Genomic DNA, 288,358 nt, shown 5'->3' with positions numbered 1-288,358 from the left:
AGGCGATGGCAAACTCCTGGGCTTCAGTGACCTTCTTGCCGTAGGCTCCTGAGTACCTGGAATACATGCATGTGCCATCACACCCTGCTTGACCATTGAAGGGATTTTAGCTGAGGAGTGGCAGGATCAGAAATGAACCCTGGGAATATTAAGCTGGGCAACAGTGAGTAAACTGGACGGCTGGAGATGGAACCCAGGCCTTCCACATGCTGGGCAAGTGCTCTATCTCTGAGCTACATACCCAGCCCTTTTCATTATTTATTTATTTAAAAATTTGTTTTGGAAAAAAAAATTGGCAGTATTGGAGATTGAACCAAAGGGTGCTCAACCACTTAGTTACATTCCCAGCCCTTTATATTTTTTTTCATTTGGGTACAGGGATTAAGTTGCTGAGGGAGGGTCTTACTAAATCACGGAAGCTAGTCTCAGACTTGCAATCTTCCTGCCTTACTCCCAAATTACTGGCACTATAGGTGTGTGCCACCATGTCCAGCTTGCAAGTCACTTTTAAGATCACAATTCAGTGGAATGGCAAGGGCTAAAACTAGACTTTAAGAAAATATGAGGACAGTGGTTACAGCAGGTGAACTGCTCTTTGAAGAACCACCCAAAGCAGTCCAAAGACAAACCTGATTCTTCACTTACTTAGGGCACTAGGATAGGTCTCACATCTCCTGGTCAGTCTCACCCGGGACTACCCACACCCACCCTTCCACCATCTCAGTGTTCCCTGCAGGGGCTAGGGAGCTACAACTCTTTTTTAGTAGGCCTTCTGGGGGAACTTTTGGCACTTCCATTTTTATATTTTCCCCAGCGTTATTTCTTGGTCCAACTGAAAGAAGTGATTCTATGCTGAAGTTTTATATTTTTTAAGCTATCCTGGAATCTTATCCCTCTGTCCAACTGGGAAAAGGCAATTTTCCCTTGTTCTTGTCCAGACATTTCCCAGGGGTCCTCTGCTCCATCACAGTAGGCGTTGAGTCTGCTTATGTATATAATGTTTGATTATATAGAAATCAAATGTGCTCATGTGCCATGTTCTTTGGCACCTGTATTTAAGCCTTTTTATATCAGCTGCCTCACTGTTCAATTTTTTAAAAAATACAAATTCACAAAAGGCATGCATTGTGAGGGATTCAGTGTAGTATGTGTCCTTTAGAATTCTGTTTTGTCATCCTTGGTACACTGTAGAGCTGGGAGGGACCTTAAACAGCATCTCTCCAACTTCCTCGTGTTTTCAAGTAAGACAGTGAGGCCCAGAAAAGGGAAGATTTACAATCATTTGTCATGCATTAGTTGCTGGAAGGGATGGAATAATAGGCCATGTAGAATCCTAGCTTTCTAGAAGCTTTTTTTTTTCCAGTTGGAGAAATATATTTGGGCAAATAGCTACCAAGTGAGAGAGGGAAGTATAAGTTCAGTATAAACTTCTAGGATGGTACAAGAGGAGAGAAGGGGGAGCTCTTTTGGAGTGATCAGCAACATCCTCATGGAAGGTGATATTTGAGCTGGAGCTTTAAGGGTCATTAAAGGAGAGATAGGGACTAGAATCACAGATACAGGACATACTCCAAGAAAAAAGGCAAGGAGTGTATAGAGAGTTCTCTACAAGGAGTTTGTAGAGAAATAACAGGAGATAACATTGCAAAAGCAGACTAGGCCAGTGCAGTAAAGGATGTTCCCTTCTCACATCCATGTCCTCTCCCCAGTCTGGTTCTGCTGATCCTACAGGCTTCCACCTGCATGTCACCTCCTCAAAGACTTCCCTGGGTCTTTTCCAAGCACATTCCCCACCACCACCTCTGTCACTGTACCCTGTGCATTTTCTTCATGGTCTTCACAGTCACATATAATTCTGTAGTCATTTACTTCCTTTTTGCTCCATCTCTATAGATTATAGGGTCCTTGAGAATGGGACTATATTTATTCTGTCATTATCTTGCCAGCTCCAAGCACAATGCCCATCAGTAAGTGCTTTACAAGCAGCATCTCTTGATGTTCAAGGGTAGGGGCTGTGATAATGAGTGATAATGACTACAAAGGACCATGTTGAAGACACTGTAAATAATCAAGATGTTTTGGTAAGAGACTGGATGTTATGACCTAAAGGAGACAGATCAGAGCTTGAGTGGGGAATGTTGGACAATGGTGCCACTTTGTGGAGCCTATGGTAGGGAAGGGGTAGCTTAGACATAAATGAAGTCATCAGGAGAGAAGAGACATGGCATTTTCAGTTTTCTAGGGCTTCTGAATGTCAAGCTTAGGCAATGAGGGCTGGCCTTTTGAGAGCTTACAGGCATTTGAATGGAAGGAATGATGGTCAGTAAAGGGGTGCAGGGTAGGTAGACAATTTGGCTCTGGGTGAGAAGACAAAAGTGTGTAAAGGAGGGGAAAGCCTTAGAAGATGAAAAAGAGAGGGGACATAGGATGGAGCAGTATGCCAGAGGAAGTTGCAGAAGTCCAGAAAGCAAACAAATTCAATCACTACAGGCTTGGATCTACTCAAATCACTTCCCTCTAAGGTTGAGCCAAAGAATATTGTAGCTCTTCTCTTTTCCCGAGTACCTACGTTCTGTGGACTGTGCACTGACTGCTGGGGATTTGCAGATGAGCAAAACAGTCTCTGATCTCAAAGAGACTAGGAGACAGAAATAAAGATAAAGGAAGCACCATGTTCTGAGTATTACAAAGTGACAGGCCATCATGGTACTTAAGAGCATAGCTGCTACAGCCAGATTGTCTGTTTGGTTCATAGTTCTGTCACTTTTTAGTCATGTGACCACATTGTGCTTCAGTTTTCCCATCTAGGAAATAAGGATAATAAAAAGCACCTACACCACAGGACCATTTTTGGCAATAGATGGAGTAGTATTGTATAAAGCACTTAGTATAGCACCTGACCCACTGCAAACAGGAAACAGATGTTAGCTGTTAGAGGACAAAGCACACAGGAAGGGAGGGTCAATTCCACCTCCAGGGAAGGAGCTGGTTCAGGAAAGGTGGCATAGGTAGAGGGGCTTATTTTCTTGTTGTTGTTTTTATATTGGGGATTGAATCCAGGGGAGCTTTACCACTGAGCTACATCCCCAGCTTTATTTACACACACACACACACACACACACACACACACACACACACATTTTATTTTGAGACAGGATCTAAGTTGCCAAGCCAGCCTCAAACTTGCAATCCTCCTGACCTAGCCTCCAGTCACTAGGATTACAGGTGTGCCCCACTGTTAGACCCCATCTCAAAATAAAAAAAAAAAAAGGACTGCAATTCAGTTCTGTGGTAGAGCACTGCTAAGTTCAGTACCCAGTACCCCAATACACAAACAGAAACAACAAAAAGAGGAGCCTTCTGGGTGAGCAAGATGGGTGACAGCAAGGGCATTTATAAGCAAAAGAAGAAGCATGAGCCAAGATCTGAGGTTGCAGTGTACTATGGGAACTCAAACAGCTGGAGCAGAGGGGGACAACAGCAGGAGAAAAACCAAGGCCCGATTGCAGAAGGGCCATGCTAAGGAGCTTGGGAGCTGGTTCCTTTGGCTGCCTGCTTGTGGCAAACAGTAAGGCCAGTCAGGACATTCTCTTGCTAGTGCTGTTCACTGGGAGAGCACAGGTGGGAAGTCTGCTCTCAGGTCACCTATTTGCTAGTTCTAGAAGTGTTGGATACTTGTGGTTAGCCTACCAGGGTAGAGGAAGGATGGGCTGTGCTGGTAGTTCAGTCTAATTAGTGGAAAAGGCCACCCATGTGCATCACGCTGTGCACAATGGGGATGGTTCTGCAGAGATCTGTTGAGGCTTCACTGTCAAAGAAGTTCTATTTTTCTGGCAAAGCACAGGTATTAACACCCTGTTCACTGGGGAGGAAGTGAGGTATATGGAGCCAGTTATACTATCTCTTGGAAGTGATGGGGGCTTTTAAGGAAATTGGAATTTGAGCTTCAAAACATTATTTGCAATAATAAAATGTCCTAGAATGCCAAGGCAGCCTGAGTAAATGAAAAGATTAGTGGAATTGAGGCCATGAAATCCTAGATGAGAACAGTGAGACAGAGTGGGTAACACCAATGGCCCCATGAGTTCATTAGGCATCTGGGCCACTGCTTATCTCATTGTATGAGGTTCTCTCATACCTTGGCTTTCAGTGGTTGGCACCAAGAAGGTACCATCCCTGCAGAAAAGGCTCTGGTTGTCTTTAGAACTGACCTTCTGGCTCATGCCCAGGGCCCCTTCTGTTTCCACCTTTTTTTTTTTTTTTTGCTCAGCTCTTCTCAGTTGTGCAGCTCAATCCCACTTTTATTCTGCAAACCACATTAGCTTCGTCCTTGAGCCCTTGACTTCCACACTTGCTTTGGGGAAAGATTTTGCTTTCCTTAGCTAATGTCTAGAAGCACTTTCAACTGCAGATAAAGTTGGTTATTTGTGTTTGAACAGATATTTCACTCATAGATAATCCCATGAACATTTGTGGCTCTTCCTGTTAGAGATGAAAAAATCAAGACATCAGCAGCAGGACTGGGAGAAGACCCAAATTTGCTCCTCAATGGAGCCAGGGAGCTGCCTGTGGGTCCAATGGCCTGACTCCTTTTATTGTTTCCCCAGTTATCTCTCATGCTGGGACATAATTTTCTTCAGCTGTACTTCCTCCAGGAGGGACACTGGCTGTGAAGACAGTCTCAGCACAGCACAACTATAGGCCCAAACCTATATTCCCTTTGCACTCAGGAGTTAAATTTCCTCAAATCCCCATGGAGCTCTCTGGGGACTCCCTTTTGTTGGGCTGCCTTCTAGCAAATGAGAGAATGTGGGAAAGCCAAGTACCCTGCAAATAATAAAGCACCATAAACAAGTGAGGATAATCATCCTTACTGTGGCTCAGCCCACCCACGTTGGTGTTGCTCATTCATTCAGCTGTCGTTCTTGACCTTAATTATGGCAGCACTTTCTTAGGCTCCTCCACAGAGCTGCAGTGGCATCAACCATGTCAGAGATACCTGCTATGAACACTTCTTCTGAGGACCACAGGGAAGACCGCAAATGGGGCCCCATCCCTCCCTCATTCTCACAATGCTGATAGCTGGCAGGCAGTTTTCTCTTACCATTTTCCTCATTCAGCTCCCCACTGCTAAGCTGGCCCCTGCTTTTTCTAACAGACCTCTTTGCTGCTGCAGGCCTCCCCCACATTGTGTACCTTTTAGAAAAAAAGTCAGCATTTGGCTACCAAGGATGTGGAACCCCATTAGGTCAGTGCTGTATAAGGCAGCATCTGGGTCAGGGCAGAAGCCTGAGAACACAGGTTTCACAAATGACCTGTCGCCACCCCAGAGGTTGCACCCATCCCAAGGATGGCCTGGCTTGCTGGCTGATCCACTAAGGAGACAGTCCTTCAACCTCCACGCAAATGCTTGGGCAGCTCTTTCCATCACTGTGCCCCCATCAGCCCTGCTCAATTACTTCAAGAAGGTCTCTGAGCCACAGTTCATTGCAACTATCGTTTATTAAAAAATATATGTCTCCTTGGAAGGAACACTGGTAAACCAACTAGTGTCATGCTTATTTTGAATCTTCGCTTTTCTTCCCCAGGAGGGAGGGAGGGAGGGTCCAGCATCATTCAGACATGTCAGTTACCATCACAGAATCAACACTCCCTGCTCACCCCCCACATCAGAGGCACAATGGCCATAACTTCATCCCTCTTTGCCTTCAATCCAGTGTACTGCCCAAGGGAAAGCTGCTGCCCTTTCATTACCCTCATTCTGGGCCCCACACTTTACAGTTAGCCTCAGTATGCTGGTAGGATAACTGTGAACAGATTTCCTGAATTTGGCTGGTAGTGCTTAAAGCATCTTCAACACTTGTGTCATTCGCACTGGTCCTAATCCAGTGGGCTCAACTTTAGGGCCAAGCATTTTTATATTCTCCCCTGCGTCTTCCCTCCAGCATGGAGGTGAGGGAGGCACGTTGGCTTCAAAGGAGCACAGTGGGGAGGGGGGAAGGCTGGGCCACACCTGCTGCCCGCATTGGTGGTGGGCAGAGAACTCCCTGGACCGCAGTCACTGCCATCAGACTCTGGGAGAAAGCAACAAGGTCTCACGGCTCACCAGTAAGTGAATCTTAGCTCTACAGCTCAAATTTACAGCATTAAATTCTACTTTCTTCTTGAAGAAACAGTAAGCTACCAGCTGTTGGTGAGGGGGCTGGGGTAGGGCATATGGAGCAGCTGCAAAAAATACCCAAATCAAACTCACTACATGGCTGGCCAAGCCAAATGCTGTTCTACTATCCCAGCAGAGAACTGGAAGGCAAGCACCTCTCTGTCCCTGTCGGTGGCCCCATGAAGGAACCCTAGCTAGAGTCCAGCATGTCCTTGGCAGGCAAGTGAAGGGCCAGTGTGGCAGTGCGGGGGCCCAGCTCCTCCCCAGCCCACTGGGCCCCGCTTTCCCTCTGCTGACTGGACGGCCACGGCCTGGCTCCTTCAGAAGCTTGGAAGCCTTTAGAACATTGGCAAATTGGATTCTACGCATTCACTTAAATAGTAAAAGTAAAATTTGGAATAATGAAAAGGCTGACACAGTAGCACAACATGATTTTGGTTTAACAGCAGCTTAAAAATGAACAAAAAGGAAACCTCTCATGCAGACACATCAGGTGGCATAAAACAATAGGCAATTTTATATGGAGCATCATTAGCCATTCTCTCTCTCTCCGCACACAGGACTGACTGCACCTCAGGGCAGCAGCTGCTCTCAGGTCAAGTCTCCAAACTTCATGCTCCCAGGCCAAAGCCCTTTCTCTCAGGCCTCAGGCTGACCCTGTCAAGAGTAAGCCTTAGCTCTCAAGAGAATGACCAAGTGTGCATGCCCTCCGTACAGCACTTTCTACCATTCTCAAACCCTTCTCAACCAGGTGGGATATAAGATGCCATCTGATTGGAATATGAAAATTAAAGCGTTTCTCTAATAACATAGTACCATTGACGAAGTCTCCATAGATTTTCTAGTCCCAATGTGTGTGAATATATATATATATATATTATAGGAGAGTGTATAATATATATATATAATAATTTCTATATATTTTATATAAATTACATATATATATCTATATATAAATAAGATACTTCCTGTTGCCATTACGTTGCACTGTTCAGAGCTGCAAGACAGCAGTACAGATGGGGAGAAGTGCCCAGGAGCACCTCATCATGTGCTGCATTTAGCTCACTTCACAAGCCGTGCAGCTGTCCAGAGTCTGTCTTTCCATCAGTCCTCCTCTCTTCTCTTCGCTTCTGCTTGGTTTTTATGAAAACAATGGCTCTGATGGATTTGCACCTGTGATAGTGCTTGGGAAAGGTCCATGCAGGAATGGGCACAGTCACATGATGAGTGAGATGGCATCATCCCAAAAAATAAATGAAAACAAAACAAAATTAAAAAAAAAAAGAAGACTAGAAAACTCAATTTTTTTGACATATCTAAAAAAGGGGACAAGAACAGTAGTCATTTGTTCTCCCCATGGGGACAGGAATGAAGAGGGAGGAGGGAAGAGGGACTTGATTTCTTCTGTTCACAAGAGAATGGTTGGAGGGGATTCTTCAGAGTTTTTCAGGGGATGGGACCCAAATGTAGTGCCCAGACTGGTCCTCAATGATTTGTTTGATTTTGTTATAAATCTCTTCCAGTGAGTCACCCTGTACAATGGCTAAAGTGAAGAGGAAAACAAAATTATTACTGTGGTCCACAGCATACTGCCCAAACCCCGGTCATCCTGCCTCTCCCAACAATCCTACAATGCCTCCCAGCATGATGGCTACTCACAGAAGCCCAGGCTGGCTTCACTAGTCAACTGTCAGCGAGTTCAGGGCAGGAGGGGAACTGGCTAGGTGCCTGTGCACAGGGCTACAAGTCAACTCTCTGAGACAGTGAGAGTAAGTAGCAATGAACAGGAAAATGTGTTTATTCACAAGATGTTTACTGAGCACCCACTACATGCCAGAAACTGCAGCTCATGTTGCTCTTGGCCACTGTAAAGCCAGCAGCTTGTAATTCTAAAGCAGCTTCCCTCAAAGATTTGGAAAATTCCAGTTATCCAGAGGAAAAGCAAAAAACCACAATTTCTGGCAAAAGGCAGTGCTCCTGGGGCTGTCACATCTGCTCTGTGTCAGAGGTCAGCCCAACAAACAAGGACATGGATGCTGACAGTAAAGGGAGCTCCAAAGACCCAAGGCAGGCGAGTACATTTCTGAATTCTTTACCCAGAAAACCTGGCAGCACCACCAGCCTCAGCACCACCCTGTACACACATACATATGTCACTGTACTTTAAAAGGTGAGGGATGGTTGCCTTCCCAACCTTTTGGGAAATGACCTTCTAAAGTAAGTGACCACACAAACACACTCATACACACATGTACACATTGACAGACAATTTGAACACCACTCCAAGAAATCATTACCAAATGTTTATTCAGCACCTGAAACATGCAAGGCAAATACGAGGAAGAGATGGAGGGAAACAAAGTTATAATAGAGAGGGCCTGCAATCTAGTAGGGACAGGAAGACAGAATGAATATACCAATGATCCAAAGCAGCAGCTAATGAGTGTTTATGCTACAAAATGGCTAACCTACTATGGCCGGATGGAGGGAACTTGATTGCTTAGGAAGGTTTGAGCTCAATAGCTCCAAAGCATCCTGAAACTCTGACAGGCTTCCTAAGCTCTGGCTAAACCTCCCTGAGACATTTTCAGGATCAGGTGTCTGGTTGGTCCCATAGTACCCCTGGCTGGGCTTCAGGGATTCTTACCTGTAAAGTATTCTCCAAACTCCTGCTCCAGTTTCATGGCTTTGTCATAGATCTTATTTGCTTGTTCATATGTCTGCCGTCGATTCATTTCCCTACCAAAGAAACAGAAGAAAAACTAGTTCTAAAGGAGATCTTATGTTTTCATTAAAACACAGGATTGTTCCAGTTTTCCTGAATACCTGCTCAACTATTCTCTCATGGTGGCCCATGGCCAACTCTTTCCTCAAATCTTTCAGGGTTAAAATCCCAACCAAGGGCACATGACAGGCACGCCAAACGGACTGAGAGGCACGTGGTCTCAGCTAGGGTACAGTTTCCTTCAAGCTTCTACAGGGTTCCATCCCTGGCCAACAAGTTATTTTGTTCTCCATTTCCTTTCCAGGGCACCATCCTATCTGGCTATGTTTGAGCCTCAGTGGACACTTACATAAGTGCTTCAATGGACTTGGGCTTGATGAAAATGGCAATGGGGTAAAGTTGTGCTTGCTGCAGTCTCTTGATCGCATTGCCGGAAACATCTAAGATGCAGTGTTTGCCCTGAAAAAGAAGACCTGTATCAGCTAACCTACCCCTGGTCCACCCAATTCCAAGTAGAAATCCAGTGGCATTCCAAACATCCGCTAAAGGGGGACCCAGAGCCTCCCAGAGTGGCCCAGAAGTTTCTATTCTTGAGGTACCCTGGCCCTACTTTTTGCTTCTACTATCCAGAAAAGGCTCCTTCTGCCTAAAGGTCCCTATTCCATGGTGGGTGATGTTTCAGTATGAATTTTGTAAGGGAAATAGGCTCTTTTATCAAAAGGATGAAAATATGCAGAACTGTGTGGCTTTGAGATTACCACTGGCAATCTCTGTGTTGAAACTTGGGCTGGAATATTTCACTCTGAGGGGCCCAGTTAATCAGGACATCTCTCTGCTTACCCTCTCTGCAACTGCCCGCACTGACTGGATGCTGGTCCCATACAGATTATCGTTGAACTGGCCCGCCTCAATGAACTTGTTGTCCTGAATATCCTTTTCCATTTGTTCTCGGGACACCACAAAGTGGTAGTCCTGTCCATCCACCTCATTATCACGCCGAGGCCGGGTGGTATCTGAAAAAAGAAAGGAAATGCTATGCTACCAAAGGGCAATAATCTGTGCTGGGCCACTAAAGCTCACTCGGTTCTCTAATCTGGGAGAGTCACAAGGCCACCCCAATATTGTTCCAATTGAATGAGAAGAAAAAGGTCAAGAAGTCTGTCTTGTCTACTTCTCTTCTGACTTCCAGTTCTCACACAGTGGAGACTATTTGTTTTAGCATAAACTAGACCAAAAAGGTGGAGCAGAGGGTATGGAGCTTGGCATGGGAGTCAGTAAACCTAATAAATGGTTCATTGAGTCACAGAACAAAAAAAAAATTACTTTTTTTTTGGCTGGTCTACCCCATTCATCTAATCATTCCTGACCACTGCCAAACTTCTCTCCAGGGCAGAGAGCAGCCAAGCCAAGAGTGTCTTAGTCCTCCCAACTCCATCAATTCTTGGAGAATATATTACTGCCTATGCTCTTCCTGACTATCAAATGAATCCTATTCCCAAGAACCCTAGATCTGATCCCAGAGCAGCAATTTCCAGGCCCCAGCCTCTGCTTCTTTTGGGCCTGCCTGGGCTCTTACGTGGCACACAGGATCCAAATTTATGTGGAAACTCAGAGATCAGGTCATCGTTGACTCGGTCTTTCATTGGACCCAGGATGATCACAGGCCTTGCGTAGTGAACTAGGAAGGAAGAACATTGAGACAGTGAATAGAAGCCCCACAAGGAATCCAGTCCACTGCTAAGTCTGACTAGAACACAGTAGCTCTGGAGCTACCAGAGTGAAAACTAAAAAGACATCAACAAGCCGTTAGTTTGAGAATATCTTTTATTTTTGGCAGGGGGTGTGGTACCAGGGATTGAACTCAGGGGCACTCAATCACTGAGCCACATCCCCAGCCTATTTTGTATTTTATTTAGAGACAGGGTCTCACTGAGTTGCCTAGGGCCTCGCTTTTGCTAAGGCTGGCTTTGAACTCGAGATCCTCCTGCCTCAGCCTCCCAAACTGCTGGGATTACAAGTGTGCATCACCACGCCTGGCTAGTTTGAGAATATCTAAGTCCCAGGCAAGTCTGAAACCAGGAACATCTCCCCTTCCAAGGGACTCAGGAGAGATCTCTACATTGACACCAGTACTGTGCAAGGTTTTGGTCAAGCAGACACTGAAGGGAGGATCTGAGCCTTCTCTTTTAGCAGAGGCTGCACTCACTAAAATAGACATCCCCTTTCCTTCTTTCCTTTCTCATAAATCTTCCCTCTCCTTGGAAGGCATCCCAGCAATGGGCAAAAGAAGAGCAAGAGGAGCACAATGGATGGTCTCTACCTTTGCCATGTCCCAGGGGCTGGATAGGCAATGAGTTGAGCCTTCCTTCTCCCTCAACCCCCTCCTTCTGCTGCTATGGGTAGCCCAAGATGATCACCATGAGCAGGAGACTAGCATAAAGGCAAGAGTCTTGGAAGGGGACTTACTTTCTTGCCTTGTCACTGGCTCATATGACAAAATAGCATCTTCTTGTCCTTCTGCAACAAAAAAGGGAGATAGGTTAGCACTTCATGATCTGCTTCCCTGTATATGACATTCACTGTACCCTCAACCCAGCCACAAAACTATCTTCTCCAGTGGTCCTTCTCCATACCACCTGCCCCATGATCCTCTCTGCTTTCAGTGGGTGAGAAGGTGTGGGAAGCCTTGCTGGCCCAGAGCAGTGTCATCAGTTCTCGTATTCAGTGAAATACTTCTGAGTAGAGGGCTAAGATCCAGAAGCAATGAAGCTTCCACCCAAAACCACCCCATTTTCCCCTAAACTTTTCTTATAGGTAAGTTGAGTGTGTTCAGTGGCCCTTGTGTTCTAGAAAGAATCACAGGGACACTTCAAGTGGTCGAGACACATTTGCCTGAGACCTTTCACCTGTAGGCAGAATTGGTATTCATGCAGATCCCCAAAGCTGCAGCTGAACTCTGCCCTTTTATGGGTCTACCTACCCACCCCTCTACCCAACCTCTGGATGAAGCATCCAGAAAAGTGGTACATGACTGGGCCAAGGTCCTGGTGCCCTTTAAGAGCAACACTGAGCCTGCTCTCTCCTCATGGTGGAGCTCCATGTAGCCTGGCAATGACGAGGGTTTCCTGAAATAGTTGCCAAGCTGCTTGGCACTAGATACCTGGAGGTCCCCAAGTATCTGACAACAGTTAACAGGGAAGGCAGTGATAGCTATGTTGAGCCATAGGATGCTTCCTAAAAGGCTTCTTCAGAGCCTAATACTCCTGGTAGTATTTTTAAGGCATCTAGCCATCTCAGCTCCTAAAGGCTAATGTTCCCAAAGATCATGAGGTTCAAATTGTGGCTTCTATGGTCTAGTCACGGACTCTCCCAAGGAAAACTGGGTAATTTCCTTCCTGATTATGTGACCCAGCCAAAAGGTAAGGAGGTCCTTGCAACCTAGAAAGGCAGATTCAGGACAGTTTTTCATAGGACACATTTTGCTTTTGGTCTCTGAGCAAATCTGGAAACCTGGCAGCATCTAAGTCCCTCAGTGCCCATGGCAGAGATTTGCTCCTTGGCAGTTCACCCTTTCCAGGGCCCCAGGGATGCTTTCAAATCTGGTTCTGGCCAGAACTACAAGGCTTATACTCTCCTTTAATTCATAGGGCAAACTCTATCCCACAAGGAGAACGAATGGCCACAGCATTTCCAGGGTCTCAAAGTGTACATGGCTAAAAGGAGCAGCAGCCTCTGAGCAGGAATGGCAGCTGTGCAACACTGGAATGAGGATGGCAGGGACACATGGTGGAGCTATATGACATGGGGGGGAATGACACACACTTACTGGAACTGCTTTCGCTGTCACTGGTGTTGGATGTCACTCCCTCTGCAAGCCAACAAGAAAGAGACTCCAATTCAGAACACACCACTGAGAGATCACATGCAGCACAAAACTCAAATGCTCAGGAATGAGACACTGAGCTTCCAACTGAGTCAGGCCACAGGAGGCCTGCCACATCCAGGCCACCAACTGGGAGGCACAGCTCCAATCCTAACACCCTGGACACCTCCTACTTGTCCCCAGAGCCCTCTCAGTCTGCCAAGTCTCTCCCTAGGCACTAGAAGACTCACTTCCTTCCACATCATTCTCTTCATCTGAACCAAACAAACCAACTTGGATGGTTTCCAAATCCTATCACAAACTGCATCCCCCAAGGCTAATGGCAGGAAAGAAAAGGTAGGGACAGATGCAGAGAAAAGTCCAGGGACCATGCTACTCATGAATTTTCCCCAAGACAGAGCCCCTGAAGTATAGGACCATGTGGTACTCCACAACTTCTTGGGCTAAACACTGGAGAGGCTGAGCAGTCACCAGGGAACACTGCTCTGACCTCCAGTGGGACCCACAGCCCTTTTGCCACCACTCCTAAGAAGGAGAGGGATACACCTTGATCCACCCTAAGACAGATGTGTCAAAACACAAAGACAACAAAGCAACAAGGACATTTCCAGGACAAGACAGCCACCCTGTCTCGGATAGTTGGGACCTTCCCATCTGTGAGTGTGGGTGGAAAGAACTCAAGCAGAGAGTAGCTTTCACAGAAGGCCCAAACAAAACACACCCCTCCCAGGATGACAGGCAGATGAAGATGAGACATAGACACACCACACTATGGAGAGATGCTGCTCGTTTCAGTCAAGGCCACACTGTTCCAGACCATGATATGCTGTGGCTCCCCCAGGAAGGACTGGCTGAGCTGCCACCCAAGGCTAGCCCCTGACCGACCCTTGGTGTCAGCTCCTTTACCCTTAGCCTTTATTACTTATTGAAGGAGAGTACGTGCTTACAGAACCCAGTGGCAAGGCTGTGGATCTACATCCCTCTACACACAGAGGGATAGCCCATAAGGCCCTATCCTCTAGGTCCTTTCATTTTCCACCCTGGGATTATTTTCCATGATGAAGAGGTCAAACTTTCCCCAAGACAAAGCACTAGATATATGTGTTCTATAAGTGGTGCTGAAGTCCCCACCAGATGGGTGCAGCCCCTTAGAGGCTCTAAGTAAGCCTGTGCTGTATACTGAGGGCCTGGCTCTGCTGAGATAGACCAGGTGCAGGGGTTCAGTGCCCTTACTCCTAGTTAGAGGTAAGAGCTATAAGAGCTACATTCCCTAAGCTCACTTGGTATGGTGTCACTGGGAGAAGTCAACCAACAGGCACCCTCCCCTTGACTACAAGCTAGACATGAGCTGAGTGCTTGCCTGGGGAATCATGCTGAGGGCCCACCACTTGAAGGTGCAGAAGGAAAACACAGACATGAATGCTAGGAAATTATTAGGTACCAGGGATCCAGAGCAAAAGTAATAACATTTGGAGTCACATGCCCTTCCTCCTGCCATGGGAACAGAGTTATTGAAAGAACTGCCCTCCCCTCACCCTTTACCCTCATCCATGTCCCCTACACCCCCACCCTCCACTACCTTCAACCATGCCACAAATAGTCAATGGTGTGCAAGTTTGACTTACTCAGGTTCTTTGCTCCATAATAATCGTCACTTAACCCAGGGAAGTCCTAATTTCACGGACAGCAAGAACAAAGAGAGGGGGGAGGGGTGGAAGGGGTGGGAGGGGTGGGAGGGAGAGAATTGGGGAGAAGAGGAAAACACAGAGAAAAAAAGACAAGGGGAAGGAAGAATACAGAGGCAGGTGAGCATTAGTGACAGAAGTATGAAATACCATGAAGACCTAGAGCTACAGCAAGGTGAAGAACTCCACCACAGAAAGAACATCCCAGGTCAGGTCAGGTCAAGTATCTGGACTTGATGCTATTCTATTTCTTGCCAAAGGGCTCTGGAGTGGACTAGCTTTCTAAGATTGTCCATAGCCCATAGCCCCACAGGACATGACAGGCGACACTCTAAAGCATGGAATACCTGCTTTGATCAAAGTTGTAGAGCCCAAAGTCTCTGTGTTTTAAAAAAAATCATCATTCCCCTCTGTGGGCACATGTCTACATGTGCCATAGCAGGCAGACAGAATAACTATCATTTTGGGGAGCTTTTGCCCAATAGTGCCTCACTCTGTCTAAACCCTTCAGGGAAAACTGCTACTGTCTGAGGTGTGACTTCTAACTGCTTGGATGAGTTCAGCTTCTAGAGAATAGGCATTGGGCAGTTTCAACCCTGTTGCCCAACAGGCACCCCCACCAGCTGGACAACTCAGCAGTGACACCTCCCAAGGCTGGGCTCTGCACAGAGATTCTGGGACTCATCTGGTGAACTGTGGTGACATCACCTCAGAACTGTATCTCAATAGCCTCCTATTGCTCATGGGAAGAACCAACTTCCCCTGTCACTAAACGACCCCACAATGATGAGTCTTGACCTCATCTGGATGAGGGTACCTAGTATCTAGCAGGTATACCCCAGACAGCAGCAACCCCCACATACCAGGACCATGAATCAGAAAGGCCTAAAAAATGCCATTTCCTATCAGAACGAGTCATCCTCCTGCTAGTTCCAATAGTCCTAGACTACAAGATCAATGGTAAACGAGAGATGTTTACAATTCACAGTGAGACAAACAATAAGCTATTTTTTTTTTCAAGTCTGATACTATGTTTAAGGTCAGGGCCAGAACAGTTAATTTCTGAGGCATACAGTATGGTAAGAAGATTTATCAGGATTAGTTCTTAAAATTAAGGTACCTCAGCGTTACAGTTTTTTCTACCAAATCAACTTTGTGTTTCTCAATAAACCTTTATTTAGACAATGTTGAGTAACACTGCTTCCATGACAACCCATTTAAGCAGGAAGGATTTTCAGATGGAAACACTCTGTTGACACTCTGGGATGACAGTGACCCTGCTGCAGGCCATGTGGATATCCTGTGTGCTTATGCATATACATGGAATTCCAGAAGTAGTCCTGGAGCCAGGAATCTGGGGAAGAACAGGCTCTTCTCTTGATATAGATGAGTGAAGTTAAGGGAAAGAAAACATAAGAAGAAGAAGCCAGGAGAACAACACCGAGTCCCTAGACCTTGTTCTCTTAAAAAAATAAAAACACATACACACACATTTTTCTAACCCTGAACACTGGCTGAAACCTGCTCCTTGCCACCACAGCAGAGCTCCGTCTGGCACTTTCAACACCAGTGCCAGGGACATCCTGGAGGATGGCCCTGGGACCAGTCCCACTTCAGAACTTCCAACATTCATTCCAAGTGAGGAGCTGGGCAGATAAGCCCCAACATCACCCACTGCAGGACAATTTCTGCCCTGACTCTGGAAATAAGCACTGTGTGGACACACACCCTTGCCCTCGCCCAGACTCCTGGTGAGGGAAGGGCAGCTGAGGACGAGAGGACCGGGCTGAGGATGGTCTGCTCTCTGGACTCTGCTGCTACTTACGTTCCTGTATGCTGCTCTCCTGGGCCATGTTTTCTTTGCTCTTGTAAAATGGAAACTTTCGAGAGAGGCGGAAACTCTTTTTACGTTTCGTTTTGATCGACTGTGAAAGAACATGAAGATGGAGGGGAAGGACAGAAGGAAAAAAAACAGAACAATGGATTTTAAAGCATGCAAGAAAAACTAAAATGGAGACAATGGTGAGCTAAATAAAAGACCATCTTACACAAATGGAGTCTATGAGATTAAATGAAAGTTGATGTAAGAGGAAAATTATGTTTACAGGAAAATGTTGTGGGGATGTTAGAAGTTTCTACCTAATCCAGCCTCAACAGCACTCACTGGCACTTCCTAAAGAACAAAGGTCACTGTAGCCTCCTGGACACAGGCCCTAAGGTGTCACTGATACACACAGAGTCATCTACTCCATGCCTCTCTTCCCTCTATTGCTCCGGAAGTTCTTTGGCCTGTGAAGCTTATAGAAGAAAAGGGGTGAATGCAGAAGCCCTCCTGCCTCATGTGGTCTGAAGGGAGGTGGGAGCTTGGGACAGGCCTTTCTGGCAGGATGATGAGAACAGGTTCTTCCCCACAGCTCTGACAGGGTCTGTAGCCAGGAAGATACCCATGAGTGTCTTCATGTTCCCCAACAAGTCAGCCAACTCCAGCACATCTTCCAGAGCCAGTTACCCAGGGGCAGGGGCACAGACTAGCTGCAGACTTTAAGTGCTCCCTCTCTGCTTCTGAAAAGCAGTCAATTTTCTGACATTTCAGAGTCAGACCCCTGAAAAAGAGACATTTTTTGTGCTCCCCAGTTCTCTTATATATCAGACTGAACTCTTCTTCACATCCTGGATGACTTCCTTGGGGGTCCCCACTTACCCTATTAGACTCAATCATCCCCGTCCTGGCATGGAACTTCACAGTTTTCAATCGAGCTCGCTCTTTCTTTTCCACTCTGTTTGGGAGTCAAAAAGAAGTCCTGTTACTACCAGCACATGGTCTCAGTGGCAGGTGGGCTGCTCAATGAGAGCAGCTACTCCTTGGCTCACAAAGTGAAAACCATGTCCAAAGTACCAGTTCAAGACCAGAAAGTCTTATCAAGGCACATCCACCACTCTCATGCAATTTATGGTATAACAGGAAAATAAGACAGACACATCAGCTTGTGATCATGACAACTTACCTCTTCTTACTGGGGATTACGCCAATCTGCTCACTCTCTCCATGTGGGGTCACCAGCCTTGCCTGCCACCACTCATCATCAGAGGCATTAATGACATGTAGAATGTCACCATAAGAAAAACTAAGCCCCTGGCTTGGCAGGCAGCTGTCCCGAGTCCGATCATAATCAAACAGGGCCCTGAAACACATGGTGAAAGATGAAGTGATCATCCAAACCCTCAATTCCTGAGGACCGGCACCCTGAAACCTCAGCAGCAGAAGGCCAGTCCAATAGCACAGATGCAGCAGCCTCGCAGCAGACAGGAAGGGGTTATCTGGGAGACTGCATTCTACTTGCAGTAAACATGCACCTCCTTTTTTTTAAGAGAGAGAGAGAGAGAGAAAGAGAGAGAGAGAGAATTTTTAATATTTATTTATTTATTTTTTAGTATTCGGTGGACACAACATCTTTATTTTTATGTGGTGCTGAGGATTGAACCCAGCACCCCGCGCATGGCAGGCAAATGCGTTACCGCTTGAGCTACATCATCCCCAGCCCCAACATGCACCTCCTTTAAAAAAAAAAAAATTCTCCCGACAGGGGGCATAAGAAAAAACCTTAAACCTTTTACAAATCCCATCTCCTCTCAGTTTTTAGATACAAGGTAGAAGCCCAAAGTAGAAACTCCTCACTATCCCTCTCCCTCACCCACATCCTAAGAAAGTAGCTTCACCATTGAGTCTCTCAGTTTACAAATATGTTCAAAAAATAGGACAAAAAAAACTACAGGGCTGGGGATATAGTTCAGTTCATAGAGTGCTTGCTTTGCATGCATAAGGCCCTGGGTTCAATCCCCAGCACCAACACCAAAAAAAAAAAAAGAAAGTTAACTACAATCCCAAACAATGAAAGGTAAATGTTGCAGACAGAAAAGAGCCCTATTTCCTAAGTAGCCAAGGAAAAAGTTAACTCTGTCTACAATGACTGGGTTGCAAGGGACCCAGAAGTCTCCTAGTGTAGCCTCCTTCTCTTACATTTGGGAAAATAGAGGCAAGGGGAATTATAATAATTTAACCTAAGTACCTAACTTAACCTGGGACAGAACCCAGGTCCTCTGAGAAGACACTCTTATATCGTTTTGTGACATGTTATAAAATGAAGCAGAGTAAAGAGATAAAGGAGAAGGTGGGAGAAAGTAGGAAGAAAGTGATACCATCTAGCCAGCTTTGTTGGAAATAAAGATCTGGGAAAAATTTTGGAGGGTCCTGAATAGACCTGACCAATGGCCCCTGAAAATTTGAGAAAAGGAAAGTAACATCAAAAGAGCATTAGGAACATTAATCTGGGATAATGGGGGAAGAGGGAGATTTAGAGGCAAAGCTCCTAGTTCAATTGTTTAGGGCTGGAGGCTGACTCCAGCCCAGGGAAGTCTGAGCTGGTACTTGGCACCAGAGCTCCCCACTCAGGAAAAAAAGTCACCTGGATAAAGGTGAAACCTCTCCTCACATGGAGTCACCACAGTGGGGGAAGTGACAAATTTTTGTTTCTTTACTTGCAATCTAGGCTCTGACCTTCTTCCTCATACTCTCCTTTAACAGAAGTGTTTTCACACATTTGCATGCACAGCCCAGGGGTCTACCAGAGCCCAGAGCTCCAGACTTCCACTTTGACCTGCAATTCAGTAGTCTGTAGCTTACAGCTGGAAACAGCAAGTCTAACACACTATTTCCCCAGAAGCAAGCCCAAATGAAAGATGGGATAGAATAAAACACTGGAAGGTAGAATACCACTTTAAGTTCTTGAAACAGAATCCTTAAAACAGTGTCAGATGATTTGAAAATTTAAAAATCCCAACTCTTACAAAAAGCCCTTTATTAACCTCAATGTACTCACTCAAGGTAGTAACAACAGAGGCAGAACTAGCAGATAAAGAGTGCTCTGTCTATGAGGTCCTTTCTGGGCTTGGTGTGACAGAATCATATCTGACTACATTCATGCTGCCAGAGTCCCACATGTGCCAGTATTACTACAAAGACCAGCATAATGAGTAACCTTATTCTAAGTGATGATTAGAAACACTAAATGTCATTATGGACTTCAAAATTTAAGGAAAAGGCTAGGTGCGGTGGTGCACGCCTATAATCCCAGTGGCTCAGGAGGCTGAGACATGAATATTTTAAGTTCAAAGCCAGACTCAGCAATGGTGAGGTGCTTAGCAACTCAGGGAGACTCTGTCTCTATGAATAAAATACAAAAAATAGGACTGTGGATGTGGCTCAGTGGTTGAGTAACCCTGAGTTCAATCCCTGGTATCAAAAAAAAAAAATTAAGAAAAAGAACAGAACACGGACCGAGCACATATTATTTTGGGAAGGGACAGAAAGAAAAGATGTTAAAATGAATTAGATGCAATTAGGATGAGTATGGAGAAGATTAGAAGGCAGAGTTGACTGGTTACAGGTTTAAAAAAATACATATTTTAGCACCTCACAGAACCATGCCTGACCATTGGCAACAATAGTAGCAATCTGGAGATCACATGGTAAAGTTGATGCAAATGTGTTTTCTGGATGCCAGGAATCCAATTATTTGTAATTTTAAACATCTGAGGTTTGAATAAAATAAATATAATATTTTATTTACAATATGAATTTCAGGTACTGTGCTATATTAAAACATATAGAGCACAAGATAAGTAAAAACAAGATGAATACAGATCAAAGCTAACAAGAATGCCAGTAGTTTACCAGTACACTTTGGGAATTGTTCTGTCTGGTTTGTTTTTTATCTGCAGCATGTGTTCCTTTTATAATTTTCAAAAAATATAAGTCAATTTTAAAAAAAAGTGGGAAAACAGACACACCAAGCACTGGTTTGAGTCAATTGCTTCAGAAGATGACCTTGTTTGACTCTAAGTTCCCTGACAAACAATGCAAAAAAGGAAGTTGTATGACTGCAATTTCCCAACACAAAGTGCTACCTGAGTCCATTTGGGTTTTGTTTGATGAACTTATGAATGATGAATGAGCAAGGAATATTGAACAACAGGATGGAAAATTCTTTTTTAAACTATGACTCTGTTAAAAACCTAAAAATATAATGTCTGAGTTTGAAATTCTGAACTATAATATTATTTTCAGTTGAGAATATAAAAGGTGAATTGATAGTTTTCGGAGCTGGAGATGTGGCTCAGTGGTAAAATGCTTGCTGAGCAAGTGTTGAGGCCCTGAGTTCAATCCCCACCACTGTCAAAAAAAAAAAAAAAGTTTTCTATCAATCAGAACAGAAAATAGGAAAAGAACTACAGAACATGGAGCCTCAGATGCAACTTTGTTCAACTCCCTATCTAATAAAGGAAATTCCTTAGATATTCCCAGTTTCTTTCCAGCTCTAGCATTCAATGACTCTGGGTCTTTCCTAGGTCTTCTTTCCTGGGCTGAACATTCCCAATTCCTTCAACAATTTATTTCTTTCTTTGTCATGATTTTGACCTATTTTCCAAACCCATGATGTGGATTTTCTCTAAATCCACTGTCGCTCATACTGCTGAAATTCTATTGTATTAAGAGCTATAAAACTTTCCCACAAATGATGAAAACCAAGCCAAATATATACACAGCCCATTTAGAGATACATGGTGGGCAACTCTCAAACCAGGACTCTCAAATCTCAAGACAATCTCATGAGGTCCAAGTCAAAGTCATATGTATTTTTTTTAAAAGCTAATTTTCAGCTGTGTTTAGAAAATACCACTCTTGGGGCTGGGATTGTAGCTCAGCAGTAGAGTGCTTGCCTAGCATGTGCAAGACCCTGGATTTGATCCTCACCACCACATAAAAATAAATAAATAAAATAAAGATATTGTGTCCAGTTACAACTAAAAAATAAATAATAAAAAAGAAAATACCACTCTTCCATTATTTAAATATTTATTTACTAGGGCTTCTTTCTGCAAGACACTGTGTTGGATACACAGGAGACAGAAAAGCAGAGTCAGCCCCTGGACTGTGGAGCTGAGTATTTTTGTAGACAGAGGCACAAAAGGGCAAACCAAAGGCTAAAAGCCTTCTTTGGGAAGGCAACAAGGAAGTTCACTTTTTTGAATTGGGCCTTAACAAGGTTCAGGATTTCCAAAGGTAGAAAGGGGAGAGATACTTCCAGCTAAAAAAGAACAGAGTAGGCAAAGGTCTGGAGGCAAGAAGCATAGGGTTCATTGGGTTGTCCATAGCTTGCTGGGACACAAAGAATGGTAGGGTAGGGCCAGACTGTGGCCCACCTGGATTGTCTAGCTAAAGAGTTTGACATTGATATAGTAGGCCTGCATGAACACAGCCTCAACTTTTCACTATTATCAGGCTAAACTTTCATGTGGAAAATGAACTCAGTAAAAAAGAAAAGGCCAGAGTATTAAAGTCAAATAATCTCACATGACATATACATCATGTAAACAGAAAAAGTATGTAAATTAGACCTTAATAAATTTTTCAAAATCTGTCAACCATCTTCTTAAGTTCTTTAAGAAGCATGCTAAACTGTGGCTGTCTATCAGTGACAGTCTGTCAAGAACAGCCTAGAATCCTAATAAAGTGGCAGGCTTTAGCATCTTTTTACAAATACCTCATGTTAGGTAGGCCTGATGAGAAGAGGAAGAAACCTTTTTCTCCACTCTCTTCATTCTCCCTCTATATCCTCAGGGCAGGTTCTAAAAATATCAAAGTAGATACTGTCCCTTTAAAGCCTTGCTGAACCACTGCCCCAAAACCAAAATCCTACAAATGCAAGGCACAGATGGCACAGACATGGACCATTTCAACCTATGGTTCAAAAAGAGAGTGAGAAAGAAAAAAAAAACCTGTTTGTCTCCACACACCTAAAGAAACGCCATAATTAACCAATCTGCCACCTTGGTCTCACCCTGTATGTATGTACACATCAGCTTATCTGACAAGGTGTGTTGGGAGACTAGAAACCTAAGAAACTCCTATTCTTTATGGGTCTAGATAAAAAGAATTTCATGGAGGCCTCTGAGTTGAGGACTGGTGAGGTCAGTGGGAAACACTGTGCCATGAAAAGAAGCAACTTCCAGAAATATTATCACTCCTCCCACCTCCCACCTCCCACCCCCACCTACAGCCTCAGTGCCCCATGTAGCTTCTCAGACTTCTCAGCCTTGAACATGCTCCTTTTCAGTTATGGCCATGCACTTCTAAGAAGCCAGGGAGAGCCAGACTCTGGGTATTCCCAAAACTTTTCAAACATTAAAGCCAGGCCAATCAATCAATCAATCAATGAGCAGGGTAAAAAGTAGGGTGGAGAGCAAACAAAAAGTGTCTGTGGCAACAAAGAAACCTTCCAGAGCCATCCCATCAAGAGAAGCAAGGATGGATGCAACTCCCTAATTGAGTCTTGAGTCCCCAAGTTCCTGAGTCCCAGGGCTGGTCTTCAAAACTCCAGTTTTCAAAGCCACTGCCTCTCCCTCTGAGGGAAAGGGCATCCCCAAAGGTCTTGAAAGATATGTTGTTTAAGAGGTGACCTTTTAAAGATCCCCTAACAGAGACATGTGCCTGCCCATAGGGATAATGCACATGTTCTCAGGGACTTTGCCAATCTTCCTTTCAGCTGGGCCCTTTCTGCCGGATAGGAAAGCAAGAATATAATCAGCTCTAAGTAAACAGATTATGAAGAAAAGTCTTTATAGTTCAGATCCTAAATTGTGAGGTTGGGTCTGAAAGATTCAGAGAAATCATAAGCACCTGGCACAGCCACTGTGGTGTCCTAGTGAACAGGAATGCAACAGAAATGGGAACTAACAAGGGAACTGGTTAGACAGGTTTCTTGATGCAAAGCAAACAAGAACATTTTAGCACTAACAGCCTCAAAGGCAAGGGGCTTCTTCCGCTGGGCTCACCTAGCACTGTGCCCACCTCCCTACCTGTGGCTCTGGCCATCTGTCTAGCCTAGGATGCCCTTTTGGTCCTCTTGTCCTCTCAGCAATTCCTCTGAGGCCCAGCCCAAGTTCCTCCCTGCTTTGTGACCTATTCCACTCTAAATTTCCTTCTTCCGAATTCATACCATACCTTTTGGCAGCAATCTTATATTTCTTTATAATATCTATTTATTGCAGTTTAATTCTTATATTTTTTTGAGCTTTAATATTATATTGCCAAAGTAGAAAACCTTTAACAACAGAGACCTTATGTTCCTTGTGAGGTTCTGAATGCTTTTGAATGGTGGATGAGAGCCAGGGTATTCCACAGAACATGGTTCCCATTAATATCCCTCAGAGTGCCCCTCCTACTGTGCTTTTCTCCCATAGCGGCAAGGATCTAAGACATCTTCCTTCCTTCCTTCCTTCCTTCCTTCCTTCCTTCCTTCCTTCCTTCCCTTCTTTTCTTTTGAATATACATGATTTTGTTTGCCAACCATACACCACTTTCTTCCTTTGGATAAAGAGCACATATTATTTGAAGAATAATCAGCCAATCCCTTGCCCGGTTGCTGAAATGCATGCATAGAAAATCAAAAAGCAGTGATCACTCATCAGGTTTTGGCCTTGTTGAGAAAGTTAAAATTTCTAGCAGCATCCAAAGAGCAGCGTAAAATCCCAAACCCAAGTGCTCAGGCCTCCCTGGTGCATCTTATAGAAGGGTATGTAGAGAGAAGGTAAGAGCACTTTATCTCAAAAGTTTCAGGCCTCAGAGGGTAACTATGGAGTTGGAGAAGACCAATCTACCCATAATGTGTGACCATTTAGGGCTCACACCACCTGCAGATGATGGGATGAGCTAAGTGATTTCAAGTATAGGCTCAGGACTGGTGTTTGGGAACAGGCAATTCTAGAAGCCACTGATGCAGAAAACTGCATATTCTCTTTTTTTTCAGTGCTGAGCATAGAACCCAGACATCATGCATGTTAGGCAAGTACTCTACGACAAGCAACATCTCCAGCCTATTGTTGTTACTTTAAAAATACTTAGGCTGGTTATGTAGCTCAGTGGGTAGAAGGCTTGCCTACCACACACCAGATCCTGTATTCCATTCCCAGCAATGCCAAAAAATAAAAATCATATTATCATCACTCCTAAATTCTGTCAAATAGTGAAGTCTGCCAATGTTGCCTCACTGGCATCTTAATCCACACTGAAGCTCATTAATGAATAAGCCCAAATCAGGCTCTGCCAAGCACAACTCTGGACAAAGCAATGTTGGCTAGTGACAGGAAAGAGCACTCTCCAGCCTTCCTTGATGACCAAGCTTATAGTTCTGACATCATTTCTCAAATCAAGACTACAGATGCCCCAAGATGATTTTCTTCCTAGAGTTGGAATAAGACTGGCCAGGACTCCTAAGCTGCCTGAATTCTGTCCTGGGGCTGCAATGAATATAGCCAGCCTGGCCTGAAAAGACTTTCAAGAGTTATTTCTACAACTATACTATCAAGTTTATTTTCAACCTTGAGAAGACAGGTCTTTCATTCACTCATTCATTCCTTCATCCAAAAGATAAAATCAAAGTCATCCCTGGCACCCTAGCCTCCCAGCATGTTTGTTCTGCCTTCACTTGCCAATGGCTTGAGTGAAGCATCTAGTCACCCCAACCCCGAGCCAGAGGCTCACTCAATACAGGTGATTTCTGCAGACTCTTCCAGGGGACAAATTCATCAACAGAGCAAAATTCCTATTGGGCAGATAGAGGGGCTCCATTCTTTTAAGAATGGAAGAAGTTAGTTGGATGCCTGTAATCCCAGCAACTCAAGAGGCTGCGGCAGAAGGATTGCAAGTTTAAAGCCAGCCTCAGCAACTTAGCAAGGCTCTGAGAAACTTAGCAAGACACTGTCTCAAAATTTAAGTTAAGAAACTACTCTAAGCTGGGTGTGGTGGCACATGTCTATAATCCAGTGGCTCGGGAGGCTGAGACAGGAGAATTGCGAGTTCAAAGCCAGCCTCAGCAATCACAAGGCACTAAGAAACTCAGTTAGACCCTGTCTCTAATAAAAAATACAAAATAGGGCTGGGGATATGGCTCAGTGGTCGAGTGCCCCTGAGTTCAATCCCCAATATCCCCCCCCCCAAAAAAAAAGAAGAAACTGTTTTAGCATGATGAAGGGTGTGGAAGGCCTTTCTCATTAAGTCCCTGGTGACTTCAAAGCCAAGTAACATTTCCCAAATACTGTTATCTTTCCTTCTTCCTCCTGCTCCAAAACTCCCATTGCCCCTACGGTTAGTACAGCTGCAGCTCCCTAGGGCTTCACCTGCTACAGCCTCAGTGCAGCTGTAAGAGGGTGTTATTTACTTCAAAATAGCTTTGCAAACCCCATGCACACCAGAGGGAGATACTCAGGGGAAGGGAAGGGAGGAGAAACATGTCAGAAGGGAAAAAACAGCAAGAGAATTAAAGAACCCAAACTGGAAAAGGTGCCTTCATTTTACCCATGGGCTGCTTGACCTCTTCTTGGTGGACAGAAGGAACCACATGGCTGCTTCCTCAATTCCACCCATGCTACCATGCCCAAATTCTTAGCCCTGTGCTTTACTGCTTTCCACATGGTAGGAACTAAAAAGTGCAATGTTTAGTTAACATAGAAATAAATGTGTATTGTGGTACACAAGCAGTCACTCCCGAGCATTCTGATTGCTTGTTAAAACATACATTTCTCCAGGCATGGTGTTACATGCCTATAATCTCAGCTACTTGCAAAGCTGAGGCAGAAGGATCACAAGTTCAAGGCCAGCCTGTGCAACTTATTAGCAAGATCCTCTCTCAAAATAAAAAGGACTGAGGATGTAGTTCAGTGGAATAGTGCTCCTGGGTTCAATCCCTAGTACAAAAAAAAAAAAAAAACAACCCTGGTGAATCCAACTCACCAGAAGAGGAGCCTAGGAATATGTATTTTTACTAGCATTCCATAGTCGATTCCTATCAGCAAGCTGGGGAAAGGCTGAAAGAACCACACTTTATAGTCAGAGCAACCAGGTTCAAATTCCAGTTTGGAAACTTCTCTCAGTTTTCTCATCTGTAAAACAGGAATTATGTCTACTCTGTAGCACTATTAAAAATATTTAAAAATCATTTAAAGAGAATAACAAAGATCGTAGCATATAATAGGTCTTTGTTCCTAAATGTTTATTCATCTTTAATCTGAAGACACTGGGGAACTACTGAAATCTTCTGAGCACATCAGGACCAGAATGTTGCTATAGCTTTAAACCCTCTGCAATACCAGGCAAATGTTCACCCAGCCTCTTCTGTAACCCCTCCAGTGACAAAAGATCAAATTTACTCTCTCCAGAAGCAGTCCATTCCATTTCAGACAGTTTTCATCATGAGCTCCTTCTTCCTTATGTTGAGCTGAAATGTGCCTTGGGTGACAGGACAAATCTAATCCCTTTTCCACATGATAGGGTGAGGCAATTAACTTAAGGAAGATGAGGAGGAAAGGAGGAGGAGGTAGGGAGGGGAGTCCATTTTGAACATGCAGTTTGTCTGAGGAACTAGAAGGGCAGCTTTATTTACACACATGTCCAGCAAATTGTTGATATTCAGGTTTGAAGTTCAGTAAAGAGGTCAGGACTGTCACTTACACAACAACAGGATTTGAAGATGTGAAAATAAATGACATTACCATTTCAGGGGCAGAGCTAATGAAAGGTATTGAGGATTGGTCAGCAAGGTAGGCAGAGAACCTTTAAAGAAAAAAGCAGGAAATTCATAAAAAAAAAAAAAAAACATGTGGTGAAGAAGTCAAATCCAGGTCAGTCATTGAATTTAAAATCCAAGATGTCATTGCTGATTCCTGACATAGAGTCCAGCATCTGCTCCTCTGGAGCCTTTCAAGGCTGCTTCGAACTACCACACTACCATGCTGAAAAGCTGGTGCTCACTTCCTGTTGGGCTATCAAAGAGAGGTGATGGGGAGAAGTAGCAACAGTAGCTTTACTACTTAGCAGCCTGGATGTTAAGACAGTTTTTTTTTCCAAATAAGGCTCCTGTGTTCATATCTTTTGGGGAAAACACTGTCCCTCCTGGACATTAATCACAGTAAAGAGTCAAGTTTTCCTGTTTAAGTCTGCATTTACCCAACTCATTGAAGCACTGATATCTCATACAATACCTATTAACTTATTAACGTCTTAAGGTACTAGTGTTTCCTGGCACAGAATTTGGTAAATGCAGCGAGCAAAAGAAGAGAAACAATAGTTTAAGGAACTTTTCTTTCCTTTTAAGACTTTTTTTTTTCTTTTAAGAATGGAAGAAGTTAGTTGGATGCCTGTAATCCCAGCAACTCAAGAGGCTGCGGCAGAAGGATTGCAAGTTTAAAGCCAGCCTCAGCAACTTAGCAAGGCTCTGAGAAACTTAGCAAGACACTGTCTCAAAATTTAAAGCAGGTGGAGGACTGAGATGTGGCTCAGTGGTAAAGCATCCGTAGGTTAAATACCCAGTACCAAAAACAAGAAGAAAAGAATGGGGCCCGGAGCAGTGGCTCAGTGATAGAGCGCTTGCCTAGCATGTGTGAGGCACTAGGTTTGATTCTCAGCACCACATATAAATAAAATAAAGGTCCATTGACAACTAGACAATATTTTTTAAAATTTTGCTTTAAAAAAATAAAAAATGGAAGAAGTTTTCACAATAGCTAAATTAAGGAATCAACCCAGATGCCCACTGATACACAAATGGATTAATAAATTGTGATACACACACACACACACACACACACACACACAAATAGAGTTCTAGTCAGATACTAAAAAATGAAATCCTGGCATTTTCTAGTAAATGAATTGAAATGGAGAATATTATGATAAGTGAAATAAGCCAAACTCAGAAACTCAAAGGTCAAATATTTTCTCTTATATGCAGTAACAAGAGTAAAATAAAGGGAGAGAAAGGATAGGATAACAAAGAACCAATCAAATGTAAATTAATAGATGAGTGAAAGCAAGTCTAGTAGAGTAGGGGAAGAAGAATAGGAGAGGGGGAAGATGGGAGGAAAACTGAGGGATCATGAATTGAAATAGATTTTCATGCATGTATGAGTTTATCAGGATTAACTCAACTATTATGTATAACTATCAAGCTCCAATTAAAAAAAAGAATAAAAGGAGTTTAAATATGTTCACATGTATAAGAAAAGAAACCAAGTGTAGAGTGAAAGGCCAAAAACAGGAATGGAAGAGATGAGCGCACCAGGCTCCCATACAAGGGTTAGCCAGCTCACTGCTTCAGCCATAAAGCATTATTTGCCCTAATTAAGTCCAGTGATCACAAACAGTTCCTATTGTAAACCATATCTACTTCCCTTTGAGGATACAGATGTTATCTAGACAAGGTTATGGGCAGATTATACAAATGGATTCTCTAGAAACAGAGTCATGGTCTCTACTCTCCTCCCCAGAGTTAGGCTGAATATATCCCTTGCCTGGGCCAGAGAAGGGTACTCCAGATTGAGAACCAATGCCCAACTCCCCCTGCCCAGGCAGGGAGAGCTCTAGCCCAGGATAGGCGGAGAGGGGAAATCTAAAAATAAAGCTCTCTGAAGAAACTGTCTTGCCTAAAGAGCAGCTTCCCACGCACACTGGAGTGCCACATCTGCGGGGGCTGGAAGCACGGGAACGGAACAATCCTGACCAAGTCACACAAGTATTACCCATTTTGAGGGGTGACAGCACATTTCTGGCTTCCCTCATCAGTGGTCCAGTGTCTAAGCTGCAGACCTGGGGTAAGGGCTTTGGTGAGAGCAGATAGGCCTTTCTTTGCCAGAAGGGAGACTGGAAACATGGCTGGTGCATTAGTCCAGCCTCTCTGTACCCTTCTCCTCCCCTCACAGTGGGAGATGAGTGCAGCAAATGCTCTCCTCACACAAGGAGTGGAGTTAAGGGTTCACTTTAGAAAAGACCTCAAAAGGTTCTGGTGGGCTTTGGGCTCAGAGAGGAGCTCCCTCAGCCCTGCTCCCACAATAGGGTCAGGGACTACCAACTGGGAAAAAAGAAAAGAAAGCACTGTGAGAACTGCAATTAGCATTGACATCGGTTAGCTATCGTCATCTCACACCCCAAGGACAGAGCAATTGTCATGTTGCCAGGCAACTGGCAAATGTAGCCTCCCCGCCCCCAGTAGATATCAGAGGCCACCAGAAAAGTTCAACCAAAGAGTTTAAGACAACCCCACACCTAAGCATTCAGCAGATATCTAAAGTAGTTCTGGTAATCCCACCACCTCCAAGGCTGTGCCCTTGGAGAGATACAATGAACTTGCAATCATTCTGCTGGAGTTTTGCCAGGAAGTCAGGGCAGGAAGAAGGAAACTAGCCCTAATTCTGCAAGGAGTCCACAGTGTTCCCTTATCAGTCCAACAACCAGGGAAGTTTGTACCTTGATCTGACACAGTAGTATACTGCACCTTAAGGGTCAGAAGCTCAACCTTTGACAATATCGCCAAGTGGCTTACAGTTCAATGTTATATATCTGATCCCTCCCCACCCTCCTTCCTAGGGAACACACTCCATTCTGTCCCATGATTCACAGACACAGCAAATCAGTGCAGTGGGTGGAGAGGGGGGATGGAAGCACAATATAATACCCAGAATGCAACAACCTGTCAATTCTTTGGTCTCAAAAGAAATCCTGTACCAGAACACTGTGATAGTTGATATGCTCAGATACAAATCCTGATGTCTATTATGCATATGTGGAAGGGGATGGGGGCCAAGTTTTCCCCTCAGAGCACAGATTGCAAGCAAAGTACTTTGAAAATTCGAGTGCTATTTGAATGCTGACTAGCAACAATCACCCAACAGTCTTTTACAATTAGAGCAAACTGAAATTTTCCTATACTGAGTCATTCATGAGCAAAAAGGAAGAAGCCAGCTCACAAAAGGGAGGAGATACTGACCATAAAATACACAACCTGAGCATACAGTATGAAGTGTTATTTTAGTACTGGGAGTACACACTCCCTACCCCACTAGTTAAACAAGAAGGGTTGGGCTGGCGCAGAGCTGCTCCCATCCAGCACCAGGCCTGGTGCTCAGAAAGGCAACTTACCTGACATACAAGGACCTCTTCTCACTTGTTCGGAGGGACCCTGACCCAGAACTCATGCTGCTGTTCATCATTTGTTCTCGCAAGTCATGTATCTTCGATTCAAAGCGACTGTACTCTGTCAGGGAGACAAGGGGAAAGACAGGAAAAGAATTAACCCAAGGAGCTTTCCCTGAGCTGGTGTGCCTGTGGCCAAAAAAACCAGAAGGACACCTGGCTTCAAAACAACCAGAGCCAGCTCAATCTTTGCTTTGATAATCAAGTGTAGATAGACATAGTTTCTCTACCCACAATCTAATTGACTGAGAAAGCACCTAGAAAAGGAGTAGCATTAGGGCATGTCAAATGGAAACAGCTTTCATCTGCCTCAAAATCTCACTGATCCTTAAAAATAAAACAACTGGAAAGAGGTTCCAGTGCAGCCTTTATAAATCTTTAGAGCAGACACTAAGGCCCAAGGAGAGCAGATGGGCAAGGAGACTTTCCCAAAAAGCCAATGCAGAGAACAGATGGCCCTGAGATGCAGGGCGGGGGGCTGGAAAGGACCAAGGCCATTATATCATTGTTAGGAGAGGACAGTTTTTTCTGGGATGACTTTGTTTGGGGGGTAGTAGAACCCAGTACAAACAGGCTAAAAACAAACAAACCTTAAAATCACATAAGGAGAATTAAAGCTAAAGCTCCCCTGAGATACTTTCCTCCTAACAAGTCTCATTGGCTTCTGTAATATATTAAAATATAAATTCTCCCAAATCTACAAGTCTGTTGACACCTCTCACCCTTAAAATCATCTAATCACTTAGGCCCTTCGTCCATGCCCAGCATTGTAGCCCACTGAGACTATTTCAACTGCCAGGAAATGTTGCTACAGGTTTATGACCAATTTAAGAAAATTGACATAGCAAAATTAACTCTAGTCATACAATTATTATAAAAGGCTTTTTATAGGGTTGCTTTGCTGTGACATTCTCCCAGTACATTTAAAATATGATATTCACACTTACCACACACACACAATTACACAACATTTTTCAGTCTATAATTGCTGCATAAAATGGGGTATATCTAAGGCACAGGCTGTGGAAATGGCAGATGACAGGCATACTTCTCCATGACAAGCTGGGGTCGAAGGTTGGGCAACTGCTTTAAAACACACACACACACACACACACACACACACACACACACACACTTTTAGGGGGAAAAATTCCACAAAAGCATTTTCATGCACCATAGAGGGCTGGCAAGAAGCATCCCCACCTAGTCTGTGTGACTCTGCAGGAGAGAACAAAACACCTGCTCCAACACCTGCCGCTCCCCCTTGCCTCCCTAGGCAAAGCATCCTGACCTTCAGCTGGGTGAAAAGGGAAATGCTAAAAAGCCTAAACAGGATCAGTGGAGTCTGAAGTCATGCAAATAGCCTCTTCTCAAAAAATTTGTTTCTTTTTGTTCACCATGATATCAAGGAAGCCAACTGGTTAAATTCATGTGATCTTTCATTCATCACGTACTGGTATTATGGTGATTTGTCCTCATTAACTACTCCTGTCCCTGAAATCCTGGAGGAAGCAGTTGAGTCACTGACTCACCCATTAAGTGTTGGGGAGAAACAAGAGACAACAGCTGGACAACGTCCCTGTTCTAAGGGTTACACGGCAACACATCAATATCAATGAGGTGTCCCAAAGTAAAGGCAGAGGATGGTGGCCAATCTGTCACAGAAGCCCTGGACGCCCAAGGCACAGCAACAGAACAGTGCACCTCTAGAGATGTCTGGGCACTGGCCTTAACCCTGGGCTTGGCCCTCTAACCCTGGTTGGGGATCATGTCTCACTCCTTCCTTTCTGGCTTTCTTTCAAACTCACTCACTAAGGAGAGAACCGTGTGAAGCAGAGACTTCTTTCTGACCAGGGAGTCCTTTCTTAGGGAAGATGAGTAAAAGAACTATGCATAGAACCCAGAACAAAAGAAAACACCCAACTGTCAGGTATGGCATCACAAGCCAGTAATCCCAGCAACTGAGGCAGGAGGATCACAAATTCAAGGCCAGCCTTGGGAACTTAACAAGATTGTCTCAAAAAATAAATAAATAAATAAGAAGGGCTGGGGCTGTTGGACCATGGTAGAGCCACCCCTGGGTTCCAAACCCATGACCTTAAAAAAACCACTAACAATCTATCCATAAGCCATGTTTCCCCTCTTAAAACTTGTTTATATATTACCTTCTTTGGAAATGACTTGCCTGCTGAACTCCAACTTAGCAGCAGGTCATGGCAGTTGCTTAGTAACTACACTTCTTTAAAAATCCCTCAAAAAACAACCACCAAACCACCATTTCCTCAAAGCTCCTAATACAAGGTTGATAATTCTGGGCCAGAGGGCCCACTTAAAATAGACTACAGAAGGAGAACAAAGCTACTGCTTTAAGGAATTCGCTCTGTTTTTACACATGCTACTAAGATCTGAAGTTTAATAAACTGTATTTTATTCATTATTTTTGCATTCCAATGAACCCCTTAGAAAGTTCCAACTGCTGATCAGTCTCTGGCATCTATTTGTAGAGTTATCTAATGTCCAATAGGCACAGAGTAGCCTGTGACTAAGTGATAGTTGGGTAAATGAGGAGCAGTTCAGAAAACTGTCCAAATCCACTTTTCTATTCTGAATAAACCTAATAGTTTATTTAACTTATGGCTGCCAGCTTCATTGAGAGCTTGGAAAGGTAGTTAAGAAATACACCCATTTACTTTTGTTCCTGAGGTTAACTGCTAGGAGCAACTGAGGTTTACATTTGTTAAACACCCCTTTGAGATGTTAATAACCCACAATGGGCATCTGGTTAACAGAATGCCCATACAACAAAGGAAAAATTTGTTCTAACAACAACAGAAGACAAAAAAAAACATGGAGGTGTCATAAGACAGTATCTCATATTTACAGTATACCAGTTTCCCAGGACAAAAGCTTCACCTAAAAAATCATTTGAAAACCAAGACTTCACAACTTGCGGAGGGAGGTTCTTCCTTCCCCTCCACTAGCATAGCTATCACTGAAGGGCATCTATTAGGTGGAAGTCACTGTGTAGGAAGCCCACCTGACCAGCCTCTAACCCAGAGGGAACCCTTCAAATAGGCTGCTTTAAAGAAGCAAGGATTATTACTAAAATCTCATCTAAGAATTTGTACTTTATTCATTTTTTTCCCATTCAGAGGAACCAAACCATTTGTGACCCACAAAGATATCCACAATGAGTCATCCTCTCCTGCCTAATTACTTTTTACCAGCTACTAATCACAGAAAGAGAAAGGAGGTGGAGGGAACACAACCAGAAGTCAGTATCAAAAGAGAGTTTGATCAAGATTTCTTCTGGGTGCAGCAGCACACACCTGTAACCCCAGCAACTTGGGAGCCTGAGGCAGAAGGACCACAAGTTTAAAGCCAGCCTCAGCAACTAAGCAAAATTCTGTCTCAAAATTTTTAAAAAAGGAGGCTGGGGATGTGGCTCAGTGATTAAGTGCCTCCTGGGTTCAATCCCAGGAACCAAATAAATAAAAACTTAAAAAAGATCAAAATTCAGGCTGGGATTGTGGCTCAGTGGCAGAGTACTTGCCTAGCATGTGTGAGGCACTGGGTTTGATTCTCAGCACCACATATAAATAAATAAAATAAAGGCCTGTTGACAGCTAAAAAAAAAAGATCAAAATTTTAGACCCCACTCCTGACACACTGAATCAGGATCTAATGAGGAGGGCCCAGGAACCTGCATTAAATGAGTATTGATGTGATTCTAATACGCAAGAAAGTTTGAAACTGCTGATGTTAACTTACAATATTGAGTTTAATTGTGCTAGTTCAGAGAAACAAGGAAAGAATCCTGCAGACTGCCTCCAAAGGAAGGAAGGACACGAGGGTTGGAAAGACCTCAAAAGCAGAATTTGGCAACAAAATTGCAAATCCTGTGGGAAAGCAAAGTGCTAAAGAGCCCACTGTCTAATGTGTCTGCAAAGAAAGGTGATGAGTTTACATTTCTTTTCAATTATAAAACTAACATACAATTTAAGTGTGTGTGTGTGTGTGTTGTTGAGGATGGAACCCAGAGCCTCTGGCATGCTAGGCAAGCATTCCACCCCTGAGCTATATCCCCAATTCCTGACTTTAAAAATAAAAGAACTAACTTTTTTCCTAGACATTTCCTTATCATTTCCCCATCCTACTACCCAGAAGTATCTCCTGTTAGTATTTTTAGTATGTATCCTTCCAGGCTAATTTCCATGCATATATTGTTTATATACATACATTCACAACTCACATAGATTTACACACATTTTTCTCATTCATATGTCATGGAACCCAATCCATAGCAGTGCATAGAGACAGACAGACCTCAATCTTATTGGCTACATAACATTCCATATAATGGGTAGATTAATTTATTCAATCATATCATGATTGATGTATATTTAAATTGTCTACAATTTTTAGTACTACAATCAACGCTGCACTGGAGCATTGTGTGAGCATGTCTATAGCATAAATTTGTACAAATAAAACTTCAAAGACAAACTACATGCACACAAAAATTCTGGATGCCAGGCATGGTGCCCACCTGTAATCTCAGCTACTAGGGAGGCTAAGGCAGGAGGATTGCAAATTTGAAGCTAGTCTTGCTAACTTAGCAAGACCCTACCTCAAAAAAAAGTTTTTAAAATGGGCTGGGGATATAGCCCAGTGGCAGAATACCTGCCTAGCATGTATGAGGCCCTGGGTTTAATCTCCAGCACTGCCAAAAATGGGGGACTAGAGTATGGTTCAGTGGTAGAGCATTATCCCAACACACACACAAGGCCCTGGATTTAATTCCCTGCCCTTACTCCATAAAAAAAAGTTAAAATTTACTACCAAATGAACCCGCAACATTCTAAAGTCATTCTGAGACTTTTCGGGACTACAAGTAAGGATAAACTGCTATTTTAACACTTCCAGGAGATTTTTGGTCTCTGAAGAAGTGGCAACAGAATTTACTTTTGAGGGCAGAATTTACCTTTGTTAGGGAAAACGCTTTAATAAGCCTTTTTATTATGCAAATGTAAGGCCAAGATTTTATTCTAGAATGGACAAAGGGGAGCTAAAATGTTCTCTCTGCACAATAATGGAGAAGACTGTCCTTATGTTAAGTGGAGTTGCCAATGATCCCAGGTTAAGCCTCAGCCAGCAGGTCTCCTTCCTCTCCATTTTCCAGGTACTTGATTCTTTTTTTTTTTTAATTGTTGATAGATCTTTCTTTGATTTATTTATTTATATGTGGTGCTGAGAATCAAACCCAGTGCCTCACACATGCCAGGCAAGTGCGCTACTGCTGAGCCCTAGCCCCAGCCCCCTTGATTCTTAAGTCATAGTTTCAGCTACCCACTATGACTACCTACCTCTATACATAACAACTTTGCATCTCCTCTACCTGAAAACCAAATTTTTCTTCCTTATGCCCAAATTCCCCATTACTACAAGTGACACCCTCTCTTTCCCCTGTGCACAACCAGTATGTTTCCTTGAGTTTTGCTGTTTCTTCTTCCTAATTGCTTCTTCAACCCATCTTTGTCATTACTTACTGTTGATTTTCCGTATTTTGTTTATTTCTCTTAAGAGACAGCACCTCGTTATGTTACCCAGGCCAGTCTCCAACTCCTGGGGGCTCAAGCCATTCTCCCATGAGAAGCTGGGACTACAGGTACACATCCTATCCAACATCTTGACAACTTTATCTCTGCCCCCACTATTCTTTGCCTTGATTTAGGTCACATTATGGCGTTTTCCCCCCTCTGGACCATTGCTATATTGCTTTAACTGTTCTAGTGCCCCTAGTTTCCAAACTTCCAAGCAGCTTAGCTTATTTGAACAGGCTTCCTAAAACTGCCAAGCCTCACACCACGTCCAGATATCTATATAATAACTCAACAGCAACTAAAGAATTTCACTGTAATATTTCAACTAAACTTTCAAGGACTGCTGTAACCATTCTCCAATATTTTTGTCTATCTATTTATCCCATCTCTCATCACACAGGTCCTCTTTTGCACTAGTCTGCCTAGAACCCTTGAACACAATATGCTCCCATCTGTTATTCCCTGCTTCTGGAATTTTCTCCACTGCCTAACACGAAACATTCTTCATGTCCTTCAACATCTTTCTTCCTTCATCCTAGAAATTTTATCCATTCACTTACTTAGTCAATTATTTACTGAGTGTCTACTGTTTGTCGGGCTCTGTGCTATCTTCTGGGAATACAATGGTAATAAAACCTTTCTCTACCAGTTGCAATTACAAACTATTTAATCACAATTGTGATAACTGCTATGAAGAAAACACTGAGAACCTAATAGGCTGACCTAACCTAATGTGTGAGGGAGCAGAGTTCATGAAGATTTCCCTGAGGAAGTGACCTTTAAGCTAAGTCCAGAGGAAAGAACTGTGTTGTTGAAGAAAGTATCCCAAACAGAAGGAACTTATGTGAGGGTACAAAATGTATGAAAAACAGTTAGGCAGGGGCAGATCATGCAAGGCCTTATGGAATATGGTAAGAATATTTGCCTTTATCCTAAGGGTACTGGGAAGAAGACATTAAAAATTTTTAAGGGACTGGGATTGTGGCTTAGTGGTAGAGCACTTGTGTAGCACACATGAGGCACTGGGTTCAATCCCCAGCACCACATAAAAAATACTAAATAAAGGTAGTGTGTCCATCTACAATTAAAAAATAAAATGTTTTTAAAATGTTTAAGGAAAGGAACAATGTGATCAAGTGTGTGTGTGTGTGTGTGTGTGTGACATTGGCTCTTGTGGGGGGGAGTAAATACGTGGTATCACATGTAGAATTTAAGTTTCCTGACAAAAGAGGACACTTCAATTTTTCTATATTCCCCAAGGTATCTGATATATATAGCCCCTGTTTTTACAACAATAAAACTAGATAACTCTCCAGCCTCTGCTCAAACACATCCAATAATGGGAAGCTCTCTAATTCTTTAGTATTATAGAATACTATTCAAGATTGCTGGGTGCAGTGGCACATACCTCTAGTCCCAGCAATTTGGGAGGTTGGTGCAGGTAGATTCCAAGTTGGAAACAGGCCTCTGTAACTTAGTGTGATACTCAGCAACTTAGTGAGACCTTGTCTTAAAACAAAAAATAAAAAGGACTAGGGATGTAGTAGTTTAGTGGTAAAGTGCCATTGGGTTCAATCCCCAGTTTAAAAAAAGAAAAGAAAAGAAAAAATACTATTCAAGAAAAAATTCTTGGGTTGATGGCCATGTCTTCTGCCAGCTGATCCTAATTTGGGTGTTTAAAATAGCATAAAACATGATGGGCTCTCAACAGCATGAAGGAATAGTTTAAAGAAGGTTGAAGAAGTGGAAAAGCATATAGTCAACTCTCAGACAACTGGATGAAATTGAGTAGAAGGTGGAATGAGAAAAGGAGATAGGGAGCAAAGACAGGTTGGGAACTGGATTATAAGAGCTTGAGATAGGACTTTCATTACTAGGCTAAGGGAAAAAACTATTAAGTGTTTAAATCGGAAAGTGATACAATTAAAAATAATTATTTTGGGAGTATAATATAGATGAGAGCACAGAAGAAGAGGTGACAGAGACCAGGAAGCAATTCTATTAGTTCAGACAACAATTTCAAAGTATGGGGCAAAGAGAATAGAAAGAAAGGATAACAATCAAGAAACATGTTGGAGCTAGAAGAGATAAAATTTGGCATCTGATTGGACATAGCATGAGATAGGATCAAAGGCAAATTCTGACTGTTTTCCTAGTCTCCCAGGAAAGGTAGGATAACATCAGCCATAATGAAGAAGGGCCACTATGTCCTCAAAAATAGCCATCTCTTGTTCAGGTTAAATGTTGTTACTTTCTTAACAATTTTTCATTGAATATGGTTTCCAGACCTTTCACTCCCTTGTCCTTTTAAAATCTAATGCCCAAAATTTATGATGTCATTTCCTTTACTAAGCTACAAGCTCCTTCATGTGGTTTTTGTTTCCTTCTCAAAGTTTAGTGTGGTGAACTGCACCCTTGTTGAGTAGATCATCTTTTATTTAATGTGATAACTCTGTACAAAGATCTGAGAGGGCAAATGTGGACTATGTAATTCTTAAATTCTGGCACCTCAGAAGCAAATATGAGAAAAAAAGACTACACACTTTCTCCTTCTACCCACCAAAACATGCTACAAAACCACATACCACTCCTGCAAAGCACAGATGAATTCAGAGGTTTCAAGATACAGTTAACAGCCAAATAATGCACCAAAGGGTACTGAAACTACAATGTCCAACAATACAAACTTGAACATATAATCAAGCCTGCGAATCCATCTCCCAAGAATCTGCTTTTAAAAATAAGCCAAGCATGTTGGCACATGCCTATAATCCCAGTGACTCAAGGAGGCTGATGCAGGAGAATCACAAGTTCAAGGCCAGACAGTTTAATGGTTTCATTAAAATAAAATAAAAAGAAAGTCTGGGGATGAAGCTAGTGGTAGAGAGCACTTGCCTATTACGTGCAAGGCCCTAGGTTTCCATACCCAGCACTGCAAAAAGAGGGGGAAAAAAGAATAAAAAATGACAATTGTCATTAATTTGGAAAAGCTGAAAGATGCTCAGTTTCTCAACCTATACTTCTATAGGCTTCTCAACCTATACTATAAGTTTATTTCATCCTATTAAAGACAGGAAAATATACAGACAAGAAACAAATGGCAGCAACAGAGGGCATTTATTCTGCATACAGTGTAGAATACTAATGATTTGAATGAAGATATAAAAAGGAAAAGCTACAAAATAGAAAAAAAGCCGTGCCTATCAAATTTGGAAATGACAAGATGCTGGGAAGACAACTGGATGACAGACTTCAGACACACAGACTATGACAGGAACAATCAGAAAATGCAAACAAAAATAAAGTAAAATAGAAAACTATAACTCCCTGACCTTGAAGCCCCACACAAATACTGAGTAGGAAAGACATGGCTGAATAATAGCTTGTGTTTTGGTTGGCTATACACTCAAAATAAATCAACAGTTCCCCAAAAAGCTCATCCATTCTTATGGAAGTGCAGACGTTCAGATCTCAAACTCACACAGCCCTCATTTGCCATTGCTGAGCTGCCCTGAGGCCTAAAGGAATCATCAGTTGTGAAAAATTGCAGAACCCTGGTGGAAATAAAGTTACAACCTCAGAAGAGAGTCACAGATTTTCATGAGTATGGATTGTTTTAGATTGCTGTAGTTGCCTTTATAGTATAGACCCTCAGGATGTGTCTGAATTATAAGAGTCTGTCCCAACATTATGGCTCATGTCTTTCAACAAAATGGATGGAGGTGAAAGTAAAATAAGTCCATCAGGATACCTGTTAGTATGGAGTAGTAAGAATTGCCAAATAGCACATTTCTAGGAATGACAATCTTCTGTTTTATAGAAGCCTATTACTTGAATTAGTTTCTAATTATGGATCCACTATTTATAAATCTGATACTTCTAAAACTAGGAAAAATTTAAAGTCCCTTCTAATTATGACAACTATGATTTTATAACAAAGTCACTGAAATCCAAAAGGAATCAAACCTAGGACTCTTCAATTTAACTTGCTTATTATAATCTAGGAGAAGGAAATCTTCATATCTTCAAATAATCCTTAACTCTTTGGGCCAAAAAAAATAGAAAATCAATAAGCATAAGTTACAAAAAAATTCCCAAGGCTAGATGAGAGGGCAGAAAAGTGGTAAATGGCCTTAATATAGGCAAATATTTTGAGAGAATAATAATTTCAGCTCTACTTTTAGAACAATGGCTCAGAACTATAACTAACCATGAAAAGAAGCTTGGGGTGTCATTGTTCTGGTTCTGGTCCCTGCACTGTCACAATGTGCTTCCTCATTCGTATACACCCTTAGCCATGTTTCTGAAGTATATTAGGAATAAAACAGAAAACAAGACATGCTACATCAGCACACCATAAGAAATTCTTGTTTATTTCTACTGACTGGTTGTTTCTGTCTCCAAAAAGCTTAGTGAGGATGCAGGAAGAACTAGCTATTGGGCAAAAGTGCCATACCATATAAAGATTTCATTACATTAAGCCACCTGATCTGAAATGAGTGGAATGAAAACTGCCTTGATCTCACACGGAGCTAAGAAAAAGCATTCACAGGGGCTTCTAATCGGTCCTTCTCTCTTCATTTCACCCAGCAGATCAGGGTAAAAGCTTCAAATAGGGTCTTTTCTCTCTTTCAAAGGAATTTCATGTGGCATATTCAAATGAAAGATTGACAAAGCTTTTGACTCCTTTAATGCATAAGCCAAAGTATACGTAAAGACCATCTCAAGGTAAAACACCTCATCCAGGCAACATGAGCACGAAGGCAAAATTACACCTTTTCCCTACTCCCAAAGTGGTAAATATGCTAGTTTAGAACAATCTTGTTCACTTAACAGCAATACTCCAACACAGTGACCAAAATATACACATCTTGTGATAAAGCTTGCCAATTTGAGCTAATGTAACTATTTTCTGTTTTGACAGGTCACTAAAGAGCCTTGATTCAAATGTTCTTCACAGTAGTCACTCCCACAGGATCACAAACTCTGACAATCTTTATTAAAGTATCAATTGAATCTCCTTTAGGTCAAGTTTCTGTAGAAGGAACCTAGAAAAAGGAACCTAGAGAAAGACTCCTCTTGTTTATAGTTGTCAAAACATGTGGTCATTTTTTAGTAATGGATAATCTCCCAGAGTAAAATATTACAGAACAGAATAAGAAACTCCAAATCCAAATTGTGCATGTGTCTAAAAGGAAATGATGGATTATTTAATAAAATGTACTTAATAAATTCATTAACATTTGGAGCAGAAATTCAGTTAATTAAGTGAATACTCTACCTTACATTATAAATAAATCCCAGGCAGGTTAAGATTTTAAATATAAAACAAAACATTAACTAGAATAAAACACAGGTGATTATTTATTTGCTTTCCAGCAGGGAAGGCTCTGCTAAACCTATGAACATGAGCAGAGGCAAAACATACAAAAACACTGAGAGATCTGACTACATAAAAACATAAGATATCTTTATATCAAGATAAAATAAAGTTGGGGCTAGGGATGTGGCTCAAGCGGTAGCGCACTCGCCTGGCATGCGTGAGGCCCGGGTTCAATCCTCAGCACCACATACCCACAAAGATGTTGTGTCTGCCGAGAACTAAAAAATAAATATTAAAAAATATTTTCTCTCTCTCTCTCCCTCCCTCCCTCCTCCCCCCCCCTCTCTCTCTCTTAAAAAAAAGATAAAATAAAGCAAAAGAGAGTTCTTGCCTAGTATGCACAAGGCCCTGGGTTCAATGTCCAGCACCAAAAAAAAATAAATAAAAGCCAAAAAAAAAAGAAAAAAAGCAAACTTCAAAGTGGTCTTTATATCTGACAAAGAATTAGTATTCAAACTGTACTGAAGTTTCTATATATCAATAAGAATGAATGAACACAACCCAATAGGGAAATAGAAAAAGGATATGAACAGGAAATACACCAAAACAAACAAAAAAAACAATAAACATACACACACATATACAAATGTTCAATTCTATTATTAACAAAAGAAATTACAAATAAAAATTTAAATTAAATAACAACATTTACCTATCAAATTAGCAGAGGTTGTCTTTAAAAATATTCCAGGTTATTGAGGATATTAAAAGAAACATCCTTACACTGCCAGTTGAGGTGGAGGCCAAATAGGCAAAAATACATCAAAAGCCTTAAACATGCTCTTTTTTTGGTCCTGGGGAGTGAAACATTTTACCACTGAGTGGACATTCCAAGCCCCGTTTTAAAAATACTTATTTTGAGACAGGGTCTCCTTAAATTGCTAAGGCTGGCCTAAAACTTGCCATCCTCTGGCCTCAGTCTGCCGTGTAACTGGGATTTAGGACACATGCCACCATATCTGACTATGTTCATACATTTTGACTCAATAATGCCATTTAAAGGAATTGATCCTGAAGAAATAATCATAGATTCATAATAACCTTGTACATGGATATACATCTAAATGTTTTGTACAGGCTCAAAACATTAGAAAAAAACTAAAAGTCCACATCCACCAATAAGGTAATGGTTACTCAAATTATGGCACATACATAATATTATTATTTTGCTGATAATCTTTTTTATATGATGGAATATTATTTAAGTACTAAAAGCCTTTTTTTCAAAGAATATATAATGGCTTAGGAAAATATTCATGATATAAGTTAATGGAAGAAATATAAAATTACTTCAATACAAAAATCACATTCTTAAAAAGAATTTGGAGGGAAATACGCAAATGTAACACACACATGCAACTGGTTATCTCTGGAGGTACTTCTATAGATGCTGAAATGTGTTTACTTTATATTTTTCTGTATTTTCTAACTTTCTACTATCCAAATTTGACACTTTTATATGCAGGAAAATAAATATAAAAGAGGGGTGGGGGAGGCAGATTAATGGGTCTAAGGACAAAGCAAGGACATACTTGCACTAGAAGCTTCCCTGCAAGTGTGGCTCATTAATTGGTTTCCATACTGCTCATTCAACCAGTTCCAGACATATTCATAGAAATATATTTGCACTATGATCACCTGAATAGTTTAGACAAAAGTAGACCAAAGAATGCCTTGCTGAGTGTAGCTATATCACATCTACCATTATTTCCCTGATCAATAGGCCTATGACCTTGTCTATTGAGAAAATTTATTTTGGTCAGGCTGACTTGTTTGACCTTGGTGAACCAGTACTGGGGTTCCTAGAGTTCACCACTCCTTTTTCTGAGTATTTATAAAACATTCTTAATAATCTTCTCTGGAATTTTAACCCCAGATTTGAAATTCCAAGTCCCTAAGTACATATTTATATAAAATCTTAATTTTCTTCCTTCTTTTGGTCTAAAAAAAAATTTATCACTTAACTTCATATCAAATAGAAAAACTTAAAAGTCTCTAGGGTTATTCTTTTTAAAAATATATAAATTCAGTAAAAAGTAAACAAAAGTTCACTTCAAGAGGACAAAAGCCTTATCATAGGATAGAAGGGAAGACAAACCCTTACTAAAGCAATATTATTAGTTCAAGACTGTAATTAAATAATAGGCAAAGTACAAACAGTAACTTGTAAACTGAATTCACAACTCACTTCCACTTATCTGACACAGAATTTGAGTTACAAAAACATTAGCGATCAAGATATGAATGGTGGGCTGGGGATATGGCTCAAGTGGTAGCGCACTCGCCTGGCATGCGTGCGGCCTGGGTTCGATCCTCAGCACCACATACAAAGACGTTGTGACCACCAAATACTAAAAATAAATAAATAAATATTTCTCTCTCTCTCTCTCTCTTTTAAATAAAGATATGAATGGTGTGAATATACTTTATATACAACCAGAGATATGAAAAATTATGCTCTATATGTGTAATATGAATTGTAATGCATTCTGCTGTCATATATAACAAAATAGAATTTTAAAAAGAAGAAAAAAATTAGAGATAATTTTGCATAGTCCCCCCAATTTATATATCAGAAAATTGGGTCCGTAAAATCATTCAGGACCTTAAAGATAAATTCAGAACTAGAAGCCAGAGCTAGAAGCCATACACACAAAATGGGTATAAAAACAGTATTTTTTTACTTTCAGTGACAACAGTAAGGTCAAATTATTCTACTTCTACTTCTCTATTTAAAACAACAAAACAATTACTCTGTTGTATAATATAAGACTATAGCTTTAAATAAAACAATGTCAATATCAGGGTAAAGATTTCAACAAGGAACACATTAAATTAAAGGGAAATTCTAAAAAGCTATAATTACATAAAAAATAATTAATTCTCATTACTATATATTATTCTGCTTCATCAGAAAGAAATGATGTTTTACAGACACCAAAGATCCTAGGATTTTGACTCAAATTATCTAGCAAGGACAAGAAAGCACCTGTCTAAGGAGGTTCATCTAACTACCATGTCCTTGGGCTATATGGAACACTGAAAAGCAAAACACAAACACATATCCAGCTCCAGGGGACAAAACTTGAAAAAAGCTTAACATTTTTTTCTTCTAAGTTTACAACACAGGAAGAGCCTAAAAGGTTATATACCCTTTGGAAAAAGTCTGGCAGTTTCTCAAAAATATTAAGTTACCTTGTGACCCAGCAATTTTACTCCTAGGTATAAATCCAAAAGAATTGAAGACACGTTCACACAAATATTCACATAGGAACATTCATAGCAACAGTATTCACAATAATTGAAAGGTAAAAATAGCCCAAATATCCAACAAAAAAATGGATAAATTGTGGTATAACCACAGAATGGAATATTATTCATCCATTAAAAGGACTGAAGTACTGATACATGCTACAACATGGGTGAACCTTGAGAACACTGCACTAAGTAAAAGAAGCCAGACACAAAAGGTCACATATTGTTTGATTTCATTTATATGAACTGGAAAACAGGGCTGACTTTATGGAAACAGAAGTTTCCTAGGGCTGGGGGAAGGGGAGAAGTTGGTGTAAAATGGGGAGTGACTGGTAATGGGGAAAAGGCTTCCTTTTGGAATGATGAAAATTTCTAAAGTTGGTGGGGGGGAGTATCTCATGAAAATCAAAGTGAGATCCACAGAATAGAGGAAAGGGACCAGAAGATAGGAGGAGGCTGGGAAAGGAAGAAGTATTGGGGAGGAATATTAGCCAAATTATATTGTTATATTGTGTGCATGCAATAATAATGCCACCATTATGTACAACTATAAAAATGTGGAGAGAAAAAAGTTTTGAAAATTGTAATCAACAAGTAATAAATAATGACTGATTAACAATGAAGTTATTTAGAGTCTTTACTATCTGAATGATTTTTTTTTTGTTTTGCTACAAAAAAAGAAAATGTTCTAAAGTCAATTGTGGTATAGTTGCACATCTCTGAAAATTCTAAAAACTGTTGAACTGTACACTTTAAATGGGTATTCACTGTATGGTATGTGAATTACATTTCAATAAGCTGGTTCCCAAAATCTGGGGCCTTATCATTTCCATCAGGTCAGCATTCCTAGCTAAAATTATCTACAGCCAAGCCTTAAACCCTTCCAGCCTACTGAGTGATATGAGTGAGAGATAGTCATCTTCCTGGTTCCTTCTAATCACCTCAGTAATAACATAGTTTGGATTACTCTAGTCTCAAGTCAGTTTGGAAATGAGATGAAAATCAAATCAGGGGACCCAGGAAAGCAAACCAATGTCAACAATAAGCATATGAAAGATGCTGGACATCAGGGAAATGCAATTCAAACCACAATGAGATGCTACTTCACACCCACCAGATGGCTAGAATCAAAAAGACTGACAATAACAAGCTTTGGGGAAGATGTGAAAATTGGAACCCTAACTCACTGCTGGTGTGAATGTGAAACTGTGCCACCTTGGAAAGTAGCCAAGCCATTTTTCTAAAAGTTAAACATAGAATGACCATATGATCCAGCAATTCTACCTTTAGGGATATATATCCAAGAGAAATGTAAACATATATCATGCAAAAAATGGCACATCAATGTTCATAGAGCCATTATTTGAAATAGCCAAAAAGTGGAAACAACCCTACTTTTCATCTATTGATAAACAAAATGTGATAAATATATATAATAGAATATTATGCTTCCCCCTATCTTCTGGTCCCTTTCCTCTATTCTGTGGTGTGGATCTCACTTTGATTTTCTTTTCTTTTTTTTTTTTTTAAAGAGAGAGTGAGAGAGGAGAGAGAGGAGAGAGAGAGAGAATTTTTAATATTTATTTTTTAGTTATTGGCGGACACAACATCTTTGTTGGTATGTGGTGCTGAGGATCGAACCCGGGCCACACGCATGCCAGGCGAGCGCGCTACCGCTTGAGCCACATCCCCAGCCCTCACTTTGATTTTCAAAAGCTTGTTATTGTCAGTCTTTTTGATTCTAGCCACATAAAAAGGTACAAAGTATTCGTAGTAGATGCTACAATACAGAAGAACTGGAAATATTATGCTAAGTAAAGGAAGTTAGTTCCCAAATATGATATACTATATGATTCTTTTATATGAAATATTCAGAATAAACAAATCCATAGAAACAGCAGATTAGTGGTTGACTGGAACCAAGATTGGGAGGAGTAATGATAAAGGGGTGGTGAAGATTATAAAAATCAGTTGCAACAATGGTTGTACAACTTTGTGAACATTCTATAGATCACTAATATATACCTTTAAATAAGTGAATTGCAAGGAAACAAAAAATGATGACAGGGGTACTATAGCTCAGGTAGTACAGCACTTGCCTAGCACGACCAAAGCCCTGGGTGCCATCTCCAGTACTTAAAAATGACAAATATAATTCCATTTCACTTGAAGAAGTGAGAAATGCCTATCTACCGCATTAATATTCTTAAGCCTGCACACATTTGTTAATAAGTCTAGCAAACCCAACTCCCACTTTGTTGCTCCTCCTGGGATTTTCCCAACAGTATCATTCCCTGGTAATCGTCCTAAATTCACTTTCCTTCTGCAGGAAAAAGGGTCTCCCCTGGGGCCTCCAGAAGCCCCTTTACCCCAGGTTACTTCTTCCTTTGGGTCAGGAGTTTGTGGCCATCAAGATTGAATAGCTGAGATTTTGGAGTTGGTTTAACTCCATTTGTTAACAACAGCTTCTGGCACCTGAAAAATCTCAGAGTGGTATCTTTTGCTGTGACCAAATATATCTCGGTAGAGAGAGGGGTTCACAGTTTCCCACTGCAGTAGGAGATATCTCTGGCCTAATGGCAAAAATCCTGAATCCAAAGTTCTCAGGAAATCTGACTTCAAACTTTGATTCTACCCCTTACTTACTATGTGACCCTCAGTAAATTACTCAATCTCTCTCATCCTTACTTTCCTCACCTGCAAAATGGGAAAATACCACCTATCCTGCACATATTTAGGTTATCCTTTAGGGATAATGATGTTATCCTTTAGGGATAACCTAAAGACGAATGCTTACAAAAGTGTCTAGAACATAGATACTTAATTCAGTTCAACAAAATATGTGCCAGGTTCCAGACAAGGTGCTGGGGACACAAAGATGAATACAATACTAACTTGTCTTCCAGTTGTTCACAGTGTAGAAATGCTGTTACCAGGAGTTTATTTTCTTTCTTCCTCATCTTAGCCTTCTTTTACAATGATGGTATAAGTTTCAGAATATTTTTTGCCTTTTCACCTCTGGGCTCTCAAGAGAGATCATGCTGATAGGATAGCAGTAATGTTTACGTGCTTCATTCTCAAACACAGGGAGTTGGGATAGTTACTTAAATGTTGTTAGGGAAAATATTCCTTCTATGCTTTCAAGTTATTGTCAACAGTGATCACTAACTTTCCCAGTTTTTTCTTTTTTTAACTTTTTTTAGTTGTTGATGGACACAATATCTTTATTTTTATTTGTTTTTATGTGGTGCTGAGGATCAAACCCAGTGCCTCACAAGTGCAAGGCAGGCACTCTACTGCTGAGCCACAACCCCAGCCCCTAACTTTCCCAGTTTTCATGGTATAAGTATGCTTATTCAGCACCTTAAAATAAGTTACTGAAAAACTCTAATTCTCTCTCACTCAGTGTACCCCCACCCTATTTGGATTTATATTGCAATTGAAAAGACTGGTCACAAAGTATCACTTCCCAGTTTAGCTACCTTAGTGACCAATTTCTGGCTCACCCTCTTGATTTGGAGATCAGGTTCTATTCTAAAAACCAAAAGACTCTCCAGAAAAATACCAGCACAGTATATATAAGCAGAGGCTGACATATAGTAACTACAGGGGAAATACAGGAGATCTCAAAATGTTATAATAACACCAAGCCCATCCTTCCCTTGATGGAGCAATTCCACAAGTCATAGAAAAATATGTTTTTTTTTTCATTTTAGAATAGATTGGAAGAAACCCTTTGCCAAGCAAGAGCCAGTTGTTTAAATATTTGATTTGAATTTTAAGCAGGATTATACATGCCTAAGAACATCATGCTATTTTTAGCTAATAGGTAGGATTGCTGTGTCCACAACAGTTTGGAGCAATCAGGAGCGAAACTATCAAACGTCATCTCTCACTATGGTACCTTATCATTTTGTTCTTCTCTATTTTAACATTTTAAAAAGCTTCATCATGAAAACACTTGTAAAGCACACATACTAGACACAATACAAAGTTTAAATAAAAAGACATAGTTCCTATGTTTTATTACGGCTTTAATTCACATTAAACAAACCAGATATATGAGAGAAGCTCAAGTTTAGAGCATTCTCAAGTTGCCATCCAGCCCCTAAGTGTCCAAGGAGATACACTAGGAAGCAATTGTCCTAAACCTATCACCCTTCCAGTGCTTGCACTCTTTATGTATTAAAAGGAAAAGGGTAATGAAAGAGTTCTCAAACTATCTGTGGTGACAGAGGCACAACTGTGTGTCACTGAATTGTATATTTAACTGGGGGAATTGTGCAGTATATTTACTTAAAATCTCACTAAAGTCATTTAAAAAGGGAGGAAAATGTTCTTACTCAGTTCTAATTAGTCAAACCTATTTTTTTAAGCTTTCACACTAAAGCTTATCTCGCTAAAGGCTGTTCTGGTTTGGCAATATTGCCTCAGTGCACAGTACCTTTTTCCACATATCTTTCTTTCTGTTGTTGCTTCCCTACTCTCTCTTCTGTTATTTCCCCAATAGTTTCCTATTACTCTTCTAGTGTGAACTAGGTCTTAGGGTCTCTCAGTTGTTATAACCATGTACCAACTGGTGGACTTCAGGATTAAATGAATTGCTGACCCTGGACAACTTCCCCTTCATGACCTTAGGCAAGTCACATCCCGACTGTCCTGTGCTTATTCCAGTCTGCAGGATCAGGGGTTGGACCACATGATCCTTTCCAGCTCTCACATTCTATGTGGAAAAAATCCAAACAATGAACACTTACTTGGCTGATAACATGCAAAGTTGCTGCCATTTTTTCCAATACACATACACTTGGATTATTCAATATTTAAATACCCATCATGATGCAATCCTCCAAAGAACCATATTTAATATATTTATGAAATGATCAACATGGGGTCCTTATTTTTAAAAACAAGCACTTTATCAAAGAAAATTCAGAGCAAATGCTTGATAGTCCCTCTAGACCTGTCTCTGAGGGTCCATTTTCAAATAAAAAAAAAGAAAAAAGCTTTTAAATGCCAGATCCATGTTGAATTTGGCAAACCAAAGAAAGAAATAAGATTGGGATAGCACTGCCTTAACAACAGTGATTCAACTAAAATCCTAAGAGGAAAAAAAGGCCCTATGTATCAAGTGGTAGAAAGACCTGACACAAGATAGCACCTCAACCTCAACTCTCAGAAATATGCTCAGAGAGCAAATGAACACCACAGGAATCCCTCTACCCTGGATAATTTACAACTTTTTATACAAACCAGTTGCATTTCCCCAACAAGTCACAGAAACATGTAGTCACCAGTTTCCAATATACCACCACCAAACAAATTCACAGTATTGTTTCCATGTGCCCAACATCAGAGAGTAAAAGTGAAAGAAACATCAATTTCTCCTACACACACACACACACACACACACACACACACTCAGAACTATGCAAGAGAAACCATTTCCTTTGCAGAAACTAAGTTGTCTAAGTTGTGGGCATGTAATGGATAAATATTAGTTACTAATAAAAATCCAACGGTTAGGGTTAGCTCTCTACTGAGAAGCAAACAGCACACGCATAAATGATGAAAACAATAACCCTAAGGTGTGATCCTTGTCAGTAAGCTGAATGCCAAACATGGAGAGAAATGACTCAAAGTGTCCATTTGCATCCCTCTTTCCCACTACCTCAGACCAACAAGATCTCCTGGTAGTTACCTCCCTACTCGTCTGTGTCCCTATCCAAGAAGTCACGCAAAAGGTAGCAGGCTCTCTCTTTTTTTTCCCCTTCAGGCCCTGGGGGCACTGAACCAGCGTGGGGGAGGGGGCGGAAAGGACAAAGGTGGACACTTTCGAGCCCTCTCAACTTTGTCCCCGGGCTCCCACTGTCTGTCTCTCCCCTTCTCCTCACAGAACTAGAGCACCTGCTAGAGACAGGTCCCCTCCTTCATGTTACTAACCAGATCACAGGGCCTAGGTGTCCAAGGAGCCCAGGCGCTGTACCTCTAAGGGACAAAGGCCAGGCTTACAAAGGGAAGGGGAGGCGAAAGACGGAATGAAACCTTTACTAACAAAAGGAAGGGGGCACTAGAATACCAACCCAATCGCTGGTGTTCCCCGAGGTTAGGTGAAACGTGTGTGGGGGAAGGGGAAGGTTTAGAAAATTCCTCAGGGAAAGAGGGCGCAGCAGCCAGCAGGAAGGAGGATGCAGACACTGAGGCTCTGGGGTGCGAGGGGGGCACAGTTCATGGGTGAGGAGAGGTGATGGCAAAGAGGTGAAGGCCAGACAGGACCCAGTGGACAGAGCAACACCGCGCAGTGCTGCCTGGGGCCAGAGAGGGACCCTCAGGAGGTGCTCAGAAGGGGGCTGGGGGCCCGCGGTGAAAGTATTCGGGGAAGAAGGCAGAGTTGGGGACGAAGTGTTGGAAAAGAGACTGAGAACAGAACCGCAGAGAGGCTGGGGGGGGGGGACTGTGAGGGGGCCTGACCCCCGTCCGCCCCACCTCACCTGGCGCCGGGTCGGAGTCCAGGTCTAGTGCTGAGAAAGAACCAGCTCCAGCCAGTCCCTCCGTCCCGCGCGGGAGACCACGGACACAAAGCGGGGCGCGCGGGAGGAGGGGAGAGAGAATGAGGGAGAAGGAGGGGGAGGGGAAGAAGGAGGAGGAGACGCCTGAGGCGCGCAAGGGGGAGAAGGAGGGGCGCCCGCCGCCCTTCGCCTGGGTCAGGGGGCGGGGCGTGTGCCTGGAGGCCGAGCACGGCCGGCCAATGGTCATCCCGCCGGCCTGAAGGATAGGGCGCGCCTTCTCGCAGCTCACCTCGGCACCAGCACCTGGGCCTCTTCTGGCCTCAGCCAATCAAACGCTTTCATTTGTAATAACTGGCCCCGCCCATTCACCCCAACCAGGGCACTACTTGCTGAGAATACAAAGAAGGCACGCATCCCCAAAGCGAGAGGTGGTCGACTCCCGACGCCCTACCCCAAGGGCGCAGTATCCCCTTTCAGCATGTTTACCGGCCTTCTAGGTGAGGGGAGGGGGTGGAGTCAGAGAAGTTTGGCTCAAGACCCCTTAAGAGATGGGAATTCTTTTTCCCTGTGGGCCTTCTAATCCAGAGCTGCTCTTCTGTTACAGGGCACACAGTTCCCTGTCTTCACCTCTGAGTTCTCCGCCTCCCCTCCCATTTTTCCAGTTGCCCTAATCTCTGTGCTTCAATCCGTAGGCTGCTGCCCACTACTGGCCTTCTGTTGCACTGCATCCCTCATCAGTAGGGTCTGAGCACAGCCTTCAAAGCCTCCCCAACTAACCCCTGTCCAGAAGGAAAAGGAGAGACAAAGAGATTACTGCACTAGGATAGCAGGGACCTGGTCAAGTGGCTCTGTACCACCAATAATTAGCATAAGTGCAAACTCCCCAGCCAAAGCTTCTCTTCCCACCTTCCCTTCTCCTACCTTCAGGTCTGTACTGGGCCACAATGGTGACTGACTGGCCAGCCCGTTTCAGAGCAGCTGCAGCCTGCTCATGAGTTGCATTCCTCAGGTTCACTCCATTTACCTGACCAAAGAGAGGAGTCATGAGCCACTCCAAAAGCAAGAAAGGAAGTCCTCTGTCCTACCAGTTAGAAGGAAATGTCTTTCTCAAAATTCCATCATTGCCCCCTAAATGAAACCTGAAGGACACAACATCTGTAGTGCAATAATTATCTTTGTAGGAGTCTAATGCCAATCAGGGTTAAGATCCAAGATATATTCATTTCCTCCTTAAGGATAAGTCTGGTCTTGGTCCCCTGTCCCTCACTAAGGATATCTATAAAGACAATGTATGTTTTCTCTAGTCCTTAGCTCTTGCCTCATCTCAAGAAGCATTCTTTAAGGAAGCAAGGTCTCCCCTCCTCCCTTTCAGACTGGCACAGCTCCCATCCTCCCACCTCGCCTTTGTCTCACCGATAAGATCCGGTCTCCCCTGCGCAGCTCCCCACTCAGGTCGGCTGGGCCTCCTGCCAGGATGAAGGAGACAAAAATGCCTTCTCCATCCTCTCCTCCTACGATGTTGAAACCTAGGCCTGTAGAGCCTTTGTGTAGGATGATCTTGCGGGGCTCTCTGGTGGGAAAGGAATGGAGACACAATGGAGGTCAGGACAAAAGGAGATAGGAACTGTTGTCCCTGTCAGGGCCAGCCTGGAAAAGGACCCATACATGCTGTAGGGAGTAAGGACTTAGGTCTATATGTATGATGCCCTGTTCCTCCCTTCATCTCCTGAAACCTGCTTGACTGCTCTTTGTTGTCAGATGCCCAGTTTCAGTTCCTCTTCTCTCCTTGTTCTTGAGGCCTTGGCATCAACTTCCCAATGGACAGCTCTCTATCAGGTCAACAAACCCGTACCCTGAACTCTAGAACCCAAATCCCAGAGCCCACTCACCAGTCCTCTTCCTCCCCAGAGCCTCCTATCCTATGGACCCTGTCACAGACCCTGGGCCACAAGAAGAGGAACATGTCAGGGACAGTGGACTCACCCTGAGTTGACTGCACCTACCATCCACAAAATGTGCATACTTACTTCACATCTGCCCCTCTGCCATCTCAAATTTCCACCCACCAACCATGACCCTTCCTACCTTCCCCAAGAACATATTTAATAAACCACTAGGTACCCCTAATAGGTGATGTGGGAGACAGAGATGAAGAAATCCCAGGTTCTCAAATGATGCTTAGGGATCATGAAGAAAGGGGATAAGCACATGAAAAATGTGACTAAAACTAATCATATCCGTGGAACCCCTTTCTAAATGGTCACAGTGTGATCAGGTGAGAGCAAACTTCCACACATATACTCACGTACAACCCGACTCTCAGCACATTTCCAGGCCCACTTATTACTAGCATCTTTCCTCAGAGAAGCCCTGAGTCCCAAATGAGGGTCCCCCTTTCTCGGTCCCAGTCTCAGATGTGAGGCTCCCTCCCTGAGTCCCCGATGCTCTGGTTCCCAACCTTCCACTCCTACCTGGCATCCCCTCCAGGCCGCAGGGAGCGGAGCGGCCAGGCCCACCTCTGCGAAGCCCTCCTCCAGGCCGAAGCTGAGGCCGAGCCCAAGCCCAGGGCCAAGCCGGAGCCTGAGAACTTGCGGGCCCTCTCCATGGCTCCTCTGGCTCTCCCCCTGTCTGCCTACCCTTCCGGCTCCACCGCAGTCTGCCCAGCAGCCTACCAGGCCCCACCCCGCAAACCTGTCCCCCGGAATCCCGGCTGGCCTGACCAGTTCCACCGCGGGGCTCAGCCGCCGCCGCCACGGTGGGGCGGGGCCGTTCCCCGTGAGGCCACCCGGACTGCTGGCCTCTCAGAATCCCCCCAACCCCACTGGCTGAACTGCTTTCTTCAATAATTTGGAGTGGCTGGAACACGGTGGGGGGGGCGGGGGTGCAAACTATCTCAAGGCAGGAAAACCCACAGCCCCCACCTCCTCAGCCCCTAAACGCTCCACCCTACCCTTTATCTGCACTTTCGGATCGGGGCCACTCGGTCGGCGCTCCCCCTGATGGTAGAACTTGTCTTTGCAGCCACCTCTGTTCCTCTCTAGGTCAGAGAGGGGCCCCCTGCCAAGACGTCACAGCTAGGGGCAATGAGGACTGGATACTCTTCTTTGCAAGAGGCCTGTCGCAGGCCAGAAATGATTCCTCTCCAACCCCCTTCCATGGGCCAGATGAATGGGGCGAGGGTCTTACCTGGTGAAGTCCTCCTCGGCCAGCATGTGCCTGGGGATAGGAGAGTAGCGAGTGGGGGGGACCTGAGGAGGAGCCGGGTAGCTGACCTTGCTCTCCACCGCCCCGAGATAACCCAGGCTGGAATTATGGCTTATGTGGTTGTCAGCCAAGGCGGTAAAAGCTGGGGTCAAGAAAGGGAGAGAAAAGTTCAGGATTGTTCCAGGCAGGTACCTACCCCAACCCCCTTCCAAGGAATTTCCCTCACACCCCTTCTCAGGTCTCTAGGAAGAGATGCTGATTCCTTAGGCACCCCCCTCCCTTGGCCATCCACCCCCTAGGGTTCCTCCTCCACAGTCCCTTTCTAAATCCTGGGCTCACTCCTGTAACTCTTAGAAAGAGCTGAAGTCAAGGCAGTCTACAAAGAAAGGCCTGACTAGAGGTGTGACTAATAATAATCCCTCACATCTCTGTAGCCTAATACAGTTTTCTAAGGGCTTTCTCTTCCATGATCTCATTTGATCCTTGCACCAGTCCTATGAGGAAGGCAGCACATATATCATTAGCTTTTTGCCAAAGAGGAAAGTAAAGACAGGTGAAAAGGACTTGTCCAAGGGCACCCAGCTCCAAGGGATAGAGCTGGGATCTGGACTCAGTTCTGAGCACTATCTCCTGCACTTCCTCTTTTTTTAAAAAAAATATTTTTTTAGTTGTCGTTGGACACAATATCTTTATTTTATTTGTTTACTTTTAATGTGGTGCTGAGGATCAAACCCAGGGCCTCACACATGCTACACGAGCATTCTACCGCTGAGCCACAATCCCAGCCCCCCCACTTCCTCTCTTCACAAGGGACACAAACAACTTCCCCTCCCCAAACCCAGGAGCACAGCCTGAGGCCAGGGACAGGAGCCAGAGAGTACGTACTGCTGGCGTAGTCAGGGGGAGCGTACATGTCGTTGAGGTGGAGACTGCCTGGCTTAGCCACTTTCAGATAGACCATATCAGATGTATTCTTCAGTGAGGCCACAGCTTCCTCGTGCCTCACATCCTGTAGATTGGTGTTGTTCACCTAGAAAGGGAGAAGCCTCAGCCTGGGAATTGGGAGAAAGGAAGGCCTCTCTCTAGGCTCCGGAGGGGTGCCCTTGCAATGAAATTCAATGGTGTGCTAACAGAGGTCCAAGTATAGTGCTGTGAGGACACAAGACAAGCAGGGGGAAGGGAAAGAGCAGGTGAGGGAGCCTCTGACACAGAGAGAACTAGGGACTTGGTATGAGAAGATATTCTTGAAGTACCCCAAGATGCCTCATCCCCAGTGAGGTTTAGGTGGAATGACAGGGTGCTAGAGCTCCTCCTCCCCACCCTACCATTTGGGCATCCCCATGAAGCCTGTCTCACCGCCAGCAGCCGGTCCCCAATCTGTAGGCGTCCATCCTTCTGAGCAGCTCCCCCCTCAATGATCTTGGTGATGTAGATGCTGTTGTCTCCCGGGATGTGCTGGTTGCCAATGCCCCCAGCAATGCTGAAACCCAGGCCTGGGAGATAGTCAGCAGGGAGTGAGAGAGGGTCACAGAGCAGGTTAGAGTGTTTGGTCAATCCCAAAGCTAATTCCCTTCCTCCAGCCAACCCACTGGCCCCTCAGGAGCACCCCCCAGGAATCCCAAACACTAGGCTGCCATCCCAAGGTCAGTAAGGGTGAGACCTGAGGTCAAGAAAGAAAGCTATGAGCTGGAACTGGAGGAGTCACACAAGGAGTAAGGCCATTCCCTTCCATTCCCCATGGGGCCAGTCAAGACCTGGGGCCGGGGCTCTGGCTAGAGCACAGGAACCCAGAGGGCCGCACCTTTGGGCCCTTTGAGCAAGTTGACCTCCATGATGGTCTCGGGTGGGGGCTGTCGCCTCCGCACCACCAACCGCACCACAGGACCTGCCTCCTTCAACGCCTCCACGGCCCGGCTGTGCACCACCTCCGACACGTCCACCTCATTCACCCGCAGAACACAGTCATTCACCCTGCGGGGGAAGCCCGAGAGGCATGACACTGTGCCACAGCCCCTCCACCCCCTCTCCCACATCCTTCCCCTCCTGCCCCCTCCTCTTCCTCCTCCTCCATCCTCTCCCTCTCCCCATATCAGATCTAATGGAAGGGTCATCCTGCCAGGCTGGCCCTCCTCCCTTCCTCTCCATCCCACCCCTGACACCCACAATTCTGCTTCCAGTATCTCTCACCCTAGCCTTCCATCCATGGCAGCTGCTCCACCAGGGATGATCTTGGTAATAAAGATTCCAGGGTCATCAGGGACATGGGGGTTGTCGATGCCACCTGCAATACTGAAGCCCAGGCCAGAGTTGCCCTGTGGAAGGGGGTGGAAGGGCACATTATATTCACTGTGAGGGCACAAAGGAAGGTTCTAGGCAGCACCCCCCCCTTTAGACCCAGAGAAAATTTTCCAGGCCCCCTGGTAGGCTGGTGGACATTTGTCAGAAACTCAGCAGGCTCCCAGCCTGTGCTGACCATTCTGGCAGGGAGGCCTCAGCAAACCCATCCCCTCCCCAATTCCCCAGGCCTCAGCGAGCAAGGTCAATTAATATTTGTTAGGGAGTTGATTGATTGATGCAGTGAAGTGGCTCTGAAGGCTGCTGTTTCCCTGTCCTCTCAGTGCAGGTTCCTCATGAGTGTTGAAACTGGTGTTCAAGGTCCTCCCCTCTTTTGACTTCAGCCCTCTCCTCCCCTTTCATCCTCTTCCCACAGGCAGACTCACCCGTTCGAGTACTATCTCCTCATATTTGAACATGCCATCACTGCCATTCACCTAGGGGAAGACACAGGCAGCTCGCTCAGTGCCTCTTGCCCTCCCAGTCATCAGCCCTTTGGTCAACCTGCCTCCTCCCCTCCCCCACTCCCACAGAGTAGAGGGCCCACATACATCCCAGGTCACCTCTAGGCCACAGATGGGGACAGGCTGACCCCAAGGGGGCCACTCCCCTCCCCTTACATCCAACCATATCAGGCCAAACCCAGCTGCTTACTTAGCTCAGATCAATTGTCTGGGACTGAGCCAGTCAGTGGTGCACTCACCAAGAGGCTGGGCTCCAGGGCCTCAGGGTTCACTAGGAGGGGTGCAGGGCTGGCCTAAGGGGGGTGGCAGAAATGGAGCGTGGGGGGCAAATTGCACCACACCCTGCTCCATAGGGGGTACCCAGAGGTCTGGCCAGAGAACCCCTCCCCTTCTGAACATAGCTCCCCCTGACTTGTGGACCATAGAGTCCTACCATGTAAGAAAGCAGACAACATCTTATCTAACCCCCTCATGTGACAGATGGTGACATCCAAGAGAGGATGTGGAATGTGCCTAAGGGCACAATGGGAGTTAGTGGTAGAGCAGGTCCTAGAACCTGGATATCCAGGTGCTCTTTGGATTAAAGCAAGCTGTCAAGGCCATCATCCCCTTTCTCCAGAAGAACTCATGGGAAAAAAGGAAAGTTGTCCCCTTCAGAGTACCTTATGAACCCTTACTCTACACCATCTTCAGGGGCTCCAACAACCCAATTCCCCAGGACTGGACAAAAGTCAAAGTCCTAATCCATTTTCTACCAAGGGACTGTTGATTCTTTGTATGTTCCAGCAGAAATGGCCAGGGTGGGATCTAGTCAGGATTCAGAGGCAAAGCCAGGGCTGGACAGGAACAGAGTAGACACTGTTCTTCATGAGGTGAGGGATAACATGGTGACCCACAGACTGATTACCAGCAGAATTCCGTGGTCTTCAATACACAATAGCCATGGAGAGGCAATGGAAGGGGTCAGAAATGCAGGGTTGATTTGACCAACCCACAGAGATGGCCTCCCAGACAGGACTTATATGTGGCCACTTTTCAAGTGGAAATCTGATTCTGGACAAACAAGTAGCACCTGCTCCCTGGTTCCCAATCTCATCTGCAAGAATGAAGAAGTTCTCTTGCCTCTCTCCCCAGGCAATCTGGCACCTCCCCCCATCTTTTGTTGGCTATGTTGTCCCTTTCCTAATCCCTAGCTTCCACTCCAGAAGAGAGCTAGAAAACCAGAGTGGGGGCTCCTTTGAGCACCCTGCTGTGCTTCCCCTTCCTACCTCCACCCCCTGCAGCTTTAGTTTCAAGCAGACAGGGGGGAGAGAGAGAGAGGCTAGTCATGCCTCCGCCCTTTGGGGATATGGCTCCCAAGACTTCATGCCCTGCAGCCCTGGAAGGAGATTAGAGGTCTCCAGCTACAGCTTCACCCTGTTCCTGATCCCAGGAGGAAGAACGGATGGTATGTTCAGAGACCCAGAACCAACACAGCTGCTTGAAGTACCATGCAACAGACACACAAGCAAAAGGACACCCATTTGGTTCTTGTATGCATCTGGTGTACCATGTGTGCCCACATGTGACAAGCCATGCCTCAAACCCAGTTCAAGTGGTACCCAGAGACTTCCACTTCCCATTGGTCTACCCTCTAGTCCCCACTCCACCCTCACTCAGGGACCTTGCTTCCAGGGCCAAGGAGTCATCCAGGGATCAGCTCCAGGAAAGACATCTTAGCCAACTGGTATAGCCCTGGGATTGGTACCTGTCTTCAGCTGGGCAGGACAAGTATAAGAAAGTGTTTGCAATGGAAGGGCCAAATGACAGAGGGGCAAAGGAAAGAAGGGGACTTGCTGGAGAGGGCAAGGGGCAAAGTCAAGGGGTTGAGGCAAGGGATACAGGAAACAGTAAGTATGGACAGACAGAAGGCCAGAACTGAGGATTCCTCTCTCCAGGAAGTCCCCACCTTTGCTTCTGAGCGAGAGCACATCCTATCCCCAGAGGAAGACAGAGGCAGCCAGAACAGGTCACCAGCTTGGGGCAGTCAGCACCTGCCCTCAACAGCAAAGCCTCCTCCTCCTCTCTCCCCACCCTAGGGGCTGCAGAGCCGAATAGCCAGACAGGCCTTCCGCCATGCATGCCAGGGACCTGGCTCTGCCGGCCCAGCCTCCATTTTGCTGCTTCTCCCACAGATGCTCCTTCCATTTTCTAAGCTGGCAGTTTAGTCTGGGAGTGGAAGCCGGAGTTGTGCCCAGCACCCAGAGGCTCCCAAGCTGTGCCAAGTCAGGACTGGGGGGCTAAGTTCTCCCACATCTGGAGCTGCCCAAGGGGGACATGCCCTACTGGGGCCAGTCCCTGCACCAGGGCAGCTGCCCCTTGCTTGGCTCCAGGCACCATGCCTGCTCTGGAGCGAGAAAGCTTGCTTCACCTCCCCCCCCCAACCCCCAGCACACACACTTCAGAGCTGCTTGGACAAAAGAGTCTGTCCTTCTCAGCAGCCTCTCAGCCTTGCTTGGGACGTGTCTCTCGCCTCCTCCCCCTCCCCTCCCTTGCCTGTCAAGCGCTGCTCACCAGGGACAACACACACACAGACACACACACAGGCACACACACACACACATACACACACACACACACACACACACACGGGTACACACTCTGGCAGCCACATGCTCACACACATATACATGTAACCACACACACATGGGCAAACCCAGCTATCCCTGCAGCCTCATCTATAGAGACACCTCCACATTCAGAGAGACATCCCCACACGTCCATGTGCACATTCACACACAAAGGGACTGGGACTGAGAGGACTCATGGCATCGAGGGATGAAGCTCAGCAAGGCGGGCACATGGGCTTCTCTACATAAGACTCACAGGCGCTCTATTGCCTTCCTCCACATACCCCAACATACATACACACACACACATATGTCCCCCCTACGCAGAGTACCGTGCCCCCTCCTCCCCTCCTGTGGAGACACACACAACCCCCGCAGAACCTCCCGCCCCCTGCCAGACACAGAGACACTGCCAAACCCCCGCACTGAGACAAACCCAATTCCCCCACACAGGAAAATGTGCCCCTCCGCCATACCTTCACCCCTTGACACACACAGCTCCTCCCAATCCCCTCCGAATGGAGACCCCCTGAACACACACACACAGAGAACCGCACGTTCCCAACCACCTCTCTTTGCCCAGCTGCAATGCTAAGGCTCGGGGATCCACAGGCTTGGAGCCCCAGCAATCCCTGCTGCACCCCAGGCCTCTAAGGCACCCACTTTCCAGCCCTCCTGGATTGCCCCACCAGCGCCCCCCACCTCCGCTGGTCCATACCTGCTCATACCAGTCCCGGTTGGTACAGGTGCATTCAGGCCACCAGCTGGGGCCACTGCCGTTGAGTTTGGGGGTGCTCTTGCCTGGAACTGGCTTAGGGGGCACTGGCCCTACATCCCGGCCGGTGGGGATGAGCTTGGCCTTGGTGCGAGGAGTGGGGGTGGCCCCTGCCTGTGAGGGCAGGGTCTGCGAGCTGTAGCCCCCATAACTGGAGCTGGCCCCATTACCCCCACCTGGCCCATAGGGGTCGGGCACCTGCCAATCCCCGTAGCCAGGAGGTTCGAGGCGCCGCAGGGCGGCCAGGCGGGTCACTTCATAGCACTCGGGGCACTTACAGCAGTGCTGGTGCTTGTGCATGGCACTGCCCCCCGCAGCTCGGACCCCCCAGCCCACGCCAGTTTCCACGCCGCCGCCGCCGGGCTCCCGGGCACACTCACACTGCTCGGACCAGGAAGGGGGGGGCACCCGTGGGGGCGCCCGGGCAGAGCGGGGCCTGGGGCCGGGAGGGCGTCCGGGGGCCTCTGCCCCCACGCTGCCCCGCACCCATGGCTCCCCCTCCAGCACTGGTGGCTCCGTGTCGCCCGTCGTGGCTTCTGGGCCAAGGCCCAGCGGCAAAGAAGAAGCGGGAGCCCAAGCAGAGACTGGGTGCAACGAGGACCGCTTCTGCTCTGGTCCCCAGGATGGATCTGAGTGGAGTCAAGAGCATCTCTCCCTGGCTCCCTTCTCAGTTGATTCCAGCCAATCAGGGCGCAGAGTCAGGCAGCGGCAGCGGCAGGAATGCTAAACAGCAGCTCCTTAAAGGAACAGAGGCAGCAGCGTCCCCAGGCTCAGCCCCAGCTCCTCGGATCTCTGGGGTACTGTCCCCCTAGTGTAGGAGCAGAGGACTTGGACCAAAGGAAAGCTCGAGCGCGCGATCTCATCCCCCTATGTCCCCAATTTTAGCCCGTTCCCCTTCCACTCCGCCCCACCCCACCTCCAAGAGGGAGTTGCACAGAGATGCTCAATGGGTCCCCAGGCTTGCTCTGATCTGGGGCCACCAGAAGTAAAGACTTGAGGGAGCAGAACTGACCGAAAGGACGTTGGAACAGAGTGAGAAAAGTGCTCTTTCCTACAGGGGACAAGCATATAAGGTAGCATATGAGGCCTGCTCTCCTGTCAATACCTCTTCCTCAGGACTATTGTTCTCTCATCCTCTAGGCCCTGAAATGACTGTGAACCTCACACTTGACCTTCTTACATCACCACTGAGGGACTCAATCCTAGAACAGGCAGTAGTAGAAAACTCCAAGCACTTGTCCTTGGTCCACATACTCCTGTCCCTCCATTCCATTCTGCCATGGTTATGATGGGGGAAGGAGCTTCTGGATTCTAAGAGGAAAGAGTCCAGGATAGGAGAAAAGGTAAGAGACCTGAAGTGAGAGAAGTCATTCTGCGGGTCCAGAGAAGAACTTGAGAATACCCATCCAAAAGACATCTCCTTTGCCTCTCATGGCTCATGCAGCCTGTTGGGGGATGGGAGGAGGGTAAGAAAGCAGGAAGACTGTCTCTTGTTGTTCTGCTTTTGTCTTTAGCTTACAATGATTGAGACTTTACGAAATCTTAAGTGCTTTATGTGCAAACCAAAATCCTACCAAGGTAGTAACATTATTACCTTGATTTTTCCGACAAGAAACTGAGGACCAGAGATGTTAACAAAGCTAGATAACAGAGCTGAAAATAACAGAATCAGGATGTAAATCCTTGCCATCTGACTCCAGGGGCTATGCTCTGAACCATTCTAGTATAATGGATCTATTCTAAGTTCTGCTGCAAAGCCTAGGTCTCACTTCAATTCAACAAACATTCATAGAGCCACCTACTTTGGACAACACCTTGATGTACATGCTAGAGTTACAGAGATTCCTCCTTAATTCAACAAATATCCATGCCACTAATCTAGGATTTGAAGATATACTTGCAAACAGAACAGAACAAAACAAACAAATCCCTGCCCTTGGGGAGTTTACATTCTCATGAGGAGACACAGACAAAAGTAAACACAATAAAAAAGTGAATGGTATAATGCATGTGGTGATAAGTGCCATAGATAAAAGAAAAAGTAGAGCTGGGCACAGTGTAATACACCTGTAATCCCAGCAGCTCCAGGAGCCTGAAACAGGAGGATCTAAAGTTCAAAGCCAGCCTCAGCAATGGCCAGACACTAAGCAACTCAATGGGACCCTGTCTCTAAATAAAATACAAATTAGTGCTGGGGATGTGGGTAAAATGGATCCATGGATTGGGAATGCTAGGGGAAGACTCCAAATTGGGATTTTTTTTTCTTTGAGCTATTCATCCCCACATTTTAATATGAAAATTTACAAATAAACATAAAAATTAAAAGAATTTTACCGACCACCTGGATTTCCAGAAAGATTTTACTATGTATGCTCTATCATATGTGTATCCTCCATATATCCCCTACAACGTTTTTGTTTTGTTTTTGTTTTTGTTTTTTACATTACTGGCTATTGAACCCAGGGTTGCTTTAGCACTGAACCACATCCCCAGACCTTTTTAATTTTTATTTTGAGACAAGTTCTCACTAAGTTGCTCAGAGCCTTGCTAAATTGCTGAGGCTGGCCTCGAACTTCTGCATAAACCTCATGAGTTTCAGGAGTTTCAGGCATGTGCCACCAAGCCTGCCCGCTTCAACTTTTTGAAAAGGAAAATTTAACAACGTACAAAAATGTTGAAAGAATAGGGCTGGGGTTCTGGCTCAGTGGTAGAGTGCTTGCCTAGCATGTGTGAGGCACTGGGTTCCAATCAGCACCACATAAAAATAAATAAAATAAAGATATTGTGTCCATCTATGACTAAAAATATATTTTAAAAAATGTTGAAGGAGTAGCACAGTGAATATCACTGTATGTCTTCCTCATCAAGTCAACAAATAGTAATATATTGTTTCATTTGCTCTATCTAGGGATCCTTCGCTTTTTTCCTGATCCATTTGAATATAAGTTTCACTACACTTCATCTCCTAAGTACTCCAGCATGTATCTCTTGGTAATAAAGACATTCTCTAACATAGGCACAATATTTATGATACCTAAGAAAATTAAGCATAATCTCACATCATCTAATATCTAATATGCAGTTTGTACTCTAAGTTTTCCAAATTTGCTTTTTATATTTATTTTAAAAATTAGAATTAACCAGTGTTTTGAAAACTTCCATTAGCTATTATTTTATAGCGGGTCTGCTAAAACAAATTCCCTTAGCTTTCCTTTGTCTGAAAATATCTTGATTTCTGCCTCATTTCTCACATTATGTTTATGTCTTTAGTCATTTTTAACCTAGAACAGACCCAAAATTTTAAAACAACTTTTATGCTGGGCATGGTGACACACATCTGTAATCCCAGTTACTGGGAAGGCTGAGGCAAGAGGATCAATAAAATAAATTGATCACATAAAAATAAATAAAACAAAGGTATTGTGTCCATCTACAGCCTCACCACCTTAGTGAGACCCTGCCTCAAAATAAAAAATAAAAAGGGTTGTGAATGTGGCTGAGTCATAGAGTGCTCTAGGTTCAATAACCAGTACCACAAAAGCAAAACAAATAAACAAAAATAAATAAAATCAACTTTTATTTTGAAATAATTATAGATTTATAGGAAGATGCAGAGATAATACAAAAAGGGCCTTGTACCCTTCACCCAGTTTCCCCCAATTATTTATTTATTTAATTTTTAGTTGTAGTTGGACACAATATTTTATTTTTATGTGGTGCTGAGGATCGAACCCAGGGCCTCGCACTTGCTAGGTAAGCACTCTACTGCTGAGCCACAACCTCAGTCCTCCCCCAATTATTACATCTTCCATAATTACAGTACAAAATCCAAATCAGGAAGCTGACATTGATACAGTGTGTATATAATTCTATGCCACTTTGTCACAGATGGAGAGTCTTGTAACAACAATTGCAATCGAAATACAGAACTATTTTGTCACCACAGAGACCTAGTGGTGTCATCATTTAATTGAGGTAAGGAAAGAATAGAAGCCTTACCTCCCTTCAAGTCCCTTTATTCCCTCTCTTTACTTTTCTTTTTTCTTTTTTTTTTTTTGTGGGGGGTACTGGGGATTGAACTCAGGGGCATTCAACCACTGAGCCACATCCCCAGCCCTATTTTGTATTTTATTTCTCCTATTTCCTTAACAAAACTGGCCAAGCTGCTTAGAGTGCGCCACTGTGCCCTGCTCTTTCCCATTTCTAATATGATTATGTTAAATATTTCCTCTAAATACATTGAGATCCACAATCTTATACTCATTGCTTCAGTTATCAAACATAGATGACTGAAGAGAAGGAAAGTATATTGTAATTGCCCATATTTGTGCTCATTCTATTCTTTCTTCCTTCCTGAGATTCCAAGATTTCTTCTTTTATCATTATGTTTTGAAAACTTCCATTAGCCATTATTTTAGAGTGAGTCTGCTGGCACAAATTCTCTTGGCTTTTCTTTGTCTGAGAATGTCTTGATTTCTGCCTCATTTTGCCACCTCCTCCTCCTGCAGTACTAAGGATCAAACCCAGGGCCTCAAGCATGCTAGCCCTTTTTCATTGTTTATTTTGAGACAAGTCTGGTTAAGTTGCCCAGCCTGACCTTGAACATGTTATAAGTTTTTTATTTTGTTGTTATAGTCTTCTTGTTATAAAATTTCTAATTGATTCTTCATTATATCTCCTATTTCCTTGCCAAAACTGTCTATTTTTTGTTCATTTCAACTTTCCTTGTAATTGCTCATTGAAGCAGTTATTTTGAAATGTTGGTTACTTTTGATCTTGTCAAATAATTAAAACCTCTCTGTCATCTCAGTGCTGGTGTTTATTCATCATTTCTCCTTGAAGTTGAGGGTCTCAGGATTCTTGGTATGATGAATGATTTTTTTTATTGCATCTTGGGGATTTTTGTTGTGAGACTCTGGATTTTATTTAAAACTTGGTTTTGGTAGGCTTTTTTAGATACCAATGCCATCAGAGGAAGAGGCTACTGCCTACTTGCTGCCAGGTAAGGGTTCAAATTCAAGTCTCCACCCCTTGGCCTCAGTTGGGGTTCCTTCTTACTGATGCACCGAGAGGGATATTCCAGCTCCCTGCTAGGCCTCCCTGATGTCTCCCTGGCTGAGAGAGGTTGAAATGCCACTTTAGTTCTCCAGGCAGTATCCATTGACACTGTGGGTAGGAAGTGGAAGAAAGACTGACAGGGGAAGAATCAGGGCAGAGACCTCATTAATGCTTCATTGTGGTGAAAGTTCTGACTCTTCACTAGGCTTCCGCAGATACTCTGACACCACCCAACAGGGAAAGAGGTCTTATTACCCTGTGGGGATGGAAGTCTGGGCTCTCTACATAGCCTTCTCTGACACCACTGTAGAGAGAGAGGGAAAGTCTGGATAGGGACAAAGTCTGGATTCTCTACTTGACTTTTCCTCGCTTGGGTGGAGCTGCTGGTTCTGTGGTGTTTGATTTTAGTGGTTATTGTCTAAGAATTTTCTATCTGGCTAAGCTGGTCTTCTGGCCAGAGAAAAACAAGCTTTTATTAGGGAGCATCTCCCTACTCATCTATTCACAGTGGCTTTTCCAAACTGCTAGATTATTCAGCACTCAGTCTGGGATATTTGAGGCAACAGGAAAACCCAGAGAATGTACCACCATGGGTTCTGGTCACTGAGTTTCCTAGTCAGTCTGCCCTTTTCTCCTTACAGTCTTATGTTTGTTTTATATATAATGCCTAAAGTTTTAACTATACTTGGTGTGAGGAATAGGGAGAAATATGTTTAGTTCAGTCAGGTCCAAAACTGGAAGTCCCCCATCTTTTATCTTTTTTTTCCTTTTTTTTTTTTTTAGTGCTAGGGATTGAACCCAGTACTCATGCATGCCAGGGAAGTGTTCTGAACCACATCCACACACCCAGTCCCTGATCTTTTTTTTTTTTTTAATTAAGCATGTTTATTTTTTGAAGAGTACAAGTCAGTTGTTTTGTAGAATATCCTACAGTCTGGATTTGTCTGTTTTTTTCCCCCTTCATGTTGTCATTTATCTTGTTCCTTTATACCCTGTATTTATTGTAACCTAGAAATTAGAATAGAGGGAATATTAAATAGGTTAGTGAGGATAAACCTCACCAAGAAGTTGGCATTTGAGCAGAGACTTGTGGCCAGTCAGGAAGTGTACCATGCAGAAGAGTAAACCTAGCAAGGGAACAGCCAGTGCAAAAGTCCTATGTAAGAGCATACCTGGCCTATTCAAGGAACAGAAGGGAGGACCCAGTGGATGTAAGTGTGAGAGAGTGTGAGAATAGCTGGAGACAAGATCAGAAATTCAATAAGGTATTAGATACATAGGGCCTTGAAGACCATTGTAAGAGTATTGACTTTACTTTTTAAAATATCTTTATTTTATTTTTTATTTTTATGTGGTGTTGGGGAACAAACCCAGTGCCTCACGCATGGTAGGTGAGCACTCTACCTCTGATCCACAGCCCCAACCCTTGGCTTTACTCTTAAAGACAGGGAGTCATATGAGGGTTTTGTGCAGAGAACTGACATGCTCTGATCTGGTTTTATCTGGATTGGTCCAGTTTCTTTGCGGACAATAAGCTGCAAGGTGTAAGGGTAGAGGCAGTGAGACTAGTCAGGACGCTACTGAAGTGATCTTACTGAAAGGTAATAGTGGCTTGGGACAGGTGGCAGCACTGGAGGTGATGAGAAGTGGTTGGTTTCTGGGTATATTTTGAAGGGACAGATGTCAGGATTTGTTGAAACCACAAGATGTGGTTGCTTTCAAGGATTTTTTTTTTTTTTTTTTTTTTTGCAGAGCAACTGGGAAGGTGAAATGGCTATTGATTGTAATGAGGACTTTAGGAGTGGTCATTTTCAGGGGAAAGATCAGATTTGGACATGTTGAATTTGAGATGTCTACTAGACATCCAAGTGGAGATGAACACAACCCTGCTGCCAACATGTTAAAAATTAGAGAAATAGAAATACAGAAGTAGATCATTGTAATATCAATGAAAAGTGCTATTTCAGAGGGGTGCACAGAAAAGCAAGTTATCAACTTTACTTGGGTGGGGAAGGACTTAAGAAGAGTTTCAAAAAGGGGTTGACATCTTTAGTTTGGTCCTGAAAGGTGACTAGGTGTTCATTAAGTAGACAAAAGAGAGAAGTGTCATGTTTTCTGTCTTCTTAGATCTTGACTCACAGTGGTTGTTCAGTCAGACCCAACCCAGTCACCAGTTTTGTGACCTTGGGCATTACTTCTCTGAGACTCAGTTCTTTAAATCTGTGAAATGGAAATAATCATAGCATTTTTGTGAAGATTAAATGTAGAACGCTTAACATACCGCATAGTAGTGTTAATTATTATTGTTGAATATATGAATGAATGAATGAACGACTATCTTTCTTAATGGCCAAGTCTAGATTAGTCTGGTAACTAGGGAGCTTGAAGTGTTGTATAAGCTCAGCAGTTTGCCAATAAAGAGTGCTAAACTCCTTTCTACATCCTAAAAGTGGTTCAGGAAAAAAAAAAGTCCCGGAGAGCCTGGGCCTTCTGAACTTCTCTGATAGAGGAATTAGGTATTGGGAAGCCTGAAGTGAATAGAGAGGGTCAATTTTTTCTCCCAATTTTGCCCTGCCTCATTCCCTTTGACTCCTCCCTCCCCTCCTTCCATTCTTCTTCCTTTCCTCTTTTCATTTTTTTTAATGAATCCAAGTAAACTCCCTTCAGATTCATTGTAAGCTTCTCTCCACTCCACAGGCTCTTGAACACTTAGAATGAACCCCACAGATAAGCCAAGGAGACAAATAACACTGAGACTCTGACGCTTAACCAGAGACCCGCCCCCGACTCCCAACTGCTAGGGCTCCAGCCAGAGGCCCCAGGGAGATAGGCGCCCCCTATGGGTGGAAAGCGTTCCCTACGCCCCTGCAGGCGGCTGTGGTTGCTAGGCGACCGCGCGGCCTGCGCTGAGACAGGCAATGGAGTTCGGGAAAGGGATTTGCAGGGAGAGAGACCATTTCTCTCCTTCCACCGCCTCTTCCGCGCCTTCAGCAAATAGACGGGGTTGGGGCGGCGCTGCTTGCTGCTGTCATATAATCTGAGCTCATTCTTGAAAACAGAGCTTCATCAGGTGACCTCAGTCTGTGTGTGGAGAAACGGATCTCGCTTGCCCCAAATGTGGTTTCTTTTGGAATCTGAAAACCCAGGTCGCTGAAGGCAGAAGTTTCTGGTTCACAAGAAGTGGAGGATGGGCATTATTGTGGGTTCAATGAGAATTCTGGCAAATTGAGAGTGGGTGGGATAATTTTGGTGATCAGTCCTGTATCAATATTTCCCCACCACTCCCAATTAGGAAAGTACAACTTTAACCCATTAAAATAAGAAGGCCCCATGGGAATGACAATATAAAGGATCATTCATACCTCTGTGGGGACAAAATTCTCAGTGACTTTCCTGAATTACATTTCTCCACTAAGACAGGAGAAATCATGAGGTTGGCAGACCCCTGTGAGTAGGGACAGAGCCCAACAAGAAGGAAAGAAATAACAAGAGAGAGTGGTAAACATGGTATTCAGTAGCTTCCTAGTTCTGTCTGGTTTGGGGATACCTGGCTCTGTGCTGAAGTACCTTATCTTTATGAGAGTCTTTGGCAACCAGAAATCCACAGCTTTTTCCTCCCAGCAACTGAGCATTCTGGCCCAGGAGAAGGTCCAGGCAGGCCAAGGCCATGGCTATTTAATAACCTCTCCATTGGAACTTGCTCTCTCAGCTAGTACAACAGAAGCTTCCTGTGGCAGAGCCCCAAGCCATGGCAAGCTCAGGGGAGAGCTGTGCCCAGGAGTGTCCTCGTGGGCTTCCCCCCAAGAGTTCCAAGGTAGTGATACTAGCCTGAGGTAACTGGCAGCTAGAGAGCATCTGGCCCAGCCACTGCCTCAGTCCCCAACATTCCACAAGACAGGATGGCAGGGAAGAGGATCCTGGCTCCCTGTGTTTCCAAATTGAACTGGGTCGGGGCTGTGCCTCTGCTCTATTAATAGCCCCCTAGCCCAGCCTGCTAGCCCCAAACCCGGATGCCAGGAGCAGTGAGTCAGCAGCTAAAAATAACGAGCAACTGCACCCGAACCCCAATGAGCAGCTCCCCCAGGCCCTCCACCCTCAAGTTTTTGTCAGTTTCAGTCTCTAGTCCAGAGCCTTATAGGGTTTAGGCATACTATAGCTGTCCAGTCCTCCTGGGAAAAGAATAAGGATTTACAATGGCAGACTCAGGGCTGAGTACCCAAGGCTGGAGGCCAGGGGCTAAGGGCAAGGGCTGGAGCTGGGCACTGGCCTTCCAGCTGGGTATCAGGACGCTGAGGTTAGAGGAGAACAGCTGAGAGTGTGGGAGCTAGGAGGTTGGGGCTGTAGGGGTGGAGACACTGGAGTACGACAGGGTGAAGTCGGCAGGTGAGGAGAGGAAGAGGCTGCAAGGCTTGAGTCTGGGCGACTGGCAGGGAACAGAAAAGAAGGGATAAGGGGAGGGAGGTACATGCTGAGAGGTTACATCCCTGCTGTACCTGACAGACTGGGAGCTCCAGAGCTGAAGTCGGTAATCCGCCTGACTGAGGAGCGGTATCGGGAATGGGGGAAAGTAAGGAAATGCAGCTTGAAAGGTAGTGTGTGAAGGAGACCTGCTCAGTGCAAGGCAGCGTGGATTCCCAAGACCAGGTCCCAGGCAGCAGCCGCCAGGTTTGCTCCCAGTGCGCTCCACCCTCCCTGCAAGTCGCACGCCGGTGCCCCCATCCCCCGTGCCAGCTGCAGGCCAGGTATGTTGGTGTGGACGGTTGACTGAATATGCATGTGCATGTGTGTGCATGGAAGGGGCGGGGCGGCGAGAGAGGGGGAAGAGGCGGGGTCCGCGAGCAGGAGGGGGCGGGAACACAAATTCAAACTCGCCTCCGTAAGTCCATAGACCGGAAATACCCTGAGGCATACTGGGAATTGTAGTTCCCTTGGCAGCCCTGCAACCGAGGGGTCTAGGGTCTGATCCCGAGGTTCTTGTGCTGCCTGCTCAGGTCCCAGTCTGGCGAAAGAGGAGAAATTGAAAACAGAATCTCCTGACCAGGCCAGAGCCTCAATTCGACTGACCTTTGTGTGGAGGCACGAACCAGGGCAAATATCAGTATAATGGAGGACTGTAGGGTCAGCACAGTGCATCCTCTTGAACCAGTTTTTGACCTAGCCCTCTCCCCCCCCCCCTTTTTTTTTTTTTTTTTTTTTTTTTTTTACCAGACTTCACATCCTAGGCCAGCTCCACACTGGCCATCTCCACTGCTTAGCTCAGGGAGTTACAAGCAGCAATCACACTGGGGAACTTGCTCCTCGAGAGGAAGGCTGGGCCGGAAACAAAACCCTGAGCACAGCCTAGAGGAGCGAAAACTTATGGAAATCAGACAGTGCCTTGAGAGTCCGCAGTCAAGGACAAGAGTCCCCATCGGCATGGAAAACAGGTGGCATTCAACAAACACGTCAAGGTGACGACGGACGCGGTCCTCCTTTTGGGGCGGGTGACCACAAGGTGGAGCCAAAACGCAACCCTTCACAGCTCACTTGGGCCACCAGGACCGTTTCCCATGATGGCTACTTTCCAGCTTGCTTCTGTCAGTCCTTAATTGCCACAGGTGGTTGTCCTCCCACCTCCAACCCACGAATCTCCCCATGATGAACCCTCAATACCATGTCACATCCAACCCGAGATAGAAGATGCACCATCCTAGTCCTAGTGCCGAAAAGATTAGACTGTGACCAAATGGGAAATAAATTCATTGAGTAACAGACTGACAAGCAAGATACAGGAACCATCTAGTCTTGAAGAAAAAATAAAAGGTTGTTTACAGCAAAAAGCTACCTGTAGGCACATAATTACATATCTAAATGGGCTTTAAGCAGAAAAGCAGCTAAATCACAAGGGTCAGGTGAGACACTGCATGGAGTGGGGACTGGGTCTCCATCATCTTAGAGTTCTCCAGGAAAGGTCACTTTATCATCTCTTTCCACCACTGTTCTAAGCTGTGCCATCCTGACACACCCTATACCTTCTAAGTAAAAAAACACACACACACATGCATATCTGAAACCTTATCTTGTCAACCTTCCTTTTACTTCCTCAAGTTAGTTTCAATTTGGGAGAAACTTCTCATGACTCACTGTTTCCCCAACTATATCTCAGGTCAAAACCCTGAGGACAGCAGATTCCATGGCAGCTTGAGGCATGCCCACCATCTGGGCAGAGGTCTCTCCTGGTTCAAAACCTCCTCTTGGGAAAATTCCCCTGCACCACAACACACTACCCCAGAGTAGTCCTCTTCAGCCCCTCTTCTTCTCTTGCAATTGACCAGTGAAGATAGGCCTTGGACTCCAGCTGATGGAAGGCCAGCACACGACATTCAATCTGTTATGACATTGTTGATCCTTGTCAGCAGCACTGCTGTTTCTAAGCCTGGGGAAGTGGGAAGAGGTTGGGTCATATAGGGATGAGCAAGGAGAAGACTAAAGTAGAAAATGAGGTGGTGGTGTTCTTACCAGTTCTCTCTCTTTCATTGGCACATCTCCTATAGGGAGGAAAGCTTTCCATTGTAAGTTCAGCCAGCTTTACGCAGGACCTTCTGACCCTGGGATCCCCAAACTTGCTTTTCCCAGGTTCAAGCCAATTTGGTGGTATAAGAAAGGACCTAAGAATCTCAAAGGAACTGAACAGACCAAACCCCAAGGCCCAGGTAGCACATATGGGTCAGAATCAGAACTATCACCAGGGGCCTGGGGAAAGTAAGGACCCACAAAGCACTTACCCTTGGAGGAGGAAGGTCCACACAAGCAGTAGGGTAGAAACACAGTTGGTAATGATCCACATCATTAAGTAGGTTTTGGGGGACTATGGAAATAGGAAAAAGCTCCTGTCAGTGTCCAGATCCCCAAGGGTAGTATATGGGGGGGGAAAAGTAAGGAAGTGAGGGACAGGTTTAAGGAGAACAGAGATGAGAGAAGAAGAGGAGCAATGACAGTCCCAGAGCCTTACAATAAGCCAGATGGGGTAATGCATCTGCTGAAGCAGCTGGCAGTCATTGGTGGTGACTGAATCCACTCCTGCACACCAGAGCAGGGAGAAGAGCCAGGGTTTGTTCACTACAAATAGATTCACGGAGACATTATCCTGGTGCAGTGCCCTGTGGAAGTGGAAAAGAGACAGGGAACATCCAGAACAGTGGTACAGGAGGCATGGAAGGTAGCCTCCTGTGTTAGAATCTACAGTGATGCTGTGGGTATCAGTTCAGTTCTAACTTTGCATAGCATCCCCTGATCAAAGGTGGTTTTCTTTGCATAGATGAACTCTATCTCTTGGTGGATTCCATCCACAAGTCCTGGCTTTGCTGTCTGGGGCCACACAGATGTATCTCTCCTATTTGTCCCATGACAGCCTATTGGAGGTCTGAGGAACATAGGTGATGTCTCTCTGATCCTTCTCTTCTCCAGGGCCAAGAACCCCAATTCCTTCAACCATTACTTTTGGCACCTGGATTATTATTTCCTTCCCTTTACATGCCTTTCTAAATTTGATCTCACTTCAATTTATCAATGTTCCTTTGAAAATATAGAGCCAACTTCTGAACATTAACTCCCAGACACACTTGAGCCAAGTAAATATTTATTTATTTATTTATTTATTTGGTACTTGGGATTGAACCCAGATGTGCTTTACCACTGAGCTCCATCTCCAGTCCTTTTTATCTATTTTTATTTTTTGATACTGGAGATTGAACTCAGGGGCGCTTAGCTACTGAGCCACATCCCCAGCCCCTTTTCAATATTTTAGAGACAGGGTCTCGCTGAATTGCTTAGGGCCTCACTGAGTTGCTGATGCTGACTTTGGATTCTGGATCCTCCTGCCTCAGACTCCTGAGCCACTGGGATTAGAGGCGTGCACCACTGGTAGGTAGCACCCCGAAAGTCCTTTTCATTTTGAGACAAGGTCTGATTAAGGTGCTGAGGTTGGTCTCAAACTTGCAATCCTCTTGCCTTAGCCTCCCAAGTAGCTTGTTTTAGCTTGGGCCAGCTTTGAGCAAAGAAACTTATCTCCTCCTGCCTCTGGATACTATGCCTGCATGAGGGCAGCCTAGACTCAGAATAGCCTTTGGCAATGTCATCTCCCACTGATGACTCACTATGCCCATTGTTCAGGCAAATCCCTGGTCTTTTTCACACATTCCTGCTGATGTCAGTGTTTGTGTAATTGAAATTATTATTAATGTTATTATTTTTATAGTACTGGAAATTGAGCTCAGGTGTACTGTACCACTGAGTTATATCCCCAACATTTTAATCATTTTTTAAAACATTTTGAGACAGATTGTCACTAAATTGCCCAGGTTAGACTCAAACTTGTGATTTTCCTGCCTCAGCCTGCCCAGTCACTGGGATTACAGGCATGTGCCACCATGTCTGGCTTCCTTTTTATATTTTATCTTGATAGGTTTGGCCTATCATTTTAAAGGACTTAGCCTTCCAGGGCTTTGATTCCATCATCAGTGTAATAATTAACAATACACATCTTTTGGAAACATGAGAGCAGTCGACATTGATCAGGACAAAACTAAGGTGCAGGTTTCTATGTCCTATCTCCCTCCAAGGTGACAACTTAAGGAAAGGCCCTTGAAACACTTATGATAACTAAACCATTATATAGGTCACATTTTTTAAAAAAAAATTGAGCACAAGGACATTATGAGCCCTTAGCAACCTCATGCTTTGAAGTCCTTCATGTTTACTGGGTTGGTCAGCTTCTGAGGCCTAGTTCACATCTGGAACACTGCCATCTCTTTCTCTCTTTTAGATTAATCTTTTTTTTTTTTTTTTTAGGGGGATACTGGGAATTGAACTCAGGGGCACTTGGCCACTGAGCCATATCCCTAGCCCTATTTTTGTATTTTATTTAGAGACAGGGTCTCACTGAGTTGCTTAGTGCCTTACTTTTACTAAGGCTGGCTTTGAACTCTCTATCCTCCTGCCTCATCGTCTGGAGCTGCTGGGATTATAGGTGTGTGCCACTGCACCCAGCAGATTCATCCTCTCTTAAAATGATCCATTCACCATAGAATAAAAGCTAAAGTATTTCTCATGGTCTACAAGGCCCTGCCCAATTTTCCCCCTGCCTCTCTCTCTAGTTTCACCTTCACCTTGCTCATTAGTCTGCTATCTATGCTTTTCTGGATCTCTTCTCATAGTTAGTTCCTTGTGACCACTCAGATTTTGGCTCAGACATCACTTCTTTAGTCACTCTTCCTAATGTAGCAACCCTGCCTTATGTACCATCTCCTTATTCTGAGCCCTAATGACTACTGCATCTCTGTATTTTCTCTTCATGACATTTATCACTACCCAATATGCATGTATTTCAAGTGGCTTATTTGTCTCTTTCACTAGTATGCAAACTCCACCAAAGAATGGACCTTCTCTATCTTATTCATGTTTATGTCCCCAAAGTCTGCAATATATACTACCTGATACACAGCAAGTGTTTGACAAATGCAAGGAGGGCCAAGGTTATTCATTCATTCAGTTATACAACATCTTGTATAAGTGAATGTTATATAAGTGAATAAATGAATAACCCTGGCCCTCCCTGCATTGGTTCTTCCCTGGTAGTAAACTTTTGGGTCCTCTGGGTTCCTTTCTCTGGCACTCACTTGATATCTAACAGTGGCAGGTCTTGATATGGGAGGTTGAGAAACTGGGGCCTCTCAGTTATGTTGACTCTTTGCTGTCCATATATCTGGCGCATTCTTGGTGCACGTTGTTGGACATTAGCCCGATCTTCATCTGGTAGCCAAAGGACCTGTGGTTCAGGAAAGATGGGCATGAAGGTGAGGAAGACATAGGGATTGGGATACGGGCAGGGGCAGAGAGGTTTGGCCATTGAATAGGGTATATAGTTGGGTGGGGACAGCCTTAAAATCATTATCATGGCCTAGGGTAGGCAGGGTGGGAAGAGGGGCAAATGGGGTCCCTTGGGAACCCTGATAATATCACCATGGCTTGGGGCACCCCTGCACTCAGCACAGTCTCCAATGTTTGGTTGACAAAGGTGTCATAGTATGTGTGGTTTTGTGGAGGACGACGCAAGTCAAACATGATGGAAAGGTTGAGGACTGCCGCTTCCTTCAATAACTCTTCTAATGCTGGTACTGTCTGACTCTCAGCTTCTTTCCGATCAGGGCCTGATAGCTGCTTGGCCCCCCAGAAGGGTTGTCTCTATAAAAAAGGAAAATTCTTTCAACACCAGAATAAGTCTCCAGGTTCCCCCCATTCTCACCATCTTCACTCATCTCCTACTTGGTGTCCAGCTTCTGCCCACCTCGGAGCCAGGGTCTTTCTTTCCCTAAACTGTGACTTTCTTCCAGACTATCTTATACCTTACTCTTTGATTTTAATTACCCACGCTTCTGGTATCCCAACTTCCTTTTTTTCCCCTTACACCTTTTCTTTAGCCTCATGAAGGTCTCTGGGATCCTGATGCTTTGGTTTCCTTCCAGTCTTTCAGCCCCTTTCTGCTTACCCTACATCCCCCACCCATTGTCTATCCATAGCTTGAAATTATTTTTCCACAGTGCTGTCTCAATTCTCTGAATTCAGTGCTGCTATTATTCCCATTGTTCATAAGTGCTGTCAACTGCCATCCTGATCCACTTGCCCTACAATTCCTAAAGCCTGATCCAATTCCTCAACTGTCTCCTCCATCCCCAGAATGGGGGGCTGAGTGCTTCCATAGGAGAGCATAGCATGTGGCACTACTGGCACTGTTGTCCTGATTTTTGCTCAGTGGTGCTTAGAAAGCCTTTCACTTGCTCTTGATTTGTTCCCTCTCCCATTCCCCCAGTAGCTATCCCAAGACCCTGCTGTTCTGCTTGCCTTCCCTTATGGTCAATGAAAAACCTCACTTCCTGTTTGATGACAAGGATAAAGTTAGCTATCTAACACTTGTATTGAGTACTTACTATGTGCAAAACAGTGTTCCAAGTACTTCATGTGCATGAACTGACTTAATCCTCCTAATAACCCTATAAGGTAGGTGCTTCTATTATTCTCATTGTTCATAAGAAGAAACCAATGCACAAGTTGAATGTTGCCCAGAGTCACATAGCTAGTAAGTGGTGGAGCCAAGTTTCAAACTCAGACATCACTTCTTCCTGATCAGTCTGATATGTCATCACATATAAATTTTTAAAAAATTGCAAAAATAAAAACCTGATTGCAAGTCTGTGTCATGATCCTATTTATGTAACATATATATGCATATATATGTATGTGTATGTGAATATATCTCTATATATCTATATATCTCTATATATCTATATCTATAGCTATATATCTATATCTATATCTATATATCTCCAACTGTGAATAGTGAATATTTCAGATGGGTTGGATTATGAGAAACTTCGATTTCTGGATTCTCTGAATTTTTACTTTTTTTTAAACAACAAACAAGTATTAATTTTATAATCAGGAGAAGAGGAACTGAAAAAACAAAGTATTCTTTTAAATATTTTTTACCACCTACAGGATTGAAGTCCACACTTCTGAGTCTGGCATTCAAAGCCCGTAAGACTTAAGCCTCTGCTTCCCACCACTCCTATGAATTGTATCTCCCAATTATATTGAGCCACCGTTTTTCCTCTGGGAACACACTTTTTCATAGTTCTGGCCTTTATTACATGCTCTTCCCTCTGACTAGACTTCCCTGTTACCAGGGCTAGAGGTTACCTTAGTGTTTGCCTAGTATGTACAAAGCCCTGGGTTTCATCCCCAATACTGCAAAAAGAATTCTCTGTCCTTGTTTTACCCATCTTATGAGCAAACTTTCATGTCACTTGATATATATATATATATATATATATATATATATATATATATATATATATATATTTTTTTTTTTTTCCAGTACTGGGAATTGAACCCAGGGTCTCATGTTTGCTAGGCAAGTGATCTATCATCACTGGGCTACATCCATATCCCTTTTAAAATTTTCATTTTGAGACAGGGCTAAGTTATCCAGGCTAGCCTTGAATTTACAATTCTCTAACCCAGTGGACATTTTACCACTTAGCTACATCCCTGGTCTCTGGCCTTTCTCTCTCTCTCTCTCTCTCTCTCTCTCTCTCTCTCTGTGTGTGTGTGTGTGTTGCTGGGGATCAAATCTAGGGCCTTGGGCCTTGTACATTCTAGGCAAGCACTCTACCATTGAAATATGTCCTCAATCCCCTCCCCAAACCAGAAAGGGTCATGCTAAATTATCTAGGCTGACCTCTAACTTGCATACCTCAGCTTCCCTAGTTGCTGGGACTGCAGGCATGTGCCATTGTGCCTGGCTTATAGCTGGGATTATAGGTGTGTGCCACTGCATAGCTAAGACAAATACTTTTATTGTCCTAGATTTCCTATTCTACCTGTCTGCTGCCTGGGCTCTCTTCCTTACTAGATGGGAGTGACTTAAGGGCAGACACTGTGTTTCTAAGGGCCAGCGTATGGCTCAGTAGATGCTTATTAGTGGGTTGAACCCTGCCCTCTCCAAGTGTCCCTGCAGATGGCAGCCTCTTCTAGTATGCTCTCCTTACCTCTAAGAACCAGGCCCCAGCATTGAGTCTCTTTAGTTCAGCCCAGGAGAATTCGCTGCTGTGGGCTGTGGTTCGGGCTGGGAACACAGAGGCTACATCCGTGGTTCTGCTCAGCTTCTCATCATGCATGAGAAATGGGACCCCGTCGGAGCTAAGAGCATAAGGGGCATCAGAGGGTCAAGCTCTGGAGCTGTTCATTTTTTCCCGAGCTCCTGCCCTGTGTCCCTCAGCCCCCAAATCCCCTGAGCCCCACCCTCCATCACCTGACCATCACATCAGTCTCAAACACATCGGCTCCACATTCTGCGGTCTTCCGCAGGGACATCAGGGTGTTCTCAGGGGCCAGCTGGGAAAGAGAGGTGGTAATAGGGGAGGGCGGGAGTTTGGGGACCTACAGGCCTGGCCCCTGCAATGGACAGGAGATGATTCTCCTTGCTCTCCCAGAATCTTGCCCGTTACTCACCATGGGGGCCCCTCGGTGTCCCACCAGCCCAGGCTTAGTGGGTAAGTCTGTGGGTTCCATGATGCAGGGTGAGGAGATGAATAGGGGGGCCAGGTAGATGACCAGGGCAACTCCAGAAAATAGGAACAGTAGCAGAATCTTGGGACCTGTGGGGATTAGGACAGACTTTGGGGAAAGGCATTGTTGGAGCTCTAGAGAGAAGGCAGAGTGCAGGTACAGCAAACTGGGTGAGCAGCAGGAGGCAGAAGCACTAATAGCCAAAGAGGATGAGTGGGGGGGTGTAATTGGCACCTCTTGGGCGGATACGGTAGAAGGTATCAGCCACAGGCCAGGCCAGGAGGGTGATTCCAGCGACTGCTCCAATATGAAGGAATGGGGCTGTGGCCTGTGGACAAGAGCTGGTGAGCAGGGCTCTTCTTCCTAGTGCCCTTCTCCCTCCTCTCTTAGGGCCTGACTGTTGGAGTTCAGAGCCACCTGCAGTTTGGGGGGACCAGGAAGCAGTATATTCTGGGATTGGCCACAGGCCACGCCATCCACTGGAGATCTGCCACTTACCTGCAGTGACAGACGTAAGCTATGCCACTCCTGTCGCCATTTGATGTCCAGTCCCACAAGGCCAGTGGCCACAAGAAGCATAATGAGGAGCAGCAGCACCTGAAGGGTCAGGGATGAATGGGTCTCTCTTTGTCAACCTGGACTTTTGATTACCTGGGCTGCCCCTCCCTCTGTTGAGACAGGATCTTTCCCTTCCTCTGACACATCAGCTTTCCTTCTTTGACTCAATAAATATACTGGGTTTCAGGATCTGAGCTTGACCCCATGGATATACAAATGAAGTCTTCAATATGAATACATGACCAGTGAAACTCCACATCATGTACAACCACAAGAATGGGATCCTAAGTTATACTCCATGTATGTATGATATTTCAAAATATACTCTATTGTCATATATATCTAAACAGAACAAATAAAAAAGAAAACAAAAATGAAGTCTTCAGCAAACAGCCAGCCAAGCCTGGGCCTAGTGGCTCCCTCTCCCACTCACTATCACCCTCACTGTACCTTGTGGAGACTGTGCAGATGCAGAGGTTGTCCACAGAGCTGCAGGAGCAGGGCCAGGAGCTAGGGGTAGAGGGTAGTAGGACTTAGGAGGTGCCAAAAGCAGGGAAAGGTCACTATAAAGGGTTTTGCATTCTAGAACCTCCCTCCCACCCAAGAATTATCCTTCTCCCTTCAGTGGCCAGGATGAGAACAAGAGGGCAGAGGTGAGCAGGAAAGAAGGGCTGAGGTCAGGGTTAGGTTGGCTGTCCCTTTACCCACCAATAGCAAGGATGCATATGTGACCAGTAGAGAGATGACCAGCAGGAATGCCAGGGACCAGTCCATCCAGTGTCCCCAGTGGCGGAATAAGAATCTGTGGGAGGGGAGAAGGAGGTGTCTAAGTGGGGGAAGGGCTCTCATTAGTGACCTGAGGGGATTTGGGGTGGGTGGATCCAGGAGGACCAGAAGGAGCGAGGGAAAGTCCATGGGGCCAGGGCTCCAAGGACTGGGGAGATCTCATGGAAGGATTTTCTAAGAAGGTTGGAGAGTAGGAGAGCTAGGGCTGGTCAATGATCAATGGTTAAGGCTAAGCACCCGAGGATCCCTAGGGAGGGGAGTAGGTTGACATATATGCTAAGGAAAGGGGGGGGGCCATGACACACTCATTGAAGTTGTGCAGGTCATTGAGAAGGATGAGCCCGATGTACAGCCAGCCCAGGGAGAGGAGGAAGGTGAGGAAGAGCAGGCCAAACCAGATACAGTCGCACTGTAAAGGGGCAGGAGAGAAGCTCACAGATGATGGATCCCCATCTCGCGCTCAGAGTCCCCAATGGGTGGCAGCTCAAGAGAGCTTCCTGCCACGCATTGGTCTGCTCTGCTCTGGGCTGCTCTTTCCATAGTTGAGGGAGATTTTCTTTCTGGGGAGAGAAAAACCCCTTCCTCCCAGCTGCCTAGGAGCATAATTGGCCTCCTTATCCCCTCCGATCAGCGTCTGCCTTCTGCCTTCCAGCCTCCCCCACAACCCTACTCCACCTTGCTCGTTTTCATCCTCTCTTTGGGGCATTTCCTCCAGTGGCAGCTATACAGGCAGTGGAGGCAGCGGGCCCAGACGGAACAGCAGCCAGGGGCCATGGTGAAGGCCTGGGGGAAGGGACACTCGGCCATCAGGGACCCTGGCAGAGGGCATATCCCAGTCTCCCTCCCAGACATCTGAGGAGCCCGTGGGAGGGGCAGTCCTGGGCCGCCTCTCAGCAACGGAGGGAGGTCACGGCCCAAAGTGCTGGATTGTATGAGGTGAATAACCGTGGCTCCATGCCTGGCAAAGAGTCTCTGGGGTCATTCTGTCCGCTTGATTCTCCATACCTGGAAGGTCAGTGGGACACCCAGGAGGTCCAACCTTTTTGCAGGCAGAATGCATACCCACTCTCTCCAGCTCCTCCCTATTTAACTGCATCCAGCTGTGGGGTTGGAGTGCTTACCCAGGGTGGAAACTCAGGAAAACTGCCCCAGGGTGGGGCAAACTCAGTTCAGCAAGTTGAGGCAGATCTGGCCAAGCTTGAGGCAGCCCCATGTTAAGTTACCTTCCACCCCAGGAAGCAGGAGTAACCTGAAGCAGAGGTTCCAGCTCTGACCTGGGGCTAAGGGAGGCCTAGCTAGTTGGCTAGTTGCTATGGATACAGAGATTGTACAAACCACAAAGCCCTGACTGAAAGATTCTCTGTGTCCACTTCCCAGGGGGTAGGGGGCACTGCCAATAAGAGAAAGCTTTGAGGGGGAACAGGTTGCCTGGGTCACCTCCAGACTTCTAAAGGAACCATTTTTGTATCTGCATACTTCTAGAAAATCCAAGCCCTCCCACCCTAGTCTTGTCCTTTCCTGCCCAGTCATCCTGCCCAGTCACACCCCCCCCCACCAGAAACCCAGTCCCCGCCTTCCCCGCCCCACCCTCTAAGTTAGCTTCGGTGAAAGTACAATACACACAGGGCAAAGGTGTGTATGTGGGGGTGTGGTTGTCTTGGGGCAGGGGCTCCTTTTGCCTTGGGCTTCTGGGTCTGGCTGATCCTCTAGTGGGCTGGATATGTGATTATGGTTCTACATGAGAGTGTGTGCAATTTGTTAGGGTACATATGCATGTGTGCACCAGTGGCTGTCAGGATGAATGGGTTTCTAGATGACTTGGAGTATGTGAAGGAGCTCTTGAATACATCTAAAGTGTGTGTGTGTGTGTGTGTGTGTGTGTGTGTATGTATGTTTGTGTGGTCTAAGAAACAGGACCCTTTGCCATCTAGGCTCCCTTGAGGCTGTGGAATCTTAGGGGAAAATACAGTGGCTGGGCCTCTTCAAGGAGGATGGGTGTGGCTGTTCCTTAACTGACCCCCTTACTCTATGCTCACCTTAGGAAAGGAGGGATGGGGCGGGGGAGTGGGGGGTTAGACTTGGGGGGAAGGAAATCTCTCCCCCCTCCCTGAACCCATTCCCAGGAGTCAGCCAACCCAGAGGAAGGCCCCTGGGCTGTTGTAGCCTGCTCTGGACTCTGATCCACACCTCTTGCCTCCCCTAGGGTCCTACCCTTGCACCCCAGATTGCCTTCTAGACTCCCACCTCCCTCCAGGAGCTACCTGTAGGATCTGAGCAGCCTGAGAACCCCAAGCAGGGGATCTGACAAGGGCTCTTCTCAATCCCTGGGCCCGGTAATTATCCGGTGGAACCAGTCTTCACCTCCCAGCTCCCGCCTGTAGCCCCCAGCCTTCCCAAGCCCTCACACCTTATCTCAGCGGCAGCTCTGCTCTGGTCTCTGCTCTGCACTGCTTCTCAGCTCCACTCCGAGTTGTCTGCCTCCTCCCTCTTCCAGTCCTTGGCTCAGCCCCACCGGTCAAACAGGTGGCACTGTTGCCACCTACAGGAGGATGTGTGGGTCCTCTCTGAAGGCCTGCTGCTGCTCTATGGCCTGGCTTGGCCAGGGTGGGAAGACAGGAGGAAGCAAGTGGGAGGGAGAGCAGCTCTGCTTCTTTACTCGCTGGCGGTCAGGGGGCTAGGGGCGAGGAATTCCTTTGTGCAGCCTTCCCCATCTCTCTGTCCCTCCTCCTATTCCCCTCCCAGTCACTGCCAGGGCTTTGTCCTGGCTCAGGGAGGCGAGGGCTGAGGGCACTAGCGGCAGCTGGAGGCTGGGAGGGGGGAGGTGACCACGCAACTTTGCAACTTGGCAGTGAGAAGGGGCCCTGCTAGCCCCCTGGAAACACGCTTGTGTGAAGAAGTCTAGCTAGCATCCAGTCTCAAGCTCCCTGGGCATACAGCTTTGATTCGTTAGCCTGCCTGTCTTCCCTCTTGGGCTCCTACTTTTAATTTTGCACGGTACATCACTAAGACTTGTAATTGAAAGCTATTTCCTGAATTCGGGGTAACAGGTTGCTTTGTTTCTGGACCAGGGGTCCCTAGGGTCCTTGTGGATCTGGGGTGACAGTAGCCTGTTCCTTGGCTCTCTACTCCACGCAAGATGTTCATTCAGGTCATGCTGAGACTTGTATCATTCCTGCTGCCATATCCCCAGAGCATGAAGTCTCTATGAATCACTGTGAGGAGTGTATAGTATGTTGAGGTCTCAGGCTTTTTGGAAGATGAACACACACAGAAGATGCTGTTACTCTAGCATCAGCAGGAGAGTGTGGCCTAGCAAGTTGTTAATTTAGTGTAAAGCACAGAGGTTGGCATGGGCTAGGGGCTGGGGACTGGCTTGATGGGCTGACCCTCTCTGCATTCTGGCTGATGCAGTGACTTGAGGTCCAGGGGCTAGCACAGTGTTGGTGGGAAAGAATATCGTCTCTAGGGATAAGCCAGCTCCCCCTCCCCCTACAGGCACTGGATTTCAAACAGTGAGAAGGAAGACTGGCTCTCCTCTGCCAAGAGCTGGCCCCCTCCCTCTCTGCCTTTTCATTGTATCCAGAGGCTCTAGTTGGCAATGGCAGAGGCTCCCTTGCTCTCGCAGAATTAAAATGCAAAGAGAAGCAGGGCTGCTTGCTGGCAGGAGGCCAAGGAGGGCCAGTGGGTCACCCAGTCCTCGGCAGGCTTCATTCTAGGCAGGTTGTTGTTCAATTTCCTTTGCTTAGACTGTGGTGGATTCTAGAGTCTCAGCTTTTAAGTTCTTAGGGATGGTGTGGGAGCTTTGTAACTGGGATTCAATATGCACAAATATGAATCCCTGGGCTTGTGAACTCCCAAAAGGCTAGTCCAATCAGGAACCTGTGTATGATGTTCCAGGGCTGGCCCCCTTTTAGCTTTAAGCAGAGATGGAGAACACTCTGAAAGGAGAAAGCAAGTAGCCAGCATTGTTCTGTCCTGGAACTGAACAGCAGTGTGGTCCCACACCAAGAAATTGGGCTGCAGGGCATTAGAAAGTGATACATTAGCCAGGTATGATGGTGCATATCTATAATCTCAGTGACTCAGAAGGCTCAGGTAGGAGGATCACAAATGTGAGGCCAGCGATAGCAACTTAGCAAGGCCCAAAGCAACTTAGTGAGACCCTGTCTCAAAATAAAAATTAAAAAGGGCTGGGGATGTGGCTCAGTGGTAAAGCGTGTCTGGGTTCAATCCCCAGCACCAAAAAAAAAAAAAAAAAAAAAAAAGTCACACATCAGATAGGTTAAGGTCTTAGCTTTATTATTCCAAACTTTATGATTCTAGATAAGTTACCTAACTTCTTTGTACATCAGTGCTATACTTTGGACCTGGAATGTTTCTCAAAGGCTCATGTGTTAAAAACTTGGTTTTCAACCTGTGGCACTCTTTGGGAAGGTGTGGAACCTTTAAGAGGTGGGGCCTACTGGAAGGTGCTCAGTTCATTGGGAATGTGCCCTTGAAGGGGACAGTGGGACCCCAGCTTCTTCCGCTTGTTTGCATTCTGGCCATGAGGTGAGCAGTTTTGCTTCACCATATGCTTCTACCATGATATGCTGCCTCATTCCAGGCCCCAAAGTAAATAGGACCAACAAACTATGTAGTAGAACCTCTGAAACTATAAGCTAAAATAAACCTATTCTCTTCAGAAACTGATTATCTCTGCTGTGAAGCTGACTAACACACTGTTTCCTCATCAGCAAAATAAGCATTTTTTTTTGTGAGGAGCAAGTAAAATTATGGCAGGAACATGGAGATGCTTAATAAATGTAGTTCCTTCCTCCCAGATCTGGAGGCAGGCAGATTTTAGAGTGGAGGTCTGGCCACTGGCCTTGCTACTGTTATTAGAGTTTCTTAGGGTAGCAAAGCAACATAAGATAAAATATGGTAACCTATACTCTCCTCTGAGAAAGAGAGTAGCTATACAAAAAGACAGGGTGGGCTGGTGGTGTAACACAGTGGTAGAGTTCATGCTTAGCACATGTGAGGCCCTAGGTTCCATTCCCTAGCACTGCAAAAAAGAAAAAAAGTGGTAAGCAACTTCCCCCAAAAGGTAGGTTCAGGAACTTTTTTTAAAAATATATTTTTAGTTGTAGATGGACACAATATCTTTATCTATTTATTTTTTGTGTTGCCAAGGATTGAACCCAGTGTCTCACACATGTGAGGCAGGCGCTCTACTACTGAGCTACAGCCTCAGTCCCATCAGGAACTTTTAATCAATATCCTTACAGCTTTCCTAGGGGCTAGGGAACACAGGTTGAATTTTGTTTCTCTATCTAGCACCAAAGGATCTTCCCAAACAGTAGATGGGCTAAATTTTATTTATTTATTTAACATTTAAAAATATTTTATTTACTTAAGTAACATGGAAGACAATTAAGGGTCCTGTTAAAATACTTAAAATCCATACTCAGGGCAATAAAGATCCCCGCCCATTCTTGAGGTGGGGTAAAGAGTTTGAGCCAAGCCTCCATCCTGGGCCAGGCTCCTCCATTAAGCTGAGACAATTTATAGGGGAAAGCCTTGGCCTCATCTCCATCAGGAGACAGACATAACTGCTCACAAATGGAAAAAAAAAAAAAGCTAGATTGTGCTGAGGACTGGTTCCTGATGAGTCATTGGAAGGTCAGTTGGTTTTCTCTTCAGTAGGTGGCTCAGCACCTTTTGGAGAAGAAAGAGTAGTCGTCTGGGAAGGGGCTGGAGACTAAGGGTCAACATTCAACAAACTTCCCCTTCCCTTTAGTATCACTCTGTCTCTTTTCTTAACAGCAAGAAATCGGAAATCCAGAGAAGTCATTAGAAAACCCCTGTTGGCTGCAACCTGAAAATGTCTTCTAAGGCAGATGGGGTAGAAATGGTGACTTTAGCTTCAGTGGGCATCTTCTTCAATAGGGGAGCAACCAGAGAAGAAGCTGGTATTGCTGGCCAGAGCTCGCTTCTTTTTCTTCCCTGGAGCCTTATTTTCTCGGGCTTCTGTTGCTGTATGTTTCAGTTCTGGGAGGTCCAAGGAGGGTATAGTTGGAGTAACCTTCTTTAGTAGCACCTGCTCCACATCATACATCTCTTTCAAAATCTAGGAAGGACAGACACAAGTTTGAATAGACTTTGGAAAGAGGCAGTACAAATGCTTAACAAATTCCCAGTAATAACATGGTATCCCCTAAGATTGCTCTATTAAATAAACAAACAAACCACTCCAGTCAATGCCCAATTTCCAGTTCCCAGAAAGTGGATAATAATTTTTTTTTCAAATCAGATTCTGTCATAACTAGTGCAGTGATGGATGCTAATATAGTTTTCCAGTGCCTGCCTTATAGCCAACCTACCTTGCTGTTGGGAGTGGCACAGACGGGGTTGAAGAAGCTCAATCCTGGGGTCACCTCTGTGGGATCCTCCAGTTTGAAGGAGCCTTCGGAATCCTGGGTCCGTTCAACAGTGCCCAAGCTATCCTGAGAATCAGCCAGACGGGCATATTCTAAATTTGGCTACCAGGGTTACAAAATCAGTATGCTCCTCTCTAGTCAGGGAGGTCCCAGTTCTAATCAGTCAATCTAAGCTTGACTGGTCAATCTAAGCAAGTCTTAGGGAGACCACGCCTGGGCGGTCATAGAGCTTGACATGCTCTGTCCCTGAAGGAATGAAGCAATGCTTGGGGGTAGCCTCTGAGGCAGAGGTCTCAATAGGATAGCAGCACAGGACACAAGGCTAGATTTCAAACAAGGCCAAGTCTTGGTCTTTCTTTCTTTTTGGTTGTTGCTGGGGATTGAACCCAGGGTCTTATGCATGTAAGGCAAGCTCTCTACCAACTGAGATATATCCTCAGCCCTTGGGTCATTTCTTTGATTAAACTTCTCCTCTCTATAATCTATGATAGCACCACTATAGGGTGTTCCCTGTATTAGTATTTCTTTTAGGTAAGGAAACTATGTCCAAGAGAGAAGTCACTTAGGTAACAAAGTGACTCTGGGTAGAACTTGGATTAGAATTATATAGCCTGTTGTTATGGAAACAGGCCTGGATTAAGAGTCAGAAAGCCTGGCATCTAATCAAGTGAGTCACTTAAACTTATCTCTGGGCTTTAGTTTTCTTTTCTGTAACATGGAAGCAATGGACTAGACCAGTAGTTTTTATAACTGAAATCCTAAGAGGAAGTCCAATATATGAATAAACAAATTTGGCTGAAATGTGTTTGAGCCCCTTCAGGCCACATCTGTTAGCCCAGAAGCTCTTCCATGTAATGATCAACTACAGGACTCTAAAAACCAAAATGAAAAACCATGGAAATAAGGTCCTTACTACTTCTATGATTCTTATCTTGATCTCTAGCTTGCTGCTTTAGTTCTCTGATGCTTACCTATCTTCTAAGTATTTTAATAGAAGGCCCATGGCAAAACTGTTTATGTGTAGTTGGTCAAGAAATGCATGATGAATGATCATTAGACTACACTTGGTAGACTTATTTTATGTCCTATGGAAAGTTGTAGCAATAAGTTTTGCCATGGACATAGGTAGGGATCTGATCTGCTTGGTACTATTCTTTTCAGGGCACATTTTGTTGCCCTGATTTTGGTATCCTGGGAGGAAAAAAAAAGGAAGATAGCTACATTTACATAATACAGTAAGAGTCACAATGACTCTTAGAGAGACCTGGTTCCTGTGGGTCTTCTCCTAGAGCCATGGAATAGCTGGTTCCCATGGAGAGGGTCTAATAACTAATGACTCAAGATGTCAGAAGGATTAACTTCTTTCCTGGAAGTTGCCAGCTCAGCACGTGGCTCTTACAGTTCCAGCTAAGCCTTTGGACTAGTTTGATCCTGCATGTATATATGCCTGTAAATGCCTGCTTTTCTGTTCCGTGTTCCTGCCTCTGAAAGTGTACAGAAACTTTACAATTGCACACTTAGAAATCTCATGGGAAGAGCTGAGTTTCTGAAGGGGGTGTGTGGACAGGTGAGCAGGGAGAAAGGACTGAAGACTATGCCTGTTTTCTGGGTGCAGAGAGTAGGAGAAGGGTAGGAAGAGCTATATAGGAGACTCCAGGTTGCAGGATAGAAAGCAGAAAGAGGTTGGAAACTAGTGGGAATCATGAGGGAATGGTGAGGGGTAATGGTTGAGGGGAAATGGTATTGGTCCTACCTGGCCTTGCTGGCGGTTCCGGCACTTTGTGGGGTCACAGCTACAGGCTATGCCACAGTCTGACTTTTGCTTCCTGCACCCACATTGCTTGTTTCCACACCAGCCCTTGCAGGAACACTACAAAACAAGTTTGTGGAAAGACACATTACTGAAAGGATTAGAAGCCTAGTTTAAAGTGCCTTCCCTTCATTTGCAAGCCTGTATAGAAAAGAAATGGAAAGTACCATCATGTCTATCAAACTTCAATCTCTTCAGTCATCTCTTTTTGTGAAATAATGATCACCAGTAACTACCACAAGTTTAACTGAGAACATGTCATGCTTGGCAAATCCATTTTCTGTTTTGAATAGTATACTCGAAAGAGAAACGAGGGATAGCAATAATAATGCAAGGTGATTGATGGACTCCTTTTTTGTTTTGTTTGGTATTGGGGATTGAACTCAGGGGCACTCAACCACTGAGCCACATCCCCAGCCCTATTTTGTTATTTTATTTAGAGACAGGGTCTCACTGAGTTGCTTAGGGCCATGCCTTTGCTGAGGCTGGCTTTGAACTCACTATCCTCCTGCCTCAGCCTCCCAAGGCGCTGGGATTACAGGCATGCACCACCATGCCTGGCTTAAGATTCCTTTTTTTAAAAATATTTTTTCTAGTTGTTGATGGATATTTATTTTATTTATTTACATGTGGTGCTGAGAATCAAACTTATTGCCTCACACATGCTAGGCAAGCGTTCTACCACTGAGCCACAACCCTAGCCCTAATGTTTTATTTTGACAATTTTATGGGTAAAGTGAAGAATTGCAAGCTGGATGGTAGTATACTTAGGTATATTTAAGGCCTGAGCATAGTTGCTTGATATATTTAGATCTATCTAATTGTATTTTCATCCAATTCACGTTTCTACATTTTGTCCAGTGTCAGCCTGGGCTTTTTTTTTTTTTTTTTTTTTTGCTAGTGGGGATTTATCCTAGGGGTGCCTAACCACTGAGCCGCATCCCCAGACCTTTTTATATTTTATTAGAGACAGGGTCATACTGAGTTGCTAAGTGCTTCATTAAGTTGCTGCAGCTGGCTTTGCACTTGTGATCCTCCTGCCTCAGCCTCCCAAGCTACTGGGATTACAGGTGTGCACCACCATGCCCAGCTCTTTGTCAGCACTTTAATCATTCAATATTTTAACAAAGAATTGATGGAATGAAATAAAATCATTTACATTTCTTAATATTTTTTAGTTGTAGATGGACCACAATATCTTTATTTATTTTTATGTGGTGCTGAGGATCGAACCCAGTGCCTCACATGTGCCAGACAAGTGTTCTACCACTGAGCTACAACCCCAGCCCAAATCATTTACATTTGATAGCACTTTATAGTTTTCAGAGTATTTTCATATATGTAAATATGAACTCTCACAACCAGTTTACAAGGTAGGCTTATTTATCAGCTCTAACAATAGCAAAAAGGATTATTATTATTTTTTATACCTTTATTTTATTTATTTATTTTTATGTGGTACTGAGGATCGATCCTAGCACCTCGCACGTGCTAGACGGGTGCTCTATCGCTGAGCCACAACCCCAATGCTGGAAGGATTATTAATAGGTAAGAGAAAAAAGTTGCAATCCAAAAATATTTTGACAGGCTGGAATTACAAGTTGAAAGTAGAAAGAAAAGATCCAAATAGGAGTAAATTAAATTTGCTATTTGGGTCCCCCGCTTCAAATCATCCATAGAAATATAATATGGAGAGAAATCTAACTTAAAAGTAGTTTGTGCAGAAAGTGCCTAGGGATTTGAGAGTGAGCAAACTCTCTGTGTCAACAGTGTGAAATAGCTGTCAAAAGGCAAATGTAGTCAGGCAGAAATTTGGAGTTCAGATCATATGGGGAGCAATTATATCATGATACCCTGGGTCAGTTGAAGCCTATTTGAAATAATGAATCCCATTTTAGGGCACCATAATTTTTCACATATACAAAAGCATAGACAACAATAATAAGAAAAACCTCACTCATGTCCCTACTACCCTCTTAATAAGGTTTCCTACCCTGACCCTTTCTTAACCTCATTTGCCTCTCTCTCTCAGGAGTGAACAGTGTCCTGAATTACTGTAGGTGTTTATCATCCCTATGCATGTTTTTTACTGCATATGAATTTTTAAAAAAGTATTGTCTCAAATTTTAAACTTAATATAAATGGTAACTTATTTTATGTTGATACATTTAGCTTTAGTTGCATTCTAAAAACACAGTTTATCTATTCTCCTGATAGTGACATTCTTCACCATTACAAACAAGGCTGTCATAGTAATAGCTAACATTAATATGTGCCTGACATTCTTATAAAGGTTTCCCCTATATTAAACCTATTTAATCAATATGCATATTTTCTTTTACACACATTGAGTTTTTTTGTGCAAATATGTTTACTAAAGAGGGAATTAAACAAAAAAAAGGTGGGTGACCAGATTATAGGAAGCAACGCTATAAGAAAAATAGTGGAATGGGTGGAACTGGCAGACATTATGTTAAGGAAAATAAGTCAGACACAGAGAGACAAGTACCAAATGGTCTCTCTTATATGTTCAAGGTAAAAAGGAAGTTGACCTGAATGTAGAATAGTGATTAATATCAGTTGGGAAGGGTAAATACATGGGGGAAGAGGGTGGAGGGTGGAAAAAAGGAGGTTGGATTTGATTAGTGCACAATATATGCATGTGTGAAAATTTCAAACTAAACCCCATGGATATGTATAATTAACAAATATAAATAAAAATAAGATAATTACCTGAGTTTGATGGAGCATGCCTGTAATCCCAGAGACTTGTGAGGCTGAGACAGAAGGATTGAAAGTTTAAGGCCAGCCTCAGCAACTTAGTGAGATTCTGTCTCAAAATTAAAAATAAAAAGGGCTGGGAATGTGGCTCAGTGGTTTAGCACTCCTGGTTTCAATCCCAGTACCAGAAATAACAATAATAAAATAAAATAATTATATGAAGAAAGAAAACAGTAGAAGAAACTGGGATAGTTTGGCCTGGAAGAGACATGTAGGAGTCAGAAGGGACATCAATGAACTTCTAAAACCTGGTTTGATGCACAAAGCCCTTTTCTAACATCCCTGGTCTAGTTATCTGAAGCTCTATTTATCCAAAGATGATGACAGTTTCTATAACTTTTAACCCCAGGACCCAATTTTGCCATCTGGAATGACATGGAGTCAGTTTAATCTCATTTTCATGGCATAGTCATTCAAACATAATTATTTTACTCCCCAGATTTCCCTAATTCTGCACAAAGCTAAAGATACTTAGTTTCCTCAATGATTTACCAAATGATATGATTTCCAAGTATCCTCATCACCCTGAGTACACACCAATTTTTCAAAGTTCATTTTTAATTGTGAGATCCAAAAACGAACACAACTTTCTTCACAGTGTGGAGTGTCCACTGTGAAATAGACTGTGACAAACACCTTCCTTACTATGGATCTGATAGTCTAGTTAATGAAGCCTAGGGTCACAGTTGCTTGTTTTTTTCTTCTTATCACATCTTTGGAGCTGACGATGATGGTTCATGCCAGTTATTCCAGCTACCTGGGGGGCTTAGGCAGAAGGATCCCAAGTTCAAGGGCAGTTTCAGCAACTAAGCAAGACCCTGTCTCAAAATAAAATTTAAAAGGGGCTGGCACTGGGGCTGTGGCTCAGTGATAGAGCACTTGCCTGGCATGTGTGTGAGTACTGGGTTTGATCCTCAGCACCACATAAAGATAAATAAATAAAAATAAAAGTACTGTGTTCATTTACAACTAAAAAAAATTAAAAAGGCTGGGAGGGGCTGGGGTTGTGGCTCAGTGGTAGAATGCTTGCCTAGCACGTGCTAGGCCCTGGGTTCGATCCTCAGCACCACATAAAGATAAATAATGTTCATTTATGACTAAAAAAATATTTAAAAATAAATAAATAAAATAAAGTTTTTGTGTTCAACTACTTCTAAAAATAAATTTAAAAAAACTAACTAAAAAGGCTGGGGATATAGTTCAGTGGTAGGAAGTGTGAGCCTCTAGATTCAATCCCTAGGACTGCAAAACCAAACCAAACCAGACAAAGTAAAATATCTTTGTGGACTCATACTGAATTTGTAATCAAATTCAAGTCATTAATTCTTTATCATATGAGAATCATCACCTTTGCTCTGTAGTTGTAAAGATAAAGAAAACCATGAGAACATCTTATTTTTACTGATTATGAGGATATTATTATTTAATAAAATTTGAAAATCAAAATCATGATTTTTAATAGTTGTATTTAATTTTCATTTTCATCATGTGGACAAGCCAGTTTATTTAACTAATCTCCTAATGTTATATACTGTTTTTTTCCCTGTACTAGGGATTGAACCCAAGAGTACTTTACCACTGCAGTTCCTTTTTTTTTTTTTTTGAGATAATGTCTTGCTAAATTGCTGAGGCTGGCCTCCAACTTTGATTCGCCTGCCTCAACCTCTTGAGTAATAGGCATGTGCTACTGTGCCAGCTTAAGACTGTTTTCAAATAAATTGTCACTAACATAAATCATGTTGCAGTGGATATCCCTGAATGACAAGGCCCTCCAATCTACCCCTCTGACTTTACCTGTGCTGTTTGCTCTCTTCTACTTCTCAACACACTCTACCCACTCATGCCTTTTCTACTGTTCCTTGAGATGCCAAGCTCATTCCTGTCATGAGCTCATTGCATTTGCTGTTCTTCCTCTGATTTTTTCCCGACTTTCTCTTTTGTTCAGATCTCAGACATCTATCCACTCTTTTCCTAACCCATCATTCTCAATGGTTTCTCTATATTTTCTTTACTTTTTCTACATCACCATCTAAAATTATTTTGTTTTTCTGTCTCTTTCCACAAGAATGTGTTTCATGAAGGCAAAGTTCTTAAACTCTATTGTTGTATTCTCAGTACCTAAAAACAGTACATGGCATATAGATACTCACAAAAGTTTCGTTGAATGAATACATCTATTTACATACCAATGTCTAGTTCCTTAGTATAAATTCCTATAGGAAGAAATAGGATAGGATCAAAGGACAGGAAATCTTTTAAAGTATATGTGCTGTCAAAGCAAGAACAACAGGAACATTTTTAAGGCTGTTAATATTTTCAGGCGGATGTATTGGTGCACACCTGTAATCCCAGCTACTAGAGAGGCTGAGGAAGAAGGATTGCAAGTTTGAGGATGGCCTTGACAATTTAGAGAGACCCTGTCTCAAAATAAAATTTAAAAAGGTCTGCTCAGACATAGAGCACCTGTGCGTTCCACCTCCAGCATGAAAAATCATCATCATCACCATAATCTTAGTCATACTTGCCAACTCTAGTCATTATGATAATAAAAAAAAAATTTAAGGGAGGATGGGAGGGAAAGGGAGATTACTAAGAAGTAAGATTAATCAAATTATGTATGGGCATGGGCATGTATAAATATGTCATAATGAATCCTACTATTATATATAATTATAACCACCAATAAAAAATAAATGATATTGGGAATGGTAGTTCACACCTGTAACCCCAGTGACTCGGGAGGCTGAGGCAGGAGGACTGCCAAGTTCAAAGCCAGTCTCAGCAACGAAGTGAGGTTCTAAACAACTTAGCAAGACCCCTGCCTCAAAATAAAAAAAAAGTGCTGGGAATATAATTAAGTGGTAAAGTGCCTCTGGGTTCAATCCTTCGTACCAAAATTTGTTTTTAAAAAGTGAAAAATTATTTTTTATTGTTTTCAATAAGACAAACAAAAGATAAAATTCTATGACATGTCCTAAAGATACCTTACCCGGATGACATTGGTCTATTGATGGTTGTAGCCTGGTTACATTCCTTCAGCCATTTACAAATTCATCTAAATGCTTAAAAAATGTTCTATTACCTTGTCCTTGTTTCTATATTTTATCCAAAGAGATAATATAAACAATGCATCTGAAGAACTGTCATAAAGAACAATAATTAGACTTTTACATTGCTGAGACCCATTGGGAAGCCAGGCACAGTGGTGCGTGCTTATAATCTCAGCTACTGGAGCAGTTAAATCAAGAGGATCACAAGTTTGAGGCCAGCCTCAGCAACTTAGGGAGACCCTGTCACAAAAACAAAAACACTAGGACAGCTCATTTCAGCTAAACAAGGAACATCTTTCTAACAAGTGTTATACAATGAGCTGCCTGTGAGTTTCCCCTTATGCTAGTTTTTTTTTTAAATGTTGATGGACCTTTATTTTATTCATTTATTTACATGTGGTGCTGAGAATTGAACCCAGTGCCTCACACATGCTAGGAAAGCACTCTACCATTGAGCCTCAACCCCAGCACTCCCCATGCTAGTTTTTAAGCAAGCAGAGGCTAAACACTCTGTAGTAGTAGTACAGAACAGCCATGACACACAGGATATATATAGTCACATGAGTGTCACGTACATGAGGTGTAGCTTCATCCTTATTGTCTCTTATCCCAGGAATCAGGTCAGAATGTCAGAGAGGTAGTATGACTTTGACACAGACATAACCATATATGTATAATATATACGTGGTGTGTGTGTATGTGTGTGTGTGTACACCAACCACTGGCAATTTTGCAAGTTTGCAAACTCCTTTCCTCAGAGGCTTTAGACTGATAGACCCAACCTGATTTTCTCTCAAAATTGGGATTCATCTCGCCACAAAGCCATGAAAAGCTAATTTCGGCTTTACTATAAATTACTGCAAATCCTGAACCTGCTTGGAATGCCTGCCCATGCCTTGAACCCACCCATGCTTGGCTCTCTGACCAGATAGCAGCCCTCTCTGAAACTTTAGTGATGCCTCACAAATCTTGGCCTTCCCTGGCCAGATAACGACCCTCTCTGAGGCTCTAATGGTCCTCATAAATTCTGATGTTGGGGCCAGCAAAAAATGTAAACTACCATTAGTGTGATGCTCCTCAGAGTTCTGTTATCTGTAACCCCCCTTTGTGTAACTTTCTGGGCTATAAAGCTGGGCTGCAGGAAAGCTGCTGCTGCTATCTTGGTTCCCGCGGTTTTGGGCGGGAGAGGCAGCCCAGGGGTCGAAATAATAAGCTTGCTTTAATTTGATTTTGATTGGAGTCAGTGGTCTTTTCTTGCGTCCTGGTCTAACAAGACCCTCTAACATTTTTTTTTCTGTGTGTACATCTCAACTCAGCCTTCAAATCTACATTCAGCTCATGCTTTCCACTGCAACCATAGTAAGGTGTCCATAAATGCTTGTAGAGGAAATGAAAGAAAGACATGCTCTGCCCCATTTTCTCTAATGTCCCAACACCCATTCTTCTAGCATTTTTAAATTTTTGCAATTTGCTATGCAATGTGCCAAAAATGTTCTCCCTGTTTGCTCAAGATGATACTTACCTTTCTATCTTATAATGCAGCAATAGTCACCTTTCAATGGCATCTTCCTAAATTAGGCCTTGTTAATTTGACTTTAAAAACCCAAAAACCCCTTAGTCCAGCTTCCAGAGATAAATATGCTGAGGTTCTAGTTATGCTTCTACTTCTTTGCCTTGTTTTCCCATTAAATTATGTTTTCTGGGGCCAAGGATGGACTCTTAGTCCCATTTTGAGCATGTGGTATGTTGCACTTCTGATGACTCTGGCTGAACAAATACCTTAATACCACACAAGTACCTATTCCTTCCAACTTGCTTCAGCTCTGGTATTGTGGCTTTACAAGGCTCAGTTCCCCATGTGGTGAGCTATCAGCTAATCAGATCAAATAAGCTTCTAGGAAGCCAGCTAAGGTAATGTGTGAATTGTTCTTTGTAAGTGGAATGTGGCTGTAGGGCACAGCTGGGGTAGTGGTGGTGAATTGTAGTGCCTAGGAAGTTAATATTTCAACATAAAACATCTATGTTTGATAATTGTGTAGGTCTATCATTGTTTAAGTAAATAAAGCATGCCTCAGTGTCAGATTGTTCCTAACTAGCCTTAACTTCGTGTGTTTGATCTTAATTATTAGCTTTTTCTGTAATTCCCTTAGCCCCTTAGCCTAGTGAGCAAAAATCACTATAATAGGCAAGAAAGATAAATTACCCACTGAGCTTCTGATCTGCAGTTTTTACTGACATGACATCATTGGTAGAAACAAACTGTACTCAGAGAATATTCAGTTTTAAATCCCATTATTTGGTTTTATGACCTTGGGAAAGATCATTACCCTTCTGTGGGTCTGAGGTCTAGCTATAAAATGCAAATAATAAATATCTCAGTGGATATTTTGTGATGATTAAAAGATTACATAAATGAGAATGATTTGTAAACTATAAAGTGCTCTAAAAATATGAAGGACTGGTATGATCGATTTTTAATCAGCTTCAATGAAATGGTATAGAACACTACCTACTCAGGCTAGGAAGATCCTGAGAAAACAAAGAGAGCCACCTTGTACACTCAGGCTGCCCTCCCTCTCTGTTGGCCCTAGGTTTTACACAGAGCTAGCCCAACAAATCCCCCTTAGGGGAGTCAATGACTCTGAATGTGATCCAAGGGGCTTGGATGCAGGATAGGGGCCAGAACATTCCTAGATTAAGAAAACTATCTCACTGACAGTATAAATGAGTAGAATCCTTAACTGACTTAAAGAGTTGGCTCCTACCCCTTGGGTGTTCTTCTTGGACACCTTAACTAATTTTGCTGGCTTCCATTCTTCATCGTCTTCATCTTCATCTTCACCATCACCATCACCATCACCATCACCATCACCTTCCTCGTGTTCATGGATAATATTTAGATCCTTGATGTCCATGCTTTGCTCTATGAACTTTTCTTTAACACGGGAAGGTTTTGGCTAAGAAAAAAGGTTTGAAGTGATTATTTAATAAAAATGAAATAATACATATGGTATCATATCTTCCCAGTAGCTGCTTCCAGCTATATTCTCAAAGCAGAGATTTCAGACTCCTCAAATATATCCCACTTGTCTTTACCAATCAGAAAAAAAAAATTGCTTTAGCCTTTGGCCTCACAGAGTCTTTGAAAGGATAGAAACTGGATGCTGATCAATCTGAGGGAGGAAGGGAGGACTCATGATGTGATGAGATAAGGATTTTTGGATGGACAGCTGAACATTGCTCTTTTTTCCTTCTCCTCCTCCTCAGTTGTATTACATAAAGCCAATTCATGGACAAAAGTCAGAATTCTTTTTTAAAAAATATTTTTCTTTAGTTGTAGATGGACACAATGACTTTATTTTATTTATTTTTATGTGGTATTGAGGATTGAACCCAGTGCCTCATGCATGTTAGGCGAGCACTCTACCACTGAGCCACAACACCAAGCAAAAGTCAGACTTCTGAGGAAAAAAACACACCTATTTTTCATAGGACTCTATAATTCTACTTAGGACTCTAAGAAAAACTGAGATTTAGAATTTGGGTATTTTAACTGTTAACCTTTTAAAAAAGGTAATTTTGCATACTCACCCTGAACTTGGGCTATGCAAAGTTATCGTAGGTATTAAGCATTTTACCTTGGGTGGGATATATTCAAAGGAAGAGTCCGGAGATAGAAGGTTATCCTTAGGAAGATGAGGTTTTGTTCTGCTGGCTACTTGGAGGAGGGTCAGTTTCTATTTGAAAAAGAGAGACAGAGAGTAAAATGTAGACAGCTTTTAGGAGTGCTCATGGCTAAAACACCAAAATTCCAAACATTTTTTTAATGGTGCTGGGGATAGAACCCAGGACTAAGTGCATGCTACACAAGTGCTCTACCACTGAGCTACATTCCCAATTCAGCCAGCTCAATTTTAAACCACAGTAAAGTGAGGCAGGCTTAGAGTAGGTTCAAGGACTCCTACTTTCTAAGATTGTTATCTGATCAAAAAGAGGCATATTTTAAAACTTGTGTTTTTACCACTTTGAAATGCACATGATTGGGTCACATGGAAACACAATGTAGACCTCAAAAAGTACAGCTAAATCACCAAATTAAGGGTTGTTCCTAAGTGGTGGCCTCAGTGGCAACCAGCTGTCCCAGGGCCTTATCAAGTCGATGGGGAACTCTATTACCTGCTTCATGAGTTCATTCTCTTGGAGAAGCTGCTGATTTTGCTCACATACTTCTTGCATCTTCTTGAGTTCTTCATCCTATTTCCAGATAGTGTAGTGATAGGTGGGGTTATTTTGGGCACTACGTGTAGGTTACTAAAGAACTCACTTAGATAAAAAAAAAAAAAAAAAAAAGAAAAAAAAAGAAAAAACATACTGCTGCCAAGTTCCTGGCAACAGATGGTTTTTGCATAGCAGGCACTGGCACCCAGAAAATTACCTTACTCCCAATTTCTAGGTGTCCTAAATACCTCTTTTTTTAAGGGATTGGGGTGAACTCAGTGGCAGTCTAATACTGAGCTGCATCCCCAGCCCTTCATTTTTTATTTTGAGATAGGGTCTTGCTAAGATGTCTAGGCTGGCCTTGATATTGTGATCCTCCCACATAGGCTTCCCAAATCACTGGAATTACAACTGAATACCACTTCTATTCCAATGTTCCTCATCAGCACTAACCACACTTGTAGGAACCGTGGACTCAGTCTGAGAAGTCTTCCTTATTCTTTTCCATTCTTTAGCCTCATATTCTGTATTCACATCAGGATGCAGATTCAGAAATCCACAGAACTCCTTAGTTCTGTTTCCTGAAGCTACAAATGCTTCTATTCATCCTATTGAACATAGACTAGACAGTTTATTTCCAAGTCTCATAAGCCTTATTAAGCTTCCTGGTGCTTAATACAACTGGATCCATACATATAACCTTAACAAGTTTGATTACACCTTATGTGGGAGGTGCCAAGGAAACCCTAGGGATGGTATTGTAGGAGAAAGATTCTAAGTTGGACAAAAAGTGCTCCAACTTGCTACTAAAGGGTGTGGTGTTCTTAGTCTGCAAGAAAATCCAGACCCCAGGCATTTTACAAACATGTCAGGTCTCAGCTCAGAACAAGCTCAGGAAGATATAATTGTCCCTAGGATTCTAAGTAACTATTAGATAATTTCACTGTCTCAGCTTTTTAGAGTTCAGTGTTGACACAATAGAAATAGGAGGCCTCAAAGTCTGGTATGGAGTATATATTGGTGTTATGGTACCAAAAACAAGGTGATCCTGTATATGGCTACATTCTGATTATCTCTCATCTAATCAAGTAGGGACAAAAAGCAGTAGAGGCTACCATTTTAAGCCTTTCTTCAGTAGTTCTTACTCTCTGCTGCAAGTACAATGGTCTAAATGAGACACGATTCTTGATGAGGCATGTGAAACCCTCCTCTGGAGACCTTTCCTGTCTTCTCATACCTGACACTTCAGTGTGCTCAGCAGCTGCTGCTCCTTTTCACTGATTGACTCCTCCAGCTGCTTCTCTGCCACTTGGCTTTGCTGTAGCTGGCTAAGAAGGTACAGCACCTAGAGAAAGACACAATCCATAGTAGTATCAGAGGAACCAGGGGAAAGAAGGATTTTCACCTAGTTCAAGCAGTGATCCAGGTGACTCCTTCATGATTTACAGGCAAACTGTTCTTTTTGCTCTATGGCTTGAACAGCAACAATGTTTCTCAGCACATTAATCTTGGGATTCAAGCCAGAAGCTAAGAGCCATTACCATGGGTAGGTATGAACTTAGGTATATCACTTTTCTCTGTTTCATGTTTCTCATTTGCAAAATTTAGAAAACAGCACATGCACTTTTGAAGGCAACTCATTACCCCCCACTACTTTTTTAAGCTAACAAAGGGCAATGACAGCTTTGTGTCTGTATCTAGCTTCTTGGCTTGTCAGTGTACCTTCTCTTGGTGCTGTTGCTCCATTCTGACCAGCTCAGCTTGTAACTCTGTCTCAATCTCAGCAAAACGATTTCGTTCCTCATACAGCATCTTCTGCATGTCCACACAGCTGGCCTTGCTCTGTTTCAGGCTGCTTTCAAGCTTGCTGACCTGTATTTTGGAGGAGACCAGCTAGAAGAGATAAAAGAGATCAATTTATTTGGAGAATAACCCACCTTTCCCCATTCATTAGGCAGGAACATATTAGCTTTCTTTAAATGGTCTGAGGAAAGTGTCTTCATGTGTAATTCCATTCTTATTTTTTCATGTCATATGGATTCTAACAGTGAATATTAATAAGACTACTGTTCTGCTCCTAGGCCAAGAGTCCATATTTCTGCTGTGACATGTATTTGAGTTCTGGAAGCAATAGCTAAATTCATTTTCTATCTTGCTCTCCCTTAAGGTCCAAATAAACCTAACCTGAACAGTATATGATGATTCCAAAATTCTGATATTTAAGTCTGAAGAGAAATTGACATGACACACCCTTATGTCCAATTCTGTCCTGTCTCAGAATGTCTGTGTTCACACGTCAGAACTTGTAGACACTTTAGCTGAAACTGCAGATCTGGCTCTTCAGGCTGGATTCATATCCTGTGCTGGCCTAGTTTTGCATTTACTACTAGCCCAGATGGTGAACATCATAAATACCAGCGTTCACAAACCTAATCAAGATTTCTTAGTAGAACAAATCTGCTAACCTAACACCAAAATGTGAAAGGGTAGCATTACTTTAACTTGTGGATTCAGATGGATTTTATGCTTGTCCTGAGTGAAAAATGCCTCAATCACTAGAGGTTATTAGTTTTCACTCCTCTTGTGACAATGGAAGATGATGCATTATTTTAAGGTCACTGAAGATAGCTTTTCCTTAAAATGAATCTTTATATGTCAAAAGATTTTTAGGTTTTCTCTTTTCAAGACTGTATTTTAAAGTTTTTGAATATACATCTCATAGGTCTTTTAACAAATAGTACAATATAATAATAGTTTATGTTTAGCCAGTAGCCCACTGTGGCATTCTGGCCTTTTTCTAAGAGCAACAGTTAACATTTATTGAGCACTTGATTTATGCCAAGCATGATAAGTATCAATTTGAGTCATATTATATTTTTTGTAAATGACTGGCCTCTACTTGTTTATATCAACTTTTTAAAATTTTTTCAATTTTATTAATTTATTTAGATGTTGGGTGGGCCTTTATTTTGTTCACTTATTTATATATGGTGCTGAGAATCAAACCCAGTGCCTCGCACATGCCAGGCAAGTGCTCTACCACTGAGCCACAACACCAGCTCCTGCTTATATCAACTTTAAAAAATTTTTTTAAGTTGTAGATGGACACAATACCCTTATTTTATTTATTTTTGTGTGATGTTGAGGATTGAACACAGGGCCTCACACGTGCTAGGCAAGCACTCTGCCACTGAGCTACAGCCCCAGTCCGCTTATATCAATTTTTATGCAATAAACTCTCTAATGTTAGTATCACTGGATTTTTCCATGAAAAGTGGCAAGAAGCTGGGCACAGTGGTGCATGCCTGTAATCCCAGTGGCTTGGGAGGCTGAGCAGGAGGATCATAAATTCAAAGCCAGCCTCATCAACTTAGGGAAGCCCTGTCTCAAAAATAAAAAGGGCTAGGGATGAGGCTCAGTGGTTAAGCACCCCTGGGTTCAATCCCTTGTACTGAGAGAGAGAGAGAGAGAGAGAGAGAGAGAGAGAGAGAGAGAGAGAGAGAAAGAAGAAGAAGAAGAAGAAGAAGAAGAAGAAGAAGAAGAAGAAGAAGAAGAAGAAGAAGAAGAAAGAAGAAGAAGAAGAAAGAAGAGAAGAGAAGAGAAGAGAAGAGAAGAGAAGAGAAGAGAGAGAGAGAACGAACTGGCGAGGACATGATGACAGTATTCCAAAGCTATCTTGTTTCTTTCATTTTTGTGGTACTAGGGATAGAACCCAGTGGTGCTCTAACACTGAACTATATTCCTAGCCCCCTTTTATTAGTTTTAAAAAAATATTTATTTTTTAGTTGTAGGTGGACACACAATATCTTTATTTCATTTTTATATGGTGCTGAGGATTAAACCCAGTGCCTCACATATGCTAGGCAAGCACTCTACCACTGAGCCACAACCCCAGTCCCCCCTTTTCATTAGTTTTGAGACAGGGTCTTTTGCTAAGTTGCTGAAGCTGGCTTCCAACTTGTGACCCTCATGCCTTAGCCTCATGAGTCACTGGGATTACAGGCATGTGCCACCACACCTGGCTCCAAGGTATTTTATTTGAACCTACCTAACCAGATCCCTAATTGTTGGTAGTAAGAGTGATAGTTACCTCTCCAGTTAAATATTTCAAGGCACACTTGGCTTCCAGAATTGTAGCAATATTCTCCCAACGTTGTTTTGGCCTGTCTTCACTTTCTGCATCCAGTAGCTTCTGCTGTAGGTCAGCAATTTGAGCGCTCCTTCACAAACAGAAACAGTCAGTTTTGTTGTGAATAGCTTCAATACCAGGAAGAAGAAGAACTCTGAGCAGAAACTTTAAAGTGGTTTATGAATGGAGATATCAGTTAAATAATGACCGAGTCATCTGGTTAGAATTTTACATAGTACCTAAAAATTGGTTACAAATGGACTCCAGGAGATTATCCAAATGGTTTTTATTTTATTAAATACTGGTTGAAATAAATAGGTCATATATACTGAGACTTGGAAAGATATATTATGGTAAGGCCTGTATTGTAGTAGACTGACTGACTATACTATGACTTTGTCATGAAGCCCTATGAATTTGGACTGTGTAACAATAGCCCACCCATGGAAGGAAGAGATTCAGGTTGGAGACCAGAAGGAAAATCTCACAAGAATAGGTAGGTGTTCTTTGCTGGAATCAAATACCAAATTGATACCCATGGCTGGTATTATAGGAAATTATTGTTTATTTTGGTACTGGGAGCACCAGGGGGCACTTTACCACTGAGCCACATCCTTAGTCATTTTTATTTTTTATTTTGATACAGCATCTCACTAAGTTGCTGAGGCTGGCCCTGAACTTGCAATTTTCCTGCCTCAGCCTCCAAAGTTGCTAGGATTATAGGCATGCACCATCATTTCCTACAATGAGAGATTATTTTAAAATGCCTTCCACAGGACTGAGAAGTTTCTATGACTAGATACCCTAACCCTGGTTAGAAATTCCAGATACTTTCCAATCAAGTATGGCCTAGAAGAAATTCTATATAATATTTCAGTTTTATTAATAACTTCCTTTTCAAATATGCTGTTTCCAGTGAGAGGGAGAATACCAGCATGTGCTTAACTTGTGATACTATGTTAGATTCCTATAAGGAAGATGGGACAAAAGTAATCTAAGATGGTTTTTCTCATATTTGGTGGTCTCAGGACCCCATTCATTAAAAAAAAACACATTGAGAACTTCTAGAAATTCTGTTCATATAGGATACACCTATAGTTATTTATAGTATAAATTCAAACTGAGATGAATTTAAATATTAAATTCACTTAAAATTTAAAAATTCATTACATACAAACATTTTAGGAGAAATAGCTGTATTTTTCAAGACAGAAAAAGATTTAGTGAGAAGAGTAAGATTGTTTTCCATTTTCACAGATCTCTGTATAATTTAGTAGAAGACAATTGGATTTTCACATCTCCCTCTACTCAATCTTTTGTGACATGTTGTTCCAGTTGATGTAAATAGAGACACTCTAACCTTACATGGATATGTAGTTTGAAAAGGGAGATGTATTTTGGTAGCCTTTTCAGATAATTGTGGATACAAGTAGTAGTTTCATAAAAGTTAGTTACAATGTGGAATCTAAAACTATTATTATTTTACTTTTATTTTTAAAAATTAAATTCATTTTCAGCTGCTACATAAAACATGAAATCTATACATATTAATGGGGTACCATGTGATGATATGATAATGCATATATTATATAATAATTAATTCAGGTTACACATAACTATTACTTCAAACACCTGTAATTTTTTATAGTGAAATCTTTCAAAATCCTGTCTTCCAGCTTTTTGAAATCTATAGTACATTATTGTTACCTGAAGTCATCCTACTGTGCAATTGTACACCAGAGCTTCTTGCTTCTATCTAACTATAATTTAATATCCATTGATCAAGTGAAACTATTATTAACTAATTTTTTATATTCTTATATATTAAAATCCATATGGTAGCTGGGCATGGTGGCATACACCTGTAATCCCAATGACTTAGGAGGCTGAGGCAGGAGGATCTTAAATTTGAGGCCAGTCTCAGCAATTTAGTGAGATCCCATGTCAAAGTAAAATATAAAAAAGGATGGGATGTAGCTCAGGAATAAATCATCAATGTCCAGTATCAAAAGAAATCTATATGATGAGTTATTTTTTTTCTTGTGAATTCCCAGGACATAAAATATTTCCATACATGTATAGGAATGTGTGTTTAAACATATATAAATTTAGATATAGTCAGTCAGGGCAGATATCCTTGGACAAAATTTGCACTTGAAAACAATATACATATTGTTAAAAAATTGAAGATTGGGTTGTCCTTGAACAGTTTTGATTGTATTCAGGGAAAGCCTGAGGCAGATGCTTTATAGCAAGTAATGGTGTGGGAGAGAAGAAAGTGGAGATGGGTTTAAGTTGGCCTGGCCAGAGCACAATCAAGTTGCCAATGCCTGTGTTCTGTTTCCATGTGGTGAGAGCCAAATTAAAGATTCCTACTTGAGACAGTGTGGGACAAAAGTCTAGTTAGAGTCTTTGGAGAAGACTCCAACATTTAAGAGGAAATTTGATTTCATGGCTCAGTGCTGCTGATGAGGACAAAAATCAGGAACAAATGAGCAGATTATAAGCAATCAATGCAAAAAATATTTATTCATTTTAGGCCAGTATTTACATAGATGTTAATTGGTTTGGAATGGCTTGAAATGTAAATAGATATAGCTGAATTATAATAAAGTATCATATTTTGGTAGGCCAAACAAACAAACAAATCCCATTAATCTATCTCTCAATAGGAATGGATATATTACCCATTTACTTTAACATGTTATTTTGACAATATTAATCCACTGAGTCATGCAGATCCTCTGAATGTTAATACGTTTCATTATATAATATATTTAAACCATCACATTTGTTAGTATCACTACTGGTCTTACCAGAAAAGTTTTGCTTAAAAGCTCAAATTTTATCTTCAGTAACACATACTGTCAGTTGTTTTCCTTAAAGTGATAGGCTCCCTCCATTCATTATTGAGAGCATCTCTGCCAAGTAACCAAGTCTGAATAACCATGGTTTGTCTGTCAGTTGTTCTTTCAAGTACACATGATGTGCCATGAAAAATAGGCCTATTGATCTCAAACCTCAAATAGCTCAGTGCTTTTCTTGAGATGACCATCACAATCAGCATGCAGCAGAAGTGCTTCCTGTTTTGTTATATAGATAATTAAAAAGATGCAAACTCAAGGGTCAAGATTTGATAAAATTAACAATTTTCCCTGATTTTATCAAAAGTCATGCTTAAAGTAAGAATGACTTTTTAAACAAATTTAAACTGGTAGTGTGTAGAGGTGCTGTGTAGAATGACTACTTGTTCAGATTGGTGCCAATGCTTTCATTAAGTCTAAGGTATCAGTAATTTTTTTGTAGTATTGCTTTTCTACTATTAGTGCAAATATCAACATGGTAAAAATAGCAAATAATGCTTCACTATTATTATGAAAATAGTTTTGCCCACTTAGATTCCCTAAAAGGGTATGAGAGATCTTCAGACCACACTTTGAAAACCCTAATTCTCGAAGTCCTTTCCTTCAATAAATTTACAAACTCTCTTTAGATTGAAAAAAAACTAATAAACATAAGACAAATATTAAACACAAAGATATATCATTTTCATTGCATAATTGAGTATTGTAAGTTCTGAAAGGGTTTAGAGAAAAAGACTAGTGAAGGATGAAGAGTCAGGCTAGGCTGGAATTGGTAGGGGAGAACATTTCAGTCATCATCTACATACACCCTCCTTTCCTTGTCTTCTTTGTCAATTCATGTCCCTTATCTATTTCAAAATTTAGTTTAAGTCTCATCATCTTTAGGAAAATATCCTTGATTAAACTCACCTCTGTCTAATTCCTTTTATGTTGTACCTACCCTACATTTATATAATCATTTACTTATGCATATGGACGAAAATGTTTTATAACCAGCATTTAAAAAGAAACAGTCCTGATTTGTAACTTCTGCCTCTTTCTGTTGTGTAAATAGACTTCAACATAGAAATTATAACCTATCAAGAATTTTCCATATTCCAGAAATCATTTTTTAATATTTTTTAGTTGTTGATGTACCTTTATTTTTTATTTATTTATATGTGGAGCTGAGGATCAAATCCAGTGCCTCACACATTCCAGGCAAGTGCTCTGCCACTGAGCCACAATCCCAGCTCCTCCAGAAATCTTAACAAATGATTCAAGCACATGGCTGGGAGTAATTACATGATTTCTACTTTACAACAAAGATAATGTCATCTATTCTTTTGGTATCTCTCAACTGCATCCAGTGTAGCCCAAAGCAGAAACTCAAATTGTTGAATGACTTATAGATGTTTCCAAAGATAAACAACTATTATATCTAGCTAAAATCAAATAAATGATCTCCAAAGTCTTTTGGACAAGAACATTTCCTGTTTTTTTGTACTGGGGATTGAATCTAGGGCACTTAACCCCTGAGCCACATCCCCAGCTATTTTTTTATATTTTGTTTTGAGTTGCTTAGAGCTTCACTAAGTTGCTAAGTTAAGTTGCTTAACTTTGCTAAGTTGCTTTGAACTTGTGATCCTCTTACCTCAGCCTCCTGAGCTGCTGGAATTATAGACATGTGCAACCACACCCAGCTAAATTTTCTTTACTTTGTTTATTTATTTATAATGTGGTACTAGGGATTGAACCCAGTAACTCACACATGCTGAGTAAACACTCTACTACTGAGCCACAACCCAACCCATAAAATTCTAGTATTTTAAGACACTATAAAATCTGTATTCCTTCCAGATTTCATAAACTGCTTAAAAGACAATAAGATTGATTAGAAAGGCTATGTAGCATAATTTCTGGTCTTAGACTCAAGAGGGAATAAAGAGAATATTCATTGAGTACTTTTAAGATGCCACATTCTGTATCATACACTTTATTTACTAATCTCACTTAATGCTCATGCTAACCTTACTTATGCATTATATACAGTATAGCTATTTTGCTGTTTTCCTCCTATGCTATTTCTCTTTTATGATAATTTCTGGGGTTTCTCTAAAATTCTGTTCTTAGTTATACATTTCAGATACTACTACATCAAAAATTGTGGTGTACTGCAAACAGCATGGGCTTTGGAATTAGATAAGAGAGGGTTTTGAATCCTAGCTCTGTTGTATGCTAGTATTAATATATTTAGCAAATTTCTTAAGATCTTTGAACTTCATTTTAGATTTCTAGAGTGATAAGAATGATACTTACCTCATAGGGTATCCAAGGGACTGAATGAGAAAATTTATCTATCATGTCTAGTACAGCATCTGGTTCAATGTACTGTTACTGTCTCTTGTTTTTCCACCATCACAAAGCTTTTGAAAAACAAGCTTTTGAATCACTGGGTTGATACGTTCTTATTTTTGATTCTAGGGATAAATTTTTATGCCTTGGAGATAGTCTTGTTACCTGAGTTCCATTTCAGTCTCCAGACTTTCAATCTGCTTTGTAATAGAATCCTCTGACTCTGAAACTTGACCACGTGTTTCAGCAAGTGAAAATGTGCGCCTCTGTAAAGAAGAATAGTAGGTATGAGGGAGAAGTTCTAAAAGGAAAAATAATTCTCCAAAGCCATGAGGATTTCTTGGGAATGCATAATCTGATTATTGAGAACATTTTTTTTCTTAAGGGCACTTACCCGGAGTTTAAGAGGAGGATTCTCCCCAGATTCCTTTTTTTCTTTGAGTTGAGCCACATCCTGAGCTAGGATCTTTCTATCTTCAAGAAGGTCATTTAGATGGCGTTTGGCTTCCTCAGTACTGACCATAACCTCAATTTCATTTCCAAGCCAATTCTAGAAGAAAAATCAGTGATGTCTTGGTTAGGAATGAGGAATCGCTGATCCATGGGCAAGATTCAGTTCCAGATTTAATTTCATTTGGACAGAGCTCAAGTGACAGAGCTCAAAGTAACTAGAAGTGAGATTTCTATTTCTATTACCTACATGTCACCAACAACACTTGTATGTCTCAAAGGGCATTAACAGCAATACCCCAAAAGATCTCAAGAAAGAGGTTTTCTACAGAAAGCATTTTCCCAGATATCCTAGTATTTCTATTGTCCTGTCTTTACTTTCTACATTTTCTCCTAAACATTTATTCTTTGCCTTTAACTACTCATGATATAGAACTGAAGACAATTTATCTGTCTAATCTATCTATCTTTACTCTTACAGTACTGGGGATTAAACCCAGGGATGCTTTACCACTGAGCACCCCACTTTTTTTGGTACCAGGAATTGAACCCAGGGGTGTTTAACCACCGAGTCACATCCCCAGACATTTTTATTTTATTTTATTTATTTATTTTACTTTGTGACAGGGTCTTGCTAAGTTCCTTAGGGCCTTGCTAAGTTGCTGAGGCTGATCTCAAACTTGTGATCCTCCTGCCTCAGTCTCCCAAGTCATTGGCATTACAGGTATGCACCACCATGCAAGGCCCTTATAATTTTTTTTTTTAATTTTAAGACAGGATCTCACTAAGTTAATAAGGTTTGCCATGAACTTGCAATCCTCCTGCCTCAGTCTTTCACATTGTTGGGATTTCAGGAGTCTGCCACCACACCTGACTCTATTTATTCCATTTAATAATAGATATACAGTCTTACTTTTAAAGTACATTAAGGGGAATTTAAAGAAAGAAAACATAACTTGCTAAAATCACTTTTTTATTACTTATATTTTGAGACAGGGTCTTGCTCTACTGTCCACTCTTAAGTGATAATCTCAGCCAGCTTCCGAAGTAGCTAGGACTACAGGCACATACCACCACACCTGGTTCCTTAGTCACTTTTGTAAAACAGTAACCTTGGGGGTAGGGGTTGTGGTTCCGTGGTAGAGTGCTTGCCTAGCATGTGTGAGGCACTGGGTTTGATTCTCAGCACCACATATAAATAAATAAATAAATAAATAAATAAATAAAATAAAGGTCCATCTACAACTAAAAAATATTTTAAAAAATAAGTAACCTTAGGGGCTGAAGTGTATATCAGTGAAACAGCATCCTTAGTATGCACAAAGCTATGCATTTAATCTCCAGCATCAAAAAAACCCAAAACAAAACAAACAGTACATATTCCTGAGAACATTTCCATCTTTGATGAAGATATACCATGCTAATCATAATCAAATTAAGCTGACGTGGCCACATTAATATCAAATAAAGTAGGATTCTTATGAAATAATACTATCAGGGATTAAAATGATCATTTCATCATGACAAAGGAATCAATTTTTCAAAAGAGAACTTAATCCTTAATGTTTATGTATCTAATAACTAAGCACCAAAATCTGTGAAATAAAACCACATATAAATCAACAAAGAAGATAACAGAAGCAACTATATGCTGCCTATAAAAAACATATTTTTAAAGTGAAGATACAAATAAGTTAAAATTAAAGGGGTAAAAAATACAAACCTTAACACTAGTCAAAAGTAGGCTGAAAGGGTTTATTAATATCAGAAAAAATACATTTAGAATAAAGAATATTATCAGAGATAACAAAGTTCATTTTATAATAGTGAGGGGGTCAAGTAATCCTAAATGTCTATGCCCCTAATAACAGATCTCCAGTTTTGAGTATCTCATATAATTTATTGAATCCTGTTTTGGAAACGAAAAACAAAATGACTGTATAGATACAGGAGCTAAACATGGGTGTTCTGTAGGCATGATGGAATATAAAAATATAAAACAACATCCAAAAAATGTTGGCAAGAGAGTACATATAGAGTATGGGTCATTTACATTTGTGATCACAGGGCTATCTGAAAGCTGAAGCTTGCTGCTGCTGCCTAGCATCATAAAGAATATCCCACTGGAGCACTTGCCTAGCATGCATGAGGCCCTTAGTTCAATCCCCAGTACTACAAAACAGAAAAGTATCCTACTGTGTATCTCTAGCACCCTGAAAGTTAAAACCCAAAATTCAAAGTAGTTTCTACTGAATATATATCATTTTCATACAACTGAAAAATAAAGACTCCTAAGCTGAGTCAGGAACTGGTTGTATTGCTGAATTCAACAAGACATAAAAAGAACAATATATCATGATCAAATGGAGTTTATCCAAGAAATTCAAGGCTGATACACATTTGAACATCATTCAAAATAATTCACCAAATCAAAGAATTAGAGATAAAATGTATTTGGTAAAATTTAGTATTGATTCATGGGGGCTGGAGGTATAGTGGTATAGTTTGCCTAGCATGTGTGAGACCCAGGGTTCTATCCCCAGCACAATGAAAAAAAATCCATTCATGATAAAACTTACAGCAGACCAATAATAGATAAGAATTTCCTTAAAGGGCATCTGTGAAAAACCTATAGCTAACATCATACATTATGGTAAAGAGACTGAATGCTTTCACCCTAAGATTAGGAAGAAGAGAAGCATGTCTACTCTCACTACACTTATTCAACATTATCCTGAAGGTCCTAGCAGGTGCAACCAGGCAAGTAAAATAATTAAAAGGCATACAGATTAGAAAGGAAGAAATAAAACTGCATTTACAAATGACATGATTGTCTACATGGAAAATCTCAAAAAACCTATGAAAAAGATAACAGAGTAATAAGTCATAGATAAAAGTTAAAATATAAAAATGAACTGTATTTCTATATACCAGCACTGAGCAGCTTGATAAACAATTGGGCAGTTTCTAATGAAGTGAAGTATACACTTACCATATAACCCAGCATTCATACTCTTAGGTATTTACCCATGTGAAATGTCTACCAATATTTACAGAGACCTGTGAGGTTTTTAATAGAAGATTTATTAATGTGATGATCAATTTTAAGTATCAAATTGACTGGATTAAGTTATACTTAGAGAAGAGGTAAAGCATTATTTTGGGGAATGTCTGTGAAGATGTTTCTATAGGAAACTGGTACGTGAGTAGCTGAACTAAGTGAGTAAGATCCACACTCAAAATGGGTAGGCACCATCCAATTGGCTAGTGTCTCAGACAGGAAAAAAAAGGCAGGGAAGAATCATTTCCTCTCTCTCTCTCCTGGAGGTGGGACACTCTTTTCCTGACTTTGGACATGAGGACTCCAGGCTCTGTGATCATTAACCATTGATTGAGAAGTTACACTACTGGCTTCCCTAATTCTGAGGCATTCAGACTTGGATGGAATCATGCTACAGGCATTCTTGAGTTTCCAGCTTGCAGATGATGAACTGTTGTGAAACTTCTTAGCCTCCATAATCATGTAAGCCAATTCCCCCAATAAATCCCCTCTCACATGTCTATAGCTAGCCTATTTGTTTTGTGTTTCTGGAAACCCTAATACAATTTATATTTGTCAAAAAATGGGGGAAAAAATGAACAAACTGTGGTACATCCATACACTGGAATACTACTCAGAAAAGCAAATAAAATGTCACAAAGTACTGATACTAATACTAAATAACATCACGGATGAATCTCAGATGCATTATACTAAGAGAAAGAAGCCACATTATGTTTCCATTTATGATGCTCATATGAGGGGAAAACAATAATTACAGTGTTTGCTAAGGGCCAGGAATATAGAAGTTGACTACAAAGAAGAAGATAAGTTGTTTGGGGGATGTCTGTTCTATATTTTGGTGGTAGTGGTGGTTACACAATGGCACATGTTGTTAAAACTCACAGATCTGTACAACAAAAATTTTACTGTGCTCAAAAAATTAAATAATAAGATAACAAATAATCCAATCAACAAATGGGCCAAGGACCTGAACAGACATTTCTCAGAGGAGGACATACAATCAATCAACAAGTACATGAAAAAATGCTCACCATCATTAGCAATCAGAGAAATGCAAATCAAAACCACCCTAAGATACCATCTCACTCCAGTAAGATTGGCAGCCATTATGAAGTCAAACAACAATAAGTGCTGGCGAGGATGTGGGGAAAAGGGTACACTTGTACACTGCTGGTGGGACTGCAAAATGGTGAGGCCAATTTGGAAAGCAGTATGGAGATTCCTGGGAAAGCTGGGAATGGATCCACCATTTGACCCAGCTATCGCCCTTCACGGACTATTCCCTGAGGACCTTAAAAGAGCGCACTATAGGGATACGGCCACATCAATGATTATAGTGGCACAATTCACAATAGCTAGACTGTGGAACCAACCTAGATGCCCTTCAATAGATGAATGGATAAAAAAAATGTGGCATCTATATACAATGGAGTATTATGCAGCACTAAGAAATGACAAAATCATAGAATTTGCAGGGAAATGGATGGCATTAGAGCAGATTATGCTAAGTGAAGCTAGCCAAGCCCTAAAAAACAAATGCCAAATGTCTTCTTTGATATAAAGAGAGCAACTAAGAACAGAACAGGAAGGAAGAGCATGAGGAAAAGACTAATAGTAAACAAAGACGAATGGGGGGAGAGAAAGGGAGAGAGAAGGGAAAGGATATGCAAATGGTAGGAGACCTTCAATGATACACAAAAGTATAAGAGGTTATGATGGGGAAGGGGGATGGGGAAAAAAAGGGAGAGAATTGAACAACAGCAGAGGAGGCAGAGAGGGAAGGTGGGAGGGGAGGGGAGGGGGGATAGTAGGGGATAGGAAAGGTAGCAGATTAAAACAGTCACTAATATGCCATTAGGTAAAAATGTGAGTATGTAACAGATGTGATTCTGCTATCTGTATTTGGGGTAGAAATGGGAGTTCAAAACCCAATGGAGTCAAATGTATGAAAGATGATTTATTAAGAGCTCTGTAATGTATGGAACAATCAATAAAAAAAAATAAAATGCCTCAGTATTGAAGTGACCCTGAAACAATAAAGGATGGACATGTAGTGCATGAAAAAAAAATTTACTGTGTGTCAGTTATGCCTTAATAAAATAAGGGAAAAATCAGTGCCACTAACAGACTAAAAACAAATGAACCATAAGATCGTTTTAATCATACAGAAAATGTTTCTAAAAAATCCCATCACTTATTTGTGATTAAAACTTTAGCAAACCAGGAATATTTAGGAACTCCTTCAACCTGACAATGGACACATAAAAACCTATAGCTAATATCTTACTTAATGGTGAAAGATTAAATGCTTTTTCCCTAAGATTGGGAACAAATCAAGGGTGTCCCCTTTCACCTATTCTATCTGATATTGTATTGGAGGTTTTAGCAAGTGCAATAAGCATGAAAAGCACACAGATGGAAAAGAAAAAATAAAGTTGCTCCTTTTTGCAGATGAAATGCTTGTTTAAGTAGAAAATCCTAAGAATTCTACAAAAAAGGTCTCAGAATCAACAGTTGTGTCCAAACAATGGAAAATGAAAATAAAAAATATGATTTACAATATAAATATATGAAAGATTTTGGGATATGTTTGATAAAAGATGTATGACATTTTACACCGAAAACTAAAATACTGCTGAGAAAGTAAAAACCTAAATAATTGAAAGATGTACCACAAAAGACTCAATATTCTCATGATGTCAACTCTCAAATTTTATTTATTACTAATCAAAATCTTAGAACGTTTTTTTTATTTGTAGAAATTGACAAACTGATTCAAAATTTATATGAAAATTCAGAGGACCTAGTTCTCCCCAAAATAATAACTTTGGGGGACTTATACTACCTGAACCCAGGACTTATTGTAAAGGACTGTATTAAAATATTTTGGTATTGGCATAAAAGTAGGCATGTAGATAAATGGAACAGAAATATTTGTATGGACATTTAATTTCAGCAGAGATATTATGTCAAAATGAATCATATATCATGTAAAACTTAAAAATATACAACTTCTAGAAGAAAACTTAGGAGGAAACCTTAGTGACCATGGTTTTGGCTAAGATTTCTTTTTAAATTTTTTTGTAGGTACTGGGGACTGAACCCAGGGGTACTCTATCATTGAACTGCATTCCCAGCCCTTTCAAATTTTTATTTTGAGACAGGGTCTTGCTGTTGCTGAGGCTGGCCTCCAACTTTCAATCCTCATACCTCAGCCTCTGAGGGGGATTATAAGTATGCATGAAAATGCCTCGCTAAAATTTCTTATATAGGGGCTGGGGTTGTGGCTTAGTAGTAGAGTGCTTGCTTAGCATGTGCGAGGCCCTGGGTTCGATCCTCAGCACCACATAAAAATAAATAAAATAAAGGTATTAAAAAACTGAAATACTTAAAAGCTATGCTATTTGAAAGACACTGTTCCAAAATGAAAAAGTAAGTCACAGCCTGGGAGAAAATAAAAAGCATGGAAGCCTTCTGTTGGATATATCTTAAATATATAAAGAATTCTAGCTTTGTAATAGGAAAAAAAGATAAATAATCCTATTTTTAAAATGGGAAAAATATTTGGACAGATACTTCCCAAATAAAATAGAGGCAATTAAACACATGAAAATATACTTAGCATCATAATTTATTATAAAAATGAAAATGAAAACCACAATGAGATACCACCATTCACCTACTAGAACAGCTACAAATTTGAAAGATTGACCACATGGGACCACACATGTACATAAATGTTCAGTGGTAGAGCACTTGCTAGAATGTACAAGGCCTAGGTTCAAACCCCAGCATGAGAAAAAATAAGTAAAAAAAATGATTGACCTTGCATTGTGGGATTGTACATATGTGTGTGGGGGAGGGGGCGGGGGGAGGTGGTTTTAAAAAAGAAAAGATTGACAAGCATGGTGGTGCATGTCTGTAATCCCAGAGAGTGGGGAGTTCTGAGGCAGGAGGATCTCAAGCTCAAAGCCAGCTGCGACAACTTAGTGAGGCACTTAGCAACTCAGCAATATTTGCAATATTCCTCAAGAATATTGCAAAAACCCTGTCTCTAAATAAAATACAAAAAAGGGCTGGGGAACTGCTGCCTACACGGCTACCGCCTTTGCTGCCTTTGATTCAGCTGCTGCCAACCTGAGGTCGCCTGGAGGTCTTCTTTCTGAGTGCTGTGCTGCCACAGAAGAAACTGCTGCCCTAGATGCAACTGAAGCCGACATTGCTGCTGAACCCTAGAGATCATCTGGTGACGCTGCCCCCACAGCTGCAGTTGCAGCTGCCACTACTACTGACGTGCTGCCTGATAACCACCGCCACTGCCGCTGCCACCACATCCTACAGGACTTCTTCAGGGGAGACTCCAGGTTTGGTTGCATGTGGCTGAACCCATTTTAGGACACCAGCCAGGGCCTGGGGCCTAGGTGCCAGCAAGTTTACCACCACAAGAGCCTCTGTCTGGGGACTCCAGCTGGGACCTGCAGGTCCAGTGTGGAGTGCCTGCAGGTTTGGAGGAGCCTGGGGTCTTCCTGTTGAGAGTGCTGGTGGCCCTTGTCTTGCTGCTGCATCTCGGGGTTGCTCCTTTGCATGAGTATATCCCTGGTGCTCTCTCTGCAAGTAGGAGCAGCATTGAGATCTTGGGACTGCAGCATGGCTGATCCTGAGGTATCTGAAGCCCAGATCGGTGGGATAGAGATTGGGTTAGTGAGGGCTGATCTGGGTTTGGTGATCCAGAGGGACATCAGAGACAGGGCTGAGAAACTTTGAACACTGACAGAGACAGTTCAATTTTCCAGAAAGATTTATTTTATTTTTTGATTCACTAATCTCTCCACTATATTTGGAACAGGATGTTTTTTATGCATCAGTGTGTGGAGGACAATGATATATGAATGGTGTTTTGCATTTTTATTATATTCTTACATCTTTAATTTTTTCTCTTTGTTCATATTCTTCCTCTCTTTTGTCTATTTTCTTTCCAATTTTTCTCCAACCAACAGCCATTCTCTTTCGGCTCCTCTTCCACTCTTCCCATGAGTTTTTACTTGTAGCTTCTCTCTTCCTCCCTCGAGAATATTGCATACTGCATTACCTCTGTTTTCCCATCTACCATTTGAAATTGTAAATCATTTTAACAAATATTCTGTTTGTACTATCGATAGTTATTGAACTCATCATTTTAGTTTAATGTGGGAAAGAAGTAGATGCCTCAGTGGGAGCTATTAGGTTTAAAGCTATATATTGTGTATGCTGTAAGGCAAAGCACTGAAAACCTTCAAGGACACTATAGGTCTATAGGGTAGAATTTATCCTGCCTTAGATCCATACTTTTAGATGGGAAAACACACTAACAACATGAAAAAAAAACCAAACAAAGGTATAAAGCACCCTAAACAAACCAAGATGTTTCAATAACAGAAGCCACTAATAACAGTAGAAAAAGGAGTTCAAGAAGGATTTCAGATTGTATATAGTTAAATTGACATGTGAGGTAAAGGATAGATAAGGAGTAAAATAAAAGAAAAATACAGGAAGTGAAAGACCACTTCAATAAAGAGTTAGAGATTGTGAAAAAAAAAGCAGAAATCCTTGAAATGAAGGAATCAGTAAGCTAAATTATAAATTCAATAGAAAGTATCACTAACAGACTAGACCACTTGGAACACAGGACTTCAGACAATGAACACAAAATATATAATATATTGAAAGTAGAGTTGAAAATGTGGAGAAGATGGTAAGAAGCCATGAATAGAACATCCAAGAATTATGGGATAACATGAAAAGACTAAATTTAAGAGTTATGGGAATAGATGAAGGAGCAGAGATACAAACCAAAGGAATGCACAATCTTTTCAATAAAATAATAGTAGAAAATTCCCAAAACCTAAAGAATGGGATGGAAAATCAAATACAAGAGGCTTACAAGACCCCAAATGTGTAAAATTCTAGCAGAACCACACCAAGACACATTATAATGAGAATGGCTAACACAGAGAATAAAGACAAAATCTTAAAGGCAGAGAGAGAGAAAAAAAATCAAATTACATAATGGGGGAAACCAATTCTAATCTCAACTGATTTTTCAGCCCAGACCCTCAAAGCTGGGAGGTCATGGAATAAAAATTTCAAGCTCTGAAAGAAAACGGATGCCAACCAAGAATTTTATATCCAGCAAAATTAAGTTTCAGATTTGAAGATGAAATTAAAACATTCCATGATAAATGAAAATTAAAAGAAATTACAACTAGAAAGCCTACAGTACAGAGCATTCTCAACAAAATATTTCATGAGGATGAAGTGAAAAAAAAGTGAAAACCAGTAAAGGAAGGATCTACACTAAAGGGATATTCAACCAAATGAGACAAATTCAAAAACCATAAATAAATCAATCAAATTGACAGGGAATACAAATCATATCTCAATAATAATCTTGAATATTAATGGCCTAAACTCATCAATCAAAAGACATAGACTGGCAGATTGCATTAAAAGCAAGTCCCAACAATATGCTGTCTTCCAGAGACTCACCTCATGGGCAAAGACATCCACAGGCTGAAGGTGAAAGGATGAGAAAAAAACATATCACTCATATGGATTCTGTAAACAAACAGGGGTTTCCATTCTTATTTCAGATAAAGTAGACTTCAACCCAAAATTAATCAGAAGAGACAAAGGAGGACATTTCATACATCTTAACGGAAGTATATATAAGCAGGACACAACAATTATAAATATTTATGCCCCAAACAATGGAGCATCTATGTACTTCAAACAAACCCTGCCGAATTTCAAGAGTCAGATAGACCACAATACAATAATACTGGGTGACTTTAACACATCTCTCTCACTATTGAACAGATCTTCCAAACAAAAACTAAATAAGGAAACTATAGAACTAAATAATATAATCAATAATTTAGACTTAACAGACATATATAGAATATTTCATCCATCAACGAGCAAATATACTTTCTTCTCAGCAGCACATGGCTCCTTCTTTAAAGTAGGCCATATATTATGCCACAAAGCAACTCTTAGTAAATACAAAAAAACAGAGATAATACCCTGCATTCTATCAGACCACAATGGAATGAAATTTAGAAATCAATGATAAAAATAAAAAATAGAAGCTACTGTAATAAATGGAGACTAAATAATACACAATTGAATGATGAATGGATAGTAGAAGAAATCAAGGATGAAATTACAAATTAAACCAAAAGCAGAAGATAGGAAATAATTAAAATTAGAGCTGAAATTAATGAAATCGAAACAAAAGAAACAATTGAAAAAAATGACAAAACATAAAGTTTGTTCTTTGAAAAAATAAATAAAATTGACAGAGTCTTAGCCATGCTAACAAAGAGAAAGAGAGAGAAAACTCAAATTACTAAAATACAAGATGAAAAAGGAAATATCACAATGTACCTGTCTGAAATACAGACGATAATTAGAAACTATTTTGAAAATTTATACTCAAATAAATAGAAAATATTGAAGACATCAACAAATTTCTAGAGACATATGACCTACCCAAATTGAAGGAGGAGGTCATACATGCTTTAAACAGATCAATTTCAAATAATAAAATAGAAAATACCATCAAAAGCCTACCAACAAAGAAAAGCCCAGGACCAGATGAATTCTCAGCCAAGTTCTACAAGACTTACAAAGAAGAATTAACCAATACTCCTCAAAGTATTCCATGAAATAGAAAAGGAGGGAAACCTTCCAAACTCACTGTATGAGGTTAATATCACCCTGATACCAAAACCAGACAAAGATACATCAAGAAAAAAAAAACTTCAGACCAATATTCCTGATGAACATAGATGCAAAACTTCTCAATAAAATTCTGGTAAATTGCATACAAAAACATATTAAAAGATAGTGTACCACGATCAAGTGGGATTCATCCCAGGGATTCAGGGTTGGTTCAACATATGGAAATCAATACATGCAATTCATCATATTAATAGACTTAAAAACAAGAATCATATATGATCATCTCAATAGATGGAGAAAAAGCATTTGAAAAAAATACAGCACACCTTTATGTTCAAAACACTAAAAAACTAGGGATAGTAGGAACATACCTCAACATTGTAAAAGCTATGGGCAGCATCATTCTAAATAGAGAAAAATTGAAAGCATTCCCGTTAAAAACTGGAACAAAACAAGGATGTCCTCTTTTATTACTTCTATTCAACATCATCCTTGAAACTGTAACCATAACAATTAGATAAAAGAAAGAAATTAAAGGGATAGGTAAAGAAGAACTCAAACTATTACTATTTGCTGGTAACATGATTCTATATCTAGAAGATCCAAAAAATTCGACCAGAAAACTTCTAGAACTAATAAATGAATTCAGCAAACACGTTCCTATACATCAGTGATGAATCCACTGAAAGAGAAATTAGGAAAACTACTCCATTCAAAATAACCTCACCCCCCCCAAAAAAAAAACAAACATCTGGGAATCAATCTAACAAAAGAGGTAAAAGATCTCTACAATGAAAACTACAGAACACTAAAGAAAGAAATTGAAAAAAACCTCAGAAGATGGAAAGAGTGCCCATGCTTCTAGATAGGTAGAATTAATATTGTCAAAATGGCCATACTACCAAAAGTATTATACTGATTTAATGCAATTCCTATTAAAATACCAATGTCATTCTTCATCGAAATAGAAAAAGCAATGATGAAATTGATTTGGAAAAATAAGAGACCCAGAATAGCTAAAGCAATCCTTAGCAAGAAAAGTGAAGCAGGAGGCAACACAATACCAGACTTTAAACTATACTATAGAGCTATGGTAACAAAAAATGGCATGGTATTGGCACCAAAATAGACTTGTAGACCAATGGTACAGAATAGAGAACACAGAGACAAACCCATAAATATGGTTATCTCATACTAGACAAGGGTGCCAAAAACATTCACTGGAGAAAAGATAGCCTATTTAGCAAATGGTGCTGGCAAAACTGGAAATCCATATGTAGCACAATGAAATTAAACCTCTCTCTCTCACCCTGCACAAAAATCAACTCAAAGTGGATCAAAGACTTAGGCACTGGAACAGACACCCTATGTCTATAGAAGAAAAAACAGGACCAGATCTTCACCACCTTGGCCTAGGATCTGACTTCCTTAGCAAGACTCCTAAAGTGCAAGAAGTAAAATCAAGAATGAATAATTGGGATGGATTCAAATTAAAGTTTCTTCTCAGCAAAGGAAACAATTAAAAATGTGAGGAGAGAGCCTACAGATTGGGAGAAAATCTTTACCACATGCACCTCCAATAAAGCATTAATCTTTAGGATATTTAAATAACTCAAAAAACTTAACACCAAAGAAACAAACAACCCAATCAATAAACGGGCTAAGGAACTGAGCAGACACTTCACAGAAGAAGAAATACAATTGATCAACAAATATATGAAAAAGTGTTCAATATCTCTAGCAATTAGAGAAACACAAATCAAAACTACTTTCATCTCACGCCTATCAGAATGGCAATCATCAAGAATACAGGCCACAATAAATGTTGGCGAGGATGTGGTAAAAAAGTATACTCATACTGCAAATTGTTGGAAAGCAGTATGGAGATTCCTCAGAAAATTGGGAATGGAGCCACCATTTGACCCAGTTATCTCACTCCTTGGTTTATACCCAAAGGACGTAAAATCAGCATACTATAGTGACACAGCCACATCAATGTTTATAGCAGCTCAATTCACAATAGCTACACTATGGAACCAACCTAGGTGTCCTTCAATAGATGAATGGATAAAGAAAATGTGGTATATATACTCAATGGGATATTACTCAGCTTTAAAAAAGAGTAAAATTATGGCATTTGCCAGTAAATGGTTGGAGTTGGAGAATATCATGCTAAGTGAAATAAGCCAATACCACAAAACCAAAGGCTGAATATTTTCTCTAATATGTGGATACTAATTCACAATAAAGCAGGGGGAACTAGGGAAGAATAGTGTTACCTTAGATTAGGTAGAGGGAAGTGATGGGAGGGGTGGGGAGGGGATGTGGAGATAGGAAAGATAGTAGAATGAAACAGACATTATTACTGTATGTATATATGTGACTACATGACCAATATGATTCTGAAACATGTACACTCATTAAAATGAGAAATTATCATCTGTCCTCCCAGCCTCACAGAATTGGGAGAAGGAAGGTTGGGGGGTGTGGAAAAAATAAAAGGAAAAGTCCTTGCACCATGTAGAGCAGCGCCCCTCTTTCCCCCTGCCCTGGCACTGCAGCTAGCCTGGAACCTCCCAGTCTGCGGCCATGAATGTGAGCGGTGAGGGCGAGAGCTTTCTGGGCTCCATGCAAATTCCAGGCAGCACAACCGTGCTGGTTGAACTGACTCCAGACATCCACATCCGTGGCATCTGCAAGCAGCAGTTTAACAACCTAGATGCCTTTGTAGCTCACAAGCAGAGCAGCTGCCAGCTGACCAGCATGGTGGGAATGGCCCTTGGCACAGTCCAGTTTGTATCCGAGATAACAGTGCCTGCCACCCAGACTCAGACCAGCACCAGAACAATCACTTCAGAGACCCAGAAGATCACAGACTAAGAAAACAGAAAAGTCTATCCCTGCCCTCCATTGCATCCACTCTGCCAAAACAAACTACAGACAGGTAAAAAATTTAAATGTACAAAGTGAAGCTGGGCACAGTGGCACATGCCTGTAATCCCAGCAGCCCAGGAGCCTGAGGCAGGAAGATCCCAAGTTCAAAGCCAACCTCAGCAACTTAGCAAGGCCCTAAGCAACTCAGCAAGACCTTATCTCAAAATAAAATTAAAAAAGGCAAACAAATGAGAGATTATATCCCATCTATGTATGATATATCAACGTGTATAAATGCATTCTACAGTCATGTATAACTAATTAAAACAAATAAAAAATTTTTATAAAAGGGCTGGAGACTTGGCTCAGTGGATCAATCCCTGGTACCAAAAATAAATAAATAAATGATTGACCATACTAAGTATTGGTGAGAATGCGAGCAATTAGAACCCTCATACATTGGTAGAAGGAATGTAAAATGATACAACAATTTGGTGGTTGCTTAAAAACTAAAACAATTTGGCAGTTACTTAAAAACTAAAACAGGGGCTGGGGTTATGGCTCAGCGGTAGGGTGCTCGTCTCACATGTGCAAGGCCCTGGGTTTGATCCTCAGCACCACATAAAAATAAATAAATAAAATAAAGTTAAAAAAAACTAAAACATACACTTACCATATCAGAAAGCAATACTAGTCCTAAATATTTACCCCAATGAAATAAAAGCACACATGTCCACATGAAGACTTGTACATAAATGCTAATATTTCTAATAGCCCCAAACTGAAAACAAATATCCATCAACAGGTGAATAGATGAACAAATTATGGTGTATCCATAAAACGAACAGGATACCACTCAATAATAAAAGTAACAATGATACATGTAATTTCATAGGTGACTCTGAATAATGCTGAATAAAAGCCAGAAAAAAATGCATAATGTATTGTCTCATTTTTACAAAATTGTAAAAAATAAAAACAAATCTATAATGACAGAATAAGATTAATTGGGGATTCCAGGCAAACATTGCCTAGACTGGGGAGAGGGGTGTGCCAGGGATGGAAAGAAAAAAAATTGGGGGCGATAGTGGACATTGTCACTAACTTGATTATGGTAATGATTTCCCAGGTGCAGACATGCATCAAAACTCACCAATTTGTACATTTTAAATATGTACAATTTACTGAATGTCAAGCATGCCTCAATAAATTTGTTAAAAAAATAACTGAACCTCAATATGGTCCTTAACAACAGTTCGAAGATATTCATGTTTTAGGCAATAAGGCATTCAGGTAGAACTTCAATTTTGATACTATTTATTTCTAAATCCAAAGAAAACCAGTTCCCACTTTTTCTTATCCCCAGTATACATGAGAAATGGTAGTTCAAACTGTCCATACCTTCACTCGAGCTGCAACACCTTCCATTCCACGGCTCTGAGTCTCTTTCCGCTTATCTGCGACCTCTCGCTGCTTTTGGAGAGCATCCTTAAGACGCTTGTTGGCAGCTGCTGCCTAAATAAAAATGGCACATAGTTATGTTGAATGAAGGGTAATAAGAAGAACATTTTCCAGCATATATTCAGTATACTGGTAAAGAAAAAAGTTCTAGGTTTGAATTCCTATAGGTACCAGGTTTATAAATCTCCATGGATATAAAATTGATAAATAGCTACTCTGTTAGTGCACAGGGGAGGAATATATTTCAAGGCAGTTATACAGACTGGAAATGTCATATATCAATATTACTGTGTTTTTTGGAAAGAGGACCAATTGGGAAAAAAATCCTTATTTGCATAATAGCATTTTCCATCAGAGTTTAATCTGCTCAGTTTATAACATAAAAAAGAGATCAAGATTTAGGAATTACTGGTCAAGATTAATGACCCTGGTTTTTTAGGACATTGGCTCTTTTTAAGGATACTATTTTGCCAGCATCTAAGCTTGAGGACTACAGTACATTTTACCCAGCAGACTGGATTTTCTTACTTACCTCCTCAGTTTTACGTCTGAGCACATTGGACTGTTTCTGGAAGTTTCTTTCAAGTTTGAGCAGTTCATATTGCCTCTTACGGTCCTGGTAAGAAAAATGTCAGATCTTAATTCCTGTTCAGGTAGGTAAAAGAATATCTTGTAATGTAACTAAGATGTTATTCAAGACATCCTTGATATGTAGGCTAAATTCAATAATACAGTGAACTACCTTTATTTTCTCTTATCAGAGTTAAGAACCAGTAGTTCTAGCTGGGCATGGTGGTACATGCCTGTAATCCAAGCTATTTAGGAGGCTGAGGAAGGAGGATCGCAAGCTTGAGGCCAGCCTCAGCAACTTAACAAGATCCTATCTCAAAATTAAAATTTTAGAAAGGCTGGGGTACATGTAGCTCAATGGTAGAGCGCCTTTGGGTCCTATCCTGAATACTGAAACAAACAAACAAAACCCTGTTAGTTCTATAAATCATATTTGTATATACAGCAGAGGTGTTTTACCCCCACTTTATTGCTCTATATTCAAATTCTTGAAGTCTCAGTCTTAAGTCAATTATTGGAAATAATATCATAGAATGTGAGACCTGGAAAGAATCTTAAAGATCATCTATCTAATAAACTTTCTCTTCCACATAGGTAGTTACTAATTGACAGAGCTGGGACTCACTATTAGTTCATCCATCATAAAACCCATCATATAGCTAATCACCTATAAAATTAAGGTAACCTGAAGTTAAAGAAGAGGTTTTCATTCCAGAACAAAACCAGCTTATTACTTAATATGTCATCTCTACTCAGAGATTAAAGATCAAAAAGAACAAGAAATATTATTGGATATTGCCTGCTTCAATTGACCACACAATATTTAACTGCTTTGATTTATTGACCCCTTCCCTATTTTATTAATCCACTAAGCTCGTTCTGGCTTCCCTTGTTTCTTATCCAATCTGCATGGTCTAGTGAGTCATTCTAGTCATGTCTTTGCCAGCCTACTAGAACAATTCATTTCATTCAACCCAAATACTATTTATACATTAGGCATGGGGATATGGAGATTAACCTTGCATGGTTACTATTCTTATAAAGACTATTAGATAATATAAACAACTTATAATTATAATAAAACATAACGTGTGTTGATATAAGAAGACCAGGGAAACAGCCAGAAGACCAAAGTAATCCAGTGAAAAGAGAAAACCCAACACTCTTCTTACCACCAAACTTGTTGAAAGAGAGATCTATGTTTAATGCTTCCACTTGTCATTATTATTTGTTCCATATCCCCTTAGAGATAGTTCCTACCATTGTCCTGAACTCTACTTATTACAGCTAGTGGTCTCTTTAGAGTGCCTATCTTCTTTGGCTTCTCTCGGAATCATTAGCACTCCCTATAACTGTCACACAGCATCCTAATTCTATTCAACCTTACAAATTTTAGCATCTTCATTTATACATGAAATAAAGAGAGTCTCAGCATTCTTTTTCTATATTTTCTCCATCTCCCTGGTCTCATTACTCATGTGGTTTCAATTTTCTTATCTATGTAAGACAACTCCTTTACCACTAAAACGAGCCCAATTTGTCCCTTGAACTCAGCTAACATTATTCTTTTAGGTCTCTCCATCCCACAGATTAGTCTCCTAAAACCAGCTCCATCACTTCAAACTAGCTGTTTCCTCTGATTTTTTTAGTCACTCAAAAGCATGGAGTAATTTTTGGTGTTCTTCTTACTGTTTAGTTTCTTTGAAAGTCAGGTTTTGTATTTATTAACATCAAAATCATTCAACAAACATTAATTGAGTTCTTAATCTATGCCAATCACTGAACAATAATTGGGAACAAGCCACTGGGAATACACTGGGAATACAAAATAAAGATCCTTGCCAATGTGGAGTAAACATTCCTGTACGATGTAAACTGGTAGATGCTTTATAGACATGCCTGCACAAAAGTTTTATTAAGATATAATTCACGTGTCATACAATTCACTCATTTAAAACATAAGATTCAATGTTCTTTGGCATATTTACAGAGTTGATATAACAAACATCACAGTCAATTTTAGAACATTTTTCATTTTGTGACTTGCTTCTTCTGCTTAGCATATTTTTAAGGTTCACCCATGTTGTAGCATTTATCAGTGCTTTCTTTTTATGATTGAATAATATTCTACTGTATAGACATACAACATTTCATTTATCCATCTATCAGGTGATAGTAGGTTTCCTTCACTTTTGGCTATTATGAATACTGTTTTCTGAACATCTGTATATAAGATTTTTCATGGACATATGTTTCCATATCTCCTGGGCAGACAGAATTAAGAGTGGGAGGGCCTAAAAAACTTAGTGAGACCCTGTCTCAAAATAAAAATAGTTAAGTGCCCCTGAGTTTAATCCCTGGTTGCCCCCCCCCAAAAAAAAGAAAAGAAAAAGAAAACAATTCCATTTATAATAACATCAATATGAATAAAATACTTGGAAATAACTTAGCAAAAAAAGTGTAAAATTTGTACACTGAGAACTACAGAACATTGAATTAATTAAAGAAAACCTAGGGGTTACAGCTGTAGGTCAGTGGTCAAGCGCTTGCCTCACATGTGTGAGGCACTGAGTTCCATCCTCAGCACCACATAAAAATAAAGATACTGTGTGTTCATCTACAACTAAATAAATATTTAAAAAAGAAAACCTAAATAAATAAAAAAAAAGTTCATGTTCATGGATTGAAAGACTTAATATTCTAAAGATGGAATATCCTTCAGATGGACTTGCAGATTTAATACACTCCCAATCAAAAGCGCATCTGGATTCTTCAAAGAAATCCATAAGCTGATCCTGAAATTCAAATGGAAATGCAAGGGACCCAGAATAATCAAAGCAATTAAAGGGAAGAATAAATTTCGAGATGTTACATTCCTTGAATTTAAAACTTTCTGCAGAGCTACAGTAATTAAGACTGTGTGGTACAGTGTAAGGATAGGTATAGAACAGTGGAATAGAAATGAGAATCTAGAAATAAATTCATACACTGATGGCCAATTGGATTTTCAACACTGTTGGGAAGAACAATTCAGTAAGGAAAGAATAGCCTTTTCAACAAATGGTGCTGAAATAACTGGATATTCATGTGCAAAATAATAAAGTTCTAACTTGCCTCATATTATATACAAAATTAAAATATATCAAAATCTAAGTGTAAGAGCTACAACTACAAATCTCTCAGAAAAAGGAATTTGTGATTTTGAATTAGACATTTTTTTTCAGATATGATTCCTAAAGCACAAACAGCCAGAGAAAAAATTACATTCGGCAAAATTAAAATCTTGTGCACTGTAGACATGGTGAAAGTGAACAGTCAATCCACAGCATGGTAGAAAATATTTACAAATCATATTGCTATCAGGGTCTGGTATCCAGAACATATAAAGAACTCTTACAACTCAGTAATAAAGATAACCCACGTTTAAAATGAGTGAAGCAATAAGCACACAAAAAGGTGCTCAATGTCATTTGCCATCAGGGAAATGCAAATCAAAACCACAACAAGATTCCATTTCACACCCACAAAGACGGTTAGAATAAAAGACTGATAATAACTATTGGCAAGAATGTCAAGAGGTTGAAAATTTTATGCATTGCTGGTGGGTTGAGAAAATGGTACAGCTGCTTTGCCAAACAGTTTGGCAGTACTAAATAAATATAGAGGTACCATGTGATCCAATAATTCTTGGCAACAGTGTTAAAAATCAATTGGCCATCAACGTGTGAGTTTATTTCTAGATTCTCATTTCTAATCTACTGAGGCTGGCTTTGAACCTGCAATCCTTCTGCCTCAGCCTCCCAAGATGCTGGGATTATAGTCATATACCACTGGGCCTAGCATGGAATTTTTTTTTTAATTTTAACTTCAAATAGATTTTCTTATATTGATTTTGTATCATGCAAATTTGCAGAACCTTAGTTCTAATGGACATTTAGTGAATTCTCTAGGATTGTCTATGAACATGAATGTGTCATCTGCAAAATGTGTCATCTGCAAACAGAGATAGTGTCGCTGGCTCCAGGGAAATATTGAATAGAACCTCCAGGGAAATGTTAAACAGAAGTGGCAAGAGCAGATATCCTTGTCTTGCTCCTGATATCAGGGGGGAATTTTTCTGTCTTTCTAGCAGTGGGTTTTTCAAATATATCCTTTATCAGGTTTATGAAGGAATTTATCCTTCTATTCCTAGTTTCTTGAGTAAAAGTTTTTATAATGAAACTGTGTTGGATTTTGCCATATGCTCCTTCTTCTGAGAGGATCATGTGGTTCTTGTCTTTTGTTCTACTGATATTATTTCCAGATGTTATATAAGACTTCTTGCATTCATCACATAAACTTCACCTGGTCACGGTGTATCATCCTGTACCTGTGTTGCTGGAATCAATTTGCTAGTGTGTGTGTGTGTATACACAAACATATATACATACACACACACACACACACACACCTATATTTATAAGAAATACATACTGGTCTGTAGTTTTCTTGTGAAGTCATTTTTTCTGACACCAGGGTAACACTAGCCTCACAGAATGAGTTGGGAAGATTTCCTTTTGCTTCTATTTTTTTGGAGGACTGTCTTAAAAAATCAGTATTATTCCTTATTTAAATGTTTGATAGTACTTACCTGTGAAGGCATCTGGGCCTCAGCTTTTCTTTGAAGAATTTATTTTTGTATTTATTTAATTTGTTCTTTGTAGTTATACATGACATTAGAATGTATTTTGACATATCACACATACATGGAGTATAACTTCCCATTCTTGTGGTTGTACATGATGGGGAGTTACATTGATCGTGTATTCATACATGAACATAGGAAAGTTATGTCAGATTCATTCCACTGTCTTTTCCATTCCTATCCCCCTCCCCCAATTCCTCCCATCCAATCGAGTGAACTTCTATTCCCTCCCCCACCTCTGCCTATTGTGAGTCAGCATCCACCTATCAAAGACAACATTCCTACTTTGATTTTTTGGGGGGATTGGCTTATTTCACTCAGCATGATAGCCTCCAGTTCCATCCATTTACCAGCAAATACCATAATTTCATTCTTCATTATGGCTGAATAATATTCCATTGTGTAAATATACCACATTTTCTGCTGAAGGGCACCCAGGTTGGTCCCATAGCTTAGCTATTGTGAATTGAGCTGCTATATACATTCATGTGGCCATATCATATAGAATGCTGATTTTAAGTCCTTTAGGTATATGCTGAGAAGTGGAAAAACTGGGTCAGATGGAGGCTCCATTCCAAGTTTTCTGAGGAATCTCCATACTGTTTTCTATAGTAGTTGCACCAATTAGCAGTCCCACCAGCAATGTATGAGTGTACCTTTTTCCCCACATCCTTGCACATTTATTGATTATTCTCGATGACTGCCATTCTCAATGGAGTGAGATGAAATCTCAGTAGTTTTAATTTGCATTTCTTGAAATGCTAGTGATGTTGAACATTTTTTCATATATTTGTTGACCATTCATATTTCTTCTTTTGTGAAGTGTCTGTTTAGTTCCTTTGCCCGTTTATTGATTGGATTCTTTGTTTTTTGGGTGTCAAGTTTTTATGTACCCTGGACATTAATGCTTGGTCTGAGGTGGAGATGGAAAATATTTTATCCCAGTCTGTAGGCTCTCTCTTCATGTTCTTAATTGTATCCTTTGCTGTGAAGAAGCTTTCTAGTTTGATTCCATCCCATGATTGATTATTTTCTTTTTTTGGTACCAGGGATTAAACCCAGGGGCACTTAACCACTGAGACCCATCCCCAGCCCTTTATTTAGAAACAAGATCTTGCTGACTTGCTTAGGGCTTCGCTAAATTGCTGAGGCTGGCTTTAAATTTGTGATTCTCCTGTCTCAGCCTCTCAAGCCACTAAGATTACATGAGTGAGCCACTGTATCTGGCTCCATTTATTGATTCATGATTTTACTCCTTGTACTTTAAGCGTCTTGTTGAGGAATTTGGTTTTCTAAACTGACACGATAGAGGTTTGGCCTACTTTTTCCTTCTATAGGTGCAGGGTCTCTGGCCTAATGCCTAGGTCCTTAATCCACTTTGAGTTTTGTGCAGGGTGAGAGACAGGGATTAAATTTCATTCTACTATGTATGGATTTACAGTTTTCCCAGCACCATTTGTTGAAGAGGCTATCTTTTCTCCAATGTATGTTTATGGTACCTTTGTCTAGAATGAGTTTTGATAGGTTGCCTTTGTTTTTATTAATCTCAAAGTATTTTCTAATTTCCCTGTGATATCTTTTTATTTATTTATCACTGTGTTGTAATTCCTCAAATTTGTGAATTTCCCAAATTTCTTTCACTATTGACTCCTAATTTCATTCCCATGTGATTGGAGAATAAACGTTGTATTGTTTTAATTCTTTTAAATGTATTCAAGGTATGTTTTATGGCTTAGCATATGGTCTGTCCTGGAGAACATTCTATGTGCACTTCAGATGAACGTAAGTCCTATTGTTAAATGGAATATTCTACAGATGTCTGTTAGGTCTAGTTTATAGTCTAGTCTAGTATCCAAACTACAGATTGAACTTTTTACAAATATAGATGTGAAATCCTAGGTTATAGCATTACTGAAGACACTGATACCCTTGACCATCATGTGCCTAGTTGAACCATACATTATTGAAGGAGGGGCATTAGAGACTCCAGATACTAGTGTTGGTTTCTGCTCAATTATGTCAGTATTTGCTTCATACATTTTGAGGCTCTATTGTTAGGTGTCTATGTATATTCACACAGAAATGTACCACATAATGACATTTTGGCCAATGATAGATTATACATATGGTGGTAGTTCTATCAGATTATAAAGGAGCTGAAAAATTACTATCAAGTGACATCATAATGCAGCACATTACTCACATGTGTATTGAGTAAACTTACTACACTGCCAATCATATAAAAATATAAAAAAAACTATGTAAAGTATATTAGTCTTGATAATGATAATAAATGAATATATTATTGGTTTATATATATACCATACCATGCTTTTTAATCATTATTTTAGAGTACACTTCTATTCATAAAAAAAGTATGGAGCCTCATACACTTTGTCTTTATTGTCTTTTGATTGATCTATGCCATCAAGGTTTGTGTAAGTATATGTATAGTCTGATGTTTGAAGAATGATGAAATCACCCAATGATGCATTGTTCAGAATGTATCCCCATTGTTGAGTTACACACAATGAAAACCGTTATATATTCCTGATGGATTGACCCTTTATATCTCTCTTTATCTCTAGTAACATTCTGTTTTAAAATATTTTATCTAGTATCACTATAGCCACTTTAGATTTTATGGTTGATGTTTGAATGATAGATTTTTTTGGGGGGGGTACCAGGGATTGAACTCAGGGGCACTTGACCACTGAGCCACATCCCCAACCCTATTTTGTACTTTATTTAGAGACAGGGTCTCATTGAGTTGCTTAGCACCTCTTTTGCTGAGGCTGGCTTTGAACTCATGATCCTCTTGCCTTAGCCTCCCAAGCGGCTGGGATTACAGGCATGAGCCACCATGCCTGGCTTGAATGGTAGATCTCTTTCTATATTTCTAGTTTCAATTTATTTATATCTTTGATTCTAATAGGTGCCTTCTTTTGATAGTATATCATGTTATAGATTGTTTTTATCCTACCCTAATAATTTCTGCCTTTTGAGTATTTAATCCAGTCACATTTAATGTTATAATTTTTCATCCATAAAACTTAAAATGGATTAATTTAAGGGAAAATGTTCTTGTCCTTTAATATTAACTCAAAAAACATGAATATATTTGATTAAGTTCACGAGACATAAAAGACAAAGCACACCACTTTTATTATAGAAATAAAAGCAGTAAAAAGTGATTTATCTTTTCTAATAAACAAAAGTAGTAAATATAATTTAATCCTAATAAAATTTCTCAGATGCCAGATCCAAGAAAGAAAATAGTCTGACAATTTGTAGTTTGAGAGAGTTATGATTTTGGTTTTTTGTTTTCTCTGTAGAAACAATTTTGTTTTTAAAAAAAGCATTTATTTTTTAGTTGTAGGTGGACACAATACCTTTATTTTACTTTTATGTGGTGCTGAGGATCAAACCCAGTGCCTCACACATGCTAGGCAAGCACTCTACTTCTGAGCCACAACCCCAGCCCAAAATATAATTTCATTTTTTCAAGGTATATATGGGCTGTTTCCCTTTGTTTTTACTAGTACTTTCCTTACTTATTTCATAAAATACAGAGATAGTATGGATCTGCACATCTCATAAGAGCATATGCTGGTAGGACTATAACAAGACAAGTATCAGGGAATATTCTGCTTTCCTTAATTAGAAAAGTCATTTGTCTCTTTGTAGGAACATCCACAGCAATATTTGTATCACAAATTTAAAATTTCCTGCCAGGCATGGTGGAACATGACTGTAATTGCAGCATCTCAGGAGGCTGAGGCAGAAGGATTGCAAGTTCAAAGCCAGCCTCAGCAACTTAGTGAGGGCCTGAGCAACTTGGCGTGACCCTGTCTCAAAATAAAATATAAAAAAGACTGGGGATTTGGCTCAGTGGTCAAGTGCCCTTGGGTTCAATCCCTGGTATCAAATAATAATAATTATAATAATGGTAAAAGTAAAATAAAATAAAATTTCCAAGTTGATGGTGCAATATAAAATAGGGGAATGACAAAGGGGGAAATCAATAGATTACAATAATAATTCACCTAAACCACTTCTCTTATGCTACAAAGCTTTTGTACTTGATTGTCTTAATATAAAAGGATTTATTATAGTTCATATAAATAAACTGAACATTAAAACATCTCAAAGTTAAACTCTAGGAATAATAGTTTAACATTCAAACTGGGGTACAATTAGGTAGGAACACCCCTAAAGGTAATGTGTTTCACCAGTAGTTCTATTCTGGCCAACATCCTAATGATTGTGGTTCCAAACTTGAGAAGAAACTGCTAAATAAATCTTCTCTTAAGCTAAATAAGACTTGGCCAAAGAGGATAATCAAGGCATCTAAGTTAAAAAAAAACAAAACACTAAACTACTCTTTAGAGACAATGAAAAAGCATATCTATTATCTCTGGAGGATAAAAAAAAATTAGTGTTTTACTCACTTTAAAAAAAGCAAAATAAACCTCAGCTTAAGTGTTCTTGGAGTCTGATACTTACATCTTACAAATTCAAATTATAAATGCTCTTTAAAAATCTTCCAAGCCCACTACTACTAGCAAGAGTATCATCAAAAGTCACACACTTCTACACCTTATAAAAGGATTTTTTTTTTGTTTCAAGGATTTAGATTTCCTAGAAACAGCTCATATTTGAGAATGTCTGTCAACCATGCCACACAAAGAAAATAAATATTTCAAAAGGGTACTCTGTTCAGAAACTATTCACAAGTGCTTCTTTTTGTCAGACAGTTTTACAATAGGTTCATTAATGTACATCTATCTAAAAGCCTTGATAATTCGCTCACACAAGCATTTTGAATGAGTAGATTTCTCCTGTGGAAGGGTATTCAGTATTATTTTGTCTTGTGTTCTTGGAGGCAATGGGAATTGGTGATGAACCCTGGCAATCCACAATCAGCATCATATATCACCATCAGTTTATGTCTCTCCTCTTTCACATAGTCCAGTATAGGATATCCTTTAGCATTCTATAAAATTCTGTCTATCTTTCAGGTGCTGGTCAGATTCTTGGATTAGCTTCTTGAGCTCTGTTCCTTTGATGAACAGAGTACTTCAGTTTGCAGGACTGCCAATCCCAGGATCTTCCACAAGCTTGCAGTTTCACATATGTCACTAAATCAAATGAGTATTATAAATCTGGTATCTTTCTAAAGTGTCCTGAAGTCAACTTTGATTGTGATGTACTTGTCTCTGTTATCTTCTTCAAATTCATCAAATATTTCTTTTACCTTTCACTGAGGAGAAATTTAAACACCAAAGATCTCCCTTAATAATTTGTTTTTTATTTCTTCCCATATGGATGTTAAGGTAATCCCAGAAATCACATCCAGAAATTGCCAAAAAGGTTCGTTTCTTTGGCAAGTGCTTCACCATGTTCAGTAAGCTTCTCTTTCTCTTCTTTCACGAAGATCTAGATTCCTATATTCCCAGAGGCAATCTTTTTAAAGAGTCCTCTGACTATTAAACCATAACACATAGGAATAATGTAACACTGAGAATTAATGCAGAAGGATTTTTCAAAAAAATTTCAGAGTATCTACCGGGTTAGTACCTCCAGTTCTACACTGCATAGATTGTGTAGGGGTGGGGGTGCGGGGTGGGGGAGTGGGTGTGTATGTGTGCGTGTGCACACAGGTACTGGGATTTAAACCCACGGCTTCTCTACCCTTAAGCTACACCTCCAGTCATTTTTATTTTGAGACAGTGTCTGGCTATGTTGGCAAGGCTGGCCTTGAACGTGCTTCAGCCCTTCTAGTAGCTGGCATTCTAGGTATGTACTACCACACCTGGCTATCATATTTTTAAAAACATCTTTATTGAGATATAATGAATATGCCAGATGTTAAAATCTACAATTCAGCTGGGCATGGTGAATATAATCCGAGTGACTCAGGAGGGCAGGGGCAGGAGGATCACAAGGTCAAAGCCAGCTTCAGCAACTTAGCGAGACCCTTTCTCAAAATAAAAAATAAAATGGGCTAGAACTGTAGCTCAATGGTAGTTCTTGCCTCACATGTAGAAGGCACTGGGTTCGATCCTCAGCACCACATAGAAATAAAATAAAGGTATTGTGTCCATCTACAACTAAAAAATATTAAAAATAAAATAAAGTAAAATGGGGAGCTGGGGTTGTAGCTCAGTAGTAGAATGCTTGCCTTTCACGGTATGAGGCACTGGGTTCGATCCTCAGTACTATATAAAAATAAATAAATAAAATAAAGATACTGTGTCCATCTACAACTAAATAAATATTTTAAAAATGAATAAATAAAATGGGGTGGTAATGTGGTGAGTGGTTAAGAACACCTGGGTTCAATCCCCAGTATCAAAAATAAAATAAAAATCCAATAGATTTGAGTATATTCAGAGTTGTACAATGAACACTACAATCTAACTTTATGATATTTCTATCACCCTGAAAAGAAACTCCATATCCATTAGCAGTTTCTCTCTGTTCCACTCACAGCCCTAGGGAAGCAATCATCTTTCTGCCTATTCTGGCCATTTCATAGAAACATACAATATGTGATCTTTTGTGACTGGCTTCTTTCACCTGACAATGTTTTCAAAGTTCATCCATGTGTAGCATATATCAGTCCCTTATTTATTTTTTATTGCCAAATAATATTTAAATGTATGAATATAACACATTTACTTATCCATTTATCAGTTGATGAATATTTGGATTATTTCTACTTTTGGGTGTTATGAATAACGGTACTATGAACATTCATATGTAAATTTTTTAATAGAAATGTTTTCAGTTCTCTTGGCTATAAGCCTAGTAGTAAAGTTTCTAAATCATACGGCATCTCCGTGTTTAACATTTTGAGCAACTGATAGTCTGTTTTCCAAAGTGGCTGCTCCATTTTACATTCCAACTAGAAGTTCCAGTTTCTTTGCATTTTCACCAACACATGTTACTATTTTCCATTTTAATTATACCCATTATAGTGGATGTAAAGGGACTATTTTACTGTGCTTTTGACTTGTATCTCCCTGAAGATGAATTGTGTAGCATATCTTTTCAAGTACTAACAGGCCATTTGTTATACTGGTTTGTTTCTTATGAAAACCAGTGATATAGAAACATTTACAAAACTCAGGGTGTTTTCCAGTGCTAAGACAATGGTTGTGATGTGCTTTTCTTTGCATACTGATGTATCATAATCTATCTTCTGAATCTTCTGATATTTTGCTCAAGTTCCAAGTGGCTTTGGGCTGCGCATTGTCCATGCCTAAACTCAACAAAACATGCATAAGCTTTGAAAATCATTTAGAATAATGCTATAGTTAAAAACTTTGTGGCAGTTGGGATGTGGCTCAGTGGCAGAGTGCTTGCCTATCATTCAAGAGGCCCTGGGATCCATCCCCAGCACCTCAAACCAAAAGCAAACAAAAAATAATTTGTTAGATCAAGTGTTTTTCTCTAACTCCTTGAGCTGCATATTGCCTGGAACAATTATCTGAATTATATCCTCTTTGGTGGCATTTCCATTTCTTTCAAATTCTTCCCTTGAATAACCCTTCAGGTATTTGAGATTAGAATCATTTTAAAGTGCAAAATTGCTTGGGAATTCTTTCATCTTTACCATAGTGTCAATGGGGGTAAGAAGGAAGTGGCCACATGGACCATATAGAGTATGCCACCAGAATACCTAGTGTTACTGATATCATTGATTTTGTTTTAATGTTTGCTTTTTGTTTTCTATATGTCTCATACTGTTAGGAGCCACAGCAAAAATATTGATACAGGCACCTTTGGATTTTATTGACTGCCAGCCAGCAATTCACATTCATATGGTAATTGGACTCATGCTGTCCAGCTGGGCCCATTTTCAGGACTCAGGTTACTCATGTCACTCTTGTAATGGGAGAGTTCCCATTGGTTGGGAAAGGATGGTAGGAGGGTGTTCCGGGGGAAGGGGAACCCCCCCCCCCCGGCTCAGGTAGAACACACACGTGGCGGACCCACCTGTTAGGGGACGCACACGGCCTCTCTCTAAATAAAACTTTGTCTCAGTTTGACTGGCTTGTGTTTTTGTGCCCAACCGGGTTGCAAGATTGCAAGCCCGTGTGCACTGACAGCTCAGCAGGGGATCGCTCAGCAGGGGTGCCGCAGGCAGTGCTCGGCAGCAGGAGCGGGACTCAACCGGCCCGGGGCCGGGCAGTTTGCGGCATTTTGGTGGCCCTGTACTGGGAACGCCCAAAACTTAAAGGTGAGTAATATCACTCGCCCCTAAGGAAAGGCGACAGAATGGGTATTTCTGTTTTGATTTATTCTGCTCTTATTTCAGGCTCTCTAGCCTTACAATTTTTTCAGATGAGTTGGGATAAATGGCTGACTCAAGGTTTGAAGTTATTCGGCCCTGAGAGAGAGAAAATTGACATAATCATTTTCCTCCTCTCCGTTTCTGTTTCATTTTGTTTTGGCTTTCTTCTATCCTATCTTATTGGGTTACGTTACCTTTATAGTAGATTAGAATCTAGTAAAAAACAAACCGAAAAACTGTTAAGTAAATTGTTAGAGGTCCAAGCCATGGCAGAAAACATATTAGGTCAAGCAAAACAAAAGGTCTCTCAAGCTAGTCAGATAGAAGAAAATTTGAACAAGGCAAGCTCAGGGAAAAAACGGTCGTCAGATAGGGAGGCTGCTACTAACTCCGTTCCACCACCAGAGGGCATAGTTCAACCAACAGCTTTACCTGCCTCCATAGATGATGAACGGAATCCTGAGGCGGGACCCCAAAAACTAGCATGCCCTGTAGTTGAGCAGGGAGAAGAAAAAGAACGAGTTTACCGTGCCTTAGATTTCAAAATAATAAAACAATTAAAGGAAGCTGTAGCAGCCTACGGCCCGGCCGCTCCCTTCACAGTCAGTATGGTCGAATCTATTACCGGCTGGAACTTAACACCAGCTGATTGGGCTAACGTGTGTAATTCTGTGCTAAATAGAGGACAGTATTTATTATGGAAAATTGCCAATGAGGAATTTTGCAAGGAGACAGCTAGGCAAAATGCAGAAGCAGGTTACCCTGAACGAGGCCTGAAAATGTTACTGGGAAAAGAGGAGTTTCAAGAACAAATGCAACAGCTCAGATATGATCCTGGCGTATACGCTCAAGTCACTATAAATGCAATTAAGGCATGGAAAACTTTAAAGGGACAAGGGGATTTTCAAGGTCAACTATCTAAGATAATACAAGGAGTTAATGAGCCCTACGCTGACTTTGTAGCTAGACTTATTGAAGCAGCCTCTGAGACATTTGAAAATACAGAACAGGCAATGCCATTTATAAAACAGCTGGCTTACGATCAAGCAAATCGTTGCTGCAAAGAGGTCATTAGACCGTGGAAACAGGAAGATTTAAACACATATATTAAATTATGTAGAGACATTAATGAACAAGGACAAGTCATGGCAGCTGAAGTAAAACAGGCTTTAAGTACCAAGCCAAAAACATGCTATAATTGCAATCAAGAAGGGCATTTTAAAAGAAATTGCCCCATAGGAGGAGGGTTTAACAAAGCTAGGTATCAAAAGAGTAGAATCCCGGGTATTTGCCCACGATGCCATAGAGGGAGACATTGGGCTAATGAATGCCATTCTCAAACCACCATAGAGGGTATTCCGTTATCAAAAAATGGACAAAGACCAAGTGTCTACCCACGATATCGTGGAGAAAGGCATCAGGCCCCGTTGTCAAAAAACGAATTGGAGGGCCCAATGCCCCGGGGCCCAAAACCACAAATATACGGGGCAATGGAGGAACCCAGCAGCACCATCAAGGTGGTGCCCAGGACGCATTATCCATCAGATCCCTCATCAGACAGACTAGAGGGAGCGCAAGATTGGACATCTGTGCCTCTGCCAGAGCAGTATTAACTCCAGAGATGGGAGTTCAAATCATTCCCACAGGAGTAAAAGGACCTCTTCCCCAGGGAACAGTAGGCTTATTATTAGGACGCAGTTCTTCTACACTTAAAGGACTTATGATAAGTCCTGGGGTAATTGATCCCGATTATGAGGGTGAAATAAAAATCATAGCTAGTTCTCCAAGAGGTATATCAGTAATTTCATCAGGAGATAGAATAGCACAGTTATTAATAATACCAAGCCTACATGATAAATTTTCCAGTTGTAATGTAGAAAGAGGTTCCAAGGGATTAGGCTCCACAGGTGTAGATTGGGCTATGCTATCTTTAAATTTAGATTCTCGCCCTATGCTAAAATTAAATATTCAAGGGCATGATTTTAATGGACTGCTGGACACAGGCACTGACCTCAGCATCATATCTCGCCAGGAATGGCCTAAGCATTGGCCATTACAGCAAGCGACCCAAACGCTTAGAGGCCTAGGAGTGGCAACTAATCCCCATAGAAGTGCAATGGTATTAGATTGGAGGGATCCTGAAGGATGTGAAGGAACTATACAGCCCTATGTATTGGACCATCTCCCCATAAATTTATGGGGACGAGACGTCCTAGATCAATTAGGATTGACATTAACAAATAACATCAATCCTAACGCGCCCACTACTAGGGCAAAACAAGGCTTTAGAAAAGAAAAGAGATTAAGAGATCAAGAACAAGATATAACAGCACCAATTCAAGTAGATCAAGAGATAGATAAACATGGATTGGGTTTTCAAAAAGGGCCACTGAGACAATCAAAATTACTTGGAAATCAGAAAGACCAGTGTGGGTTCCTCAGTGGCCCCTAACTAAAGAAAAGATACAAGTAGCCCATGATCTGGTCAAACAGCAATTAGCGGAAGGACATATACAACCTTCCGTATCTCCCCATAATACTCCCATTTTTGTTATTAAAAAGAAATCTGGTAAATGGAGATTATTACAAGATTTAAGAGCCATTAATAATGAGATGGTTATTATGGGACCTGCTCAATCAGGGATTCCCCAACTGTCTGCTTTACCAAAAACGTGGCATGTTCTAGCTATAGATATTAAAGATTGTTTCTTCTCAATTCCAATTCACCCCGAGGATAGTCCACATTTTGCATTTACTATCCCTGCACTGAATCATGAAGGTCCTGATCAGAGATATGAATGGAAAGTACTCCCTCAAGGGATGGCTAACAGCCCAACTTTGTGCCAAATTTATGTTGATAAAGCAATCCAGCCACTTAGAAATCAAAACCCTGAACTACAGATATTTCACTATATGGATGATGTGTTAATGGCACATAAAGATAAAAACACATTGCTAGAATGTTATGCCACGCTTACAAACTTATTAAAAAATTATAATCTAGAAATAGCAATAGATAAAGTACAATTAAATCTTCCAATTAATTATTTAGGAGTTCTATTATCCTCAACCATGGTCCATCCACCAAAAATTCAAATACGAGTAGATCAACTCAAATCACTTAATGACTTTCAAAAGTTATTGGGAGATATAAATTGGATAAGGCCTTATCTAGGCATACCAACAGGAGAATTAGGACCTTTATTTGATATTTTAAAAGGTCCATCAGATCCAAATTCACCCCGCATGTTAACGCCTGAAGCTAGAAAGGCATTAAAAATCATTGAAACATATATGGAAAATATGCATTTGGATAGAATTGATATAAGTTTGCCTTTATTATTTATTGTATTACCGACAAAAAATATTCCTACAGGGGTATTTTGGCAAGAAGGTCCATTATTATGGATACATTTATCTTATTCTCCTAATACTATTCTTACTAGATATCCTGAGGCTGTAGGGCAATTAATACTCAAAGGAATAAAAGCAGCAAAAGGAGTGTTTGGGATTTCTCCCAATAAAATTATTACTCCATATACTATGGATCAAATTGATGAGTTAGCTAATGAGTTAAATACTTGGGCAATAATCATGTGTAAATCTAGTGTTGCATTTGATAATCACTTGCCATCTAATCCTTTGTTGTCCTTTTGGTCTAAGCATCCTGTAGTTTTTCCAAAAATGACAAGAAAAACCCCTATCATAAATGCTCCAAATATATTCACTGATGGGTCAAATAATGGTACAGCAGCAGTAGTTACTCCTGATCAAACTTTTACATTTTTAGTACCCAAACAATCAGCTCAAAAGGTAGAGCTCAATGCAGTATTGCAAGCTTTTATGATGTTCAAAGATTCTACATTTAATTTATTTTCTGATAGTCAGTATGTAGTTAATGCTATCGTATCTCTTGAAGATGCTGGTAGGATTTCTCCTTCCTCTACTGTTTTCTCTTTGTTTTCTGCTATACAAAGTCTAATCTGGGATAAAAAGGATCCATTCTTTATAGGACATATCAGAGCACATACAGGATTGCCTGGAGCCCTTAGTTTGGGTAATGAACTAGCAGATAAATCTACACATGACATACATATTTTCTCCACAATAGAAGAAGCTATAAATTTTCATAAAAGGTTCCATGTCAATGCTAATACTTTACAAAAACGTTTTAAAATAACTAAAGAACAAGCCAGACATATAATAAAACAATGTCAAAATTGTGTGACATTTTTGCCACAAGTTAATCTTGGAGTCAATCCTAGAGGACTGATACCTAACCATATTTGGCAGATGGACGTCACACACTTGCCAGAATTTGGAAAATTAAAATATTTACATGTTACAGTTGATACTTCTTCTGGATTTTTGATGGGCTCCCTTCATCCCGGAGAAAAAACTAAAGATGTTATAGCTCATTGCTTACAAAATTTTGCCACTGTGGGTGTTCCTAAACAGTTAAAAACCGATAACGGTCCTGGTTACATCTCCAAGTCTTTTAAACAATTTTGCTCATCATTTGGCATTACTCATATAACAGGAATCCCATACAACCCACAGGGACAAGGCATAGTTGAAAGAGCTCATCAAACTATAAAAATGTACTTATTAAAGCAAAGGGAGGGAATTAGTAAGGGGTATATATCCCCCAAAGATAAACTTAAAATAACCCTTTTTACTCTAAACTTTCTAAATTTGGATTCATCAGGACTTAGTGCTGCGGAAAGACATATGTATCCGAAAAATGTACATAAGCCTAAGGTACTTTGGAAAGATATTCTAACAGGACAATGGAAAGGTCCGGACCCAGTAATAGTCTGGAGTCGGGGCTCCGTCTGTGTTTTTCCACAGGAGGAACAGCAACCAATTTGGATTCCAGAGAGATTAACTAAAACAATTTCTACAGAAAAAGAAGATGATTTGACTCAAATCCATAACAGCTGATATCCAGAGTTCCAGCCTGGCTATTCTTGCATCTGCGACAGTGATTTACCACGGTGCCTTTTTCAATATCTATTTTATTATTTGCATTTTTCCCACATCATAAAGTTCTATTTTATTTTATTTTATTTTACCTTATTTTTTAAGCTCATACAAACCTAGGTTAGTGTTTTTCTGATCAGTTTTATTTTTTTGACTGTGTTTTATTTATTTTTTTTTAACTGTAAAGTTTTTAAACATTGCAATGGAGATTTCACCTAGCTATAGCTACAAGGCCTTTATTTATTATTGTCTTATATGTTCTATGTTATGTATGCTGTTTTGTGTTGTATGTCTGTATGTGTGTATGTCCATATTTCATTTATAAGGAGCGCTCATGTATATATAGATACAAGTATTCAAAAAAAAAATTTAGTCACGTGACTTATATGGTTTAATTTACTTTAGGTAAACAGCTGTTATTAAATTTTGTTTTTAAAGGTGGTTAACAGATATGTTTGTTTACTTTCACCTTTCCTTTTCATTATATTTCATAATTCTGTTCAGGATAATGTCTCTTTAGCAACATGGCCATAATTCCCATCTCCATCCCAGTGCCGGTGAAGACTAAGACCAAACTACAACTTTTATGATAGCTATCACTATAAACTGTATAAATTGATACATCAATCAAAATAACTCAATAAGACTGCTCAATCAAGGACTTAATTTACTTTGGGAGGAAATGGACATATTGATAGACTCCTCCAATTTGAACTGCTCAATCAAGGACTTAATTTACCTTGGGAGGAAATGGACATATTGATAGACTCCTCCACTTTGAACTGCTTACACAACTTGTCTGGACTATGTATCACCTATATACATTGTGTTCTATTTGTTGTTACAGCGAACTGGTAGTGCTAAATATCTTAGCCGATGTGTCACCAGTGTTTCCATAGGAGCCGTCAATTGGCTTGGTGTCGTGGCAATTCTGCGTCTTTCTCCCTTCTGCTAGTGATGGTCTAAATTTGGGGGCCAACAGAGGTGAGGCAAGAACCTCACCCCCCCACTGGCACCAAGGTTAAATTTGGGGGCCAACAGAGGTGAGGCAAGAACCTCACCCCCCCACTGGTGCATAGGCCTATTACACAGGTATGGCTATATACTGGACCGGTAGTCAGTGACGGGTATGATTCGGTTACAGTGGTATCAACCTAAGCCAGGAGACTGACGCAATAAGGTCAGTTTTCCCATGACGGGTAAGAACCATATGTGAATTGGACATACCTAACAGGCACGGTCCCTAGCCACATTTGCCTGTTGTTTATTTAAACAGTAGGGGGCAGATGTTAGGAGCCACAGCAAAAATATTGATACAGGCACCTTTGGATTTTATTGACTGCCAGCCAGCAATTCACATTCATATGGTAATTGGACTCATGCTGTCCAGCTGGGCCCATTTTCAGGACTCAGGTTACTCATGTCACTCTTGTAATGGGAGAGTTCCCATTGGTTGGGAAAGGATGGTAGGAGGGTGTTCCGGGGGAAGGGGAACCCCCCCCCCCCCGGCTCAGGTAGAACACACACGTGGCGGACCCACCTGTTAGGGGACGCACACGGCCTCTCTCTAAATAAAACTTTGTCTCAGTTTGACTGGCTTGTGTTTTTGTGCCCAACCGGGTTGCAAGATTGCAAGCCCGTGTGCACTGACAGCTCAGCAGGGGATCGCTCAGCAGGGGTGCCGCAGGCAGTGCTCGGCAGCAGGAGCGGGACTCAACCGGCCCGGGGCCGGGCAGTTTGCGGCATTTTGGTGGCCCTGTACTGGGAACGCCCAAAACTTAAAGGTGAGTAATATCACTCGCCCCTAAGGAAAGGCGACAGAATGGGTATTTCTGTTTTGATTTATTCTGCTCTTATTTCAGGCTCTCTAGCCTTACAATTTTTTCAGATGAGTTGGGATAAATGGCTGACTCAAGGTTTGAAGTTATTCGGCCCTGAGAGAGAGAAAATTGACATAATCATTTTCCTCCTCTCCGTTTCTGTTTCATTTTGTTTTGGCTTTCTTCTATCCTATCTTATTGGGTTACGTTACCTTTATAGTAGATTAGAATCTAGTAAAAAACAAACCGAAAAACTGTTAAGTAAATTGTTAGAGGTCCAAGCCATGGCAGAAAACATATTAGGTCAAGCAAAACAAAAGGTCTCTCAAGCTAGTCAGATAGAAGAAAATTTGAACAAGGCAAGCTCAGGGAAAAAACGGTCGTCAGATAGGGAGGCTGCTACTAACTCCGTTCCACCACCAGAGGGCATAGTTCAACCAACAGCTTTACCTGCCTCCATAGATGATGAACGGAATCCTGAGGCGGGACCCCAAAAACTAGCATGCCCTGTAGTTGAGCAGGGAGAAGAAAAAGAACGAGTTTACCGTGCCTTAGATTTCAAAATAATAAAACAATTAAAGGAAGCTGTAGCAGCCTACGGCCCGGCCGCTCCCTTCACAGTCAGTATGGTCGAATCTATTACCGGCTGGAACTTAACACCAGCTGATTGGGCTAACGTGTGTAATTCTGTGCTAAATAGAGGACAGTATTTATTATGGAAAATTGCCAATGAGGAATTTTGCAAGGAGACAGCTAGGCAAAATGCAGAAGCAGGTTACCCTGAACGAGGCCTGAAAATGTTACTGGGAAAAGAGGAGTTTCAAGAACAAATGCAACAGCTCAGATATGATCCTGGCGTATACGCTCAAGTCACTATAAATGCAATTAAGGCATGGAAAACTTTAAAGGGACAAGGGGATTTTCAAGGTCAACTATCTAAGATAATACAAGGAGTTAATGAGCCCTACGCTGACTTTGTAGCTAGACTTATTGAAGCAGCCTCTGAGACATTTGAAAATACAGAACAGGCAATGCCATTTATAAAACAGCTGGCTTACGATCAAGCAAATCGTTGCTGCAAAGAGGTCATTAGACCGTGGAAACAGGAAGATTTAAACACATATATTAAATTATGTAGAGACATTAATGAACAAGGACAAGTCATGGCAGCTGAAGTAAAACAGGCTTTAAGTACCAAGCCAAAAACATGCTATAATTGCAATCAAGAAGGGCATTTTAAAAGAAATTGCCCCATAGGAGGAGGGTTTAACAAAGCTAGGTATCAAAAGAGTAGAATCCCGGGTATTTGCCCACGATGCCATAGAGGGAGACATTGGGCTAATGAATGCCATTCTCAAACCACCATAGAGGGTATTCCGTTATCAAAAAATGGACAAAGACCAAGTGTCTACCCACGATATCGTGGAGAAAGGCATCAGGCCCCGTTGTCAAAAAACGAATTGGAGGGCCCAATGCCCCGGGGCCCAAAACCACAAATATACGGGGCAATGGAGGAACCCAGCAGCACCATCAAGGTGGTGCCCAGGACGCATTATCCATCAGATCCCTCATCAGACAGACTAGAGGGAGCGCAAGATTGGACATCTGTGCCTCTGCCAGAGCAGTATTAACTCCAGAGATGGGAGTTCAAATCATTCCCACAGGAGTAAAAGGACCTCTTCCCCAGGGAACAGTAGGCTTATTATTAGGACGCAGTTCTTCTACACTTAAAGGACTTATGATAAGTCCTGGGGTAATTGATCCCGATTATGAGGGTGAAATAAAAATCATAGCTAGTTCTCCAAGAGGTATATCAGTAATTTCATCAGGAGATAGAATAGCACAGTTATTAATAATACCAAGCCTACATGATAAATTTTCCAGTTGTAATGTAGAAAGAGGTTCCAAGGGATTAGGCTCCACAGGTGTAGATTGGGCTATGCTATCTTTAAATTTAGATTCTCGCCCTATGCTAAAATTAAATATTCAAGGGCATGATTTTAATGGACTGCTGGACACAGGCACTGACCTCAGCATCATATCTCGCCAGGAATGGCCTAAGCATTGGCCATTACAGCAAGCGACCCAAACGCTTAGAGGCCTAGGAGTGGCAACTAATCCCCATAGAAGTGCAATGGTATTAGATTGGAGGGATCCTGAAGGATGTGAAGGAACTATACAGCCCTATGTATTGGACCATCTCCCCATAAATTTATGGGGACGAGACGTCCTAGATCAATTAGGATTGACATTAACAAATAACATCAATCCTAACGCGCCCACTACTAGGGCAAAACAAGGCTTTAGAAAAGAAAAGAGATTAAGAGATCAAGAACAAGATATAACAGCACCAATTCAAGTAGATCAAGAGATAGATAAACATGGATTGGGTTTTCAAAAAGGGCCACTGAGACAATCAAAATTACTTGGAAATCAGAAAGACCAGTGTGGGTTCCTCAGTGGCCCCTAACTAAAGAAAAGATACAAGTAGCCCATGATCTGGTCAAACAGCAATTAGCGGAAGGACATATACAACCTTCCGTATCTCCCCATAATACTCCCATTTTTGTTATTAAAAAGAAATCTGGTAAATGGAGATTATTACAAGATTTAAGAGCCATTAATAATGAGATGGTTATTATGGGACCTGCTCAATCAGGGATTCCCCAACTGTCTGCTTTACCAAAAACGTGGCATGTTCTAGCTATAGATATTAAAGATTGTTTCTTCTCAATTCCAATTCACCCCGAGGATAGTCCACATTTTGCATTTACTATCCCTGCACTGAATCATGAAGGTCCTGATCAGAGATATGAATGGAAAGTACTCCCTCAAGGGATGGCTAACAGCCCAACTTTGTGCCAAATTTATGTTGATAAAGCAATCCAGCCACTTAGAAATCAAAACCCTGAACTACAGATATTTCACTATATGGATGATGTGTTAATGGCACATAAAGATAAAAACACATTGCTAGAATGTTATGCCACGCTTACAAACTTATTAAAAAATTATAATCTAGAAATAGCAATAGATAAAGTACAATTAAATCTTCCAATTAATTATTTAGGAGTTCTATTATCCTCAACCATGGTCCTTCCACCAAAAATTCAAATACGAGTAGATCAACTCAAATCACTTAATGACTTTCAAAAGTTATTGGGAGATATAAATTGGATAAGGCCTTATCTAGGCATACCAACAGGAGAATTAGGACCTTTATTTGATATTTTAAAAGGTCCATCAGATCCAAATTCACCCCGCATGTTAACGCCTGAAGCTAGAAAGGCATTAAAAATCATTGAAACATATATGGAAAATATGCATTTGGATAGAATTGATATAAGTTTGCCTTTATTATTTATTGTATTACCGACAAAAAATATTCCTACAGGGGTATTTTGGCAAGAAGGTCCATTATTATGGATACATTTATCTTATTCTCCTAATACTATTCTTACTAGATATCCTGAGGCTGTAGGGCAATTAATACTCAAAGGAATAAAAGCAGCAAAAGGAGTGTTTGGGATTTCTCCCAATAAAATTATTACTCCATATACTATGGATCAAATTGATGAGTTAGCTAATGAGTTAAATACTTGGGCAATAATCATGTGTAAATCTAGTGTTGCATTTGATAATCACTTGCCATCTAATCCTTTGTTGTCCTTTTGGTCTAAGCATCCTGTAGTTTTTCCAAAAATGACAAGAAAAACCCCTATCATAAATGCTCCAAATATATTCACTGATGGGTCAAATAATGGTACAGCAGCAGTAGTTACTCCTGATCAAACTTTTACATTTTTAGTACCCAAACAATCAGCTCAAAAGGTAGAGCTCAATGCAGTATTGCAAGCTTTTATGATGTTCAAAGATTCTACATTTAATTTATTTTCTGATAGTCAGTATGTAGTTAATGCTATCGTATCTCTTGAAGATGCTGGTAGGATTTCTCCTTCCTCTACTGTTTTCTCTTTGTTTTCTGCTATACAAAGTCTAATCTGGGATAAAAAGGATCCATTCTTTATAGGACATATCAGAGCACATACAGGATTGCCTGGAGCCCTTAGTTTGGGTAATGAACTAGCAGATAAATCTACACATGACATACATATTTTCTCCACAATAGAAGAAGCTATAAATTTTCATAAAAGGTTCCATGTCAATGCTAATACTTTACAAAAACGTTTTAAAATAACTAAAGAACAAGCCAGACATATAATAAAACAATGTCAAAATTGTGTGACATTTTTGCCACAAGTTAATCTTGGAGTCAATCCTAGAGGACTGATACCTAACCATATTTGGCAGATGGACGTCACACACTTGCCAGAATTTGGAAAATTAAAATATTTACATGTTACAGTTGATACTTCTTCTGGATTTTTGATGGGCTCCCTTCATCCCGGAGAAAAAACTAAAGATGTTATAGCTCATTGCTTACAAAATTTTGCCACTGTGGGTGTTCCTAAACAGTTAAAAACCGATAACGGTCCTGGTTACATCTCCAAGTCTTTTAAACAATTTTGCTCATCATTTGGCATTACTCATATAACAGGAATCCCATACAACCCACAGGGACAAGGCATAGTTGAAAGAGCTCATCAAACTATAAAAATGTACTTATTAAAGCAAAGGGAGGGAATTAGTAAGGGGTATATATCCCCCAAAGATAAACTTAAAATAACCCTTTTTACTCTAAACTTTCTAAATTTGGATTCATCAGGACTTAGTGCTGCGGAAAGACATATGTATCCGAAAAATGTACATAAGCCTAAGGTACTTTGGAAAGATATTCTAACAGGACAATGGAAAGGTCCGGACCCAGTAATAGTCTGGAGTCGGGGCTCCGTCTGTGTTTTTCCACAGGAGGAACAGCAACCAATTTGGATTCCAGAGAGATTAACTAAAACAATTTCTACAGAAAAAGAAGATGATTTGACTCAAATCCATAACAGCTGATATCCAGAGTTCCAGCCTGGCTATTCTTGCATCTGCGACAGTGATTTACCACGGTGCCTTTTTCAATATCTATTTTATTATTTGCATTTTTCCCACATCATAAAGTTCTATTTTATTTTATTTTATTTTACCTTATTTTTTAAGCTCATACAAACCTAGGTTAGTGTTTTTCTGATCAGTTTTATTTTTTTGACTGTGTTTTATTTATTTTTTTTTAACTGTAAAGTTTTTAAACATTGCAATGGAGATTTCACCTAGCTATAGCTACAAGGCCTTTATTTATTATTGTCTTATATGTTCTATGTTATGTATGCTGTTTTGTGTTGTATGTCTGTATGTGTGTATGTCCATATTTCATTTATAAGGAGCGCTCATGTATATATAGATACAAGTATTCAAAAAAAAAATTTAGTCACGTGACTTATATGGTTTAATTTACTTTAGGTAAACAGCTGTTATTAAATTTTGTTTTTAAAGGTGGTTAACAGATATGTTTGTTTACTTTCACCTTTCCTTTTCATTATATTTCATAATTCTGTTCAGGATAATGTCTCTTTAGCAACATGGCCATAATTCCCATCTCCATCCCAGTGCCGGTGAAGACTAAGACCAAACTACAACTTTTATGATAGCTATCACTATAAACTGTATAAATTGATACATCAATCAAAATAACTCAATAAGACTGCTCAATCAAGGACTTAATTTACTTTGGGAGGAAATGGACATATTGATAGACTCCTCCAATTTGAACTGCTCAATCAAGGACTTAATTTACCTTGGGAGGAAATGGACATATTGATAGACTCCTCCACTTTGAACTGCTTACACAACTTGTCTGGACTATGTATCACCTATATACATTGTGTTCTATTTGTTGTTACAGCGAACTGGTAGTGCTAAATATCTTAGCCGATGTGTCACCAGTGTTTCCATAGGAGCCGTCAATTGGCTTGGTGTCGTGGCAATTCTGCGTCTTTCTCCCTTCTGCTAGTGATGGTCTAAATTTGGGGGCCAACAGAGGTGAGGCAAGAACCTCACCCCCCCACTGGCACCAAGGTTAAATTTGGGGGCCAACAGAGGTGAGGCAAGAACCTCACCCCCCCACTGGTGCATAGGCCTATTACACAGGTATGGCTATATACTGGACCGGTAGTCAGTGACGGGTATGATTCGGTTACAGTGGTATCAACCTAAGCCAGGAGACTGACGCAATAAGGTCAGTTTTCCCATGACGGGTAAGAACCATATGTGAATTGGACATACCTAACAGGCACGGTCCCTAGCCACATTTGCCTGTTGTTTATTTAAACAGTAGGGGGCAGATGTTAGGAGCCACAGCAAAAATATTGATACAGGCACCTTTGGATTTTATTGACTGCCAGCCAGCAATTCACATTCATATGGTAATTGGACTCATGCTGTCCAGCTGGGCCCATTTTCAGGACTCAGGTTACTCATGTCACTCTTGTAATGGGAGAGTTCCCATTGGTTGGGAAAGGATGGTAGGAGGGTGTTCCGGGGGAAGGGGAACCCCCCCCCCCCCCCCCCCCCGGCTCAGGTAGAACACACACGTGGCGGACCCACCTGTTAGGGGACGCACACGGCCTCTCTCTAAATAAAACTTTGTCTCAGTTTGACTGGCTTGTGTTTTTGTGCCCAACCGGGTTGCAAGATTGCAAGCCCGTGTGCACTGACAGCTCAGCAGGGGATCGCTCAGCAGGGGTGCCGCAGGCAGTGCTCGGCAGCAGGAGCAGGACTCAACCGGCCCGGGGCCGGGCAGTTTGCGGCATCATACTTTTTGTTCTTCTGTTCTTCCTTTACAGCTTTCTTTTGCAATAATGAATAGTTTCTAGTTTAATACTAATTCCTTAATGATTATTTCACTATATCTTGAGTTCTTTTCTTATTGACTGATCTAGTACTTACAGTAAACATCTTTTTTATTCTTCTTATTTGATATAATTAGTTATACATGAGAGTAGAATGTATTTTTAAAAATATTTATTTCTTAGTTTTAGGTGGACACAAATATGCTTATTTTACATTTATGTGGTGCTGAGGATTGAACCTAGTGCCCTGTGCATGCTAGGCGAGCACTCTACCACTGAGCCATAACTCCAGTCTGAGAGTAGAATGTATTTTGACATACATATATGGAGTATAACTTCTTATTCTTCTGGTGGTACCTGATGTAGAATTACATTGGTTGTATAATCACATATACACAGGATAGTAATGTCCAATTCATTCTACTATTTTTCCAATTCCCATTCCCCCTCCCTTCCCTTCATTCCCCTTTTTCTAATTAGAAGTACTTCTGTTCTTTCCTAGGTTTCACCCCCACTCATTGTGAAATTAGCATTTGCATATCAAAGAAAACATTTAGCATGTGGTTTAGGGAATGGTTTATTTCACCTAGCATGATATTCTCCAGTTCCATCCATTTACCAGCAAATGCCATAATGTCATTCTTTTTATGGTTGAGTAATATTCCATTGTGTGTGTGTGTGTGTGTGTATGTATGTATATATGTGTGTGTGTATATATATATATATCTCACATTTTCTTTATCCATTCATCTGCTGACGGGTACCTAGGTTGATTACATAATTTAGCTATTGTGAATTGAGCTGCTATAAACATTGATGTTGCTGTGTCACTGTAATGCTGATTTTCAATCCTTTGGGTATAAACCAAGGGGTGGGAATAACTGGGTCAAATAGTGGATGCATTCCAAGTTTTCTGAGCAATCTCTATACTGCTTTCTATAGTGGTTGCACCAATTTGCAGTCTACCAGCAATGTAGGATTGTACGTTTTCCCCCCACATCAACATTTACTGTTGCTTGTATTTTTGATAATTGCCATTCTGACTAGATTGAGATGCAATCTCAGTGTAGTTTCAACTTGCATTTCTCTAATTGTTAGAGATGTTGTACATTTTTTCATATATTTGTTGACCAATCGTTTTTCTTCTTCTGTGAAGAAGAGTTCAGTCCCTCAGTCCATTTATTGATTGAATTATTTGTTTTTTTTTTGGTGTTACATTTTTGAATTCTTTATGTATCCTGGAGATTAAATGCTCCAGCTGAAGTGCAGGTGGCAAAGATTTTCTCCTATTCTGTGGGCTGTCTCTTCATGTTCTTGATTGTTTTCTTGCCGTGAAGAAGCTTTTTAGTTTGATACAATCCCATTTATTGATTCTTCATTTTACTTCTTATGCCTCTTACAATCTATATCAGGTTTATATTAACTTAAATCCAATAAGATACAGAAACTTTTTTCCTATGTAACTCTATTCCCCTTCCTTTTTGTGCTATTATTGATATGCATATTATATCTATGTGTAACTCCACATACATTATTATAATTGTTAATTTATATAATTTATCTTTTAAATAAGCTGAGAGAAGAAAGGAGAGTATATATATATGTATTTAGAGCTTGTTATATCTACTTTCTTATTCACCTTTCTTTTAAAAAATTATTTATTTATTCTAATTTGTTATATATGACAGCAGAATGCATTTAATTTATTTACCTTTCTTTTTTCACCTTTCTTGATTCTCCTCATTTGTTCCCATGGATTCACACCAGTATTTGATGATATTATTTCCTTAAATACAACTTTGGTCTCATATACCTCCTTTGAGCTCTTATTGCCAAATATATTACATTTCTATATATTATAGGCCTATCAATATAACTGTTTGTGTGTAGCTTTATACAACTGCTCTTTAGTTCAGTTAGGAAAAGAAAGGAGAAAAAATATGTAATTATATTCTCTTTTAGAATTACCTACATAATTATTTTTATTGGAACTCTTTGCCTCCTCCCCCATTTCTTTTCAGATCCAAATTACTATCTGGCATCTGGCATCACTTGCTTTCAGCCTGAAGAAGTTATTTTAGTTTTTCCTGTAAAGCAGTTCTGCTACGAATAATTTCTCTTTGCTTCTGTTTATAGGGTAATGGTTTTATTTTGCCATAATTATATATATTTTCTAGCACTAGGGATTGAAACCAGGGGCTTGTGCATACTAGCCAAGTATTATACCATTGAGCTACATACATCCCTTGTCCCTCTTTTGAGATAGGGTCTTGCTAAGTTACCCAGGCTGGCCTAGAACTCGAGATTCTCCTGCATCTGCCTCCCAAGTTGCTGGGATAAGAGTCATGTCCCATTGTTCCCATCTTTTGCCTTCATTTTTGAAAAATAACTCTCCTGTATATGAGATTCTAGGTGACAGAGTTTTACCTCAGCACTTTGAGTATGTTGCACACTGTCTTCTTGCCTCTATTATCTCTGATGTGATTTCAGCTGTTAATTTTATTGGGGATTCTTTGTATGTGATGAATTGTTTTCTCTTGCTGTTTTAAAGTTTTTTGTTTGGTTGGTTTTTTTTTTTTTTTTGCTTTTGTCTTTAAACAGTTTGCTGTGATATGTCTGGGTAAGGATCTCTTTTGGTTTACCTTACTTGGAGCTCATTAAGCTTTAAAAAAAAACATATTTTTTAGTTGTAGATGGACACGATACCTTTATTTTTATGTGGTTCTGAGAATTGAACCCAGTGCTTCACACATGCGCAAGCGCTCTATCACTGAGCCACAACCCCAGCCCTCATTAAGTTTTTTTTTATGTATAGGTTCATGTTTGTTTGTTTGTTTTAATCAAGTTTGGGGAAGTTTTCAACCTATATATTTCTGAATATTTTTTACATTAAGCAAGAATGTTCTTTTTGTAAAAAGCTTTTTATAATCTTCAAAATAATCTTCATTTATCAACAAACTTTTCATTGTATTCATTTAACAAATTAACAGTGTTAAACTATACAACACTACTTTGTCAAATCCCAAGTACTCAAATGAACCAAAAAACTGCTTTGGAGCATTGAAAGAAAAGAAAAAAAGGCTAAGAAAGGCCAACAAATATATTTTAGAAGCAGTTAAGGGGGATTGTTGGAATAGGGGTGGGAGCTTAGATTCTTGAGCACCATCAGATTTCCTCAAGGTTCAGAGGAGTTTTTCCACAAATTCTTTATTATTATTTTTTTGGTACCAGGGATTGAAACCAGGGTTGCTTAACCACTGAGCTACATCCCCAGCCTCTTTGTTAAAATATATATATTGTTTATTGTTATGATCTTACTAAGTTGTTTAAGGCCTTGCAAAATTCCTAAGGCTGGCTTTGAATTTATAATCCTCCTGTCTCAGCCTCCTAAGCCGCTGGGATTACAGGCATCCACCACTGCACCTGGCCTCACAAATTCATTTTTAATATGAGAGATTAAAACTAAGGAATCAAGCCAGGCACAGTGGTGGATGCCTGTAATCCCAGCAACTTGGGAGGCTAAGGCAGGAGGATCAAGAGTTCAAAGCCAGCCTCAGCCACATCAAGGTGCTAATAAGCAACTCAGTGAGACCCTGTCTCTAAATAAAATACAAAAAAGGGCTGCAATGTGGCTCAGTGGTTGAGGGCCCCTCAGTTCAATCCCTGGTACCCAAAACAAAACAAAACAAAACAAAACAACAAAACCCCTAAGTGGGTTTGGGCTGTAGCTCAGTGGCAGAGTGCTTGCCTAGCATGTGTAAGGCACTGGGTTTGATCCTCAGCACCACATAAAAATAAATAAAAGCATTCTGCCCCTTTACAATTACAATAAATAAATAAATAAAATAATAAAAAAAAACCCTAAAGAATCAGAGGAACCTGTACTTTGGGATATTAACCAGGTAATCCAAATTCCTAGATTGTGGATGAAGTAAGTAAAAGAGGGAGAGAAAGTGGAGAAGAGGCAGAAAAGAAGAATCAAGAAGCACAGAGGGAAAACATTGTGTCCAGAGGAAATGAAGTCATAAACTCTTTGAATATTTTTACCATTGTTTTACTTATTGTTCTCATGGAGCTACAAGCTTCCTTAGTTGCTCACCACCAAAATTTCTATTGTTTTTGATAGCACCTTTGACTTGAACTTCCCTAAATTCTGTGCCCAATAAAGTCAGTCCCCTTAGGGGGGGGCTACATTTCTGTAGCCTGCCTCTCCCCTAGGTATAATTTCTATACTGTTGTTTGGAACTTAGGGATAGGAATAGTAGCTCATTTCTGAGGGATTCTACAAGTAGGGTTCTAAACAGAGGCAGTATTGAATTCAATATCCTATGAGTAGATGGGTTAGGGTAGCCAGGCCTGCCCTGAAGTAGGCATAAAGCTTCTATCCTACATATAGGTACTTTGTGGAAAAAGGGATCCCCAGACCTCTTTGCTGTTGTTGCCTGAAATAGAACTTTAGCAACATGGAGCTAAGGAGGATGAAATATCCTGAAGACTTGCTTTTACTTGGAGGAGACCATAGCTGTAAATTGAGAGCTGGGTGGTTAAGGAAAGGGAAATGGTCATAGCACAAATGCCATGGATTTTTGTTGTTCTCACTGGGATTTAGTAGATTTTCCTGAATAAATGTTTCCTCATTTGCTGTATGCCCTTAGGATAGTTTCCAGAGAATTTTTATGCTTGTTTATAAATTTCACCAGTTGTGGTTGTTTTGCTGGGAAGAGTCCATGAGGTTACTTAAGCTGTCATTCTGAAAGTGATTCTCCACTTCTCTCTTGACCTAACACATTACATTATGGCCAATTCTAAAATTTTCCCTAAATCAATGTTTTTCCCCCAATGAGCTGTCTACTGTTAGTACTCTAATTCAAGCCCTTGCAATATTTCTGGATCATACAAGATTTTCTTAACTTGTGTTCTAGACTTCCAGTTTCTCAATACTTCACTTTGTTCTATATTACTCCCAGACACATCTTTTATATATATATATTTTGCTGAGTTCACCTTGTTCCTCAGAAACCTTACACATCTTTACCTTACTAACAAAATAAAGTTCAAACTTCTTGGACCTTTAGTAATCCAACTTTGGCTTACCCTTCCAACTGAATCCTCTACTACTATCCTAGTCCAAATTATGTTTATCTATAAAATTGTCATCTCTGCCTTTGTTCCTGCTGTTCCATCTATCTGAAATCCTCCTACTTATCTCTATCAAAATCCTCCCTGTTGTTCAGGACCTATTCAGACATAATTTTTTTTTTTTTTTTTTTTTTTACCCCAGCCGGAAGAGTGTTTTACTTTCTCTTAATTACTGTGGTTCTTAAAGCCCAGGTTTCTTTATTCCTTGTATGAAAAACCCTCACTTATGTTTTATCTTCCCCTTTAGACAAGACATTCTTCAAAGGCAAAGCTCATATATTACCCATGATATCGAGTGGATAGGTTTCACACAGTAGACATTTAATACAAAGCTGATAATTTCAGGGGTTTATTAGTTGGGCCTCTGAGGAGTTTTAGTTACTTACTCGTTCTTTTAACTGGATTACTTCTTTGTCTTTTTGTTGTTTCCATTGTCTAAACTTCTCAGCATCCTCTTTCATCTGACGCATTAACTGTACTCGCTGGTTTTTCATCATCTGTAAAAACAAAAACCAGTACAAGTATTAGTCACATGTACTTTATTCTAGGCTGATATGCAGATGGATATAATTATCATTAATAAGAAAGAAAGCCCAGAGCTAAGCTAAGAAGGCCACCAACAGATTTTCTGTTAGGCTTGCAATACCCCTCTTGCTATGTTTGCACAGGGTTTCCAAGTATAGACTATACAAATGAATACTCTGAAGAAATAAAAGAAAAATATACCTACAAGCTAAAACCAGCCCTGAATTCATTGTAGAAATGAAAAGTTCAAGGAAATGTTTATTAAGCCTCAAGGACAAAACTACTTAGCAACCACTATATTCCAAAGATATCTGTGCAAGAGACCTCTAAACACCACTTTCCATATGCTACAAGTTAAACATTCAACAGCTGAAAATATTCTTCAGGTATCTGTCATCTTGCCACTACTTTACAAAATTATGCCACATGATCATGGAAGATGATCAGGATATTATCACTAAATATTGAAATATGTTTTTCTTTTTTTTTCAGAGAATCTAACATTAAACTTTGAATGTAAAAAAGAAAAGAAATTAAATGTCAAAGCAAGGTTTTATTCAGATTCTAGATGACAACCAGCACAATGGCCTATAAAAGGGACATTTATGGAGATTTTCACACTTGAAGTAAAAACACTCCATAGTATAATTTGAAATGGAACATCTATGTATGTTCCAATGCAGTAAATTTAAGGATGAGAGTTTATTACCCGTATCTCCTGGTTCAGTTTGGAGACAGTATGCTCTGTGGATTCCTTCAGTTTCAGAAGTTTGGATTGTTCATTTAGTTTCTTCTTCAAATCAGCTATTTGATTCTCCAGCTCCTGGAGACGTTTGCGGCGACGCTCACTCAACCTAAACACAGATACAGTAGGAGTGAAGGCTACCAACAGCAAAGCCAGACTCCAAAAGATATGAGACTTCTAGGTGTACAACCCTGATATATGTAAATAGTCATCTTTAAAATAACAAATACCAAGCTGGGCATGGTGGCCCACGCCTATAATCCCAGTGGCTCAGGAGGCTGAGGCAGGGGGATTGAGAGTTCAAAGTCAGCCTCAGCAATGTCAAGGCACTAAGCAACTCGGTGAGACCCTGTCTCTAAATAAAATAGGGCTATGGATGTGGCTCAGTGGTTGAGTGCTGCTGAGTGAAATCCCTGGCACCAAAAAATAAATAAATAAAAATATACCACCCAAACAACCCAAACTGTCTCAATAATAAGAGTTTAATACCAGAGTAAAACAACATAATTTTTGAGTATGCAAAAATGAACTGCTTCAATATATCCCATCCTACAACTTTCTGCCAAAAGGATGTTCTGTGAAGGTATTTCGCTTCATGTTGGCGGAAAGGAATTATTCTGACAATTATTACACAAGTCTGAGACAGAAAGTAAATATTCAGCATAACTTTTAAGAACATGAGCTTTAGATTCATACAGAGATAAAACAGTCACTGGGTAAAATGAAGGTAGAGTAGCCAATAAGCAGGAGTTGAAAGGAGAGAAGGAGGTTATGGTTATCTTAGTTTTATTCTTAACTGATTAAGAGATGGTTCGATTGATTTTTTTCAATCACTAGCCTGGTTATTAATTCTATTCACAAGCTAAATTACCATCAGTGCAGGGGGAAAGAAATTGCTACTATCCACTAGATCTGATAATCTTTTAAAAGCCAGCTCACACATTAACATTTTATGCATCCTTCCTTGATCATGCCATCTTAAATTCTCATCCTGCTTCTGAAACCTTAACACAATTACTGCCTAAGAAATTAATCTGGCTAATTATATGCTATGTTATGGCATTCTTTCATTGTCATCATGAGATGTTATGTAAAATCTCAATTACTTTTCTTGTGTTTATATCCCTTTCCCACACTAGGTTTAAATACTTTGGTGGCAATAAATGTCTCCTATTTCTCTATTCCCTCTAAAGCTTTTCATACATAGTAGGGACTTAACATTTATTGATTTTATTCTTACTTAGCTTGGTTGACATCCTTCTTTGCTGTCTGAAGTTCAAGAACCAATTCTTCCTTTTCCTTTTGCAGACTGATGACTTCCAATTCCAGATTTTTTATGTTATCCTAGAAAGGTCATAAGTCAGAGGGAAAGAAAGGCATTATATGGCAGAGGAAGAATATCATTTCAACATTCCATCTTTCCAGGAACTATGAATTAAATTTTAGCACTTCACTTATACACTAAAAACATTTGTTCTTAATTCAATGGAGATTAAAATTGTATAGTAGGCAAAGTATGGGCTTGGAATCCAGCAACACTTATTATCTAAAGTATCTTATTGAAAGTCACTACTTTTAGCCTTAGTTTCTGTGCAGAAAAGAGTTAAGAGAGCAGGCCTGACACTGCTATCCTTAAAAAAAGATAGCTTGGGGCTGGGGATGTGGCTCAAGCGGTAATATGCTCGCCTGGCATGCGTGGGGCACTGGGTTCGATCCTCAGCACCACATAAAATAAAATAAAGATGTTGTGTCCGCCGAAAACTGAAAAATAAATATTAAAAAATTCTCTCTCTGGGTATATGTTTGGGAACTAACATTCTTGTAGGGTTCCTGCCATTTCCGAGCTGATAACAGAGGCTCATCCATGCCTAAACTATGCAAACCATGTGATTTACCCTGAACACCTGCCTTCTTTTTCCAAGTGTAGAATTTTGGTACACACAAAGCAGAGGTAAAAGTCTTAGACTCTGAGGTTCAGGGCTTCCCTGGTAGAGACCATTTCACACATGATTACAACCCATTAGTGGAGGAATGCAGGGCTTCCTGTGTGACTCCACTGGGAGGGGACTTTTGGTAGCTTGTGCCTAGTTTCCCTCAGACTGTGCTCAGGGGCCATTGTCTTTGCTCATTTTTCTTTGTATCCTCTCACTGTAATACATCTTAACTGTGAATATGACTACTTGCTGAGTCTTAGGAGTCCACCCCCAGTGAATCACTGAACCTAGAGGAGGTCCTAGGTATTCCAAAGAATTTCTCTATCTATGTAAATAATTAACAATAACATGAGCCAGGCACGGGGATGAGAACCCGTAGTCCCAGCTACTTAAGAGACTAAGGCAGGACATTGCTTGAGCCCAGGAACTTGAGACTAGCTTGGACAATATACTGAGACTTCTCACAAAATAAACAAATAAACAAACTCTAATAACACCTACTTCATAAGATTGATAGAAGATTAAATAAGATAAAAAGGTAGTGACATTTTATAAACTATAAAGAGCTGTATAAATATATCATAAGTTTTGCAAACTTATATATTCAATAGCAACTGCAGTTCTACATGTATTTAGGCAGCAAATTCTAGAAATTGAAGTTTGGCAATTTTCCAAGAATGGAAAAACCCAATGACCAGATTCCCTCCTGTTCTCAAAACTAAAAGTGAAAGGCAACTGTCTGAATAAATGGTTGGCAGCTGAGAAGATAATTCCATCCCCTCTCCAGAAGTAACCACTGTTATTAGCTTGGTGTATATCTTCAAGAAATTCTTCTTAGACAGTTACATATGTGTATATTATATCTCTAAACCTTCACATATATAAAATAAATGCATTATATATATTTTATATAATATTATAGATTACATATTATACATCATGGTATGTATATGTCTTATATATGTAAATGTCTAGAATATAAAATTTAAAAAATATATAGTATGTACACATACATACGCATATGTGTATCTGTGCACATCAAATTCAAATATGTGTTAAGCATAAATAGAATTACACTTTAGGGGCTGTGGGTGTTACTCAGAGACAGAGTGCTTGCCTAGCATGTATAGGGCCCTGGGTTCAATCCCCAGTACTGTAAAAAAAAAAAAAAGTCACACTATACGTGTAACGTATATAACGTATATTATTCTGTAACTTGCATTTTTTACTTTATTATTTTGAGATTTATGTATACCCATACAGATTTGCTCTGCTTTTTTTCTGATGTGATGAAAGCATTCTTATATGTGTCTTTTGGGTACATGTGCTAGATTTTACTAGCATAGAGAGAAGTTGAATTATAGGGTAAGTGTACACATTTATAATTTTAACAGTTACTACTAACCTGTCACACAAAGTGGCTATTTTTATAAAATATTTTTCTTAGTTGTAGTTGGAAATTTATTTATTTATTTTTGTGGTGCTGAAGATCGAACCCAGTGCCTCACATGTGTGAGTTGAGCGTTCTACCGCTCAGCCACAGTGCCAGCCCACAAAGTAGCTATTTTGATTTCTACTCTTGCCATATCACACCCTTGTCAACATGTGATATTATAACACTTCAAAATTATTACCAATATGGTAGGTGAAAAGCAGCACCTTGTCCATATTTAGTGAGTAACTATCTCACCAACTCTGAATGGGGGATTATTGAAATATTTGAGTCTTGGTTTACAACAACTCATGGCAATAAACTTTAATGATTAGAACCGAATCCTCCCCCGATTTTTCTATAGCAATTCCTTGCTGTGATAAGAAAAATACTGTTTGGAAAGAAAACCTGTCTTTATATTTCTTAGAAAAAGAGAGGTGATGATTTATATGTGAGTAAAAGGTACTAGTTACCTAAGAGTGTGTATCTTCTTAGTTTTTAGATTTGGAAGCTTAAGCATATTTAATTTTAAGCAAAAAAGGGCCTAGATATTTACTATAGCTACTATATAGCTCATTATCAATACCTCCTTATCCAATTAGAAATACACTGTTGGAACTCATATCCCATGTTTCTAAGCAAGAGTATAAGAAGGAAGGAATAATTTCTCAGTTTTAATACTAATCTTTTGTTTACCCTGGAAATGCCAAAATACATTTGACCTAAAAAGGCTACACTGCATGTCTTGTTAACACAGATGCCTAAGCTACATATTTAACTTACTCCTTCTTATAATCCCACTAAAAAATGACCCCCCCCAAGCTGCTTAAATCAACAAGAATAAAAAGAGAAGAGGAAGGCAGTTGAGAGATACCAAAAAGACTTTAAGGAAAACAGCTGGGTAAGTAGTAACTGACTTCCAAAATGGAAAATGCTGAAATATAATTCTTAGAGAATAAATGCCAAGAAGCAACAAGCCAATTTGTATCACAGAACAAGAAAGAGGAGTAGAGGCTCCCTTTCCGGAGTACCTGAACCTCATAGGATAGATTCACAGACACCGGACAGAGCTAAAAGCAGACATGAAGTACTATACTGCTGATAGTGATTCAATACAAATAAGCATATGCCTGGAATAACTCCAACTCCTTATTTCCTCTGGGTTACCAGAATGGTGGCACACTACCATTCTGCCTACACAACTTCAAGCAGGAGAATGAAAGATTTCTTTATGGAAATTGACTAGCCCCAGAGAAATTCATGCATATAGAACTTCCTATTGGTTTTTAGTGCCCCACTCCTAAATCTGAATATACAACCAAAGATTACTAGAAATTGGAGGAAAGCTTCTTTTTTAAAAATTACTTTTTTAGTTGTAGATGGACACAATACCTTTATTCTATTTTTTAAAAAAATTTTATATGGTGCTGAGGATTTAATCCAGTGCCTCATATGTGCGAGGCAAGCGCTCTGCCACTGAGCCACAATCCCAGCCCTAGAAAAGTTTCTTAAACCTAAGTGAGACTAAAAGAAGCACATTTAAAGGAAATATGGAGAAACCAGGTAAGGCAGGGAGAAGAAAATCTTGATAAACTTTAATTGCTTTCCTTAGAAATGGGCAGTGCATTCATGAAAAAAGAATGAAAAACTATAAAACGAACAAATATATGATCAAAAAATCTTGGAAATTACTAGGCAAATAAAAGAACTTACCAGAAGGAGTAGAAAGAAATCTCCCAGAGAGGGAAATAACAAGACAAAGAAATGGAAAATAGAAGGGAGGAGGTAAGAAAAGCAGAAATAAAATCTAAGAGATCAAATACTAGATTAAGAGGAGTGTAAGAAAGAGAAAATGTAGAGAAATGATACAAGAAAACTTCCCAGAATAGAGAAACACATTTTTAGATTGAAAGGATCCATTAAGCACCAAGCACAATCAATGAGAACAGACTCATACATATCAAGGTACATCCTTGTGAAATTAAATAACACTAGAGGATAAAGAAAAGATCCAGAAAATTTCCAGAAGGAAAGAAATATAGGTCAAATACAAAGAATCAAGAATCATAATGGACTTCTCAACAGCAACAATGGAAATAGAAGACAAAGCAAGGCCTTAAAATCTAGCCAAATTAACAAGTGTAAGAATTAAAAAAATAACTATTCTAGACGTGCAAAATTTTAAAACCATTTCATTTCAGAAACCTATTGGGGTTTTATATTCTACCAAAATAAAGAGGTATCCTAAGATGGAGAAAGACATGGAATTTGTTTCAATAAAAATGAGGTGTGAAGAAAATACCCAGGATGATAGTCCAAGGTTGATGGCTAGGCAGTAGGCACAGGGAAAGTGAAAAGGACAGATAAAGACCTGATTATTATTAGCAAGGGTCATCATGAACCACCACTAGGAAAAAAGTTTACCCATTTGCCAAATAATATGATATCCACTACTAGTCTTTTTGTAATTCATACTATAACCCAGACCGTCTACTGAGATGAGCCTTTCTCAGAAATCAAGCAAAGTTATTAGAACCCAATTTCTCCATGAATAGGAACCACATCTACTAGAATATTATCAAATAATTTATTAAATTCCTGTGATGTAAGGTAAGGTATTAGAAAAAAATGGAATGAAATTATAGGTCCCATATCCTGAATATATCCCTTTTATAAACAAACAATACAATTCCAGCTGTATCATGTATATCCTGTTGTTTGTTAACCACCAAAAATGGTATGCTTGTTTTTCCCCCATTCAATTAAAGATGGCAGACATGAACAAACTCTGCTCTAAAAAATAGTTTACCTGGTACTGGAACTGAATGGGCTGTAATTGGCTGTCATTCTGAGTCATCTTCTTAGCTAGGGCCTCTTTCAGTGCAAGGGCTTTATTCAACTCAATCAGCTCCTTCGACATCTGAGCTTGACGTAGAGCATGTTGAGTGGTGAAAGCATCTGAAGACCTGCTAGTTTCTGGACTGGTTTCAACTTGCTGGAAAAGATAATAATCAGGATGATGTAGACAATGGTTTGTAAGAGAAACCAGAAATTGGAGTTCCTTAGGTACTATTTCATCAAGTCTCATAGCCCTTTCACTATTAGTATTATCTCTATTCCTTCACTGCTATGGTTTTTCATGTAAGATTTGCTTTAAATATCTGAAATAAATTAAGCTAGTCTATTTCCCTGCTCACTTAAATACCCTTTTATATATTTTAGCTTTTTAAAGGCCAGCTGTTTTCTTGCTCTTTCCTTTATTGATCTGGCCAGCATTCCCCACTTTTAATCTCATTCAAAGGGGTCCTTTAGAAGAGAGAAGGCACTGTGGGAATGGTGGAAATTGAGAAGAGGATTCATTTATTCTCACACAGCTGACTATTAGCACCCCATTTATTCCTTACCTTCATTGTTTCAGAATATGAAAACTACCAATATGTATATATTCATTTGAGGCATAAAAGCCTGTCTCAACCAAACCTTTGCCTGGCCTTTCATTTTTACTTTATTCTGGAACATATAATACATTTTATCTATCCTTGAGATCTGAATACTCAAAATATTTTCCTTGTTTCTTTTAGCCCCTAACCATTCCATCCTTTGAAAAGTATGCTGAAAAAAATTCTCTCCTATTCCTCCTCTAATGCTTTTTTGACTTTGCCATAATTTCCCAATATGTTCCTCTCCTCATTTTAATTTGCTGAACAGTTGAAACAGAATACTAGCATCCAACAAGAAATAAGTAAGCCACATTGCAAATTTGGAATGTGATATCACTGAGAAGACTTGCTACCCATTACCAGGTATATTATTAGAGATAGAGCCTATCTACATTAGGGATTTTATGAAATTGAGATTTACACTGAAGATTTCTGATTTTCCAGGGCATTCTAAGGCAAATGGTAGTAATCATGGATTCTCTTCTTCAGTCAAGTGATAAATTATAGGAAATGGCACAGTTAGAGCTCCTGGTTCCACACAAAGGGGCCAATTACTTACAGTTTCTGGTTCCACAGCAGTATCAATGGCTGCAGTCATGCAAGCAACAGTTTCATCCTACAGTGACAAATGTTTCGATTTAGAAAAAGATTCTGAAATGAAGTTCACTAGTGGATTTTATATTGGTTATTTAATTTTTTCAAGTACACACAGAGACCATTTAAGGTGCTGGACCCATTTTGGAGTCACAGAAATCCTAACAGCCACACGTTTCCATTTCCCACTTCTCAAGAGTTTTTCTTCTTCATAAAGAGCAATTGTGTAAGTTTTTGTAGGAAAAAAAATAAGGTCATGTGGCAACTGACATATTTATTGCACTTCTCCTGCTCTGCCAGAGATCACTGAGTGAGAATTAAACACACAGCCATTTCAGCCAAAATTTAACCCATTTAATAGACTCTCCCCTTTTTTTGTGTGTTTCTACCACTAAGTCTACCTCTATTAATGTACAAGTCTAGCTACTTCTCATGGGCATATCAACTTAAGACATGTAAAATAAGGGCAATGCATGAGACATGTGGACAGAATGGTTATTTTGATTTTTATTTTATAGTTACTCAAGATAGCAAGATCTTACTCTGTAAGAAAATATGTAATCTGCATGGGTACCCCAGAAAAATGTGTCCATGAAGTCAGACAAATGTAATATAGTTCTGTCACTCATATATGTAAAAACTAATCATATGCTAGGTAAGGTGATGCATGCCTGTAATTCCAGCAATTCAGAAGGATGAGGCAGGAAGACTGAAAGTTCAAGGCCAGCCTCAATAACTTAGTGAAGCCCTAAGCAACTTAGTGAGAACTTGTGTCAAAATAAAAAGGGCTTGGGATGTAGCTTAGTGGTAACACACCCCTGGGTTCAATACCCAGTACCAAAACAAACAAAAAACTGATCATATGAAGCTACTCTAGGTAGTTACTTGGATAGTTAGGAGGAGGTAAAGGGAAAACACTAGTTATCTCCTAGGAGAATGAAAAATTCTTTTGGGGGGCATTAGAAAAACAAATACCCAGTAGAGAAACCTAAAACCATTTATTAGGAGTAATTTGTTTATAAACTATCATATGAGCAAGCTGTTCTCACCACTGGAATTTAGGCCTTATTTGTAATATATGAATTACTGTTTGTTTAAGTGATTTTAGAAAGCTGTGCAAGGAAAGTATTATTGCCAGGAAGTCACATGATTAAGGAGGTCATAGGTGAAAGAGCTATTGGTTTAAGAGCAAAGAATTTAGGGTTAGCACATGAAGTCACTATACCAGCCCTGTGAAATATTACATAGTATTAAAACTTGAATCTCAGTCCCTTTCAGGCAAGGAATGAAGAGGCCCTAAATAAGTGCTGTTTTTAACACTTCCTTTATTCTGCTCTGAAATCCCCCAATGAGGCTTGAAGAGAATTCAGAAGAATTTTCAGTGTTTCACATTGTTTCTCATAATGATTTATCTTACCTGAAGTTCTCTAAGTATAGGGCACACAGAATCCTTCTTAAAAAAGCATCACATGGATTTGTTAGTTAATGGTTACCCCTTTCCTCCCTTGCATGTTTCAATTTTCAGTATAAGGACTAGTTAGTTATAAGCCTATTCTAGATTAGGAAAACTTATAATTGTGGCTTTTGGAAACTTTTTCTAGTACCTTCTAGAGGGTTAGGATTAAAGTAGATGGATTAATATTTAAAGACGATGTGTTGCTACAGTGGGTATACCTTTGGCTTTTGGCCCACTGAAATTTCACAGTGTTAAGGTTTCAGCCCAGGGCTAGGACTGGGGGTGTAGCTCATTAGCAGAGCACTTGCCTAGCATGTACAAAATCCTGAGTTCAAACACATATATCTACACACACACACACAAAAAAAAAAAAAACACCCCTTAGGGCTATGGTAACATGTTTTGCATGAACATGGAAAGATTCTACTTTTACAATCCTAAAAGTAAATATATAACAATCAGATTTATTTCAATCTAAGGGCTCTTTTCTCTCCCACTCTCCTCATTGTAAGGTTTCAACTTAAAAAATCTCTTGTAAATAAAAGGTATAATTTGCTAAAGGAGATGATCAGGGGATTGAGGTTAGGGTACATCTCGCTACATTAATCACCAAAACTTTCAAAAATGAAGCTCATGCTTGTAGGCTGTGTGTAATACCATTGCTGCGCATGCAAAATGCTATTTATGGAACCGGTCTTGGAGGAGGGGGTATAAACAAAATATAAAAAAAAATTTGATTCTTTAGGAACTGAAAGGATTGTATGAATTTCTTACAGGTAACTGCAACAAGGAGGTTTGCTTGAATTATATCTTAAGGAAAGAAATGGTACAGTTTTGTGCTTCAAGCCCCAGGAGGAATATGCAGGAACAATGGCTGCCTTCATAACTTGAAAAGGGGGTGTTCACCCACCACTTAAAATAAAAATAGTTTTAATCCAGAATGAAGGGCACAAGCACTTACATTTGAAACATTTTGCTTTCACTGTAGTGAGTCTTAATAAAAGCCACAGGATACACTGTTGTGTATTTCCAAAAAAAAAAAAATATGTAGCTGGGAGGGTCTCTCAACAATAGACTTGGAGAACTCTTATTCAAGAGTCCAGCAGGAGCCTAGGATAAAAGGGTTTACTCTGCCTAACTGTGACAGGGGATAGAAGCCAGGAACTTTATCAGCTTGTGGCAATCTTTAGCACCCTCCTACTGCATGTGCCAAGTGCATTTTAGTGGCAGACAGCAATTCTATAAAGTTCCTCTGAGCCAGCCACCACTAACAACTTCCCCTACAGACACACCAGGCACCAGTTATATTGCCAGATCCTCAGTGAGGATGCTTTGTCTTCTTTTATTAATTTGATTCCACAGGTTTCCTTCATCTTTTCCATGCAATTCATAGCCTTGGAAATGAGGTAGAATGAAATCCTGAGATTGGCATGGTGGCCATGAACAATAATAATACCCTGGGTCATTATTTTCTGAGCTTCTAAATTTAGACTACAGTAGGCTTCTATACCCCAGATTATCTGAATTCTAAGGTAGCTCATACAAGGTTTTCATATATCAGAAGTTTCTGCAATACTTAGGAAGAATTATATGTTTGGGGGTATAGCTCAGAAGTAGAACACTTGCCTAGCATGTACAAGGCCCTGAGTTTAATCCAAGCACTGCAAAATAAAAAGGAATTGCAGTTGGTGACATTTATCTTTATGATAGCCATTTTCTAGCATGCAATCTATCCTTCAGTTACATTGAAGTTGTTAACATTTTCTAAACTTTCACACTTCTTTGCTTTTGCATATACCTTTTCCTCTGTATAGATTATCCTTTCTTCTTTGATTGCGTGGCAAGCTCCTATTCATTTTTTGGAACCATTTCTTCTGTGATATCTTTCTGAATTTTCTAGACTAAGTTAATCACTCCTTCCTTGGTGCTCTCACTACATTTTGCTCATACTGCTAATGTAAAGGGATTAAAACAGATAGGAGAGAGGGTTCCCAGTTTTCCTTGTCTTCAACCATCACCACCTCACCCCTTTTTTCTGTAATTGTTCCCATCTGTAAACTTCAACCAACTTACAAACTACAAGGCTTGCAAAAACAACTCTTAAAAATAACATGATAGCTATCAGAATGGGATTGCACCAATATGTTCTGGAGGAAGAATGAAAACTGGAACAACCTCTAACCAAAAGTTTCACAGCAATTAACAACAAAAACTGCTACCTGAGCCAAACCACAAGAACACACCCCTCCTTTCTTCTTTTCACCCTATAAAACTCTAATTTGCCTTAACATGGAAAGTTATTTGGAATCCAGGTGCTCCCTGAGTTTATCAGCTGAATAATGCCTTTAACTCCAATTTGAGTCACTTAAAATTATTTCCTTTTGACAGTAAACATCATTTAGCAAGGTTACATAGCTAGTAAGTGGCAGAATTGGCTTCAAACCAGAGTGTTTCTGGCTCGGGAGTCCAAGTACTCAATTACCCTTCTCTGTTTGTTGGATAAATGAACTGTCATTTTGGACTGATCGTGACAGTTTTACACAGCACTACTTATTCTAAAACACTGCCAAATAGTTTTGGGGGAGTTTAATTTTAAGTTTTCAATTTCTTAGAATTTGTCAACATAATCTTTTCCCTTGACCATATTATATGATATTTAAAAAAAAATATTTGCCATTTGGGAGTGTGTGTGCTGGAAATTGTACCTAGGGGTACAATTTTATTTTTACTTTGAGGCAGGGTCTCACTAAGTTGCTGAGGCTGGCCTTGAACTTGTGATCCTCCTGCCTCAGCCTCCCAAGTTGCTGGAATTATAGGAGTGCATCACCATTCCTTGCTTCATTTATTCTTTAAGTCTATGTGTGGGTGATTTTGTGATACTCCATTGACAATTCTGAGACAATGCTGTGCAAGACTAGGATTGAAAGACAACTATTCAGTAAAATACAAACCTATTCCCAAGAAGACCCAGGAGTTACTAACAAGCATTTACATATACTTGAGAATAACAAATAGGAGAAGGTAGATGGAATAAATCTAATCATAACCTGTAAACATAGTGTAATATGGTATGATTTTAATTTAAAAATAAATATACCAATCTGGGTGTAGTGGTGTATTCCCATCATCACAGTGACTTGGAAGGCTGAGACAGGAGGATCTCAAATTAGAGGTCAGCCTCAGCAACTTAGTAAGGCCCTAAGCAACTTAGTGTGACCCTACCTCCAAATAAAAAATAAAAATAAAAAGGACTGGGAATGTAGCTCAGTGGTAAAGTACCCCTGGGTTCAATCCTAAGTACAAAAAAAAAAAATTAAGGTGGTGGGATTATAAAAAATTTTCTTTTGGAGAAAACAAGAAATAATTACCCCCCACACAACTATTATAGCAGCTCTAAAATTGAATAAAAAGGGAATTTATGGCAGAATGATCATTTAAATTTATTATTGGTTATAAGAGAGAGCTATGACTGCTACTCTTGCTACCTAGGCAATTTTTCACACTATTTTGTTGCTTGTAGAATTTGATTAGATTATGAAAATATTAATGTGCCATTACTAAGTGACCTATGAGTGTTATACTTTAACCAACTCAACGTTCAGATCATATTACATGATCTATGATCTCTGTCCTCCAGCTGCTCATAATCTAGTTGTTTCAGCAAAAGGCCAGATAATTAGAAATACTCATATGCCTCAAGAGAAACAAAAGAGGGCTGGGGATGTGGCTCAAGCGGTAGCGCGCCCATCTAGCATGCGTGCGGCCCGGGTTCGATCCTCAGCACCACATACCAACAAAGATGTTGTGTAAGCTGAGAACTAAAAAATAAATATTAAAAAATTCTCTCTCTCTCTCTCTCTCTCTCTCTCTCTCTCTCTCTCTCTCTCCTCTCTCACTCTCTCTTTAAAAAAAAAAAAGAGAAACAAAAGAAAGTGATATGCTTATTTACTGTTACTTGGCTTACCGATAGCTGGGTAATCACTTGTTGGAGATTACGAATTATCTCTACATTTTCTTTTAATTCCTGGTCTTCCAAAGTCTCCACTAGCTTTTGAAGATCCAGTTTGCAGCTGAAAATTTAAGCAAAAGAACCCAAGGGTTAATTATACTCTGAAGGCCAGAAGATTCATGATTAGACAGGAAGTTGGGATAGGCCACTAACTAATATCTGGTAGGAAACTTACGCTGCATGTTGCCTGAGCTCCTCTAGCTTGGCGTTCATTTTTTCATTCGCTTGCTCTGTCTGCAACAAAGACCCAAGAGATGATCAGTGGCAGTGCCTGACAGCTTCATCTAATTATGCTCTTTCTCCTATTCCTGTGGATGAAAACCTAGGTAGAAAGGCTGTCTCCTTTCTGTCTAGAGGATTTAGTGGCCTTTGGTTATTTATTGAGAAGTGTGTTTTTTAACGGAGTCATGGGAAATTAGCCCTAAAGTCAAAATAAGCTACTAAAAATACCATTCAAGCAGCTGGGTTTTATGCTTGCCATGAGGCTCAGACTATGGGGTGGAGTGTGAAGCCTTAATTCCATAGAGAACTTTGCAACTGGAGGAAAAAGCAACGCTTCCTGGCATCTTAATCCCTGCTGTTTGTAAAAAAAAAAAAAAAATCACTTTAAACTGCCTCCTACACTGCACCTCCTCAGCACCAGGGCATTTAAAACATAAAAGGGCCTCACACTAAATCTGAGCTTGTATTTTTTAAAAGTTACACTACCTGATATGGTACGTTAGTTTTAGCAGAGAAAGCAAGAGAAAGGGTAAGGCACAAGAATGCTGTTAGTGAAAAAAGAAAGAGCAGAAGGCAGCTATGTTTGGGGTAGGATGATTGATGTTTTCAGTTTTATTTCAATCACAGAATCTGTCACATGCTAGAAGCTGCAACAGATTTGAGAAGGATAGTTTATATAGGACAAAAATGTTGTGCTTGTTGTGAATATTAAACAATAAGCCCACCAGGCAGCCATTGTAACAACCTTATAAAGGTCAGATGGTTATGTGGCTAGAATAATAAGTTCTGTCTGTTTCGTCAGCCACACTCACACACATGTAAAACACGGCTTCTAGAGTTTCTGCAAAAGCATAAAATATGGCACTGGAGAAATAATATTATATATTAAAAAATCTCTTAGATTCCACTTTCACCTTTCTGTTAGTAATGGACAGTACAACTAGACATAGGATTTAGCCTCTTTTAAAGAAAACTTTAGGTAGCTTACTTTTCCTTGACTAGTGAACACAATGGATGCATGAAGGCATATGGGCCAGATTCGATTACATTTTGATGGAAATTCAATTTCACTTCTGACAATAGTTGTGCAATCAAAGTTTTACTTGAACTAGTAGAAAAATGTTAGTGACACAGCCAACATACACTGATCTAGAAGGTTACCATCACTGGTAGTAGGATCACAATTGGTGTAATCATTCACATAGTGATCGACTACTATATTTTACCATGACAGCTATTTAGGATGAAATTTGAAATGTGACAATATTAGGGGAACAGAAATAGAGAAGAATGAAAGTCTTGGTACATGTTGAATATCCCTTATCCAAAATACTTGGGACCAGGAGTATTTCAGATTTCAATTTTTTTGTTGGATTTGGATTTGGGAATATTTGCATACATGATAAGATATCTTGGGAATGGGAACCAAGGTTAAACAAAATTCATTTATCTTTCATATACATCTTATACACATGGCCTGGAGGTAATTTCATACAATATTAGTACACATATATTCTGACTGTGACTAGTCACATGAGGTCAGCTGTGGAATTTTCCACTGTGGTGTCATGCCAATGCTCAAAGAGTTTTGGATTTGGGAGCATTTTGGATTTCAAATTGTCAGATTAGGTATGCTCAACCTGTATTATGAATAAAGATTAGGCAAAATTTAAGGTAACTAAGGGACATAGTTCTTTCTGGTATTTTCAAAATGGGATTCATGTAGATTCTTTGTGGTGGATATATAAGTATTTACTGTTCAAGTCTAACTATTCTATATGTTTAATTAAAAGCTCATGGCACAGGGGATCCTGGCAGAATATGGGAATATACATACATTTCCTCCCACATAACTTTTCTCTCATAATGAGAAGCATGTTAAATATTTTTAGAAACAGTGAATGTCCAGAGTACTGTTATTTTAGTCTTTGGGGCTCACCAAAATGATCCTCTCCAACATTTGGGCTGTCTGACCAGCTGCCTCACTCAAACCACGACTTAATTTTTCATTCTCATCAGACAGGGACTGATTCTTCTCCATCAGGGATTGTAGATTCTCTGATGGTTCCACACTAAAACAAAGAAAGTAACATTGTAAACAATAACTGAATGATAGCACCACTATCTAAGGTGGATAAAAATATAACTCACAGCCTTTTGGCTGGGGGTTAGGTTAAAATCACCTTTAAAAAGTCTAAGAAAAGTGTATCCAAACACTATTCTATCCTTCCAGTCAGGTAGTATAAGAAACATACCCCCTGAAGTACTTTAATGATTTGGAGAAAGGTAATAATTCAGAGCCAGATATGGTTATAACCTTTACCTTGGTTCTTGATTTGGGATCTTTCCACTTGTATTGTGTACTGAAGTGAAAGCTAATTGTAGCTAACATGTTTTCTCCCTCCTCTTCCCAACCTTAATCTCTCACTAAGGATGAAAGAAGGTAGGGGCTGGGGATGTAGCTCAGTGGTGGAGCACTTGCCTAGCATGCAGGAAACCCTGGGTTCCATCCACAGCAAGGGTGGTGGTGGTGGTGGTGGGGATTAAGGAAGTAGGGAAGGAAGAAGGTATAGAGGAGATAGAAGTGACATTGCTCAGGGGTCAAAATTTAATCTGACCATCATAAGTTGATTATTTACTTACTGTAAAATTTAGAAGAGTAGAATTTATGGAGTCAGAAATATAAAATGATTACTACTGGCCACTAGAACCACATTTCACAATTCTTTATAAGTGTTCTCTTCTAAATGCTTGCTTTCCTTGAAATTGAGTGTCCTGTTTATTTGCTTATCAATTTCAACTTGCTTAGAGTGAGTGGTGGGAATAATGGTATCCATTTCAAATATGAGCAGAAGGAACAGAAATAGCTTATAGGAATATATACATTCATTTAAGAACTTTTAGAACTTATTTTCTATCAGTTCTAGACTAATGAAGTAGACCAAAAAGAAGCATGGTCTTTTTAAAAAATCCATTTGAATGAAGTATTCAAAAGACTGGAAAACTGAACTGGTAAAAAGAAGATCAGAAGAAATATGATGATTTGATCTGAAGACTAAAGGAGAAAATGAATAGTTGTCAAGGCTATGATAAAAAGAAAAAGGGACAGGGAGCAGCTGTTCTCAATCTCAATAAAGGACAGAAAAAGATTTCAGGAATAGAGTAGATGCCCTCTCACCCAACTCAAGACCTCCATTAATTCTTATAGAAGATCTCAGCCTGCCATGTATCAAAAAGTTAACAGCAAGGCTACCCAATAAGGTCTCATATCACACTGTTAAGAATTCACAAACACTCTTATGAAGGAATGTTCAATTAAATTGTGTATTATAAAAATAAATTATTAGTAAATTTAATGTTGTTTTAGATTGTCATTTCCTTATTCTTATTAAACTGAAAACTTTCATGACATTCATGTAAGTTGATGAGCTTCAAAGTAATGATACTTTTTCTTTCTTTCTTTTTTTTTTTTTTTTAGTATTGGAAATTGAACTCAGGGGCACTCAACCAGTGAGTCACATCCCCAGCCTTATTTTGTATTTTATTTAGAGACAGGGTCTCACTGAGTTGCTTGGTGCCTTGCTTTTGCTGAGCTGACTTTGAACTTGCAATCCTCCTGCTCAGCCTCCTGAGCTGCTGAGATTACAGGTGTGTGCCACTGCGCCCAGCTTCAAAGTAATGATACTTTTAACTCAATAGGTTTTCCCCCTAAAACATTTCTCTAAATGGGGAAATCATATTTAAGTCAACTATTGAATTTTTTAAAAAAATTTTTAGTTCCTTTGAACATACCAGGTGACTCAGGCTTATTCTCAAGTTTTAAATTTTTCAACAAGGTGATTTTGTTTATAATTTCTTGTTGATCTTTCTGTGGAGAAAGTGAAATTTAAAATCTTCTGTGATTCTGCTGAGGTCATTAATCAGATTTTATTTATTAATTCAGTCACTAATCACATTTTATTTATTTATTAATTTGTTGATGAACATTGGGATGATACTGCTTTTTTTTACTATTGTGAATAATAGTGCTGCTACGAACATGGTTGTGAAAATATTTCTTTGAGATCTTGCTTTCAATATATTTTAAAGAGAGAGAGAGAGAGAGAATGAATTTTTTTAATTATTTATTTTTTAGTTTTCTGTGGACACAACATCTTTATTTTATTTTTTATGTGGTGCTTACGATCGAACCCAGTGCCCCGCGTATGCCAGGGGAGCGCGCTACCGCTTGAGCTACATCCCCAGCCCCTTTCAATACTTTTGAATATATAGAAGTAGGATTGCTTGGTCATATGATAGGTCTATTTTTAATTTTTTGGAAATTTCTATCCTGTTTTCCATAGTGGAGATGTCATTTTACAATCCCACAACAGCATACAAGGGTACAAACTTTTCCATGTTCTAGCATCCTTGCCAACATTGATCATTTTCTATTAAAACACACACACACACACACACACACACACGATTTATTTATTCAGGATTTTAATTTCCATTTTCTTTTCTAAGTGTATCTTTTTGTATAACTCTAAACACTTAGATCCATTTTAATAATTTTCATACCCAAAATATAAATAACTAAAACTAATTAAGATATAGGGCCAAAAATAAAGATGTAGGGCCAACCCAAAATGGAATATAAATATTAACTATGGAAAATTGCACCCTGCTAGGGGCTGGGATTGTGGCTCAGTGGTAGAGCACTTGCCTAGCATGTGTGAGGCTCTGGGTTTGATCCTCAGCACCACTAAATAAATAAATGAATGAATAAATAAATAAATAAAATGAAATAAAGATATTGTGGGGAAAAAAGAAAAAGAAAATAGTACCCTGCTAAATGAAAAAAAAAAGTGCATAAATGTTGACTTCTAGTTCATAAAAGTGTATCTCACAAGGATATGGGCTAGCATTGTGAAACACCATTATATGTACACTAGAATTGAACATAAATAAATTGCAGATAATAAGACTGTATTTCTCATTGTTAGAGAATTTATAAATGAGGAGAAGACCAAAATGAATCCTGTAGTGTTGGAAAGGAACCAGAACTATATTATCATTGTTTTTAATACATATACAGATCGATAGATATCTGTATAGATATCTGTATAGATACAAAAATATAGATGAGTATATATGTGTGGGTTATTACATGTGCAGATATTTCTGAGTTCTACCTGCTAAGAAGGCCTAGAAGTGAAGACACCCCAGTAATAATGAACACAACCAGTGCTACCACCCATATCTTAGTTTCTAAGTTTCTTAGTTTCTAATCACCATTTTCCAATAAAAGAAACCAGGCTTCTTGGAAATTCAGAAGATTCCAGAACTGGGGTAAGAAAAATGCAGTTTGGAACATCTTGTGGAAATGTTCAAAAAATTGAGGACTTGCAAAAGAACACAAAAAGCTAACTGAAGTTGCTCTGAATGAATAAAGCAGGAATGATTTGAATAAAACAAATGCTAGTATTGGAGGTTAACCTATAGAACAAAATAAATATTCATGTATCTGTGGATATAACTAAGTAGACAAAAAATACATTGGGGAGAAGAGACAGCTCTTCCTAGAGTAGCATTCAAGTTCATAAATTTCTGAGACTAAAACCCATACTTTTTCTATTACACCAGGCTGCTTCAAAGATAACTAGCTAAGCCCAAAGTAGTCAGCAGGGTTGGTAAATTCCCTTCAGTGACACCAAATGAAAGCTACTAGAAACTTTAAAAGGATAACAGAGAAAAACAACTATCAGGAGAAAGAGCCTCTGCTATAACTCACATTTAAAATTAATCTATACCTAGAGTTCAACCCTAAACATCTCAATCAATCAATCAAACAACCAATCAGGTAATCTTAGGAAACTTACTTTATAGATCTAGGCAGGGTGCCCCCATGGGCTTGTAGCAACAAGACCTGTAGTTGTTGTACCTGAGAGAAGCAAAGAAAAATAATCAATCACCAATTCAAAACTACTAATTCCTTGGCAATGATATTACTACAAATAGCCAGACATGGTGGAACATGCCTGTAATCCCAGCAGCTCAGGAGGCAGAGGTAGGAGAATTGTGAGTTCAAAGCCAGACTCAGCAAAATTGAAGCACTAAGCAACTCAGTGAGACCCTGTCTTTAAATAAAATAAAAAATAGGGCTGGGGATGTGGCTTGGTGGTCGAGTGTCCCTAAGTTCAATCCCTGGTACAAAAAAAGAAAAAAAAAAAGAAAAGAAAAGAAATTACTATAATTAGCATTTATATAATGCCAATGAAATCTAAGGTAGAGCTTAGGTATTTATTCCAATCAGATTTTTGCCCACATTAGTTCATTAAAGTAACTTGCTAAGGTCACCAATGACCTGAATGTCATTAGAGCCAATGGAACATTTTTCAGCCTTCATTTTACTCAATTGACTGTTTGGTAGCATTTGGCTTACCAGAATCATACTTTCCTGATTTCCACATAGTAGCCAGACCATCTTTTAAAAATGCAAATTACCCATGTTACCCACCCAGCTTAAAATCATTTTTGCACATGGTCCAAGAGTTCTTGGTCATGTTTCTGCTTTCCCTTTAGGTTCATACTAGAATACTTTCCTTGCTTTCTATGTGGCCAGTCACACTAGTATCCTTTCAGTTTCCCAAATGCACTATACTTCATCCTAACTCAGACCCTTTCAGTACTTGCTATGTGCCAGGTGTTGTTCAAAGTACTTTACATAGATTACTCACTTAACCCTCACAAATACCCTATAAAGTAGGTATTGTTATTATTTCCAGTGCAGACAGGGAATCTGAGGGACAGACAACTTGCCTAAAGTATATAGCTAGTAAGCTATAAAGCCAGGATTTGAACCTGGGCTGTCTGGTGGGCAATATTCATGCTCTTTGCCATACTTTGCTCATACTGGTTTTTCTCCTTCCATCTCTCTTCCTTCTTCTCTGCATATATAATCCCTCTGATCTCAGCTCAAATGTTGCTACCTTAGGGAAGGCTCCCCAGACTGAATATTTAACAGAAGGCCCCATTCAACACTCACATAGCATAGAATCCCAGTTTATAATCACAAAATAGTATATGATTATGTGTTTAGTGTTTGTCTCTCATGTTAAGCAATAAGAAGGTAGAAACTGTTGATTTGCTCAATAATGTATCCCAGAATAGTGCCCAGCACATAATATTGTTCCATAAATACTTATTGTTAAAATGAATGAGCAAATAAGTGAAAAAAAGGAAGAAGGGCCTTCTGGGCAATGGAATAAACATAAAAGAAAATAGGGGGACAGAGTGGTATTGTATAATTCAGATGATACTGTGGACAGATAAATTAATTATATTCTCTATTGTGACCCCTAGGGAGGAAGGAGATAAAGGAGAAGGAAAGGGAAGAAAAGAGATTGATTAAATAGTAATCACTAAGGGGGGAGGCCAGAGAGGGAGTGAATATTGGGCTAGCAAATGCTTGATTTCAAGTGAAAGCAGTACTATAATCTGGAAAGTGAGAAAATGTCACCCCATTATACCTGCATCAATCTAACTCCTGCCTTCTTGTCTTCTCTAACAGGGCTACTGACCTGTTGTACAACCAGTCATATACCACAAATTCATCTCATAGTTAACTCTCCCATTTCTGCTGAGAGTGACTTTAAGCCCTATTCTTTTTGTTTTAAAATTTTTTCAGTTGTAAATGGACACAATACCTTTATTTTATTTACTTATTTTTATGTGGTGCTGAGGATTGAACCCAGTGCCTCACACATGCCAGGCAAGTGCTTTACCACTGACCCATAACCCCAGCCCTCAAGCCCCCTATTCTTATTTGACTGCCCAGTCTTAGAAGATGACCTTATCTGTTCTCTGTTCTCAGTTTCTCCTATCTAGTTCTTTTACTTTTTTTTTTTTTCAGTACTGAAGATTTAACATCCAGGGATTGTACATGCTAGGCAAGTGCTCTACCACTGAGTTACACCAACAGGCCCTCCCACTTTCAAAAAAGTTTGAGACAGGGTCTCACTATGTAGACCACGCTGGCCTCGAACTTGCAATCCTCTTGCCTCCCAAATTGCTGGGATTAAAGGCATAAGCCACTGCACCCAGTTCTTTCTTTTACTTGTGCAATTTTCTCCCATAGTTTAAAAACAGACCTATATTCCTTGACCCTTGATTTCTAGCTAATGCCTTTTCTTACCATGTCTCTTTGAAATAAGAACCATCAGCTTCCTCCAGTTCTTTTTAATATTTTTTTTTAGTTGTTGATGGACCTTTATTTTATTTGTTTATATGCAGTACTGAGAATTAAACCCAGAGCCTCACACATGCTAGGCAAGCGTACTACCACTGAGCCACAATCCCAGCCCTTTCCTCCACTTCTTACCTACCATTCTGTACACTTATCCTGAATCAACCTACTCTTATTCCCCTGACCTTCCTCTAATAAAGGTCACCAATAGCTTCCTTATTGACAAGAATTAATAGACATTTAAAAATCCTTATCTTACACTTTATAAGTTTATACTTCTCATAATCCTCCTTGAAATGCTTGTCCCTTGGCTGTCATGACCCCACTGGTTTTCTTCCTGTCTACTGCCTTTTTAATCTCTCTTGTTGTCTTCCCTTCTTCCTGTATTGTCTTCTTCCTGTATTTCTTAAGTGCTAATGTTCCCAAGATTTCTGGTTTGGGCCTTCTCTTCTTCATTTGCTCATTCAGCAATTATTTAGTGAGTGACTTTAATATGTCAAGTACTCTTTGATTTTATCCTCTCCATTACTTCATACCATCTAATGCGATTGACTCTTGAACCTGTTTCTTCAGCTAAGACATCTCTACATCAAACCCATACAGCCAGCTGTATTTGAACATTTCTACTTACAAGTCCTATTGCCATTCAACTTCAAAATTAACCAAACTGAACTCATCATTTCCAGTCTTCCTACCTGACCTTGTTTTTCCTCCTGTATTCCTTGACTCAATGATCAGCACTACCATTTATTCAGTTGTCCAAGAAAGAAACTTGGGAACCAATTTCAACTCTCCCCACTCACTCTAATTTTCCCACATCAAATGTTACCACTTAAGTTCTATATATTTTAGTTCCTTCTTGTTTTTCTCCTCCTAACTATCTCCTTCTCTTTATCTCTATTGCTACTGCCTTTAATTCAGGCCGTAGGTCTTACCTGGTTATTATAACAGCCAAATTTCTTTTCTTACTTCTAGCCATGTCCACCTCTAATCTACTTTCTCTATACTTGCTGAGATTATCTCCCTAAAACACACACATTTTACCATATCACCCTCTTATTTAAAACCCTTAAATGGCTCTAATACTTTCCAGCTGATTTCCAAATTCTTGAACAGGTTATATAAGGAACTTCAGAATCTGGGCCTTGCCTACATCTCTTGCTTCAACTCTCACTGCTCACTTCTTTTTCAGTGAACTCTCCAATGCTACCTCCAATCTTAGAAGTGCAGCAAACATATTAATAGGATTTACTTGAAGAGGTCACCAAACTAACAATGCTTAACAAACGTATCTAAAATTCTGACAGAGGAAAATATGACAAACAGAAGCTGTACCATTCTACTCACATAATTTTTCCCATAAAATTTTAATTCCCTTATACCTGTTGCTTAAGATGATTAAGTTCAGCTGTCTGGGGATCAATATTAATTACAGGTTTGTTCTTGATTTTTCTTGCTCTGTCAGCGTAGCGAAGGGTATTTAATGTTTCCTCTAGATTGGAGTCAGCAGGACTCACACAGGCTATCATAAGAGTGTGGCTATTACCTCCTAGAGAATCTGAAAAAAACACAATAAAGAATCATGGAAGGAAATGAAATCAAATAGGTAGGATGTAATCACAAGCTGTCCATTTGGGTTGGTGACAAAATTTTTAAGATATTTACAAATTTCTTCTTTGTATTAATATAAAAACTCTTAAGATTTCTAGTATGTAAAATGATACATATTTTAGAACACTACTGTATGTGTCTCTATTCTCAAGATAAACTATTATTTCAGCAGTGAATCAGGTTAAAACAACTGTGGCCTGACCCATAGGAGCCTCACTATTGTGATTAAACATTCTTAGGATGCCCCCTCTAGGTAGATTTTAACTCTCCAGAGAATTCTGCTTAGCAGCACTATTATATAAAGAAACATTAACCATGTTCATTTTCAGGTGTAAAGTACTAAGTACAGTTGGCACTCTACAGACTTCTTGGCTCACAAAGCCATATATGAAGACATTTTCCCATTATCTTGGAAACCTGACTGCCAACAGCTCTCTCTTCTATTTATCAATTAGACAGCTATGTATGTGTTAGCCCCAGTAGCTAGCTTTTTACCTGTCTCATCTTTGCTTGCTCAGCACTATCATTCTCAGTTACTCTCTCTTATTTTTAGAGGTACTTTGGGCTTACCTTGAAGAAGTCGAGTCAACTTGGAATCTCTGTAGGGCACAAAACCACCCTTTTTGTCATCACCGAGAGCACTGATTACATTTCCCAAGCACAGGAGGCCTCGATTAATATTTATACCTAATAATAGGAAACAAAATTTAAATTGCTTGGTAAAGTATCTCACATATACTTGCATTTCTTCTGAGAAATAAAAAAGAAATAAAGACCCCATAGAAATACTGTAATCAATCCTAAGGAATTTTCTTAATCCTGTTAACTTTTCTGAGTGTGCCTCTATGTAAAGTTCAAAGAACAAATGTCCAAATGTTGGATTTGCACAATTGAGTCTTTTGGCACTTCTTGCCCTTTCACCATGGAAACAAAGATAACTATCACTATGACAATAATCATCCGTATAGTTATTTACTTCTTACATCCATTATCAAAATCCTTAAACTAATGCTGTGAAATTGGATGCACAGCTATTTTTTTTTTTTTTTACAATTTTATTGCCATTGTTTTTTACTATCTTTCTCCTTTTACAGATAAGGAAACTAGCTCAAAATTATTTGACTTGCCTAAGGTTAAACACCTGAGATTTCCTTTTCTTTTTTTGGTACTCAAGATTTAACCCAGGGGTGCTTTACCACTGAGCTACAGCCCCAGCCCTTTTTGGTTTTTATTTGGAGACGGAATATCACTAAGTTGCTTAGGGCCTTGCTAAGTTGCTGAGACTGGCCTTGAACTTGTAAACCACCTGTCTCAGCCTCCCGAGCTGCTAGGAATACAAGTGTGTGCCACCGTGCCCAGCCTAAGATCACTACTCCTAGGACTTCAGTCAAGTCCTATGCTCTTTCTTTATATAACACTGGAATACCTTTCCTCTTGCTGTTTTAAAAAGAATAAACATTCTTTTCTATTTTATTCTCAGGTTTGCTTTTCCAAACAGTGTAATAATCTCTGAGATCCCTTTAAAACACATGACTTCTCATTATTACTGGGAAGGGGTATACAGTATAATTGTTAAGTACATGGGCTTTGGTATCAGATAGACCTAGGCTGCAATCTTGGCTCTGTCCCTGACTAACTATATGATCTTGGATAACATCCTCAATAAAAGAAGACAAATGTATCCCCCTTATTTGGTGGTAGTGGGAATCAAGATACTATTTATAAACCAAAGTCAAATGATACATAAATGGTGCTATAGTTTGAATGTCCAAATTCATGTTGAAATTTGATCCCCAATATATCTGTATTGGGAGGAAGGACTTTTAGGAGGTGATTAGGTCATGAGGTCTCTGCCCTTGTGGATGGGATTAATGCCTTATAAAAAGGGACAGAGACAACTAGCGAGGGACTTTTGCTCTTCTGTCCCTTCTGCCACATAAGAACACTGTTTATTTTTCTTTTTCCCTTCCACTTTTTTTTGCCATAGAAGAATGCAGTGAGGAGAAACCCTCACCAGAATATAATGTTGCTGGTGCCATGATCTTGGACTTAGCTTCCAGAATTATGAGAAATAAAATTCTATTTATATAAATTACTCAGTCTAAGGTTTCCTGTTAAAGCAGCACAAATAGACTAAGACAAATAGTATCATTTTTGTTAGCCCTACTCTACCTTCTACTTTTGCAGCCATATTTTGGACTCCCTTTTTAACCTGAGACAAATACATTTATAAGATCCCAAACCCCACATTTCTCTCTGACTGCATCTTTCATAGATTCTGTTCTTCACTTTTATGGCTACCAATTTACTGACCCTTCTATTGTCAGTAGATTAGACTCTTCTGGGCCTTAAAATACCTATTCTGAACCCTCTCGATAAATATTTCAGTTTTCCATTCCTAAGCACTCACTGGATCAAAGACCTTCCACCATTCCCAACATAGGTTAAACTGATCTGTGTAGGTGTCTATCTGGAGGATACAGTGCTGAAGAAATAACATAACCAAATGGACTGGATCCATTGCAAGCATTCTATTGACCTTAGCTGAAATCTTGATCAGTTACAAATCTTTTCTTCCTCATTCGTACTTGACTAATCTAACTCACTATGGTAGCTATCCTAAATACTTGTTATTTTCAAGACTGTAAATCTACCTTTACTTTCTACTAATTTTTACCTAATACATTATGGAGCCTAGTTATCCACAAGGGTTCCCTAACCTTCCTTCTCCCCACCTCACATTCTTTCCTTTGCTATTATTCATTCCTTCATCCTTTCCTTTGTTTCAGAGGAAATGGCTGCTTTTATTCTCAAGGCTCTTCCTTTTGTCTCTGTCCATATTTCTATTCCCATGATCTCTCTGGGACCTGGGATCCTTCAATCTTTCCCCTTTCTCTTAGACTTTCTAATCATTTTCCTTTCACTAATTCCTTCTTTTCAGTCTATACACATGCTTATATCTCCCCAATCTAAAACAAAAACAATTTCCTTAAGCAACCCTCTCTTTCTTTTCCTTTTATTGCCAGTTGGAAGAAATACCATTTTGCAGAGCCATTTATTCCACTCAGGAAAAAGAGCCTGCTGAGATTTATCAAATCTGCTTGCCAATACTTTACTAACCCCTGTATTAAGACTTTCCTTTTATACCCTAACAGAACATGGTGCCATCTTATTGGCCCAGATCCCATCTGGATGTAAAGGTTTTTCTGTAGACCAAAACTTTTATCTTTAGTTTCATGAAGGAACAAATAAAATTCCAGATGGACCCTGAGAAAAACCTATGGCTACTGTAATCTACACAAAAACAAAAGACTTAAGGACAGGGGCTGGGATTGTGGCTTAGCGGTAGAGTGCTTGCTCACCTAGCAAGGACAAGGCCCTGGGTTCAATCCTCAGCACCACATAAAAAAATAAATAAATAAAATAAAGATATTTTTAAAAAAAGACTTAAGGACAAATTAGGTGTCATTATTTTTTTTCTTCTTTAAAAGAGAGTTGGAGGGGCTGGGGATGTGGCTCAAGCGGTAGCACGCTTGCCTGGCATGCATGCGGCCTGGGTTCGATTTTCAGCACCACATACAAACAAAAATGTTATGTTCGCCGAAAACTAAAAAATAAATATTAAAATTCTCTCCCTCTCTCTCTCTTTGAAAAATAATAAAATAAAATAAAGGAGAGTTGGTGCTTTGGAATAGAAAAGGAACTGAGGGACATAAACGTCTTTCTAGAAAGAAATCGTCACAAAGTAGGATTTGATTTTCTGCTGTTAAGGCAATAAAGTGATATGTTCTTGACAAAGATGAAGTAAAGAACATGTTTGCAGAGATTAAGAGTTCTTTTTTTTTAAATAGATGGACACAATACCTTTATTTATTTATTTATTTATTTATTATGTTTATTTGGTGCTGAGGATTGAACCCCGTACCTCACATGTGCTAGGCAAACCCTCTACCACTGAGCTACAATCTCAGGCCAGAGACTAAGAATTCTGATCAAGGATGGCTATGGAGAAAAATGCCCAGGTAAAAGTATATGATCAGAAGTTCTTTTCTAAGACTGAAAATACATAAAGCAAGGAGACTTAAGACTACTGCTCAGTACTGTTGGGTGCTTGTTCACTATGGCAACAAACAAATAATAAAGGAGAGGTTTTTACATTAAAAGAGAAATATAACTTCAAAGCTACCATGGAGGCACATTACAATAGGTTTAACAAATGGAATAGAAAATTTTGTTTGCATTTTAAATAAGGGAGAAAAATTAGGTAGGAGGGGAATGAAGTAGTCCTGTATGCTTAGGGCAATTTTGCTTCCTAGGGGATTTTGCCAATACATGGAGACATTTGTTTGTTACAACTTAATGGAGAAGTATGTGTGCTACTGGCACCTAGTGGGTAAAGGCCAACGATGCTCCTAACTGTCCTACATTGCACAGGGTACTTCCCACCTTGATTATTTGACCCAAACTGTCAATAGTTCCATATCAGAGAAACTTGTTCTATATGTGATGAAAATACATATGAGCCTAAGGCAAGTAAAATGGTTGAGTAAACTATGGTGAAAAATTGAAGTAATATTATAGTGTAGATATAGTCTTCCTGGTCAAAGAGAAAGGGAATGATCTGGGACTCAAATGGGTCATAAAACTTGAGGCAACCAATGAGAGGGCATAGAGTGAGAATGGTACTTGAATGGAAGACAGAGAACCTTAGTTCAAACTCTTGCCTCTATCACTTAGCAATGTGTGTGACATTAGACAAGATACTGCAACTTTTTAAAAATATTTTTTTAGTTGTTGATGGACTTTTATTTTCACTTATTTGTATGTGGTGCTGAGAATCAAACCCAGTGCCTCACGCATGCTAGGCAAGCGCACTACCACTGAGCCACAACTTCAACCCCAAGATACTGCAACTTTACTTTCATAAAACAGGGCAATACTTACCTTACACCTCATGGGATAGTGATAAAAATCAAATGTGATCTATAAAGAGATATCTGCATGTAAGTTATCAAATGAGTAGAGAAACATGGATAATCTGGATATTTGCTGTCAGGTGAGCCGAATGCAGAATACCTGATAAATCCCTTATCTACTTTCATGGGAATTTCTTTACCCAAAAGGTACTGTGCCTAATAAAAGAAATGGGCTTTCAAATGGACATAGAAAAAATAAATGACTATATAAGTAAAATGGTGGAAATCTGGTTTTAAGGGGACCAAGGGACATGGACAAACATCAGCACTCCAGTCTTTAAGAAAATAATCTCCAAAATTCAGGAAAAAAGACAGCTGTGATCCTAAGGCAAGAAAGTCTACAAGGGAAAATAACAAAAGGATAGAAGACTTTCAAAAAATAACATCGTAATTATCTAGACACAAATAATTCCAATAAAAAAATCAATGTCACTATACAGAAATGGGTTTTCAAGTAAACTCATATATAAAAATAACAGTGTCATGGGAAATTCTGCTCAAACATAGGAGACTGGCCCTCAGCATTTCTTTCCTCTTCCTTCTAAGACATCACTAAAAGGAGTAAAATAATTACTAACCCACAAGATCACAGAGCCTAGGAGAAGATATATCAGTAGGCAGGAGGTTTCAACATATTTCTAGAGTACAGGTGGAGAAGTGACAAATAACATAACAAGATGGAGGAAACTTCAACCTAAAGTGCCTGCAGAGGGACAATAATGATGACAGTAATAAAAACACATATTAACTCATCCAATCCTCACAACAGTCCTATAAAGTAGATATCATTATTTCCCCTGTTTGACAGATATGAAAGTTGGGACACAAAGAGATTAAGAAACTTGCTCAAGGTCACAAAGCAGCAGAGTCAGGATTCAAATGTAGGTATTATGGCTACAAAGTTGAGGTCATAATCTCTACCTATATGAAGGAGTTAATTTGTTTACTTAGAGGCACCAGGTACCACAGAGAGAAGAGGCACTTAGCCCTAAGAGGGGTTTGTTAGAAAATCTAAATTTACTATTCTTGAACTCACATTCTCCTCTCCAGAGCCATGCAAATACTGTGTCCCCCATATTCATATTCTCTTTCTCTCTCTCTCTCTCTCTCCTTTTCTTTTCTTTTCTTTTTCTTAATTTCTTTTGGATACTGAACTCAAGGGTACTTTACTACTGAGCCACATCTCCAACCCTTTTTATTTTGAGACAGGGTCTCACTAAATTGCTTGGGGTCACTAAGTTGCCCAGGCTGGCCTCAAACTTGTGATCTTTTTGCCTCAGCTTTCCAAGTTGCTGGGATTACAGGCATATGCCACTGCACCTGACCCATGTCTGCCATTATCAAACATTCACCATCTATTTTACAGGATACTCTTTCTATATGCACCCACTAAATGTTGGTATTCTCTTGGGACTGTCTTACGTCTTTTCTTAGTATATACACTCTACCTGGGTGATCTCATCCATAACTAGAATCCCAATAGATACCTTTACGCTAATGACTCCCTAAATCTGCATCTCCAAACCAAACCTCTTTCCTGATGTCCAAACCTGTACTTTGACTGCCTAATGAATACCTCCACTGAGCACAAAATCACTAAAAAAACAGTATTTGTCTTTCAATACAAACTTGTTTCACTTCCAGCACTATTCCTTTGCATTGCCTCACCCTCTAAACTTGCCACCCAACCAATAGCAAACCTGATTAATTCTGGACTCTGCCACTTTTCTCACCACACACCTCAAGATCTTTATTCATTGAAGAGTTAGTGAATATGTAAAATTCTCTAGGAACTGTGCTAGCTACTGTTAGAGATAAAAAGATGAATAAATAATAAGCCTACTTTCAAGGAATACACAGAAGAAAAGATGGACATACAAACGATCACAGGTATAGTGTTAGAGGAAAAAAAATGTAGAGTTAAAACATGCTATCATAGGAAAGAGTGGAAAACATTACCTGGGAAGGTACACTCCAGAGAAGAAGTGAAGTTTGAGCTGAATCATGAAGGGTGACTAAGACAATGCTGATGGAGAAGGGAAAGGTAGGAAAGAAGAGTGTAAAGGTATTGCAGATAACATATGTCAAGACACATGTTTATGAAAGAAATAATATTTTAAGAATTTAGGTCGTTCAATAGGAGTATAATGCAAGTTATGACATGGAATATGGCAAACAATGAGGTCAGAGGACAGCTAGAGACAGATCATAAAGGGCCTTATATGTAATGCTCAGGTATTTGTGTCTATCTTATAGGACAGTGATTGTCAAATTGTATTTCTCAGAATCATAGGGATACTTTAGGGAAACAGAGATACTTCAAAGTTTCTGAAAATGTAATTTGGATTTTGCCTTAAATGTAATTCTTTTAAAATTTTATTTATTTATTGGTATGTGGTGCTGAGGATCAAACCCAGTGCCTCACATATGCCAGGTGAGTGCTCTGTCACTGAGCCATAACCCCAGCCCTTAAATATAATTAAAAATATATTTTTTTAGTTGTTGATAGACATTTATTTAATTTGTTTTTATATATTTTATTTATTTATTCATATGTGGTGCTGAGAATCAAACCCAGTGCCTCACACAAGCTAGGCAAGCACTCTACCACTGAGCCACAGGCCTAGCCCTAAATATCATTTTTGTTATGGTAAAATGTACATGACAGTACAAATGTTTCTCAACTCCTGACAGGGTTATGTCATGTTAAACTCATCATGAGTTGAAAATATCACAAGCCGAAATACATTTAATACATCTAAGCTACCAAATATCAAAGCTTAGCAACTCAGCACACTATAGCATCAGTTTGTCCTCATGAATGTGTGGCCGACTGCAAGCTACAGCTCGTCACCCATATCAAGCATCATGAGAGAGTTATCTATTGCTACCTAGAGAAGACCAAATTCAAAATTTGAAGTATAGTTTTTGTTGTATACATTATTACTTTGTACCAGTGTAAAGTTGGAAATTCATAAGTGGAATCATCATAAGTAGGGATGGTCTACATACAGTTCAGTGGTTAAATACAAATTGTTGTGCACTATTTTAAATGTATTTCAAAAACTGCACTTAAATAACTCACTACAATGTGCTATATATCAAATATTAACACACTAACACATTACCTTGTACATCAAGGTTAATTATTTTTCCTTCAGTCTTTGAGGCAATTCCTCAATGCACACATTCATCATTGCATCAGTCAGTTGTGTAGCAACAAATGAATGTGAAACTCCATATATTAAGATGGTATGGTATTAAAGATGGTTTTGAAATTGACCAAATTATGCTGTCATATTGTATACATATACAAATATGTCCCAATGGAATCCACTATTATGTATAATTATAATGCACCAATAAAAAGAAGAGAAAAAAAGAAAATTCTAAAAAGATTAAAAATAAAGATGATTTCAGTGCATTTTTGAAGCATTGGGTATGTCTTGTTAGACATTTATAGTGATCCAACCTAGGATTTGAATTTCCTACTATTCCTAATTCAAGCTCCTAGACCAGTTTAATAATTGAAGATAATCCTGATTTTGTAAAGTGGACCATTAAAAATGTGTATTTCCAGAGCTGGGGTTGTGGCTCAGCAGTAAAGTGCTCCTCTAGCATGTATGGGGCACTGGCTTTGATCCTCAGCACCACATAAAAATAAATAAATAAATGTCCAACTACAACTAAAAAAATATTTAAAAAAAACATTTAAAAAATATTTTCTTAGTTGTTGATAGATATTTATCTATCTATCTATTATTTATTTTTTTATTTATATGTGGTGCTGAGAACTGAACCCAGTGCCTCACACATGCCAGGCAAGTGCACTACTGCTGAGCTTGCCCAGCCCCAGCCCAAAACCATTTGTTTTTTTAAAAAATGTTTATTTCCTGAAAAATAACAATGAAAACCAACAGCGGGAGGTAGTACAGTAAAGGAAAAACTAAGCATAGAGGAAAAACAAATCATGTTAAGTAACATACATAACCAAATATGGCTGGTAATACAAACCATATCTCAATAGTAACCCTAAATGTTAATGGCTTAAATGCACCAATCAAAAGACAGGCTAGTAGAATGGATTAAAAAAAAAAGATCCAACACTATGCTGCCTACAGGAGACTCATCTGATAGGAAAAGACATACACAGACTGAAGGTGAAAGGTTGGGAAAAATCATATCACTCATACGGACCCCGGAAGCAAGCAGGGGTGTCCATACTTGTATCAAATAAAATAGACTTCAAGCCAAAGTTAATCAAAAGGGATAAACAAGGACACTACATACTGCTCAAGGGAACCATACACCAACAAGACTTGACGATCATTAATATATATGCCCCAAACAATGGTGCAGCTACGTTCATCAAACAAACTCTTCTCAAGTTCAAGAGTCTAAAAGACCACAACACAATAATCATGGGAGATTTTAACACACCTCTCTCACCACTGGACAGATCTTCTAAACAAAAGTTGAATAAAGAAACCATAGAGCTCAATAATACAATTAATAATTTAGACTTAATTGATATATACAGAATATACCACCCAACATCAAGCGGATACACTTTCTTCTCAGCAGCACATGGATCCTTCTCAAAAATAGACCATATATTATGTCACAGGGCAAATCTTAGCAATTACAAAGGAGCTGAGATACTACCATGCATTTTATCTGATCATAATGGAATGAAATTGGAAATCAATAATAAAATGAGAAAGGAAAAATCCTACATCACATGGAGATTAAACAATATGCTACTGAATGAACAAAGGGTTACAGAAGACATCAAAGAGGAAATTAAAAAATTCTTAGAGGTAAACGAAAACTCAGACACAACATATTGAAATCTCTGGGACACTATGAAAGCAGTACTAAGGCTCAGGAGGCAACGTGAAGGGACTCTAACCAAGCCTTTATGAAATAGTGAACTGGGAGCTAAAACCAGAGATTGAGTCAGACCAGAGACAAGCCAGTCCCACCCCTCCCTTCGGATACTCCGGCAAGGAGCCAGGGGCCCGCCATAGTAGAGAGGGGAAGTCACCAGAGCTCGGCCAACCAGATTCCTTCCCAGCGGAATCTACTTTAGCAGGTGTGTGACTCCCACCAACACCAGATACAAACAACAGGGAAACTTCAAAAATCTCTCCGTGGGCGTGACCGTGAGTGCCAAGGGACTCCCGACCCCCAACTCCCCCTACCGCCAGTGACGTGGGCATGACTGTAGGGGCGGGGGGTAAGCAGAGAAGACTCCCCACCCCCAACTCCCACAACCGCCTACAGAGAGGGCATGATGGTAGGGGCAGAGGGAAACAGAGGGCACTCCTGAACCCCCAACTCCTCCTACCGCCAGCGGAGTGGTTGTGATTGTAGGAGCTGAGGGTAGCAGAGGGGATTCTTGACCCCCAACTCACATTACCACCAGTGGCGACACCCAAGGTCTTAGCCGCCAGCTTCCTAGGGCGTGCCTACCAAAGGGGTCCGGAAAAATTAAACTATTGACTCCCAGACCACAGCTCCACAGCACTGGGGCTTAGATGAATGGTAGAGAGAGTGCTCAGTCATTCGGGAAATAGGGCATGCAGTGGGGCTGAAAGTGTAACCAGATCCTTGGGGAACCGCCTCTGGTGAGCAGGACCTGGCTGGCTAGCAGGAGGAAGGGGAGGAGGGGCCGGAGAAGTGGAACAACTCTGGACTAACAGGATTGAGAGACTCCCAGGAGCCGCCTTACAGGGATTGCTGTCGACACATAGAGGGCAAAACTCAGCTCAGAGGGCATAGCTCTGCCTACGGGAAGAGAAGAAAATGGATCTCTAAGACCTAATTTAATTTCTTATTTTATTCTATTTTTTCTCTCCCTTTTTCCTTCTTTCATTCCCCTTTCAAGTTTTATTGTTCTTTCTATTCTCCTCTATTCTATCTATCTCCCTCTCCTTCTTTCTTTTAAAGAGCACCTTCCTTCCCCTTCCCCCCAACTTTCATCCCAAGCATTACGTCCTCCATTACGTGTAATTGTCTAAATGCAAATAGGTGAATGTTTCGAGGCTGTCTATAGGGCTCCTAAATACCTAGCTACTACCAACACCCTAATCCAATCGATGGTTAGTATCCCCCTTCAGTAGAGCAACCTTCTAAAGTAGCCAAGACATACTAACCCTTATACCTTCATAGCACCTAACCTAAACATAAAGTCCTAAGAACAAACAACAAATCACTATATGCATACAGAATCCGGAAGCCCTTTATAAATTGAATGAATCAGCTTTAAAGTACAATAAAGCCCAACATCTCTAGGCATAATCTCCCACCACAAAGGAGAGACAACAGAGATATACAAAGCCAAAACAAATGTATAGGAGAAAGCAGTTACAAAGCAGTCAAACAGAGATGGAAAGTAACGTGACCATCATGAAAAAACAAGGGAAAAAAGGATTACAAACAATGCAGGACAACTTAAGTCTACAGGAGGACCTAGAAGCATCAGAAGCATGGATAGGGAAAGAACTCAAGGCATACCTAACTCAGATGGAAAGCAATATTAGAGAAGACATGAGACAGCAAGTCCAAGCAATAAAAGTATATTTTGAAAATGAATTAAACAAACAAATTCAAATGGCAAAGAACGAGCTTTACCAGGAGATAGAGATCTTAAAAAAAACAAACAGTAATCCTAGAAATGCAGGAAACTATAAAACAAATTAAAAATTCAAATGAGAATATTACAAATAGACTAGATCAAGTAGAAGTCAGAACATCAGACAATGAAGACAAAGTTTATCAACTTGAAAAGAATATAGTCAACACAGAAAAGATGCTTAAATCCCACGAGCAATTTATTCAAGACATATGGGATGTCATAAAAAAAAAACAAATTTGAGAGTCATCGGGATAGAAGAAGGCACTGAGATTCAAACCAAAGGAATGGACAACATATTAAATGAAATAATTCTAGAAAACTTCCCAGAGATGAAAGATGGAATGGATTGCCAAATCCTGGAAGCCTACAGGACCCCAAACATTCAAAACCATAATAGACCAATTCCAAGACATATAATTATGAAGATGGCCAACATACAGAACAAGGAGAGAATATTAAAAGCTACGAGAGAAAGGAGGCAGATTACATTCAGGGGTAAAGCAATTAGGTTAACGACTGATTTTTCATCACAGACTTTGAAAGCCAGAAGATCCTGGAACAATGTATTTCAAACGCTGAAAAATAATGGATTCCAACCAAGAATACTGTATCCAGCAAAATTAAGCTTCAGATTTGACAATGAAATTAAAATCTTTCACAATAAACAAAAGCTAAAAGAATTTGCAGCCAGAAAACCAGCACTACAAAGCATTTTGAGCAAAATACTACAAGAAGAGGAATTGAAAAATAGTGCCCCAAACTAACAGCGGGAGGTATCCCAGTAAAGGGGGAGGAAAATAACCAAAAAGTAAAAACTAGCCAAACTAAAATAAATAAATAAATAAACATGACTGGAAGTACAAATCATATTTCAATTGTAACATTAAATGTTAATGGCCTAAACTCACCAATCAAGAGACATAAGCTAGTAACCTAGATCAAAAAAACGAATCCAACAATATGCTGCTTTCAGGAGGCTCATATGATAGGAAAAGACATACACAGGCTGAAGGTGAAAGGTTGGGAAAAATCTTACTACTCACATGGCCCTTGGAAGCAAGCAAGAGTGGCCATACTCATATCTAATAAAATCAACTTCAAACCTAAGTTAATCAAAAGGGATAAAGAAGGACACTATATACTGTTAAAAGGAACCATCCACCAAGAAGACATAACAATTATCAATTTCTATGCACCAAACAATGGAGCTGCAACGTTCATAAAACAAACTCTCCTCAAGTTCAAGAGTCAAATGGACACAACACAATAATTATGGGTGACTTCAACACACCGCTCTCACCATTAGATAGATCCTCTAGACAAAAGCTGAATAAAGAAATTATTGAACTCAATAGCACAATCAATAACCTAGACTTAACTGACATATACAGAATATATCAACCATCATCAAGTGGATACACGTTCTTCTCAGCAGCACATGGATCTTACTCAAAGATAGATCATATATTATGCCATAGGGCAACTCTTAGTAAATATAAAGGTGTAGAGATAATACCATGCACCATATCTGATCATAATGGAATGAAACTGGAAATCAATGATAAAAGAAGGAAAGAAAAATCCTGCATCACATGGAAAATAAACAATATGTTACTGAATGATCAATGGGTTACAGAAGACATACAGGAGGAAATCAAAAAATTCTTAGAGATAAACGACAATACAGACACAACATACCAGAATCTATGGGACACAATGAAAGCAGTTTTAAGAGGGAAATTCATTTCCTGGAATTCATTCCTCAAAAAAAGAAAAAACCAACAAATAAATGAACTCACACTACATCTCAAAACCCTAGAAAAGGAAGAGCAAAACAACAGCAAATATAACAGAAGACAAGAAATAATTAAAATAAGAGTGGAAAACAACGAAATTGAAACAAAAAAAAACCACTGAAAAAAATTGATAAAACTAAAAGTGGGTTCTTTGAAAAAATAAATAAGATCGACAAACCCTTAGCCATGCTAACGAAGAGAAGAGAGAAAACTCAAATTACTAACATATGGGATGAAAAAGGCAATATCACAACAGACACTACAGAAATACAGAAGATAAATAGAAAGTATTTTGAAACCCTATATTCTAATAAAATAGAAGACAGTGAAGATATCGATAAATTTCTTAAGTCTTATGATCTGCCCAGATTGAGTCAGGAAGACACACACAATTTAAACAGACCAATAACAAAGGAAGAAATTGAAGAAGCCATCAAAAGACTACCAACCAAGAAAAGCCCTAGACTGGATGGGTATACAGCGGAGTTTTACAAAACCCTCAAAGAAGAATTAATACCAATACTTTTCAAGCTATTTCAAGAAACAGAAAAAGAAGGAGCTCTCCCAAATTTATTCTATGAGGCCAACATCACCCTGATCCCGAAACCAGACAAAGACACTTCAAATAGAGAAAACTACAGACCAATATCTCTAATGAACTTGGATGCAAAAATTCTCAATAAAATCCTGGCGAATCGAATACAGAAGCATATCAAAAAAATTGTGCACCATGATCAAGTAGGATTCATCCCTGGGATGCAAGGCTGGTTCAATATATAGAAATCAATAAACGTTATTCACCACATCAACAGACTTAAAGATAAGAACCATATGATCATCTCGATAGATGCAGAAAAAGCATTAGACAAAGTACAGTATCCCTTTATGTTCAAAACACTAGAAAAACAAGGGATAACAGGAACTTACCTCAACATTGTAAAAGCTACATATGCTAAACCTCAGGCTAGCATCATCCTAAATGGAGAAAAACTGAAGGCATTCCCTCTAAAACCTGGAACAAGACAGGGATGCCCTCTCTCACCACTTCTATTTAATTTAGTCCTTGAAATACTAGCCAGAGCAATTAGACAGACAAAAGAAATTAAAGGCATAAAAATAGGAAAAGAAGAACTTAAAATATCACTATTTTCGGAGACATGATCCTATACCTAGAAGACCCAAAAGGGTCTACAAAGAAACTACTAGAACTAATAAATGAATTCAGCAAAGTGGCAGGATATAAAATCAACACGCATAAATCAAAGGCATTCCTGTATATCAGCAACAAAACTTCTGAACTGGAAATGAGGAAAACCACCCCATTCACAATATCCTCAAAAAAATAAAATAAAATAAAATACTTGGGAATTAACCTAACAAAAGAGGTGAAAGATTTATATAATGAAAACTACAGAACCCTAAAGAGAGAGATAGAAGAAGATCTTAGAAGATGGAAAAATGTACCCTGTTCATGGATAGGTAGAACCAACATCATCAAAATGGCGATATTACCAAAAGTTCTCTATAGGTTCAATGCAATGCAATCAAAATCCCAACGGCATTTCTTGTAGAAATAGATAAAGCTATCATGAAATTCATATGGAAAAACAAAAGACCCAGAATAGCAAAAGCAATTCTAAGCAGGAAGTGTGAATCTGGAGGTATATCGATACCAGAGTTCAAACTGTACTACAGAGCAATAGTAACAAAAACAGCATGGTACTGGTACCAAAACAGGCAGGTGGACCAATGGTATAGAATAGAGGACACAGAAACCAATCCACAAAATTACAACTATCTTATATTCAATAAAGGGGCTAAAAGCATGCAATGGAGGAAGGATAGCATCTTCAACAAATGGTGCTGGAAAACTGGAAATCCATATGCAACAAAATGAAACTGAATCCCCTTCTCTCGCCATCACAAAAGTTAACTCAAAATGGATCAATGACCTTGATATCAAATCAGAGACTATGCGTCTGATAGAAGAAAAGGTTGGCTCTGCTCTATATATTGTGGGGTCGGGCTCCAAATTCCTTAATAGGACACCCATAGCACAAGAGTTTTAATAACAAGAATCAGCAAATGGGACTTACTTAAACTAAAAAGTTTTTTCTCAGGAAGAGAAACAATAAGAGAGGTAAACAGGGAGCCTACATCATGGGAACAAATTTTTACTCCTCACACTTCAGATAGAGCCCTAATATCCAGAGTATACAAAGAAATCAAAAAAGTAAACAATAAGAAAACAAATAACCCAATCAACAAATGGGCCAAAGACCTGAACAGACACTTCTCAGAGGAGGACATATAATCAATCAACAAGTACATGAAAAAATGCTCACCATCTCTAGCAGTCAGAGAAATGCAAATCAAAATCACCCTAAGATACCATCTCATTCCAGTAAGATTGGCAGCCATTATGAAGTCAAACAACAACAAGTGCTGGCGAGCATGTGGGGAAAAGGGTACTCTTGTACATTGCTGGTGGGACTGCAAATTGGTGCGGCCAATTTGGAAAGCAGTATGGAGATTCCTGGGAAAGCTGGGAATGGAACCACCATTTGACCCAGCTATTGCCCTTCTTGGACTATTCCCGGAAGACCTTAAAAGAGCGTACTACAGGGATACTGCCACATCGATGTTCATAGCAGCACAATTCACAATAGCTAGACTGTGGAACCAACCCAGATGCCCTTCAATAGATGAATGGATAAAAAAATGTGGCATTTATACACAATGGAGTACTAGGCAGCACTAAAAAATGACAAAATCATGGAATTTGCAGGGAAATGGATGGCATTAGAGCAGATTATGCTAAGTGAAGCTAGCCAATCCCTAAAAAACAAATGCCAAATGTCTTCTGTGGTATAATGAGAGCAACTAAGAACAGAGCAGGGAGGAAGAGCAGGAGGAAAAGATTAACATTAAACAGAGACATGAGGTGGGAGGGAAAGGGAGAGAAAAGGGAAATTGCATGGAAATGGAAGGAGACCCTCATTGTTATACAAAATTACATATAAGAGGTTGTGAGGGGAATGGGAAAAAAACAAGGAGAGAAATGAATTACAGTAGATGGGGTAGAGAGAGAAGATGGGAGGGGAGGGGAGGGGAGGGGGGGATAGTAGAGGATAGGAAAGGTAGCAGAATACAACAGTTACTAATATGGCATTATGTAAAAATGTGGATGTGTAACCGATGTGATTCTGCAATCTTTGTAATGTTTTGAACAACCAATAAAAAAAAAGAAAAAAAATGTTTATTTCCAACTGTATATTAGTATGAGCCAGGATTTTATTGTTAAATGTGTCACCAGAGAAAAATTATTGAAATAAATTAGATGTAAAACGTTACACATGATTGAAAGTGTCATCCATAATTCCTATAATGTCATGTACTAAAAATTAAGAATGTTCACTTCAACTTTATTTCTAATAGCAGAAGTCTGGAACCAACTGAAATAGTCATCAATAGAGGAATAATATAATACATATGATGATACACTCACACAATATGCAGACATGGAAAACAATAGGGTAGACCTGTACATGCTGATGTGGAACAATCTAAAAATATATATCAAGTACAAAAAATATGGCGAAAAGTGGAGCAGTGTACATAATATTTGTATAAAAAGAGAAACTATCTAGGGATGTGAAACTAGGGATTTGTGGAAAGAGAAAAAAAATACTATTGTCATATGGTATTTTTAAACACTTTTATTTTGAAATAATTATGGATTCTCAGGAAATTGAAGAAGAATTTCCAAGGAGGTCCTGGGCACCCTTCACCCAACCTACCCCAATAGTAACAACTGTATGACAATATCATAACAGGAAATCAATGTTGGTACAATCCAGAGACCTTATTTAGCTTCACTATTTTTTATATATACTCTGTGTATATCCACATATGTATAGTTCTATGTAATTATGTAATAGGCATAACTATCTAACCACCACCAAAATCAAGATACAAGAAGGCTGTCTCGTGCTACCCTTTATCGGTGTCCCTTCCCTCTCCACTCTCAGTCCCTAACTCCTGGTAAGAAAGTTATAACTAGTTACAGAGAATCAACTAGTGGTTGCCGGAGGTTAGGATTGGTGATAAGGTCTGATTTCAAAGGGCTAGAACAAGGGAGTTGTTTGCAATTAAAAACTATTAAATATCCTTGATGTGCTGCTAATTATATGACTCTATACATGTATTAAAACTCATAGAACATCAAAATAAGTAAATGTTTATTTTATGTCGAATTTCAAAAAGTGAAAAAAAAGAACGTTAGAGAAGCATCACAGTATGTAAACTTTTGTGATTAGCTTTTTCTTACTTATAATAATTCATCCAAGTTGTTGTATTCATCAAAAATACTGCACTCCTTTTTACTGTCAAATATTATTCCATGGCATGGATGTACCAGTATACTTAAGCATTCACCTGCTAAAGGACATTTTGGTTCTTTCCAGTCTTGGGCTATTATGAATAGAGCAACTGTGAACATTCCTGTAACGGTTTTTGTGTGAATATACATTTTTTTTTAATTTGTCTGATATGCATGCCCAATAGTGCAATTACTGTGTCTTATGGAAAGCATATGTTTAGTTTTACAGGTATCTGTTGGACTATTTTCCAGAGTGGGTGAAACATTTTTACATTCCTATTCCCAATGTATGAGAGAGATAATTTCTCCATATTCTTACAGGCATTTGGCACTGTCACTAGTTTTCTTTTAGCTATTCTGAGAGGTGTGCAGTAATATCTTATTGTGAGTGAGGATGTTGAATATCTTTTCATGTGCTTATTGTCATCTGTTTATGCTCTTTAGTTAGATATCTGTTCATATCTTGGCCCATTTTCCAGTGGGATTTGTTCCACTTTTGAGATTTAAGAGCTCCTCATATATTCTAGATACAAGTCCTTTGTTGGATATATTGCATTTTTTATCATAGAAACTTTTGATATGCAAGTTAATGTAAAGAAAGAGATTGTGATAATAAAAAGTTATAATATTCTATGGCTTGAAGATTGATTTACTTAATGCTATAAATTTAAACATAAATTTACATATATCTAAAATAAGGCTTTAATCTACTCAGATATAGAGTTTGCTAGAAGGTTTTATTTAAAAACAGTTCCTCTACTTAAAAAGGAAGGCAGATAAATATGTTAAAGATGATGACAAAAAAATGAAAGTTTTTAAAGAGAGTTAAATATGATCTAAGAGGTTAGAAAGGGGAATGGGGAAAGAGTGAATGAAAGGAAGTTAGAATTGATCATGCAAGCTGTATGCATGTATGGAAATATCACAGTGAACCCCATTAATATGCACAATTAATGCACATTAAAAGTAAAAATAAAAATATAAAAAGAATCCATGTTACTTATGTGGGTTTGTTCAGTTTGTGAAAATTCAGCATATATACTTACAATGGTTATACTTTAATGTTCGTATATTTTAACTCGATAACACAATTTTTATATATCTTTATTTTTATTTATTTATTTTTATGTGGTGCTAAAGATCAAATCCAGGGCCTTACACATACAAGGCACTTTTACCACTGAGATACAACCCCAGCCAGATAACACAATTTTTAAACATGACCTACAATACTGTCAAGATAAGAAATACCTAAGAATAGAAAAAAAATGAGACTTTAACAAGTAAAATTATTGAGAGATAGTAAAGAAGTTCTAAATAAATGAAGACAGTGCTGGCGATACAGCTCAAATGGTAGAGAGCTTGTCTAGCATGGGCAAGGCCCTGGGTTTGATCCCCAACACGACAAAAAAAAAAATGGAGAAAGACTAAATCTATATGTATAGATTTAGAAGCCTCCCTATTACTAAGACTATAGGCATATGCTACTGCATTGGCTCAACTTTGATTTAATGGAATAAAGTATCAAGAAGCCGAAAAGGGCATATAATATGATATATATGATGATACACTCACACAATATGCAGACATGGAAAAGGAGGGACACTGCTTATTAGGAAGAAAAGGATGGGTTTTTAAATAAACAGTGCTAGGGGAAATGGATATTTATGTGGAAAAAGAAAATGGGACCTCTACATCATACCATGTACAAAAAAATAGTTTTTGGTAGATTAAAGACATAGATGTGAAAGGCAAAACTGTAATATAGGAAGAACTCTGGTAATATAGGAAGAACTCTGTGAAGACCTTGGTACCAACACACACACACTGAATTTCTTAAATATGACACAAAACAAAGTACTAATAAATGTGAGAGGGTAAAAAGATAAGCCAGAGATTAGAGGGTAAATATTTGCAAAACACACAGGGATGAGGAGATTTGCAATAAATATAAATACTAATGACTACAATATATATTAAAAAATCTACTTTTTAAAACAAGTAAGAAAACACAGCACTCAGTGGAAAAACAAGTAAGACAAACAGGCATTTTACTGAAAAGAAAATATACATGAGAAATAAATATGAAAAGGTGATAGACCCTTTAGCCCTCAAGGGGATGAACATTAAAAAATACACCTACTTAAGTGGCAAAACTTAAAATTCAGAAAAAAAAACAATGTTGGGGGATGTGAAGTGACAAGGATGCTCATACATTTGAATACAAACTTTGGAAGAAACAGTTTGGAGTATAGGTACCCAATGACTTAACAATTCTACTGGGTATATAATATAGAAAATTCTTATACAAATACATCAGGATACATGAGCAAGAACATTCATATGAGCATTGCTGATAATGGTCAGAATCTAGAAACAACTGAAATATACATCAACAGTAGAAACAAAAAAATAGTATAGTCATATGGTCAAATACAATATAGAAATGAAATGAAACACAGCTATAGGCAACAGAGGAATCTCTCAAATAGTTTTGAGTGGAGGATACAAGACACTATAGATTACATATACTATGATTCCATTCACATAAAGGTTAATCATTGACAAAACTAAATGAGACACGTGACATGGAACACACTTGTAATCCCAGCAACTTTGAAGGCTAAGGCAGAAGGATCATAAATTCCAGGCCAGCCTCAGCAACTTAGTGAGACTCTGTATCAAAATAAAAACTTAAAAAGACTGGGGATGTAACAGTAGTAAAGCACTCCTGGTTCAAGTCCAGGTACCAACACACACACAACTAAATGATGCCATTGATTATGTGTGTGTGTGAAAGAGAGAAAGAGAGATACATATATGCACACAAATACATATATATACACATACATACTGCTACCAAAAAAAGTAAGAGAATAACAAATACCAGTGGCTATCTGGAGAGGGAAGGGAAGGGTCATAACCCGAGAGTGGTATGCATGGTTGCTGGAAGGGTTTTGTTTTTCAACCTAAGTTGTAGTTACATGGGTTTTCACTTTATTTTTAAACTATATACATGACTTACACAATTATCTGTATATATGCTATATTTTACCAAAGAAATGAAACTAAGAGTGAATCACAAGTGTTGCTAAGCAGTGTGAAGTTTTTTGAAGTGCTTGACTCTAAAGGTAGCAGTTACAGAGGGAGTTGGGATTGAAGGAATTTGGGCACATATGTTTAACAAAAATACCTGTAGAAAAATATTTATAGCATAACTATTCATAAGCACTATTCATAACAGGCCCCAAATGGAAATTACCCAAATGCCCATCTAACAGTAGAAAGAATAAACCGAGTTGTATTCATCGGTAATATATAAAATGAATGAATTACAACTACATGCAATACTATGGATGAATCTCACAAATATGCTGTATTCAGAAAAAAAACAGGATATACAGTTAAATTTGAATTTCAGATAAATGAAGAATAATTTTTTAAAAATATTTTTTTAGTTGTAGTTGGACACAATAGCTTTATATTATTTATTTATGTGGTGCAAAGGATTGAACCCAGGGTGTCGAACGTGCTAGGCGAGTACCCTACTGCTAAGCCACAATCCCAGCCTGAAGAATCATTTTAATGTTAAGTATGACACACACTCAAAATAATTTGTCACTTATCTGAAATTCAAAATAGACTGGGCATGCTATATGCTGTCAAGCAACTTTACACTGAGTGAAAGAAGTCAGACACAGGAAGTCCATACCACAAAACTAATCTAGGACTAGAAGTCTGGATAGTGGTTACCCTTTGTGGAGATTAGATGGGGGCACAAGTAGCACTTCTTGAAATATTGGAATGCTTGAAATATTGTTTCTTCATCTGGGTGCTATTTACATAGGTGTATTTCACTTTGTGATCATTCATTAAACTGTTCAATTATGCTTTGGTCACTTTTCTTGATGTATGTTACACTTCAACTGAATAACCTACCTGCTATCTATCTGTAATCTATAATCTACCTGGCAGTGGCTTAAATATTTTATATTCAAAATCACAGTGAAGCTTAGCATGATAGTATACACCTGCTATCCCAGCATCTTGGGAGGCTGAGGCAGGAGGATCACAAGGACAAGGTCAGCCTCATCAACTTAGTGAAACTGTCTCAAAATAAAGAATAAAAAGGACGGTTATACAGCTCAGTGGTAAAAATATCCCTGAGATATCCCCATTTAAAATAAATCACAATAAAAATAGGGATAAACTTAACAGGAAATGCACAGCACCTATATTGACTAAAAGGGAGAAAAATACCACAAGTTGATAATTTAATCAGGAATACAAATGGTCTATGAATATAGAAGTATATACAACTTCTGCTAAGTGAAGTAAGCCAATCCCAAAAAACCTAAGTCCAAATGTTCCCTCTGATAAGTGGATGCTGATCCATAATAGCAGTGGAGGGGAACTTTGGGAGGAACTTTGGGCAAAGGGGAAAGAGGAATGAGGAGGGGGCATGTGGGCATGAAAGGTGGTGGAATGAGATGGGCATCATTATCCTAGGTACATGTACAACTACACATATGGTGTGACACTACATCATATACAACCAAAGAAATGAAAACTTGTGCTGCAGCGTTGGGGCTGTAGCTCAGCAGCAGAGCACTTGCCTAGCATGCATGAGACACTGGGTTCGATCCTCAGCACCACACAAAAATCAACAAATAAAATAAAGGCATTCTATCCATCTACAACTACAAAAATAATTTTTAAAAAGTTGTGCTGCAACTGTGTACAATGAATCAAAATGCATTCTGCTGTCATATACCTCATTAAAATAAACAAATTAATTAATAAAAAAGCATATATAACTTCACTAATAACTGTAGAAATGAAAATAAGATACTATTTTCTTTCCATTTATTAAACTGGTAATAGTACTTCAAAAAGTTATGTTTCATATCATGCCTTCTTGGGAGTTTGGTAGCATCTATTTTAAAATGTAAAAAGATTTTGGGAAAATGGTCCATTAAAGATAAATTCCAGATTGCTTCTATTCCCAAATGTAATTCATGTGCTGGTCTTAAGCCAAGAAGGTGCTGGAATCAGCCAAGAAAGTGAGGTTGGAGGATGGACCCAAGACCTGAGAGTAAGTGATATAGGATTTTTCATCTCTGATGCCTCCTCAAGGGGATGACAAGCTGACTAACAACATGACTGCTGTTACAGTGCTGGTTCACAGGCAGAAACCATTGCATCTTTCTTGCTTAGGTGGCTGCTATGACTTCAGAAGCACTAGCAGCAGACTTGAGCCTCAGTGAACAAAGGAAAATAACAATATACTTATGGGGACCTAAAAACAAGCAGGATGCTTAGAACCCAACTTTGATGAAACAGAGCTGCCAAAGAAAACAGATAACTTGACTTAACAAAGGCTTTCTGGAACTAAAAGAATGAGATACCATTTACCAAAACCAACAGCAATTATCATTCCAAATAAAAAACACCAAAGTCATTCCAATTTAATTCCAAAACTAGATTCCCTGAGGAAAATAACTTTATAAGCCCAGGATGTGAAAGGGGAAGTTCTGGGGAATGAAAATGACCAAATTATGTTGTGTGCATGGACAAATATGTAATAATGAGTCTCACTCTTATGCATAATTAAATGCACTAATAAAATTTTTTAAAAAATAAGGGCACAGTATATACTTCAACATCCTTCTTCTTGCTAATAAATAAAACAATGAAACAATAGAAATAAATATTATGAGATAATTTTTGTTTTACTGATATGATTTTTATACAAAGTAACTCAAGACTCTAGTTAAAAGCTATTAGAACAGACAAAAAATGGCCAAACAAATACATGAAAAAATGTTCAAAACCTCTAGCAATTAGAGAAATGCAAATTAAAACTACACTGAGGAGCTGGGGTAGAGGGCTCGCCTAGCACATTCAAGGCCCTGGGTTCAATCTTTAGCACCACATAAAAATAAATAAAATAAAACTACACTTAGATTTCATCTCACTCTAACCAGAATGGAAATTATCAAGAATACAAGTAACAATAAATGTTGGCAAGAATGTGGGGAAAAAGATACACTCACACATTGTTGGTGGGATTGCAAATTGGTATGACCACTCTGGAAAGCAGTAGAATAGGAATAACGGTAGAATGAATCTGACATAACTTTCCTATATACATATATGAAATATGCCATAGTGAATCTCATCATTGTATATCCACAAGATAGGATCCAAATTAGAATAAGATATATTCCATGCCTGTATAAATATAACATATTGTCCTATGTAACTAAAAATAACCAATAAAAAAAAGAACAGAGCTAAATTATCAAGAAGGATGAATCTCAAGATAATAACATTGAACAACAAAATAATAAATCACAGAAGACACATATACTATGAAACCATTTATGTTTAAGTTTAGGAACAGGGAAAATATCACTATATATTTTTGAAGGATACAAGAATGAAATAGATAATGTAAAAGACAACCACCACATTTAGAATGGTGGTTAAATTCACCCCTCAGTCTGAGGCAGCCTGCCTTAATTCCTTCCTCTGTTCTACAAAAACTACTAGAAACCTCACTGGACAACTCTACCTCATGTTTCTCAGCTTTTATCCTATGTAAACATGCTGAAGCAGTTGATACAGGTCACAATCCCTTCTTTATAGAAACACTTACCTTGGTTTTCTAGATATTACTATCCTCCTGTCTCTTCAGTCTCTTTGACTATGTTACACTTGGCCTTAAAAATGAGTGGTTTCTCATTAATACTTAAGAGTTGTCTCTCGGGCTGGGGATGTGGCTCAAGCGGTAGTGCGCGCGCCTGGCATGCATGTGGCCCGGGTTCGATCCTCAGCACCACATACAAACAAAGATGTTGTGTCTGCCAAAAACTAACTAACTAAATAAATATTAAAAAAAAAAAGAGTTGTCTCTCTCCTACTTAGTTTCTCCACACTACTTCCCTACCCATAGATTCTAGCCAACCCAGATGTTGTTTCTAAGCTCTTGTCCTGAATTTCCTACTTCCTCCTGGACTTTTCTAATATCCATTCCAAATCTGGCATGTACAAAATCAAACTCATTATCTTTCTCTCCACTATCTGCTTCCTATATATTCATGTGTCACTTAACAATAGCATACACTGTAAGAAATGCATTGTTAGACACTTTCTTCAATGCTGTAAACATCATAGTATACTTACACAAACTAAGATGACTACGACACCACTAGGAGATATAACCCTCTCTGACCACCATTATATATGTGGTCCATTGTTGACCAAAACATCATTATGTGGCACACAAACTTATTTCCTGTTTTCATACTAGTTTCCTGTTAGCTCTTGGCTTCTTCCACTGGATCTAAGACTCTACCATGATTTTGTCATCAGCTTCTTGCCTTACAAATCAAATCTGATATTTGGGTACACTGCATATGTATGTATATAAATATTAATAGGCTCCCTTTATTCCTCATTCACCACCACTCAGAACAGATAAAAACACATAGGAGGGAATTAATAATTATGAAGAAGCTATTATTTACTAGGAATTATGTTACTATTTACTAGAAATTGTGTTTTACAAATATGAGTTCACCTATCTCCACAACTCTAAGGAGGTATATATTCTAATACTATTTTACAAATGAGAAAACTGAAGCTGTGAACCTAAGATGGGAAAACTAAAATGCATATATAAAAATCTCTAATCCAAGCAAGGCATGGTAGAGCACACCTGTAATTTCAGCAATTTGGGAGGCTGAGGCAGGAGAAAGGCAACTTAGTGAGGTCCTAATCAACTAAGTCTCAAAACAAAAATTCAAAAGGGCTGGTGATATGGCTCAGTGGTTAAGTACCTCTAGGTTTAATTCCTGGTACCAAAATAAAGGAAAAGAAAAAAATATATAGCATTAATCATTGAATATGACAAATGTAGATAGGAAAAATTGATATATAAACAAGTGAAATAAACACAATTACAGATATACAGAAGATTAGAAATATAAAGTAAATCTACTTATCCACTTCTAGTGTTTTGTCAATAAATCTGAAAATCTAATAATATGAATAATTTTCTAAGAAAATATAAATTACCAAAATTGATTCAATATACAGAAAATCAAATCTTCAAGAAACCCTCAAAAATAATTTCCATTTTAATATAAATTATACCAGAGCATAGCAAAAACTTAAAAGCTTCCTAACTCCTTTTATATAGTTGACAAACCTTCAAGCTAAAGCCAGAAAAAAAAAAAGAGAGCAAATACATAAAAAACAACAAAGTTATAGGTCACTTTCTCATAGGAACAGGTTTGTAAAAGTTCTAAATTAACAACAAATATATTAAATTCAGCAGTGTAAAGGAAGAATGATTTCTGATTGGTCAATTAAGGAAATGATGGAACATATTTTTATAAATGTCAATAGGTTCAAAACGAAAAACTACATGATAATTAACTCTCAATCGATGATAAAATTCAATACTCATTTCTTATTTTAAAAAATATATAATTCTTGGGGTAGGAGTGTAACTCTGTTAGAGCAATTGCTTAGCATGCATGAAGCCCTAGGTTCAGTCCCCAGCATCATGCACATATTGGAAAAATGTAATTCTTTGGAAACTAGGAATAAAAGGTCATTTCCTTAACTTGAAAAAGTATATTTGCCAGAAATGTATAATATATAGTTAAAGGGAAAACACTAGCAACTTTCTGGTCAGAGTGGAAAAAGAAAAAAAAAGATAAGGATGTTTACTATCACTGGTACTATTAAACATACCAACAAAAGATAAGAAGGGAGGAATAGATGTCTAAAAGGAAGAGACCAAGTTGTCTACTTGAAAATAATATGAATATCCACCTCAAAAATCCATAAATTTCAACTGACAAATGATAATAAACTTAGAAAACAATTCATCAAGGTAATTAGATAAAAGATCAAAAATTTAAAAGTAATATTTTTGCAAGACAAGAATAGAAAATAAAAACATAGAGATTTGGGCTGGAGTTGTGGCTCAATGGCAAAGCACTTGCCTAGCATATGTGAGGCATTGGGTTTGATCCTTAGCACTGCATAAAATAAATGAATAAAATAAAGGTATGTTATCCATCTACAACTGCAAAATTTAAAAAAAAAAAGAGAGATTTAAAACAGCAGCAAAGTCTTTATTGTTGTCATAGCATGATCCCTGCTCTATGTATGCCTTGTCCAGTCACTTGCCATCTGCTACTGTGGACTTCTGGACTGCTCTGGTGCTGAATGCCTTCAACTATCTGAGCCCCACCTGATAGAGAACAAGGACTTTGAGTTACTTCCCCCAACTTCGCCCCCTCTCAGCAGGAAGCAGTTTGGAGATGTCATCATCACCCATTTTTCCATAGATATGGAATGTAGAAATTGACAGTGGGGAAATGTAACAATGGTCCACTTTATGCTTTAAATATTACCCTTGCTGCTCTGCCACTGCAACTTATTTTTTACAATGGACATGTTTCTTTCTCTTCCTCTCTACCTGCTCTCTCTAATCTCTCCCCCTCCGTAATCTTGGGGGTAACAGGATTACCTTTCTTCCCTCATCCTAGGCAGATTTATCTGTCACTGAATACACACTCACCATAGGAACAAAGCAACCCAGATCTTGGGGATGGTACCAGAAGATCTCAGAAATGACTATCTCCCAAATTAACAAGTGAATTATAACTCCAGACAGAGAACACATGGAATGTACCTTTGAGTCACTTCTTTAAAAGCCCCTTGTTCATGCTGCTGGGCAGAATCACAGCCTTTGGGACAAGAGTTCCCTGTGTTTCTCCTTTGTTAGCAAAGCAATAAACCTTTTTTTTTCTTTTTTCTCAAAAAATAAAATAAAACAAAACAAAAAAAAAAAAACAGCAGCAAATACTATAATACTCTGGAATAAGCCCAACAGAATTTGTGGTGTAAGAATTGTATTAAAAAAAATCTAGTTGGGTGCAGTGGCACATGCCTGTAATCCAGCAGCCCTGGAGGCTGAGGCAGGAGGATGGAGAATTCAGTCAGTGTCAGCAAAAGCAAGCCACTAAGCAACTCAGTGAGACTCCGACTCTAAAGAAAATACAAAATAGTACTGGGGATGTGGCTCAGTGATCGAGTACCCCTGAGTTCAATACCTGGTACCCCCCCCCAAAAAAAGGAAAACCACAAGCAGGCAAGCAGATGTGATGGTGCCTGCCTGTAACCCCAGCTCCACAGGAGGCTTAGGCAGAAGAACCACAAGTTTGAGACCATCTTGGACAACTCAACAAGATCCTCTCTCAACATAAAATAACATGGCAGAGGTGTGTAGGTCAGTAGTAGAGTGCATGCCTAGCATGAGAGAGAATCTTGGTCCAAGCTCCAAAACAACAACAACAACAACAACAACAACAACAACAACAAAAACCTACAAACCATACCAAATGACATAAATGAAGATAGATCTAATGCAGAGAGATTATGGTTCTGGATAGAAAGACTAAATTCTCCTTAATGTATTAGTTGAATCCAGTGCTCTAGAAAAAGCCCCAAAAGACTTTTTGTTGTTGTTGGTACCAGGGATCGAGCTAAGAGGCACTCAGCCACTGAGCCACATCCCCAGCCCTATTTTGTATTTTTTTTAAGACAGGGTCTCACTGAGTTGCTTAGCATCTCAGTTTTGCTGAGGCTGGTATTTAACTCTCGATCCTCCTGCATTTGCCAAAAGACTTTTAATAGTACTTGACAACTTGATTCTAAAATTCATCTGGAAGAAAAATATCAAAACAATTCTGATAAAAGAAAATTGAGGGGAATTGCACTCCCAGAAAGTAAAACATATTATAAACTAGAATTATGAAAAGGTCTAAGAATTTTTTAAAAATCAGCTAATATTAAGGATAAAATAGAGTCTAAAAATAGATCCCTCACACATATGGTTAGCTCAATACACCAAGATACTAAGCCTATTCAGTGGATAAAGGATTTAATCATTTATTTTTTTGGTACTGACAGTTGAACCCTGGGCCTTGTGCAGGCTTAGGCAATCACACTATCACCAAGCTACCGCCCCAGTTCAAGGAATTTTTTTCAGACAAAGGGTGATAGAAAAATTGGATATTTATGTTGGCAAGGGGAGATAATCATTGATCCCTATTATCTTGCTTTATAGACAATGACTACTACAAGACAGATAATGGAATTAATATGCAAGAAAAAAACTATGAAGTTTCAAAACGGAAACATAGAAGAATATCTACATGATTTTGAATATACAGAGATTTCCTGGAAAGGATGCCAATAATACAAAGTGTTAAAGAAAAATCTGATAAATTGAACTTTATCAAAATTAAAACTTTGCTCATCAAAACACGCCATAACGGCTGGGGTTGTGGCTCAGTGGTAGAGCGCTTGCCTAGGATATAAGGCACTGGGTTCAATCCTCAGCACCACAAAAAAATAAACAAATAAAATAAAGGTATTGTGTCCATCTACAACTAAAAAAATGATGCCATAATAAAAAGACAGACAAGTTGTAGACTGGAAGCAAATATTTGCAGTATGCACACTTGCCTTGAATTCACAATACATAACTCCTACAAATCATCAACTAAAAGTTGAACAACTTAATTTTTAAACATGGGCAAAAGACTTGAGTAGACACTTAAAAAACTATATATGGGACTAGAGGTGTAACTCAGTGATAGAATGCTTGCGTAGCATGTATAAGACTCTGTATCAGATTCCTAGCAAGACAAAATTCAAACCAACCAAACAAACAAACAAGATATATGAATAGCCAGTAAGTATATGAAAAGAGATTCAACTTTCACTATTTTAGAAATGCAAATTAAAACCACTATGAGATATCATTTGCCATCTATTAGAATTTCTAAGACATCTTTTTTATAAAGATGCAGAAAACTGGAACTTTCAAAAACTGCTGGGTGTTAAATGGTACAAACCATGTTATAGAACTAAGAGTCACTTTCTTATAAGTTAAGTATATATTTACTCCCTTCTATTCCTAAATTTAAAGTCAAGAGAAATTAAAACATATTCACAATAAGACCTATACAATAAGGCAGCCTTATTCACACAGAATAGCTAAAAACTGGAAAAAAATTTTCTATCAACTGGAGAATAGGAAACCAAAAAAAATATGGGTATAATCTTCATCAATACAAAGACACAGGTCTCAAACGAAGCAAGAACATGAGTAAATTGCAAAAAATGTTACGTTGAGCAGGAAGTGGTGGCCCATGCCTATAATATCTGCTACTATGGAGGCTGAGGCAGGAGGATCACAAATATGAGGTCTATTTCCCACAAAATAGGGAAACTCTGCCTCAAAATAAAATGGGCTGGAGATGTATCTCAGTGGATAAGCACCCCTGATTTCAATCCCTAGTGCAAAAAAAAAAGTAGCCAATCTTACGCATTTTGAAAAAAAAAGGAAAAAAATATACAGAATTTTTACACACACAAGATGACTGAAACGATTAACAAAGTTCAAAAATGAGGCTGAAAAAACATGTACTGTATATAAAAAAAGATTAATATCCAGAATATATTAACTATACATATGCAGTCAACAAGAAAATCACTACTTAAAAGAAGAAAAAAAAAAGCAAAGAAGGTATGAACAGGTTATTTATAGAAATGGAAAGAGAAAAAGCCAGTAATATGAAAAAAATACTCAATATCACAAGTAATTAGGGAAATATAAATTCCTAAAAATAACAGGCAATATTCAAGATAAGCAAAAATAAAAAGGTCAATAAATATCCAAAATTTTCAGCAGTATATCAAAACATAATTCTTAAATACTTTTAATATAGGTGGAGTGAATACTGAGGCAAATATTTTGGAGGGTAATATTTAGCAGTGTTTAAAATCTCAGCCAGGTGCTATGGCATGTGCCTATAATCCCAGCTATTAGGAATGTTGAAGCAGTAGGATCACAGGCTAATCAGAGGAATTTCACAAGACCCTGTCTCAAAATAAAAAAGTATAAAGGGTCTGGGAATACAGCCCAGTGGTAAAGTGCCCGTAGGTTCAATCTAGGAAAAAAAAAAAACCCACAAAACTCAAATGTATATACCCTTCAACTTAGTTCCTCTTCCAGGGATATAACCTGAAGAATACTCTCTTGTATTTCATGTACAAGATCATCCAACTGAAGTATCTTTTTGCAATAGGCAAAAAATAGACATCTAAGCAGCACAATTCACAATAGCTAAACTGTGGAGTCAACCTAGATGCCCTTCAATAGATGAATGGATAAAAAAAAAAATGTGGTACATATACACAATGGAATATTACTCAGCAATAAAAGAGAATAAAATCATGGCTTTTGCAGGTACATGGATGGAGTTAGAGAAGATAATGCTAAGTGAAGTTAGTCAATCCCCAAAAACCAAATGCCAAATGTTTTCTCTGATATAAGGAGGCTGATTCATAGTGGGGTAGGGAGGGGGAGCATGGGAGGAATAGACGAATTCTAGATAGGGCAGAGGGGTGGCAGGGGAAGGGAGGGGGCATGGGGTTAAAAATGATGGTGGAATGTGATGGACATTATTATCCAAAGTACATGTATAAAGACACAAATTGGTGTGAATATACTTTGTATACAACCAGAGATATGAAAAATTGTGCTCTATATATGTAATAAGAATTGTAATACATTCTGCTGTCATATATAAATTTTAAAAAATTTAAAAAATTAGACATCTATAGTGTCAAACAAAACAGGAATAAGTCAAGTGTGGTAGTATACTCCTCTAGTTCCTGCTATTTAGGAGGCTACTGCAGGAGGATCAATTGAGATCAGGAGGTTGAGGCCAGATTGGGCAACATATCAAGGCCTTGTCTCAAAAAATAACAGGAATAAACAAGGTAGATTCTGTATAGTATGGAATCCTATATAGCAATTTTAAAAATGGCAGACTGCTGGACCTGGTAGTGTGCACACCTGTAGTCCCAGAAACCCAAGAGGCTAAGGCAGGAGGATCACAAGTTCAAGGTCAGCCTTGACTAAAAATAAAAAATAAAAAGGATCCTGCCTAAAAATAAAAAATAAAAATAAAAGGATTGGGATGCAACTCAGTGGCAGAGTACCCCTGGGTTCAAACTCCAGTATGGCAAAATAAATAAGTAAATAATAATAAAAATGAGATAGACATACATATATTGATTGCAAAAAAAAAAAACTCAAAGATATATCACTGCCAGGTGCAGTGTTATACACCTATAATATCAGCGAGGCTGAGGCAGGAGGATCACAAGTTCAAAGCCAGCCTCAGCAACTTAGTGAGGCCCTAAGCAACTTAGTGAGCCTCTGTCTCAAAATAAAATATAAATGCAGTTCAGTGTCAAAATGCCCCTGGGTTCAATCCTGAGTACCAAGAGAAAAACAAAGATATAACACTAAGAGAAAATACAAGTTAAAAAATAATACATGGAACACCAGATGAAGCGGTGCATATCTGTAATCCCAGTGGCTTGAAAGGTTGAGGCAGGAGGATCACGAGTTCAATGCTAGACTCAGCAACTTAGAAAGGGCCCAAGTAACCAGTGAGATCCTGTCTCAAAATAAAATACAAAAAGGGCTGTGGATGTGGCTTAGTGGTTAAGCACCTCTGGGTTCAATCCCTGATATTCCCCACAAATAAATAAATAAATACACACACATACTTACATATACATACCCACACACATGTATGCATGCAGTATGATATAACATTTATCTCAAATGTTATGATAGTAGGATTGCAAATGCAAAGCAGCCTCAGCCACTGAGTGAAACACTGTCTCAAAAAAAAAAAAAAAAACAGGGCTGGGGCTATAGCTCAGTGGTAGAGTGCTTGCCGAGCATGTTTGAGACACTCAGTTCGATTCTTCGTGCCACATATAAATAAATAAAATAAAGATCCATCAACAACTAAAAAAAATTTAAAAAGAGTGGGTATGTTGCTCAGTGATTAAGCACTCCTTTGTTCAATTTCCAGTACCAAAAATAGAACAAAAACACGCAACCACCAATATGTGTGTGTGTGTGTGTGTGTGTGTGTGTGTGTGTGTGTGTGTATGAAGAAAACCTGGAATGATATCCACCGAGCAGATTAAAATGATTACCTCTGGATTAAGATTGAATGATAAATCAAGGGGAATGTTTGTCATCATCTGTATTATTTGTTTTTATGCTAGGAATTTATTAATGTATTACTTGTATAATTAAAAGGAAGTAATTTAGCAATGCCAAAATTTTTTAAAGCACATATTGAAACTATATTGCTATATGTACACATATACATATGCATAGAAAAACATCTGGTGAAGATAATGCACCAAATTTAATAACCATGGTTAAACAAGAGCCTAGCCAAAAGCTTGTAAAGAAGATCTGGGGAATGAGGTATCCACAGAGGGCTTTAAAATGTTCTGATCATATTTCTGGACATCAAGAAAGCCATATGCTGTGCAGTGCTATGTGCATAGTTAGGAAAGACCTAAAAAGACCTCAGTCTTGCACCTTTGGCTAGCTTTGAGGCCCTACTCAAGCAATGAAATGAATGCTAAGGCAAAGTTGTATAAGTGCCTGAATTGCGAAGGCATGCTCCAACACGTACACAAGCCCTAGGCAAATGGAAGAAGGATTTATTGGTTCAAGGCATTTAATGAAAGCTATATCCAATCATCAGCTATCTACTAAACTACTAAGCAGACACATCTGTGATAGCAAACTGCAGGAAACAGACAGTTTAAAGAATTAGTCCAGGGATGTTACTAAACAAACAAAAAAAGAGGTGTATCCTAGGAATGTGAAATTGATTTAACATCCAAAAATCAATTAATGCAACATACCACATCAACAGAATCAAAACAAAATAACATGATCATATCAGTGTATTATGAAAAGACATTTGACAAATACCTATTTTATGATTAAAAAAACTAGGTATAAAAAGGAATTTCCTCAACCTGGTTAGGAGTATCTAATGAAAAAATATAATTAAAATCATACAGTAAAAGATTCAGTGTTCTTCCCTTAAGATCAGGAGTAAGACAACAATATTCATGTTTACTCTTCTATTCAACATTATACTGGAGGTTACAGCCAAGAAAATTAGTCAAGAAAAAGAAATAAAGCACCCAGAATGGAAAGAAAGAGGTTAAACTGTTTCTACTCACAAGTGATATTACCTTATATATAGAAATTCTTTAAAACTCTATGAAAAACCTATTAGAATAGACAAGTTCTGCAAGGTTGTAGATACAAATTAATATACAAAACTCAATAAACAATTTAAAAATGAAATTAAGAAACAATTCCATATAAATGCCACTGAAAAGAATGAAATACTTAAAAATACCCAGCATAAGAAGTATAAGGTATTATACTCTAAAATTTTAAATAATATTAAAAGATATTAGAGAACACAAAATTAAAGACAATGTTCACACATTCAAAGACTTAATATTGTTAAAATATTAACATTAGCCAGGCATGGTAGCACACACCTGTAATCCTAGATACTTAGGAGGCTGAGGCAAGAGGATTGCAAGTTCAAGGCCAGTCTCAGAAATTTAGTGAGGCTCTGTCTCAAAATAAAATTAAAAGGGCTGGGAATGTAGTTCAATGGTAGAGTACCCCTGGGTTCAGTCCTCAGTACTAAAATAAAGGCAATATTTTCCACATGGATCTACAGATTTAACATAATTTCTATGAAAATGCAAGCCAGTTTTTCTGCGGAAAAATTGACAACTTGATTCTATCTTTCATATGAAAACATAAGAGACCCAGAATAGCTAACTCAATCTTGAAAAAAAAGGTGTAAAACTCACACTTCTCATTTTCAAAGTTTACTACAAAGCTACAGTTATCGAGAGAGTATGATACTGGCATTAAGGATAGACATATAGGTCAAAAGAATCTAATTGATTCTTGAGAAGGAGGCCAATAAAATTCAATGGGAAAAGATGAGACTTTTCAACAAATAATGTTGGGATTATTGAACATCCACATGCAAAAGATTGAAGGTGGACAACTACTTCATATCATAAACAAAAATTAAATAAAAATGAATAAAAAACTAAATATGATATGAATGGACATTTTTACAAAGAAGGTATACAAATTGCCAATAAGCACATGAAATGATGCTCAACACCATTAGACATAATTGAAACCTAAATAAAAACTACAAAAATGAGATACCATTTCACACACACTAGGATGGCTATAATTAGAAATACATAATAACAAGTGAGAATGTAGACAAATTATTGCTGATGAGAACATAAAATGGTCCTGTTGCTTTGGAAAACAGTATAGCATTTCTTCAACAAGTTAATCATGGAGTTACCATATGACCCAATAATTCCTTTCTTAGGTATATACCCAAGAGAAATGAAACATACATCCACAAAAAACTTGTGCAAAAATGTTGATAGCAACATGATTCATAATAATCAAAAATGGAAACAATCCAAACATACATAAACAGATGAATGCACAAATAAAAATTTCCTTATTGTTTGGCAATAAAAAGAATGACATACTGATATATGTTACAACAAGGATGAAACTTGAAAACATTATGCTATAAAAGCAGTCGGTGACAAAAGATCACATATTATATAATTCATCTTATATAAAATGCCCAGAATAGGCAAATCTATAGAGACAAAGGATTAATTACTGTGAGAAGGTAGGGAACAGACATTGTGGGAGATAGAGACTAATTGCCAGTGAGTGTTGAGAGCCACAGCCAAAGGGGCCCAGCAAACTTCCAGCTGCCGGCTGATGATTGGCTCACAGCGGCCCCAGCAACATCTAGCTGATTGGCTCCTCTGCGGTGCTGTTCATTGGGCTGTTTCCCTGCCCTTCAGACTGCCAGCTGATGATTGGCTCACAGCGTCCCCAGCAACATCTAGCTGATTGGCTCCTCTGCGGTGATGTTCATTGGGCTGTTTCCCTGCCCTTCAGACTACAGAACTGCTCATTGGGGGACTCCTTTGGCTCCGCCCATGCGACCCAGCCAATCGGCCTCAAGAGCAGGAGGATTGTGGGAGGTGGTGAGGTTTGTGTGGGGGAGAGGCTTGTGGAAGCCGGTGGTGGCAGTTGGGCTCTGAGGGTTTCTTTTCCTGAGGAGCTGTTTTGCTTGGCGTTTGTAGTTCTAAAAATAAAGTTAGTTTCTTTTGACAAGTGGCTCCTGAATTGTGCCCAGCCAGACTGCGGCAAGTGAGAATGAGTTTCTTTTTGGAGCGATAAAAATATTCATAAATTTATTGTAGTAATGGTTACACATCTCTTCTTATAAATATACTAATTAAATTACTGAATTGTATACTTAAAAAGGAGAATATCATGTTAATTATAACTAAATATTTTTTAAAAAGTTAAACAGTATTACCATGTGGCCTAGTAAGTCCACTCCTAGATATGTACTCAAGAAAATTTAAAACATTTGCCCTCACGAAAAATGTTCTGTATTCACAGAACAATATAACAGCCAAAATTGGATACAATTGATGAATGGACAAACGAAATGTGCTTATATCCATACAACTGAATATAATTCAGCATTAAAAAGGAATGAAGCCAGGTGCATGCCTGTAATGCCAGCTACTGGAAAGGCTGATACAAGAGGGACTATAAGTTGAAGGCCAGCCTAGGTACCTTAGCAAGACCCTCTCTCAAAATAAAAAGGGTTGGGGGAGCTGGGATTGTGGCTCAGTGGCAGAATGCTTGCCTCACACATGTGAGGCACTGGGTTTGATCCTCAGTACCACATAAAAATAAATAAACAAAATAAAGATATCATGTCCATCTATAACTAAATTAAAAAAAATTAGTTATACATAAATACAGTATCTTTATTTTGTTTATTTTTATGTGGTGCTGAGGATCAAATCCAGCCTCACATGTGCAAGGCAAGAGCTCTGCCACTGAGCCACAACCCTAGCCCCAACTAAAAATACTTTTGAAATATAAATGAAAAGGGTTGGGAATGTAGCTCAATGGTACAGTGCCCTGAGTTCAATCCCCTGTACACTTGGAGATGGAGATAAAATCCTAATATATACTACAACATGAATGAACCTTGCAAACTTTATGCTAAGTGAAAAAAGTCAGTCACAAAAGACCACATACATGATTACATTTTTATGAAATGTAGGTTAGTGGTTGTCTAGGACTAGGGAAAGTGGTAGGAATGGAGAATGAGTGCTAATGATATGGTGTTTCTTTTGGGGTGATAAAATATTCTAAAATTAGATTGTGGTGATGCCTGCACAACTCTTTAATTATACTAAAATCCATTAATGTATATAGTTTAAATGGCTGAATTTTACAGTAAGTGAATTATATCAGTAAAGCTGTTAAATAACTCAGAAGTGTATACCTAAAAGATGATAAAGAATTTATAAGAACCTTTAAGTACTGTATTAAGAAGGCTAAATCTCAAAGTACAAATATAGAACAAAAAGGACACTTTTAAATACATTCAGAACAAAAAGTTGAATGAGGAAGAAATAGGTCTCTGCCCTGTGCCAGCAGTATAAAAATGATAAATGACAAAGAGGCCAAATTCCTCAATTACTATTTTTGCTTCTGCCTTTTTAGTTCCCAAGAGGGAACTGAATATGATATTTACCCAATATGAGTAAAGAAGTAGTGAGGACCCAACTACTTTAATAAGAGTTGAAATATCCTGAGTCAGATGAATTATAACTGAGGGAACTGAGAGTAATTTCAAAAGAGACCATTGAAGCTATGTCAATGATCTTTGAGGAATCACAGACAAAGATGTTCCAGAAGGCTGGGCAGATGTAATTTCAAGTTTCAAAAAAAGGGTAAAAGTTAATTCCATAAATTACAGACCAGTGAATTTGATGTAAGTCTAGAATGGATTATTACAAGGTCATCTTACAAGAACCTGGAAATGGAGGAATGAGCAGTAGAAGCAACTTGAATTCACTAAGAAAAAGTCAATCTATGCTAATCCTTATTCCTTTTATTTGCATTTTTACTAAGCTGTTAGCTATGATACATATAGTAGACATAGTAGATCTGAACTTAGCAAGACATTTGACAAAATCCTTCACAAGATCCTTAAGAACAAAACTGAGGAATAAACTAAATATTATTCTCTGTTAGAGAGATTAATAATCATTTAAAGGACCATTCTCAAAGCATACAGATCACCAGGTCACTATCATGCTAGAAGCAGCTTTCTAATAACATACACCATAGGAATTTTCTAACTTTAGGCACTTGATCATTTAATTCCAACAAATTGAATAAAGATATGGAATCCATGCTAATGAGGTTTATACATGACAACATCAGGAAAGGATAGTGAATCCTTGGAATGACAGAATAAGGGTACTGATTTTATTTATAAGAGGTTGGGGAGGTAAAACAAAACAAAACTTGCCTAGACCAGATGAAATCAAATCAAGGGCCAGATCTAAATTTAATACCTGAATTAGAGAACAAATGCGTGGGAAAGAAATAATTTTTTTACCCTTGTTGAAATCATCCTCAAAAACCGAATTGCAGCTACTGTTAGAATGTGCTCTGAGCTGGGCATGATGGCAAATGCCATCATAATCCCAGTGGCTCAGGAGGCTGAGGAAGGAGGATCACAAATTCAAACCTAGCCTCAGTAACTTTGATAGGCCCTAAGCAACTCAGTGAGATCCTATCTCTAAAATAAATACAAAAAGGGCTGGGGAATGTGGCTCAGTGATTAAGTGTCCCTGGGTTCAGTCCCTGGTACCAATTAAAAAAAAAAAAGATTGTGCTCTGAAATATCCCAGATGAAACACTGGCAATATCAATAAGAGTACAAAAGTGTTTTTAATCTACAATTTTGACCTTAATTACTCTTACCCTCTTTTAGACGATCTCCTTCAGCCTTGGTTTTTTTCTGTCTTTCTGATCCAGCAAGGTCTACAAGATGGAGCTTGGAGCGGAAGCTGCTATTCCTGTGGTAATGACAGGAAGACACAGTAAGAATAATACACAAGTTTGAAAGTAACTGTGTATCAAAGATGATCTGCTAGCTCTCATTTGTTTTCTAAGTCAGTTTAAATAGATCCATTGGTCACTAATGCTCACAATACTGACATCAAATGATGAATCAAATCATTTGAAGAAGCAACCTTCATAGAACATAAAAAAGTCTTGACTATTGAAATTATAACTTACTTGTCATTTTTCTTTCTTTGCTCTATGGAAATTGTAAAGATGGCATGGGATCGGGATGACTGGGAGTTCATAGCTGTGGATGCCACAGTCCTACAGTTGTTGCCCTGCTCCAAACAGGAAACAGTATCCAAGGCAACTAGAACAGTCTTCTCAGTGAGTCCCACAATCTAATCCAAGAAAGAAATTTTTTTCTTATAGTTAATATTTCAAATGCTTGGTAAGAAATACAGGATTGGTGGTTTAAAAAAATGTCTTGATACTCCAGTAGAAACTCAATAAACAGCTATGAAATAAGACTACTTTAACTAGAACTCTGTGAAATGACCAAAAACCAAAGTCTCTAATCTTCCCTAAGAACTTAATAAACCAAGTGCTTGCTAATACTAGAGTCAGAGAAGATCCCTAGATTTTAGGGTAGTGATAGCCCCAAGTAAATGTAAATTTTGGCCCTGAAAGAGAACACATGAAGCTGGGTGTGGTGATGCACACCTGCAATCCCAGCAGCTGGGAAGGCTGAGGCAGGAGGATCACAAATTTAAAGCCATCCTCAGCAAAAGCAAGGTGCTAAACAACTCAGTGAGACACTATCTCTAAATAAAACACAAAATACAGCTCAGGATGTGGCTCAGTGGTTGAGTGCCCTGAGTTCAATCCTTGGTACTCCCTCTCTCAAAAAATATAACAAAAAACAAGAAAACAAGTGCAACACAAACAGCTATGGTATTTCCCTTTGCTAGTTTATTCTCCATGTGATTCTGTGCATCTCCCTGTACTTCTGACCCATTTGATACCTCATTTTCATTAGAGGAAACAGCAGTATATAGTTTTTGCAGCATCAGGAATTCAGGAAAATAAGGTCTCATGTTTGGTACTATATTCATTCACTTGGGAGAACTTATATGAATTGAAATTTTGTGGAGCCTCTGGGGAGATAGGACTAGATCTTTATGAAGTTCTTTCAAACCCCAATGTGACAATTTTTTTTGGCAATACTATGGATAGCACCCAGGGCCTTGCTTGTACAGGACAAGTGCTCCAACACTGAGCTATATCCCCAGCCCAAATATGCTGATTTTATTACTCCATAACTCTTAAAACTGTAACTACATCCCTAATTTCTATTCCTTTATTTCTAACTGCCTGCAACTTATTCTTTGAAATCAATAAATTAAAAGCCAAACTCATTTTCCTTCTACCAACACTGATTCTCTACACTATTTCTCCATTTCTATTAATATCTCTATTCTCATTATCTCGAAACTTCAGATCACCTTCAACTTCTCCCATTCCCCCATATCCCATCTATCACCAATTCCTAGTCATTCTTCTTTTGAATCCATCACTTCCTTTTCCCTTCCAAATCTACTTGCTGAGTCCAGGTTTATATTATTTCATGTTTGAAAAATAAGGCAACAGTTTCCTCAACTGGTCTTCCTCACCCTTGTCTTTTTTTTTCAATCCATTTCTGTTTAATTTTCCTAAAACCTTGCTTCCCAAAATGTCACCAAAGTACTGAACACTGTGCTAGATAATGAGGATACAAAGACATTTTAAAATGTTCTCCTAACTCCAGAAGCTAATGTAGTTGGAGAGATATATATGTAAGATAAAAAATTGGTAAAAATTAGCCATAGCAACCTTTCGTTCAGAAGTAGTAAATAATTTAAACTTATATGCTGTTTAGAGGGACAGAAATAGCTTTTCACTTTGGCTTCACAATCTGGTCCTAATACATCTCCTGTTATTCCCCTGCCTAAATCCTATAGTCCAGACTAGTCTAGGCCTATTCAGCTTTCCTGTTGAAGGTATTCCTTACAACAAGAGTACCCTTACTTCTCTCTACTTATTTAAATACCATCTATCCTACTTGAAGGGATATTTACAAACTTGTCCTTATCCACTCAGGTTTGTGTCAGGAACACATTTCTTTGAATTGTACATCTCACCTCAACATCATGTGGGACTTAATTCCTTAGAACAGGACACATGAAAGATGTTGGGACAGGGTCCAATGCTGGTTCAGAACCAACATTCTTTCTAGTGACAGCAAGTACAGGTTTCTTACTGCCAGGTTTCTGAACTACCTTCCTATATTCCAAACTTATGGGACCTGACCTTTAGGTCTTGCTTTAATACCTAGTTAACAAATTAATGATCTGGAAGGGAAAAAAAAAATCTCTGAAGCACAGGCATCTGCCCCTTATCACTTCCTTAAACCAGCAACTTTCCCTTTTTTCTTTGTGCAGAAAAAAAAGGGAAGGAGAAGATGGGTAAGATATTATTTCTCCATATTTTATCAAGTCTGAACTACCTATTCTCACCCATTTCCAGCCTCTGATTCTCCCTCCCCTGTATACTCAAGTTCCACCTCCAGATCCTGCACCTATACCATGTGACAGAGGCTCTCACAAAAGTGTTCTTCTCCCTATAGTACGTACAAATTTAAAAAAATCATATTCAATTTTTCATTTTTATATCATTGTAGAGCTTAGCACAATGTGTATTACAATACTGTCCAACAGAATTTTCTATAATCATGGATACATCCTGTACCTATGCTGTTCAATATGGTAGTCATAAGTCACATATAACTACTGAGCACTTGATATGTGGCTGGCAGGGGAATTTAATTTTAAATTTTATTCCATTTTAATTAATTTAAAACTAAATAGCCACTTGTGACCATACTAGAAATTTCAGCCTCAGAACTCTGTAATAATTAATAAATGTTTAATTGATCTTAGCATTCCACAAGAAGTAACAGGAAGGTGATAAAACTGAATGTGAATCCTCCCTTTTTTCCCCATAAGAGCTCCCATCGAGAAATTCAAGATAAACAAAGGCAATTTAGGACCATGCAAAACCTAAAAGACTGAGATGTTAGTAGTCATTTAAAACCATAGTCCCAAAGAAAAAGGTATATGAACTTTAGTAGTTGCCAACATTTTTAATAATATCAAATAAAAGATAAACACACCTTTATGCCTTCTTTAGGATCTTCCCGGATATTTATTTGAGAGGCTTTCTCACGAGAAGGGCATAGAAGATCCAAAATTTCTTCATTGTAAATCTGATATTGTTGAAAGTAAAGTGGTAAAAACAAGCTGTTAACAGCAATACTCTCTTAGTATTGGAAACAGGTCATTTTAAAAAATACTCTGTGGGCTGGGAATGTGGCTCAAGCAGTAACGCACTTGTCTGGCACGTGCGGGGTGCTGGGTTCGATCCTCAGCACCACATAAAAATAAAATAAAGATGTTGTGTCCACCAAAAACTAAAAAGTATATATTAAAAAATTCTCTCTCTCTTTAAAAAAATAAAAAATACAGGGATACTGCCACATCGATGTTCATAGCAGCACAATTCACAATAGCTAGACTGTGGAACCAACCTAGATGCCCTTCAATAGATGAATGGATAAAAAAAAATGTGGCATTTATACACAATGGAGTATTACGCAGCACTAAAAAATGACAAAATCATGGAATTTGCAGGGAAATGGATGGCATTAGAGCACATTATGCTAAGTGAAGCTAGCCAATCCCTAAAAAACAAATGCCAAATGTCTTCTGTGGTATAATGAGAGCAACTAAGAACAGAGCAGGGAGGAAGAGCAGGAGGAAAAGATTAACATTAAACAGAGACAAGAAGTGGGAGGGAAAGGGAGAGAAAAGGGAAATTGCATGGAAATGGAAGGAGACCCTCATTGTTATACAAAATTACATATAAGAGGTTGTGAGGGGAATGGGAAAAAAAAACAAGGAGAGAAATGAATTACAGTAGATGAGGTAGAGAGAGAAGATGGGAGGGGAGGGGAGGGGGGATAGTAGAGGATAGGAAAGGTAGCAGAATACAACAGTTACTAATATGGCATTACATAAAAATGTGGATGTGTAACCGATGTGATTCTGCAATCTGTATACGGGGTAAAAATGGGAGTTCATAACCCACTTGAATCTAATGTATGAAATATGATATGTCAAGAGCTTTGTAATGTTTTGAATAACCAATTAAAAAAAACAAAGAAAAAATAAATAAATAAAAATACGTTGTGGCTTTCTGTACTTAAAATTCTGTCTACAATGAACATATATTAGAATTAAGAAAAAGGGCCATGGTGTATCTCAGTGATAGAGTTCTTAGAGCTTGCCTAGCATGCACCAGACAGTTGGTCATATCACTCCCACCACATACACAAAAGGGACTTTAACCTTATATGTAACCATTTGCTGTTTTACAAGAATGAATTCCATATTACTTGTAACAAAACTGAGACTACTCTTTTGGGATAGAATTTCCTTTTTTAAATTTTTCAATTGTAGTTGGACACAATACTTTAATTTTGTTTATTTTTATGTGGTGCTGAGGATTTAATCCAGAGCCTCTAAAGGGCTACTCTACTACTGGACACAACCCCAGCCCAAGGACAGAGTTTCTTAGGAATAGCAGACCTTTTAAAAAAGTTACATGGGTGTCCAAATTCAGTTCTCTGATGGTGTTCTAACAGAACTACCTTCACCAACTTTGTTAAAATGTGAACAGTGTGGGCTGGGGATGTGGCTCAAGTGGTAGCGCGCTCTCCTGGCATGCGTGCGGCCCGGGTTCGATCCTCAGCACCACATACAAACAAAAATATTGTGTCCGCCGAAAACTAAAAAATAAATATTAAAAAAAAATTCTCTCTCTCTCTCTCCCCACTCTCTCTTTAAAAAAAATGTGAATAGTGGGTTCTTAAGGGAGGAGAGTATGAAGACTGGGAGCAAGGAAAGCAAAAGGGAAAAGTAGCAACTAATATTTTAACAGCAAATAAAACTGTGTAAGTATTGAGAACAAAGCTTAACACATGGTAAGCACTATATTTGTTTGCTATTATTGCTGATGCTAATTATTTAACATGCCACCTGGCCACAGTAGGTGCTCAACAAATATGTGTTTAACAACTCAATATTTCACCCTTTATTTTCGTACTGAGGATTGAATCCAGGGGTGTTATACCACTGATCTACATCCCTAGTCCTTTGCATTTTTAAAAATTTTGAGACAGGTTCTCACTAATTTGCTGAGGATCGGCTATGTTGCTGAGGCTGGCCTTGAACTTGTAATCCTCCTGTCTCAGCTTCCCAAGTTGCTGAAATTACAGTTGGGCACCACTAAACCCAGCTTCACCCTAATTTTTAATAAACTTTTTCAGGAAGCAGCAAAATTATAACTTAAGCCTCAAAAGAGTAAAGGTAAATCAAATACATTTCTATATACTCTACAGGAAATCAGTAACAGAAGCCAAACTGGAATTTAAAAATTCCTATCATCTTTTGATATGGCAATGCCAATTCCTCTAACAATCAGATTAAATATACTATCCCAATAAGAAAAGAAAAGAATTGGGTCAGAGCCAGATCCAACTGAGCCAGTACGTTTTCTCTATCAATTTATTAAAATACAATTTACTAAAAATGTAATTTACTATCTGAGTCATGCCAGGAAAAATGATTTGGATTTATTTTTCTATCCAAAGATAACTTTGAATTCAGAATAATTAAAGATAAATCACTTACCTCCAAGTAAGATACTTTCAGAGTAAATTCAAAGTCACTCTTTTTATCAATTTCTTTAAATAGCAGTTGTATTACCCTAGGAATGACCCCAACTGTTGGTTCATTTTCTTGCTCTGCAGTATATGCACCTCCCATTGAATAGGTTTTTCCAGAGCCAGTCTGCCCATAGGCCAGGACAGTTGCATTGTATCCTAGCAAAATACAAGTCACATGCATAGTGTTGTGAAAATATTTTCACCCAATCAATATACTCTATTTCCTTCAGCAATTACTTGTAATAAAATTGAGATTGCTCTCTCAAGACAAACTCTTAGGAAGAGCAGACACAAAGAAAAGCTTTGTTAAGGCCTTGACTTTGCACTATTCAAAGTAAACAAATAACCAAAAAAAAAAAAAAAAAAAACTAACCCCAAATTTTGACCTCTCTTGAAAACTCCCTAAGAGCTAGGATGTCAAATACTTAAAAGATAGTGAAGGTGGCTAAGCCATGGTAAAAAGTCACTGGGAAATTTATAATCCTACTATCTCCCTACCTTGAGCAATTCTAAATTATGGGAATTAAATGAAAAACTTAGAAACTACATAAATAGAAGGAATTCTAACATGTATTCATTTGATTAAGATACTCTTCATTTGAAAAGGCAACAACATTGTTTTTTACAATTGATGAAAATATCCATTCCCTTTCTGAACTCAAGGAGTGTACCTGGTTGATATTATCAGGCTTCTCACTAAAATATTATCATTGAAGTATGATTCAATGTAATATATATCCTTTGTTTTTATAGAGGATTGATAAAGAGCCACCTATTCAAAGATGTTCATGACATAATTACTCAAAAATAGCAGGTAAAGCAATTGTTAAGTGTAAGTGTAGGTATTAGAAACAATCAAAAGGATATATAAATTATTAACATTCTGATATTTATCTTTAAATAACAGGATGGTAAGTGATATTTTTTTGTTTTTTTTTCCTTTCTACTTGTTTGTATTTTCTAAATTATTAAATGGAACGCCCATTGAACAATCATTGTGTTTTCTGTTGGTACCTATATAATCATGACTGTCAAATTTCTGTTTGAGTTTAGATTCAGTAAAAATGTTTATTTTATAGATCAATTTTTATATTTTCTCTTGTCAGAGAATCCAGATTACTAGTTACTTGGACATTCTCCTTTTATCCCCTAAGTTGAAAGTTATGATTGAAATTAAACCCACCTAACAACTATAGCAAGATTTTAAAAAATTAACAATTAGATAATAGATGGGCTATTCTCACCTTAACTTCAATATTTATAATTCATTATCTAATTATAAGATCTAGCTACTAAAACTGTAAGCATAGCACCTAGAAGGAACACTAAGTCCAAATTTACTTCAGGTGAAAAAAATGTAACCTTAGGAAGATGTCTCTTATTAGAGTGGTAGACATGTTCTAAAGGAAGATAAAACAAGCTTTCTGTGTTAAATAATCACATTTTTATCAAAATCATTACCTACCATTTATCAAGATAATTTTGGAATCTAAAGGAAAAACTTTTAAGTTTTGAAACAATGTGTTAACCTAAATGATAAGATTGAAGTTTTGTGGCATTTATGCCAGAACATCAGAAGATGCTAAATTGAAAGTTTTACTGTAATAGATTGCTGGTATCACCTGGCATAACTCTGCAGCAAGAGGATAACATTCCATAATTTTCTGCAATACCACAGATATTTGTAGATAGGAACATCTTGGGAAACCAGGTTTCAGAACTTTCCATAAAATGCCTAAGTCTCTATAGTACCAGGAGTTTAGAGTATAAGAGGGTGTTGTTGAGGTGAATATGAAAAATAATGGGCTTTTGCAAATGAGGACAATGTTAACACCATGTATATTGCAATCACTTTTGACTTTATATCATCTTTATAAGACTATAATTTAATTTTCATAGTTTGCCAAGTTAAGAATATGAAAGTAAAACTATAGTACTCTTACTAAGTTATTAGTAAGAGTTATAATCTGAAGAAAATGACCACATAGTGAAGCTTCTGATTAACATCATTTTAGGAATAGCTAAAGAAAAACAGGAATGGTTAATTAGAAAAGAATTAAACAGAACCATGTAACAGTCTTCCAAATATGTAAAAAGAAAAGATTGATTTTATAGTTGAGAAACCTGCCAGATTAACACCTTAATCAAATGATAAAAATGTACATCAACAGTAATGGAACAAATCAAAATTATGTCCTAACTGATAGGATTCAATGAGAAAAATACAGCATCACTCTTGTTATATGTCTACTAAAAGATACACAACCTGAATCTAATAAAAACATCAGACAACTAAAATTGAAAAATGTTTACACAATAACTAGCCTGCAATTTTCAAAAGTGCCAAGATTGGGGCTGGTGTTGTAGCTCAGTGGTAGAGCGTTCACCTCGCATGTGCAGGACCCTGGGTTTGATCCTCAGCACCACATAAAAATGAATAAGTAAAATAAAGGTATTGTGTCCAACTACAACTAAAAAGTAAATATTAAAAAAGTGCCAAGATTATGAAAGTAAAAAAAAAAAGGACTCAGGAATCATTTTATAATGGAGACTAAAGAAGCAGCACAGCTAAATCTAAAGACATGTGATTTTGAACTAGATCTTTTTATTTCTATAAAGAATACTATTGAGAAAGCTTGAATGGGGCTTTGAAGATTAGATGGCATTAATGTGGCAATACAAATTTCATGAGTATGATAATTATAGTGTGTTACCACAATTAAGTTACCTTAGAAGAAAGTCCCTCTTTGTAGGAAATACACACTAGCGTTAGGGGGTCATCAGGTCAACAAGTCATCTCAAATGGTTCAGGGAAAAAGTTCTTTATACTAGTCTCACAACATTTCTATAAGCTTAGTATCCTTAACCTTTGAAGCAAAGTGTTAAATGTGCACTGAGCCATGACCATTTTTTAAAAGGTGAATATATATGTTAATAGCTGTTTTCTGTAAAAAAAAATTCTGTTTATCTAGAGGGATGAACTAACATCACTGTGTAGAAATTACAGAGAAATAAATTTCTTCTCAATATAAAGATCTAACACAAAGATATTCAAACACCACATTTCAAGCAGACTACCCTATGAGTCTGTGAGTTCCCTGTTAAGAAAAAAAAATTAACCAGTCACTAGAAATTAACCTAACAGTTATTATTAGAAAGCATTTCTCTACTGAATGGAAAGTTAAAATAAATTGTGTATAAATGAACATTTCCACTTTGAGTCACCATGGTTCTACTTCTTTTAAATGAATCTTTATTTTGTAACTTGAATAACCATTGTACTAGAATAACAATGAGACATTTCTCAGGTACTCCTCTCTTTTAGAACCCTGCCCTAGTCTTCAACATTAAAGCCTTAGCTTCTACAATAAAGATTATTAACCAGCCATAGTATTCAGGGGCTTAAGGAAATCTCCTTCCCCACCTCAAAGAATTCTCATCATTCAAGACCTATATTAAAGCTTCCCTATTCTGTGAAATTCACCCCAAATCCCCCAAACAGGATTAGTGCCATAAACTTTTTTCATACCATTTTGTATGACAGTAGTGCTAGTTCTGTAGCAGGACTGACTCTGTGGTATATTTTTAACTTTTAAAATATTTTTCTTAAAGGTAGGTGCAATAAATTTGTTAAAAATTTTATGTATTAAAATTATTTATGTAGTCATCTATCTCTTCTGGACTTTGAACTCCTTCTGGGCCTGGAAGCTAAATTATTTATCTTTGAATGAATAATACTGAATGAATACTGAGGCCTGACTGACACTCAAGCAGGTTGGCACACTGATCCCTCACCAAAGACCTTATTGTACTCCAGTGAGGTTCCAGGCAAATGAAAAAATGTACACATTAAAGATGAACAGAACCACAGGATACAAACAGTATAAATCTAGCTTTGAGAGTAGAGAGACTTTTACAAATGTTTCTAGGTTTCACAAGTGTTATTAAGCTGTGGGCTTTTCGAAGGCAGGAATCACATTTCATCCACTCCTATATTTGCAGTGCCCAAGCATGGCACAATGTATATGCTCAAGAAATGTTCGGCAAATTAAATAGCCTCACCTTTAAAAATGCCTTTTATGAGTGGTGCTACTGCTGTATTGAAGACCTCTTCTTGTTCAGTGGAGGGGTCAAACACAAAATCATAGGTAAAGGATTTATCAGTACCAACGACCACCTACGCAAGGCAAGGGACAAGATGTAAGGAAAAAAAAAACAGCTAGACCACGCCCCACGCTGCCATTCAGCCCCAGCAGTTCACAAAGGAGCCCTGGACTTTGCTACGCACCTGAGGCTCCCCCGGCACGAAGGAAAGGCACATCTGACAGCCCTCGCTAATCTCTTTAGGGACTAGAGGGCGACAACGCAGTGCCACCCTTACAGGAATTCCCTTCACCTCTTCCTTCATCATCCTAGCTCAGCACCGTCTCTGCAGGGGAGAAAAACAGCTTTCTGATGAATCTTGGTATGTAGGCAGGGGTAGGAGTACCTCCAGGAGGGTGGGAGCGTTGGGAAACTCAGCCTTAGCCGTGGCAGCCTCCCCTCCCAAGGGATCGCTGCCCCAGATTACTGTTGGACTTGACCGCGACTGAATGGCCCGTCAGCCCGACACTCGGAAGAGTGAAGTGGCATTTAAAATGAAAAGAAAAAACTCCAGCGAACCCAGCGACAAATAACAAAGTCCCAAGGTAAAGGGAATGGTAAAATCTGAGCTAAGATGTGCCCCCTTAACTCACCCAACTAAACGTCCCTTTCCCCGGTCTTTCCTGGTCTCCAGGCGCCCTGTTCCAACTGGAGGTTTAACCGCCAAGTTTCAAATCGGTTCCAGAGGCGCCAGCCAATCGGAGCGCAGATAGCCTGCAGGCCGAGCACACACGTCGGCGCGCGCAGGATGACGCGTTAGGGAAAGGAAGGCAAGTTGGTCGCAGCCAGGCCCCGCCCCTTTTCGACCCTACTGAGGATCTGCTTCCGGTTCCCAGGTTGTTTGGCTGTGAGCCGAGCCAGGGGAGGGTGAGGGCTTTGCGGCTGCTGAGGTGGTTCGGTGTTTAAGCGGTGGTGAGCGCGGGACTTGGGCGGAATGCAGGACGGGGAGCTGGAAGGTGGCTGGTGGTGAAGGAAGAATCAATCTGGGGATCTCTAGAGAGCGTGGAGCGGTGCTTGTCCCGGAGTCCCTTTGAAGAGTTGAAGTCAGCACTCCCCTGGATCTCAAAAGTAGATCTTTTTAGACGCTACCCTGATTTCCTCTTCTCTAGGATGAAGACAGTAACAACTGTTTTGCTGAATTGTTGTGGGAAATGAGATCATGTCTCTAGAATACCTAGCAGAGTGTTTGGCATCCACATATTTATCAAAGTTAATAGTTTCTAACTATCTTTTTTCTTCCTTCGGTCCTCCAAACCTTAAAATCTAGATGTGGGCTAGACCCATAGACTGATAACCTTGGAATGGGTTGGAGCTGCTTGCTGAAACTTGCTGGGCTGCCATCTCTTTTGAATTAGTTGTCAGCCTTGATTCGCCTTTTCTTTTTAGGGTCTTGCCTGAGATGGACAGCCGAATTCCTTATGATGACTACCCTGTGGTTTTCCTGCCTGCCTATGAGAATCCCCCAGCATGGATTCCACCTCATGAAGTGAGAACCTTCAGTATTCCTGAGTAGGGAATTTTTCCCCTTGGTTGTGATATGATGTATAAAAGGTAGAATGACAGTGTTAGAAAGCTAAATGGAGAATGAATCTTAGCCCTTGTTTTAGCCAAAGGACCCAGAAACCAAATTATTAGCATCAGAGACCAAATGAGAACTTCTTATGGAAGCCACTTGCTGGGGTCTGTTCACACCAGTGAATTCTGGAAATCCAGCCCTAGTTTCCATTCTGTCAAGAGGTAAAGAAGTGGGGAGCTATAGAGCTATTAGCATATCCCCATGCTAAACATCTACTCATTTGAGTAATGTTTATCTGTTCTACTTAAACTAAGTCTATGACTTTACCTTTTCTTGACTTCAAGATGATGCATTAGTATTAGTCAAAAGATGGTAAATGTGACATCTAAGCTGGTAGTAAGATTTCTGAGGACTGGGGTTGGCTCAGTGGTAGAGCACTTGCCTAGCACATATGAGGCACTGAGTTCCATCCTCAGTGCCACATAAAATAAATAAATAAATTCTAAAAAAAAATTTGAGATTGTTTTGTCTTGCAGAGAGTATACCACCCAGACTACAACAATGAATTGACCCAGTTTCTGCCCCGAATTGTCACACTGAAGAAGCCTCCTGGAGCTCAGGTGAGCCATGGTGCCTCTTATTCCAGGCTACATTTGTGCATACCACAAGCTGGCCATGGTTGGGAAATGGATTGGAAAGCAGATGGGGAGATGAGGAAACTTCCTTTCTTATGGCTAGAAAAGCTGAGCTACCATTTCCACAACTTCTCATTTCCCTCTGAGGAACACATGAGCCTAGCTATTTTACTGTGATGCTACTAGATATTCTGTGTGTTCGTTGTCTATGTTGAGCCCCCATTCCATGCTCTTGTCTTACAGTTGGGATTTAACATCAGAGGAGGAAAGGCCTCCCAGCTAGGCATCTTCATTTCCAAGGTATGTGTGCCTGGTAGGCAATATGGACAGCCACTTCCTTTGTATATCAGATTGGAGTACCCTGATATCCCAAGGGCTAGTGGGCTCCTAGAATTGGCAAAATGGGGACATCCCCTTTCCCACACAGAGCTTTGCATTTGGCAAGCCCTCTATCTCCCTACATTGTCACAGAAAAAAGTAATAGCACATTACCTTTGAATAGCACCAAATTTCACCTGCAGTCTTCTGAAATTACCCCATCCCAATCAAACGTATTCTCTACTAACAGGTGATTCCTGACTCAGATGCACATAGAGCAGGACTTCAAGAAGGAGACCAAGTTTTAGCTGTGAATGATGTGGATTTCCAAGATATTGAACACAGCAAGGTGAGTACAGTACTTTAACTGTGGTGATGACAGAAGCCATCCCAGGTAGGACAGGTTGGACAGGATTAACGTAAACATGTAACATGATAAGGAAGCATCTCTCCTAGGGAAATGTACCAGAGGGATGGAGTGGCACATCCCCTCCCCCATTATGATTGAGTCCTGGGTTTTTTTCTCATCATTGGTACAAGCTCCTGTGTTCCTTCCAGGCTGTTGAGATCCTGAAGACCGCCCGAGAAATCAGCATGCGTGTGCGCTTCTTTCCCTACAGTAAGTGCCAGTTTCTTTTTTACTTACCTGACAAGGCCCTAGATAGGAACTCTTTAAACACTGATGACTGAAAGCCCCAGATGTTGGGGATGGGAAATCAGGAGCCTACGCCTGAAAATAACATGCTCTGTTCCTCCTTTTCTTTCTTCTTTCCCCCAGATTATCATCGCCAAAAAGAGAGGACTGTGCACTAGAGAGTTGCAGCCCATGGCCCTCCATGTGGAATCTGCCAGGACAAACTAACTAGGCCCAAGGGAAGCCACTTGGGAAGTTCTACTCTGAGCCATTCCCTAGCATAGTGGGGTGGGGAGGATAGAGAGAAAGTTGTCAGCTTTGTTACCCAAACTGTACTGTACTTTTAATTCCCTAATATTCTAGGCAAGCTTTATTCTCTGAAAGGAACAGGATGAAAATGTCTAGGTATAATCTAGCCTGTGGGGAACCTAGCTAGGAATGGCAACTGACATTTATTGGTTACCATGGGCTTAGTACTTACACATCTTTATCATTTTAATTATAGAAATAAGTTAGAAAATATTTGGAACTTTCCATCTGATTGCCTGGCCATTTCATCTATCCTTGTACTATCAGAATTGTCATACATGTTGGGTACTCCAATAAGACACTTTTGCCCCTTCCTCCTCCTATCATCTCCCCCAAAATGTAAAGTACAGTACTGAATAAATGTTGTTGTAACTTTTGAATGATGCTGATTGGATATAAGGTGCCGTTGAGGCCCAACAAAGCTTTTTCAAAAAAGAAGCACTGGAAGAATCAGTAACACTATACCTACTTTCTAACTGTCTATGTCTGGCCAGAACTTTAGAGAGGCCAAGCAACCTGAGCCACAGTATAACCAAGGAATAGCATTGGGTGAAGGGTACTGTAAGAAACACTACCCTTTCCCCTGGGAGCTTTGGAAATTTCTCTGCATGGATAATATAATTTTCCTCCTTTCCCAGATTCTTTATCTGGAACCTAAACCCAGGAAGGAACTTAGATGCATGTGGACTTTTGTTTGTTTTGCAGTGCTGAGGATTAAATCCAGGGCCTTGTGTACACTAGGCAAGTACTGTGCCACTGAGATACCTCCCAGCCTTTTTTTTTTTTTTTATAAACTTTGAGAAAGAGTCTCACTTAAGTTCCCCAGGCTGGCCTTTGGTCCTCCTGCCTCAGCATCCTGGGGATTACAAGTATGCACCATCACACCTGACTAAATTCATTTCTTTTTAGAGGCAGCAGTTAAGAAGTAGGTTCCCAGTTTTCAACCTGTAGGTTAAGTAGTACTAACTGTGAACTTCCCTCTTTTTTCCACTCAAGTCCCAAATAACTTTCTGCCATGTTCTTAGATATTTAGTTGCAATTCATTGTTTGAGATTTTAGGTCATACCTATGCTGCCTCCACTGGCATGTTCAAAATACCTATTTGGAATTTTAAAGGTTTTCTAGTGAGGTAGGGGGCAAAGTACCCCTGTGATTAAAGCCCAAAATTTTCCTTGAAAGAATCCAGGTGATTTTAAATATGTATTTCTAGTTATTTCTCCTGGAGAGTGATTATATTGCTCTGAATTAGAACCTGGGAATCTGAATTTTTAAATAGGGAAGATAAATAAGCCTTGAGGTCTCTGAATTAAATCTTCACCCTCTTTTGTAGACATTTGTATAGACAATGCAAAATGATAAAAAGGGCCAAACGGTGATAACCTAGAGTTAGTGGCTACAGATAGATACTTCTGAGGGGAATAATACTTCCCTGGGACCAGGAACCCTAGAAACCTTAAACACATGACCTTTCTAATCCCTGGTATCTCCTCACAAAGTAAACAGCACAGTAGACACTCCCCATAGAGATTACAAGTTAAGTATGCCAGAAGTTTTAGTTACATTTTGTTGTTCAGAACAGTCTTATTATTCTCCAACATGACAACAACATTGTCACCTCTTGCTGCCCATTCAACTTCTACCCTCTTGTCTGTGTCCTTGAAAAAATTGATGCCTATAAGAGAATACGTTGCAGAGTGTTGACACACTTGGTAGAGGTTTAGAGAGAATAATGTACTTGTCCTTTCTCTGCTAGTCATACCAATCTCCCTGTTCCTTCCCTCACTATCTACTTTTTCAAATAAAACATCCCATTATACCCACTTATGATGTCATAGATAAACACTGTAATAGTTGAATCACAAATGTAGCTAGAAATTAAGGAGCAAAAGCACTCCTGGCCAGCTATGTCCCATAACTGTTGCTGAAGCTGCTTAAAACAAATGTTTAGGATGAAGATGAGAAAAGGTAGAAAGAGACCAGACTTTTAAGATCTAGAACTTAACAAAAACAGGATGAAAAGAGTCAAGAAGACTGGGTAACTGAAAAGTGACTGCTACAACTTCAGAACTAGTGGTCTACAGTCTTATAACAAATCTAACCAAACTCAAGATACTGTTTGGATTCAGGTAGACCCTATTAAGGAAGAACAGCGGTTTTAATGATTCAAGACCACTTGAACTTTATGTTACATTTGGAGATTTGATAAGGGCAAAGAGAACAAGAAACATCATAAGGCTTGGTAATTTCAGGAAGCTTCAATTTTTTTTCTTTTCCTTTATTGACAGGTAATGTGTAGAAGTGCTACCCTACTATGATGAGTAGACCTAAGGGGTTTAGACAACCAGTGGTTTTCTGCAAAAGAAGCAAATACACTTTCTGAACTCACCCTGTAACCCCAATATCAGGCAGGTCTAATGGCCATTGAGGAGGTTGTCCTGGTCCAGTTTCCCAGTGTTTACAATAGATAACTGAGGGAAGAGAATCCCCAGATGAGTTGGTTAAGGAAAGGGGCAAAAATGTACTATATGACTTGGTGGTAGGCTCATTTGGCAGATGCAGTCACAGCTGTCATTCTTGAAGTGGGTGATAATGGATATCTTCCCCATTGCAAGATAGATAAGTAGGTCAACTTCCCCTCAGAGTCTCTACAAGCTCCCCCCAACACATATGCTTCAAACTTTACCAACAAGGAGAAACTCACTTCCCAGAGAAATCCCCCCAGCCCCAATCCCATTTCTTACCATTCACACCTTCCTATTTATAACTTCCTATTCCTAAATTCCCATCCCAGATATTCACTGCTTTTCGAGTCTGGATTTTCACAGAGCCTTTTGTTTTCCCTTGGTCTCCAGGCCAAAGTGTCTGACCTTCTCTGGAAGACCAAAGGCATACATCTTTGCAGGATAGTGGTGGGAGTAACACTGGCTTCCTGCATTAGGCCCTGCATCTCCTGATATCACAGTGGGCTCTCCCCAACAACAGCTTGTGACAGCAGGCTTAGCTACACACCCAGGCCTGGGCACAGCCACGCCACCTCAGCTTCCTCCCCACAGCTCCTGCATTGCTTGCTCCTGATGCTAGTTGGTGCTCATTGCACTGGGGTGATGACAAGAGTAGGGTGATGGGGTGGGGGTAGGGATGGCTGCAGTCAGAGAAAAAGCTGAAGGACCCACAAGGGACAGGAGGCTTGTCAAAAGGAATCCAGGAGTCCAGGTGTCTAGTAGGGAGAAACGTGCTTAGGTTAATCTCATCATGGGGGGGGGGAGAAATCCTTATCAGTAGTTCTGTTACCCTCCAGGAGGAGGAAATAGCAAAGAAAGTGACAGGCACATCTGGACAAAACGATTTATTAGAGTTACAGTGGGAACTCCCACGAAGGAATATCAGATCTGGGCATTCAGCTCCCCTCATCTCCCTCCTCTGCCAAAGCCTTCTGCTTTTCCTCCCCGCCGTCCTCCTGCCGTGCAAATTCCTCAATGACGATGTCCTCAGAGCTTGCAGAAGCAGCAGAGGAGAATGGAGGGTTAGGAACTCCTTTCTGAATATCCTCCAGATTCACTCCTTTTTCTTGATCCCCTCCCTAATCCCTTTCCTGATTGTTTCATTTCCTCTCAGATCTCCCAACACAAAAGCACTCCAGGAATATTGGGAAGGAAATAAGAATGGAGGAGGATGGGACTCAGGGAAAGGATTAGAGAATGAAAGAAGGACGTAGGGATTAGGGAAAAGGGGAAAAACTGAAAGGGATGAGTGGAAAGGACAATTATAAGAAGAGGATCAGGTAGAAGGTGGGTGATGCAGAAAGAGGAGGGTTTATGAAAAGCCCTGAACTATGACATGGAGTTAAACCATATGTATCCACTGCAAAGGTATTGAAAACAACATCTTTGGGAAGCTTTTTTACGTCCCTATCATCTCAAAATGTAGGGTAGCAATTAGCAATAGAGGGGGAATGGGGCCTGTTCCCTTACCTCGTGGCCTCTGTAGCAAGCATGGGAGAAAGAGAAAAATGGAACTGAAGCTGATAAGGGCTTTTTTAGTTTCCTGAAGAAAGGTCTTTACTCTTCCTTCCCACGTTTCCCCTGAAATCCTAGACACCCAAACTATTACTGTTCTATTTCTACCCAAACCACTGGACTCCCAAGTCATGAGATCAGATCTGCTTGGTCCCCAACCCTCAGGACAATAGTTCCTATAATTCCCCCCTGGTCACTCACCTTGAGATGGCTTTGGGTGGATCAGGGTCAGCGGCAACTCCACACCAACATCACTGCAAGGATCCCAAGGTGGAGTTATTTATCCTCTAAGCCCAAACCTTTTGACCTCCCTCCCTCAGTTTTCCAGTTCTAGGATGCCTTCAGGCTTTTAAAAAAATATATTTATTTTTTAGTTGTAGTTGAACACAATACCTTTATTTTATTTATTTATATGTGGTGCTGAGGATTGAACCCGGGGTCTCACACATGCTAGGCGAGTGAACGCTCTACCATTGAGCCATAACCCCAGCCTGCCTTCAGACATTTATTAGTCACTCTTTGTCTTCTTATCCCTTTATTCTCCCCTTCTTAACTCCAGTCCTCTTTCCCCACAGTTTCTCACCTGGCTGTCAGATCTCCTAGGATTCTGTAGGTAGAATGACACCCAAAATTAGCAGTTGGAAATGGGAAGAGGCTACCTAGTTTTACTAGGGGGTGACAATCATAAAGCCAACTCAGCCACAGAATGGTTTCTGCAAGGAAGGTGACTTGCTCGCTGAGCTTACAGGTTTGGGAACTTAGTCCAGGAGAAGGGGAGAGAACTTGTTGGGTTAGTCCAATCATAAGAAAAACAGAAGCAAGAAACCCTTAGCTCCCCAGCTTCTGCCCAGATCATCCCTGAACCCCCACTTACCCTCCACAGGATACCATCAGGTTGACTCTGACTTTGTAGGACACCAGGATCCCCAGTAGCTCCTTGTTCATTCCAGGTCGAACACTGGGAGTTGTAATATCCAATTTTGTGTGTTTGGTTGGGAAGGAATTCTTTCATTCCCCAAGTTCCTTCCTGTACATTCCCATCACCACACCCTATTTTGTCTTCTCCCAGAATATCTCCCAGGGTCAAATCTCTCCTACCTTTGGGAACCACATTTTTCTTCCTGAAATTCAGTTTACCATATTACCCTCTATTCAAGAGCCTACCTTATTCAATATAACTACTCTGTTTGACTTTCAAGACTCACAATAATCTGGCCTCATCTACTCTTAATAAACTTTTGTGCCTTAATTCCCTAGTACCTGGGATAAATTGTAGACAGATCCATCCTCTCTCTATAACTTAAAAATGCCATGTGGAGTCCCACCTTTTAGCCTCTGCCCATGCTGTGGTCCCAGTCTGATGGTATCCAGATCTTATATATTCTTCAAGATGTAGATCATTCTGTCTCTTATAAGAACCCCTTGCCAGCTATGTTGGCTTCTTTTAACTTCTATTGGCCTCATAATCTGAACCACATGTATTAACATTTAACTGTTAGATTGCATTTGCATTCCTATTTGTTCCTCACGTAGGCCATCTGAAAGCAAAGACTCAAACTTCTTTGTATTCCCCACATTGCTTAGATAGGAATGACTATTTAACAGGTGCCCATTAAAAACTTGCTGTTTGAAAACTAAGACACTGGAAGCTGCATAATCTTGGGAAAGTATCTTCATTGCTCTGGGCTGCTGATCCCCTCTCTGGAAAAGGATGTTGTTTGGATGATTTCTAAGGTATTTATAGCAATAACAGTCTATAGCTACTTGATTGATAAGGCTTTGTTATAGATGGGATTTATGCTCTTCAAATGGCTTTTGGTGGGAGTCACATTTAGTATTAGGCCCTCAGGTAGCATAGAACCAATTGAATGACATCACAGAAATTATATCAGTTCCTCTCATATCATTCTTTTTCATCCTCATCCTCATTTCTCATCTCCTTGTTTTCTACTCCATTTCTGTCTTCTCTAGAGAAGAGTGTTTAGGGCCAGATGACATGTAATAGAATGCTGTCTACCTCTGTTAGACAACGCTGGACAAGAGCCTTCTCTCTGAGCCTCAGGGTTCTTAAGTGGAAAATGGAGTAGGAACACCTGTCTAGCCTACTTTAATGAAATTCTTATGAAAATAACAGTACATGTGTAAGGCCTTTGTGAAATGTGAGATATTATACAATATAAAGATTTTTTTCCACTTCACATTTCCTTCTTTACTGCCTAAGACCAAAGGCTGCAGTTGGTCCCATGGGTTTTTTTCACTTGCTGCTGGCTCTCAGGCCAGGAAGGGTTTTGAACATCAGCCTAGGGGCATTTAAAAAAATATAGGCTTCACTGAATGTGAAACTTTAGAAATATTTATATAGCATGCGGAATGGGTTAGGGGTTACATTTGAGCTTACATTGTGCTAGAGGCCAGATTGGTATCTTCATGCTTGAGTTTGCCATCCAGTGCCAGTCCCTGTCTCCGACAGTTGGCAGACAAGAGTGGTGTTACTGAAAAGCTCTGGGTGAAGCTGGAGTTAGCAGCTATGGTCTCCCTTTGAAAGGAGAACAAGAAAAGAACTTAGGCTAGGTTGGTCAACTAAGTGTACTTTCATTACTAAGGGTATTATGCACAATTCTAAGAACCTACTGGGGTATCTAAGAGAAGTGACATATTTAACTGTGAAAAGAGGCAAGAATTAGTTCTGTTTTTTTTTTTTTTTTGGTGTGATACTAGGGATTGAACCCAGGGCCTTGTGCATACGAGGCCTATATCTCCAACCCACAAGAATTTGTTCTAGTGAGAAGTCCTATGTTCCCACCCTCTCTTAGTATTGTGATGGTCCTCCTATGGGTAAATCACATCCCCTCCCTCTACTTCTCCTGAGAGTCCTTCTATACTTAAGCTCTCACCTTGACCTTTATTCCTGGGTACCCCCTCTTCTTCTTTCTCCAACCCTCTTCTCTGCCTCTTGGTCCATTTCCCACCATCCCTTCCCTTGGCTTTGACCCCAGCCCCAGTGTCAGCTCACGTGAACTCCTGAATGAACACAGTCTTGGTGTACTTGTCTAGCGAATACAGGACAACATCTGTGATCTGGTCAACTGAATAAACCAGAAAAAGCATATGACTATTCAGCCAGTTATCCTCAAGACCCCAACTTACTGTCCTCAAATGACATGTTATACATGATCACCCTATACATGATTCAATAAGATGTGTTCATGGGCAAAGGTATATATTTTGATAAACCTATGTTGGAGGGAAAGCTAAGATGAATTCAGACCGGTAAGTGGGAATGAAAGACAGTTGTGGTTTGGGGGCTAGGTGCAGGGCAAAGGAAAAGAAGCTCACCTGAAATCTTGATTTTTTTGATGACCTTACTGGTGCTGTTGTTGATAGAAACGTTAACAGAGATGGGTTCTCCATGGTAGTGAACCTAAAGCAGGAGGAGGGGTCCATCACAAGGTAGTAGGGTGAACACCCAGACCAAGACCTGGAATTTCTGTTTTCTTAGTACTATTCCTGCCCTGGCTTTTACCTCTGCCTACCCAAGTAGGGAAGCAGTGAAGAAAGGATAACAGATGGGTTCTGGGGTTGGGGCAGGAAGTGGGGGTTACCAACCTCCTTGTCCATCCAGGCCTGGAGTTGTAGGGGCTGAACTGACAGAAGGAAGCGACGAATGGTCTGGGCCCAGGGTCCAGGGCCTGGCTCCATTGGTGCAAACTGTACTTTCCGAACAACCAATCGCACAGAGTCTCTGAATAGAGGTGAAGGAGTTAACCAGAACATCTTTTGGAACCATAGACCTCCCCATGAGCCCCACAGTAAAGTCATTGCTTGGGTGTGGGGATGGCAGAAGGTCATCATAAATATGCAGCCATATTTATTCATTTATGTAGTATTTATGACTGCTTTCCCACTACATTGGCAGAGTTGCATAGTTGCAACTCAAACTGTATTGTATGGTCCACAAAAACTAAATATTTATTTTTTGACCCTTTACATAAAATTTTGCAGACTCCTGCCCTAGAGTGAAGGAGAGAAGCCAGAGAGGATTCAGAACTGGGCATCCAAGTTGGTGGCAGTGGTGCTCTGGAGGTTAGAAGTAGGGCTGTTTCTGTGGTAAGAGCAGTATGTGTTTCCTGGGAGGGGCTAGAAGCAGTGATTTGGGGAAATACTAAAGAATACCTCTTGGAGACTTTTTCCTCCAGGTTTTCAGCACAGAAACTCTTCACTTCAAAGTCAACCCCACAAGCCTGGAAGGTGCAGAGGCAAAGAGAACTCATTTCCTATGCTGTTTTTCCCTCCCTTTAGGGCCTATAAGAAAATGTCCGATCTTATCCCTTACCTGTCCATCTCTCCAGTCTTATCCATTTGTCTCTCTGTTCCTCCTCTCTAGCACTACCCCTGTAGCCCTCTACTATAGTTTGGATCTAAAATGTCGCCCAAAGGCTCATGTGTTAAAGGTTTAGTCCCCAGCGTATGGTACTATTAGGAAGTGGTAGAACATTTAAAAGTTGAGGCCCTAGTTGGAGGAAGTTAGATCATTGGGAACATACCATTGAAGGGGATATTGAGACCCCAGCTCCTCCTTGTTTCTTTTCACTTCCTTGACACTGAGGTGAACAGGCCTACTCCACTATGTGCTCCTATGATGATGTATTGTGTCACCACAGGCCCCAAGCACCTGGGCCATGTGACCATGGACTGAAACCTCTGAAACTATGAACCAAAATAAACCTTCCCTCCTTTTAAGTTGATTATTTTAGGTCTTTTGTCACAGTGACAAAAAGGTAAGTAATAAAGCCTCTTTCTCAAAACTTAGACCTCACCTTTCCCGAATCTTCAGGACCTGGCTGCAGTGTCACTGAACAGGGCAGATTGGCAACCATCTAGGGAACCAAAAGGAGGTCAGTGAACAGAAAAAATAGGGAGTCCCCTCTTATGTTCTATTTCTTTAGCTTTCTCTCCTAATCTTCCCCAGAAACCCTGCCTAGGAATTGGTGTCAGTACCTGCAGGGTAAAAGGATAGGCATTTTCCCCCAGCTTGTGCAGCAGTCGCTCCTGTAAGACTGTGAGGGGACCCTGTGGGCTGTTGGACTCAGCTGGAACCACTTGCTGTGTCAGTACATACAGATCTTTGCGGAATGTCAGACCAATCACATCCAAGTCATCACGGCCATAGCGAAATGCACATGTCAATATGACAAACACTACAGGCAAAGGAAGAAAAGAATTACCTGTCAGACCAGTGGGAAAGGAGATCTTAACTGGGTCATAGTAAGATACAGAGAGGCAGTGTAATATAGTCAAAAGAGTATGGCCATAAACAAAAAGATTAATGTACTTGAATATAATAAAATCTAAAGTTTATTAATTACTTAATTTTTGCAGTAAGGAAGATCAAACCCAGGGGTGCTCTACCACTGAGCTTCATCTCAAGCTTTTTTTTTTCCCCTGAGATAAGTTCTCACTATGTTACTGTGGCTGGCCTCAAACTTGCCATCCTCTTGCCTCAGCCTCTCAAGTACCTGGGATTACAAGTGTGTACCACTGTGCCTCGCTAAATTGCTGAGGCAAGGTTTGAACTCATGATCCTCCTGCCTCAGCCTCCCAAATCATTGGGTTACAGGTGTGCACCATTATGCCCAGCTTTAGGTGTTGAAATTTAATAGTCAGTGTAATGGTATTCAGATGATCTTTAAGAGGTGATTAAGTCATGAGCATTTCTTCTCTTGTGATGGGATTAAGGGTTTTATTAAAAAAACCTTCATGCAGCATGCATCTCTCTTGCCCTTCTGCCTTCTGCCATGTGAGGACACAGCATTTCTCCCTCCAGAGGATACAGCAGCAAGGCACCATTTTGGAAGCAGAGACTAGCCCTTCACCAGACAACTGAGCCTGCAAAACCTTGGTCTTTTTCCAGCCTCTAGAACTGTGAGAAAGTAAATTTCTGTGCTTTATGTATTACCCAGTGTCATGTGTTTTATTATATCAGCACAAATGGTGTAAGACACATATTAACATGGTTAAATCTCAAAAACTATTGAGTAAAAATGCTAGCTACAGAATTATATGCAGAGTATGTTACCATTTATATAAAGTTTAAAATAATTTATAACAATATCAAAGTTGATCACAGATACATAAATATGGTTTTGAAATATAGAAACATCATGAGAGTAACAAACACCAAATATGGGGTAGTAGTTACCTGGGGAGAGGAGAGAAGAAGAATGAGTGTGGGAGGGAGGTAGCAAGATAGGGTCAGGGAAGGATACATAAGAAAAGAGAGTGAATATGATTTATGGTCAGAATACCTGGGTTTGAACAGGATATATACAAATTCATTGAGTATTTTTCTTGTTAGATAGGACTGCACTAGGAACTCTACATATGTTATGAGACTTCACAACAATCCTCAAGTATTTTTTTAAGTTGTTCTTTTTTTTTCTTTTCTTTCTTTCTTTCTTTCTTTTTTTTTTTTTTTTTTGAACTGTGGATTGAACTCAGGGATTCTCTACCACTGAGCTACATCCCCAATCCTAATTATTTATTTATTTATTTTCTATGACAGGGTCTTGCCAAATTGCCCAGGCAGGCCTCAAACTTGAGATCCTCCTGCCTCAGCCTCCCCAATTGCTGGAATTCCAGATGTGCACCACTGAACCCAGCTCAAGTATTATCTTTACAAGTAAAGAAAACAAGTTCAGAATACTTAAGTAATGGCCCAGAATTTCAACACATACCTGTCTACCTCCAAAGCCTAGAATTATGGGTGCCCAACTTCACTTATAGGATGGTTGTGAGAAGTTAATATATAAGAAATCCCTTTGTAAATTGTAAAGTGATTAGAAACATGAATGATGATGATGATGATAGGCATCCTGGCAAAAATGGAACAGTTATAATAGAACTCAAATTTTATATGTACTACTTGAAATTAGGGGCAAATAGAAAGCCTCTGAAATGCACTAAGAGAGTGTGGGATGGGATACAGGTTGTCTAAGGCCAGAGTGACAAAAGAGATTGATTTCTATCAGAGGCCCTGACCCAGAAACTAGAAAACTACCAATAGCCATGCACAAAATAGAAAATAACTTATTATAGTATTTTAAATAGATCAATATATTTAACACCAGATTATCTTCTTCTAAAAATAAGAATTAGCCAGATGTGTGACACATGCCCGTGATCCCAGCAACTTGGGAGACTGAGGCAGGAGAATAGCAAGTTCAAAGCCAGCCTCAGCAACTTAGTGAGACCCTGTCTCAAAACAAAAAACAAAAAGTTCTAGGAATATGGCTCAGTGGTTATGTGTCCCTGGGTTCAATACTCAGTACTAATTTTTTTTAATGTAAAAATTAAGAATAAGGGGATGAAGTTCTAGCTCAGTGGCTGAGCACTTTCCTATAGCATGTGTGAGGCACTGGGTTTGATCCTCAGTACCACATAAAAATAAAATAAATAAAGATATTGTGCTCATCTACAGACAAAAAAATTAAAAATTAAGAATGAGGAAAATGAAAGTGAATCTATACTCAAAAGATATAATAAAGACTGAGAATAATGATAATACCAGTGTTTTTATAAGAATTGGGATATTTGGCAGTATCATGTACTTCAGGATGTAGAGTTAATTGGTATGAACAATTTAGCAATAGGTATAGAAAGTTTAAAACTGCATGAATACACTTTATCCATTAATTCAGCTTATAGCCATTTAGTCTGAACAAGTAATCAGTATAAGTATGTGTGTGTGCACATACATATATACACATATATACATACTTACATACGTACTGCACACACAAGGATGTGCTTTATAGCATTGTTTATAACAGTAAAAAATTGAAAGCGAAGTGACTGTCCAACAATTGAAGATTGTAAATACAATTATGGTGAACTATAAGCACATTATGGTACACCCATATGATATAGTACCAGACAAAGAGTTACAGATTTTTATATATTGACATAGGTTTAAGAGATTGTTATAAAATGTTATTTATGGTATAGCATTTAGATACAATATAGATGTGTTTGCACAGAAAGTATGAATAAGAACTAAAATATTATTGGAAATCATCCACGATTAAAGGTTATAGGGCCAGGCACAGTGGTGGCTTGGGAGGCTGAGATAGGAGAATGGCAAGTTCAAAGCCAGCCTCAGCAATGATGAGGTGCTAAGCCCCTCAGTGAGACCCTGTCTCTAAATAAAATACAAAATAGGGCTGGCGATGTGGCTTAATGGTCGAGTACCCTTGAGTTCAATCCCAATACAAAAAAAAATATATATATATATATATAGAAAGGCTGGGCACAGTGGCAATCTCCTGTAATCCCAGTGACTCAGGAGGCTGAGGTAGAAGGATTGCAAGTTGGAGGCCAGCCTCAGCAATTTAGTGAGACTCTGTTGCAATAAATAAATAAATAATAAAGGACTGAGGATGTGGCTCAGTGGTGCAGTGCCCCTGGATTCAATCCCTAGTACCACAGACAAAAAAACAAATGTTATAAGATTGTGGCCTCCTAATTTTCTAATATTTTTACAATTACGACAACAATTAAAGTGGCAGAAAGGAAAAAGAAAAGGGAAAACAAGGAATAAAGGAAAGGAAAAAAGAAGGTGAGAAGGAGATGAAAAGAGATAGCCATGGGGCTGGAGCTATAACTTTGTGATAGAGAACACATTCAGCTTGTAGGAGGCCCTAGTTTGGATCCCCAGCACCAAAAACTAAAGATAGCTGGAAGAAGGCAGGAGGAGGGATGAAATACAAGAGATGAGGAATAAAAAAAAAAAAAAAGGTCAGGACAGGTGAGGCAGAAGAGGATCTAGGGACCCTGAGGTGAGGGTGTTAACCAGATGAATTGTTCTTGGCACATCTTTCTGTGCCATGTAAGGAGGGCAGCAAGATAAGTCCTTAGCTCCTGTCCAAGCTCTAATTGGCTCTCAAGCAGTTTAGGATTAATCTTTTTTTGTGCCAGAAAATAGCTTGTTTTTATTTTCTTTTAAAAGCCAACATCTAAAGTTAACTTATATTTTATTCATTATAGGAATAATATATATTAATGTTATGAACATCAGAAAATACAATAAAAATCAAAGATCTACATAATATTCCAGAGATAACTGCCATTAATATCTGTTATATATACAACCCAACTTGTTTCTATAATTGAACACAAGCCAAACTTGGTTATTTATGATTATTTATGACTTCACTTTAATTGCCTTTTTGTGTGTGTGTGTGGGGGGGGGGGGTAGGTACTGAAGATTGAACCAAGGGCACTTTTCTCCTGAGCTTCATTCCAAGCCTTTTAAAATTTTTTCTAGACAGGGTCTTACTAAATTGCTGAGGCTGGCCTCAAACTTGTGATCTTTCTGCCTCATCCTCCTAAGTAGCTATGATTACAGGTGTATGCCACCATGCCCGGCTTTCATTGCCTTTTTAAAATCAAGCATTTTATTTTGTGATCACTATAGGTTCATGTACAATTGTAAGAAATAGTACAGGGAGAGCCCAGATAGATTGTAGTTAAACAATAATTTGCTCATACCACTACATATCCTGATCTATTACTGGCCTTTATTACTCAGTAGTGTTGAATAAGCATATTTTGCATCCACAAATGCACCTTAATGAAAAAGCATATCAGAAAATCTGATGTAAAGAAGATGATCTTCATAAGGTAAAAAAAAAACTACATAAAATAATTAGGATTAAACTTGAGAAACATGCACAATTCAAATGAATAATAATATAAAATTCTACTAGGAGGACATAAGAGAAGATTCAAATAAAGAAAAATACATCTTATTCCTGGCCTCAGCATGCAATCTTTACATTTTTGTTATTTAAAAGTAAAGATTTCTGGGGGCTGGGGTTGGGGCTTAGTAGTAGAGTGCTTGCCTTGCACGTGTGATGCACTGTGTTCAATCCTCAGCACCACATAAAAATAAACAAAATAAAGGTATTGTGTCCATCTGCAAATATATATAAATATAAATATATATATAAAATATTTTTTAAAGTAAAGATTTCTTTCTATAGATTATTCTGAGGATTTTTAGGAATGTGAAAAATTATTTAGGTTTTAGAAATATAGAGTTTGGAGAATCTTAAAGTTGGTAAATTTATGGCTGTACCCCAGGGTTTCTGTGATATTTAAAACTGGCCAGATTGCTTATCCACACTGCTTAATCTGAAAGATTAAGGTTTATTCCTCAGTATCTAAAGGTTACATCTGAACTAGCATTCATCAACTTGCTCTGAACTTTTTTCAAATCAAACTCAATTCTCAGTCTAGTTGGATCACAGTGGGGTTAATCCATAGTGAGAATTAAAAGGAAAAAAATGCAATGAAAAAATATTTCATAAAATCTTGATCTATAGTACTGCTGCCAGAGTAATATTTCTTGCTGTTATTTCCTGTGGTTATTTTGTTCCTTTGTTTAGGACTTTTTAAAAGGAAAGGTTAGGTGGTTTTCCAACACAAAAGGAGAGATGGAAAGACATATTCCAGAGGTTGCAAAATGGCAGGCTGAGGGTCACATTCAGCCTCCAGAAAAAAGAAGTATTTTGATTTAGCCAGGCTTTTAATAATCATTTAGTGAGTTTCCAACATTTGAAAATCAGAAAATTTGCATAAAAATATGATTTTTTTGGTGTACTAAATCATTCCATAGGCAGTCTAAACCCATGTTCAGATCAATAGCTAAGCAAGGGTACCACCAACAATGATGGAGAAAATAGAAATTTTCAAAAGAAACTGTTTTAATTTCAACACACATAAGTTTTATATAATTTTGAGGAATAAAAATTTATGTTTTAGAAATGTATTTATTTCTAACATTATTTGGAGAAGGGGTACCACTGGGCTGGAGATATAGCTTAGTGGTAAAGTGTTTGCTTCACATACACAAGGCCCTAGGTTCGAGTCTCAGAACTACCAAAAAAAAAAAAAGAGAGAGAGAGAGAAGGGGTACCATAATCTTTTCAGATTTGAGGCCTCTAAAGGTCTTATTCTGAGCTTTATTTCCAGTTCTTCTATAACAATGAGAAAATTTGACCATACTGGGCTGGAATTTCCAGTTGTTAGCCTCCATCAGATAAGGCATTCATAGTTCCTACTACTTTCTGGTTTTCATACACCCCTCTGGTCTATTCTACTCATCAGGTTGTCTGTTTAACATGTATGACATTTCAGTTAGGAACCCCTGAAACAAAGACCAACAAAGATTTTTACTTACTCTTTCGACCTTTTAGGTACTCAGGGTCAACCAGGACTACACCATCTGTAGAGAGAAGGAGAGATGACACCCTGGTCAGAAAATTTCTCCAGCTGTGAAACACAAGTTGATCCCTGAAATGGTTCTTCCCTTTTCCCCATTCAATTGGCCCTCTTTTACTAAATGGTCCTTCCTACACTTTCTTTTATTCCCTGGTTCCTATTCCCTTTTCCCAGGCTCTTCCCCTTTTTTAACTCACTGACCAATGGGTTCCACTGTGTCCACATGGTCCATGAAGTCCCGTTTCCCCAGGTAGATGGAGAGCTGTTGTGGAACAACCTCCCATGTTAGTCTAACAATCATTTATGAACAGATTTCTCTTAAGTCTCCAACCCAAACCCCTGAGACCTTGGCGGATGTACCCACCTATCCCTTTTGCCCTTTCATTTGCCCAGCTGGGCCAGGTACTCTCACCTTCCCATTGGAGCTGGTCTTCTTAAACACCCTATGGGGAGAAAATGAGGAAGAGGGAAGGAAGGTTAGGAGAGCAGAGGAAGAGAAGAGGGAGGGAGATAAAAGAAAGGGAAGTATGAAAAAAAAAAAGGAAATAATTCTAGGATTAGAATAGGCTTCAAGAAAATGAGATGGAGCAAAGGTAGAGGTAATTGAGGTGTAATCCAAGGCCACAAGTTAGGGAGAGGTTGAAAACCCTTCTACCCCAAAGGTAAATACTTGGGTTTGGGCAGGGAGCAATTCACAGATTTAGAGCATTAAATGTGTTATTACTTACTTGGAGCTGCTGGCCATGGAGTTGATGTTGAGCCTTTTCTGAGATGAGGGAAAGAAGGAGGAAAGCTCAGTTATTTGGTCCCTATCCTCCTTATCCCATTTCAATATACCATCTACACATACCTAGTGTGACAGAAGCCTTCCTCCTTAAATATATACCTCACTACCAAGTGCCTTCAGTTCTCCTTCCTGCCAAAAGTACTTCTTAAGCCATATTCTAAGCTATCCTGGACAAGGGAAAAATACTCCTATTTTGTACAAATTGTGACTAACCATGCTACCTATTCTCCAAAAAGGATTGGACTTCATGGAATGGCTGGAGGACTCTTGAGAGCCTTCAGAGAGAAAGAACTTATCTGGAAAGCAGCTGGACAGAGGTTTTGATCCAGAAAAATGTGTTTCTTGGACTGAATGAGACTGGACATCACCTGGTCACACAGTAGGTTCCAAGACACGTTTGTTAGATACATGAATGAATCATGAACAAATGAATGGATTCTGCCTCCTTATGTTCCTACAATAGATTGTGAGCCTGAGTTCACTTCATGTTTGCCATGACATTCAGCTAAGAAGAGACAAAAGAAAAAAAAAGAAGGGGTAAAGGTATAGAACAGAAGGGGTTGCTGCCCTCATTTTCTTCATGTTGGTGGCAGAAACCTCTATAGAGGTTGAAAGCCTTCCTTGAATTTATTCATCTCTCATTATCTTCTTTAGATTTCTGCATCTTTTCCCTATCCATCTCTCCAGGTACTAGGAAACCTTAGAGAGTAGAAAATGTCTTTATAGTGTTTTCCTTTGATGCCCTTTGGCCTGGTCTGTGGGATGAACTCACGGAAGCTGAGAGGGTCTTTTAGCCTGAATGCCTGCTATTTGTGTCAGGAAAAATTCCCCTCAACTTCCCCCAATATAATAAGGGGGATTCTAAGGGGAAGGGATGTGGGACTTAGTATGGGCTGGAAGTAGGGGGATTTAAAATATTACCTGGGGAGAAAGATGAAGTTCACAACAGCCTCCAGCTCTGGTTGATATGCTCACCTCTCCAGCCTCTTATACCCAGATCTTCCGAGTGTTTTAGATTGGTGGGAGTCAGAAAAGAAGAATAGGGTTTGGGGTCAGGTGGGGGGACATGAAACACTGCTATAAATAGCTTAGGTGCAAGATTTTGGAAAGAAGATTAGTGACTAAAAGATTAGTGGTTAAAAGATCAGCAGGCTGTTGCTGCTAGGACAGAGTGGGGGTAGGAAATCAATTTTTTGTGTTTGTGATATGGGGAATTGAACCCAGCGGTATGCTACCACTGAGCTACATCCACTTTTTATTGTATGTTCAGACAGGTGTCTCACTAAGATACCCAGTCTGGTTTCAAGCTTGAGACTCTCCTGCCTCAGCCTCCCTAGTAACTGGGCTTACGAGCATGTACCACTGCGTCCAGCAGGGGATTGATTCTGATACTAAAGGCAAGGGAGTTTAATAAGGCTAACTACAGAGTTTTGGCCTTATGAGGCCTTGAATCTGAGAGCTGGGATTAAAGTGGTGTTGGAAATCTTAAAAGGTGAAGCATAGTGGGAGATAGAAATAGGATGGCTTTGTATTTTGGGAAGAAGAGCCTTGTGTCACATTCTATTCTCTGTATCTCTAGATCTATTCTAGGCTATATAAAAGCCAAGGGTGGTGGGCTGGGGATGTGGCTCAAGTGGGTAGCATGCGTGCGGCCCCGAGTTCGATCCTCAGCACCACATACAAACAAAGATGTTGTGTCCATGGAAAACTAAAAAATAAATATTAAAAATTCTCTCTCTCTCTCTCTCTCTCTCTCTCTCTCTCTCTCTCTCTTTAAAAAAAAAAGCCAAGGGTGTGGGAAAGAGTACCCCTTTCCCAGCCTTTCACCACTTGGGACTTTGGACTCTTGCAGCCCATAATAAAAAACCCTGATTATCCCAGCTTATATGCACAGTAGGAGTCAATCTCTTGTAGGTGGGTGGGGGCAGGAGCAGGGAACTAAGTGTATTGAACTGTGTGTGTCCATGTATGTGAGCCTTGAATTTATTTTCTTGTTGGAAAGGAAGGTACCATAGGATTCCTGGCCCAGGGGAAGATTCTCCTGGTGGAACATTGCAAGTCGAGGAAATAGATAATTGACATCTATATCACCTCCACCTAAGGAAGCTTCCCCACCCGCCCAGCTCTTAACTCTCTCCAATCTCTGAAACTAAGTCCATGCTCTAAGCAGCTTCCCTTGCCTTGTGTGACTGTTCATGGAATTAGAGATATTTTTGTCTCTGCAGCTGCCAGGACCCCCATAATTGCAACAACAAAGTAATCTTCCTTTCTTGACTGTCCTTCCATAGGGCCCAAGGCCCTGTTTGTGCAGACATGGAGAATGTAGACATAACTTCTAAGTTATGGGGGACCCTGACCCCACTCTCCCTCCCCTTAGAACTGGCTGATCTTTAGTACTTATCCATAGACACAGCCCTCAACCCTGAATGGGGTGTCCACTCCTCAGAGGTGGCTATGGCTGTGGCTTAGAGGACTGGACAAGACCTTCTCTTAATTCTTGCTCCTTACTTAAGGCCCTGGACAGCAGTCCTGTATTCCCTTTTCATGATTAACTGGGTTAGCCCCTGCCATTTCTGGCCAATGTGCACCTCAGAGCCTTATAATTTAGTTGCTAGAACTCTCTCTTTCTTGGGGATTTCCTAATACAGTTGGAAGCCCAGATTCTTCAGGGACCATAGTGGGAGAGAAAATAATAATGGACATATGGGAAAGATTCAGGTACTTGGCAAGACTAGTGACTGTGGGAAGGTGAAAAATCAGAATGAATTTACTTTTGGACTAATCATCAGACTCACACTTGAGGCTCCTTTCTCTTATTTATTTGTTTTGTACAGGAAATGAGCCCAGGGGTGATGAACCACCGAGCCATCTCCCCAGCCTTTTTTTAAACTTTTTATTTTGAGATAGGGTTTCATTAAGTTGTCTAGGGTCTTGCTGAGTTGCTCACACTGACTTTGAAAGCCTCCTGGGCTGCTGGGATTACAGGTGTGCACCACCAGACCTATTTATCCCCTCTTTCCACTCAGGTCCACTGTCCCTCAGTAAGAAGAAAACAGATCTGCTAGTCTGTAACTCATTATTATGATGGAACTTGTCATTATTTCTTTTCTAGGAGACTGAGAATTTCTTTACTAAGGCATACTTTCCAGATAATAAAATACAAAAATCATAAATGCATCTCAATGAAATTTAACCTACTTGGCAGGCTGAAAAATAGCCCCCAAAGATATCAGATCCTAATTCTTGGAACCTATAAATGTTACCTTATATGAAAAAAAGGACTTTATAGGTGGGATTAAATTAGGATCTCAAAATGGGCAGATTATTCTGGTTTATCAAGGTGAGCCCTAAATGTAATCACAAGTCTCATTATGAAAAAGAGGCAGAGGGAGATTTGACGACAGAGACAGAAGACAATATGAAGACTGAAGCAATTTCTCCACTGTTGGCTTTGAAGGTGGAGAAAAGGGGTCATAGGCAAGGAATGCTACTGTAGAGGCTGAAAAGGCAAGGAAATAGAGTCGCCCCTGTAGTCTCTCATTGCCACAATGTGACTGTTGCACTTTAGGGGCAGCCCTGATGACACCTTAATTCTGGCCCATTGGTACTGATTTCAGACCCCTGCCTTCTTGAAACTGCAAGAGAATAAGTGTGTATATTTTAAGCAGCCAAGTTTGTGTTAATTTGTTACAACATCCATAAGAAACCACATGTGACCACCACCCAGATGAAGATATTGAACAGTTCCATCTCTCCCAAAGTTCCCTCGTGCTCCTTTTCAGTTAGTAATTTCTCAAAGAGAACTATTACCATAATTTCATTCTGACCAGAAGCACTTGGATTTTACAAGGATGCAAGGGTAAAAAGGCAAAGGAATACACCTCTAATTATGGAGTTTCCAGTCCCTAGGAGAGATTGGTGGGAGAGATTTTGTGATCCTTACCCACCCTCACTATGCACGCTGAAGTAAGTAAGGGTCTTAACACACATGATTGTTTACTAACTCAATAGCCATTTCTCCGATTCTCCTGGTGGGCAGAATCCCCAATTTTAAGGTACTCCGCCCTCCTCCTGTGCACTCCTTATGTCAGCCATGGTCGTTTCATCCCCTTGACAGTGACTGGTTTACTTATAGGCATGATGAGATTCAGCCCACGGAGATGTGAGGGGAAGTATGCTGGCAAGATTCTGAAAAGGTTTTCTGAATGCTAAAAATAAACACAGGAAGAGAGGCCTTCCTCTCTTCTTTATGAATATTGCCAAGTTTTGATACAATGCTTGAATTGCAATGCCCATGTTGTGACCATGGGAATTACTGAACAACACGCTAAGGGTTATAGATCAGAAAGATGGAAAGAGTCAGGATTTTTTGTGACATTGTCAAACTGCTGAATTAGCTAACTCCAAAGCCACACTCCTGGACTTACATGCAAGATAATACATTTCCTTTTTTAAAAGTCAGCTGAGTTGGAGTTTTCTGTTATTTCAACTGAAAGCAAGCCAACAGATTCAAGTGGGATGTGGACAAGGGTATTAGCTCAGTTGAGGAGGATGGAAAGGAAATAGATGGAGCAAGTGTTAGAAACAGAAATTTCCTGCACTATCCTAGTTGCTGATCAAAGTGGTTGTGTCTCTCTTCTAAGGTTGTTAACAGTCTTGCAGGATATAGAACAGACATTTAGAAAGACAAAAGGGCACACTACAGAGGAGACAAATGGACAAAACTAACTTAGGTACAATTGTTTGGCATCAGCCACTTTCCCATGATTTTATTAGTCAGTTTGGATTATCCAGGGTTGCTCAGATTACTGCTTTTTTCCATCAAGGTTGAGTGACTATCTTGTTCCATACTCTCAGCAGGTTTCCTGAGTTTTTCAATTGGGGTAAGCCTCTCACAACCTACACATACACACACATTTTAAAAGTACTGGAGATTGAACACAGTTGCACGCTACCACTGAGATACAACCCCATCCCCCATTTTTAAAAATTTTTATATTGAGACAGGATTTCGCTAAGTTGCCAAGGCTAGCCTTGAACTTGAGATTCTTCTGCCTCAGTCTCCTGAGTCCCTGGGATTACAGGTGTGCTCCTGTTGCCCCCAGCTCCACCTATATTTTAATTCCTATTAACAATGGCAAGAATGATAATTGCACGGCACTGTGCTGGAATGCCTTTCCTTATTTTCTCCTTGCAACAACCTAGGTACTAGTATACTCATTCTACTACAAGGAATGGAGGTTCAGGAAGACTTGTTCACAGTCACACAGCTGGTAGGTAAGGGAGCCAGAATTCAACCCTAGGATTGTCTGACTCCAAAGCCTGCATTTCTTCCCAGTGTATTACTTACCTCCCCTTCTTTATTGCTTTTTTCCTCAGATTACTGCTTTTTTTCCATCAAGGTTGAATGACTATCTTGTTTTATACTCTCAGCAGGTTACCTTAGAGAAAGAGCTAGAAAATGTGTCTTTCCCCACTTTCCTTCTTTGGTTTCCAAGTAAAATAACATGCATTCCAGACAAACGGTTGTCATCAAGACATTTATGGATATATGAGGGACCAAGAGGGATAGTACTATAAGAAAAAACATTGGAGTAATAGTAGAATGGAAGAGTATCTGCAGTAATGGTATCCACACATTTATTTCTCTCTGTCAAAGGAAAGACTATAATAAACTTGTCCTACATACTAAATTCCAGATGTCAGTGGAATGGATATCCAACACCCAATTAGAAATACTGGAGCACATTACATATATGAATCTTAGATTATAGATGTAGAAACGATTCAACTCAACAAACTACAGTCATTCATTCATCCAGCAGATATTTATTGAATTATGTGCAGGGTACCTATTTTCTTGTTATTTATTTATTTAGGCAGTGTTTTAGTTAGCTTTTTTTTTTTTGTCACAATGATTAAAAGACCTAACAAGAACAACATAGAGGAGGGAAGGTTTATTTGGGGCTCATGGTTTCAGAGGTCTCAGTCCATAGATGCCTGACTCCAGACCTCTGGGCTCAAGGTGAGGCAGAACATCATTGCAGAAGATTATGGCAAAGGAAAGCAGCTCAGGACATGGAACAGGAAGTAGAGAGAGGTCTGCTCATCAGGGACAAAATATATACTCCAAAGGCAGATCCCCAGAGACCTACTTCCTCCAGCCACAACCTACCTCCCAGTTAATCCATATCAGTGGACTCAGCCATTGATTAGGTTACACCTCTCATAAACTAATCATTTCACCTCTGAACATTCTTGGCATTGTCTCACACATGAGCTTTTGGAGGACACCACATATCTAAACTATAGTAGGTGGCACTGGGAATTGGACCCATGGGCACTCTATCACTGAGCCATATCCCCAGCCCGCCCATTCATCTATCTATCTATGTATCTATCTATGTATCTATCTTGATACAGGGTCTCACTAAGTTGCTGAGGCTAGTCTTAAACTTATTATCTTCCTGCATCAGCCTCTCAAGTCACTATGATTCCAGGAAGTGGCACAGCACCCAGCTTCTATTTTCTTAACTCTGAACTGGAAGGCAGTTTTTGGACAACAGCACATATAATTTGGAAAATATCTAAAACACCTGGAAAACTTTGAGAAAGAGGTAAGACAAGGTATGTCTTCAAAGAGCTTAGGATACAATGTCGGGGTGGGAAGGTTGGGAGCAAATGAACAAAACACAAATGAGTATAGTTCTAGGCATGTGTGCCATAATCTCTGTAGAAATCAAATATAAGAATGTGAGAGAAGGAGAAAGAAATTTTAAAAAACGTTTTAGTTGTTGATGGAACTTTAATTAATTAATTAATTTATATGCAGTGCTGAGAATTGAACCCAGTGCCTCACACATGCTAGGCAAGTGCTCTACCACTGAGCCACAACCCCAGCCCCAAGATAAGAGAAATTTTGATCAGAGAGAGATCTATATGTTGTAGTCTCTTGATCATTAGAATTATTGATAACATCTAAGTGATAGTTGAAATCATGAGAGTGGATCCTCCAAGGCGGGGAGAGAGGGAACAGAGGTGGTGAAAGAGAAGGGAGGAGAGGAGAAGAATCCCCTTAAGAGAAGGGCCACATTTGGGGAAAGCATGGCAAAATAGAGCCAGGGAAGAAGTCAGATGGAACATCCAGAGGAATAGGAGAAACAGAATAATGCAAAGTCGCAGAAGCCAAAGAAGAGTTTCAGAGAAAAGAGCAAGTCTGGTCTGCAGCGCTGCATTCATTTTGCCCCAGGTGAGGACAGTAGAAGCTCAGGCTGGCGGTTGGGAAATATTGGGAGAGGTCTTTTCCCAAAGTAGCCACTGGGCGGCAGTGGTGGCAGCAGCAGCAGCAGCTGCTGCAGCTGTGTCCAGGGACAAGCAGAAACTCACAAAGCTATCAGGTGAAGGAACTGTAGCAGAGCTAAGAAGGCCTAAAGAAGTAGGAGCAGGAAGCTGGATCAGGCAGAGGCTTTTCTAGTTTGGTGTTTCCTCTTGGCTGTTCACCAAGCCTTGAGTCAGACTTGATCTCCTCTGAAGAGGCCATATTCATCCCTGGGAACAAAGTACTATTTTAAAAGCCTTATGGATTTGTGGCATTTTATGGCTTACAAAGTGTTTCCACACCTATTAACCAATTCATATTCTGAAATCTCCAAAAGGTTCAAATTATTATCCCCAATTCACTGGTGAAGAAAGTAAGTTACAAAGCGGTGCTCATGGTCACATAACTAATAAGCAGAACAAAGATTTTTTTTTTTTTTGTACCAGAGATTGAACCCAGGGATACTCAACCACTGAGCCACATCCCCAGCCCTTTTTTAAATATTTTTATTTAGAGACAGGGTATCACTGAGTTGCTTAGTGCCTCCCTAAATTTCTCAAGCTGGCTTTGAACTCACAGTCCTCCTGCCTCAGCTTCCCAAGCTGCTGGAATTATAGTTGTGTGCCACTACACCCAGCCAGAACAAGGATTTGAACTCAAGTCTTTCTAGCTCGAAAACCTGAGCTTTTAATGCAGTATCACAGCAGTTAGCTGTCCAGAATTCAAGATATGACTATTCTTCCACTCCTACTTTTTGTTTGTTTGTTTGTTTGTAGTCAGGATGAAACCCAGGGGTACTCTACCCCTGAGCTACATGCAAGGCCTTTAGGGATTTTCTTTTGAGGCAGTGTCAATTGCTGAGGCTAGCCTCAAACATGCAATACTCTTGCCTCAGCCTTGTGAGTTGCTGGGATTATAGGCATGTGCCACCTCGCCTACATTTTATCCCATGTGCTACCCTGCCACAGAGCAGGATCTCCAGGTTTTCCCCATCCAGATTCTAGAGCCTCTTTTTCAGGCCTGTCTCCTCCTCTCACTGAGGATCCAGCTGGACAACATTCTTAGGACCTGAGAATCAGGTTCAGAGTCTTCATTACATTCCAGCTGCATTCACAGTGGCTTCTGCTCCAACCTACTCACCCCTCTCCAAGATCACTGCCCACCTCTTCTTCAGAGTTCTCCAGACTCAGTTTGCCCTGGGTGCCTGAGACAACCATGCTTAATGAAGCCTTAGTTAGCTTCAGGAGCCCCAGAACCACAGCTGCTGACAATTCAGTGTTCCTTGGCATTAGGCTCTCAATAATCTAGGCTTCTCTCTATGCCTTTTCCACTGCATTCAGACCAGGGTCTCTGAGAGTGATGAAGAGTGATAAGGCACTATGGAGGAAGGGGTGGAGTATGTAAGGGAAATTTATTGGCTAACACCTATAGGGAGGCGTGAACTGCCTCCTTGCCACTTCCTCTTACCTGTGCCATAGGTCTCTCAAACTTAAAAGATGAAAAATGAATCCCCCCCTTTCTCCAAAATTGCTTTTCTCACAGCCTTACTACACCTGTCAAGAGGACTTCCATTCTTCCAATTGCTCAGGCCAGAAACATTGGAGTTATTCGTCATTCTTTTTTTTTTTTTCTCTCACACCCCTCATCAGTAAATCTTGTCTCTACTTTCACAGTGCATCCAGAATCTGACCACTTCTCACCACCTCTGCCGATCTGGTCTGAGTTACCATCATCTCTATTGCCAACAGCCTCTTGCCTGGTCTTGCCTGTGCCCCCAGCCCTGCTGTCTATTCTTGACATAGAGCTGGCCAGTGAGCCTTCTACCATGTAAGCAAGGATATAGCGATTTCCTCCTCTAAACCCTTAATGGTTTTCCATTCTCTCAGTAAAAGTCAAAGAGTTCTAATAATGGCTTCCAAGGACCTTCATGATCTGGTCCCTGCCAAACTCTGACCTCATCTTCTACATTGCCCCTTCCTCACAGCACCTGGTGTTTATTCAAGTCAGTCCGATATTTAAAACAGCAGTTCTCTCTTCCTCTTTTCCTTTCCTATAGCCACTCGCTCCTTTATTTTTCTCTAAAATGATGATTGCAATCTATATATTTTATGTGTTAATTTTATTGCCCCCCCAGTAACATGTAAGAACATTAAGTTGGGTGTTATTGTCTGTTTTGTTCTCTCCTAGTGAACTACCAGTGTCTATAACTGAACCAGGCACATAGAAGGCTCTCAGTAAAAATTTGCTGATACTCTCCCAGATCATGACCAGTAGTAGTTTAGAGGGGCAAATAAGGACAGCAATTATGTCATGGATAGTAGAGTCTTGTCCAAAGGCTCAAATCTTGATTTTACCACTAATTAGCATAATTCTTAAACTATCTACACCTTAGTTTTCTCCCTTGCAAAGTAGGGACAATAATAGAACCTACATCAGAGAGCCTGTGAGGTCATTAATAAGTATGAAGTCCTTAGAACAGTGCTCAGACATAGTAAGGCTATACAAACATTTGTTATAATTATATTCATATGGAGTTAAGATATATATCAGTAGTTTCAGTTTTCTAAAATCTTTCAACCTGTTGTCTTGCAGTTCCCATGTTAAAATTCTTGTCCTATGTTGCTACTCACTTCCACAAACTTATATGATCTTCCTGTAATTTAGTTATCTCTAGTGGCCTGGCTTCTTTCTCATCTGCAAACTTGGATATTTCCTTGTGTACTCGCACCCACAATCATTTCAAAGCTGTTAAATAGTAATCTTGTTGGGCCCCAGTTTCCCAATCTGTATGCTGAGTGGGTTGGACTAGATAAATCTTTAAGGGCCTTTTTATCTCTGACAACCTTCCAGAATGGGACAGGAGGAGAGTCAGGCTCCACCTTGAGCCCCACCCCCTTGGATATGCCCTCTGTCTACCAAGGGGGAAGGGTGACAGAGTCAGCTGGGCTCAACTTCAAGGGGAACAGGTAGGAGATTTACCAAAGTTCTTGGGCAAGGGTGGCGATGGGGCTCTTGGGCTGCAGGCAGGTGTTGGGGGGAGGTATCAGAGGCAAAGAGAATATAGAGAACTGGAACCAGGGCAAGAGGAGAGGTGAAGACACTGTAGGGAGTGATGCTTCTCTTCACTGGAACACAGCTGTGATGATGAGTTATGAGATAATTTGGGCTTGGGCATCTTCCCACTTTGGATAGTACTAGTTGGCTTCCATCCTTTTCAGCTAGCCAAGCTCTGTAAGACAGAGTCAGTTGCAAAGTAAGAACAATCCAAGCCCACTGACTGCCCTACTGAGCTGAGTCCCTGCACTGCCTGCTGCTCACCACTCCCTGGGATGGATCATGAAAGCTCCCAGAGGGGCTGGACTGGTCTGAGTTGCACCTGGATGTATGCCCCCCAGCTCTTCCCAGTGCTTCAACCAGTATTCTCCCTATCCTCTGCTTCCTCCCCCCCCATTTCCACATTTTTTACTGGTGCATTATAGTTTTACATAATGATGGCATTTGTTGTTACATATTCTTACATGTACACAATCTGTTTTCTACCTTTTTTTTTGCCCCAGGTCAGGACTGGGAGACCAAGGAAATACAGCTACTCTCATTTCTGCTCTCTCTACCTCTAGGGGGGCCATGGCCAGAACAGAGTCCTCGTTGTTCAGATCTCTAGGCCCAAGCCCAGGTCCTGGAGATGATGAGATGGAGATGGATTGCTGGTTTGATGAAGAGTTCAAGTTCATTCTGCTACCTGTGAGCTATGCAGTTGTCTTTGTGCTGGGCCTGGGCCTCAATGCCCCAACCCTCTGGCTCTTCCTTTTCCGCCTACGACCCTGGGATGCAACGGCCACCTACATGTTCCACTTGGCATTGTCAGACACCTTGTATGTGCTGTCGCTGCCCACCCTCGTCTACTATTACGCAGCCCGCAACCACTGGCCTTTTGGCACTGGGTTTTGCAAGTTCATCCGCTTTCTCTTCTACTGGAACCTCTACTGCAGTGTGCTGTTCCTTACCTGCATCAGTGTGCACCGCTACCTGGGCATCTGCCACCCACTGCAGGCACTACGTTGGGGCCGCCCTCGTTTCGCAGGCCTCATCTGCTTGGCAGTTTGGTTGGTGGTAGCTGGCTGCCTCGTGCCCAACCTGTTCTTTGTCACAACTAGCATCAGGGGGACCACCATCCTGTGCCATGACACCACTCGACCTGAGGAATTTGACCACTATGTTCACTTCAGTTCAGCAGTCATGGGGCTGCTCTTTGGCTTGCCCTGCCTGGTCACTTTGGTTTGCTATGGGCTCATGGCCCGGCGCCTGTATCGGCCCTTGCCTGGGGCTGCACACTCGTCTTCTCGTCTCCGTTCTCTCCGCACCATCACTGTGGTGCTGACGGTCTTCACAGTCTGCTTTGTGCCTTTCCACATCACTCGTACAATTTATTACCTAGCAAGGCTGTTTGAAGCTGACTGCCAAGTATTGAACATTGTCAACGTAGTCTACAAAGTGACTCGACCCCTGGCCAGTGCTAATAGCTGCCTAGATCCTGTGCTCTACCTGCTTACTGGAGACAAGTATCGACGCCAGTTTTGGCAGCTCTGTAGTGGTGGCAGACCCCAGCCCCCCAGAGCTGCCTCCTCCTTGGCACTGGTATCTCTGCGTGAGAATAGCAGTTGCAGGTGGGCATCCACCCACAGGACAGCAGCTGCCCTCTCCTCAGAGCAGAGTGATTGTAACAATGGAAGCTGGGAGGTGAGACAAAAGGGGGTGAGTGCAGGGCAGAGGTGAGGGAACCCCTAAGTGACAGTTTATAAGGAGCTGCAATTGCCCTCTCCTTTTTAGCTAAAGATAGTAGCAGTTGCTCCTCTGCCTATACTTCTTTTTCTTTATTTCTGTCCCTTCCTGGGCTCATTGGTCCTGTTTATTGATTCTGCAAGGCTTCCCCAGATCTTTTTTCCCCATGTCCTCCCACAGCATGCATTTCTCCAGCCAGACTAGAGCCTTCAACTAGAGGGTGGAGATGGTGGGGTAATCTAAAGATCAGCCTGATTTATCTCATGATGATAGCCAGAGTCAGGAAGTATGGACACTGGCATATCACAGATGCCATATGTGCTATGTGTAGCAACCACACCCACTTCCTGGTTCCCCCTTGAAGACAGGATGGTCTTGCCTACCAAGGTGCCAAAATAGGGTGCAACCCCAGGCAGCCTGCATACCAGGGCCCCACATGCAGCAGGAGGCCTGGCACTATTGAACTGGTAGGCAGTCATGAAGTAGATCCTGGCCATGGGGTGGGGACCCTGAGGAACCTCAAGGGGCAAGACCCAAGTTGATAACAGTCTTTGGAACTGGAATGGGGATTGGATCTCCTTTATATTGTTTGCTCAGAATGTATTTGATAGCTCTCTTGTACTTAATGAAAGGGAGAATGGATGTTTCAGACAGAGAAGGGGGAGCTCTCACATCTATGTGAATCTATAAATTCCAGCACTAAGGGGCAGAGCAGGTTTGTACAGAAGATGAGGTAGTGACAGGCTTTAACATCCAGAGCCAGTTCTTCACTTTGTCTCTCCGCTTTCTCTAGCTCCTGCCCCAGACAAATGATAAATCTGCCCTCAATTCTTTCAGATCAGGCTTTAGGACTTTGAGGTCAGGGCAGGGCACAGGGACTGGTATGGATCCCCTCAGAGTTTCTCACCCATTCACTCCTCCCCTCCCCAAGTGCAGTCTTAGCATTTACAGGTTTATAGGATTGGGTGGGATTATGGAACTTGGGAAGCTAACCTCTTAGCCTTGGGAAATAAATTTCTGGGTAGGCATTTGTGAGAAGAGTGAGTTCACATTTTTCATGCACCCTCCCTCTGAAATCACCTTCTAGCTTATTTGGTTCCCTGAGTCAGACCCCAGCTTTGCCTTTCTTTTATCCATCCTTGCTGACCTGTGTCTGATCTCTTACTTGTCTAGCAATACCAAATTGTTATTGGCTTCTGTTCCCCTTTTCCATTCTTTGAGAAGCCTCCTCTGTCTCCTTAGGTATACAGACCCTGATACCTAGGATCCCTTCCATTAGGAGTAAATGGACTGGCCTTATCCACTTCTTACCAGTCTTCCAGTCTCATGGCTGCTGCCTAGACTGTTGCTTATCTGAACACTCTCTTTTACACCTATAGTCACAACCTCCTTGCCTATTACCTACCCTATCCACCAGCCCCACTCAGTAAAGATGTCTCTTTATTGTAATTGATTCAGCCTCCTAAGTTTCCTCAGTCTCTTTAACTCCTATTTGCTTAATCAAGACTAACTGCCTGGACTTTATGGTCTTCTCCTTTAGGGCTGCCTCCCCTTGCACTCTAGCTTTAGTTAAATACCTTGATTTTCACCTTGAACTGAACTCTTTTCTAGGATTGGAGGAAACTGCAGATGAAGTGAGAGTAAAAGGCTGGCTTGACCTACTAAAACTTCATGTTCTGGAACTTCTCTTAAGCCCTTATTCCTCTCAGCCTGCTGCATTTCTAGCAAATATTCCATAGCAACTTGTATTTTCTACCTTCTCAAGGTCAATTTCATTCTACTCTTGCCTCTTGCAAAATTGAGAAGATCTAACACCTCAACTTCTTCCTTCTTCATTCACAATAACTGTTTCTACATTCACCTTGCCTTTCTCCCTTTCTTTCCCTGATGTCCCAGAATAAAAGGGAATCCTTTTCATGTTCCTTTATCCCTCTTTATCATTGTCAGTCTCTTCCACCAATAATTTCATATCATTTTAAAAACCACCTCCTCCAAAAAAGAAAGGCATACCATTAGTATATTTTCCTTGCTATCTGTTTTATCTACCACTCTAGTCATCTTTATTCATTTCCTTACTACATTTCTTTTCTTTATGGTATTGAGGATTGAACCCCCAGGGGTGCTCTAACCCTAAGCTATATCCACAGATCTTTTTTATTTTTGATATGGGATTTCACTAAGTTGTCCAGACTGGCTTTGAACTTGGTGATCCTCCTGCCTCAGCCTCATGAGTTGCTGAATTACAGGTGTGTGCCACTGCATGTGACTCACTGCCACATTTCTAGAAAGAGTACCATAATGCCTCTTTCTGTACCACAAAATCACTCCTTAATTCTCTGAATCTGGTTTCCTTCCTACTTAGAAGAATATACATTACCCTTTAAGCAAGACCCTTAATGATCTTTTCTCTACCTTTGTCCTCTTTGACCTCTATACTTCACTTGACTCTCTTGCATGTCCTGTATACAATTTTTTTAATAAAAACAACACTTAAAACTCTCACTGTAACAATATTAAATTTTGAGAGAAGATATTCACCTGTACTTTCAAACCCTAGACAATCATTTTCATTTTTCCATGTTCCATACTTTGTCAGTTTGAATACATATGCATATATTATAGAAGTCTAATCCTAATGTACATATCACTTAAAATTATGCTTTTAAAAACTGTTCATTGGGGCTGGGGATGTGGCTCAAATAGTAGCGTGCTCGCCTGGCATGCCTGCGGCCCAGGTTCAATCCTCAGCACCACATACAAAAAACAAAGATGTTGTGTCAGCTGAAAACTAAAAAAATAAATATTAAAAAAATTATCTCTCTCTCTTTCTCTCTCTTTAAAAAAACTGTTCATTATAAATATCTCCCTATTAGTATATCTTTCATATTTTATCATTTCAATGGCTACATAAAATTATCTCCTTCCATAAATTATATTTTATTTGACTATTCTTTTATTATGGGACATTTAGGTAACTCAAATTTTCTATGCTTTGGACATCTTAATGTGTGTGGCGTTTTTTTCTTCTTCATCATTCTGTCTCTAGGACAAGTTCCCAGGAGTGGGATTACCATTCCAAAGAGTGTGAATGTTTTTATGGATCATGATTTTCAAAACAACTGCACAAATTTTCAACATTATGATGATATATGAGTGTGGCTCCCTTGCAATTCTAGCATCAGACTTTATAAGAAATCTTTTTGGATGGTTAAAATTAATTTGTTGATTTTTATTTCTTTTATTACTCATGGGCTTGAACACTTTCCCTTATGTTTACTATTTGTATCCTTATACAATTGACATCTTAGTGGTATTCTTATATCTAAATGCAGTCTTTATTTAGTATACAGGTTAACCCTTTGTCATATTTGATATGAATATTATCCCATTTATTGTGATTTTAATTTTAGTTTCTTCTTTTAGCCCTTCAAATTAGAGTCTCTTTTCCTCCTGCCTTTCTTTCTCAGATTACTTCCTCTCTATCTCCTTTGCTGGTACCTCTTTCTCCTTTAGTACCTAAGTGAATAGAAATCTGCAGAGTCATAGAATTTTTTTTTTTTTGTACTGGGGATTGAACCCAGGGATGCTTTACCACTGAGTTATATCCCTGATCTTTTTTTTTTTTCCATTTTGGAACAAAGTCTCACTAAGCTGCCCAAGCGGGCCTAAAACTTGTGATCCTATTGCCTCAGCCTCCTGATTAACTGGGATTATGATATATATCACCATACCCAGTGCATTTGGGGATGTTTTAATGCCTTAACCCCATCATATTGTTGATTTTCTCTTGGGGAGAAAGTATATGTAGGTGAATGAAATTCAGTTCACTCATAGGCCTTGAGAATACCTCAGAGATCACATAGGGCCTACTTTTCAGTTGCGGAAACAGAATCAGGGAGATGACTTGCCCCTGACTTACTAAGTTAATGGCAGGGCAGACACTAGACCCCAGGTCTTTTGATTCCCAGGGCGCCTTTCATTTCAACATGCCAACTCAGTTTTAAACCCAACCTTCCTTCCAAGATTCCCCTCTACATCTTTAGTGGCCCACTGAGCAGTTTCACTTAGATCTTTCATTGTTACTTCTAACCCAAGATATCAGGAATGAAACTACCTGAATTGGTTCTCCTACCTGTCTTGCTTATTTCTGCTCATAGCATCTTCTTTCTTCCAGTCACCTAAACTAGAAAAACTCCCAGGCAACCCCCACTCTTCTCTGTCCTTATCTCACCAGATTCTGACATTGTTTTCTTTAGTTTGCCTGTTGCTGTTGACCTTCTTTTATGGTTACAGTGCCACATTTATGATACTGGCTCTTATTTCCTTCTCCCTGACTGAATGTCATAGGTTTCTAACTGGTCCTTATCTCCAGTCTCTTTCTATACAAATGTATGCTATGCAACAATATATTGCCAGATCAATCTGCTTAAACACTACTTTCAGCATTTCACTCTCTTACTCAAAACTATTTTTTAGTTTCCTATTATCAACGTACTTAAAGATCAATGAAGTAGACAAAGGGGAATGAAGGGAAGGGAGGAGAAATGGGATAAGGAAAGACAGTGGAATGAATCTGATCTAACTTCCTTGCACATACATAAATATACCACAGTGCATCTCACCATCGTGTACATCTACAAGACACTAATTTAGAAAAACTATAAGTAAGTAGCAGAAAAATTAGTAGAATAGAGAGGGAAGGGAAAGTGAGAGCGAGGAGGAGAAGGAAAGGGGAAATTCTGGGGACTGAATTAGAACAAATTTTATTCCAACAAATTATATTAGAACAAAATATATTCTATAATTATGACAAAATGGATCCTATTGTCATATACAACTAAAAAGAGCCAATTAAAAAAAGGAAAAAAAAATATTTTCAAGAGTTTTTTTTCCAGTCTTATTCCTCATACTCCCTCACTACAATCTCCTCATTTATAGTAAACTCAATCTTTTATTTCTCTCTCCATACATATCTTGCACTTTCTCACCTCCTTACCTTGTTTTATCCTTTCCTCATACTAGAATTCCATCACTGTCTTCTCCAGCTGTCCTTTTCCTACCCAGTTTCCAAGGTCAGGCTTAAGCTTCACTTCATTTTTGAATTCCTCTCTGCAGAATCTTACCAGTGGTGACCTTCCCAATCATTCCTACTGTAATTATTGTCTGAATCAGTCATTTGGCATTTTTAACATCCTCTGGCATCACTTATACTGTTATCTTGTTATTTAAATCTTCATGTATGTTTGTCTTGAGTTCCCACTTATAAACTCCTTGAATGACTGTGATAGAAAGGGAAAGCATATGTGACAGAAGATAAGAAGACCTAAATTTAAGCCCTGATTCTCAAAGTGGGAATCAAGTATGTCACCTTGGATGAGTCATTCAAATTCTCTGAGCCACAATTTCATCATCTGTAAAATGAAGATCACAATCTTAACCTTAATTACTTCTATAAATTATGGCAAGGCTCTGCAAATCTGCAGAGCTAAGCAAATCTAAGTGGTTGTTATTGTATCATCCCATTTGCTTAATAAATGGTGCTTGATAAATATTTTATAAATGATTACATGTCAGTAATTCAGTTTATTGTTGCTTCTCCTGGGTATATTTCCACTTTAGAATGCTTCAGTAAACTCAAGGAATTGAGGACTTAGAGGTACTTTAGGAGCAGTGGGACTGAGGAAGGCTTTGGAAAGATGTTTTGAAGGCAATTAGTCCTATTCAGCACCTCTTATATCCCACTGTAAGGACTATTTACTATCTGACAAGTTTGTAAAGGCTAACCTGGATGGTGGTGGGGAGAGGTGGCATATCTGAACTTTCATTTTTCTCATATTTTCTATTCATTCATCCTACAATCCACAGATGGTTAGGCAAAGTTACTTGATTTCTCTGAGCTTAAGTTTCCTCACTGATAATCTTGCATTAGGAATATCTGCCTGACAGGACTATGGGGAAGAGTCAATAGAGCAATAAATGCAGAACCATCACTCACAGTCCCTGTGTGTGGAAACCCCTTTTATACTGTTTTAAAATTTAATGTAGTTGAATGGGCAGCCAGAATTCTAGATTTGGATCTGGTTGCTTAGAAGTGATAATTTTAAATCCTAACAAAGAATGAATCCCTTGGGATTGTAAATTAGAACAGCCACTATGGAAATCTACTCCTTAGTATTTTTCTAAAAGAATTAAACCCACTGCATTATAGCAATACATACGTACCCATGTTTATAGCAGTATAATTTATGATAGCCAAGTTATGAAACCAGCCTAGGTGTCCATCAATGAATGAATGGATAAAGATAATGTGGTATATACACACAATGGAGCTTTGTTTAGCCATAAAGAAGAATGGAATTATATCATTTGCAGTAAAATGGATGGAACTGAAGAGTATGATGTTGAGTGAAATAAACCAGGCTCAGAAAGTCAAGGATCATATGTTTTCTCTCATATGTGGAAACTAGAGAGGAAGAAATAAAAAAGGGACCTCATGACAATAGAAGGAAGACAGAATTGAGGAAGCGTATTAGGGGAAGGAGAAGGAGGAGGACAAGGGGAGGTACTGGGGAACAGATTTGATCAAATTATGTTACATGCATGTCTACATTTGTCACAATGATTCCTACTATCATGTATAATCATAATGTTCTGATAAAAAATGAAAAAATGAATCCTTGATTGTGAGAAGTGGAGGGCTGACAACTGACCACTTAGAGATGACTATAGCAATGGTTTGGGAGGAAACAGATTAGGAATCTGGCATTGCACCAAGGGAGAAGAATATTAGAAAGAGGAACTTATAAAAATTGGGTTTTCAAACCAAATATTTGAATGGAAGAAAACATGAGGAAAGTAAACATGAATATCAAAATTAGAATTTTGAGAGGATAAGACACTTAGAAACACTTAATAAAAATTACTTGATTCCCTGCCAGTCTGGATTGATGCATACAAAAGATATTAGCCATGACATTGACTAAAGAAGCCAACCTCAAATAGCTTTTGTAACGAAGATCTGTCTATGTGCGCTTATACTTCTTTTTCATTTTGAGTTCCTATTTTCTCCCACATCTTTCCAAAATTTTCAGACTAACCCATAGAATGAGTTACTTGCTATAACCTACAGAGCCAATATTTCTCCAGTACGAGCTGAGATATGGTTTGTCATGAAATCAAGTGCAAAAATACCTGAGTGCAACCCAAGAGCCTGTCTATCTAGGAAGCAGGCACCCTGGTGTATATTTGGTCACCAGAGCTTATGTATTTGGATCACTATGTGGAAAGAAGACAGATGATTCGTCCTTGAGCTAAAATGTCAATAACTAAAGGGTAGAAACTATCCAAGAGAAAGAGGTAAATGATATACTTCTTGGGGGATGGCTGATTATTACTGCCAATTATGTACCACAATTTGGGGTCCCAATGATGTTCTTGGATCTATCATGGGAAGGAGGAACCATGCGTACTTGGAAAACTCAAAAGAGAAAAATCAATTGATGTCCCCACAGGGATATCAGACTGATACCACCTGTTCAATTTGTTACTTCTCACTGATTTCCATTCCTTTACTACACTAATACCCTCTATCTTCAACATGAATAAAACATTATTTTTACCCTCTCTTAATCTTGCTAGATTTCCTTCTGGAGACTAGCCATTGTTCTTTTTCTTTGAGGATTTAAGCTAGTTTAATTTGGAAAGTTTTTGTCTTTATTCACTTCTCTAGTGATGTTTCCCTAAACATATTTTCCAGGATAGTTATTGGTGCTACTAAGTTTTTAAGGCACTGAGTTAACAATGTTAAGCATGTTTCTTTACTGTAGGATTAATGTTCACTGTTAATTTCTAAGAGGAGAGAGTTATATACACTTAGTCTCTTCTATTGCTATAACCAAACACTGGGTAACTTATAAAGGAAAGAGGTTTAGGGGCTGGGGATGTGGCTCAAGTGGTAGTGCACTCGCCTGGCATGCGTGCGGCCCGGGTTCGATCCTCAGCACCACATACAAAGATGTTGTGTCTGCCGAAAACTAAAAAATAAATATCAAAAATTCTCTCTCTCTCTCTCACCTCTCTTTAAAAAAATAATAAAAAAATAAGGAAAGAGGTTTATTTTGGTTCATGGTTCTAGAGACTGTGAAGTCCAAAAGTATGACACTGGCAAGGGTCTTATTCCTTTTTTCAACTCATAGTAGAACATGAAAGGGAAAACAAGGACATGAGAAAGAGACAAAACACAAAGGGTAGGTTTGCTTTAATAACAACTTGCTCTCAAGGTACCTAATGCCTTCTAGAATCAACCCATTCCTGTAAGAAAGGCATTAATCCTCTTTAATGCACTTAACACTTTATAAAGATCTCACCACCTGGCTGGGCATTGTGGCACACACCTGTAATCCCAGCAGCTCAGGAGGCTGAGACAGGAGGATTTTGAGTTCAAAGCCAGTCTCAGCAAAAGTGATGCACTAAGCAACTCAGTGAGATCCTGTCTCTAAATAAAATACAAAATAGAATTGGGGGTGTTGCTCAGTGGTAAGTGCCCCTGAATTCAATCCCTGGTACCAAAAAAAAAAAATCCCACCACTTTTCAATACTGTTACATTGGAAATCAAATATTAACATGAATTTTGGAGGGGAAAAACCATATCCAAACCACAGCATATAGTATTCCCCAAACTTATTGACCAAAGAACATTTCCCCCAAGACATTTTCCAAGAACATTCTGTGCCAAGATGTGTTTTAGGGGACACTACTCTAACAAGGGGAACCTGCTATCTTGAAACCGTTTAGTCAAAGGGCAGGAGTTACCATATGTTTCCTGTTCCCTTATATTTCTTTCTTTTCTTTTGGTGCTGGAGATTGAACCCAGAAGTGCTTTGCCAATAAGCCACCTCTTTAGCACTTTTTAAAAAATTTTTAGACGGAGTCTCAGTAAGTTATTGAGACTTTTGCCAAATTGCTGATGCTGTTTTTAAACTTGGGATCCTCCTGCCTCAGCCTCTCAGGTTGCTGGGATCACAGGCATGAGCCACAGCACTAGCCTCAACAACAACAACAACAACAACAACAACAACAACAACAAAAACTTGCTGGAGGCAAATCTTCAGTGCAAAAGAATTTCCAATAATTTATTAGATGCTCTGTCTTCAAAGAGGGGAGCCTACCTGCCAATTTCTTAAAGTGGACTCTGCATAGAGACTTCTTTCCAGAGTACAGTATGGAAAGCAGGGAGAAAAAGTGACTCTACAGTGGAGAAACCTAATAAACACTACTGCAGCCTGTGATCAAGGTCAACATCAGCAGTGATGCATCATGTTGATAGTATGTATCCCAGCTATGATGTGGTAAAAATGGCCCTTCTGTGGGCTTCCTTTCTAAAACCCATAGCCCTAGTCTAATTGTGATAAAAACCAAATTCTAAAAGAAAGGCATCCTACAAATGTACTTGACCAGCACTCTTCAAAATTGTCAAGGTCATGAGCTGGGACTGTAACTCAGTGACAGAGCACTTGCCTAGCATGTGTGAAACATTAGGTTTGATTCTTAGCACCACATAAAAATAAACAAATAAAATAAAGACATGCTGTTCACCTACAACTACAAAAAAATTTAAAAATTGTCAAGGTCATAAAAAACAAGGAAAGTCTCAGAAATTACTACAGCCAAGAGGAGCCAAAGGAGACATAAGACCTAAAGGAAATGTGGTATCCTGGATGGGATCCTGGAGCCATAAAAGTGAGCCTGAATAAAGGAATAGTTTATAATGTATCAATATTGGATCTTTAAGTGAAACAAATATATCACAAAAATGTAATATGTTAAAGATGGGGGAAATTGTGAGGCACATGGAAATTCTCTGTACTGTCCTTAAAATTTTTCAATAAATCTGAAATTATTCCCAACAATAAAGTATATGAAAACATAAACAAAACTTTGCTTATGGAAAGAGACCAGTAACATATAAATACATACATGAATTTATTGAATATTATATAATATTGCATCATATGTTATATATTAATTAGCACTTTCACCTTTTAAGCTTTTAAGGTAGGGATATAATTAATCACCATCATCTTATTATTCTTTTTCTTTTCCTCCTCCTCCTTCTCCTCCTCCTCCTCTTATTTTTGCAGTACTGGGGATGAAACCCAGGGCCTCTCATATGCTAGGCAAGTGCTCTACCACTGAGCTACACCCTCAGTTCCTTCCTCTTTTCTTATAAATAAAACATTTAAGTAATGAGTTTTTCTCTTGGTACTTATTTGGCAGCAAGTTATGCAGTTTTAAAATAAATTGTTTATTTTAGAATAATTTTATATTTACAAAAAAACCTGCAAAGATGATACACAAATTTACAGTATTCTTCTTCCTCAATTTCCTCTAATATGAACGTATTTTTTAAAGATACTGGGAATCAAACCCAGGGATGCTCTGCCACTGAGATATATTCTAAGCCCTTTTTATTTTTATTTTGAAACAGCATCTTGCTAAATTGCTGAGGCTGGCCTTGAACTTGCCATTCTCTTGCCTCAGTCTGTTGAATAGCTGGGATTACAGATGGGGACCACCATGCCCAGCATATTAATACCTTATATAACCACGGCACATTTATCAAAACTGAGATATCAACATTGATTCATTATTATTGATTAAACCCCAGACTTTATTCCAATTTCACCAGATCTTCCACTAATATCCTTTTTCTCTTCCAGGATGCAACTCAGGATACACATTGTATGTATTTGTCATGTTTCTTTAGTCCCTCTGGTCTGTAAGAGTTTCTTAGTCTTTCTCTGTTTTCCTGATTTTGAAGAGTGCTAGTCAGGTATTTTGTAAAATATTCCTCAATTTGGGCATCTCTCATGTTTTCATCATAATTGGTCTCATAACTAAGTTTATGGGATTGGAAAATTGGTGAAGTGCCCTTCTCACCATGAGACAGCAACATGACCTATCACTTGTGATATCAACCTTGATTGCTGTGTTAAGGTTGTGTTTTCCTGGCTTGTCCCTTATAAAGTTATAGTTTCCCAATTTCCCCTTCCTACACTCTGTTATTTGAAATTGGGCTGCTAAGTCTAGCCCATACTTGAGGGTGAAGAGGGGATTAAGCTCCACCTCCTGGAGGGGAAACTAGCCATATGTATTTGTAATTCATCTGTAAAGAAGACTTGTCCCTTAGCCACCATTTATTCATTTATTTAATAATTTATATCAATATAGATTCATATTATAACAACATTATTTTATTATAACATTTAATTATATAGAAATTAATTTAATGTATTGTTATAACAATATTATAACATGCTATAATATATATGATAATTATAATAATATAATATATGATATAAATAATATGACTATAATATAATTAATTTTATAATAATTTATGACTATATTATAATTAAATTATATAATAATATGAATAAGTAATAAAATCATGGTGTTATTTACAAAAAGCATACTTATAACATTAATAATACATCATTTATATTATAATAATACTATGATAATATTGTTTATGATAAACCATAAACTCAATATAACATTATAATTATTTGTATTCTAATCCATACTTTGGATATAATATATTTTGTATTATAATATAATATTACATTATTATCTTATTGCTTAAATTGTTCCATCTTTAGCTATTGCAAGTTTTTCAGATTGCTCTTATATCCCTTTGACACACCCTTAATTTTGCTTTTGGGGCACTACTTTGCTCCATTTCTAGATGTTCCGGGTTCATTTTGAATTTCCGTACATTTTGGGGGAAGGGTACTCAGGGCACTCACCCACTGAGCCACACCCCCAGCCCTATTTTATATTTTATTTGGAGACAGAGTCTCACTGAGTTGCTTAGTGCCTCACTTTTGCTGAGGCTGGCTTTGAACTCGCAATCCTCCTGTCTCATCCTCCTGAGCTGCTGGGATTACAGGCATTTCCATACATTTTTAACATGCATAGCTACATTTTATTCATTTCTCCCATCATATTCCATATCCTCTAAATTTCTTTTATGAGCCAGCTGTCAGGAGAATATTTTTAATTCCCAGACAGTTAATGAGCTCTAATTTTATATTTACTGTTTATTTCTAAGTTTACTATAGTGTGTCCTGTGACTATAGTAGAGATTCTTTTTTTATTTACCAAGTGTTTTATTTCCAACAACATAAATAATAATTATGAGTGGTGGGGCTGAGGTTGTGGCTCAGTGGTAGAGTGCTCACCTAGCATGTGTGAGGCCCTGGGTTTGATCCTCAGCACCACATAAAGATAAATGAATAAATGAATTATGTCCATCTACAACTAATATATATATATATATATATATATATATATATATATATATATATATAAAAAATTGTGAGTGGTTCATATACATTTGTAAAGAAAGTATAATTCCTTGTCCTATCCACTATATTCTTATCATTTGTTAGCCTAGTTTACAGTGTTTGTTGTATTATTCATCTCCATAGTTTTTCATTTGCAGAGTTGGAGGTGGAACTGAGGGCCTTGCACATGCTAGGGAAGTGCTCTACCACTGAACTACACCCCCAGTCCTCCATACATTTTTGTCTTGAGACAGTGTTTTTCTGTGTTGCCTAGGTTGGTCTCCAATTCCTGGGCTCAAGTGATCCCTTCTCAGCTTCCAGAGTAGCTGTGACTGTCAGCACTTGCTACCTTACACCACTCTCACACTTTTTTTTATTTTTTAAAAACTCTTTTCAAATTCAGCTTTCTTGTTTTTAATTTGTTCCTTTTAGATCTATGTGACAGTAGAGTGTATTTTGACATATATACATGTAGCATAACTTATTCTAATTAGGATCCCATTCTTCTGATTGTACATAACTTTTCTATGTGTGTGTGTGTGTATATATATATATATATATATATATATATATATATATATATATATTTATTTATTTTTTTGGTATGAGGGATTGAACCAATGGGCACTTAACCACTGAGCCACATCCCCAGCCCATTTTGTTGTTGTTGTTGTTGTTTATTTTTGAGAAAGGGTCTTGGTAAATTGCTGAAGCTTTGAACTTGTGGTCCTCCTTCGTTAGCCTCCCAAGCTGCTGGGATTATAGGCATGTGCCTGGGCTTCCAGCCCACACCTTTTAAAAGGCATGTTTTTGTCCACTATATTTGCTATATTCCAAAAGTAGAGTGTTAAGGTTTCCATTTATGTTATATAGCAGATCCTTATTGTGTGAGAAATACATCCCAAGACATACATCCTGAGACTCTATGATTTCCATATGGTAAGGTCCCAATTCCTTCCTGCCCTTACTGTGGTTAAACCATGCATAGAGAGTGACTAAACAAAGTTTAAATATTTTATGGTTTAGGTCATCACTAGCTAAGTTACTTTCTTTAGAAAAAATTAGAAATTGCCAATATCATGGGTATTTGGGATTCATTCATTCAACAATTAATTCTTAAGCATCCACAATGAGTCAGGTACTGTGCTAAAGGGTGGGAATACAGAGATGAGCTACACACTTATAGTTCCTGTGTTCAAAGAGCTTCAGTTATAGAATCTTGCTTGCAGATTGCTGAGGCTATATTATATCTTCAGTTTTCAAATATTTATGATAAGTTTAGATTTCTCCAGTCTTCTACCAGGTTTTCTTTTATGTAGCTTTTTTCCCATCTGATTTAGCTTATTAGACTTTTGTTATCTAGCACATTTTTGACCCAAATGTCCTGACTTTATCTCATTAATGCTTTTCTTCTATGCAATCTCTTATGAAGCTCCTTCTATTCCTTCCTAATAACACATGGAAATAGATATAGTGGCTCACATACCAGGCCCTACTCTAGACATTGGAAATGCTTCAATAATTATGGCATAGTTTTTGTTCTCAAAAAGCTTTCAGACTAGAAGGATAGACTGGCCTATGAGCAAATAATTATGCTATAATATAATATAATGTATCCCATAGAAGATACAACACAACATTATAGAAGAATAAAGAAAGGGTAATTCAGGGGCTGGGGTGGTGGCTCAGTGGTAGAGTGCTCGCCTAGCATGCATGAGGCACTGGGTTTGATCCTTGGCACCACATAAAAAAAAGAAAGGATAATTCATTTTTGCCTGTTGAAGGCTTCACTGAGAAGGTGATATTCAATGTGGATTTATAATATTAGTACACTTTACCACATAGAGAGAACATGAGCAGAAACAATGAGATGTGAATATGTTTAGAAAACGTGATATTGTCCAAAGTACTACTTCAGATCATGATGTCAGAGGTAAGTCTGAAAAGATTAATAGGGACCAGATTATAAGGGACTGTCAATGGCCTTCATGATGGCCCAATCAACATTATGACCCCTGTGTGTAGGGAGGTATTGAATTCTCTGATTGATTGCCTGGTTCTAAAACCATGGCAAGTACAGCTCTCCCCTCTATGGGAGCCCTCTGAACATCACTTAAGTTGTCTGCTCACTTTCTGCCTCCACCGTTACCTAGTGGCCATCTGGTCCACTAGGGGGCACTATCCTGGCCAATCATTGGAAATGTTCCTTTCAAGTTACATTCATTCCATGATTAATCCTTTGCTGGTGTTCACACATAGGAATTCACTGTGATATTTAGAGTATGGAGCAAATGTTTGAAGTATTAGGGTATTTCAAAAACATTTACAGAGATGTGGAGAGAGGCAGAGGGAGACAGATTGCATTGTGGGGGAGAGGATATGGATGAGGAGAAAAGATATGGGGACTGAATTTTTGAGGAGGAGAAACTGGCTGATGCTATTAAGAAAGCAAAGGCTTTAACTGCCATCCATCTGTTCTTTTACTTTTCTAGGAAGCAATGACCATGAAACCAGATAGCCTTGTTCCTATGTGTGCTCTTGGGACTTTTCTGGAAAATGCTTCTCTCATTTATCCTTCCTGGAAGAAACAACCAAAACAGGTGGCAATGATTCAAATCCAATTTCCATTTTAATCAGTTACCTTCTGAGCATTTCCTATGAAGTTTTGCTTTGGTCTATGAATACAACAACTCCTAAAAAGGTATCTCCCAATCTGATAGGCTCCCAAACCAAATCAGCCACCTTTCCTGTAGTAACAGCATCTTTCTCTACCATACTGAAGAGTTTGAACTTTATCCTATAGAGCAGTGTTTTTGAGACTATATCTATAGGAACTCTAAATGTTCCATGAGATTTTATTTGAAACAAGGGTTCCATTTTCAGATACACTGGGAAATAGTACATTATCCCTTTTGGAAAATCACAATGTCCATTAGTATAATAAAGACTATGAAATATAGCCTGAGGTTGTAGCTCAGTGGTAGAACACTTGCCTAGCACATGTGAGGCACTGGGTTTGATCCTCAGCACTGCACAAAAATAAATAAGTAAAATAAAGGGATTGTGTCCATCTACAGCTAAACAAATTTTTTAAAGACTATTAAATACATTAATAAATATATCTAACTTTATTTAATCCATCAACCACCAAACTTAATCTTACCATTTTTTGTGTGTGTGCATTAATCATTAATGACTAAGTAATGTTATTGGTACATACAGTACAATTTAGGATATTCTGGTAGAAGCATTTTAGGAACAATAATGTATTTTAAGCAGCAAAGTGACTTGTTGGATTTAAGTTTTAGCAAGATTACCCTGGAAGAAGTCTGCTGGATGGTGAGATTAGAGTGAAATTTACTAGAATAGAATAAAAATTGTCAAGGAATTTTAGTGAGGGCCTTGACTAGGTGGTGAAGGAGAGAAGGAGAAAGGGCACTGGTTTGATTATTATTTTGGGGGTGGGTACCAGGGATTGAACTCAGAGGCACTCAACCACTGAGCCACATCCCCAGCCCTATTTTGTATTTTATTTAGAGACAGGGTCTCACTGGGTTAGCTTAGCACCTCGCTTTTGCTGAGGCTGGCTTTGAACTCACGATCCTCCTGTCTCAGCCTCTAGAGCCAATGGGATTATAGGCGTGTATCACCACACCCAACTGGTTTGATTAATATTAAGGTGGTAAATTTGACAGGACTTGAGGATAAGATATAAAGTTGGGAGGAGAGATGATTTACCTGGTATTGGGTACACTGAGGGTCAGGTGTTTGATCCCCAGCAATTTTGATCAAATTACTAAATTGGATATATTGGGCTATTGCTTACAAGGTAAAACTGGATTAGAAATACATATTTCAGGGGGCTGGGATTGTGGCTCAGCAGTAGAGCCTCGCCTAGCACAGGCAGGACCCAGGTTCGATCCTCAGCACCACATAAAAATAAAGGGATTGTGTTGTATCCATCTACACCTAAAAAATAAATATTTTAAAAATACATATTTCAGACCTGAGGCAATATAAAGTGAGAGAAGAGGGTGAGATCCCACCAAGGCCCAATCTTAGAGAGTTAAGTGAAGAAAAAAAAGGCTAATAGTATAAATGGTCTTTGAGCATTTTGTCATTTGCATTTGAAATGTGCCTCATATGGTTGCCTTGTGAAGGAAGAGACATCTATGTTTTTATTTACTCTTTTTATATTGTAGAATGTAGCCTTTAGAAACTTTTTGACAGAATTTAGTAAAGACTAAAAACGTACATATCAAGTGGATGGTTGCAAATACCTTGAGATTCTGAAGTCAAGGGATCATTATGAGGACAAGGTGACCTATGCACATGCCTATGCCAATTGAAAAATGAGTAAGGTACCTTTTATCTATCCAAAAGGCATGCTTGGTAGTGATGCAGGCATAAAGTAAGACTTGGTATTTTTTTGGTACTGGGGATTGAATCCAGGGTTGCTTAACCATTGAGCCACATCCCCAGCCCTTTTTTATTTTCCATTTTGAGACAGAGTATCACTAAGTTGCTTAGGGCCTCACTAAATTGATTAATCTAGCTTTGAACTTGTGATCCTCCTGCCACAGCCTCCTGAGCCGATGGGATTACAAGTGTGTGCCTCCACTCCCAGGAAGACTTCATATTTGAGGACAGTAGATTCTCACACAAAAACTTGTACATGAATGTTTATACTAGCACTATATATAATAGCTAAAAAGGTGAAACAGCCCAGATTTCCATCAACTTCTGAATGGGTAGTCAAAATGTGGTATATATGAACACTGGAATATTATTCAGCCATAAAATTTATGCAGTGACGTGGAGGAGTCTTGAAAAACAACCACAAAAGACACATATTGTATTGTTCCATTTATACGAAATGCTCAGAATTGGCAAGTTCATAGAGACAGAAAATAGATGACTGGTCATCAGGGGCTGGGGGGAGTGGGCATTGACTACTAATGTTTACTGGTTTTTTTGAGAATGCTGAAAAAATTCCCAAACTAGATAATGGTGGCAATTATACAACTCTGAATATACTAAACACTGCTGAACTTTGCACTTTTAAGCAAATAAACATATGATATGCAAATTATATCTCAATTTTAAAATCGTATTAAGATTTTAAAAAATGGAATAGGAGCTGCATAGCCTTCATTTGAGTTCTTCAGAACCTGGGGTGTCAGGCTCAGAGAGGAGAGCCAGGAGAATAAAGTGAGGCTCCTCAGAGTCAACTCCTGAGAAGGCAGCACTGTGGCTAGGACTCCTAATGCCCTTCCCTAGCACACAGCCTTCCTTCCATTTCTTATGTTAGCAGCAGGTGAGTCCCATCTCCAAGGCAGGTGCTCTTACATGCACTCAGGTACATAGTCTCTTCAGTTACAAGAAAAGCAGCTTCTGTGCATCTGAGCAGCCATATTGGGTCTTATGCTGGTCAAAAAGTTTGTGCAGTGCATCCATATAGAGTGCGTGGTATTTGTCCACTATCTCCTGGCTTGGCTTTTCAATTTGGGGAAGTGGCAGAGGCTCACCAACTGCCAAGAGAAATGGGGAAAGAGAAGGGTGAATATGCTAGAATCTTCTCTTCCTTTCTGTCCTTTCCTGGGCCCCACCCTCTGGCACTCCAAGTCAACTCCCAGTTTTTCCACCACTACCACCAGAGGAAGCAGGTGGAGGCTGGGTGGGAGGGGGAGGCTGATGTAGAGGTTGCAAAAGAGGTGTAGTGACCTTGGAGCTGAGAGCAGAACTCACCCACTGTGACAATAGGCCGGCTGTATGGTAGGAGCCCAAGGGAGCCTTGACGGAAGCCTTTTCCATAGAAGACACAAAAATAGAAACCAAAGATACGGCGGAAGAAGCTCTGGAATTTGTACATCCTGCTGTCCTGATGGAATACCACCTGGTCATACACCTCAGTTTCTCCAAATGTGAAGGTTGGGACCAGATGAGCCCTGTAGGAAAAACCCAATTTACTTCCCAAACACAGACCAGGGTGGGAGTCTCCCTGAAAGAACATTTATTCATAGCCAGGCTCCCATATTTCTTGGGGGGTACTGTAGTACCCAGGGGCAATTTACCACTAAGCTACATCCCCAGTCCTTTATTCTTTTTTGAGACGAGGTCTCACTAAGTTGCTAAGGTTCTTGCTAAGTTTCCAAGGCCTCAAACTTGAGTCCTACTACCCCAGCCTTTGAGTTGTTAGGACTACAGGTGTATGCACTGCACTTGATGGGCTCCCATCTATTATGATAAAATCCCAGTGACTTAAAACAATCCTGTTTGCACTACACAGGGCTCCCCTATTTAGTATCTTTTTTTTCCTGAAATTTTTGAGGCCAGAGAGAGTGCTTTCTTTGGGCTAGTATTACAAGGACAAGATATGGGGATGTAGGGAGGGAAGAGGAGTTTGGTAGAGATCCCCAGAGACTCACACTGTGAAAAATCTTCTAGGAGGTGCCAAGGAGGGGAACACCTGACTCTTTTTGTTAGAAATCGTAGAGAAGATGAGGGTACCTTTGCATAGATACACATATATGATATGTTCCTCACTCAAGGGGACTATGCATAAGATATTAGATTGTGGGATTAGAGCAGAGAAAAATTGTTTCCCTTCCAGAGAATATGATAATCTACCCTGAACAGTGCCCTAGGTAGAGAATCAGGCTCCTTAAGTTCCTTAAATGAGAGAAGAATAAAAAAAAAAAAAACACTCTTTGTTGTACACATCTTTGTGAGTTACTAATAGCAATCTCTCAGCACCTTGACATATGTTACCTTACTGGCTCCTCACAGCAAAGACAATGGAGGACACAGTGGGGGATCCAGGACCCAGTTTCAAAAGGGAAAGTTCACTCAGACAGTCAGGGTATGGCAGGACTTCAACTAGAATCCAGGACTCCCTGTTCAAGCTCAGAGCTCTCTCACCTGCATCCTATTCCAGTCTGATGGCAGGTTCTTGGGTAAGATCCTTAGATACACTTCCCTCTTCTCTTCAGTGTACAATAGGATAATCATCCCTCTCTCTGGGGAGCTGGATGCTAAACTAATGGAGGCACCCTATACCTTCAGCATCAGATTCCTTCTGTGTATCTCTTAAGTCAGAGTGGCTTACATGTATTGGTCACTTATTATATGCCAGGCACATGGTAGGTGCTTTATGTGGATGAATTTTTTCAAAGCCCACAATCACCTATGGAACAGTGACAATGATTAGTAGTCACATTATGAAGATGAAAATATGAAGCCTCAGAATGGTTAAGTAACCCACCCCAGGGTGCACTGTATGTCATGGAGTCAGGATATGATTTATTAATTATTATTATTTGCAGTGCTGTGGAAAGAACCCAGAGCCTTGTGCATACTAGGCAAGCTGTCTACTACTGAGCTACACACCAGCCTGTGCCACAGGTATTTTAAATCAGCTCTTACACACAAACTCACTCAACTGTAATGCCTTCTGCACTTCCCATTAATAGACAGATGAAGATTATATCTATCAGTCATTATAGAGATCATGTGGGTATCATCAGTATACTAAGGCAGCCCTAGCCCCTGACATTGAACCTGGGCTTATGGTTTGGTTTCTGGGAACTGGTCCAGCTAGCTCAGAAAAAGTGGATGACATAAACCTTTTGGAAATTCTACACCCATTTTCCTACTCATTTGTAAGTTCTTGAGGGAAAGATTGTATGAGATTCATCTTGGAATAACCTACAGGGTCATGCTTCTCAGACAGGGTGATCCACTCCGCTGAGGAGGACACCTACCCATGCTGGAGGGCTGTACGCACAAACCCCTTGCGCTTCTGGAGGATGAGAGTGGTGGTGTTGGGCACACTTTGCAGGGCCTCTCCCACTCCTCCCACTACAATGCCCACGAGGTTGCCAGTGCCATGGCTCAGCAGGTAGTCGATGGCTGGCTGGCTCACAGAGCACACACCTGGAGAGAATCAAGCAAAGACAGGAGCAAACTGATTAGGAGAGAAGAGGGCTGTGGGCACATTTCACTTTGAGGCAATATATCCATTTTGAAGGAGGCACTGGGTGGAAGCTGCAGCAGGAAGATTTTTAGTGGGATAACCAGAGGATTTGCAGAATCCCAACTTGGATTCTGTTATATCCGTGATAACAACAGCTATTGTCTGTTGAGCACATACTCTGTGCCAGGCATTATATTGAATGCTTTACTTACAATTTAGTCACCATACCATGTCTGAGGTCAGATTATTACTATTAGCACCATTTTACAGATGAGGTTACTGAGGTCAGCAGAGATTATCTAATTTGTGCAAGATCACACAGCAAGTAACAGAACCAGGAAGATTCAAACCCAGGTAGATTAGTTCCGGAAAATATGCTTTGGACTACTGTGCTGTGATTATGGGGAAAGGGGGCTTAAAAGGGATATTTCTAAGCATGGAAATGGATCAGAAGCTCCAGTGAGTGTTATCAGAAGCACCTTTGGCCATGAGATAATCCCTGATAAGGGGGATCTTGAAAAACCAGGACAGAGTGGCCAAATGAGGAGTGATGCCTGGGAAGGTCTTCGAGAAGCCTGTGGCCTCTGTGCAGAAGTTACAGAAGGCACCGAAGGTCAGGAGACCATGAGGGTGAACCCCCATGAGGTAGTTGTGCTGGGGTGGCAGGTCTTTAGTCTTCAGGATCTGTAGTCATGGAGAGAAATGCCAAAAGATTGGAATGAGCTCACATGGAAAAACCAAGGTGAAGACACTCAGGAATCTAGGTGCTTTCTGAAACAGCTTTCCAATAGATAGAGCATATATGGGTTTCATGAGGCCCAGGTGTTGGGCTTCTCTTTCCTGGGGCAACAGGGCAGAATCTAGGCCAGCTAGAACTCCCAAGTTTCTTGCCTGTGGCCGTTAAGTACTCTCAGCCATCTATGTCAGTGTTCTTGATACATGCTGTCATTTTCTTTGAGTGCTGTTACCTGATGCAGGCCAGGAAGCTCTGTTCTAAAAATTGGGACAGAATTCATGAATCTCTGTTCAAATAAATTCCTTTTAAAAAAATTGTTTATAGTTGTAAATTTTTTATAGATGCCTTTACTTATTTTTATGTGGTGCTGAGGATCGAACCCAGTGCCTCATGCATGCTAGTCAAGTGCTCTGCCTCTGAGCTACAGCCTCAATCCTCAAATAAATTCTTTAGAATTAGAAAATAAATAAAAATAAAAATCAGAGCAGTCATCTACTGCAAAGAGTGCCCAGAAGATGAGCAGAACAGTACATTTCTGGAACCTCTTCCTGGTATTGTCTCCCCACAAAACCTTTTAGTATTGACCTAGGTGACTTTTATTGAACCTTGAATACCCTGTATACATTTCACCATCTCTGGGAAACCTTTTCTTAGTATCCTCCATCTGAACTACTTCTATGCCTTGTAGCAAACTGTGATTATATATGCATCTGTCTTTCCCATTAGATGTGAGCTCCTTGATGGCAGAGAATTGCATCCTACCTACTCCACTTTACCCCAAATAAGCGGGTCAGAAGAAGATTTAGATCCATGTTTGTTAAACTGAACTGAACTCTATTTGCCCTCCATCTGTGTCATCTGGCAGGTTATGCCAAAGGTGTCCAAAATATCCTAGCAGAGTGCAGAGGATCCTGAGGTTATCTAACATGGACTGAAACTCCTCTAAGATGCTTATCTTCCTTAGGGACAAACCTAGTTATTTGGTATAAATAACAAATACTGGAATTTGGGAATCTGTATAGGACATTGAATAAGAGACACTTACTGTAATGGGGAAATAGTCCCTGATGTGAGTCCAGACACACCAGTTCCTCACCCAGGCTGAACGCCTGCCACCTGAGACAAAAATGCCAGAAGGAGATGATATCAGTATGTGCCACCCCATAACTCTCACTTACCCAGGCTTCCCAGGCAGCTTGGAAGGGTCATGGCTCTGCTAGAGAGGTGGGAAGGAAGAGACCTAGGAATGTCCTGGCTGGTGTCGCTCTTGTGGCTCTGAGAACTTGGAGGAAGGTATGATGTGCAGGAGTCAGCATGCAGGGGTACAGGTTAAGATGGAACATTTCTTCTAGGTCCACTAGTCTTACCTTGCTCTGGGGTCTTCCAGTCCAAGAACAACCAGACAAAGTAAAATGCTGGCAGTGGCCACAAGGATGTAAACAGCAGGTAAATGAACAATGGCTGCAAGATCCAAACTGAGGAGGGATCATGTCAGACCAAATTTGTAGTGCCCGCAGAACTTGACTATGTCTAGTCCCATTACCAGCTCTTTGTACTACCCATAATTCTGGGACTGGCCCTCAGCATATTCCAGGCTCTGACCATCCATCATCCATGGCTACCCATGCTTCAAAAATTTCTTCTATCATTTACCATATACAAGTCTTACTTCTCTTCCTATTCCTTGTCCCTTTCCCTCTACCTCCCTACTCAGTCACCATCCCATACTCCTGATCTCTTCTTGTCACCAGCTTTATTTTTTTTACTTCCACCCCCATTAGGAAAACATTTTTTTTCTTCTTGTCTCCCATCTCCCTTCCTACCCATCATCCATGAACCCTTGTTAAGCCACTAACCCACTCTCCCTTACATCTATACTATCCATCTCTCTATACCTGCTCCACCTAACATCTCCATCTCTCTGCTGTTTCCTACCCACCATTCTTGTCCTTTTGCTCATTTACCAGTCCTTCCATTCTCCTCCCTCATGCTACCACCCCTCTCCCAGAGTAGAAAACTCTGTGGTTCAAACACAGACTATACTTCTCTAACTCTGTAATACTAAGGGGTTCTCTGTCCCACTCCATATTATCATAAGGGAGCACTCCCTGGGTCTCATTTCTCCTCTCTAGATAGGGAAGGTTAAGAAGTAACTGAAGTTACTTGGATAACTCATGTCCATCATGACCCTGTGCCACCTCCTCCCCTTCTCTCACTAGGCCCTGGGGCTGTATCTGTTCCTTCTCCAGAGATTCCTTGACTCTACTCTCTAGTACCATCTCAGCTGATCAAAAGTCTGGAAATGAGACTTCCCATGAAATCACCCAAGATCTGGCCCTGTCTTCTGACTTGGGCTTCTTGCTAGGTCCTAGGTCAGTACTTACAGATGGCAAGGTAGCTCAAGGGCCAGTGCAGAAGAATCAGACTCTGGAAGTGATTAGGCTGCTTAGAACAAGGCATGATGCCCAGGAGCCTAAGGGAGACAAAGATCCCAGAGCAGTGTTCCAAGGAAAAGTGGAAAGGTGAGTCTCTGGAAGCTCACTCAATAGTGAATGTATATAATGACTATGAGGAGTTGGTGCCTGCCCTCTCCCCTCCTTGTCCTACCTCACTCCCACCCACTGTAGGGGCAGGCTCTAGAGTACTGAGGACTGCCCCATCAGGTCAGGCCCTGCCCATCTGCCCTTTGACTCTCTTTCCTGAGATTATTAGGACATCAGACTGGAGAAAGGGGAGAATAACTGCCATCTTGTCCAATTGACCCAAAGACCCAAAAAGGGGAAAGCCCCTTCAAAGGGCACTCAGAGACCATAGGGGTTATGAGTTTAGGGAGATGATTGGTGGGGAAAAAGTTCTGAAGAGGTCATGGGGGTGAGGAACACCAGTGATTAGGTCTCTGCTGCCCTGAAGTAGTCCAGTTTTGGTATACCCTACCCCCATTACTTTTAATATAAAAATTTCCAAATATACACAAAACTAGACAATGCAACAAAATTTCATGTTCATCTTCAGCAACTACTGTTCAATCCTAGCATTGAAAAAAAGAAAGACTAAAAACCAAAACCTAAGGAAACAACAACATAAAAAAAAATATATATTAAACTTTTGTCATACTGATTTCATCTATCTCCCCACCTCCAACCTTTTTGGGGGAGTATTTTGCACAATTCTAAACCATCAGATATTTTATACCTAAGTACTTCATTATGCATCTACAAAAATACAGATATTCTCTTCCATAATAATACCACAACTATCACCTTTAGCAAATCTTAACAGTTTCCTAAAGATTTAGATTTGCTAAAGGTGATAGTTTCCTAACAGCATCTATACCAAATCTGTGTTCAAATGTCTTTATAGTTCACTCTAAACAAAGTTCATTGGTTATCTTTGGATGTTATGCATCTCTCTTTCTTGTTTTTTTTTTCTCTTTCTCATTGTAAAATAGAACCTAAATAAAAATACTTACAACAAATGTATAGCTTAATAAATTATTTTTTAAATATTTATTTCTTAGTTGTAGTAGGACACAATACCTTTATTTTATTTATATATTTTTATGTGGTGCTGAGGATCGAACCCAGGGCCTTGCATGTGCTAGGCGAGCACTCTACCACTGAGCCACAACCTCAGCCCCTTAATAAATTATTATTAGATTAAAAAACTTATAAGCTGGGTGTGGTGGCACACACCTGTAATCCCAGCTACTCAGGCGTCTGAGGCAAGATGATCACAAGTTTGAGGCCAGCCTCTACAACTTAGCAAGACTCTGTCTCAAAATCAAATTTTACATGGTGGCACATGCCTATAATCCTAGCAGCCTAGGAATCTGAGGCTGGAGGATCATGAGTTTAAAGCCAGCCTCAGCAATTTAGCAAGGCCCTAAGCAATTCAGCGAGACCCTGTCTCTAAATAAAATATAAACAAGGGCTGTGAATGTGGCTTAGTGGTTGAGTATCCCTGGATTCAATCCCTGGTACTAAAAAAATATATATATCAAATTTTAAAAAGGCTAGGGATGTGGTTGGGGTTGTAGCTCAGTGACTGAGTTCTTGCCACTGAGACACTGGGTTCAATCCTCAGCAGTTCCACATTAAAAAATAATAATAAAGTCAAAAATATTCTGTCTATCTACAACAACAAAAATAAATAAAAAGGCTAGGAGTGTAAATCAGTGGTAGAGTACTTGCCTAGCATGTGTGAGGCCCTGATTTAAATCCTCAGTACTACAAAGCAACAACAACAAAAACCCACCTAGTAATCACTGCTAAGTAAGGAAGTAGAAATTTCCTAACCACTCCAGAAAGCTCTCCATGTACCCCATTCCATCACAACCATCTTCCTCCCAAAGTAATCTTTATCTTGACATTTAAAGTCATTATTTTCTTATTTTTCTGTGTTTTTTTCATATCCATATATACTTCCCTAATGACTATGGTTTGTTCTTGCCCATTTAAAAAATTTACCTGTCCTTTAAATATTCTTTTTAATTTTGGAATAATTTTAGATTGATGAGGATGGTTGCAAAGGTAATATAGAGAATTCTCTGTACCTTTCACCAGTTTCCCCTTTATCCTAACACATTATGTGACTATGTTGTGTTTATTGCAACTAAGAAATCAATATGAGTGCATTTTTATTAACTAAACTCCCCAGATTTTATTTGAATTGCACCCGTTTTTTCACACATGTCCATTTTATGTTCCAGAACCTCATTGGGATTCAACATTGCATTTAACCATCATATCTTCTTAGTGTCTTCCAATCTGTGACAATTCCTTGTCTTTCTTCATCTTGGCACCTTTGAAGAGTTCAAGTCTGTTTTAATGTTCAGGTTCCCCCCTCCATCTGTTCCTTACCTTCAGAGTTAGCTGTTGAAGAACCCACAACATTTGACCTTTAGAATTTCCCAGTCTGGATCCACATGTCCTTCTATATTTCCCGCAGATTGGCAACTGGATTCAAAGACTGGGTAGGATTTGGGTCTGATCCCTTTGGCAAGATCTTAATTTGCTTTTATTATAGAATGATTTCCTTTCCTAATATCCTTTTTTTCTTCATGACTTTGCCTTACTAAAGACTGTTTTTCTTTGGAGTAGATCAGTCTTCTAGGCCTCAGCACCAGATCCATGATCAGGGGTGGGTTATGGAGCCTGGTCCCTAGCTGAGTTCTGAATATAGGCCAAAGTAAATAAGAAGGACAAAACCCTCATTCATCTCCGATTCCGGTCACTTACCTTGTAACTTTATGTCCATTAAGGCAAATCAGGCTGTGTGTGTATTTGTGTGTTGTTTTTTGCTTTTCACACCTGAAGATTGTATGAACCTAAATTAATTGGGACCATATCTTATTTGTCACTGTAACTGTTCTTACTACCTAGAAAATCCTAGGCCCTCCATGTTGAGTGAATAATCAGTGAGTATTTTAGTTTTGAGGGCTGTGATCAGATGGTTTCTTACATGTAATGAGATTACTGGAGTCCTATGAGAGAGTTTGTCCTGAGACTTCAGGGGACAATAGGCTGTGCAGTAATAGAGGTCAAAGGGCTCATTACAAAAGGGGAGAAGAACGAAAGAGAAAAAGGAAGCAGGTGTTGACCTTTGAGGCAGTGTGGCAAAAAAGAAAGCTCCTCATACTTTGCCTCTCTTACCCCCAAGTGCTTGCTGATTAGAAATCAGCCAGGCCCTAGAGCAAGCATTAGCACTCAGACATTGCAGCACCACTGCCCTGCTGATATGTTGACATCCCTGTAGTTGAGGGCAGGGCCTTATCCCTGGCAATACAGGGAAACTTAGCACTCTGTCTTTCCGGGAGAGAATGTTGTGGGCCTGCACCAACTCCCTCTCCACACTCTCTCATCCTTGTAAATTGTCATCTCCAGGAAGCAAGCCTCCTTGGTTAACTTTTAATAATATGTGAATTATCAGTTTTTCCCCTCTATTTCCTCCTGCTCTCTCCCCAGAAAATGGAGGTAAGTTGTTGAGAAGTAATTAAGCTACAGAAAGTTTATCTAAATATGAATCACTCGGTTTAGCACCAGATTCCAGCCCTTGCTTTAGTATTTTAATGTTTAAAATGTCAAGGACCTCCATATAATAATTGTATTCTTATCTCAATTGAGGAATATATGATAAATCAAAGCTATTGTGTGTATATATCGTGACCATATTTGCATACATTCAGAAAATATTATTTATTCATTCTAGACAACCAGGTGGCAATTTCTAGAGTACTTGTAATCATTAAGATACTTCCCCATGGGCTGGGGATGTGGCTCAAGCGGTAGCGCACTCGCCTGGCATGCGTGCAGCCCGGGTTCGATCCTCAGCACCACATACCAACAAAGATGTTGTGTCCGCCGAGAACTAAAAAATAAATATTAAAAATTCTCTCTCTCTCTCTCTCTCTCTCTCTCTCTCTCTCTCTCCTCTCTCTCTCCCCTCTCTCACTCTCTCTTAAAAAAAAAAAAACCCTGGGCTCTGGGCCTCTCAGTGTCACCAGTTGCTGTGTGTGTCCTCGGAGGACCGAGCTAGCTTGCAATAAACACCTCTTTAAAAAAAAAAAAAAAGATACTTCCCCACTCCCAGCAGTTTGCTATCTACCCACTAGGAACAATGGCTTATTGGGTTTTTTTTTTTTCAAAATGGAAATTGATTTCTTCTTTTTCCTGGTTGTGAAAATATCCAGATAAATCATGCAACTTTCAGAGGAAATTATAAAGGGAATAAAAGTCACTCATAATCTCACCACCCAGAAATAAACACTGTTAACTGTTATCTTGGTGTCCATCTTTCTTGACTTTTTTTTTTCTTTACAGACATAGCCATATATATGGTATCACTGTTAAAGAGTTTGGGCTCTTGAACCTAACATGTCTGAACCTCAGCTCTGCCACTTAAGTAGTCTATGGCAAATGACTTAACCTTAGTGCCTCAGTTTCTATGAAAAACAAATACTATGCATATCATAAGATTTTTCACTTATATAAAATAATTCATATAGAACACTTTTTTGTGCTTTGCTTGCATACATGCTTATTCAAACTTTAATAAATGTTAGTCCTAATTAATTAAAACCTGATTCTTTATCCCATTTCATAATCTGCTTTTTCACTTAATGGTGTACTGGTGCATTTT

The 288,358-nt window shown here is 39.9% G+C and overlaps 7 protein-coding genes across 13 annotated transcripts; 2 read left to right on the top strand and 5 right to left on the bottom strand.

Moving 5' to 3' along the window:
* Positions 1–7,420: 7,420 nt before the first annotated feature.
* Positions 7,421–60,970, bottom strand: Dlg3 (discs large MAGUK scaffold protein 3). 6 transcript variants are annotated; one of them, XM_026399968.1, is made up of 21 exons: positions 60,614–60,970; positions 57,526–57,579; positions 57,209–57,259; positions 56,676–56,800; positions 56,290–56,459; positions 55,845–55,981; positions 55,374–55,518; positions 54,471–54,630; positions 52,698–52,854; positions 52,206–52,308; positions 30,481–30,595; positions 17,459–17,635; positions 17,155–17,230; positions 14,394–14,439; positions 12,712–12,753; positions 11,352–11,402; positions 10,462–10,563; positions 9,726–9,898; positions 9,235–9,344; positions 8,808–8,899; positions 7,421–7,703 (listed from the first exon to the last, which is right to left on the bottom strand). In XM_026399968.1, exons 1-21 carry the CDS (start codon positions 60,968–60,970, stop codon positions 7,597–7,599), a joined length of 2,550 nt encoding a protein of 849 aa, XP_026255753.1. In that variant the 3' UTR covers positions 7,421–7,596. The 6 variants fall into 6 exon arrangements, with proteins under 6 accessions (XP_026255753.1, XP_026255754.1, XP_077649673.1 ...); XM_026399969.1 differs by lacking the exon at positions 12,712–12,753; XM_077793547.1 differs by lacking the exon at positions 57,526–57,579.
* An 11,120-nt stretch (positions 60,971–72,090) lies between these two features.
* On the bottom strand, positions 72,091–80,941 carry Gdpd2 (glycerophosphodiester phosphodiesterase domain containing 2). Its single transcript, XM_026399982.2, has 15 exons — positions 80,852–80,941; positions 80,482–80,585; positions 80,099–80,192; positions 79,841–79,900; positions 79,331–79,429; positions 79,067–79,160; positions 78,776–78,921; positions 78,576–78,658; positions 78,313–78,463; positions 75,728–75,949; positions 75,385–75,533; positions 72,720–72,867; positions 72,493–72,575; positions 72,227–72,255; positions 72,091–72,143 (listed from the first exon to the last, which is right to left on the bottom strand). Exons 1-15 carry the CDS (start codon positions 80,864–80,866, stop codon positions 72,091–72,093), a joined length of 1,530 nt encoding a protein of 509 aa, XP_026255767.2. The 5' UTR covers positions 80,867–80,941.
* Positions 80,942–86,084: 5,143 nt separating this feature from the next.
* Positions 86,085–229,205, bottom strand: Kif4a (kinesin family member 4A). The gene is made up of 31 exons (XM_026399977.2): positions 229,164–229,205; positions 228,716–228,856; positions 228,490–228,604; positions 224,393–224,583; positions 221,815–221,907; positions 218,838–219,004; positions 218,520–218,614; positions 180,416–180,532; positions 179,617–179,792; positions 175,869–175,930; positions 171,944–172,076; positions 169,958–170,016; positions 169,738–169,843; positions 164,283–164,339; positions 163,093–163,278; positions 158,158–158,261; positions 156,882–157,026; positions 156,034–156,144; positions 123,888–123,971; positions 123,296–123,409; positions 108,179–108,334; positions 107,950–108,050; positions 102,548–102,677; positions 100,180–100,350; positions 99,695–99,802; positions 98,416–98,493; positions 97,878–97,976; positions 97,005–97,196; positions 88,352–88,468; positions 86,542–86,664; positions 86,085–86,288 (listed from the first exon to the last, which is right to left on the bottom strand). Exons 2-31 carry the CDS (start codon positions 228,836–228,838, stop codon positions 86,085–86,087), a joined length of 3,717 nt encoding a protein of 1,238 aa, XP_026255762.2. The 5' UTR covers positions 228,839–228,856; positions 229,164–229,205.
* A 197-nt stretch (positions 229,206–229,402) lies between these two features.
* On the top strand, positions 229,403–232,355 carry Pdzd11 (PDZ domain containing 11). 2 transcript variants are annotated; one of them, XM_026399980.2, is made up of 7 exons: positions 229,403–229,482; positions 229,957–230,056; positions 230,623–230,706; positions 230,965–231,021; positions 231,290–231,388; positions 231,598–231,658; positions 231,818–232,355. In XM_026399980.2, exons 2-7 carry the CDS (start codon positions 229,970–229,972, stop codon positions 231,850–231,852), a joined length of 423 nt encoding a protein of 140 aa, XP_026255765.1. In that variant the 5' UTR covers positions 229,403–229,482; positions 229,957–229,969; the 3' UTR covers positions 231,853–232,355. The 2 variants fall into 2 exon arrangements, with proteins under 2 accessions (XP_026255765.1, XP_026255766.1); XM_026399981.2 differs by lacking the exon at positions 229,403–229,482 and adding an exon at positions 229,493–229,638.
* Positions 232,356–235,379: 3,024 nt separating this feature from the next.
* Arr3 (arrestin 3) lies at positions 235,380–248,023 on the bottom strand. Its single transcript, XM_026399983.2, has 16 exons — positions 248,007–248,023; positions 247,691–247,721; positions 247,480–247,540; positions 247,238–247,282; positions 240,997–241,196; positions 240,816–240,875; positions 240,172–240,239; positions 239,605–239,740; positions 239,335–239,419; positions 239,012–239,084; positions 238,397–238,534; positions 236,873–236,956; positions 236,582–236,605; positions 236,200–236,252; positions 235,954–235,963; positions 235,380–235,476 (listed from the first exon to the last, which is right to left on the bottom strand). The coding sequence occupies exons 1-16, from the start codon at positions 248,021–248,023 to the stop codon at positions 235,380–235,382; spliced, it is 1,182 nt and encodes a 393-aa protein (XP_026255768.1).
* Positions 248,024–259,007: 10,984 nt separating this feature from the next.
* On the top strand, positions 259,008–260,156 carry P2ry4 (pyrimidinergic receptor P2Y4). Its single transcript, XM_026399967.1, has one exon. The coding sequence runs from the start codon at positions 259,008–259,010 to the stop codon at positions 260,154–260,156; it is 1,149 nt and encodes a 382-aa protein (XP_026255752.1).
* Positions 260,157–277,886: 17,730 nt separating this feature from the next.
* On the bottom strand, positions 277,887–283,681 carry Awat1 (acyl-CoA wax alcohol acyltransferase 1). The gene is made up of 7 exons (XM_026399995.2): positions 283,606–283,681; positions 282,589–282,696; positions 282,267–282,337; positions 280,965–281,169; positions 280,274–280,445; positions 278,259–278,458; positions 277,887–278,041 (listed from the first exon to the last, which is right to left on the bottom strand). The coding sequence occupies exons 1-7, from the start codon at positions 283,679–283,681 to the stop codon at positions 277,887–277,889; spliced, it is 987 nt and encodes a 328-aa protein (XP_026255780.1).
* Positions 283,682–288,358: the final 4,677 nt, after the last annotated feature.

The sequence above is a fragment of the Urocitellus parryii genome, chromosome X, assembly GCF_045843805.1.
Source record: "Urocitellus parryii isolate mUroPar1 chromosome X, mUroPar1.hap1, whole genome shotgun sequence".
Classification (NCBI taxonomy): Eukaryota; Metazoa; Chordata; class Mammalia; order Rodentia; family Sciuridae; genus Urocitellus; species Urocitellus parryii.
This window is presented reverse-complemented; position numbering and strand designations above follow the sequence as displayed.

Excerpts from the sequence above, each read along its gene's own strand:
- Dlg3 (XM_026399968.1), bottom strand. The coding sequence starts at position 60,970 with ATGCACAAGCACCAGCACTGCTGTAAGTGCCCCGAGTGCTATGAAGTG. Across the intron at positions 57,260-57,525 it reads CCCTGGAGCCCAGCCTCTTG|GTGAATGGCAGTGATGGCAT; the intron begins GTGAGTGCACCA and ends GTCTTCCCCTAG. Across the intron at positions 11,403-12,711 it reads TGACAGCGAAAGCAGTTCCA|AAGGACAAGAAGATGCTATT; the intron begins GTAAGTGTGTGT and ends TTTTTGTTGCAG.
- Gdpd2 (XM_026399982.2), bottom strand. Across the intron at positions 78,659-78,775 it reads GACACCGAGGGGCCCCCATG|CTGGCCCCTGAGAACACCCT; the intron begins GTGAGTAACGGG and ends TCTCTTTCCCAG. Across the intron at positions 72,576-72,719 it reads ATTACCCCATCTGGCTTATT|TCCCCCAAAACCTACTTAAT; the intron begins GTAAGGCTCTGG and ends CTATTTCCATAG.
- Kif4a (XM_026399977.2), bottom strand. The coding sequence starts at position 228,838 with ATGATGAAGGAAGAGGTGAAGGGAATTCCTGTAAGGGTGGCACTGCGT. Across the intron at positions 170,017-171,943 it reads TGTTGGAGAGGATCATTTTG|ACAGAGCAAGCGAATGAAAA; the intron begins GTGAGCCCCAAA and ends TCTTTGTTGCAG. Across the intron at positions 108,335-123,295 it reads GTGTTGCAGCTCGAGTGAAG|AATTGGCTTGGAAATGAAAT; the intron begins GTATGGACAGTT and ends TTTTTCTTCTAG.
- Pdzd11 (XM_026399980.2), top strand. The coding sequence starts at position 229,970 with ATGGACAGCCGAATTCCTTATGATGACTACCCTGTGGTTTTCCTGCCT. Across the intron at positions 230,057-230,622 it reads CATGGATTCCACCTCATGAA|AGAGTATACCACCCAGACTA; the intron begins GTGAGAACCTTC and ends TTTGTCTTGCAG. Across the intron at positions 231,389-231,597 it reads AAGATATTGAACACAGCAAG|GCTGTTGAGATCCTGAAGAC; the intron begins GTGAGTACAGTA and ends TGTTCCTTCCAG.
- Arr3 (XM_026399983.2), bottom strand. Across the intron at positions 241,197-247,237 it reads GTACCTAAAAGGTCGAAAGA|TGTTTGTCATATTGACATGT; the intron begins GTAAGTAAAAAT and ends CTTTGCCTGTAG. Across the intron at positions 239,420-239,604 it reads AGGCCTGGATGGACAAGGAG|GTTCACTACCATGGAGAACC; the intron begins GTTGGTAACCCC and ends CTCCTGCTTTAG.
- P2ry4 (XM_026399967.1), top strand. The coding sequence starts at position 259,008 with ATGGCCAGAACAGAGTCCTCGTTGTTCAGATCTCTAGGCCCAAGCCCA.
- Awat1 (XM_026399995.2), bottom strand. The coding sequence starts at position 283,681 with ATGCCTTGTTCTAAGCAGCCTAATCACTTCCAGAGTCTGATTCTTCTG. Across the intron at positions 281,170-282,266 it reads GGGACTATTTCCCCATTACA|ATCCTGAAGACTAAAGACCT; the intron begins GTAAGTGTCTCT and ends CCATGACTACAG. Across the intron at positions 280,446-280,964 it reads GGATTATCTCATGGCCAAAG|GTGTGTGCTCTGTGAGCCAG; the intron begins GTGCTTCTGATA and ends GATTCTCTCCAG.